This window comes from Parus major, chromosome 7 (genome assembly GCF_001522545.3).
Source record: "Parus major isolate Abel chromosome 7, Parus_major1.1, whole genome shotgun sequence".
NCBI classification, from domain to species: Eukaryota; Metazoa; Chordata; class Aves; order Passeriformes; family Paridae; genus Parus; species Parus major.
In genome coordinates this window covers 17,456,207-17,689,344 of record NC_031776.1, presented here as the reverse complement: position 1 = coordinate 17,689,344, position 233,138 = coordinate 17,456,207, and the positions used below count along the sequence as shown (strand labels likewise).

The following is a 233,138-nucleotide window of genomic DNA, read 5'->3' as shown; positions in this document are numbered from 1 at the left end:
ATAATGGAAGCAATGTACTGTTTTTATATAGAACTGACATAGTGCCCCTTGTAACGTAAGTGCAATTAACTAAGACTCTCATCTGAATCTGTCAGGCAGAGATTTGCCTTTTACACAGAGTCCTTCAGCAGAGAGAAAAGAGTGACTGTAGAACTGTGCATCATTACAATCATTTTAGCAATTCATTTTCTGTATAGTCCTTTGCACATTCTTTAGTTTTTAATTACATTCTTTGGACATTTAAACAGGTCAAGATTTTGGCTTACAAGGCAGACTTGCGCAACTTGAAATCATTTACAGCCAGTTGGCAGACCGTTGTCTTCTGTTAATGTACCATGAAAAATGACCAATGAAAAGTGCCCGTGAAAAATGCAATTATTTGAGATACTGGAAAAAGTTTGCATCAAAATGCAGGAAACTTCCCAAGCAAGGCAAGACTCCATAGTAAGCACACAATAAATACTGAGAGCAGAAGGCTGTTAGAGGGATCTTGGCACTGAAAGGGTATAGGTTTTCAAATGTAATTATTAACAGGTAATTTAATTTATTTCAGTAATTTTTCTAATAAAATAATATACACCTAATAAATCAATTTAGATACTATAACTGAATGAAAAATAAGTACTATCTACTTGGCCTAAAAGTTTAAATTCAATAACTGGAAGACAGTATCATATTACTGAGGTAAATATTCTGGAGTTCCTGAACTAGATGTATTTAATAGAAAAATGGGTAAGAATTAACTTTGTTCCCTTTTCCTTCAGTTAGTTACTTAAATAAAAGGTTATTCTGACATTTAAATCAGATTATCTAACTACAACTAGTGACTTCATGGTTTTGTAATTTTTTTATTACAGATTTATGTTTATCTTGTGAAATTCAATTATTAAGAATAACTGATCCTATAAATTAAGTCATGCCTTTTGCAGTGCAGTCTTGTTGCTAGAAAGTAGCATATTTGAGATATTCAGTTATCATCTGCAAATCCTCAAATGACATTTCTTGAAATAAAGTGTCATCTTAGGGCCACTGATAATAATTGCTCAGTATTTTTGTATTTGCTAAAGATTGCCTCTAATATCAGTTTCTTGAACAGAAATTCCAGTAAAGCCTCAAATTTGGTGTATATGGACAAGCTTTCTGGAGTTCACAAGTTTATCTGAACACCCAAGGTCTCACTGAACCCAACCATCTATTGAGACTCCTCTGAATACAGAATTAATTTGAAGATAAACCTAATAACCTGATTCATAACTACAATACTACCACGAGGACTATGTTATACTCATTATCATTTATCTACCTTCGAAAAGAATTTAGTTTCTTTGCAAATCATGGGAAATCGAGACTTAGTTTGGGGTTTTATATTTTGCTCCCCTGCTTTTAATGTGAAGTGTTGGCACAGAGTTACCTTGTTTCAAAGCCTCCAATATTTTTTACTATCTCCCACTATGTCACATTTGACTTTAATTTCTCTTACATAAGGAGGGAACAAGAAGTGTCTTATTTCTCCCCTCACTATTTCCCAATGGTTGGCTAATGAGATTTGTAACAATGAAATTCAGATCAAGAAGTCTTACCAGGAAGATCAGAGAGTGTGAAGTGCAACCTCTGTAAACTATTGTGGTTTGCTTCAAATCAAAAGTCATAGGTCTTAGTCAATAACTCCCATATCAGTTCAGAAATTGTGCATAAGCATACAGAAAAAAAATATAATTAAAGGATTTAGATAGAATAAATAGAATATTCCTCTTACCCTAGATATATTGTTCCAAACTATAATTAATAAAATTTATGAAGTACATAATTAATATATTAATCTACCTTTGATTTTTGATCATTGGGTTTTACACTTTTATCTAGTAACTAAATGATCCTCTACTACTAGCTGTTTTCCTTCAATATATTCATAATTATGACTTACCTTTTTTATGAAGCTAAATGTGGAGTCTGCATATCAAGCAAATAGACTGCTCATTCTTCTGCCCAAAATGAAAAAACCTACCTCACAAAACTGACTACACAGAGCATCACTGTACACCCTTCCATGGGGCTATAACCAACTTTAATAGCTTAGCCTTGCTAGCTCAAACTGTTACCATGTTCATTGTGTTCCAACTGAATCCAGCAGGCTCAATGCAGAGACACAGCAAGTTCACTTTTATTCCTACAGAATACAATATAAAACTATCCTATACATGATAAAGGTGGCTTTAGGACTTCTTTTGAATAGATGTGCTTACATAAATTTTCACAATTTCATCTGAAAAAATAAGGTATTTTTAGTTTTGTAAAGATTTGGAATAAAACTGACTTTCCCAACAGAATATCAGGTTATTGGTTACCTTATTTCCAGTAGCTCTTTTAGCCATTTCATTCATTTATACAGTTAAGTGCAGGAGTGGGGCAAAACTACCAGCAGCTAACAGCACTTCTTTGCCTCAATTCTTTTCCATAAGTCTTGCACCACAAGTCAGGGAGGTGACATTATAAACATGATTCATCAGATTGGTTAGAAAGACAAGACATCATATCCTATTCTGACCCAACACAGAAATCTGTCCAATGAGATTTTTTTAAAGCAACCAACTGGCCATGATTAACCAGAATATAACCAGAAGAGACCTTCTGAGAGGAAAGGAGAAAGTGCAGATGAAAAGGAAACAGTGTATGCAACTATACATACACAGTATCAGTGGAATCCAGCTAGAAACATAGTACTTTCCTACAAAATCTGAAAAAAATATATGTGATAACTTGATTTCATGCAGAAAAACAGGTGTTTTTTATCAATGGAGCCCCCTAAGTAGCTGTCTAAGCTGTTGGGATCCAGTTTCACCAGCCCTTCAGAGCTCTTCCCTTAAAACTGTCTTGTTCTATGATGCTTATCAAAACCTGACAGTGCTTCACTGATACACTGAATTCGCTATCATATGAGCCAATACTGTCTCGTATTGTTTAAATATTAAGCCTGAGACTAAGCTGTCTACCTCTGTCCAACCTATTTTATACTTGGATTATAGGATGTGCCAGTGAAGAACAATTTTTTTCTTTTTTATTTGCATAGCTCATTGTACTGCAAATTCCTCGTTCCTTACTAGAGTCCCTATTTATGTCAGTAATACAAACATAATGAGAAGAGAGGACAGCAGAAAACATCTCAAGTATTGACTTTAACTGAATTTTAGCACTGAAGGTCTAAGGGGATCAAGCCTACATTTCTGTAGTAGAAGTGACTGTAAATCCACCCAAAGATAAAATTATGGATATTTCTTCGTTGCTTGAAAGAACAAAAAATCTTATCTAGAAAGTGTGCTTAATGTTCCACAAGTCAATGCTGTTTATACAGTGTTATCTTATACATGCAGCCATTTATTATAGAATAAAAAAAATGAAAAATCTTTTATGTTTCACTAGATCAAGAAGCACTGGCAGAGATGTGCTTCAATTCATTACAATGTCACTTGAAATCTAGCTTTCAGAAACATGAAGCTTCCTTTCTGGATATATAACCAAATCAATTGAATTTGATGTCACAGAGCTCATCTAATTAGTTTTCATTGACTTAAACATATATTTATGTTTCTTAGCTGTTATCATTTTTACAACAGCATTTTTTTTTAAGATTGGCAAAAAGTATTTAACCATATCTTAACTGGGCTTGGCTGCACAGCTCTTGTTGCTGGCAGATTCTGCTAAAATCTCTTGATTCTCCAGAATAGTTTTGTGTATGATAAACCCTAATCCACTGTCTTCATGCAGCTGTACACAGGATGAAATCAAAATCAAGTTAAGAAAGCTTACAGAATGAATCAGTGAACAGTGTTTAAGAGAGAACTGAGTCACTGTCTTTCTAAAATAAATTTTTAAATGTGTCACAGGTTTCCTGTTGATATAAGTCTAACACTGTAGTAAGCCTTCCATCTGAATGTGTGGCAGGAAAAATACAAAACACAAGGTTAAAAAATCCATTAAAATTGTGAAGTCTTCTGTAGCATTGATTCTACAGAACACATTACCTCTCAAGTTCATCGACAGAATCTCATAATGCAATCCTTTTCCAAACAAAAGAGGCATCCTAGTTATGCGTGGTCTAGCACAATGTTCTAGAAGTTCCACATTTATGAAGTTGTTTGAGATATATGCAATATACGTAGGATGTTTCTGCATCAATGTGTTCTAGCATCATGGTCCTGGCACAACCTTCAGTACAAAATCAGTTCTATTTTATACCTAGCATCTTTATTTAGCAATCTCCGAAGCTTCATCCTGCCTTCCCCAGTCTCCTGTCACCTAGCTTTGCACACCTGGCTGTCTTTCTGTTATTCCCTTGGCACAGTCTCTTTTCACTTCAAGCTAAATATGGAATAAAATATTTATTTTTAAACTCTTATCCTCTCTCTTTTTCTGTGGTTAGCCTGCACACTTGGTAGCACTCTATTTACCTTTCAACCTATTTCAGAATATAACAACATTTTTGCTCTAATTTTAGAACCTTAATCAGAAGTTCTTTCTTGCATTCACATGCAAAACAACAGCAAAGAGAACCTCACTGTACCTTTGAAAATTCAGAACACCAAGGTTTGATTGGTATTCTGAAAGAAGTCCTTTAAAAATGGAAATCTGAGGAACATTTACTCTTGAGCACTACAGTACAGAGCAGAGATCTTTGGAATACTGATGACAGAATCTGCAGAGTCCCTTTTACCTCTCTAGGGAGTCCTAAGAATTTCAGATGCAGTAGCCCATGGTTCAATTTCTTGCTGGAATGGATTCTCCACAAGTAGGGATAATCCTTCATTTAATGCTTACTCACTTGGATACATTTCTGTATTCCATGCTGGCCATTCCAGGCTTTGCAATGCTTATTTTTTCTTCCCAGAATGTGTTTCTGCATTAGTTGATATTATCACACCTATTTGGTTGAAATGGCACTTTTCTTTTATGAACTTCTCATTAGCTTAAAATAACTTCTCAAATTATCTCTAGCCCAGTACTTATCAAATTTGTTCTTGGGCTAACAGTAACATTTTTTTTCCATTTTTAGTTTGAAGATAACCACTCAGTAGTTTGTGAGGATTAGACTTTCAAGTATATACAGATACAGCTGGTTTCATTAAATACTTATCAAATGCCGTAGTTCCTTATTTTAACTATTTTTAAAATATTTTCCCTCCTAATTATAAGAAAAATATAATAGCACCCCAAATACCACTTTTAATTTTTTTTTTGTTTTGAAATTCCTCCTGAAGTTTATCTTCTCTCTGGTTTTGTAACAGCTCTAAGGTATTTGACTTGACTCAGTATCTGAATTTATTAAATAAAATTAATAACCTCAATATCCTTACTATTAGAACTATGCATAAGGTAACATGCATATTATATGCACATATTGCTGTTACCTGCATTATATAATTTATATAATTATATAATTCTTAATTTGATTTTTATAATATAATTGCAATAGTAAATATGCTGTTTTATATCTAGGTAAAATACAGCTTAATTATAAATTACAAAACACAAAATGGATATTGATGTTGCAATTTTAAATCTATAAAAGCAGTATAACCACCTAAGATTTCAAAATATGTTCTGGGTAAATAGAGCACAGTGAAGCATACAACATGTTATAACCTCATGGTGAAAGGATATGTATACACTTAACAATAATGCAGTTTGAGGAAAGAGGTTATGGCATCTGAATGACAGGAAATGAAGATGGGAGAAGAAGAAGAATTAACTTTATGCAAACCTTATGCTGTACCACCTGCCAGTGTATGTCCTGTACTCTTCAGCTATCACTGAATCTCCTGTGAACAATGAAAGATTCAAAATAAATACAAATCAGAACAAGCCACAATCTTTTTACCCTAAATACTGTTTAATCTTCCTTAATAATTATATTTTTGGTATCCACTATTAACGAACTTCAGTTGGTTAAGAAAATTCTAAAAGCTTTTCCAACATTTTCTTTGCAGACACTGAATTAGAATTTCCAATTGCTACAGTATTACATAAAAAGTCTATTTAAAATTAATTTTAGTTCGTGTCCTGACAGAGAGATTTTCCATTGTTCAACTTTCTAGTACCAGCACTGTTCTTCACAGTGCAGAAATAATTCAAAACACACAGAGTCACATCAGCATTCTGTTGAGTCCTACATGTTCTAGCAAATAAAACAAGGTGGTTTGACAATCACAGATATTGCTTAATCTTTCTGGATAAATAAAAGCCAGTAAATTTAAGTATTATATTTCATTTTGTACAATATTGTGGGATTTATTTTAATAAAATGAACTCTAAGGTCTAATTGATTGGTTCCCATCTGTAATTTAGAGATTTTCAAAGGCATGAAAGCCTATTAAGAACACATTTAATTGATTTTCTGAAAGAGCTGAGGTCTTGATGCAGCATTTACTGCAGTCAGCAGTGAAATTTCCATTGATTTAAATGAGAACAGGTTCATACCTGCAGAGACCTAGCTGCTATTTATGCATGTCACAGTAGTCCTTCCATAGCTAGAGATTTCTTCCCTTTGTTTTTGTACAAATAATCTACACACTTTCGTACATACACTCAGTATAATTTACTTTATATTAAAAATACAAAAAAGTCACATTTCCAAAGGTAATGAAAGTTTTAACACGGAGGAGTGAACACAGTGCAACTGCCAGTTTTATGATGCCTTTCTTCACAGAAGTCAATGGCATTATTTATGAGTAAAACAAACAAAATGTTGAATACGTAGCTTAATTACTAGATACTAAGATTAGTCAAACAAGTTTGAGCAATTATAGGTAGAACTATTGTGTTACTGCTGCAAAAGAAAGGAAAATGTTATGAAAGATTCAATGCTATCAATAAATGAAACACTGATTTTGTTCTGGTTTATTTAGCAAAGAAATGCAACTGAGTATTTTTAAAGTATTTCTGTCTATGGAATAAGGCTTTTCAGAGAATTGTCTCACTGATACGTGCAAAGATCAAAAAGGGTTGGTAGTGTTAGCATTCTAAATTCATCTAGATGAAACAATAAGATAATTAGGTGTAAAAAATGCACAGTCTTGTGTTCAATGCAGTAAAGGATCAATTTCATCTAAAGGCAAGTGGAGTGTACACTATATCATCTGATCCAAAGGAGTGACCTTCTTGATTCAAATGCAAAATGCCTGTGCCTATTGGAGATGGAATTTACCAGGACAAAATGTTCAATAGAAAGATTACATTTCCACTGGGGCAGAAAGGTATTTGTCAGTGTCTCATTACAGCTTTGATACAAATGTCTTGGATTTCAATTAGCTTTGAGATAGAACAATAATCCAGCATTGAAACTACCGACAAACCTTTGTTTCTTACACCATTGTAAGAAATGTGTATTTTTGTTTAATTTGCAGTAAGATATAGTAACATTTCCAAAAGAAATAAATACAAGTAAATAACATTCCAGCCATTTTAATGTCAGCAGTATCACTTAGTGATTGTCTGTCTGATAACTTTGCACTAGGAGGCAAGGGTGACATAATTTACATTTTTTCCAGCATAAATGAAAAGTGCTGAATTCTTTGAACCGTAAGTGTCCCATCAGTTCTTCTACCCTCACTGTCCCACCTCCTATTATTAACATACCATATCACTGTGATGCTTTTGATCCTTTTCTATGAAAAGCAGTTTGCCTTCCCAATGGAAATAAATACAAAATTTACTTCAGTGCATATCAAGTGTTCAAACAATGGCACAAACAAATTTCCACCCTATGGAGGTCATGCTTTAACTTCACAAATTTAGAGCTTGCCTTCATTTAAAATGTTTACCTCTAAATACTGTTTGATATTTAAGAAAACTTGTATGTGCTTCTGAATTGATCACAGGACTAGGAGATGGAAGGGCAAACTTTAACCATCAATTGAATATCTGTGGCCGATTTTGAGTTAACTCCTGTAAAACTCTGTATAATATTTGTCACCTTTACTTCACACTTATGTCACAAGGGTAACTCTGTCAGCTTTTGAAATGTGTCAGGAAGAAAAGCTCAGAAACCACATTGCTATGATTCAGTTGTTGATTTCCTTGTTAGGAAGAAAGTTATGAACTATTCTGTGGAGGAAGGCCAGTCCTCCAAAAGGCTTCCTCCTTGGAGATATGCGCCCTAGGATAAGACAAAAGGACTTGGTCATGGTGACTAAGCTGTGGACCCCTTCCTGCTTTGGGACTTCATGTTATCTCCCTGTAAACTATTGGTCATTTTACCCCGGTCTTAAACCATTGGTCCTTTTCCCAATTCTCCCCTCCCCTATAAAAACCCCAGCTTTTGCCCAGTTCAGTGGAAGTTTGTCACTGGTCCCCTTTGCTGAAGCCTGCCAATAAAGGACTCTGCAGAATGCTACATGCCTCCCGTCGCTCGTCTACACATTGGCTGAGGTAACCCATGAATGGAGCTGGGCTGAGCTGAGCTGATCACAGAGCTGAAATTACATCTAAAAGAGCTGATCACTTGAAGCCTCCGACTGTGCTCATAAGGGTTACCCTTGGCTGGAAACTGCCAGAGACACCTGGACAGCCACTCCTTGATGGATTTTAGTGTTCATCTTTCCATTGAGTCAAATCTTGCCATCTCCTTTCTGCTCAAGTGTTTTGTAAATATGGAGCTTGGCTTCTGCTAGTGACAAATGCATTTTCAACAATCTACTGCCTTGCAACATATGTTAAAAGTAAGGATTTAAGCTAAGAAATAGAAGATGTACTGAGAAAAATTTATTATGAAAAATTGATGAATATATGTTTGCTTTATAGTTTAACTGCAATCTGAATGCATGTAATTTTTCAGGCCTTCTTCCAACACATTAGCAAGTTTCTTATGAAAGAACCAGAAACGGAACAAATTTCTATTTTCAGTAAAATGACTCCATGGCCCCAGTCTTTATGGAACAGATCTGACTGCTGCTGTGAGTCAGTGACTCAACTAAGCTCAAAAACAATGTGAAAGTACTAAATTTTAAACAGTTACAGAAGGGAAAAAAGTGCACACTTTCTGCCTCCTTATTTATGCTCTTATCTTTCTGGCTAGTAATGCTAACATAATCTATACAAAAGGAATCTGTTATCATCTTAACAAATATTCAAACATATTCTCCTCTTTTGATGAGTACACAAACTTCCATAAAGGCCAGTGGGAAATAGGCTGCACAAACTGAGGGCAGAATACAGACTAGCATACAACACATCTGAAAGTAGCTCCTTTGGGCTGATCTCTAGGCAGTTCTCCTACTCTCTCAAAAAACCACTTGAACTAGTGCAGGTTTTCGTGAATTAAAGTATCCCTTAAGAAGCTCTCATTATCTCCTGTCTTAACCACATAATAGAAAAAAATTGAGAGTACTATATGGAGACCACACTGAGAAAGGAGAACTTGGAATTTTTCAGCTGGTAAACCTATTTTCTGTAGTGCTTGGCAGGGAATCACTCTCAAGTGCTGGACCATTTACTAGTGTATGTTTTCTGCCAAAGGTTAGCAGACTGCAAAAGGGTTCTCATCTCAGAAAGGACCCATCATTTATCATCACCTTATTTTGACTTGACAGAAAAAAATTGTCCATCTATCAGGGACAGGAAAGAGGGGAGAAACCTACAAAATGTATGAAAGTTATTAAACGATCAGAAGACATCTAAACAACAGAGAGTTTTTCTAAATTTTTTAAGGTACAGTAGGAACTCTTACTCACATGGAACACTGCAGTAAATAATCAACACTGATTCCTGCAGCAATTGAAGTTTTCCTCACAGCTATCCCAGCAAAGTACCAACCAACCTAAACATAAACCTGTTCAGTTTATTATACCTAACAGGACTGCAACAAAGCTGGACTGCAAATGAAGCCTTTTCCCAGGGCTTGTCGGGACAAGTTTCAAAAATACACTCACTGGGCATAACCATTTGTAGATCCAGTCACTGCAAATAAATGATTCCAATTCTGTAGTAGCAGAAAATTTAACCTGCTCTGGAGTCGATAGTTACTGCCTCCAAAAGCTTCATTTCATAGGGTGTAGTGAACACATTCTCCACTTGAACTACAACAATCTTCCCTATAATTCTGCTTTGCTAAGCACAGTTCTGGCAGATCAGCAGGTCGGGGGACCTAGCACTTCACTGAGATAGAAGTCAGTAGCACTAGCTCAGCAGTTGCCGAAATCAGGTAGAGGATTTTGATATAGGTTTCCACAGGGTACAAATGACAATATAGTTATTTATTTAGGACGAGTGGAAAAGAACAAAGTCACTCGCTACCACTTTGGTGCTGTATCAAAGGGAGCTGTGTAACTTCACTCCTGCATGGCGCTCATGATGGGAGCTGCCGTGTCGCCAGGGCAGCCCAAGGCCACCAGCTGACAAGCACAGAGCACCACCTGCGGTGGCCATTTTGCCACTGTCCTGCCGCTCACACCGCATCAGGCTTTTATACTCGTTATCCCCAGGTCACTGGAGGGATTATGGCTGCCGGCCGCACGTGGGCCCTGGGGTTAAAACCAAATAGTTCCATCAGCGTCAGCATCGACACGAGTGGTTTTTACGCTCGGCTGCGGGAGGGGGCTAACGTGGATCGTCCCTCATTGCCCGGAAGCTAAAGCAGAGGCGAAGGTGGTGTCTCCCACACGGATCCTGCCACGGCCCGCTCCGCCCTGCCCAAGGACGCTGCCGAGGCCCCCGTGAGGGGAGCTCGGCGCGCTCCCCCGCCATCAGCGAATCTGGGCACGGCACTCATGCGCGCGCGCACTCCACGGCAGGCGGTGGCGCTCGCTCCCCGCGCGCCCTCTGATGTTTCCTCATTCTGGAGGACTATGACTCCCATCATGCAACACGCGCAGCCGCCGCCGTGCCCACGCCCGGGGAACGCCGGAGACGAGGCCCATCCAACGGTGCGCGCTGCATGCTGGGTATCGTTGTTCTCCAAGCGGCGTCGCCCGTCACCTCCCCGCGGGAAAGGGTGTGGCGCCGGCCCTCGGGAACCGCCTTGTCCCCGAGTCGCTTCGCTCCCGTTCCCCGTGTTAATTCCTTTCTGATTGCCGGCCGTGACGGTGCGGACGAGGGGGGCACTGGGTGTTTTACTACATAGATCTCCGAGTCCTTCCGCAGTGCCCATAGATTTCTGCTCATCCCGCAACGCCTTCGGAGCTGGTTTGACCCTCGGCGTCTGCCGTCGGCAGCCGCCTGCCAGCTGTCGGCGCCTTTGTGAGGCGGCGGAAGGGACGCGGGGCCGAGGGCGGCGGGCGCAGGGCCGGAGCCGCGGACAGGAGCCGCGGACAGGTGCGCGGGGGGCCGAGCCGCGCCCAGCGCTGCTGCCGCCCGGTGGGAACGCGCCTTCCTTCGGCCTCGCTCTGTGCAGCGAGGGCTGCGGCAGCAGGGTGGGGTCGGGGGCGGCTCGGGATTCAGTGAGTGGGGAGAGGCTGGGAGTGCTGCCTGCTCCCGGGCCGCGGGGCGGGGTGCGACCCGGTCCGGGCTGCCGGGCGCTCTCCCCGGGACGGCCGCTGTGGGATTTGGGTGGGGACTTTGGTTCTGGCGGCACCAGGTTCGTACCGCGGTCATCTCCTGGCGGGTGCGGTGAGCTCCCCTCCCCTCGGGTTCCCTCGGTTTGTGCTGCTTCGCCTCCCCGGGCAGGCACTAGACGGGCGGGAACCCACGGTGTGACAACGCGCTTTTCTAGTGCTTTTTAAAGGGACACGAGAATGCCATTTGAAAATGCTGACTAGATTATTTATTTGTTAGTACTTTAGTGCTAACAGACGACATGAAGGAATACATATATTTATTCCAGTATACGTATTGGTAAAATGTGGGGTTAGACGTATGAGGCTTGCAACATTTTGCATCCATTTCTGTGCTTACCTGTGCTATGCAAACACTTGCAAGTATTCTTTATTTTGAAATAGCACATGGTCATATTCCTAGTGCTTAATCTTGTATCCTTATTGTTAATCTTACTGTAAAAGCATTTATAGTTGACTCATTTGTTGTGCATTTTCTTTCCTGACTTGACTTTGCTTAAAACCAGTAAAATTAAGTTCTTCTTCACCTAACCCTTTCACACACTTTTTCTTACCTTGTTCTAAATCTCTGTGAAGTACTAAACTTACAGGGTTTCCACCTTTTGTTATTGACCTTCTTGTTTGTATTTGAGTTAGTTACATAGCAAAACTTCTTGTAGCATTTTTTGTCTTTAAATGATCAATCAATTTATTAGCAGTGTAATAGTTTTGAGAAAAAAAGTTATAACACATGTGTTTTATAGTTTTCTTTGACCATCACACTTGTACTTACATTGCCTTATAATTTATGGTAATCCTACTAAATGCTTTAATAAATCTTTACTTTGAACTATATAATTGTCTGTAGAAGGTTATATAGCTTACATACTGCTAAGGTATAGAATGCCAGTATTTAGATGTTGAAGTGAAAAGTGAAAGAGAAATATTTTCTTGCTGCTTTTCTTGCTGTTTTCAGTCATGAATGGCTAAGGTTTCTTCCAAAGTATTTCCTTCAAAGAGCATCAGACCTACCTTAGAAATGGATGCTGTCATCATGTCATGGTTCTATCTGTTTTAAATCAATCACTTTAGTATTGAGAATGTGTTAAGTGAAAGAAAAACAGAAACAGGAATGTGGGGGTTTTTTTGTTTATCATTGACTTTTCAGGTTTCTGATAAGCTGGTTTTGGTAAGTTAGTGTAATTTCTTTGCAGATAGCTTCTGGAAAGAAAAGCTGCAATCTTAAAAACCAAACCAAAAACAAAAAAAAAAACCCAGAAAAAATCCAAATAGATCAAAACAAAACAAAGGCCAAACAGTGACATGATTTCTGTTGATCAGTGTTTCAGCCATGTCTGACAAAAGTGAGCTGAAGGCGGAGTTGGAGCGCAAGAAGCAACGATTGGCTCAAATCAGAGAGGAGAAGAAGAGAAAGGAGGAAGAAAGAAAGAAGAAAGAAGTAAGAAATAGTTTTCACTTTGAAAATTGACTTGGATATGTAACTTGACATATTCACTTGCATATGTAACTTGCCCAGAATTTAAGAGTAGGTTCACATAATCATTTTCTATGTCCTGCTCAGGGAGTGTCTATTTAATGGTTTATGCTAATATAAATGCAGCACTTTCATTTTCTGATAATGTGAACACCTACTGTTTTCAACTGTCCATATGATAAGCTGAATTAAAAAAAAAAAATTAAAAATTGGTATCTCAGACTAGCATAAAGTTCAGATTTCTAGAACTATCTGTGTGCATGTGACATAATTAATCAAATCACTCTGATCCATTGCATGAAAGCTCTGCTTAATGAATTGTGATTTGTGTTATTTAAAAAACTCATTTCTGAAGTACAATTCTGAGGATGTCTGTAGGAATTATCTGACTGTCAGTATTATCATTGTACAAATAATGTGCTGTGTTCTTCTGCTCTTTGGCCTATGTATAGGCTGAATTTTAAAATTCAGCCTATACACTCAGGATATATGTGGTACTTGTGTGTTACGTTTAGTTTGTTAACAGTCTTCTGGATTTCTCACTGCTGAAGTGTATGACAATCAGAGATAGATTACTGTTTCTCCTGAATGCAAATTGTATCTCCTAAAAGCAACTTTTGGTCCTATGTTTTGGGATATTTTCTTATTGCTTCTCTGTGTTTTGGTTATCATCTAGCTGGTGTTCTGAATCAGCATATGACGGGAGACTGGGCAGCTGCCAACGACATGATTCAGATAAAAAGGAGAAAGAAATTGCTCAAATTATGTACTAATGATCTTGTAGCAGTGCATTGCCAGAATTGCTTTTTAAAAAGCAGCTAAGAGTAGAAAGATACAGAGTATGCAGCATCTTTTTTAATAGAGCTTGCACTATTTCTAAATGAAAGAGGGTGGAGGTGTACTTTTTTTTGTATCTAGCAGACAACTAAAAGAAAGTTACTTTTCCTTGATACAGTTATTGTAATTTTAAAATAGGAACCATATGACTGTCTCTAAAAAAAGATAATCTTGTGAAGTGCTAGTCATTTTGGCAAATACACAGACACTTTTTGCATGTTTATATATGTACTTTAATGGCAGTACCAAAGCTTTGGAACATTGTTATTCCTGTCTATTTACTTCATCTACAAAAAAGAACCATCAGAATTATTGAAATTGAAAATCAAACCTACTTGATAATAGGTTTCAGTATTACAAAAAACCCCTGTGGGGTCTCAAAAGAAATGAAAGATTAAATGCTATAACTTAAATAATTTTTAGACTGACCAGAAGAAAGAAGCTCTTCCAGTACAAGAAGAATCTGATCTTGAAAAGAAGAGAAGAGAAGCTGAAGCATTACTTCAGAGCATGGGGTTGACACCTGAGTCTCCTGTTGGTAGGAATGTTGCTATTTGAAATAAATGTTTGGGAGTTTTTTATTTAATCTTTTTTTGGGGGGGGGGTTTGGGTTTTTTTTTGGGGTGGTTTGGTTTTGTTAGGATTGAGTTATTTATGTCATTAACATAATAATTCTCTGGCCACTTTTTCAGGGGTTAAACATGTTTAGGTTTTATACTCTTTTGTCCTTCATGGTCTGTTACAAATGTCAAATTATGTGCTTCAGTACACTTTACATAACATAATATTTATATTATAAAATAACACCATTTACACTTAGTGGATTATTTGAAGTATATTAGTTAAAATATGTAAGTATCATGTATGCATTTTCTTTCCCCCCGCCCCCCCATTTTTCGTGGTTTTTATTATCCTGTATTTTTTTTCTTACTCTTTTCCACAGTGCTATATTTTAATGCTGCTAATTTTGTAAGGAGTTGGCTTGTTTCTTTTCTGCATCTTTTACACCCTAATTTTTCTTATCTCAAATACCTGAGTTTGATGGAGCAATAGCAACACTAAGTATAAAAATTAGCTTCCAAGGAAGATGATTGGTATCTGTGCAGCTCTTGGCTGTGTTAGCATCTTGGCTCTTACTTTTTGCCTTTACTTAGGCACATCTCTATGGAAGATGAAAGCAAGAAACATGATAATGCAACTGTGTCTTTTGTCTCCAGCTCTGAAATCAAAGAGGTTTAAAGCTTATCAGTTTGGCTTCTTGGTGGGGCTCTATTTAACTGGTTTTTAAATAAGAAATAATAATAATTTCTTACAGATATATCTATGATTGTGTTTTCATAATTGCTTTTGTGTAACCCTCAAGTGTTCGGAAGTGAACACCATTATAGCTGCTTACATTCCAACAGCCCCAGCAGTCAATTTTGGTAATTCAAACTGTTTTAATAGTTGAGAGACTCCATTTTCCTGTGTTAGCACCAGTGTGTAGCTGTTTAAGTGACCTGCTGTGGATTTTCTTGGCTAGACTAGTTGAACTAGTTGAACACCTCCCTTGCATGATATTGTGCTAAGCAGCTGATGAACTTTTTGTAGGAATGTGTGTGGTTGTTACTTTTTTTCATATCTAGCAGAGAATGTAAAAGCCACAGAATAGCCAGTCCTAAAAGCAAGTTAATGTGTATACTTAGAGTAGGTGTTCATGAAAAGCTCAGTGAAAAAAGCTCAGTGGAAAGTTAGTGCTTTTGGTATCTACCATACTTACTATATAAGAAGCCTTAAGTAAGTGAACCAGAATTATTTTCAAAAAGTCATTATTGTTTAATCCTCTGGGGTAGGTGAAATTCCATCTGGTCTTTTTGTAAGACTGTCAGTCTTTCAGTGGGATTCACCTCTTTTTGGGAAGGGTTTCCTGAGAATGGCTTTCCCCGCAAGAGAGCGCTGCAGCACCGGCACTGGGCCCTGCGGGTGGCGCCGGGGCCATGACATTACTGTGTCCTGAAAACACACACAGATGGCAAAGCAAAGGCCTGCGGGCAGCTCATTTGCTGTAGGGTAACCAGTACATGGCAAGGATGAGTTGAAGATTTTTTGTATTCTTATGTGCCCCCAGTTATCTGAAGTCTAAATGTGTGTATGTATGAAATACAACTCAAGACATATAAAAAAGGTCTCTCCCGTAGGAGGAATGAAATTTTCATACATTGAAGAATTCAGTGTTACTTTGGTAAAATTAAGGGAATATTTTTGTCAATCAGAGCCATGTCTCTGTTTTGAGATGGGGTAGAAAAATTCTCTAGAATTCATAATATACTTGTGATTTCAAGAAATTCTGTAGAAATTCCTTAGAGTTCAGCGTTCACCCATGCTTAACTGTTGAAAGAGTACACAACAGTTTATATAAACTGTTTATATTTTGTTCAGTTGATTAAAGGCTTTTTTTAAGGATTGCTAAGCAGTGAATGCTTTACATATTACTGAAAAATGAAGCATATAAAAACCTTCAAAGTACCCCTTGATTCTTGTGCTTAAGCCCTAAGTTTCATTAAAAAATAACCATTTCTAAAAAGAAAGGTTGAAAGACGTACCAAAGTAGCATTGTATTTTTCTTAGATTGCATGATATCATTCACTATGTATCACTTCCAGACAGCATGTTACTTTTCAAATGGTAAATGCAGTCTTCATTTACAAGCAGAAAGTGAACTGACACTTAGGAAGTTTAAATATAGTGGTCCTAGACTGTTTATTGTCAAGCAAAAAAAAAAAAGTCATTCTCAAGACCTAATACTAGAAACTTTTTAATACACAAGATTTATGTTGATTTGATTCAAGCTGGTACAAAAATAACAGGATGCTGTATGACACAGCCACTTTTTTGGCCCACAGTTTGGTGATTATATATTTTGAAATAACATTTCCAGTTAAACACATTCATTGTTAAGTCTTTAAGAAAGACTAATACCAGAGCTGTAATAACAACTATCTTTTCTATGTTTAAGCAACATGAATCAGTGGAAATTACCCTTTGAAAACCAGTATCATCATTTGTCAAAAGTTCAGTTTAAAAATATTTTTTTTCAATTCATTTTCTCTTAAATGTCTTCCCCTCCATGTCTTTTGTATGCTCCAGATGCATAAATGCCGAACAACTGCATGAAAGTCCAGCATGAATTGTTAACATTGTCTTTTCCCCTCTCTTTCTACTGTTCATTTTCATCCATGTATTTTTTGTTTGCCATCACTTTTTTTTTAAATACTTCATTTTTAATTAATTTGAAAACATCCTAAGCTGTGCAACCTCTGCGAGTAGTAACAGCGGATACCTGTCTGTTTCACTATTTAGTCCCTCCTCCTACCTCTCCGTCTTCCAAATCTGTGAGTACGCCAAGCGAGGCTGGGAGCCAGGACTCCGGGGATGGTGCTGTTGGATCCAGGTATGTCACTTTCCTGGTCCTGTTCCTTTGCTCATTACTTGTATTCTGAATAATTAAGCTTGAGAAGAAGTCAAGGTTAACTACTTGATAATAATAATTTGAGGTTACACTATTGAATATGTCAAAAGTGACTGTTTTATGGAAATATTTTACTTTAAAATTTGAAATGTGACTATACTTACTCATTTGAAGTTGCCAGCATTGATGTGGAGTTGTTTAAACTTGCAAGTTTGAAGTAAAATGATTGTCTTGGGACAACAACAAACTCAAAGGGTCTAACTTCTACGCTCTTCCCCACTTTTTCTAGAGGAGGATGGGTATGGATTGCTGTTTGCTTTTTCCCATACCTAATTGATCTAATAAAAGATACAGTCTACAAACTTCGCATTACTTCTGATTTTTTTTTCCCCTTACTCAGAACCATATTTCTCATTATTTTAATTCATCTCTGTAGTACAACTACAGCATTTGCAATCTCTTATTTTGTCAAAGCTTAACTCTATCTTAGTACAGTCACAGTTTTTCTGGTCTTTCTTCAGTTCCAGTGCTTGTCACAGGTGTTTAACCATTTCTTTGAGCATGATGATTTGAGACATGCTGCTCTAAAGAAGAGTCAGATAAATATTTCTGTTAAATTTCAAGTGGTGATATATGGGTGATAAGGCAGGAAAACACTACTTCCAAACGGTATTTCTACTGTTTTCCATGCAGCCTGCAAATAAGAGCAGTAGCTGCCTATTAATATTGGTAAGATATTCTCATCAAGAGAAGTTTGTGTACTTTAAATTTAGTAAGTATACACTGTGGATGAAGATTGGTTAAAGCACAGTAACTGCAGCAGTTATCAGTTACTCTTGTTGTATGAGTAGTTGTTTTGGAAAAGGAGTCAAAGATTAGACCGCTCTGAAACATCTTTAAAGAGACTGCAGTAACATCTTGTGTGCATGTGGATTATGCATGCATAACTATATGCATCTTAATCTGAAAATATTCAAGATACTAATGACCTGAACAAAGGTTACGTGGTGCCTATTTCTAAGTAGAAATCATTAAGTTAAAACAGAGAATACATCAGACAGCAGATGTGAACCCAGACTTTGTTTTTAACAGTGCTCAGTTATGATTTTGTTTGCCTGTTGTGTTATTAACCAATATAATTGTTCCTTAATTGAGTAGAAGCAAATTTTAGTTGTTTTAAATTGTTGTTTACTTCTTATTAAATTGCCTTTTTATATATTTATATATGTATTTATGTTCGCTAGAACAAAAAAAAAAAGTATTTGATGATGACTTTTGAAAAGAAAATATTTTCTTTCCATTCACACCTGATTTAAATTCACTATGAAACAGTATGTATAGGCCACATACCTGTAATGGAATACCATGTTGTGTACTAAATTTATTTCCACCTCATCAGTGCACTGCACGCTGACTGTGTATTCTCAAACTTAGTAATGCAATGTTGTATGCATGCATTTTCTTATGAAGCCTTGAAAAAGCCCATATCCTGAGTCTCAAAAGCTTAATGCATTTTCGAACCTTAAAACTATGTGTGTCTCAGGATTGTGATCTTTAAGGCATGAAGGTATGAATATACAGCTAAATTGAAGGCATTATGGAGACCCTGCTGGAGTCCCCCCACTCCCACCAGTGGATTCTTCCCTTGCCCTGGGAAATGGGTGTCTTTATCCTGGCTTATTAGTACAAGTTCATACATTTTGAGCAAGAAAGTTGGACTATATGATATCCTTTGGTGTTACATGTGGCATTTCACTCCTACCAATATGAGATGTTTTATAAAGCATCCTCTGTGATGCTGAATCTTGTCAGGAACTCTTCTAGCAAGTAGTAGAGCAGTGTTCAGACTGTGCTCCTGCTGTTACTTCCATCTGTCTTTATTTTCATTAGTAAAGAGTTTTGTTTCTTTCTCTTTTTTTCCTCAGTCAAGAGTGCAAGTCCTACACTAGAAAAGAAAACAGCTAGTTTACATTTAGGCCAGTGGATGTTTCATAGAATTAGTTTAAAAACAGAAAATATTCTAAGAGATATAAGAAGTGTTAGGAAAGTACCTGAATACAGAGAAATCTAGACATATGTGGAAGAGTGGGAAATTTGTTCACTGAATCTTGTAGATAAATTCATTTAACTGAAGGCAAAACAAACTGGAAAACAGAAGAAACAGTATTTTGCATAATTTTGGTACATATATAATAGGTGAATTTTATCTTAGAATGTTACCTTTATTTTAATAGAGTATCTCTGAAAAATATTTAACTGTATCTCCTTTACTACTTGTTAGCTTGAACTGTTTGAAAAGATAGACTGTCCCTGGTCCAACTGAAGCAACTTTTGAAAGTGAAAATAGTGCTTTGAAAGCAGGAAAGCTACCTCATTAAGGGCTAGATGTTAAACAGGTGCAGAATTGGAGCATTTTATGTTTATGGCCTTTTCCCCAAGTTCCTCTCAAACACAATTGAAAAAGTTGAGAAAATATTTGACAGGTATTGTGGTGATGCAGCATCTCTATCTGAAGCTAAGAAAGATATTCTTTCCAACATGTAGATTGCAGTGGTGGTTTGGTTTTGCTTATGATTGACCAACACATAAGCAATACCCAGCTTCAAGTCTCAGGGACCAAATTAAACTCTTAAATCTTTTTGGTCAAGAAAGGTAGCGGAGATCTAGTGAATAATTATGCTCAAAGAAATTAACTTTAGACTAAAATGATGTGTTCTCTGATGCACAAAAGATACTAATTTTTTTTTGAGATTTGAGTATTAAGCTATTGCTGTGGATGCAATTGATTGGCTATATATGAAGACGGTGGATTTGTAATTCCTAATTAAATTATGACTAATAGTCCTAATGCATACTTTCCACTAGAACAAGGTAGTGCATGGCACACCCATATTTATGAACTTTTATGGCATTTTGTATATATTTTTCAGATGAACTTTAGGAATTCTGCACCTGATTAATAGAAAAGTAACCATGTATGGGATGAAAATGTAAAACTGTCTTTTATTGAGTTATCATAGTAAAATACTGCATAGTCTTTATTTTTTTATTCAGAAACATTATTTTAAAAAATGCAGATAACATATGAGAATGTCAAGAAAAAACATGCAGGGTAATCCGCTAATTTCTTACAAGTGTGTTCCTAAAATTCTGCCTAAGCCTGATAGCCAGTAGACTGCATGAAAATCTCTGAAGAAGAGATGAAGGCTAAAAATGAAGGTAGAGGGAATATTGATTTCCCCCTTCCTATTTCTTCTAGTACAATTTGAAATGGATCCATTCTGTTTGTTATTCTACATGACTTTGAAACATGTTATTAATATAAAGCCCACAATTTATAAGAGATTTTAAGTGTCTTAGATGGAGTTGGCTCTAACTCAGATGACACTTACAAGCCCAAGGCAGTGCTTAACCCATAATTACTGCAATGTCACATCTTGGAAACTCTAGCAGTTCTCTATCCCAGTGGAAATGGTTTTTTGCCCCACTACCAAAAGGCTTATGTGTTGACTCACTTCCTTTACCAATATGACAGTTTCCTCCACATATTTACTGCTCTGGGCAAGTTTATGTTATGTTAACAAATCTGTCTTCATATAACTTGAACAAATCTGAACATATTTTAAATGGAATTTCAAGTTTTTACTGGTTCTTATAAGTAGTTAAAATACTTTTGTTTGCCTTTTATTAAGGCAATGTTTGTTTGCAGACCTTTAATTTTCAACCTTTAAAATAATTCTTTGCTAATAGCTCTGAATTCTATTTGCTTCTTAACTTTTGTATTTACTGCATGTATTATTGCACTGAATGTTTGCAGAATTTCCCTTAACTGATGTTGCATTGCCTTGTTTCTTGTGAACAATGAAATAACTATAAGCTTGCTGTAACTCTAGAATTTCATAGTGTATATTTGCTTCACTAATCTCTGGCCTTTTTTGCTAATGCTGCATGATTGTTCAACCTGGGGTACCAGGACGCTGCATTGGGATACTGATCCATCAGTTCTTCAGCTCCACTCTGATTCCGATCTGGGGTATTGCATAGATTTCTTATATTCCCTCTTTCATGTGCTTATGGATAATAAGTATGAGCGTTTTTTCCTTTAAGACTTGTAGTTGTTGTTAAGAAACTGTTTTGTAAGTAGTAGAAATTTGCTGTCCCTAGCATGGTTTGCTTGCAATGAGAAATTTTTATATCATTTAATATACATTAGATGCTTATTTCTAATAAACACAAATAAGCTTGTTTTCTTTGAGTCTTTCTTTGACAAAATATAAACTTTAAGGAGTTACTTATTTAAAATAAAAAGGTTATAACATGACTGTAAATACAGAGCAACTCCCATATTTTCTTAGAAATATGTTTATAAAAACTGTAGCTCATCATAAACACTAACTAAAGCCTGTATTGCGTGCTAAAAATTATGATTCTGCCCACCAAAATCTGTCAAAAGGAGTTACTCTTCTGCTTTTATCTTGGGAGAGGAGTGGATAGTAAGAAACTAAATCTGAGCTAGGTAAATTGTTGGATCATTGCAGTATTATTACAGTACATACTGCAATTAGGTTTTACAGAAAGCTACAGTGGCTGAATTAATGTTGTGGAGGTGTTGTATGATGTTAGCTATAGCTACCTTTAATAAAGTCAGAAAGCTCAGAGGTTTTCAGTATTGTGCTCTAAAACAATGTATTATGGATAAATGATTTGTCAGTGTGAGTTCCAGGACAGCCTGACAGCTCTGCATTCCAGAGAGTACCTTAGAGGTGGACTAAAAAGAGCAGCAAAGTAAAAGACCAGTAAATGCTTTTTCCATTAGCGTAACTAAATTGGTTTTCAACCTTTATAATCCTGGAACTGTTGCTGTACAAGCATGACTTGTGAGTAGATCTGTATCTTTAATAATACAGATGTATCATATAGGTGGCAGTATTCTGGTCAAGCACAAAGAGCAAAAATCCAAAATTATATCATAATGTCCAGATATTTATATGTGTACATCATCCTTTTTATCACAGATCTATAAATGGTTGCTGATTTTAAATAAAAATTATAAAATAGTAGTTGTAATCATGTGACTTGAAAGTTTCCACTGGATTTAAGTTTGACTAGGCAGTGCTGTGACATAATGACTTGGGTATTCTAGGCAAAATGTGAAATAATAATTATTTTTTTTTATTTTTAAATTAATTTTATTTAGACGTGGACCTGTTAAACTTGGAATGGCCAAAATTACACAAGTTGACTTTCCTCCTCGAGAAATTGTTACCTACACAAAGGAGACACAGACACCTGTTATGACTCAGCCCAAGGAAGGTGAATGGTTAATTTATTACTATTAAGTTAATTTAGGTTTCTTTTAGTATAATAATGATGACCACCAGCAATTAACTCCCCTACTTCATAAGAATTTAAATTTTTATACCTGAAGCTTTTACTGTGAGTTTTAAAAGAAGGAACTAATTTACTTATAACTTATGCAGTTTCTGTTTTCAGCAATTGAACACAGGCTTTCTTTCAGTCATAAATTGTTTGCTTTTCAAAAAATAACTTTTTACAACAAAAATATGGTTGACTAGCAGATTTCCTTTTCAATGATGAAACACCTGAATTTATCTGCAAATGAAAGTATTAGTCCTGAACTAGATTGTGTGTATTTCTACAACAAAGTCTCTGACTTTGAGTATGTGTCTATGTTAGCAATTTTAGGTCCTACTTCTACATTCATAATTTTGCATTTTCCTGCTCTTTGGTATACAAACTTTTGGGTATTTATGCAAGGATGTATCTTTCAAACTGAATTTCTCAGTGAGCCAGAGGATATGATTTTTCTCTAACTGTGTTTCTTTTTTATTCTTAATTTTATCTGTATACCTGCACAGGTAGGTGTTTGTGGTTTTCCTGCTTTCATTTTTCCCGTGCCCTCAACAGTTTCTTTCTCTAATCTCTCAGGTCTTTTTTCCTCCCCTCTGTCAGGTTCATGGAATCTGGAGACTTAGGTCACAGTTTATGTACTTGAAGAGTTCTACTTCTGCTGCCTGCTGACAGTGGAAATTGCTTGGGATTGTATGATCTGAGTTTCACAGTAGATAGGCTGTAGTTGAGGCTTGCTCTAGTAGAGTGGAACAGTGGTCATCTCTATTTCTGCATTTACCAGAAAGCAGTCTCAATGCATGTGTTGTCTCCTCATCCATTCCATCTTACAAATACCGATTTCTTGAGGACTGTCATAATTTTTTTCAATATATTTATTTCATGTGCTTCACAAAATTCACAGGTGTCTTTTCAGCATTTCAGTGAAGATCTTTTTAAGGGTTATCTCAAGACCACCTGAATACATTAATAACAAAGCTCTAAGTTCCCATTTTACAATGATATCTGAAATAGGATGTAGGTTTAAAAAAAAAAAAAAGAATAAATAATGCTGCATACAAAAACCGGAGTCACTAGGTAAGAGATTTTTCTTGGTAAAAGAATTTAAAACTCTTGAAAACAATTGACAAAAGCAATATGCTGAATTTACAGGATGCAATTAGATAAATCTAAATTCTGTAAAATGTATCTTATTGATTCTTATTTCTTCTCACAGTCTGAGTTGTGCTTATCTGTAAACAAAAATAACCTAGCAAAGTACACTTGAAAGGGGAGCTTACAACTGAACTTACACCTGCAGTAGCTCCCTTATCCAGCAGCAAGTTGCATCTGAGCTGGGTTGGCTCAGCATTCACAGCTTCCTATAAAGTGAAGTAACCTGGGCCCTTCATAATATATTTTGAGATTTTAAAATGCTGTTGGAGCTGTGCTCTTGAATAAGGAAAATAGCAGTTTTATTAGATTGTGTTAACACTTGGTTTGGTGGGGAGGGACAGCACATGAAGTAAAATTAACAAACCCACAGGAAATCACTAAATAGTTCTTTTTGTTCCAGTTCGGTGTGCTACAGTGGCTATGTAGTTCCATTATAAGCTGAATTAAGAAACATTCGAAGCAGTCTGCCTGGTGGACAGATAGGAAGTAGAAGTAAACTAGTTTTAGATAAAAACCATTTCTAGTTGTTATGGAAATATTTGTGGCAACACATAATACCAAGTGAGTTAAATAGGAGAGACTTCATGTCCTCAGATAAGACTTGGCATTTTGAAATGCCTGTTTTGGAGTCCTGTAACAGTTAAATTAATTTTGAAATGTGGCAGCTTCCTTAGGAGATGGAGGCATTTAGTGTTCTAACAGTTTTCACAACTTCCATTATTTCATTGCAGCGCTAATATGTTGATTTATTATGACTTCAAAGTATTTGAGAAACTGCCTTAGGAAGATTGATTCTTAAATATTATAAAACAATAAAATCAGAATGTCTCCTAGGAATCAGTTAATCCAAAGAAAGATGTGTGTATAGGGGAATATGATTTTGCTCAGCTGTCACAATTAAGGCTTTCCAGGACTAACTGCGTACTTGCTACTTAGTGCTGCTGTACAATACTGTGCATGTGCAGTTGCAGCTCACTGCAGACAGTGTTATTGCATTTATTTCACTCTTTGAGGAATAATTGTCTGCTAACATCTCCAGGACACAGAATTAAGATATTAAGCAGAGTAATAAAAATAGGATGCATAGGATTTGCTTCTTGGATGCTGGTACAGTGAATGCAGGATTTATACATCTTAATATTTTTTAAGAAATAACAAGGATCATGTATGATCTTTGTGGGTCCCTTCCAACTCAGAACATTCTGTGATTGTACATGCCTTAAATGTACAGAAATACAGATAGGGAACTTGATGTGAAGACATTTGGCTTAACAAAAGCCACCCATTTCACAGATGATTTAACTTTGATTAACCTTCTCTGCAGCAACAGATTGCTCAGACAACTGGAACTACACTCTACAGTGTTATTGCTAGGTGCAGCCTAATTTACAGCACTGTTTTTCCTTCTGTCTTGCCAAAATATATCACAATTTTTATGTTAAAGTAAAAATTCAGTAGTTCATTAAATCTGTTTTTAGCATTCATTGGCAAGACATTTGTTGCTATTAAAGTTTGCATAGAAATAGCAGCTACTTTACTGCTCAGTTTGTAACCTTAGATCCCCTGATTGCCTGTCAGAAACAACATGGAGTTAATCCCTTAGCATATTATGATGAATATTCATTGATATGTTGATGTGACATACGGTTCCATTTCCTGTCTTCATGGCCCTGGGACTTTTCCAAGTCTTTGCAGCTTTTTTTTTTTAATCTGAAATCATATTTGGTACACTGACAATTGAAGTAGCTTAAAATGCCAGTAGGTACAGTCAATAATGAGTAAGGAGGGATGCAGTTAGGGAGTGCCCTTAAGGTTTCAAATTTAGGTAGCTGACTTGAGATAAATGCAGTGCATGACGGTATTGTGGGTTCTTGACTTACTAGCCTGGGACTTTTTCAGAAATAGTATGTCCAGTGCTCCCGTGTTTGCTGGGTGCTCTGTTATTGTTATGCTAATTCTTTGCAAATTCTGGCATCTGGTCTGCTATTAAATAAATTCAAGATGAAGGTGAGACAGGAAAAGTAATTAAAACAAACATTACTTACTTCGTTTTTCAGTCCAGCCACTTAATGGTGCCTTTTTTGTGAACTGTGAGAAAGATTCCTGGGTTTGGAATAGAAAGCATTCTAGTTTTAGATAATTAGGTAAAAAACTTGTATATTTGGGGATATTTTTTTATTTTGGCTTTTTTTTTCCCTCCAGATCCATTAATAAGAAAGTTTGCATGTGACTCTTCTTTAGAGAGAAGGTTTTAGATTTATGCAGTTGCAGATAAATCAGTGAGATGACATGTTCAATTTCAAGTCTGATACTTTGAGAATATTAAAATAAGTGCTGTATCCTGCATTTAAATACAGTAATATCAGCTGGCTGTATGCAGTAAAACTACTATGAAGGAATTTAGAGCTCTGTATAATATATGCCATTTATGTTTCAAACATTAAAAGGCAAGAGCAATCAACTTACATGATCTTTTGAATAAAATATGTAGATTAGAAGGTCATATAGCACTAAGGGGTTGACCATCCATGTTTGACAAGAATTTGACTCCTGTCACTGAAAATGGTACTTAGAATCAGTGTAGTATGACTAATGGGGAGTTGGGCTGAAATTCCTAATTTGGGACGTTCAAAGCTAGACTAATGTATCCAGAGTGACCCAAAACCAAATTTCTAAATTTGAAGGCATCATTTAATTCTGCAAGATTGATTGGCAGGGCGAAAAAGAGGAGGGGGAGTTTTATCCAAGTGGCCGTAATTTGAATATATGATCCTTTATGTGTTGTTCTCAAAGTCATGTGTGTTAACTCATATTACATTTTTTAATTAATCATTGTTCACACCTGTAGCTATTTGACATTAAGAATTCCCTTCTTTAAAATGGCCACAAGTTATCCAGTTTTCAGGTTACCAGTCCGCTGTGCATGCGAATCCATCGAGAAAGGAGCAGTGTCTTTCTGTTTCTTTGCGTGATTATTTTGCCCAAAAAAGCTTTCATTTTTTTTAAGTAGCACAAAAGCTGTAATTGGCATGCTTTGTAAGGAAGTGTCAATGTGCAAGAGAGTGGAGATCACTAAGAATTCTTTTACGGGTTCTTTCCCCTTTGCACCACCGCCTCCTCAGCAGGGTCACTGAGATCACTAGCTTTTCTTGAAATGGCCATTTTCACTGGCAGGTGCATTATACCCTGTATTTTCAGATTGTTTTTCCATTCTGAATGTTTGGCAGGTTGATTGCTCTGGCTGCATTGACGGAGAAAGGGCTGACAAATGCAGTTGGGCTGGCTGAAAAGACAGTGATTACTGTTTTCCTTTGTGGCTGATTGAGGCCCTTGAAAGGAAAGATTTTAACCTTCACCATTTGGTTCAAAAGTATGAGCATATATTGAAATCATTCATGCCATTTATCCTAGTTCTGTAAACTTGTCAGAACATAAAAATCGCTCAATTTCAAGTAATGTAGGATTGGCATACGTCATTATCATTTTGATTAAGTTGGAGTTTGTATTATTGTGTGCATTATACAGTGTCATTTAAAGCTTTCTTTCCTGCAGGTACAGTTATATTTTTATTGCCTATACTATGGAGTTAGAAAGATTTTCAGACCTCTTTAAACCTATCACTATGTGTGTGGTTTGGCAGCTGGTATGGCCTACAAGCTGTATTTTGTTTGCAGGGTAAAGGCTTGTCTGTAGACCTCCTGGAGTGCTGGTAATTGCACAGGCTTGCCATTGGGGAAAGACATGATTGGAAGCAGTCAGGCAGAAAAATGTTGTGCCATCCCATTGCCACCTCATAGCAGAGAGACAATCCTTGCAGTACCATCTGGTTGTTGCTATCTAGTCAGCTGGCCTGGCTGCTGGGACCATGGCTTGGCAGCTGGTTCCCATCCCTTGACCACTCCTTTTTTTTTTTTTTTTTACTCTTTTTGTGTGCATGCATGTGGATTTTTTTTATTTTTTTTTTACTTTTTGTGTTAGATAACTTTGAACATGGGTCGGGGAGATGGCTGCAACAAATAAGCCTAGTCCCTGTTGAATACTGTGTCATTACTTGTGATGAGGCATGCAGCAGTCTCCTGCTGCCATTCCCTTATAAGCAGATGACGTAGCTGTTTAACCTATAAAAACAAGTCTTTTCAAAAGCTTATTCTAGAAAGTGGATGAAGAAAAGCCAGCATATCCCACAATTCTAAGTAATTTAAAGGTATTTTCTGGTTTACAGTATTCAAAGAATAAAATGTGGAAATGCAGAAAGTGCTGTAAGCCTTGTCAGTATTCCTGAACATTAACATTTGATGTTATTCATTGCAATTAGGGAAAACACATTTTCCTGTAAAGTTCTCATTGCCAAACATGATACAGATAATGAGACTTGCATCTAGAATGACAGAAAAAATGTAATCTCTCCGCTATTATCTTTAGCAAAATTTGCCTCTCAGAATAGCAACCTGAAAGCTAATGTAAGCCATCTTCATGCCATGTGCAGACCCATTAGACTGATGCTTTCAGATCATAAGTAAGCAGCTGCTCTGTAGACTATTTTAGACATCTGATTTTTCTTTATTCCACAGCATTAATGTGTCAGTGTGTTACACAGAACATGAATCCACTGCATGGTTCTGTGTGCAATCATAAATGCCTGTAAGACAGATTTCCACTTTGGATTCTTTACAATTTCTTGTGTGTCTTATTTCTGTTTATGCAGTTACATAACTCAGTGCAACTGATACCCAGGTGGAGACAGAGTTCCAATGATATTTTGGTTTGTAATAATGTTATCCTTGGCACTACATTTTACAAATGCAACCATTTTAAGCTACATGATACCATTTTACATCAGCTTATTTGAGATTCATATAGAATGTTACTGTCCCCCTTTAGAAACACTGACGGTCTCACCATGTTTCTCCTTAGATGAGGAAGAGGAAGATGATGTGGTTGCACCAAAACCATCAGTTGAACCTGAGGAAGAAAAAACATTGAAAAAAGAGGAGGAGGAAGAAGGTACTGTTCACCTCAAGACATTCTGAGTGTGCTGTAAAGAAAGCCATCAATACATTTTTAAACTTTTTGTTCTATTAATTTAAAATTAATTTCATTGTTAAATACTAATTAGCCAGAAAACCATAAAATGCAAAAACTATTAAAAATCATGATAAATACTGTTTTTCTTTCTTGATTGGTGAAAGCATGCAGTCCAGAACATGTCTGTATAAATTTATTTCAGCTGCCCCTCATGAGCTCACAGAGGAGGAAAAGCAACAAATTTTGCATTCGGAAGAATTTTTAAGTTTTTTTGACCACTCCACAAGGATTGTTGAAAGAGCCCTTTCTGAGCAAATCAACATTTTCTTTGACTACAGTGGAAGAGACTTAGAGGACAAAGAAGGGTAATGTGAATGTTAAATACTTTTCTGTGAATTTCCAATACTTTTAATTAAAAAAGTGATCTAAGATTAATGTCTCCTAATTGTCTTTATAGAGAAATTCAAGCGGGTGCAAAACTGTCCTTAAATAGGCAGTTTTTTGATGAACGTTGGTCAAAGCATCGTGTTGTCAGTTGTCTGGACTGGTCATCTCAGGTAAAAAATAATGTTTCAAGTAAAGAGTTGACTTTGTAAATTGTTGTAGTTCTGTGCATTTGATTCCCGTAAAAGCACAGTTGATACAGGCTGTATTTCTAAATGTGTTTCTTATGTGCTCTGTGGTTTGAAAAAAGTAAACAGAGCTCTTAATATTTTATGAAAGGTAGCAAAAGGTTTGTATTGTGAAGAAAGTTGGTTTTGGTTTATGAACTGCTTTGTGGAGATAACTCAGCTTCACTAAAAAGAAAGCTCACTTAAAAGTAATAGGTTTTAGAGTTAAAAGAAAGTTATGATGAGAGAGCAAGACTAAATGTGTATGTTAATGCTGGTTTAGGAGCTAAATTAGCAACAATTGCAGTTTTAACTAACTATTTTTCATGCCTTTATAATGGCAAGGTGTTTTTTTAACCCTATTTTGGCAAAAGAAAACAAAGATTCTAGGATTATCTGGACCATTAGCCAGTCATCTTGCTTATTTGAGTCTCTTTTGCTTACCATGCAGTATCCAGAATTGCTTGTAGCCTCTTACAACAACAATGAGGATGCGCCTCACGAGCCTGATGGGGTGGCCCTTGTATGGAATATGAAGTACAAGAAAACTACTCCAGAGTATGTCTTTCACTGCCAGGTATGATTCTCTCTTGCAAGGAATTTTATGTTGATGAATTTGTATGCACTTTCCTTATCTTTGTCAATATAATAATTTAATCGGGCTGGCATTTGCTTTAACCACATCAACAGATGTTGATAGCTAGAGACTTCAGCTGAGAAATACTATTCTGTTTCAGAATTTCTGACATCATTCAGGATTCAGTCTTGTTTGAGAGCTTCTTTTCCTTTTTTTTTAAAAAAACAGGAAAACTTTCTTGTGTACTGGTTGAACCACAAAGGTTTGTACGTAAGGGGCTTCAGTGAGATTGTATACTACAGCTTAGTTTACTAAGACAGCCTGAGGAAATGGAACAAGGATGAAAGCTAGAGACATATGCATAAAAAAAAAAGGCAGATAGAGGTTTTCCAGTAGTTTTCTGAAAGATAAAAACATGCAAATCTCTTCCATTATGCCAAGCCTATGATATCCACATTTTTCCCATCATTTTGGAAAATTACACAGTTGAATCAAAATTTAACCTCATGTTGTCACATTACTGTCAAAGACCAGCTTGCAAAAGTAACTCTGTTATATCAAAATGTATTTCTACATTCTCTAAGAAGTAATGACTACAGAATGTGGCAAAACATTATTAAAATTTTGTGTTTTATTGGGCTTTGCTTTGCTAATAAACTATGGTAGGAGGAATAGATGTATGAGTGTGAAAGAAAAGAGGAGCACAATTTCATTTTATAAATTGAAGCAAAAAGACTATGGAGGCGTTACAAAGGGTGGGTGAATCCTTAAGTAACTGGGCAGTGAAATAATGTGCTGAATAAATTTAGGCAAAGAAGTTTTTCTGATATTTGGCCTCATTTCCTTTAGTTTTAGACATAGTGTCACTGAATGATAGTTCAGTGTTTGGTGATGTTTTTCTTCCTTTCAGTCGGCAGTGATGTCAGCTACATTTGCAAAATTTCATCCCAATCTCGTGGTTGGTGGCACATACTCGGGCCAGATAGTGCTGTGGGATAATCGCAGCAATAAGAGAACCCCAGTGCAGAGAACACCACTTTCAGCTGCTGCTCACACGGTAGGAGGTGAAATATCTTCAAGGACTGTGCCCTGTTGAGATGTGTTTAATGTCTAGTAAATTCTGTCCAGTGCACTTGATATTGGCAGTGCTTAAATGTTTATGTCCGTATTTTGACACTTAAGAACCAGGCTATTCATAAAAACCAGAGTGTCAGAAAAAACAAGGATCAGTTTTGTAGGGGAATATAATTACTTTTGATTGGGATCAATCTTCTGTGCTTTGTTAAATGGTGAAGCTGTATATTTTACTGTAAATTAATTACATCAGAACTGGCTATTACGTCTAAATTATTTTCTGATAATACTTTGTTTTTTAGCACCCAGTGTACTGTGTAAATGTTGTTGGGACCCAGAATGCTCATAATTTGATTAGTATCTCAACTGATGGGAAAATATGCTCTTGGAGTCTGGATATGCTTTCCCAACCACAGGTAAGATAACTTTTGAGATATATACATATACATATATATATACACACACACATATATATATTCACATATATATATATATATATGTATATGTGTATATATATATATAATATCTATTCTAGATTAATATTCTATTAAAAGTTCAGTTGTTCTAATAAACATTAATCAACATTTTCCCAACACATAGAATTAAGGTAGCTTGATATTTGATAAAATATTTCCCCAGCTGTGGAATCAAATATTTTCTGTTGTTTCTTTTGTATAGTTTTGGTGTACTTGTGTTAGTGGTGAACACAAATGTAGTAAGAAAACTTCCTTATTACTGCCCAACCTAACCAAGTAAAATAAAAAGAAATCCCTTCTGTTGTAAAATCTGAAAGATTTTTGTAGATGTAAATAATTCTTTTTATAAAGTAAGTTGCTGATATTTTCACTACAGGATAGCATGGAGCTGGTTCACAAACAGTCCAAGGCTGTGGCTGTTACCTGCATGTCTTTCCCTATTGGAGATGTCAACAACTTTGTTGTTGGCAGTGAAGAAGGCTCAGTGTACACTGCATGCCGTCATGGCAGGTGAATACAAACTTTAATTCTTCAAAGGAAATAAAAATAGTGAAAGGATGAGTTCCTGAATGCTTTACACTCAAAATTTTTGAAGTTCATACTTTCTCCTTTGCACTGAAGAAGTTCAGAGTATCTCTGTCTGAATTTCAGTGCGTTTTTTCCTGAGTAAGAGCTTCATTAAAAACCAAAATGGTTGGAATTCTGAATTGGTATTATGAGTTGTTTGTGTCGAGGGCAGCATAGGTCACTGTGGTTTTATTCATTTGAATTGTAGCAGAACATTCCAAACTTCGTATCAGTTTTGTAGATAATTGTACAGTAACATCACGCACAAATCTTAAATTGGCTAGCTGTTCTCCTGCTGTTCAATCTATTTTGAAATTGTCTGACTGTATCTTATCAATTGCTTTCTTAAATATAATTGAGTGTCCAGGTTTCATCTCAAATACACATCACCTTGCTGCACAGCTTTTTTGGTTCCAAAGTACCCAAAATTGTATCACTTTTGTGTAACATCCTTCCCATCTGTTTCCCTTCTTTTTCATCACCCCTGATAGGAGGCTATTAGGGATATATTGTTACTGGTTTATGTCTGAACCTCATGCCATTGAAGTATATGCAACTTCTCTTAATTTAATGGGAGTTTTAGGCTTATTCCTGAGACTGAATTTTGTTGTTTGTATGAATTGAAGTTGTAGTTATTGCTTAGAGCACAATGTAGTTAAATGTGTACCTGAATGAGTCTCCTGTCCCTAGGATATTTTGGCACTTACAGTTAGTAGAAAATACATGTTGAACTTAAGGTCTGCTTTCAAGCCTGGTCTTCTGTGATCCTGCTGTGGTGAAGCCTTTTGCAGTGGGGTAATATCCATATAAGGCAGCAAAATCTTGTGGCTGTATTTAAATTGCATTTCAGTGCTATCTCTGTCTGCAGATGTTTGGTTGCCAAATCAATTAACCTTGGTTGTATATTCTGAAACAGCAAAGCTGGAATCAGTGAGATGTTTGAAGGACACCAGGGACCAATCACTGGTATCAACTGCCATGCAGCAGTTGGACCTGTAGACTTCTCACATCTTTTTGTCACCTCTTCTTTTGACTGGACAGTAAAGCTTTGGACAACGAAGGTAACTTAGATAGTTCAGTGGTTTTCTTCATAGCCCTTGACACAAGGTGGTGCTATAATGTAAGCTACTTAAGTAAGTTCACGAACCTGAAGTCAAATTGTGTGAAGTTGTGGGGTTCTTAGCTGCAGTCCTGCAAAGAGGAGACAGCTGATGAGCAGAACTAAAATTAACAGCATAAAACTTTGCTTTCAGCTTCTACATAATTTGTATATTTCTGATCCATTCTTTTCAACCTTTTGCCCTTTGTTATCAACAATGATTACAATGTAATCAAATGTAAATCATGTTATAAAGTCAATTGCCTCATATATTCATAAGGCAAATGTTTTGCTACAATTTTGTGGAGGACTAAGGGATGGCACCAAAACTAATGTCAATTAAACTTGAAGAGGCTCACAATTGATATATATGTCATTTCCATTGCCAGAATGACTTCTTTCACTCTTAGACGGATGCCCTGAGAAATGCAAAGCAGAGGAAGCAGATTTAAAATCTCTGAGTAATAGTCACTGAATTATTGGCTAGATTTACAAGATTATTAAAGCATTAAATTTACAATTTACAATTGGCTTGCTATTGATTGTTTTATAATAGCCTATAGAGTGCATGCTTTGGAAAGCATATCTTTAATAATAAAAAGCATTAGATTTTGACTGATTTTTGCAGTGGCATTTTTTTAAAGCAAGTCAAAATGCAAATCACTTTTTACTCATTGCTGGTAATACTGTTGAAGTTCTGTATTTTGCTTTACCTGTTCATTTTATAATTTTGAAATGTAGGGTTTGGTTATTACATTGTTGTCTTTGCTTCTTTTCAGAATAACAAACCCCTCTACTCCTTTGAAGATAATTCGGATTATGTTTATGATGTGATGTGGTCTCCAACTCACCCTGCCTTGTTTGCCTGTGTGGATGGGATGGGCAGGCTTGACCTGTGGAACCTCAACAATGATACTGAGGTGAGAAGTCAGGTTAATGGTCAAATGCAGCTGGAAAATTGTTTATACAAAACAGAAAAATTTGGGTATTTACCACAGTTTTGCATTTTTTTTTACCATACCTTGTTTTTGGTTTTTTTTTTTTAAATATGCTGTAGTTCCAGTAGTTTCTGTGTAGTAGATCGCATTCTTTGATTACAGGGTTACAAATGATTCCCATGAATGAATAACAGAAGTAATTAAATTGTTTTACCTATAACAAGAGAGACCAAAACATCTGTTGGTGTAACACTGATCCATGTTGTGAAAGTGATTATAGACCTCCCACCCTGAGGCCTTGTCAGCCTACAGCTTAACAGTGTGAACAAAGCTGTTACCACACACCACCGCTGTTCCTATTGCCACAGTAATAGTGCAGTGAAAGTGCCATTTGTTTCTAACTTAGTGAACTGAATGTTTGGTTTTCTGGTGTGAGTTATAAACTTCATTATAGCAGAAACCTTTTCCAAGATTTGCTGGAGGTAGATCAGAGGAGAAGCCTGACAGATACTTAGTACTTAAATTTCACCATCTGAAAAGTACATATAGAAGAAAGTTGTAGGACCATATGCCAGCCTGTGTCTTTAAATTGGAATTACCTATTCTAGCTTTTTGGACAGGGCTTGACCTGTCAAAACAGCTGATTTCATCCCTGCCCTCTGTCATAATCTTCCTCAGATCCCAGGGTGCCTCGTCACTGCCTGAAAGCATGTCTGTGCCTCCTGTCCCACAAGAAGAGTGCAGATGTGCCTTTCGATAGCAGATGTTTGGCCAAGGGACAGATGTGTTGTTTTGGTCATGTCACTGGGGAGCTTAAGGCCACTGAGGTCTTTGTATTGTGAACAGACTTTGATCTGCGTACCATGCAGTGGTTGAGGTATTGGGCACTTTTGATGCAGCACAGATGGCCTAGGTGTGTTCTGTCATCTCTAGTTTATGGAAACCTGATGCATTTTTATCAGTGTGTTTCAAATTGGTACAGGTGCCCACTGCAAGCATTACCGTGGAGGGCAACCCTGCTCTGAACCGTGTGAGATGGACACATTCTGGGAGAGAGATTGCTGTAGGTGATTCAGAGGGACAAATAGTTATATATGACGTGGGAGAGGTATGTATGTCCTATATTGTGCAATGTATATTGCAAAACACTAGGGTTTCTTTATTTCGCAGTTTGCCTTTCAGTTTTTTCTCTTGTCATTAGAGGAATAATAATTAGGTTTAATTTGTATTTTTTAATTAATATTTCCTAGTAGTGTTTTATTTATGGTGTTCTAGCATAAATTTTTAGCGTGCTGCCATCCAGTCAAAAAGCAAAGGCTTTACTGTAAGGCTGGTGAAATAAGAATCGATAGTTTTTTCATAGAAATTTTATCTTCTGTGTAACTGTGGCACATGGGAATTCTGATCCTAGCTTGAGAAGTACTGAACAATATATTCTGCCGTGGAGCAGCCTTGATTTTGTTCTTAGAGGGAAGCTGTTGCTATTGCAAGTATGTGTACTGCAATAGTACGTGACTAATTGATGGGATGAGGATATAGCATTAGTATTCCCTTTGAAGGCAGTCTCTCAAGTGGAGATACATAGCACAAGCCTGAAATAATATCATTTTGTACTTCAATGCAGGAGTCTCAAATTCTGCTTCTTTTATTAGTTAGAGCTTTTGATGCTTACAGTAAATAACTATAAGCTTATCTCCTGGAACCTCTTCTGAACATTAAGTGCTCTGCCATTGGAAGTGAGCTCAGCTCTGTTTATCAGGAGGTTTCAGTAACACTCTCTGTGTCACAGCAAATCGCTGTTCCTCGCGGGGACGAGTGGACCCGGTTTGGCCGGACGCTGGCAGAAATCAACGCCAACAGAGCTGATGCAGAGGAGGAGGCTGCAACCCGCATCCCGGCGTAAAGCCTTCCAAACAGGCTGCAGGGCTACACTTGGCAATGATTGGATGCAAATCCTAGTGTGTCAGTTCTAATCACAGCTTAGGGGAGGAATATATGGATTCAACAATGGACTTTGAAATGTATTAAGATTAATGAAAATCAGATCTTGCGTTGTTATGTTTTATATAAATTACAAGGACATTCTGGATTTGTGGAACTTTTAATACAGTTAACTTTGACTTTGCAAGGATCTCCTTTTGCTGAAACACTAACCTGGTATAAATTTGCTACTTGGTTTCTGTAAAGTCCAATCTGAAACAGTATCTTTCTGAAAAGTAAAAGTTCTGCTCCTAAAACTTTTTCTGTATTACAGACTAACCTTCATTAGGTAGAAAATCTCTGAAGCATTCTTTAATTTGAACTCTTCAAATTACCCATCATATGCATGCATATGTTCTGAGTTTCATTATTTATATATAGATAAGCCTCAGACTCTGGTAGTGGGTAATATACGTGAATAAAAATTTGTCTGTAGTTACAAACTTATGTGATAATCAGACCTGAATTAATGAATACATACTTAATACCGATTTCCTTTTGTTTGAACTGATGCATTAAAAGGTGAGACTGATTCATAAATAAATACTATACAAGCACTTGTCAGCTGCCCTGACCACTAATCTGCGTAGTTTAAAGTTTCTGGGAGCTGATCCTTTTGTTTTGCTGCACACATCACTGGCCTGTTCTCTACCCCCAACCACCCCTTACTGCCATGGCAATTAGCAGAAAGGCTCCCGTTATCAAATTTTTCTTTTCCAAAGGATAAGGAACTAGACTTTAAGTTAATTTCTATAGCATGATGATTCTTATTCTGTTAACTACAGACTTGCTACTAATTTTCTGTACTAAGATGTTTATTATTATTTTTTAACATTTTTATTGAAACAAAATTTCTTAATGGCTTGAAACAGAAGGGTCAGACTTTCTGTTAAAGGTTACTTTTTTCTTTCTTAGCATATTACAAAGTTTTCAATCAAGATGGGTTGCAGAGGGGCTGTTTCTTTAGGTTGGTTTTTTTTTTTTTTTAAATAAATACTGCGAGTTTTCCTAACTAGACACTACATCAGTTTTGTAGTATTTAACCTAGGACTGTATATTTGTTCTTAATCTTTTACAAGCTCATTGTTTTGCCAGAAGAGCTAGTTTTGTATGCTTAAAAATAGGAAATAGGTTTATATTCCTTAATTACTTTCATGTCCAGTAATGTCATTGTTTCTTTGTTGTTAAACTTTTCTGTTTAGTTTTGAGGTTTTTTTTCCTCTATCTCCTTGCCTTAGTTCTGTTGTTATGAGCAGCTTGTAGAGACACAGCAGTTCTGTCTCAGAAAGTTTTCTTTATTGGCAGGTCTGGAAGTGAAATGTGTTTAGGCTTCCATTGGTGGAAGTGTGTGTCCCTGCCTTTTGAATGCAGCCATGCTGCTCAGTTTGCAGGCATTTCTCCTGTGTGCTCTGCTCAACCCTACAACAGCAGCATGTGAACAGAGTAAGAACAGGCACATCATGAGATGGTTTGTACCTAGAAGCAAAAGAATTCTAAATAAGCACAAGGTCTCTTGGTTTGATGGTTTTGGAGGGAGGTGGTGCTTGGGTTTTTGGTTAGTTGTTCTTGTAGGTTTTTTTATTGACATTACTTTTCATTGAGTAATACATTTCCCTCACACTTTTATTTTCAGAAATCCAGTAGATAAGGCGTTCTTTCAGACACATGCAGGTCATAGGCATTAGTTTTGTGTAGTTTCAACCTTCTAATAATTTTCAGTTATTAAATTTAATGCTACTTAATTCCTGCTTGTGATCTTCTGGTCTTCCCTCACAGAATAGTTGACTACAAATTAAAAATGTTGTAAAAGCCATACCTGCAACTGTACCTATAACTAGCAGCAAAGGGCATTCCTGCAGAGGCTCTGTGCTGTCCTATCCTGTCCATTCATTAATTGGCTGCATATGATCTTCACATTTCCTCTGTGGAGGGCAAAACAATCCTACCGGACAACTTCCTTTAAATTCAAAGAAGCAAACGGATGCAAGCATTTTTAAACATTTTATTGTCACGATTGTTAACAAAACACTTTCAAAACATCTGTACATTTCAAACTATTCTGAACTGCAATACCCATTATATAAATGTACGTGTATAGATGCCCTGATGTCTCTGTACAAAGATGTACAATATGTACAGTAACACTAAATGCAAGCTGTGCGAGGCAATGTCTAGGCTATAGCTTCATGCCACTGGTTAAAACAAGGCAGAGAACCACAGCTTCAATCAGTTCCTTGTGTGTAAATAAATAAATGCAGGTATGTATGATTATTTGAAAGGAGCAATTAGATTTGCAAGCTCAGTTCAGCTAGAACACATGCAGCTGACTGGAAAAAAATACAGCAGTACTCTTGTGAACTCTTTCCACTTCATCACTTTGTTCATTTGAAACATCTTTTCAGGACTCAGCTGCTGCTGTGTGCTTGAGCTGAGGTGGTGGCAGGAGCTCGAAACTTTGGAAGATATAAACCAAATTTATTTTCTATACCAGCAAACGTAGCTGTAGCAAGTCTGTATCCTCCTATATGTGCAGGATTAACAGGAGGAAGATCTGAAATTCGTGTTTTTGGGGTAGATTCTGATCCAGTGGGTTTCCTGTTTGAACAAAGGGAAAAGGTCACTTTGTTACTAGATTTCATAAGAAAGGACTTTAAATAGACTTATTCAGGCTTAAATACTTAAGTCTTTTGTCTGAATATGGAAGACTGTTAAAGCTGGCCTTAATTAATTGACTCCTATGGTGAAGTGAATGAGATCAGACCACTACTTAATTTTAAATAAAACCCAAAACTGAAGTTACATTTTTACTAATAATTTTTTAAAATTCTTTTTGATTCCAGTGTCTTGAGGAAAATGGACAAAATTGTCTTGCTGCCATGGAAATACAAATTAGTGTACTGAAATAAATACGAAATGGCTCTTCATCTCCTCTTCTGTTTAGAAGTGGCATGCAAGTTTTCCCTCAATTATATAAGCATGGGGGATTTTTTTTGCATCCTACAATCTAAGTACAGGTGCTCAAAGTCAGTAAGTTTTAATGGCTCCTATGCATGAAAAAGTTTGGGGTTTTTCTTTAAATTTAGCAGTTGTTTTGTTCAAGCTAAATAGCAAATACTTGACTTACAGGCCTCCAAAATCAACATATAACCATCTCTGCAGAAGTTCGTAAGTGACCAAAGTAACACCAAACTGGGGTGAAGATCTGAACACACGAGCTGTTAAATATTAAAAATCACAGTGTTAAATAAAACAGTTCCTCAGGAGAGAAGCTAAACATTTTTAACAAGGTGCTAGGTTTTTCACCATCAGACCTTGTAATCTGATTTCAGTCCTTAACAAAGCAAGTCCTAATTTGCAGATTTGGGGTCAGCCTTAATTTTTTTTCTCACCTCCAGCTCCCTTCCACAAAGCTGAAGGGCCTTCTTCCTTTAGAATCTTTCTGAAGCAGTCAATAACTCCACTGTATGTTGTCTGACCAGCTCGAGCTGCCACTTGCAGTCTTGTCTTGATGACATCAGCAGGGGTTACCAAAGAAGCAGCAGGCACACCTTTTAGAAGAAAACCACATTTAATTTGCACAAAGGATCTTGTAAAAGATAAAACACTTACAACTGAAAAATACAAGTGCAAACTTTCATATTTTTTACAAGGGCTACACATTACAAAAAAATACAGGTTCTTACTCTTAATGCTCATAAAACTGTCGTGCATGAGATAATAATTTGTCTTCTAAATTTAAAGGCTGAAACTGGTAGTAAAGGAAATAAACTATCAAAATCCATTCTCAGCATCTTCTAGTGGTCTGGCTGTAGTAGTAGTTTGAATCAAGACAGAATTGGCTATACATGTAATATATAAAAATTAGTTGTGTAAATTTACTGTATATGTTAATACTCTACAACATATTTTGCAGATTACATAGATGATTGATTTGGCAATTTAATCCTATGCATCCATCTGTTAAAGGTGTTGATGAGAAAAACTACTGCTTAAAACCCCTATTTTACAGAAATGTGTCTAAACAGCTGTTTGGACTGTTCTATAGGAGAATAGATGCTGCTTACTTCAGTAGGCAAGCCATAAAAAGACTGAGGACAATGAAGGTGTTTTACAAGTCTGCTTAGTACCAACAGCGTGATATTAGCCAACAGTGATGGAAGAACAAATCTTCACTTCCAAGGCACCACTCTCGGCTTTCTAGTCAAAGGAAAGGAGAAAGTTTTCAGAAATGTACTCCACAGTATGTAACTGTGTTATCTGAGATATTTCTGAATACTTCTGAATTCCCCTAATACTTCTAATACTTCTTCATCCCCCTAAAAAGAGGAACCATCTTCTGATTTAAAATCATTAAATTAATTTTGACTTCTGGTAAACTTTTACAGTTGGTTAATATTGAATTAAAATGTTAACAAGTCACTGACTGCATAGGTGATGATAAACTCTGAAGAGTCACTGACCAATTCAAGAGGTTTTAAAGGAAAACAGAAGCACTGCAGTTAATCCTGCAAGCATACACTGACAGCAATCATATGCAGACTTTCCTTACAAGCAGATCCCTTCAAGACTGTCTTCTTGCCTGCTGCTCTATAACTGAGATTGAGTGAGCAAATGAGAATGTGAAATTTGCAATTCAGAGACAGATTCCTGTACATGCTATAAAAGTAGGCCTATGAGATTGACATACATTTTTAATAGGGTTCATCCCTTAGTATGAGCAACACAGAAACACTAATGAAACAACAAAGTTTGAAGTTTGTAGTCTCAAAAGTCTTATAGGAGATGCAAGTTAACAATATATATGGGTATTGTATGAGTATAAAAAGCTAAATAATTTTCCATTTCTGGAAGCTCTCCAATACTAAAGAATGAACAAATTCTTTTAGATGTTTCAAACAGATCTAACAAATCTGTTAGATGTTTCCTAGGTGGTCTCCCTTCCCTCTGGCATGAGGAACACACCAACTGGCACAGAGAAGGTGCAGCCAAGCTAGGTGTCAAGTCCAATGTGGGAAACTGATACTCACAGACACTCACAATTGATGTATATATATCTATATAGTGATTCCTTACAATTGTAACAAGTAGCAAAGGGTCTTTCTCAGCCCAGTGGTGTTTCGGAACTACAGATTCTGACACTGAATCATTCACAGTTGTGAGGCTCTGCGCAGATACCTGGTTTTCATCTGCTGAGCTCATCCCTGACAGTGCAGAATCTGGCCATCTCTATCTGCATGTTTAAATATTCACCACTACAGTTCCTACATCTAATATTTTTATACCCCTTGCCTTTAGTGAAAACAACTTTTTATGACAGCCACATATTGTCTTTATACTAAACTTGTATGAGATGCTGTAAAATATCTTAAAATTTCAGAGTATGGTACTTCAGCTTCTTCATAAACTAATGCCCTATTTTTCAGCAATTACATTTGAACAAAGTTTCTTTTCAATTATTCCAGAATCCAAACCTGGGTAAGTCATTTTCTTCTTAGCTCTTATGATATCTCATTTTATGTTCATCAAAGATTCAAATTAGCCTTCAACTCTGAGAGCTCAGTAACAACTAAAACCCCATTGAGACAGACAGATCAAATTTGACTACAAGTTGCTGAGCTGCATTACGCTGTTTATCCACATTATGCAAATGTAATTAGCTCTCATCAAAATTACATTGCCTCCCACTAAGGATAACAGTGATCAAATTTAGATTAAATCAGATACAATGGTACAGTACCCTTCCTTTATACGGGGCTACTGAATGAATATTAAATATTACACACTAAAAGAAAAAAAATTACTTTTAGGAAACATTCTGCAAAATTACCTGCAATGGCTCCAGCTGCAAGGAGATTAAGCCCTCCCACATGGCCACTTTCATCAGCAAACATCAGTTTACTATGAGCATAAACCGGAAAGTAGATTGCAGAAAAGGGAATGTCTCTGAGGAAACACGCTTTGGCACCCTGACACAGAGCAAAGAGACAGAATGCAAATAAATTCTGTAAAGAAGACTAAAATTGATATCCAGCAAGCAGCCTGAGCCCTGAAAGTACAAACTCACTCGATCTACCACATAAATAACACAGAAAATAAATGTCTTAGATGATACAGGGAACTTGAAAATAAGAATAAAGCATATCTAAACTAAGTGTCTGGAATGAGGAAGATTCGAGGTTCATGTATAATTTTGCTAAGTTATACATGACATCAATCCTGACATCAGTACTTAGGATAAATACTTTTTACACACTATGTGTCCAAAGGCAATGAAAGGAGTGACAAAGATCAGCCCTTATGTCTTTCTGACAACCAGGGGAGCAGCAAGATAAGTCCCTGCCAGCCTTTCTTCCACCAAACACAAAGGCACTACTAAAATACCAGTGAGCGCTGTAAGACCTCACACTGATCATCATCTGTTTGACAGATGATGCAAAAAAGAAAGAAGCTGCACTGGAAGATTAGCTAAAAGAGAAAAAATGCTGTAAATTGGGTGCAGTTTAATCAGGAAACACAACAGTCACGAATCTCTTCTACCAAATTCAAAACAAAAGCTTCAGCTCTAAAAGCAAATGTGCACATTTTTATAGTATTATTGCAGGTCTATGGGCAAATCACATAAAGCAATGTTTTGTAAGTGCACAGCTAATATAACAGCTAAATTTACGTATTACCCCTTGCACTGGCAGAAGATACAGGAAGAAACACTCTTCCTTGTTTAAGGAAACTAATAGCTTCTGCTCCATTACACCTGATCTGTAATGATGGCAGTAAGTATACCTGCAGGGAAGGAATCTGTTGACTGGCATTCTGCTGAAGTACCATACAGAACAGGCTTTTTTTCACTGGAATTTACTGACAAATCCCACCACTTAACTTCTTAAAAATCTGAATCCTTCTAAACTTCACTACTGTTTTGCTGCCATCAATTTATTAAGACAAAGAGAATATCCTGCTGCAAAGATAACAATAGATACACAGAGATTCAAAATAAATAAAAGAAAAACGCACAGGGAAAGCTAAAGAAACTTTTCACAAAACCCCACCAAATGAAATGAGCAGTGCCAGAAGCCAGCAGGTCTGCAATACAGGACTCCCTGTAGCTTGGCATAAAAGCCCAAAGGATAGAATGGGGGAGTATTTTTTTGTATCCCACTGCCATTAATATAGAAGTGAGTTTTCTTCAGTTTTCCACTGTGGGGCTGCCCTGCAGGAACAGATTGGTTTTAAATTCAAAAGATGTCTTTGTCTTTAACAGTTTTTGTTTCAACAATACAGAAGTTTAGCATAAAATGATGAAGGCACTCAATGCAGAAGTACGTACGTACCTTATAAAGACCAAGAAAGCCTAAATCTTTTATAACAGAAAGGGCACTGACTCTGGGTCCTGTAGTAATTTCTCCTGCTACCTGCAACCGAATCTTTACAATCTCCAGAGGATTAGTGAAGATGACCTGGGAACCTCCTGCCTGCAAACCCAAGGAAAAAGAAAGTAAATTGCGTTACTAAAACATGTGGTGACATATTGACTTTTGTAAAGTGATGAGTGCCTTCACTTCTCACTGCATTGGCTGATACTCTCATGTAAAAATACATTAGAGAGATTTAACAAAGCACCTGTCTGGAAGTCAAAAGCCCCGGATCAGAAATCATGAGTATGTAAAAATAGATTTTTACATTTATAATTTTATAGCCCCCTGAGGTGAATTAATTCAGTTTGTCTCTGCTTTTCTCCCTCGACATCACTTTCTAGAAGTCATGGCTGTGTTTAAAAGTCTATCAGATATTACAGGAAATACTAAACTAAAATAATCATTACACTTGGTGCTACTAGAGCATCAAACACACATAAAGAAGACCTTATGTTTATTCAATAATAATCCATCACCAATGTGTAGACATGCTATTTGCATTTAGAAGTGATGCTGTTTAAAAGGTAAATTTGCATTTAACAGTGTAATTTTAAATTATTAGAAAAGATGTTTGGAGTTTTGTTTAGCAGCCTGTAATAGTCCTAAGTGGAAACAAAATATAAAATTTAGATAGGAAGACTAACATTTCAAAATATGATACTAGATAGAAACAGGAGTCATATCTTTGAGCTGGGCATGACAGATTTTACTTGCAGGAAATACTTTGTTGGCAGTGTTGAAGGACTGTCTTGCAAACTTCCTAGCAGTAGTGTTGTAAAGCTGCTTCTGATTCTGCACTTTAGCCAAAAGCTTTCAAAGAACTGTGTCCCAGGTTTGAGAGAGATTCAACCTGACAGTTTGGTTTCAGTTTTTAAACCTGTATAAAATGACGTGTTTAGATTTCTCCCTGGTTTGCTGTAGGTACTACCATTCACTTCTGAAGAAGTTTGTGGTTCATCACAATCCAGCTATATTTTACTAAGCTTGTTATCCTCCCCTCTTCCTAACCCACCTTTTTTCATTTAAAAATTAAACCCACTTCCTTAAAAATTGTGGCATATAACCACTTGAATACAGCCAACTTTAAAAAGCATTTCTTGCACAATATAAAAGCGCCTCTTAATTCTGATTGATTCCTCCAACCCATCAAATTTTAGTGAAGTAAACAGATGCAGAACATCTGCAGTCAAAACTTTTTACCACTTCTAAATTGCCCAAGCAATAAGCTCCTTTTGTGATGCTGGGGAGTTAGGAGGGGGGTGTGCATACAGGGGTGTGGTGAAGTAAAACCAATAGTGATACAGCACCTCCTGGACAGCCTGCATGGTGGTCTCTGCTAACTGATCTGTCTAATGAACAGTAATCCTTCATGCATACAGCACAACCTTCCTTTCTCCAGCAGCAGGCAGAATAAATTTGAGATTAGCTAGCCCTGATGCACTCTTTAGAAGCTGGCAATCTGGATTATTCTAGCCTAGAGACAAAAGTGCACTGCAACCCTTGTCAGCTCTTACTGAGAATGACCCAGGACTTCAGCAGTGTCTATGGGCTGGGGGCGAGAAGCGTCAACACCTTCACTGACCAAGCATCCCATACTTATCTGAGCACCAACAGCCTTTTATTGCAAGCCCTGTTTATTACTTCACTCAATATTGACATTTAAAATCATCATTGCAGCAACTTTACTGAAGCACCTTGACCCAAACAGCAGGAGATCAACTGCTGCTTTTGATTAATTATCTCCATTGTAGTAATTACTATCTTTAACACTTCCCACTCAAATCACCAGTCTATACAGTTAATCTTCATTTTATTCCCTCACTTCTTCACTTCTCCAAAAGCAAATCAAAGTCTATGTTTTTGTGGGTGTTTGTTGCAACCATCAGGAAGATCACAAGAACTCCCAGACCAGCCAAAGTGATTCCCATCTTCTCTGTTCCTTGGACTTACTGCACTGTGTTTACTCAGCTGACACCACTCATATGTCCAAAGGCATTCTTTAGAACTCTCTTTACTTCTCACCTTTTCCAGTTCATACACACCTATGCAGGCAAGATGAAAAGGCTGTCTTGCTAGGCAAAGTTCTCAATCTAAGTTATTCAATCTAAATAAAACTTATGAAATTTGCATCTGGCAAATTCTGTTAACCTTTTTTTTTTTTTGTTTGTATTGCATTAAGCATAAAACCAATTTCAAATGTTTAGCATTTCCCTGTATAATTTTAAAAAATAATTTTGGTAGATAAAATGTTAAGCAGCATGTTCTGGCTACATAATACAATGGACCATACAAAAAAATGCAGGTAACTTTAAATTACAACACTTAACTAGAAAGTCACTCCTTCTAGACAATTACCAGCTACCTGCCTATTAAATATGTATTATTTGTTTACATGCATATGTGAAATTCCATTTGTTATTTTTAATGTTAAAAAATTAGCACACCCTGCAGAGCAGCCAAAATAACTTTTCCTATTTGCCTAACACCTACCATAGAAATACAAATAGGGCAATTTGTAAACATTTCTATTTTCTACCCTGAATTCAATCTTCCTGCAATTAACATTTTCCTCTCCTAGGTGCACAGTTGCCTACCTTTCTGTTGAAATCAGCCATATCCCTCTTCTGATATAGAAAGCAAAAGACTCTGAACACAACACATTTTAATAACTTAGTAGCGACACTAATTAGAAATACAGTGTTACAAATTCTGTATAGTTAATACAGAATTATGTATTCCAACAGTATTAGAAGATGATTTGGTAGTCATCAGGTTATTAAGCAAAATAAAATACAAGGAAAACCCTATGCTTGTATTATTAGTAGAAAACCCATTGAAAAGCTCTTTAATTACATCAACACTATGAACACTGAGTATTTACAGTGCTGACAGACTTCTCAACAGGCAGCTGTCTCAAAAAGAGTGTAACTATCTAGATACCCAGCTAAATACTCCCTAACAGCACTGCATCCTTCTATCCAGGTCTTGACTTACGCTGTTTAACTTGGAGCTTGGCAAACTTTTCTGCCCAGCAGTGATTTCATTCACACGAAGAGGAGCGCTGCATTCAGTGGAGGGGCACAAATGTGCTAGGTCACGAGTACAGGCAGGATAAGCATTGACTTTAATACAGAACATGTTACACAAGGAAACTCCCTTTTTCACTGTGTATTTTTTAAAGAATGAATACAAGAGTGGATTTTTAGTTTGTCTGTGTTTTCTATTTAAGTAAAAGGTGGCTATCTATCTGACAAAGAAGGTGTGACGCAGAAGAGAGCGCTGCCTTGGGTAGCAGAGGAGCACTCTGCAGAAAAGGATGCAGAGGAGAATGACAAAAAGCATCTCCAAATAAAAATGAACTGGAAGCATGTAGGTTTGCAGTACAAATCTCCATGCTCCTGTGCAAATCATTAGCAATCAGCATCATTCTTTTTCCAAGTCTCTTACTTCAGCTGTCAGCTATGTATGTTAAATCCACGTGCACGCGTATGTGCACACAGAGGTATACACTGCAGTCCCTGAATTGCTTTTGGAGACGGTGCAGTAAATCTAGATTTCTCTCTCACAAATCCTCGCTTCACACATAAATTGCAACAGACACTTTAAAAAAGGTTGACAAATTTGTTTCTGAATGGAGGTTATTCATACACATCAAAAATACCAGTAATAAAAGCTTCTACTTAACCTTAATGTCATGTAAAATAACTCTACAAGGAGCAAATAAAGGAACTAAATCTGACAGCAAAGGTTATGAGAGAAAAGATGTAGTTTGAGATCCCACAGCAAATGCCCCATGACATGCCAAAGGCTGAAGGAAATACACAAGTGACCCTGCAACATGAGACCTCTTGCCCTTTCCAATTCCACCCGAGAGGCATATGGTCTAAAGGGGAGAGGCCTGCTTCAAGCCCTTCCTTCCTTCCTTTTAGAAACCACCACATCCTGGACCACAACTATGTCCCACAGAAGCAACTAAAATAAGATGTTACTTAAAAGAGTCTTGCTAAAAAACATCAAAAGAACTTGCATTTCTTTCTCTAGGCAAAGCTGACATTGTTCATGAACCTAGAGTGGGCTTATTGTCTCTTTTGTTTGTATTTTAAAGGTCCACAATAGAAATCAAGGTAAAGTAGTGAAGTTTAATTCTGCTTCTAACTATTTTTTTTTAAAGTATAATAAAAGAAGTAACATATCTTCAGGGTTTTGAAGGAAAAGCAGTCTGACAGCTATAATTCTATATTTTTGTGCTTGATAAACAAAACCATTAGCATTTTACATTATTTTTTCCAAACTAAATATTCAACACATTCCTATTTGCCTGATAAACCTATATTCATTTTGTGTGCATGTATGTATACATGCATAAATATGTATGAAAATTATTTCTTACAAGTATAACAAAAATACTTTGACTGAACCTTAGATTTAATGAAGACTTCAAAATCAGTGGTAAATTTGAACCTCTCTGTGTAGGTATATGCAAACACAAACATACATACACACAGCCCAGACTCTAATTATCAACAGATGCATTGCCTACATCTTCAAAGGTTCTCAAGACCCTTTCTGCCTGGCATCCTACATCATCTTTCTTCCTACAGCATAAAGCAAAAACATCTTTCTGATGAAACACAATTCATCCATTCAAAATACTAAGCACCATACACAGGATGGCAAGAGTCCATTTCTACCTGTGTAACTCATAGGAATTAACAGACTAAAATCACAGTATCTTTGTCTACTGTAACAGTAACCGTCAATCATTTACAAAGCATCAGATGTCTACTTCAACATTGCTTCCCAACTGAGGATGAGCAGATCCCTAGAGCACCTTGCCCCTCACGATGTACTCACATGTGTCATGCGTGTAAGCTCCTCTGGGAAGCACTGTCCATATCAGGCATGCGCTCTCTGCTTCCCAGGCCTCTGTCGGGATAGAGGAAAGCATTGCCAAAGCCTCACTCAGTCTCCCTGCAACTCAAAGCTAATGGTAGCTGAAAACTTCAAAGGCAGGAATGCAGGTTAATCACTGAATTACAATGAAATGTAATTCAATTAATTACAGTAACAGTAGGGAGAGTAATTGTTTGTCCTGAACATGTGTAAATATGGATAGTACTGTTAATGATTAACAAGCCAGCATACTTCAGGCAGGTAGGAAGATGGGATATCGGTTTCATCTGTCAGGGACAAGAGCCCTTTCACTGACAGGTATGACCTGACTGCTGTAACTGAGCTGCTCTGCAGTTTTCAAATACAGCTACAGCTTGAGAGCAGCTGGGAATATTTGGGCTCTGACAGAGCAGACCCTGCAGTTCCCAGTGACATTTACATTGCCCAGCAGCCAGCAGGTAGGTTTAAAGGAGCACAGGGCACAGGCTGCCTGCGGGAGGTCCCTGCCCTGCAGTAAGGAAGGAAAGACAACAGACAGGCAGCTGACCATATAAACAGGCTCTGCCTGGGCGGAAGCCTTTGTTAACTGCTGTGAGAATGAAGATGTTTCTTCTTACTGGGAACACGACTTTACTCCATAAGCTTACAGAAGCTGAGAATGATTGGAGCCTGAGAAGTAAGATTTTGGCCAAAGCGATTTAGTCTCTCAGTGTTAGCACTTCTGGAGGAGGGACATGCCTGTGAGTGGCCCCTTTGCTGGACAATACATAACTGCTTCCAGATACTCCAGAGCTGAGGATACTGACCAGCCCACACAGTGTCTCCAGAACCACCACTGTCTTAATGTCAGAGGTTTCACCTGATCTTATGCGTGGGTCTTAGAAGCCTGTAACACCATATATAAGCTTTGATACAACACCACCATCCAGAGAGAATTTGCCATGTCTGCTGGAACCTTTCCCAAGTTGCCTCCACTTCCTCAGAAATTCTTTTGATTGCTGTTTGAGGACTGTGGCATGCACAATGTGCTTTTGTACATCTTGCAAGAGGGAAGGCTTTTAAAAGTATGAAAGCTTTCTGCTGTAATTTCTGAAAATATGCCCTGCTCATCTTGTTCATCCACCAGCAGTTCCATACCAGAAATAACCAAAAACTGCATTACTCCTGTTAATGAGGAGATAGGTCAACACTAAACACAGGTAAGTGAGGGTCAGAAACAGTAGTAAGTCCATCTCTGAGAACTACATGTGGGCATAATGCTATTTCTTCTGATATTACAACAAGGTAAAAAAGTACATTTTTATTTTGGTCTAGATTTATAGTACACTATTAGCAAAGTATGTAAGTGTTGAACAGTAACAAAAAGCCACAGAAACCTGAGTTACCCAAATCCAAATGCTGAAAATAATTTTGGCAAATATAAAACCCAAACATTCCACATTAACCCACCATTTTGTACTAACAGATAGAGAAGGAAGAGAATAAAGGAAAAATGAAAGGTAACATCACTCAAACACAAAGCCTTTTGTGCTCTTGCAAGGAAATGGACTAAGCTTACTTGTGGCCCTTCCTTGGATATAATTGTTGGTTGTGCCCCATAATATTTTGTAGAAAACCAGAACACAATAACAACAGAAGTGTGAAGACCAACACTATTTCCAAGCAAGTCAACACAGAAAAGAGCTGTCAAAATGAGAACGAAAAGGTCTGAGGACGAAAAAAAGGAAGACTAACATCTAATTGCCTCTGCTTTAGCCAACTGACACTTTCAGACTCTTAACTTTATAGGCTTGCTAACAAAGATTCTGCTATTTAGGAAGAAGTGGAATTGCTAAAATTGAACTAAACAGCAGTAGAGTCAGAAAAAATCTTCAACTGGGACGATATCAGATGATCCAGAGGAAGCTACAAAGAAACATCCCTCAGGTTGCTGAACTGTCACCAGCACTTTTATAATTTTGTTTAAAATTCTCCCAGATTGAGTGAGATTAATATTATCTTGAAGAAGGAGATGAAAATATCAGCTCAGTCAGCTAGAAGGTGTTGTGTTTGGACAGACTACAAATCTGCTCATCTTTAAAAAAACTGAAGGCTTATCTGAAACTCAGTTTCTCCCCAGTTTTTGCATGTTCACTACAGTAAGACAGTGAATTTACTTTGAAAAAGGAGTACCTAGCAAGTGAAAAAGGCTCTGATGTAGATTGAATTTAGTATTAGATATTTTAGTACAAAATAATGTAAAATAATAAAATTCAAACTGAAAGTTTGATTTGAATTATGAATTTAAACACAACACAAACACAAATGAATTATATTCTCTGCCATTATAGATGACCTGTATTTGCTTTCTGTGTTACGGAGCTTTCTAGAAAAAGGTTAGTGTTTTGCAAGCTATACATTAGAGCTCCTTTCTCACATTTCTCAAAAAATAAACTTTATACACTGACAGGTGAAGACTCAAGCATGTACCAGGCTGCCAAATTCAATCAGGCAGAACTATAAGCAGTCTCCCTTCAGGGCTGTTTCTTTGAATTAAAAGTTTGCAGAGGTCAACAACCTTTCTGCCCCAGGTTTTGTTGTAAGCCAAGGAGGTTTTATACCAGTCTGTCAGCCTACTCAACTGGAAGTCATTAGTGTTCACTGCTACAAAAGAAACACAACTCAAGCCTTAAACATATTATAGGGTTAACAACTGTCGGGGAATCCCACAAATGAAATTAGCCAATGTGCAAAACCAAAAGAAATCTATCATCAATATCAATTCAAACCACTTATAGACTGCTAAAACGTGCACTGAATTACAGCCCTCAATTTCAACAAAAACATGGTTTGTTTTTTAACTGTATTTGGATGAGGGATGTAATTAGCGTCTGGAGCAGCATAGCTGCATTTTATACAAAGTCATTTAAACAGACAATTCACTCATACATGTTACCTGAAAGGTAAGGCTATATTGTTCATTTTATCCATATTTTCACAACAGTAAAAATTTCACATGCAGCAAGTTGAAGAGCTCTGTATTTCTTTTCCTTCTTAAAATCTTCAGCAAGAATTAGATTTTCTCAAACCATTCTAGACATCTCCATCCCTCCGCAGAAGGAAACTTAATCATGCCTGTAATCCATTCTCAAGGAGTACCTGTATCTTCCCAAACTAATGATGAATGGCAACCCAGTAGAACCTATGGAAAGGGAGAATAGGGCACCCTCTTCTTTGGACTTTGTGAAAAAAACCCACTGCTGAAACTGAAAGTTACAAACTGAGCCAAAACAAGTTGTTTAAGCACATCATTCCAAAAGTACTTAACTCAGAAGTATGCTAAGCTTTCCAAACAGAAAAAGTACTTTTTTAGTTCTTGTGACTGGGAGAAAAAAGAACACTCCTGTTCAAATTGACAAAGCACACCCATTAACTGTCATTCCAACTATTCTGGACATGACTGAGAATCAGTTTTTCCTAGGAATACAGGACAGGTACTTACACAGCCTCCAGCAAGGACCTCTGCAGGGAATGGAATGGAACCATCTCTCTTAGTAAATTTGTCTCTGACAAAGTCATTAACCTAATAAAGATACAATATATTACATACTATTTTAAGTTATTTTTCTTCCCTATTAATATATATCAAGTGTATTTGTAGCCATATATATTAGAATGCTTGTAAGTGGTCATCTTTCACACATTTTAAGAAATAAATCCTGTGCATGTTAAACAAAAGGATGCCAGGGAGGAAAAAAAAAAAAGATACGTACAGTTAGCTTAATAGCCTTTTCTGGAGCAACACCTATCAGCTGTGGTAACAAGCCTATAGAAACAAAGACATCATAAGGCAACATTACCTTCCTAATAGAGAAAATAGTATTTTATCAGTGCTGTACAGAAATGCCTTTCTGCACAGGGAATATCCTTTGAGGTGGATGGCATTTAAGTATGGGATGCTGCTAGAGCACTTGCATATTCATACCAGTATAATTTTATATTACAATTTCTGTTGAAAATTACAATGAAATGTGTGACCAGATCTACCTTTCTCAAGTCAAGCCTGATGCTGTTGCTGTACAGAAGGAAAAAAGTTTAAGGACCAAAAATATACCCTGGATATGTCTACTACATAGGAGTTTGTTTGACATTTTTAGCCCCTTAGCATCATTTTCCCATAAAGCTTGCAATCACTTTTTAAAATGAGATAGTAATTGTGACATATACATGACTGTGATAAATTATCAACTCACTTCTACTTGACTCACTAACCTGAATTTTCTAAAGACTCGATTCAACTAAGGGTATAAAGGATTTTCTCTTGTTCAGTTCAACATGGTAGCATGAACTTCTTTAAACCCTATTACTAATAAACATTTTTTATCTTACTAAAAGAAGGTATTAGTGGACAGAAACTGATTTTGGCAAGGCCCTTGCTCCTGGAAAATAGCTATCAAAATGAACTGTCACTTGAAAAATGCACATACACTTTTCTAGGAACTAATAGGTTTAAGAAAAAAATCAGCAGATGGCAGTCTTAACTTCCCAACATAACACATTATAACAGCATCTGTTATTTTTAAATCCATTTCCTCTACGGTCATTTTGACATAGGTATAGATCATGAAACTTAAAAGAAAGTTGTTTTTACTAGATATGGTCACTTCCTAATGTTATTCCATGGTTATGGAACATCATTTTGTCAAAAGTGTTTGCCAGTTAACTAACAGAAAAACCCCACAGCAAAAAAACTCTATCGATGCCACTTTCCAGTTTGTTAAGTACAGAGAATCATAGCAAAAATGTTAAATGTTCAAAATTCCCAGAAGTACTCATTCTGCAGACTTTTTATACTAGTTCCTTAAAAGGAAGCTCAGAACAAAGATGCCTTAATAGAAAATGCAGCAGCTAATATATTCAGTGTGGTGTTTTATTCCAGCATAGTACTTTCTGTGTGATTTACAGACTTACTACGCTGAGGAAAGGTAGTTATTAAACACAAAGAAAGGTTGACAGTAACAAAAAGAAACTGTGCCCTCCCAGCCTGAATTTCTAATCTACCGTGAAAAGACAATCCAATTCTGCAATGCCTATACTTAAAAAAACCAAAACCCCCAGACAAACACTGCAAGACAATGCCTCCACTCCCTTTTTTTATGTAGCTGAACTCACTGGGCACACACATTTGGTGTGCCAGAGAAGCTGGGACATTGCATGGTCTAGTGAGGGACCTGAGAAGAAACTATTAGTTCTGAAGTTGTATGCTAAGACTGAAAAGTGTCTTTCTTTTCTTGACCAAAAAATTTAAGTTTTTATTTAGAATTATAACATTCCTAGTTTGTGTTCAGTTCTATTTTTTAAACTGCAGGAAACAACTACATTGTACCATTATATTATGGGATAGATGTATTGTTATATTACAATACAATTAGGATAATCCAGCTCAGGAACATAAGAACCCAGTAACAGCTCTACAGTCAGCTCCATAAGTGTTTCTGCTGTTTAATTTAACACACTTCCAACAGACCATCTAAATCTCTGAGTACAAATCTCAGCAACATGCTGACCATTAACTGTAACAGATTCAAAACAACTACATGAATTTCTTATCCTTAATTATCTTAAAGATAATTATTAAACAGGCTATTAAAAATTTTAGCAAACTGACATTCTTTCAAACAAGAACATCTATTCCAAATGTAAAACACTGCTTTTAACTTGTCAGTGGAATCATCCTTGATTTCAAAGTGTATGAGTAAGGTTAGAAAACAAAAACAAAACAACAAGTTATTTTATATACTGCTGTGCAAAAATAGGGTAGGGGCAAGAGAAAGAAAACAGTACTGTAGAACAGCACTGAAGAATCAGTCTCATAGATGTAACTCAAGTATTTGCTTTTATGAATGACTGAGCATCAAAAAAACAACTTACCAGTAAGACATAATTTACACAGACTACAGCTATTTCATTAACTTTGCACCAACATGTTCCTTCCCTTACTTACTTGCATAGCAAAATTCTGAAAGACTACAAAACACTCTTTAGCCAAAACACACAGACTTTCACATGCAAAAACTTCTTAGATATTGTCCATAAGGGACACTGTCCAGTGTCTTCACTGCCAGAACACATCACAAAGCAGAACAAAATTCTGTAGCCATCATGTGAGTTTGCTGCAGCTAAAGAAAAAGGTGTGCTAATTAATAAATACCTTGCTGATCCTAATGAAAATTGTGGACTTCGTAAAGTTATGGCAAATTACAATTAAAAATAGAGAATCCAACTAAGTATCTATTTAGAGGACTGGCAAGCATGTACCCTGTCTTTAAGTCGCCTTACCTATGTGATTAGAACTCAGCCTAACTGATAAAAAGCTGAATTCTTAACCTGTATCTTAGAGTTTTATTCTTTTTCAAAACTACAGTTTTCTGAGTTTCATTGGTGATATTTTAAAGTAAAACAGAGCAAAATAGTTCAACAGCAGAATGCAACTTCTGTTCACCACATAATATTATAAAACAAGTCCCACTACCTGAAAAAGTATCAGGCATAAGATTTTGCATCCAGTTTACAGATACATTTCCAATTTAATGTCTTTTGTCTCTTAACAAAAAATATGTGCTGTAAAACCAATCTTTATTCCTCAGATGGTAATCTGCTCCACATGTCTGACCCCAGCTGAAAGTTGCAATCCTCGGTTTGTGAGATTACAATTATATCCTCAATGCTAATGCCCCAAAAACTAAGTCTTTAAATTACTTAAGCAGCAAGAAGCAAATCCCTAATAACAACAAAAAAGCCCAGTTTTTCCCAGCAATTGTTTATGATGAAGGGTGCACAAAGGAAGATAAATACTGAGCTCAGAAATGAAAGTAAAGTTAGACAAGATACCAAGTATTCTGATTTTCCCACAGGAAACTAGCTGTTGAGGTATTAAAATTTAAAAAAAAGGGTCACAGAAAATTACTGGCTTTATATATATATTTAAATTCACTTACCTCTGTAAAGACCAAAAAAGCCTTCAAAACGCAAAACCTTTTTAAAGCAGTCAAAGCTGTTTTTATACATCAACTCTCCTACGACTGAACCTGTGCTGCGCTGATTCTGCATACGAGTTTTCACCAGGTCGATGGGATATACTGCAGTAGCACCAACAGCTGTAAGAAAGCATCTGGGCTGTTATTTCTGCAGTGTCACTGTTGGTGTAATATATAATTATTGTGATTATTTTCTACAGCATTTATTTATACACTAAGAATATATAAGCTGGTAAGACTTCTGGTATGTTGGAGGTAAGGAAGAACAACAATGAAGGTCTAGGAAAAAAGTCTCAAGGAGAAAGGATTACAGTTACATAAAACAAGGTGTGTAGAATGAAGAACACCTATCTGAATTACCACTAAGGAAATTTTCCATAGTTTACAAAGACTGTGAAGGGATTCTGGAACCCAAGTGATAAGGAAAGAAAGGTAATAGCAAACCAAAATGGTTCCAACATTTGATTTTACACATATACAACCAAAACTTTCACCTTAGATTAGATCAAGTGGTCTGGCAAAAAAATGTTAAATGAACCAGAGCTTGGAAACAGAAAGCAGAAATATTACTCACCTCCAGCAATCGAGCCTAAAGTGAACCTGTAAGCTGACTCAGCTATCTGGAGCCAAATAGGTCTGCCTACTTCTCCAAAAGATTGCTGTGTGAGGGAAAAAGAAATTAAAAAATCTTGAAAATCTGCACAGGAAAACAAAGGCATCTGTGAACTGCTTTTACAATGGTACAGAAAGAATCTGATAAAAATTAGTAGTTTTATGTTCAGGAGGAAGAAGAAAAAATAATTACTAGATAATGTATATTGTGCCTAATGGATGAAGCACATTTTCCAAATACTCCTTTTAGAAAATACTCCTTACATATTCCTAGTTGTGCCAAACCAGTACACCAGTATAATCAAAACAATGATGCTCAAGAAAAAGAAGACAAAAACTGTAAACAACTTTGCTATTTCAATTCTGCTGCCTTTGAATTTATAAGGCATGGAACTCCCTTTTGACTCAAATAAAATTCATATTTCAAAAGGAATTCATAGAATATCTCACAGACAGGGTCTGTGAGCACAGGACATATTTTAAGATTACATATCCATTAGTGCATATCACAAGCATGAGATTTCATGTTTTCAAAACAAGCAAAATTCAATTATTTCTAAAGGCATTCTCTACAAGACTATTTCATGCTGTTGCTGGTTTACAGAGCAATGCTGACCTCAATCCTTTCAATTACATACACCATTATAAATGTGTTAAGTATTCTAAATAATACAGTTGGGACAGAAAATATCTGCAGAGACTCATAATCATGTTATGAAATGGCTATTAGAAACAAGGTGACCGATTAACAAGACATGTTCACAAACTTGCACTAAAAAGTATGTAAGATGGGCCAAATTTTTGCCCAAACATAAATAAGACAATTAGAGAAGAACTGATATTATGCAGTATAACTTTTCTGTGCTACCTAACAGGCCAAGATATTAACTGTTAAATTCCATAGTAAAGCAGGTACTAAAGTCCACTTTCCAAACACAAACCTGTTTTTCCTAGAAGTACCTTGTATTGTTAGCAGATGTGTTCCTGCCAGCACAGCTGGAATGTCCACAGACCCCAGCCTGATGCATATTAGGAAGTTTCACAAAGATTACCACGCACACACTTCTCAGCTCCCTCTCTAAGGCTACTGAGCCAAGGTATGCTCAGCTCACTGAAACGCCACAGAAGATCAGCACCTGCCTCAGCACAAACTACTCTCTTTGGGCTGGTGTTACACTGGATGTGCAAAAACCTGCCTGCATTGCATAAAGTGTTACAGGGTATATACACAACACAAGGACAAAAGCCTCTGGGGTCAAGGTAAGATCGTTACCTGTAAAAAACCATGGATTATATTTTATACTGTTTTCCCACAGAATAAAAAGGTACAGCTAAAACCACTTCCCTCCACAAGACATTCTCCTCCCCCACAATATAGCTTAACAGAGAAGAATACAGAAATTCTAGGTAGCACCAAATTACACACTGCACATGCAGAGTAGCATTAAAAAAAGCAAAAAAAAAAATATATACTGCCTTTACAAGCAATAGAAGCACTAAATCCAAAGAATATCCTCATTATTTTAAACCCGCTATGATTGCCTATTAAAAACAAATAAACAAAAAAACCACACACAAAACCACCCAAAGAATAAAACCAAAATAACCACAAAAATAAGTTATAAAATTCACATATATTTCTTTTGATTCATGTAAATAAAAGACAAATGCAATAATATACCCCAAAAAGCCTCAGAAGCAGAACTAGTTCTTCATTCCACTGACATTTTCTCCTAGTTTAGCACACCTGCTGCCTTTCAGCTGGTTTAAGATTATTCTTTTTTTTTTCAAAGCTTCACACGGTTCTCATCAAAATCCAATCATTGCATTTAGACATTAATCTTAGTGAATGCATCACTGAATGTTAAAAATCAAATTCTTTCTGAAGGAAATGTCACTTTTATATTATTAAATAAGTGTTCAGAAAGTTTTCAGTTTGCTTGTGTGTTCAGATGGATATGTAAATGAATGTAATTAATGCTATAGCTTTCAAATCATGAATATTTATAAAGAGAAAATTACTGTAGCTGTCATCCCCATAGGATATTCAGCTGCTAAGCTTTAAAAAAATCTTACACAATGAAAAAAATTGACAATAAAGTAAACATGGTTGAAAGCAGGCTAATTTTCATTTCTACCAAATCTATATAGAGTGATTTTATGTAAAAATTAAGATTTTTCTTTACAAAGGGATTTTTAAATCATATAAAACTGATTACAGAATTGGTTTCATTTCCCAGGGACAGCTGGACCGCACTGAGTTGATATGTGCTCTTCATGAACAGTTATCTTTCATTTTGTCAATGCACTTAATTCACTGTTCACTTAGGATAAGGTCTAATAAAAGACTATTCCTTATAAACTAAATAAAATGAAATTATTTTGCTTTCTGGTGTCTGGTTTTAACGCAGAATGTACAGTAAGATGAAAATATAATTCACTACTTCAAGAGTGTGAAAAGAGTATATTTTGTTTTAGTGATGAGGGAAACTTTTATCAGTAAGCTCATTTTAAAAGAATGCCAAGCTACAAAGGTAGCTCTGAAAAATGAAGTAAGCCAGTATTTTGTCCACTCAGAGAGGTGAGTATGAAAACACTGATTAAAACCAATGTGGAATGTCATTACAAAACTTCTTCCAAAATATTTACTAGCCTGGATAAACATTGTATTCACATTTCTGATGCATTATACTCCATCATTCTTGTCATCAGGAACCCACAGAAAGACTGTCACCACTATGTAGGTTTTCAACATGTATTGGATCAGATATGTCTAATTGCCTAAGGACAACCAAGGACGTGGGAGCAGTAACTTTAAGAACAGAGCAGACTAATTTGTTTGAAAGAGAACCAAATTATTAAATTCAGCTCTAATAACAGTAACTAAAACAATGTAAGTGAAACACTTGTACAATTTTTGGTCCTAAATCTTCAGCTCTTACAGTTGTAAACTCAGCCACTGAAGTAAGAAACAATGTATATATATTCAACATCCTACTACATAGCCTGGAACTCCTATGCGATACTATTCATGTGTAATGTTTATTAAAGAAACTATGATAAAAGCAAAGCTCCCAAACATAAATGTAAAGCCCTGTTGAAATAAAGAGTTGACATTCTACTACAATATTTTTCATCTTCTAATTATTTTCATCGATCCCAGTATATTTGAAATTCCCTTCTACTGTCTAGATCAGGTAGCCAGCAAGTACAGTAAAACTGAATTATCATTTTAGGTAAGCCAGTAATTTTATCACGTTTTTCAAAAAACACCACATTTATAAACTTCACATTTAATAATAATATTTTTTACTACCTGTATTGAGTTTGTGTGGCAAAGCTGGGGGTGGGGGGATACATGGGTGGCTTTATTAGAAGCTGCCAGAAGCTTCCTGCATGTCTGACTGAGCCAACACACACCGCTGGCCAAGGCCAGGTCCATCAGTGTTAGTGGCAGCACCTCTGGGATAATGTATTTAAGAAGGGGAACAAACCCTGTGCAATGGCAGCTGTTAAGAGGAGTGAGAACATATGAGAGAAACAATTCTGCTGGTACAAAGGTCAGTGAAGGAGCAGGAGCTGCAGGCACTGGAGTAGAGATTCCCCTGCAGACCCTGTAGCACCCCACACAGATGTACAGCCAAAGAGGCTGTACCTGCATGGAGGACCCATGTGAATCTACTGAAAGACTGCACCATGTGGAAGGGACACACTGGAGGAGTTTGTAAAGAACTGGGTTTCACACGAAGGGTTCACACTGGAGAATTTCATGGAAGGCTGTGTCCTGTGAAAAGCCTTTTTAGGAGTGAACAAATGTATTCATGGTAAGGAATCCAAGTATCCATATATGTTCATATCTAAACAGGCCATTCTGACATCTCGTACCTTGTCCAGACACATACAGTATCTAACAGTCTGCCCCATTTCCATCCTTACAGCAATACACATAGGATGTTCCACGTATCAGGAATCTGTTTAAAGTGCATTATTCTTATTTTTCATTTGCAAGTGCATGTTAACATTCACTCAATTTCAATTTTTTTTCCTTCTACCCACCTGCCTCTGGAGCTCTGCCAGGTTGTAAGGTAAAGCACCTTCAGCCAGTGGTGCTATTCTCTCAATATCTGCCAAAGTTAAGCGCCTTTACACAAGGCAGAGAAAAGCAAATTATGGTTAAATAAAGCATCAAACATTCAGTACAGTATTCCTGGCCACACCCCACAAAGTACATATGAGTTTAAAAAAGACATTTGTCATATCTGAATGTGGACCTAAGAAGTCTGCTACACTGCATTAAAGAATGCTTGGAAATTAAGGGAACAGGTTATTGAGAAACAAGTTCTTCATTACTAGTAATAAGGAATATAATACACAAATTAAACCATTTCTAGCTATTTCTACATAAGATATTGCATGCATTAAAGATCCATGCAAAACATTAACCGGTGCATTGTAGCCTTCTGGGAACATTGTATTTTGCTACTTCATATGTATACCTATAATACAACAATTAATAATTGTGCTTGACATACACAATTCACTTATAAAACCCATGCACACAACAAAATCAGTTTACATTGAATAAATTACTGTAACAAAATATAATGGAACACAAAACATTTTAGAAATAGGATAAAAATAAGAGATCACACAGGAAACACCAAAATCACGATTGCAAAGTGATAAAATTCATGATTATGTTACCCAGTAACACTGTATAAGTCTGTAAGTTGGTAGAGAATATCTATTTCCAGTGGTGTAATTTGTCCAAAGTGGATTGCAGAGTGTGTAAATTCCTCTGGATTTAAAAGGGAAAGAGAAATACAACATTTGTGTTATTTGTCAAATTTCCTCTTTGAATCCTTTCAAATAACTTCAATAATATAAAAATGAAGTGTATCACCAAGAAGCAAAATCCATAATGCAAAGAGAAAAGGTGAGATATTCTCTTTAGGAGAACATCTATCCTGAAATAGGCCTTCCCAACACAGACCAAATCTGACTCCACAGCTCTGACTCATGGTAAGTATTCACCAAAGACAACAAAAATCCTCAAATTAGCAAGCTTAATAAAACAACACCCACAATTTGTGATTCTTGCTTCTGAAGTTCTGCAAAACAGAACAGAACAATGGTCCATTATTCACAGCTTTACGGGCAACTGACTCATCTATTCCCATCATGTCCAGACTTCCTCCTCTCATAGCTCTGAATGACACCAATCCTCAGGTATTCATCTGGCCAAACTACACTACATGTTTATGGCATAATTGGCAAGTTGCAGTTAACAAGTCTGAGCAGTGAAAACACAGCAGCCTTTTTTCTCAATACAAATGCAAGCAAGATGTATTTATGCATCTGTACCAAAAAATATTGCTAGGCAATTTGTTAGGACAATCTGGAGGATGAGAACAGACATTTTATGCTTTCCTTTAGAGAAAAATATGCAGAGCATACAAATATAAGCTAAACAAAGAAGAAGAAAAACAACAGAAAGATCTTGGCATGCTTTTTACCACACAATAGTTTGGCTGGTCCCATCCATCCAGGTAGTAAAATTGGTGATAAAATCCGTCATAAAATGGCTACAAAAGCAATCTGCTTATGTCTGTGGCAGGACTAAAATATGGCAACCTTTCACATGCACAGGAATTTGTTACTAACTGGCATAATCTATATATAAAACCACTCAGATTTTCAAACTTAAGCCATTCCACCGCATTCCCTAGGAACTTCCTATCTCTAAGCAACAATATAACTCTTTCACGGAGCAGTAAAATCCTCAGTATTATGCTGACTTGCAGTTACTCATTCAAACAGTAAGGCAAACACAACCCTTGCTAGAATCTTCTCATAAATGAGCTAACTGAAAATACTTACTAACCTGTAAGGATGAAACCCACAGCTAAAAAAACACTTTCTCAGTGGCCATAAACTCAATTCTGACTCACCTTAACCCATGTGGCATCACAAATTACTAATGGACAGAATTAAAAGATCAATAAACTGTAGGAAAGAGATCTTACCTTTTGTGACTTCAATATCTCTTCTTGTACCTGCTATATTACTGTATATCTTCCTAACAAGATCCATGTTATTCAAAAGGGCATTAAATGCATTGAAAAAGGAGAAGCTGACCTGATGTGATACAGTTCCACCAGCTACCTTTAAAAATTAAATGAAAACAATTAAGTGCCTTAAGCACTTTTACATCTTATTACAATTACAGAAACAATCATTTGAGCAAATTATGAAAGAATTAAAGATATCTTTCTAGTCCTGTAGCTTTAAGGTATTTTAATAGAAACACAAGGGGAGAATTATTAGACAGGACACTGCTTTTGTGGTAGAGATTGAACACTAGGAAACTATTAGGAAATAATAATATAAGCAGATTATTATTCAAGTTATCTGATAGCCACATTACCGAGTAATCTTCTGAAAGAGTAATGCATGCAAATGCAAATGCCTTTAGATAAAGGCACTGATTTCTTGCATCATACATCAATGACCATTAACTTCAAAGTCTAAAGTTAGTAGATTCTCTAAATTTTATAGAAGACAGTATGCCTTATGAGTAAGGCAAGGCAAGATTTATAGGTAAGATAGTAAGATAAAAGTTATTACTTTATCTTTTATATAGATTTTATTTTTATGTAATTCTCATAGTACGTGCTTTCAGATTATAACTTGTATGTTATTACTTTACCTACAGATCTTGCCAAACTATCAGGGGTGTAACCATTCTACCTCTAGAATCTACATACTGATTTTCCAGATTCTGATCTGAAAAAGAAAAGAATGCAAGAGTATATAAAAGGAAAAAACTGTAAGTACTCTCCAGCTCTTGAGATGTCATATATTCAAATATAAAAACTGGATGCTTTTGTCCTAAATAACTTGCATTGGATTTGATGATTATAAGGGTCTTTTCCTACATGGTTCTATAATTCTGTGATACCTTCTGTACCAAGTAGTTTTCCCTGCACTAGTGGAAAGCATAGCAGACAAACTCAAACTGCTTCCAATGGCACTTTAAACATGTAAACCAGATTTCCAACCTTTTCACTACTGCAGCCAAGGAATGCTGCTATGTTTCACCCTGCCCACTCTATTATGAAGCTGATAATCTCTAGCACCAAGGCAGTGAGTGATAAACAGGTAGAAGAAAAGTGGGAGAGTAGCAGTGCCATATTCAAACATCACAGCTGTTGAACACTGAATTCAAGGCACTTTTTGTTAACACTTACTGAAACTAAATTTTCTTCCACAAATGGAGTTAGCATATGGGAGCGAATGGTAACCATAATCTCATTGAAGTCCAGCCCAGTTATCAGACCACTTTTATTTTTGTCCTTCAATGCAAAGGCTTGTCTTGCATGTTCTGACTGCAGCTCCTAGAATGAATATTCAGAGACAGAAGATTAGAAGCAAATTCTGTAACCCACCGTTCACACAACTTTCACTAATTTCATATTCCTATGCTCCGACAGGTCTGTGCATATAGACAATAGCATAACTACAGTTTAAACTTCAAGGCCAGTTCAACTAAAATAAGAAGTCTGCATACTGATTTTATCCACAGACTCATTCCTATGTCAAAGAAAAGCCTCAATTTAACTGTAAGGAAATATGCATTTTCACTAAATGATTTAAGAAATCATTAAGAACTTCACATACCCATGTCCTGCCTGCTATCTATTCCTTAATTAAATACTTACATGCTAGAAAAGCTTTTGATACTGATCTTGAAGACACAAAGTGAGCTGATCTCTTACATATCCAAGATGAAATATGACTGGGCTATTATATACTAACTCATTGGAATGTACTTGAAAACAAACAGGAGGGCTGAAAATTATATAATATGGATTTAGATTGCCCCAAAGAGCTATGTCCCATAATGTCACAAATGGTCACTCATTTCAGGCAATTTAAAACTCCTATATGAACTGTAAAAACCTTCATATAAAGATCCCTGTGGTTACCTAAACTCATGATAATACTGTTAGTTGTAAATTCTATGTCCAGAAAAAGTTGTTTCCTTCTATTCAAGCAAACAATAAAGCCCATTCAGCTGTCATTCAGACCTCTAGAAGCCACTAAAAAAATAACCATGTTCTGACAGACAGTAAGAAGAGGGCAAACCATCTAGCTTATATCACCTTTACAGTAATTTCTCAACTCTCATAACCTCATGAATGTTTTCTAAATCAGGGTACAGCAAACCCGTTCTGACTCAATTATCAAACCCCAAAAGATGGTGTTAGACCAAAAGAGAAAAACAGTCTTGTATAAAAGGAGGGATAAAAGTATTCAAATTGTGTACTGAAATTACTGCAACCCATAATAGCCTTCCCTACTAAGGGGTTTTATTATACAATGACAGTAAGAGGCTACTGTATCTTACATGGCAATATCTTGGAAAAACAAACAAAACCAGACATTTATCACTCTGCTCTGAGTTCCCAACAAACCATTTTGGAAGCAGGTGCAGAAGAGGGCCATAAAAATGATAGAGGACTGGAGCACCTCCACTATGAGAAAAGGCTCAGAGCTGGGGCTGTTAGGCCTGGAGAGGAAAAGTCTCCTGGGAGACCTTACTGCAGTCTTTCAATATTGATGGGGGGCTTATCAGAAAGATGGTGACAGACTTTTTAGTAGGGCCTGCTATGATAGGACAAGGGGTAATGATTTTAAACTAAATAAGGGTGGTAAAGTACTGGAACAGGTTGCCCAGAGAGCTGGCAGATGTTTTATCCCTAGAAACACTCAAGGTCAGGTTGAACAGAGCTCTGAGCAACCTGATCTAGTTGAAGACAACCCTGCAGATTGCAGGGGGATTGGACTAGATGACCTTTAAAGGTGCCTTACAACCCAAAATATTCTGTGATGCAATGAAGTATTTTTATCTTGGACAATATTTACAGATTATGTCAACGCACATCTCTCACTCCTTACTTTTAAGACAATACATACTAAACTTTTCTTGCATCAAAGACAGCTCTAGAAGTGCATAACCTATTTTTCTTCACATCTACTAGATGGGCAATTATATTACAAGGTGGTCATTGTATGTCAATTTATGGAATTCAGTGCAATACCAACAACTCCTTGAACTTCTTTTCCATTAATTACAATGTAAATTTCTCCTACTTTTCTCTTTCTTCATCCTTTATAGATGACATTTTCCTTTCCTTCCTTCTAGTATAATGTTCAATTAATAATGTTTTAACTATAATCTTTTGGCTTAGCACTAAGTGCAGTTCAACAAGTTAAACTCTTTAAGGCCTGATCCCTAAAGAGTAGTTCAGCAACATCACAGGAAATCAGATTTACCTCCTGCAAGCTGGCTGCATTTAAGACCAAATTCCCAGTATGTGTGTGGTAGCATGCATGCCAGTGAGAAAAAAAAAAAGTGATCTGTATTAGAATGTTTATAAAACTAAAGAAATGTTACAGAAACTAAAACCTCTGTAGGGAAGTTTTTATGGTCAATAATTGGCTATAATAAGGACATTAACTTTCTCTGGTAGAGTTTAGTTTTGCCACTGAATTCCTATGACAGAAAAAGCAGACCCTCAACACAATCAGTAAAATGGTTAACTTCATAAACAGCATGTTTTAGCACTTTCTTTTAAAGGATGGTATTCAAGTTACAGCACAATGAGGACACACTGCTCACAAAACTAGTATGGAGAAATAACAATTCATCATTAGCTGTCAGGATTAGTATCAGATAAGGATTATCACTACCAGAATAAGCTCAAAATTTCTAATGGTGTTAGTGTATTATTAAAAGTTAAATGAATTTCAGTTCCAACTTTGGAACAAGGTTAATAACTGACCTGAAGAAACTGAGTGAACTCTGAATAGTTAAGATGCTTCTTCCTGTTATGCCCAAAATGCAGTCGAATAAACTCACAGTCCCAGTTGAATGGTATTTGAAGATGAATAAGAGTTTGCTCAAATATTTCTTTGACATTTGCTTTAGGGAGGGAAAAACAACAGGTGAGCCTTGGGATACAGCAAATCTATAAACAATCCAGGAGGAATACAAAAAAATATTATTTCAGCAGCTGTTTAAGAAGCATTTTAGCTTGTTAAGAATAATTGCTAACCAAACCTTAACAGACCTGTAAAAGAACACATTTGAGACACAAATGATACTTTCTGTATTACTGCATAAAACCATGGAGTGAGTGTTTTATTTAGTTTTAATTAAGAAGCAATTTCCCTCATACATGACAAATAAAAGCTATTTTGCATTCTGATATAAAAATCAATAGTGGTTCTCTGTCTCTGCCAGGAGTCAAATTAAGCCCTTTATCAAGAGTACAAATACCTGCACTACAATCTCAGGCAATATTTGTCATACTAAGTATGGTTTGATTGAAACTTGATTATTACAATCACACTGTCTGAATATGGCTATTGAAGATAGGTATAAGAAATGACATCTAAAACATATCATTAACTCAGCAGAAAGCACGTTATTAGATGCTTTTGATAAGGCCTTAGCACAAAAATCAAATCCTATAAAACATAATTGGTAGTCTCAGTTATTAAAATGTTGTAAGATAAGTGAAGATAGAGATGTCCTCCTTCAAATGAAGTAAAGAAAAAACCTGCCATTTCAGATTATGAAATTCTCCACATGTATACTGTACAACTGAAATCTCAATGCTAAACATATTATCTGAATTCAGGCAAAAAGCTCATCTGAAAAACAGCATGCATTATTCATACACAACATCACCATGCTGCAAAAGAAGCCTGCTCTTTGTGCAGATTATCAAACACATGAACTGTGTAACAGGACATCTACCCATATCACATGAACACTTTTCAAAATTTATCAACCTAGAATCTGCGAACAACAAAATAAAATGTAGCAGTTAAAATTTAAAACACAAAATATTTTAGCTGATAACACATCTTTTACATGTTTAAACAGTTTTGTGAGACAAAATGCAATGAGAAGAACCTTAGTTATCATTTGATAACTCTATCAAGACCTATTAATTTGAAGAAAATGTATCGCTTTCTCTATGCTAAAGGACTACTTGATTCATTCATAGTTTCAATTCTGTCGTCTATTAGTTCTAGAGCAAATCTAGGAAATCCACTGTATGTTTTTACCTTTTCAGTGAGAAAAGGAAATGTCTAGAATATATGTCTCAAAACAGGGGTATACAAAGTCAGATTCCTTGGCTAGATCACATCCTTCACAGTTAGACTGAGACTACATATTCAAGGGGCAGAATATGGCTAGTTATTAACCCTTAACATAAAGGTCAAACACAAGAGTCAAAACCCTACAGTTTAAACCAGTTTCCACTGCAAGGTAGGCTAAAGGACTTGTTAGGGTCAACAAGATACCTAAAAAGCTATTCTGACTATTTGTAACTGTCTACTCATACCTACTCACCAGAATTAATGTGCAAGGTGAGGATTAAGAAAAAAAGAAAGCACTGAATATATAGTGCTAAACTATTTTATTTTTCCATACTTCCTCTGAAAGTTCTGACTGCAGTAGATTTATTGTTGCAGATCAAGGAATCAAGGTATGCACATTTAAATTCCCCACTTACACTAATTCACTGCAGCTTCTGGCCAAGCTAGTCTCCATGTACTACAAACACAATCAGGTCAGTGCAGCTCATTATGGAGCCTGCAAAATGGCAATGAACCGTGAACAGAGCAGAAGACAGGCCGGCTTCATTGACTCTATTGGCTTGGCTACTAATGCACAGACAGGGTGCCAACTGACTACTACCCACGTGTATGTAAAACTGACTTCTAATCACACTGAGCCCCCCGTGTAAAAACTTATAAAACAATGTGCTGAAGCAGCCAGGAAATTTAAATCTTATTTTCACCTGTTTCCAATAATTGCTTCTCTTAACCCTAGAGGAAGGTAAAAAAAAGTCTTACTTTTTTCTTCAAAAATTTTGTTTTCTTATTAATTCATCTTCCCTGAGACAGATTTTTCACTTGTTTTTAGTGAGACTTAAGCCCCTGGTGTTTTCATAACTCTTAAGCATTTAACTGTATCCTACTTAAGAAAACAAGAATCTATTTCCTACACTCTATTTTTTTCTTCATGAAAACATTTACAACAACTCATCAATGTATCTATCTCAAGACTCTTCAGCACATAAAAATAATAGTCAAATTAATTAATAAATTTATATTCAATAGGTGAGTGTATTGCTACTTGATGAATTCCAGAAATGGCGAACTAGCTTTAATAAGTGGTATCCAAACTAGCTTGTTGCCTCTCTGAAAACTGAGGTGCCTTACCTATTTCCCTTTTCCAGGCAATCTCTGACACTCAGTATGTTCTGAATGTATTACAATAGTTCCGGTTTGAAGATATGCTCTTGTATATAATGCTTAATTACTTCCATGTTGGCTTGGTTAAGAAAATGCTTGGGGTAGAGGCAAAACTGTGCACTTGTTCTGAAAAATCACTGAGCCACAGAATGGTTTGAGATGGAACCTTAAAGATCCCCTAGTTCCAGCCCCCCTGACACGGGCAGGGACACCTTCCACCAGACCAGGTTGCTCAGAGCTCTATCCAACCTGACCTTGAGCACTTCCAGGGATGGGGTATCCACAACTTCTCTGGGAAACCTATGCCAGTGCCTCACCAGCCAACTGACATAGCTAAACCCATGGAAACATTAAATACAATTTACCAAAGCCAACTGAGATCCTCAAACACCTTTTATTAGATGCTAAAACTTACTACATCTACCCCAAGAGCAGGGGTGCTTTCTTCACAATATATCAACAATATCTTTATAATCCAATTCTGTTGCTCTTCTATAACATTAACAGAAATAGCCATCATCACAACTAACAACTTGTGTGACGAGAAGCAGCAAACAGCCAATCACATTGCAGAAATTATATACTACGTGATCATCACCTACACTTTCACCCCTCTGAATTATCACCAAATGTTCAGTTTTTAACTTTTTTTTTTTTTTCACAGTAGAAGCAAAGTACTGACAGCAAAGAAAACAGGCCACATTAATGTACAGATGCTGGCTTTGCTATTTTTTTTTTTGTCTTCCTCAGTCAAAACCTAGTAATGCTTCTAAATTAAGATAAACTACAAGTGTTTCAAATTTCCAACAGAGCTATTCTGCAGGGGGCAAACAGCAAATTATTTTTCAAGCCTTTCATTTTAGTAGGACATTTTACAGAACGCATTCATTGTCCCTGTCAATACATGTTGCTCATTTACTAATGTCTTCTACTCTTTGCTAGCCTTTCTGTAGTGGAATTCTTTCCTACTGAGCTGATAACTTTCTTTCCAGGTTTATAGTAATGCATTTTCTTCTCAGATAGGCATACAAGTCAGCAGCCTGATGACATTCTCAACTTACCATCAGCCCCAGGAACAATAAATCTACTACTCTAGTGTACTAGTACATTACCTCCAAGGCGACACACATTCTCACAAGATTGCTTCAGAATTTCCCCACCCAATCATTTTAAACAAATTATAGATGCTTGGAGCAGCTATCTGCAGGCAGCACACACATGACTGGCTCAACTTCCATCAAACACTGCTACCTATCAAGCTCAGAAAAACGATACAAATCCCAAAGATTCTAGGCAATAATCAATTTCATATAAGGAGGAAGAATACTTTAAATTATAAACACTATGAGGTCTCGTTGGTGGCCCATTGTGGGGATGAGCTCAATACTTCAAGTAAACCTTATGGCAGTACCTATTATTTATTTTGACTTATCAGCTCCCCAAGAAGCAGAGTGGAAAGCTCATACAATTCTAGTGCCATCAACCTGTTAACATTCCCTCGCACCAGTGATAAAAAGCAATCACACTTCTTAGGGACACAAAAATATAGAAGTGGTAAGTTTTAAGCAGCAGCATAAGTATGGTAAAGATTTGTTGTTTAACAGGGTTGTTTTGGGTTTCCTTAAATCTGTCTACTCAGTAATCTACTGCCCAATTTGTGCATATTTCATGCCTAATGTACATAATGAATTTTAACACTTATATGTTGCTACTGTTCACTATTTCTGCTAACAGCATATTTTCACTTTGAAGGATAAAGAACCACAGTTAAGGGCAGAAAGCCATTTTTGTAGCACCTGATGCAGGAGAAGCATATTAAGAGTAATCCTAATGTAATACAATAACTACTTTTATGTGAGAAAGTTTAACTAGAAATAGTTACATTTTATTTCTACTCTTATTTTAAAAGGATTACTGATTCTATTGAAAAATGAATGACAGCCATAATAAAAAGTTGTCAATACATATAATTTTAACATTAAGTTCTCCTTTTCTGTTCCCTCTTGTTGAACTATGGTTTTGAAAAAATTTAGCAGTACTAGTAGAAAGAGAGGCTCCCATTCTGCATTGTTCACAAGCATCCAAAACCGTAGTTTAAGCCTGAAAAAAGCACACAACATGAAACAAAAGGAAAAAAAGAAAGTCCTAACAGAGATGTTTTCTATGTTATCTGCATATCTGCATGTGTTTAGCAAAAGGCACCTTGAAAACAGGCAACTAATATAGAACAAGAAGCCAAAATAAACAGCAGTTCTGGTTTATAGCACTTGATGAAAACACGGACTTTACCCTCATATCCTCACGTCTGTAGTCATGTGATTGTAAGCCTTTATGGCTGCCAGTAATATTTTTGAAAGCATCCAAATCTTATCATCTTCAAGCCAGCTTCCCTTTTAGACATGATGAAGGAGTGAGTACTAGAAGAGATCCCTGTTCCCTGAGAAATAATTCTCATAAGCGAAGCATGAACATGTATTCAACTCCTTTCTCTTGTTCTTGCTTATCTTCTTCCAGTGTTGACAAACTCTATGTCCTGATTAAGGGAAACTTGAACTTTTTCTCTCAGATTAAAACTTGTCTAAGAAAACAGACTGGACAAAACTTCAATATTCCTCTATACTCAGATTCTGAAACTATTAAATGGATGCCTATCATTTCAGTTCACCAATACTGTACAATTTTCACACAGCTCCATTATGAGGCATCTGATTGCCTCCCTCCCCCCAGTGCCTTTGAAGAAGATACTGTTATACTCTGCAAAATATTTGTAATTAGATTTTGAGTGCAGGGTGTTTATAAAAGCCTCAAATTCTGTTCCATAAATATTTTCCAATTATCTCCAAAATAATTCTGAATACAGAAGAATCACAAACATATTTCAGTTCTATCTTTCTATCCATACCACCATGTGTATTTAACTGAATAAGCATCTCTGAAACTCTTCATCTCATCAGAGAATGGTGTTCTTTGTGGTGGCTCTACAAGGAAGAACAGCCGGAAAGGGCCTTGAAATTCCTATTTTTATATATATATGTATTTTTATATATATTCCAATTAAAAGTGATGCAATCCAGATCATTGTATGGTGTGCCAGAGAGATAAATTACAAAGAATCCTTTTACTTCCAGTTAGACAACCTATTTTTCACAGAAGTTTTGCAGATAATCATAGACTTCACCTTTTAAACACAGTAAAGATTATCTGCTTCAGCATCAGAAAAAAACAAATAGCTTGAGCAGATTTAATATTCAGGTTTGCTTTAACCTGAATTCAGGTCAGAAAACTTGCACAGAATAGAAATAAAAATAATATTTCTTAGTACAATAGTATTAATTTTATGGAGTGTTTTCGAATATTTCACTCATGTTAAGTAGCGCAGTCAATACATCCCATAATCAAAGGAGCAAAGCGCTTGTCAGTCTTCTCTAGTTACAGACAACAACCTGAAAAAAAACCCCCACTTGTCCTTATCAGCTTTAGCTGTTAGCATTGAAATATTTTATGGATAATGCAGTATAGTAAGGGCTCAGCAGCAACACATTTTGCATAAAATATTCAACTAGGAAGCATTGATGAGGATGTAGGATTAACACTTGGTTAAGAATACATGCTTTTTCTCTATTTTTCCATTATTTAAAACTTGTTTAAACTACACTGTCACTTGTATCAATGGATTACTAAAACAGTCATTTTACTGCTTTTTATTCACCAAGCTGACAGCAAGTCCAAGTCCTCTCTACAGCTGAAACATGTAGAGAGTACTGAGCATGCTGTGCAGTTTGCATGGACAAAGCAGGTCCAGTTTCATGGTCTTGCAATGAACAAATTCACTATTTTACAAATGTTGCAGAATACCAACCACACGTTTATGGCAGTCATTCATACAGGATTTCTGGATGCCCAAAGCCCCTGGAAAAGTGTCCCAAAGCAGTAAGAAAATAGTAGATGACATTAAAGTGATAGAAGGCTTTATGTTTCAACATATGATATAGCAGACAAAGACAGTGATTAACTTCGCAAACAAGTATTTCTACAAAATAGTTTCTAAAGTCTTCTTCTAAGACAGTTCTTCTGTGACACAATTAATAGTTTCATCACTGGAGAGTTGGAAGCTAAGTATTTTAAGAGACAAGTAGCAGACTGAGGCTCAAGAGGACTGTAAAATGCTTAAGTGCTTGAGAATTGTTCAAAATCATGTCAGTAAATAAATCCTGAACACAAGTGAACCCAAGTAGAGCAGCTTGCTTTCAAAAACAGAGACAATTCTAACCCCAGATAACTGAAAATTTGAGTAGATGAGAGTAATTTTTGAGAACATGTTATCTCACACAAGGCCAGTGTTGGTTCTAGTTACTGGTCTAACAGGCCCAAGTTAATTCTGTCCATTGCTTTGGATGCACAGTGCAGAAAAACCTCAGTAAATCCATGTTGCTTCTGGCAAGACTTACTGGTTTGAGATAGTTTTGTCAGCAATTCAATTACATCCACTGAGCATTTCACCTGAACTAAAAAATCTTGACTTGTGTTTGCTCTCATAGCCAACATGGTTTACATGTGGTACATTACACGGTCTATACAAGACCTGACTTGTCTGATAGTGATTCTCACACCAGTTGACGAAACTTATTTCCAATAATTTACTAAAACTTCTGGCTTTAAAACTTGTGTTTCTATATTGTCCTGTTTTTATATTAAACTAAACTCTGTGCCTTTCTGTTTATGTGGTATGAAAAAGAAAGGGTGCAGGTCTTATTTATAAAACAGCCATAAGACTGACTTGGAAATTGACTGCAGGGTTACCATATTCTGAAGATGTCACAGATCATCATTCAGATTTTTCACAGTTGTATTAATATGTATGATATGCATATGAAGTAAAAGTAAGTAGCCCATGTTATAAACAAACAAAGACAAAAAAGAAGCAGTAAATGTGGGAACTGTAGCACAAAAAATATGAACCATGGTATGTTAATAACATAATGTTAAATGTTAAATATAGTAATAATTGCAATATAATTAATTTAGTAAAAAAAAAATCCAAGAAACCAATAGTGAATTTAAAATTTCCTCGAGAATTTCCTTTTCAATATTTATCAGCCTTACAAAATAATCAGCAAGGAAGATACAGAAAAAACCACCAATTTACCAATCTTCTGTTTTACAGTTTCTCTTGCTTGTGTCTTCTTTTAGACTTTATATAAATAAAAATAACAATCCTCAGTCTAACTGAGGAATTTGTATACAATCTGAAATGGCTTATTGTTCAGGTATGGAACCAGCTATTTCAAGTGTGTTCATGACAGCTATCAAGTTCAAGCCCCCATTTTGTAAGATTATTAAATAAACCATCGTTAACATAGTCACACAGATTGTAGTAGTTTGTCCAATTCCTAGTGATTGCATTTACTAACTTCATCTTTCTTTGAATTCTAGAAGATTTTCTTTTGTTGTGCATCCAAACTGCTTAGTATCTGACTCTTCAGTTAACGATGTAATTTATCAGGCATCATAAGTCAAACAATTTGTTTCCATAAAAAGACCTTTGCTTTTTTTCCCCAACAAGTTACAGAAATTTTCATAATAATGAAATAGTACAAACAGCAAGTGGTTACAAATCCAAGCATAGTTTGTATTTTCTTTATTGAGTACTTTATTCTTTTGGATAGAAGAAACATTTAATTATCATTCCATTTTATTAGAATTCTTATCATTGATTTATCTAATTTTCATAAACATTAAGTTTTAAAAATAAAGCCTAGTCCTCTTTAAACTGCAATGTTAGTAACAGTTATTTAGCAGTATCACAAAGCAGTATAGTTAATCTCAAGACTTTAGTCTAATTACTAACTTATGTGATTAGTAACAAAACCAAAGGCCAGATTTTCTTCCTGATTTTGCAAATATATGATCTAGTTGTAAGTTACACTCAACAACATTAATGCAAGATTTGCTCCTCAAGAAAAGGGACACTACCACAGGAAATCAAATTATTAGATGTCCTTAATATCTATATTGAGCTCTTATTGTATGAAATGACAATCATTCAAAGGTAAGTGAAGATCTGTAACATATCTTAAAACCCCCTCATGGCTGAAGGAGTTTGAAGTCCAGGATATAGAATTTTACTCAGGATGACACTGAACATCACTGTATTTACTGCTTCGGGAAAATGAAAAACCTTTATTCAAGAAGACAGAGAAAAATGTATTTTGTCTCTTTGTACTTCTTAAGCTTGAATTAAGAGAGGAAAAAAGTTCTACTCATGCAGAGTCTTAGGAAAACAGTACAGTACTGTACAAAATGCATTTCTATGGACTATTATTATGACAGGTACTATTATAATCACTTTCTTAAAACTGTTTTTCTTTAGGTATTCTTACCAAATGTTACTTCTCCATTGCCATTCCTGTCAAATAACTGAAAAGCAACTATGAATATTGCATCTGGAGTACACAAAACAGATTCAAATGCCAAAAATTCTTGGAAGGAAATTAACCTAGAAAGGAAAACAGAAAAGTTATAAAGATTTTTTTATAATTGTTCATAATGCAAATGATAATTCGTATTTGCTACTCTCTAAAACAGTGTGATCCAAATATTAAATAAAATTTTAACTTAAAATAATTAACACTCTAGAGAGTGTAAAGTATGTTACATTTAAGTAGTTAACATTCATGCAACTCAGTTTCTTCCTCTATGAAGCGACCAAATTCTCAATGAACACCTACAAGTTACTACTTTTTAAGTATAAATGTAATAAGCACCCGAAAATTAAGACATAAAAACACCACAAAAATTCTAACCATGTGAAATTTACAGGTCTGTCATTGTACTACTACGTATGCATTTTTACTAGGAAAAGATACTGTAATGCAAGTATAGGAATACACCATAAAACATACATTTTCTTAAAACAATACCTAACATTCATAAAAAACAAACAGGTTCAGAAAAAGTTGCACTTTTATATGCATATGGAAAGAATACTACACTCCAAAAATAACATGAACTGTCAAGTCATGTACTCAGGGCCAAACATAGAAACATCTGGACTCAAGGACAGACATGGCAAGACAGGGAAGGATCTGAGCAGGATACAAGATTCTGAGCTGTGTATGCAAGCCAGTTACAGTGCATAACTCAGGATGCACTTGTAAATCCAAGTCTTTGTGGTCACCAATAAACTCAGACTTGAATGTATGCAGATATCTTATTAGGATAATAATAAGTAACTTTTCTAGAGGAACTCTGCTTATTCTGGCTAACACCAAAAAGAACCTTCAGAAGGCATCCTAATGCTGTATGTATGAACAGCTGCAGAAAGGTAAACCTGAAGCTAAGCATAGACAAAGGATAATGTTGGCACAAGAAAATAATGGGATAAATTACAGGATATATATTTTAGAATTGAATAATCAGTGAGAATAAGAATTACATCTTTAATATTAAACAAAAAATTACTATATATCAGTAAATGCTGTTAAAGCAGAGAATATCACTGTTTCCTAGAAATTTTCCTAGAAAATGTACATAATTGATCTCAGCTTAGTACTCATCATATGAGACCATCAGCTCATAGTGATTACTTCAGACATTACTGCTTACTGTTAAAGAGCCAAGTAAAAAGTCTGCTCCCCACAGGAAAAAAAAGAGAAGAAAAATCACAATATTCACACTATTCATTACTATATCTAATCTTTCTCTAAGTACACATGAAGTAAAATTGAGATACTTTAAAATGGTTAAATAATTTAACATTCTTGTATATATGCATTGCACAGAAAGACAGGAAAAAAGACTTAGTAACTTTAACTTGAAAATACAAAATCATCATATTTACCATAATTAAGCCAGAAAAATCAGAGATATGAGAATGGCTCTTCACATGCAAAGTCAATTTCATCCAAAGGATGATCTTGATAAATAAAGGGTTAGTATCAAAGAAACAAATGTTGCTTGAAAATAATTGTAAATACTATCATTTCAAAATATATCTCATATACATTCATAATTAACAAACTAACTCCTAGCCAGTAAACTTTATAACTGACAAAACAAGGTGCTGATCTCTGTACAATGCGTTCATAGAAGCCTGAACCTGAAAGAAGATGTCTTCAGCAGTCTCATTGTAACAGTGCCTACAGCAAAAGGAGATAGACACATCCAATTTCCTTTCCCCATATTCAACTTGCAATGCCTAAGAGCAGGGATAGCCTCTATGATCCTCCATTAGCCACTAGGGCACAGATAACAGGAGCTGGATTAAACAGAATGATGGAGCTTCCCACCCAATCACTACTCGAGTATCATCCAGTGAACCCACTGCATTACAGAGTCCATAACAACATCAAATCACTCACCTTTTGTTTTATCTGTAACATTTAAAAAAAATTCCTTTCCTCTGATTTCTTCTGTACTGCTACCCTTCAAAAGCACACAAAGTAATCTATGTGTTTGCAATTCTTCTCTGACTTTCCTATTTTCATACTACAAGTATTTTCTGATTTTTCCCCACACAACATAGCTTTTTAGACATTATGTATAGCTCTGTTGTGACTCTCCATTAGGTGAAAAATCAACTCCTTCTTGGGGACCACATCTGCTGGCGGGACTTCACTTAAGAACAAATTTCCAGATTTAAGAATGATATGCTGATAAAAAAGAGTACCCAGAAACAAGCAGTTAAAATAAAGAATTTTTAATTACTACTGTGAAGTTCTGAAGGTTTGAAGCGGGAAGTAAATGTTTTAGCTGGTTTTGGCACATATATATGTGTAAGTATATTCTTCAGAGAGGGTATTTATCCCAATTTCAAAACCAGTGCCTGCAGTCTGAAGATACAGGAGTGCTTTCAGCATCAGTGAAATCCTACTGTACTAAATAGATAACAGGCAAGTTTACAACTAATTTTAATTTAGAGGTCATCACATAAATTTTTAAGAACATGCACTTGTAACAATGAGGAATAAACATTTTGGAAGTGAACAGTCATCTGTTTTAAGAGCTACCTTAATGAGTTCCACTAAAGCAAACCAGTCTTGTACAGCAGTAATGGGAGAAGGCAATAGTGCTCTGGAACAGTTAAGTAAGGATCAAGTTACCATTAGAAAAAAAGTAAAACCACTTTTTTTAAACACATGCCTACAGAGAGCCAGTTCCAAAATGTGCTGTTTCTGAAAAGTGCCAAACTTAAACCTAAAAGAAATAAAAAAATATTAACAATGGAAGAAACCATCAACACTCTGAGTATTTATATCAAGGGCAAGCAAGGCTAAGAGAATATGATAGCAGATACAGGAATGAAATTTTATAACAGAACCCAAAGCTTCTCCATGACTTGCTGCATGACATTGGGCTGTCATTTAATGTAAAAATATATACACAGGACAAGACTACTGTAACTTCCTTGGATTTCATAAAGTAAGTCCTGGGAAAGATGCAATGCATCCTGGAATTCAGGTTTAGATTACAATTGTTACGCATGCTATTAGAGTCTGGATTTTGATATATAACAGCTCACTACAAATGGAAAAATGTGAATGTAAAAAACCCCTTATGTTGATAATGGGGCTATAAAAAAATATTCATATGTAATACACATTAAATATAAATATAGATTAAAGCATTTAGAAAAAAAGTTTCAGACGAGTATTCAAACAGATAAACATTTTACACTTTAAACTATATGGCAGTGCAAAATAAAAATTCCACTCTCCCCATAAAGAAGGTGGCAAAGCACACTTAACCATACTTGATTATATGAATTTTCAAATATTACCCAGATTTATTTAAAAAAACAATAAACAAAACCAACAGAAATCTTGTCCACAGGGAAAGTAACAAAAAGCAATACTTAAGAGTTCTGTTGTATCATTAAAACAAACTTATTTCCTACTGTAAGAAAGACCCTTATATAAGACATTTCCAGAAGAAATGCACACCTTAAAAAAAAACCAACAGCTTTCAGAGGAGGAAAATGCTAAGCATGTTGGTTTACTTCATCAATTAAACTATTATTTTAAAAGATACATACAAAATTACCTTTTCAATCCATAATAAAGCAACAAACTGCAGCCATGTATTGGAAACAGATACAGGTTACTAAGATTTCTTAAATGTATGTATAATCAAATATATTATCAAAGTGCTGCAGCCTTATGAAAAGAAAAATTATATAGCATTACATCAAACAGGAAATCCTGTATTTGTCATTTAGAATAAGAAGTATACAGCATACATACAACATACAACTTCATTTCCATAGCACAGATACTGTACAAGTTGCTCAGCATACTAAGCAAGATAATAAAATGTTCTATAGCAGAATGCAAGAAAACAAAACCAAAATTTAAGTAAAGAAGAAAGTTAAGGACCTTTCAATTTAAACTAAGTTATATTTACGTATTTACAAATTTATTGTATACTATTTTAACAGCATTTTCTTCTCAACAAAATAACCACTCGCTTCTGCATTCTTGACCTCTTCTCTGACCCATCTTAACCTTCTCACTTTACTTTAGCAATGCCCAGACCTCCTACTACAATCCAAGGCCAAAACTAGAAGCCTACATATAGCAAAAGAAAAGGCTCCTTGGAAGACATATTAGTTAAAGGGCACTACCTCAGCAGAGTAGACATTATGTAAATTGGCTTCAAGGAACTGTTTAAAAGCAAGCAAGAGCATCTGTAAGCAGAGTTGGAAAAGCTTGATATGGTGTGACCTGATCTTCATTAGGCAAACAGCTTCTTCCTTAATGAAGCCACTAGTGCCTCTCTTCTCTAATACTCAGCACTTTTCAAAAGACCTCAGTGGTTGGATTTTAATTGCACACTACAGAAATAAGAAAAGCTCCTCCATATTTTTGTGTTTAACTACAGGTACAGAAGACTCTACGCAGTACCTGATGATGGATGTGAACATACAGAAAAGAACTTTTCTAAGGCAGCTATACTACACTTAACTTACCTGATGTTCAGCATCCTCAGCTTTTGTAAATTTAACAAAACATCATCAAAATAAATCTTGGCTTAAAAAAAAGTCTATTGTACTTTTGAAAAAAAACCTTCTCATTTAAATAAGCCTAAAGTGTAATAAAATCTACAATGTATTTTAGAAGATGAAGTTATCAAACTCATGCACTCACACATTTAACAATGCAGTGCAAGTTTCAAACAGAAAGCAAAATTCTCACCCATCCTTAGTTTGATCTGCCACTCCAGCCAACAGCTGCACTGTTTTGGGATTGTGATGTGGATCTGTATGAAGTCCTAGGTATTTCTGCACAAAGTCCTCTGGGGTCATGTAATGCTCACCATCTTTCTCAACACTTGCATACTAGAGTAAAAATAAAAAAACAAAGCCCCACAAACAAAAATTAATCCATTTAGATGCTAATTATCAGTGATGACCAAATTAGTATCTTTACTGAGTATCACTTAAAATGGTGCACAACTGTTTGCACGTAACTGCTCTGAAATTAAAGGGTTGGATTAAACTAACAGTGTTACTGTACTAGTTTTATACTACCAACAGTAAGATTTTCCTGGACAATACATGTGTTCACATAATGATCGGTATCTTCTAATTAAAAGACAGCAACATATTTCAGAAACCAGCAAGTAATTGCAAATATTTATAAGAATTACAACCATGCTATAGCATTCCATTTGCATGCGACACTGAAAATGCAGCACATAAATTTTCTTATAATTTCTAGTAGCAGATATCTTCTGAATAATTGTTCCTGATCTTTACTATAATTATTTTGGAAAATAAAAATTATTTCTTTTCTCTTTTTGTGAGTAATAAATGTTCAGATTAATTTTTATCCTGAAACTAATATTTTTAAGGAGAAATTCATACACACAGAGAGTGCTTGCTTCCGCATCTCGTCTATCTCTTCCACAATGTCAGCCCCTCACATCACCTCATCACCTCTTCCACCCTACACATGATGACAGCTATTTTCAAGACTGCACTGTAAACCAGATTACTGAATTTATGGAGAATTAAAACAGAGTATTTCCACCAAAACAGGAACACAAAGCAGTGGACAGGAATCCCTTAATTCAGCACTGCTGCCAATATGACAGCACAATGAAACTGTGGCTTCCTTGAATCAACTCTGAAAGGTTCTCTTCTCAGCCATACACACAAGTGACTGAAAAATGCCTTACAAAGCACAACTCTGATGCAAGACATGAAATCCAAAGAAAATGCTATGTGTGAAGGCCCATCAAACATGCAGAGTATGGAGCATATCTTCAAGAATCACTGAAGTCAACAGTATGACAGTAGAGAGCAGATTGAAGACAGTAAAAATCTAAACACCGTATTTTTTCCTCCAGACACCACTATCTGTAAGTTTATCATAACTAATAATTTATAATACTACCTTCCACAATAAAAACTGTTCGGAGGAATTTTTGTTTAAAAAAATTTGAGACAAAAATAATTAACTGACAGATACATTGAGCTCCATATGAGAAGGTCATGGCATTTTGGAAGAGTTTGGCAGCAAGTCAATAAATTAAGGCCTGAGAAAGTAGCTAAGCATGTAAATATACTAGTCTTATGTTTACACCATATAACTTAAGTCAAGAACCTTTTACCCCAATTTTAAATTATAACCTAATTTGAATATAAAACACAACAATTAAATCAGTGTTTTTCTCGGTCTTGAACTGTGTTACTTTATAACACAAAATTCTTACTAGACATTTGTAGATTGCCTCAGGTAAGCACTTGATGGATTTCCATGAGACTCTTCTTTAAAACATCCTCATATAAGACAAACATACAAACCCCCTACTCTAGTTTACGAGCTGATGCTTCAAAACTTTCACACTTTCTGAAAAAATGTTTTGGAAATCATTTTGTCTTTCCTTCTCACCTTGCTCGAACAGGTGAAGCTGAAGCTTACACTTGAATTCAATAGGAAGGGAATAATTCAACAATGTTTTCCAAAGGCTGGCTATGTCTTGTATAAGAAAAATAATGAAGGTTCTCTAAGAAATCTGGTAACTTTTTCCACCCAACTCTTTTACCCTTCTGTGATAATTTGTTACAAAATTTGTTCATTTATGGTTGTTACTGAAGTCTGTGGTTAGCAAACACCTAAGAGGTAACTTACTTGATGGAGCACAGACATGAAACTTCAATGCCTGCATTTCATAGTTACAAGACTAAATAGCACATCTTGTTAATGCAAAAAAAACTTTATATTTTTAACAATTGAAAACAGTTAGAAGAAGCAGATAGCACACTTCATAAATTCTGAAGAGAAAGCTATATATTGAATATCCTTTAAGATATATGTAAACTGCTCCGTGAGAGGGCACATATAACATTAGAAGACATGCATGAACAGAAGGAAATTTAAGTAGACTCTCAATGATTAAGGTGGATGGTGATGAGGCCTAGAGCTCACATCTTCCCTTCTAACCATTTCCAAGGGAAGCCAAATTTAGGAAGGAATGCACGACCTTTAGCTGAAGCTCACAGAAGAGGCCAGCACTCTCAGCGAAGAGTACAGCATATCTGAGACCCCTAAACACTTGCAATATTTCATAACAAGACTTTCTACAACTTAGTCTTAAAAAGAATGATTCTCTTCTATTTTAAAACCTGCAACTAAGTTTAATTTCTAAACATCAAAAAAACCCACAATTTCAAGCTCAAAACAATGCAGAAGAAATACAAACTCTTTTTCTATGCTTTTTTTTAACTGCAAAATCTCAAATACTCAAAGGGACAGAGGAGAGCTTTCATATTTTTCATTCCTCAGAGCACCAAGCAATCCACAAATTCCCTAGCACATTTCTTTGAAGAAAACAAGACAGACATGGGGAAGAGCAAAAAGCCATTTTTTAAAAACAGACTGTCTGCTTTTTAGGTCAATAAAACATGTACTGTCAGGAAGAAAATTTCAACATCCAGTGGTACAATGCTCTTCCTCTCCACTGTTCTCTGCATGACCACTATCAAGAACTTCAAATGCTTATTTCCAGAAGCAAGAACTTCTACTGACTGGATGTCAAGAACCATAAAGAGTTCACATTTACAACTGAACAGACTGTTTTGACACTTCATTTAACTTTTTCATTCCAATGTGCAAAAGTACCTTGCAAAAAGTTGAAAAAGATGTTCTAGAACCATATTTTTATGCTGTATCAATATATATTTCAAAAATTATACTTTGATGTATCTTCTAATTTTATTAACATACTTTACTTATTCTTTATCTACAAAAGCTGAATGTCATGTCAACCAAATATGAACCTGTTTTGGAGTATTTTGTACTAGAAACTAAATGTTGAGCCTTCACATTTTGATGTGAACATTCTTAGTTTTATCACTACAGCAATGTTACGCTATATATAATCCAGTATGCTAAAGGAAAGGCCACCAAAATTATGGTTGGGATACAACTTCTCTCTCTCAGGCAAAACGGTCTCTCTGACTACCTAGAATTTATGGAAATTGTTAGATGGTGTAGTAGAACCAGAAGATAGATAAAAACAGTTAAATAATAGGTTTTATTATTCACAGTATTAGCCCTAATTTTATACCCTTAATTTTTCACATAGAGAAAAGGTTCTTGAATATACTAATACTCAACATTAGGGGAAAAAAGATACTTCAATAATTTTAAAATATCAGTGGCCCTATTATGGACCTAAAACACAGTTCTTGTTCTTATTCCATATGCCTGATTCACATCATCAAAGTTTTAGGATTGACTGGATTTTCCTTTCTGATCAAGCGTTACTGAAACTAAGGGAGCGGAGAAACCTTCATACTACTATTTACATGTTAATTTCTAAAGCACTTCAAGGGACAATATTACAAAGTATATAAATCTCAACAAATCAATTTTAAGTTCTAAAATCATTACCAGTGGTCCAACCATTTGTAAGTAAACATATAGATCCCAAGGACAAAACATACAGCCATGGAAGAAGAATGTTTTTGAATTCTGCAAAGGGGAATTTTTTTTCAAAAAACCAGTATTTTGCTATAATTATTTGCTTTATAGAAAATTAGAAAATAGTTGAGGAATTCATTTAATATTATAATTTGGAAATGGTTATCACCATTTGTGACAGCAGCACTTTCTCCTCAATGCCTCACAGCCCCTTCAATACACTGTGCCTGCAAAATGAACTTTTGGGGTCCCACCAACACGACACACGTTTGATGCCAGGGCAAATTGCTGGAAAGGCAAAACACAGAAATCTGACACTCGAACAACATTAGTTCTTTTTACCTGTAAAAAAATGTTTCGTAGTTCATTAGGATCCGCTCTTTTGGTTGCATGCACCTGTAAACACAAGGAAATTAGTGCTTCGCTTAGCCGGACTACTGTCAGTGCAGATAAAACCCGCCGCGCCGGCCAAAGGCGGCAACACGGGGTGGTCCCTCGTCAGAACGACAGGCCCAGCCTCAGCCATGACCGCGCCGTGCTGCCGCGGGACGGCACAGGGCTCGGCGCGGGTGACAGCTGTCAGCCCCGGGCTGCCTGCGAGCGCCGCGGCGCCCCGGCCCCACGGGACGACCAGAGCCGCCACCGCCGCTGCGGGGACCCCGGCCCGCGCCCCCCGGGGAACTTCGGCGAGCGGGGGCAGCGCGTGCTGCGCTGCCGCTCCCTCGGGGCCGCCCCGCCATCACCGCCCCCGTCGGCGCCGCTCTCCGGCCCACTGCGGGAATCCCGCAGCGGCGGCGGCGGCCGCCTCCCCCCGCCGCCCGCCTGCCCCCGGCCCCCGCGTGAGATCCGCCCGGCTCCTCCTGCCACCAGCGACGGAGCGGGAGAGTCACCTTGACCGCCATGCTGCACCCGCCGAGGAGGAGGAGGAGCCGCCCGCCCGCCGCGCCGCCGCAGCAGCCGCTGCCTCAGCGCAGCGCTGTGGGGTGAGCGCCCTGCCCTGCCCCGCCCCGGCCCGGCCCCGGTAACGCCGTGTGCGGGCTCCGGCTGCCCCGCCGGGGCACCGGCAGCGCGGGTGTGGGGCCTTGGCTAGTGGCGGCACCTCCACAGGGCAAAACAGAGCCTTTTTAAATGCTGCTGAATCTCATTTCTGCCGCAACAGATGCAGCCGTGCCCCTAAGGGTCAGGAGAGGTGTACCTGTCGGTTTCAGGTGCCGAAACTGTTCGTAGACTGATGTTCTGGCAGCTAGGCTGCAAATCAGTTGTAGCTCCGTATTTCAAACATAGAACCAGAGGCCCCAAATCGGGCTGGAATTCAGTAACTTCTGACAGGGTCTTAAAATCTTTTATCAGCAGAGTATACCTATGCTTTATACTTCAAAATGAAAAGCACGCAAGTCACAGCCTTGAGAAAGGGCAAGTTTATACTTTGTTTCAACAGCTCAATCACAGTGCTTATAAAACCTGACTTAAATAATACTACATATTTTGTCTTGCTGTGATATTTCAAGGGCCCAACAAAGTGTATTTTATTTGATGCCCCTGGAAAACAAAAAGGGCAGATTCTGATACTCTTCAGATAACACAAGGAGATATTAAACTACAGTACAGCAACTAGTAGTTTATAATGGTGGTCACAAAACAATGACTCATTTAAGTTTAATACAACTTTTCTCTGGAAAACAACTTTTTTTAGTTACGTGTCAACAAAAACTTTCTGCATATAACTTAAGAGTTTACATACTACATATATCCCTATGTCCCAGCTGACAGCAGGAACAGTTTTGTTAGAACTCTACCTATTTGGAAAGCATCTGACCACCCAAGCATCACCTTATTCAGCAAATCCATATATATATATATATATATGCTAGCTGCAGCGGGTCATGGTTTAACCCTAGCCAGGAGCCAAACCTCACACAGTCACTCACTTGTTGCCCCACCATCAGGACTGGTGAGAGAATTGGAAGGATAACAAGTAGAAAACTCATGGGTTGAGATACAAACAGTTTAACAAGAAAAGCAAAAGCCACAAGCGTACAAGCAAAGCAAATTAAGGAATTAATTCACTGTTTCTCATGGGTAGGAAGGTGTTCAGCCATCTGCAGGAGGCCAGGCCTTCATCACCTGTAGCAATTGCTTGGGAAGGCAAACATCATCACCCCTAACATTCTCTCCCTTCTTCTCCCTGTGAAAAACAGAGTTTATTTTTTAGAACTTTTAAAAGTTTAATAAAGGATAAAAGAAGGACAAACAATTAATCTAGCACTGGGATGCTTTTTGGCCAGAGTACAGAGATAGCTTAAAATCATGTACTCTATATATGGTTACATGCATATTCATTAGCTTATACAGTATTCAAACATTCCTTTGAGTTTTTGATGTTCCAGGAACCTTTTTGTTTGATTTTAACCTCTGACTTGTCTGCAGAGCATTCTGTAAATTAGGTCTATGTATTTTATTTCTTCCTGTACTTTTATCCTGTTGGTTCACTCTCCCTGATAATGCCGACAAAACGGATAAATCCTTCCCGTAGGCTTATGCTCTGGTTTTTGTCACTCTTGTCACTTGGAGAGGCCAGTCCACAGATACAAGAAACAGAATAATTGCTGTACACCATTCTGTGAGTTAGTTACATATAAGTATTTTAGTCTCTATTTTAACATTTTGCTAAAGCCTATATTTATCAAACAACTATTCATATGAATTATACAGTGCATACATAAACTGACAGATTATACAAAGCAGTTAAAAGTATAAGTTGTATTATATCAAAACACTTGTGATGCAAAAAGCTAATCTATGAACATGAAAGCCAGTATTATTTTTTCATATATAACATCCTCACTTTATATACTGAGCATGATGCCATCTGATCAAAAATATCCTGTCACTTGTCAACATCTGTCCCAGCTGTCTCTTCTCAATCTTTCATTCAGCCCAAACATCCTTACCAGCATGGCAGTACAAAAAGCAGCAAATGCCTTTGCTCTGTTTAAGTCCTGTTCAGCAATAACAGAAATATCTCTGTATTATCCACCCTGTGTTCAACACAAATCACAGAATCACTGAATAAGCTGAGTTGGAAGGGACCCTCAAAGATCAAACCCCACACCCCCACACAATCCGGCGTGAGAAGTAATTCTATCCCAGCCCAAACGAGCACAAAGTACCAATGTGTATCAAAAGCAAGGCCTTTGAAAGAACATGTCAGAAATCCCCATGGTCCTTCCCGTAATGGATGTAGCAAGCGGTTCAGCACAGAGCGCTTTGTTTTTCACTAATGACAAAGCTCTGGCTGTTTGCTCGGCCAAAGTGTAACTGGAGCAATGAGCAGCGAGGTGTGTGCGAGAAGAAGGAGCGGAGGCGGTCCCTCGGAAGATGCTGAACCCGGGGAACGCTCGGGGCCGGACACGGCAGGCGGCACCGAGTTCGCAACGCGAGCAGCCGTCGCGGAGCCGCCACACGTGAGAGGCGCGAGCAGCACTGCGCACGCGCCGCGGCCGGCCTGCCTTCTGCGGCTGAGGGGCGGAGCCGGCCGCGCGAGCCAGCTCGAGGCGGCGCTGGGCATGCGCGCGGGTTGCGCGCCCCGCGCGGGGCAGCCATTGGCTCCCCGCCGGGTTTCGGCGGGCGGAAGCGGAAGCGCATGTGCGCGCGCCCTCATTTCCGGCAGGCGGGCGCGCGGGTTGATTCGCTGAGCGCGGGGACTCGGATATGGCGGGTGAGCCCCCGGCCGGCCGCTCGGGGAGCGGGAGCTGTCGGCGCGTCGCCGGGAGGGGCAGACGGAGCCCGGGAGTAGCGCCGTGGCTGGGGCCCCGGGCAGGGGAGTGTGAGCTCGGGGCTGGAAGATGCGGGTGAAGACGGAGCGAGGGGGGAAGGGGAATGGGGTGTGAGGGAAGGAAGGGCGGCTGCCTCTCTGCCCCGCCCGGCTCCCGCCGTACTGCTCCTGCGTGTCTTCGGGCTTACGGCCCCCATGGTCTGGTAGTGTTAAACCAGAGTGTATGGCCGCGAGTTGGCTGGCTGTGGGCAGGGAATTAAAAATCCGAAAGTGCTTTTACCTAAGGCTTGCTGCCTGAAATAAGACGTAGAATAAGTTTTTTCTGGTACTTCTGAAATTAAAGGGAGCTATGTTTGTAAAGCTTTTGGAACATACCTGAAGTGAAACATGTCTTCTGTCCCGGATTAGGCTTTGGAAATCAGACTAAATACAGTTTATTTACATTTTTCTTCTACATCCGTTCTGGAAGAGTAGTGCGTGCTGGTTAAATAATTGCTAGTGGTGTACGTACCACTGTAGTTCATTAACAGCTGTTTATAAAAATGACTGAATGCAAACACTTGAAATGTCCTGGCACATGTTACTTAAATAACATGTTATACTGAATTCTTATTTTCTTACTGACATTGTTAAATGTATATTTAGTTGGTAACTTAGAGTACTTAATACTTTTATAGTAATGACTTTAATTCTCAGAAATTAAAAAGAGATACTTGTATGTTTTCTAGTTCCAGAAAAGTGTGTGAGATAGACCTCTTTATACTGTGTATTGACATGTTGTGGCATACTGTAGCTTTTTGAATGTTTCTTGTTTGGTGCTTTTGTGTATTTTTTCTTCGTTTATGATTCATTTTCTAATACATTTTTTTGAATAACAGTGACAGAGAGATTGGACACTTCTTAACTCTTAAAAAAACCTTTTTTTCAGGACTTACTGCTATGGAGAAGAAGCTGGCTGAATACAAGTGTAATACAAATGAAGCAATTCAGCTGAAGCTAGGTAATACCACTTTTTAAATATTGTGCAAGTGATACTGAAGTATTCTAGTACCTTCCTATGAAATGTATGTATGTATACATCTGTGTCAATTTCTCAGTTGTAGTCTCATAACTGATTTGATAATCTCAGATCAAATAAGATGCATCTAAATTGTGTAGGATGCTTTGGTTTCATTTGTATGCCACCCTCACATAGTTTGCTAACAAAAGTTGTTTGACACTAGTGGAAACATGCATGAACAGGTAGCAGGGCATCTGTGGATAAACAAATGGAAGGTGGTGACTTGGTCATGCTCTATTCTTTCTTTTTTTCTTTTTTTTCTCAGTTCGTTTTCCTGAGGATTTGGAGGATGATAACACAACATTTAATCCAGAGTACAGCCATCAAGTGTTTGGAGATGAGTAAGTTAAAGGTTTCCAGATTCAAATTAATAGGTCCCAAAGGGCAAAGTTGCTTCCAAATCATTAAAAAACAAGAAATTTTGCTAATACTGAGCACAAGGGAAGAAGTGCTGCCTAGGTGCTACTGCTGCATTTGCTGATACGGGCCAGAATGCTACTGGCCTTCGTGGCCACCTGGGCACACCCTGAGTCAATCATGTTCAGTCAGTTTTCCAGCTCCAGTTTTTTGGCTCTTTTTCCACTCATTCTTCCCCACGTCTGTCACTCATTGTGACCCAAATCCAGCAGATCAACATTCCTGTCTAGCCTAGTGCTGACTGCTATTTGACTTAGGGGGAATTCAGATAAAGACATTAAATAGGACTGTCCCCACCACTGAGCCCTGGGGAACACCACAGGGGAACAGCTGTCTGGTGCATTTAATTCCATTCCCCACCAGTCTTTGGGCATGACCATCCAGACAGTAAAAAGTACACCTGTTCAGGCCATGAGCAGCCAGTTTTTCCAGGAAAATGCTGATATCATAGTCGTTTCTAAAGTGTAGCTAGAAAAGTATTGTTTCTTTGATTTTGAGTATGCTGAATTAATTGGTGCTGAAGTGTCATTTATTATTTTCTGTAGAGTGATATTCAACAATCTGGCCATAGATTAAAAAAAACACTACCATCAAAAAAAAAGGAAACAACAAAAAACCACACACCAAAAAAAGCACCAAAACCTCCCTCCCCAAAAAAACCCAACACCAAAAAAACCCATAAGGAAATTCAGCTGCATGTTTCTACGGATTTCTGTAGTTGTTGTGTTTCTTAATTTTGATTTTTTTTAAAAGTACTCTTAGTACTTCAATTAGGATGAACTACCTATATTAAATGTAGTAAATTAGTTGTACTGCCAGACATCTACTGCAGCTCTGTTTGACAGCAATTATAATTTTAGTAATCAGAGATCTATCCCATCTGTTAGTTGAGCTATCAAGCAAATTCTTTTTCTGGCAGCTACATTTAAAATTCCAAATTATGAATGTACTACCATAAAAGAAAAATCCCAGTTAAAAAAAAAAAGTTTTAGCTATGCTTTAACAAAAAAAAAAAAAAATTGGCATGTTTCTTTGTGAGCATTACTATTTTCTGGATGTATTTTTCAGAAAAGAAATTCTTTATTCTTCATAAGAGTTTGTGTTCAGGCAAGTAATTTTCAAAGTGTAAAAAGCTTTTGTATTCTTCACTTCTTTTGTGTGTACTAATTTCTGGTTAGATTGGATAAGTAAATTGAAACCATCAACTAAAATCTCCACAAATTGCTACACCTAGTTATGTGTGCTTTGTACATGATAGATTGAAGTAGTTTATTCCAAAATATTATACTACACTGAAAAGTAATTTTTAATAAATGTTAGCAATCAATTAATGTAAATAACTGTTAATGAGTTAAAGCTGTTGAAAAAGCATAAACACAATATTAGCTGTTTCAGGTATTCTCTCCTGTGCTGTCACAGTAAGGACACAGGCACTGCCTTACTGAGTTCAGAATATTTCCGCTAGAGGAGCAAATTAATAGCAGCAGTGTAAGGCATTATCTCTGTCTAGATAGTGCACATTCAGCTGGATTCCCTTTTCCTATTAGGAAGCTTACTTTACCTTACTGGGAAAGATTATGTGAATGTCATATGAAATGATGCCACTGTGATGTGAATGTTTTGTTACATATCGAGTTCCTGGTTATTTTTTCCTTTCTCAGTGAAGTTGCTTTTGGCTACAAGGGACTCAAGATCCTCCTGTATTACATTGCTGGAAACCTGTCAACGCTCTTCCGCATTGAATACGCATCAAAAGTAAATGAGAAGTTTGACTGTGTGGAGGTAAGTGCAGGTCTGCTTCTGTCTTTAATATAACATTGAGAAGGTTTGCTTCAGTATGAACAGGAGTTCTAGGTTTAGTAATTGCTCACCTAAACATGGTTTAAATTAGAAGGAAATAAACAAAGCTCTGTTTGCTAAGCTAATAAAAAGCTTTGAACTTCATCTGTAGATTTCCCATTCTCTGGCAACAATACGATCAAAATTGTGTCAAACTGAACAGTCAGATGTGGGCTGCTGATGCCAAAGCCAGTTCCACAAAATAAACCTCAGCTTGGCAACTCTGTATTTACTGTGACCAGGAGGAGGACTAGCATTGGTGGAGTTTATGATGGAGAGAATCAGTGAGAAGGAAAAGGAAAACTTTATGCTAATGTGCTAGTATGTTTGACTGTATCTCTCTAAACATGGGGAACAAGTAAGGCAGAAAAGAGATGATAAACTTCTGTATGGGTATCATGTATGCTTTACAACTTTCTTAAAGGAATGTGATAATGCAATACCCTGCAGGGTTTTTGTTTGATTGTTCCTTCTTTTTTCTGCAGAATTTCTGGGCTTGCAGAACACTTGTAGAATAGCTTTATTTTTTTTTTCTCTCCTGCTGTCTATATGTTCTCCAAATACGATTTCAGACTGCATTTAAGTTATAACTTTAAAATTTATTGGAGTTTATTTAAATAATTTCAAGGAAAGGCCTATTGTAAAAGGAGAAATACATTGGAACGGCTTCATTAAAATGATGATAAAGATTTTCCCTTCCTTCTTTTTAAGGTGTATTAGAATATACTCAGTTCAACAGGCTAAGTTCCTGGACATGTCTGAAATACTTTGGAGGGTAGAGCAGCATGTCTTAGGAGTGTAACGTCATGCTCTTCAATCTTAAGAAGGATTTTTTGGAAATAAGAAAAAAAAGGAAAGGCTGTTGGCCATATAGTAAACATATTAAAATCAAATTGTCCAACTTTTCATGGCTATAATTTCAAAACAGAACATGAAAATTTACTTCTCTGGAGATCTAAACAGGGTCTGTCTTGCCCCATGCACACTGCAACTTTTTTGATTGCTCAAAACGATTGCTTTTTTCAAGACTTGTTTCCTATACTGAATTATTCCTCCAATTCCTTTAGGACTGAGACGGAGACAAAAAAGATCTTTTTGAGCAGCACTTCTGTGTGCTTTCCAGAGCATGCCTTGAGTGAAGGGGAGGAATGTTGTTGCCTACCCTGTGTTTCCCTTAGTGTTACTAGCACTGTACATTCAAATAAGCAGCTTATATTGCTATATCTAAAAGTGTAGAAAAAAAGATAGGGCTGTAGTCAATCTTTTTCTGCATTTGTATTTGCCATCAGTTTAACTACCGTAAGACACTTTTGCAGAAGTTAAGAAGTAAGCTGTCATTACAGCAGGATATTGATTTGAATGCATATTAACATTTATTTTCCTAAGTTAGCTGTTTGTTGATCTCTCCTCCTTGATGGTAATTATACTAAGATGCAGACTATCTGCAACACATGACAGATAATCTGCTGTGAATAGATGGCATTTAGGAAAGGAGGGCCTGCAGTTTCTGCCCTTACCATAACTGGTTACGAGCAAGTTGGTATTAATGCTCCACAAAGTTATTCACAGCTGAGGATTTTGTAGCCAAATACCCATACAAGCTCATTCAACAGCAGGTGGTTTTACTCTGTAATATTAAGTTTGGTTTCATTATTGCTAAAGCAGCTGCTTCTATCCTTGCTAGGGACTGACAGAAATATTCATCCCAATACCACTATTTTTTTTTTCTGCAAGATCTTTTTGAACATGAGGAGGAAATACAATCCTGAAATGTCAAAAGGTAGAACTCCAATTATATTTATGCATCTTTACATGGTTTAGGTCCATCTTTAAGGAGATAATATTATTGGGGGACCCTTAGCAAAGTATGATCATATTTTGAATAGAAACTGGCACTTCATTTAGTGAAAGTAGACAGAATTTATCCCTTGAATGGAGTTAATTCTTTCAAGTAACTGAAGAGAAACTGCTTTCTTTAGTGTAAATATTAACAGCAATGACCTCTGAATTGCTTGCTGCTTGGAGATTTGCAGCTGTTCCAGTATCTTCCTTTTCATCTACATTTTATGATGGGATAGGGGTAAAGTATTTCACTAAACTCTTTATCTTGCTTTGCATCTAGTGTATGCATTTGCTTTATACAAAAGTGAATTAAAAAGTATTGTTTCAATATTTGGCACTTTTGTAATGTAATACTGCTGATCACTCCATTGCTCCCCTCTGAAATACATGCATACAATTTTCAGAGAAATTCAACTCTCATATGCTTCTATAGCTATTTTAAATTAAGTCACTTGGAAATAGCATCTACATGGTATGCAAATGTCATAGCTGTCTATTAGTACAATAATGATTTCTAAATTAAAATTACCCAGACTCAAATGTGATGTACAAAGAGATATTATTACCCACTGAAGCAGTCCTACTACAAATCAGGTATAGTTTCAAGCCTATACCAGATTCCCTGTCATCACTTCACATGATTCTGATTGTGAAGGTAATTCATTACATGCAGCACTTCCATGAATCATAAGCTTAGCAACTCTTGGCTGGATTAATTCAGGTTTTTGCATGCTTCATTTTAAGTGGCTTTGCCTGTGTTAAACATTGCTATAGTAGTCAACAGGATTGTTTTTCTGAAGAGAAACTTGTGTGCATCCATTCCAGTTAGTAAGATAGGAGTGTCTTGCTCTGATGAAAAGAATTAGCCTTTCACCAATATCAAAGAAATGCACAAGGGAAGGCAGTAAGCACATTTTGGTAACTCCTTGGATTATGGGCACCTCAAAGAGAAATGTTTGAAAAGGACCTACTAAGTAATGAATGTTACCTTTAAAAAGTACAGGTTTTAATGAAACAATTTTTTTTTTTAATGTGGTCGATATACTGAGATTCCAGTATTTCAGATCCTATTAACTGCAAATCACATGTCTTAAACTTCTGCCACTGCTTAAACTGAGGATTCTGGGATTTGCTCTGTAAGAAGGAGAGATCCTGTTAACCCTTAAAAGTAATTGAGGACTGTATTTTCTCGTCAGACCCCATTCTGAGGGGAGAGAATTTTTAGGAGGCAATAGGTGAAAATATGTTGCAGTCATATAGAATCAAAAGTATTATCTAGTGCTTTATTTGCTAAGCTTCTGTTGTATTTTAATTCATTCTGCTCTATTGAAAACAAGACTTTTCTCTGGTGGCAGCCAGTGATAGATGTGCCATCTTAAAGGCTTTGAGCAGGTCACAGTTTGGCTTCCTTCTCACCACTAATGAAGAAACTCAGAAATGTAAGGGGAAGCAAAATTACTTAAACATTATGTATATAGTAGTCTCTACTGTATATTCACACTTCTTAGATGTTGCACATGTAGTCTGAGTTACTGTACTGTTGCTTGGAAATAGTTTTAATTCTTGATTATTTTTGCATGCTTATTCAGCTATATCAAATGCAAGTTGCTACGGATTCTTAGTTGTGGTTTCTTACAGCCCTGCCAGTAGTGCAGACACAAGATCTGTGTAAACTACACATTTGCACAGTTTTTAAAAAAAGGCATCTCTAAATTAAGTTCCATGTAAATATGTGGGGTTTTTATGTAATTCATTGATTCTGAAGAAGTGGCTGGTTTTGTGTAATGCCCTTAAATCAGTAACTGTAAAGAAAATGTATTTTAGCTAATACTGGTTTATGAAGAACAGTGAAGGCACCAACAAATTATCTTTGTTTTTTGAGAATGAAATGAGTGTAAAGACTGAGTTCTTACACCAGGTATTGTAGAGCTGTATTTTAACTGCTTAATAGCTCTCTCTCCAAATATAAATATAAATGTTGGTAGTACCAAACCATTAAGAATAAAACTTGTTTGTGCTGAACTAAGTCTATCTTTCTCTACACTAAAAATGTAACTGAATGATAAAGTGCTATTCATTTGCAGGTGCATTGCTTCTGCTTAAGGGCCCATGGTTGAAAGGACAGGAATTAGTAGCATGTTGTATTAGCCTTTTGTAGTGTATTTTGTTCTAAGCATCTTAATTTCCCTGTTTTGAATGCTAAGTAGCAAGGGTCTTGGTTTTGAACTAATACCCATCATGCATGTAAACGGTGTGAAAGAGCTGCTTAGTAAGTTAACACAAAGTGTTCTTGTGTCCGCCCTTGTGGAAATAGATACAATACAAACATTACAGCTGAACTCACGGCAAACTCCATTAAGTAAAAACCTGGATTCATTGTCCAGAGGAAAGTTTGAATTGAATGTAAGCTCATTTTGTTGAATGTAATGTCAGGCTTTTAGGGGTTGTATTGAGGAGTATGGTTTTGTTAAGTTGAGACCAATTCATTAAGTTTTATTGCCTGGTGAGAAGCAGTAATACGTTATTGTGAAGCTTCATCAAATATTCATGGTTAAAAAGAAGTAGTAAATGTATTCAATCAAGTGGTCTTTTGGGGGTCTGAAAAGGATTATGAAGTCTGCTCAGCTGATAGTCTCTAACTTTGGCCATCTGAAAAGAGTAATCTCTGAATTAAATTTTAGTGTCAGAATATTTTGTCTTCCACAGTATGTTAGACTAGAGGTCAGATTTGCTGACAGTATTCATAAGTTGTACTATTTTATGTCAAACTTTGTTTTCAAAACTTTCTTTTATTAGAATGCGGGATGTGGTTGTCTGAGTTTGTACTGTGTTTTGCAGCTGATTCTATAGACAGGCATTTCAAGCAGGGGGCCATAAGAATGCCAGAGTGTGCTAGCTGTCACTTTCCTATTTGGGAGCTACTGTTTTTGATCTTTGTCCCTTTTTCTCCACTTAGTTCTGCATCACCTAATACCTCTTGTAAGCTGCTTGTTTGGGAACCTGAGTTCTACAAGGCTGTGTAGCATAGCTTAGTCTTTCTGAATTGCTGTCTGGAAAGTCTTGGCTTCTGAACATGCTGTGCTTACAGAATAGCTATCAATGCTCTTAGTCAAGCTTGAACAAATATAACAATCTCTAAACATAAAAATGTTCATGAACTTAGGCTGTAACCAAGAGCTTTTTGATGCTTACAAAGGCTGGACTGTGACATTTCTGATCTTATGAGTGCAGCTCCTTTACATGCTGGAAGATCGCTAGTGAACAACAAGAATTGCTTGCTTTTTTTTCTTTTTCTTTACTTTTTTTTTTAATTACTGGTAGATATAGTGTGCCTCATATATTCATTTCCAAAACACAACAGTGACATCAGTGCTGTCTTTTTCTAATCTTCCGCCAATCCTTCCCCTTTTTGCAATCTCCAGGCAGATGATGTTGAAAGTAAAATTAGAGAAATCATTCCGCCTGGTTTTTGCACAAATACAGATGACTTTGTGTCTCTGCTGGAGAAGGAGGTAAACTTCAAGCCCTTTGGAATGCTGTTACACACGTATTCTGTCCATGAGGAAGCTGGTGAAGATATAACATATCAGATATACAAGGTATGCAAAATTAAGTTAAACTTCTGCTTTTGAGCAACCAAATTCAATTTTATTTTACAGAGATGCACCTTCTGTAGTGATTCAGCTGTAGTGTATAAATACTATAATTTTATCCATTTATTATCCATTAGCATGCTTTTTTATATCAGAGAATTTAATTAGGTTTTGCATAGTTTTTCCTCCTCCATCTGTGATAGGTTTCACCTGACTTCTCCTGGCTTTTTCCCTAGGCTGACATGACATGTCCAGGCTTTCGAGAATATCATGAAAGGCTTCAGACGTTCTTGATGTGGTTTATTGAAACTGCTAGCTTTATTGATGTAGATGATGAAAGATGGAACTACTTTCTAGTGTAAGTACAGTTCTAAAGCAACAGTGGACCTTATTACCTCCACAAAGCCTGCATTTTAATTGTGGCTGGCCAATTATTGGAGCAGTATAATGATATTTTTCCCAGGAAAGAAAAAACATTGTTTATGAGGCTTGAGTTTTCCTCCATTATGCTTTGGGAAAGCTTGAGAATAGAGCTGAATTAAATGCTGTTGTCCGTTAGAGCCCTGAATGTAGGCTTAAACAGTAAAATGAGCTTTGCCTGTGTTTTCTTTTACTTGCCACCTATTCATCTTTATAATAGGCAAGTGCACTGAAGTGCTGTAAAGAGGTCTGATTTATCCAAGTTGCTGCACACCAATTAAGTGAATTGTACATTCAGAACATAGCAGGTGTACCCATTGGGCCCTCACAGAGTAGCTTGCTGACACTGAAAATTCAGTTGGAGAATGGAAAAGAAAATGGACACTGCATGGGAGCGCAACTGTAATTGACCTGCTTGGCTTTCTGTTTTATCTGCAGATTTGAGAAGTATAATAAGGATGGAGCTACGCTCTTTGCGACCGTAGGCTACATGACAGTCTATAATTACTATGTGTACCCAGACAAAACCCGGCCACGTGTAAGGTAATTGGCGGTGTAACTCGTGCCTTGCCTTTTATTTCAGAAGAGGGAACTGCTGAAGTTCCCAATACTTGTTTATAATAGTGTTGATTTGTTTAAAAAAATCCCCATTATTAGCTGTCTGTGCACTGATTTATTTCATTGTTCCCTTCTTGAAGCGGAGTGAATCTCAAACAAGTTTTGAATATTTAACAATTTTAAGATTCTGTTTAAAATTACATTTTAACATGAAGATTGAACATACCTTAATCCAAAATGAAATACCATTTTGTTTTTAAGACTTCACATTATGTTTCCAAATGCTTGTATTTGAACTGAAAATGCATTCCTTTGTCTGTAGCCAGATGCTGATCTTGCCACCATTCCAAGGAGAAGGCCATGGTGCTCAGCTGCTTGAAACAGTTCATAGATACTATATGTCTTCTCCTACTGTACTTGATATAACAGGTTTGTGTTAAATTTTTAATAAGGAACTTTTACAGGTTGTTAGCCCACAAGCTAACTTTTATGTCAATATGTCTGAATTTAAAGCCTTTTGAAGATTTAGCTTCTGCTCAGTTCAGGATTAATAGTACCCTGGTTTACAGAAGTGTATGTAGTGTAGCATCTTAAGTACATTACTCAGAGAACAGCACACCAGGAAAATTCAATCCCTAGCGTGAACAGATTACCAGCTAATTAACTATTTTATTGTGAGATACACAACTGAGTTTGCCAAGAGATCAAGCTTTGTCAAATCCTTGTTCAGCTTACCCCTATTAGCCAAAATTCAAACTTGAGGGGGGACACAACACACCTAACTAAAATAGCGTATTAACATTAGTGTGCAAGCTGAAATTTTACGGACAGTAGGAGTTTGTAGAGAACCTGTGCTCTAGGAGCACATATTGTTGCCTGAAGATATCTATGATATTAGATGTGTGTGCACAAATACCTAAAACCAAAAGATTGTGGAAATGGCAGATAAAGGGTCCATGTGCATAACAAAGCTAACATGAAAAAATTGCTACAGGTATGACATTAGTCCTGTGGTTTCAAGTCTAGTATAGGAAGAAATGCAGTTCAGACACATGTTGATCATTCGATTCTATGTGTAGTCTTATCTTGGTCACTAATAACTCTACATTCTAATTAAAACCCAGTAGACCACTTGCTTTCACAATGTGTTGTTGCCAGACCATCCCAACAAAATAATCCACCTCATAATTTCAGTCCAGTTTGTGGAGACCGAAGAAAGTATAACTTAGTTTCTGCAGCAGGAATTCATGTGCATCATGCATTCACTTTTTCCTTTTAATAGTACAAATCTTTACGTAGCTTTTATAATTGTGAATGAGCAGAGTCTTAACATGCCACTGCATAAATCCTATGCCATGTTCATGGCTCTGTGCCTTAAGTGCAGGGCTGTAGCAAACAGTAAATGTGTACTAAAACAGGGTTCATTTTCTTTTGTGGAATGAAGCAGGAGAAAGCTTGCAATATTCTACATTGCACCCAAGTTCTCAAAGTTAAGATTCTTAGAGAAGTATTTATTGTCCTTTTTGAGGGGGACATTGTGCTTGAACAATCTTAATATGGCCAGGATATTAGCTCATATCATCTAAAATTGTGAAATAATGCCTTTAACCTTTCTGTAAAGAGGAAATGAAGATCTAATTAATTTCTTTGAAAAAGCTAATGGTTTACTAATTAAAATTACTTCTATGTTTCATGTTTGCAACAAATATTTTGTTCTGCTTATACCTTGTCATCCTGACATGAGAAAAATGTATGCTGATAGTGCTTACTGGACAGAAGCTGCCTCATTCTTCTTGTAACTAATCTGAGTGCAAAAGAATGAATCAATTTACTTTAGTGCACTTCTCCAATCTCTTCTGCAGAATAAGTTCTATAAGGCTTGCCATACAAGATTAGGCCATTCATGAACAATGCATTTTAACACAACCCAGAAAAATAAATCATTAGTTGTGCGCTGCATGGCAAAAGCTTCTATTCCAGTCCTTCTTGGCAGCTTTGTTTTGCTTCTGATCATCCTAAAACTGCCAATTTTAACTGTAAACAGTGTACCTCAAAAGTAAAGGAAGACACAGCTGGGATGTAAGCTGGTTAGCAGTAAACTCTGCAGTGCTAGCTCCCAGAAAAATCAGTGTTGAAGGGGAAGTATGGCCCTGCTAATTGTAGCAAGCTTGTGTAAAGCAAGGAAGAAAGAAATACGTTCACAATGTTCTACATATTTCCCTTCTGCATGAAATAGTTGCATAAGGGCTCATGTTGATCTTAACTGAGGCTTGTTCTTAATTTCAATGTTTTTTTTTCTAAAGCAACAGTTTTGATAGCTATGTCTTTTTAAGTAAAATGGAAGTAACTTGAAATCATGATCAACTTTTGTTTAGGTCCTTTCTGCCTTTTAATTTTGGATAATCTTGTCCTTTGGGTTCTTGTGCCTTTTCCTGCCTTCCCTGCTAACAAAGACTAACTCCTGCTCAATGCATGTCTTCAACTAGTTTGTTTGTATACAGTAGGATATTTTCACTAATCTTTTTCCATATTTTCCCTTTTGTTTGTGTTTTAGTAGTTCTACCAGTGTCAAATTTAGAATAGATGAAAGATACAAGAAGAAGGTTTTTAGGTTAGTCTTCTTTTCCCAAGAAATTAAAGGGGTTTAAACAAGTCAGTTTAATAATACATATGTAGAATCTGTACAGCACTGCATACACAAAATATTTGCAGTTTCTCTTTTTGTGACCTGTTTGATGTCTATTGTCAAGCATCGAAACCTTTGGTAATAGTGCTTACAATTAAGCACAGTTGTTTGTATACTGATTAATGCTGCATCTGCTTTTGTTTTTCATAGTTCTTTGTAATTACATACCAGAGATGAGAAAACAAATAATGCTGATAAGATTTTTTTTATTCTTTCTAGCCGAAGATCCATCTGAGAACTATGTGAAGCTCAGAGACTTTGTTCTTGTAAAGCTCTGTCAAGATTTGCTTTGCTTTTCCCCAGTAAAGTTAATGCAAGGTTTCAGTCAAGAAATGGTGACAGAAGCTCAGCAAAAATTGAAAATAAATAAGGTATTCAATTAGTACAGTTGTAATTGGACATATTCTTACCAAACTAGTACAATATAATTTAACTTAGAAAGAGACATGGAATTTCCACACTGGTTTATTTTGACAGTTGTTAAGGGTGTATCAGGAGATATATGGCTTATGGTTTTAGATAAATGCCTTTTTTACCTACAAATTCTATTGTAATAGAATTTGACATGGTTTTGATTTCTTTCAAGAGTATTTGTACAATTACGTGTTGCTTCAGGAATGCAGAATGCTCAAGTGGCAAACAACTTACTAATGCAACTCTAAATACTTTGAGAACTAAAGAGTTAAATTGAACAATTAAATTTGCTGGTAATCTTAAGATATTAAACTCATTTTTGAGTACAGTAGTGAAATAGCAGAGTTGCTTAGTTTAAAATGCATTCGAATGTGGTTTACTGAAGACTTTAAACCTTGAGGGATGGGCAGTGTGAAGCCATATTCAGATGTGTTCATGAAAATGTCATAACTTATATAAGTAAACTACATCTGCAGCCTTATATATTTTAAATCCGAAAGGATAAATAGGTTTCATTTGGTTTTTTAACAGTATATAAACACGGGGTAGTGTAGCAAATAATTTTATTTTTGTTCTGTTGTTCAGGGGAAAAAAAAAATAATTGGTCTTAACTTGCATATGTATGAAAACAGAATTTAATACTAATGTAGTAGCAACATAATTTTCTCCCCAGATGTCATACTTTCTGATCCTGATACCAAAAGCACTTCAGTTTTTCCATTTACTAATAATTAAAACCAGGAAACTTTAAATATTGTTTCATTTTCATATTTAGAACTTTCAGGGGGCCTTGTGAAGGGCAGTAAGTGTATGTGGATTGTTAAAATTCATAAAGTTGATACTGCTTGGTATTGCTTGATGTCACCCTAGTTCCAGTCCTTGTTCTTAGAAGTGTTTTTGGACTGTGGCTTCTAGACTTTCTGCTGTCCACTTACAGCAAGTCCTTGAAGCGCCTCTGTGTCTGGTGCAATACTTGAGAGATCGGACACTGGGTGCATGGAAGACAATGGTTTTCAAGGGAAAAGAAAAAATACTTATTCATTGAACTTGCCAAATAGGGCAGATTTATCCATGCCCCTGTCTTCTGATAAGATAAAGAGTTACTCTAATATTTCAGTATTTCTTCATTTGGAGTTCTGTTGAGTGACCTCTTTATTCAGATGTGGTTTTTATTCTCCTTTCTGTTCATCAGCAACACACAAGACGAGTTTATGAAATTCTCCGATTGCGTGCAACAAACATGGGTGATGCAGAACAGTCCAGAAGCTATCGGTTGGATGTTAAAAGAAGACTGATTGGGCCCTATAAGGTGTATATGACTTAAGTATGATTTAATATTTATTTCAAGGCTAATTGCACTTGATTTTACTTTAATTTCCATAAACGTAGTTGATGCCAATTATGTTGCCAATCAACTACTATTAGTTATGCAGTGTTCAGCTGACATATATACAGATACAGAGGACATTCACAGAAGCACTGAAGATCCTGAGTTTGGCTCCTGGCTGTTTCCTGCCCAGTTTCAACAGGAGCTTACTATTAAGCTAACTAGCTACATTATGCATTATGCCCAGGTAGGTTTAAGGGGGGGGAAATGGTCAATTTCTTGAAGAGGTTAAAAACATACCTTAAATAGACAAGCCAGAAATTTGAAGGGAAGGAAAGGTTACACTGCAGACTGGTATAGTTTAGATTCCTGTTCTAGTTGTTTGCTAGGTCTTAAGAAAACAGCTTGCTAGAAGTAATCAGGTCACATCAATGTAGGACTAACTCCATGTGGATAGAATATAGAATAATACTAGCAGTAAAATTCAAGCAAGTATTAAACGTAATACCACGTAATTTTCTTAGTTCCTATTATTTATGCATCCTGGATTTTCAGCGTGGTTGGTCTGTGTTGCATAAACTGACCCTTTGAGATACAGATTTTAAAAATATCTTAGTTGCAAATGGCATCAGTTTCTATATCAAGAGTCAAAAAGGCTGCAAATAAATTGTGGTCTATTGCTGTAACTAGCATGTTAGCTACTGTTGTCAATTAAGTCCTTGCCAAGCAAACCAAAATCTTGCATATAAAGGTACACAAGAGCATGAGGAGTACCTTGATTAGCTTGAAAACCTTCCTAAAGCAGCATTTACCCTGTTACACCTAAACAGCAAAACTTCACTTGTCAGGTTAGGCTTACAGGGGCTGTTAGTAGAAATGAGAGGCCAATACAAACAATTATTGTATTAAATACCTATCTGATCTGGTCATAACTTCATGTCATGCTGAGTGCCAGGACCTTAATCAAAACCCTCTCTTTCACAAGTGTCTTGTCTCATTTGCTAAATTTCACTCAGTGACCACTACAAATAAGGTAATTCTTCAACTGTTTTTCATGACTGTTACGTGGTTTCAATTCTCTTGCTCATCGTTGAGGTCCTGTAGGCAAAATCCAAAATTTCATAAGCAGCTTAAATTGTAATGCTTCTTGCAGGTGTTTCCACTTCAGTCCTTGCACACAATAAGTGCATGGATAATGAATGGATTTTGTATTGCTAAATATGAAATATTGCTATTTTACAACATTGCATTTTTAGGTTTTTGTTATTTCAGTGTGGATTCAAAAGAATCCTTAAAATAGCCAACACCTTTTTTCTCTAATTTGAAAATTTATGTTCTGAAATAGTCATCTTGTTTATGGTAGTTCTACCTAGTAAATAGCTTACTCATACACTCATTTTAAACAACTTTCAATAAATTTTAGTCACAGTGACCTTTTCAAAAAGTTTTCAGAAATGTAATGAAACTAACTTTTAATAGAGAGGGTAGTTTTGAGGAGGGAACCAAACTTTATTAACATATAATCAGGAATATTACTGCATACTTAATACTGCTGTCATTTTATTACATAAGCTGCTTGAGATCTTCATTTGAACAGTGCTTTACAGATGCTGAATAATTCTAAATTGACTCTACCTTAGTTTAATAAAAATGGTATTCCATCTTAGAATTATTTCCTGGCTAACAGTAGCAGTGAAAAAAAACTCTGAGGCAGAAACCTCAGAGGAAAAACATGTAATAATCTATTCCCCCTGAAGCGGTTACATTATCATGGAAATACCTTTATGCATGTGGCATCACTAGATTGGGATGACTGATGCAGCAGGATGTGTTGCTCTCTGTATAGGTAGTACTAATACAGGAAATAAAAATTTGGTATATTAATTATCAGGGCATCACTCCAAGGTAGTTTAAAGGGTGAGCAGCTGGTGCAGTTTCACTGTGGCTTCTTCATTTTCCCCATTAACTCTGCATTTTATTAGTGGATTGCTGGTAGACATATCTCCTTGATCATGTCTTTGTTCTTCATGTCATCCCTCTTGGAAGTAAATACCACTGCTGCATTGCTTTTCATAATTGTAATACTTTTTTTGCTACTTGAATTTGTTTTTCTGCCCAGCCCAACAACTTGCTCCCTCTTGAAGCTGCCCAGGTAAAATGTTATTGATGGCAGTTTTCAAAATCTTGTGTACCTCAATATGCTTGTAGTATATTTGGGGGGGAAATGGTTACTGAAACAACTGGTTATCTGAAACATGCAAAGAGAGTTTGCTTTTTAGCAGGAATCTCAAACTTAAAGATGGCCTAATGGTAGTGTATCAGATGTAGTGAACATTTAAAAGCTGGCACCCTTTTTTCAAAGCTAATGTTTATAAACTAAACAGACACTCCTGTTAATTTGGCAGAATTTGAATTAATTCTAGAATAAGGTTTTAGTTGTTCTACTGACAGAAGCTTGGCCAGAAGGTGCTCATCTCTATTTTCATTTGGGCAGCTCATCATATGTTTTAAGTATGCTTCTCATTTTAACTACATAGAGCTAATGTGAATCTAAAATCCAGACATCTATGCTTCTTTTCACATCCTTTCAACAAGGAAAGGTTTTTTGATTATTGGCCAAAAAATGTGCCTGAATGCCTCATCAGGATTTAAGTACAGAACCTCCATTTCTGAACTGAACTTTGCCTATCTGTGGAATCTTTGGGAGATTATAAAAGTTTTTCTGGTCTTACTTATTTACAGTTTACTCTTGCCTCCTGAATATCAGCATCAATCACAGAAAGAAAAATACTCCTTTGAGAGATAAGCATAAAATTAGAGCACAAAAGGGCTTTGATTTTTGAGACTGTTAGAAATAGAATAATTTGGTGATATTTTGTTGTTTTAATACATCGATTCCATAGGTAGTTCAAAGATTTATTGGTAAGATACCAGGTGTACATAATATTTTTTAAAAATGAAGTGTTGCTGCTTTTACAAAGCTAGAGAAGACTGAAGAATGGAAAGTACCTGAAGAACTGGGTAGCTCAGAAATAGGTATCAGCTATATTAAAGTATTTCTGCGTAAAGAAAATACAGAAGTATTTTGAGTTGTTTTTAAGAAACAGGTAAAAATCACATGTGACAGAGCAAGGACAACTCATTTTCCTGTACAAATATGTTTATAAATAATCTTAACCTCTTTTCAGTGCTGTTACTGCTAGTCCCTGGTAATTTGAATAATTTGTAAGAGTTTGTGAAACTTTTTTCTGTTTACTGGAGGCTTAAAATTAATTTTTAATAGTCAATTATAGGGAAAGTTGGCTGAAGAGTCACATAATGGGAGACCAGTGTAACATTAATGTAGGACTAAATATCCTGGTCAGATTTCTACAGTCAAGTTCTTTGTGCCATACATCTTCAGTAGTAGGTGATACTGTTAGACATAGTCTGTTTGGTTAAGGAGCAAAATTTGAAACCTTTCCTCCCTAAACTAGCTTTTTGGCAATAGAGAAGCTATGAGCCTTTAACAGAACAAATGTACTAATCCAGCATGCTTACTGCTTCTCTTGGGATTAGGGACATCGTAAAGAATTAGATACTGAAATTCAATAAATTTTAATGAAACACCATAACGAAATACCATATTCTTGATAATTACTGGCTGTGTTCAAACTACTGTTTGTTTGATTGCTTAGAAAAAACAGAGGGAACTTGCCAAGATGAGAAGGTGTCTAAGACCAGAGGAGATGACTAATCAGTTGAACCAAATAGACCTAAACTTGCAACGTGAACAGTTAGAAGAGAGCTTCCAACAGCTTGTTTCAGATTACCGAAGAGTCCTAGAACGACTTGCACAAGCATGAGGATCCTACCTGTACAGGAAACTTGCAGATATCTATACAGTGTTGTAAAGCACATCCTCAATTGCCACTTAACTGCAAAAAAATCCCATGTGACATTTTAATCACATTAAAGGTGACTTGTGTTTCTGTGCATTTGAATATTTTCTATTTTTGTGTTGTAGATTTTAAAATGTACTTAGGTTTGGGGGCACTTCTTGGTGAAATAAACAATGTAGATTCTCAGATACAGTGTTACTTCAATTGTATGAATTTTTTTACCCTTTTGTTTTGATCAAGACTTAATAGATACTTGAATAGAAAGTTAATATATAAATCTAAGCAATCTCAAATTTATCCTAACATGATTCTCCTCGGGCTGTTCTCTGTGGATCCTATTGTATGGTGTAAGGCCTGTGCAGGTTTAATGTCCTGAGCAGGTTACAAGATTGGTTCTGTGGTCTCTCAGGTGTTTCCCCTGTGCTGACTCTTTACCCTATGCTAAATGTGCATCCTGCTGCTGGAAGTGAACAGACCCATTCTGTTTAAGCCTCTAAAGTGCCTATTCTTTTTCAAACATATTCTCAAGCATATTCTTTTTCAAACCCCCAAGTTTTCAGGTTCATGATTTTCAGGAAGATACCTCAGCTGGGGAACCAGCCAAGACTTTGTGAGGACTCCAAAAGCATTTCTAGTAGTGAAAGAAACATAAATCTGTAAGAAGCAAGTGCCTTTATAGTTCCTTGATTCTGTTCCGCTATGCGTTGCTTCTCAGACCTCAGGTTAGTTATTAAATATCCTGTCTGTCCACCCTCAAAGGAATAAATTGTTATCTTTTTCTGGTAGTTCAGACTTCAGAGGATTTAATCTGAATAAGGATTATTGAAATTGATTAATTAGGACCATGTTTGATGGTCCTAATGGGATTCAGGTCCAGCTTTCAAAACTGAAGCTTGTACATTGTGATGTGATGTGGAGGAAATGAAATAACTTCAAAATATTTTAAACATTAAATATTTTAAACGTTAATAATTTTTAAATGTGGGGTTTTTTGTATTTCCTATTAAATTATTTTTAGAAATTTTTATTCTGGATTAGAATATTTTGGCTCTATGTTACATCTTTCATCTACTGTAGTATCCAAATCTATTAATCAATAACAATTGTTAAAAGACCTTTCCTGATAGTAGTAAGGCTGAGGTTAAGTTGGGGAGTGTGGGGTTTGGTCTTTTTATTGAACTTGTTCAGATCTTGGTGATAAGTCAGAAGTGGGAGAGCTGAACTGAAGAATTGTGCATAAATTTGGTTCCTCCATAGAGGTCCAGGATGCTTTTTGGGGCAGCCTGCAGTAACACTCCCTGAACTTAAGCTTTTGAATAAACTATAGGACTGACAAGAAGCGCTGCCTAATGGGCTGTTTGCCCACTTAGAAATTACTGAGCCAAAAAGCACAAAATTGCTTTCCTTAATCACAATTTCCTTTTGCTATTCACAAATAGCAAATGAGTGAAACTCTTTTCACTTGAGAGAGTGAAACTTCTCTCATATAGTGACAAGGGCAGATTTATTTTTTTATAACAGATCAGATTTTTATGTTGACACAGTTGAAAGCATTTGAATTAGTGCTTCCAGTTCCTTTCCTGGTGTCTCATGCCAGTATTGTCTTGGGCACATTCTAAGATGTTGGGATGTGCGTGTGAACTGCAAAACTTCTTGGCATGAAAAATAGGAATAAATAGCCTCCTGTAGATCTAGAAACTTTTAATCTTTCCATCCTGCAGCAGTTTACAGCTTCTGCAGCTCTGCTGCCAGGAAAGACCTTGTGAGTACACCCTACTCCATTACAGTAAATTAAGCCAATTATCTGAAGCAATCTTCATTAGCAAATTAAAATAGCCCTGCTGACTTGCCTGAAGTGGTCTTAACTATCTGGACTATCCCTTGGCAAAGAGAAGGAGGCAATGTTCTTGTTGGACAGCTAGAACACTACAATAGCTCTTCTGACACTGCTGGGGGGCATATGCCAGTTTCCATCAGTAGGCTTCTGGGGTGCATCTGTTCAAACTAACATTTTAGAGACTATGCATTCATGGTAAAATTGACTAAATACCCACATTTCAGGATGCTGCTAGACAAAATCCTAGCTTGCCAGTCTGGATATTTTGTTATTTTCAACAGGATAACAAATTTCACCTATTAGTGAACTGCAGGATGCTTGTCTCAGAAGTACACACAGCAGCAACTCCAGCTGTTCAGTGAGTCATATTGTGAAATAAAAAAGTGTAATACTATTTATAAAAGTTTAGTAAGTTCTGTGTAATGTTTGTATTTCTGTATTAACATAACTAAGAGCAGGGACCTCCTACTATATTTAAACAAATACTTTGTGGTGTAGTACACAACTAGTGTTTGACTTGTGCGTGCTGAGAAGACGTGTGAACTGTTAACAGCTGTCTGTATGGAATGGCAAGTAGTTACTGGAGGGGTTCAATTGTGTGGATTTGTGAGCTGACAAATTAACACTGAGGCTTAGTAGCAACTCTTTCACTCAAGATGTTGGGGGCACGAGAATTGGATAGCTGAAGCAGAATGCTATTGGAGGCCTCTCCTATTTTGGGCACAATATGATGCTAAAGTAATCCTGGATTAAAAATATTTTTGTTCAAATACTTAATCTGTTATCCTAGGTTTCTTAAGCTGCTATTGTTCTTTACAGTTATTACTAGCTAACAGAAACTTAAAGCAAACACTAATAATAGTGTTATTAATAATAGGCTTAGTGACTTTTTCTGCATTTTGATAAAACTAGATTCTTCAGTCACTTATCTCAAATTTCAAGTGAAATTTTGCACAACATACTGATAGAGAATTTTAGATAATCTTTTGCATTTAAATATACAGAATGTATATAAGATCTCTGAGTATATTTATAAAGTTTTTCATTGTAGATGTTTCTGTCATCAGGATGCTGGTTTGTCCTATTGCTTCCAAATCCAGCCACAGCAGTGAATCTACTTTTTAAAAAAATCAGTAAAATAGTGAATTTAGCTCAATTGACAGACACAAATTTTCTTCCAAGGTAAAGATATTGTCAGTGTTGCGAATACAAGATTTTGTCCTAAGGGTAAATAAAGCTCTGAAAAGTGTTTTATGTTCAGAAATCTGGTTCAAACTGTTCCCTTTCAGGTATTTTGAAACATAAAAGTTACCTACTGCAGATAGTTGGAAACAACTTCTTGTTCAACAACTAATAATCTCAAGAAATACAACAGAATACCTATAGCTTCAGAACTGAGAAAGCAAACTACCAGTAGCTGCAGGATTTGAAGGACACTAACTGCTGTAGTTGGAGGAATAAAGGTCTGTGTGTTGCTGAAGGAGTGTCTTGGGCAGCAAATTGTCTTTGCCTCCTACGAACTAACACACAAAGCTGCTATGTGGCGGTTTAGGCAATTCAAGACTGACTTATTGTCTCTCTCTGCAATGTCAGCAGGAGGGTAAGCAGCCCATAATGTCTGTATGAAGGATTTGTGTGCTTATATGGATTTTTTTTCAGTTCCTTTTTTTGTCTCTCACTGAGACTTTGTTGTTCTTTATGTTTCTCCTTTATCATATTTTATGACTGTCAGACACTAGAAAGCTTGAAAATCTTATGTTGCATATTTTGCCATTTTACCTTTCCTTACAGTGTCAGTTCTGGCCTGCTTTCTTCAGTATCAAACTCTTAGAACTAGAAATACCTGTTACATTGGTGAGCCTTTCATATAAAACCTTGGAGTTTCAGCTTTCAAATTTAAAATTATTCAGTAATGCTACTGCTTTGTGAAACATTGCTTGCTAGGATAATTTGGACTTGAAAAAAAGACAGCATAGTAAAATATTAGCATCTGTATCTCATAAGCAAGTATGTGTTGCAGATATTTCCGTTTTCTGGAAAAAAAAAATCATCCTAAAGTAATCAGAAATATTTTTCCCCATGCTGTTGTTCATGATTTTCAGTAATTGCAGCCGGTTTACACTGCTAGCTCTTTTCTCCAGTGATCAGTGAGATTTCAATCTAACCCTGGGTTCTTTCTATTAAAACGTTCCATTTACAAAAGGCAGTTAACCACACCAGTGACAATATTTGGAATTGTTAGGCTAAAATTTAGTGCAGCCAGTAAAAATGGAAGGCTGTTTAACAAAGCAATACAAGTAGATGCAAACTCAGCTCAGACAGGGCATGCTATCTGCTATCATACTGGTTTATAACTGGTGGGAAAATTGTAGGAATGAGCTTGCCTCCCTATTACTCATCTTTTTTACAATGTAAAAAGAAAAATAATACAACTACCAGTTTCTACCCATAGCTACTCATTCAAATACATGCTTACCAAGTTCTTTGTTCCTTGCAATAAATCCCTCAGTAATACACATCAAGAAACAACATTACATACTGTGTATCTCAGCTTTCATTTAGATCTAGAATGGTACAAGCTAGACTACAAAGGATCATTAAGTTTTCAGATTTCCATATTCAAAATATTTTTACTTCCCCAGACCAGAGGCAGAGAGAAAAGGTTCGAAAAATGTCCTACTTTGGCTCTTCAAACCTCATTTCAGATATAAGGCCAAACTGGAGGAATCTCAGGTAATGACACAATGAAGACAAAGCCTTGGGAAGAGGATTCAGAATTCCCTCTTTGCCTTTACAAAAAATCTATACAACAGGAGCAGCACTATTTTTTTTTCTGAGAGTAGCACTAGCTTCTTTCTTTAGTAAATAAAGAACATGTAATGCTGTAAACATTCCTCACACAGGAGGTTTGTGCTCCATTTGTGGTTGTTGCACAGTTTGAGCTGAAGAGATAAAACGTAAAGAAAATCTAGATCAATGGGAAGAGCTTGACATCCCTTTTTTTGTTTCTAAATGGTAGGGCAATACCAGAGGTGTTCCATGTTCAATAGCTGCTATTTTTAGATGCTTCCCTTTCTTCTAGTTAGGCTTTTCTCTGGGCTATATGGGGTGTTCATGTTTTAAAACTTCATAGTTTCATAGAAAAGAGAAAATCTTTGCCTAGAATTAATTTAATTTTATGCTGACATGTAAATATGTTATTTCCCTTTCATTTGAGGTGTAATGTAAGTTTTATTTGGTGCAGCTTTACCTGGTTATGCATATTTTGTATCACTGATATAGGAGATTTCTGGGTTTTTACAAGTTCAGGGCTCTAAACTCGGTCACCTTGGACCAGATGAACATCAGTGCTGAAAAAAAGAACACTAATTTGTGATTAGAACAGGACCCAAACAGCACCAGTCTCATCAGCAAAAGCTGCTGAGGAACAAAATCATCTTTTAAGACAATCTTAAAAGGAAAGCAAAGTCTAAGCCTAACCTCAGAAGCTGGTCTGAGCATAACCTCAAAAGTTAAGATCTAAGCTTAATCTCAGCTGCTATAGTTCAACTAGAACTGTGTTTCTATATTGTTTATAAAAGATTTTGTGTGTGCATAAGATAAAACTTGTCTTACAGGCTGTTACAGACTGCTTTGAAACTTGTATGTAAAAACATAGCTTTATGTCGTCTTTAGCACACTTTTGCTTATTTTAATATCAGCCTGCTCAATTTTGGGAGGAAATAAAGTTGAGATTCTACATTTAGCGCTTGATTGCTTTGACAGCACAGAACCAATGTGAAATGGGATGTGAAGCATTCTTCAAGGAGAGTCTTTCACACAGACGTGCTGAATAAACCCTGGGCTGAAAAGTGGCATCTCCAAAACTGTCTCTGAAACTGATGACCAGGACATCTTGAGATATCACCTCTCCATCTTAAACATTTCAGGGGATTTGCCAGTTGTAACCAAAAGACAATTATACACATGGAGAAAAAAGTGATGTATTTGCTTTTGGTGACAACTTGAACACTGGAGTATGATTATTTTTCTGGTTTGCTGTGTTAGGTGTGTCTCTCTTTTCGGAGATATTCACCCCATATTTTACTGCTATAAAGGTCCTAAAGACTATATATGTTGTGTTTCTCAGCCAAAGGAGAAAGCCTGCATCTGAGCATAAATTAGAGACTACTGAATAATGACTATTAGGCTTAAGATGCAACCAGAGACTGCAAAAATTACAGTTTGCTTGAAATGTAATTGATCATAATTTGATAGATCCCCTCTTGTTTTCTGCATGCAAAAATAATTGGTCCTATCTAACCACTAGTCAGTACATACAACTGTGAAATATCCTGACACTTAAGGACAAAGTAATTACAAAGGTAGTAGCATAACTAGAATAGCCTCCATTTTGTTATGCCATCAACCAGTTTTCAGACTGTTACAATAAGGAATTTAGGACTTAGAAATGCAGACAAAAGCCAAGTATTCATTTCATTTTCTCTAACAGTTGCCTTATTCCACTGAGTAGGACATACTGTCTGACTCAAATAAGAAAGGTGAGACTAGGCTACTTTAGAGCTCTCTGTTTCTCTCCTTTACTGCTAGTTGAGGAAAACGTGGCGTATCATACATGGATATTTTCAAGTGAGGTGTTCTGTTCTCTTTAAGCACACACAAGCACACCCACTCAAGAGTATATATAGTTGCTTAGGCCAAGCAGCAGAACGTGTGTTTGCTTTACACTGCACTTTGATGTTGTAGAACTAATGGTTGAGTGTCTGGATTCCTAAAGCCTTGCCAAGATACAAAAGAGGACAAAATGATGCCTAATGCAATTCACACTCCTGAAAGACCATGCTGCGTTGTAGAATTAGGAACAAAGTGAAGACACGCACATTTTTGCCCTGCAAATGAAATGTGTCCATACTCTAAACCAGCGAGCAGTGGGTAATGGTCTCACGAGGTGTAAGTGGTCAGCTTAGGAATGGTTTCTCTATATTTATATCTTTTTCTTTGAAAATCTTATAATTTTCCCCTCACTGAATAATGATGATGAAACATGTAAGTTCATGCAGAATGTGGTTATAAGAAGGGGAATATTTTATTTTTTGAAGGCAGTGCAGGGTATTCTATTGATCTTTAAACTACTGTGTAGTCTGGATATAAGCTATATGATAGGCTGCCTATCATGTTGTGGCAGCTGATTAAGAGATGCACTTTTACTAGCAAAGTTTAAGAGGATCACAGTACATTTTTTTGGTCAGAGAATGCTTGGAATTTGCTCCTTAAAATCAGAAATGCTTGAAGTGTAACTTTTAAATTCATACTTTTTTGGGGCTTTTTCTGAAGCACATGTAAGTAAATGGCTCAGCATTCCCATCCACCTTGGGCTTTGAGTCTATTCTTATCTAAATCATAAAACTTGTACATGAGAAGTCAAAAACTGCTAATGGCTGTACCAGGAGGTAAATAAATGTGGAGATAAACAGCCTCAGTTCTCTTTTGACAATTTACTTACTTATCCCACAGGTTATCACTGTGTGTGTACACATGAATGTATGTAAGGACACAAAGATCATAACATATGTGTGAGAATATGAGAAAGCATTACTTGTATTACTTCTATATTTTTGAATGCATCCAGGTGGGTTTTGAATATCTCTGGAGAGGACGACTCCAGCCCTTCCCTGGGCAGCCTGCTCCAATGCTCTGCACCTCACCATAAAGCTCTTCCTTATGTTGAGATGAAACTTGTGTTTTAGTTATGGCCATTGCTCCTCATCCTGTCACTTGGCATCACTAAAAAAGGTCAGGCACCATCCGCTTAGCACCTGCCTTAGTATTCCTTTGCATTAATTATTTCTTATAGGGTAGTTCCTATTTTATTCATAAAAATACAAGGTGAGGTGAGGGTGGTGGTGCTTGCTTGCTTGCTTGCTTGGGTTTTGTTTATTCTTTAATGGCAAGAAATGATGAGGTAGCTCCAGCACCCATTGAATAGTACGGTTGCAACTCATGCGAGACGGAGTCCCGCTTTCTGTCTCACTGCCATGGTTCCCGCTGGCGGAAGGCGCAGTTACCAATCCTGCTATGGATATTGTGCAGCCGAGCAGGATGGGGCCGTACAGAAGGGCAGTTAGCAGCAGCTCCGGGCACCAGGGAGCCGCGGCAGGCCGGCCTGGCGGGCGCGCTGCGCTGTGGGCTGCCCGGGCAGGGCGGATCCCTCACGCCGGCCGAGGGCGGGAGGGGGGCGCTCCCGGCCCGCGGCCACACGCGGCCACGTGACCGCCTCACATGGGCAGCATGGCGGCGCCCAGAGCCGCCCGCGCGCTGCGGAGCGGAGGTGAGTGCGCGCCGCCGCCGCCGCTGGGGTGAGGCGCGGGCCCGGCCGCCGCTCTGCCCTTCCCGCCGGCCGCCGCCGCGCCGCTGCTCAGTCGGGGCTCGCTTTGAAATCGAGGAGCGAAAGGTCCCGCCGCGCCTGCCGAGGGCTGCGAGAGAGAGCTCCGCCGGCCGGGGCGCGCTGAGGCGTCCGGGCGGGGGGCGGCGTGTGGCGGCGGGGCCTCGCAGCAGCGGCAGCTGCTGTCAAGTCTGGGCTTCTACTAAGTCGTGTTCCCCCGGCGCTGTGCTCGGCCTGGGGCCGGCACACGGCAGCTCCCGCCGTCCCGGGGACCCTGCGGTGCGGAAAGGCTGTGGGAATGTTTTGCTCTAGTTTTGCTGTGGTGGTTTTTGCTGCTGAAGTAATCTGACATAAGTATACGGGTTTCTTCTGCCAGCCCGTTCAACTGCAGGACTTCTTACCTGCTGGCACGCCCGTCTGTATAATGGCTTTTCAGGGCCTGTTGTTCCCCGAGCCCTGGGGTTCTCTGAAGAGCACATTTTCTACCGCATAACCTTTCACAAGTTAAAGTTGTGTGCCCATGTCCTACATCCTTCTTCAGCCCCATGCGCACCTAAAAACCCAGTGTCTGTCGTCCAGTTAAAAGAACCTAGCAAATTAAATTTGTTAAGCCTTCCTGCCTTCCGCTGAGGCATCAAACCTTGATCCAGAGATCTTGGAAATTGGTATACTGATTAAATGATTTCACTACATATCAGAAGGACTTAGGCTCGCCTAAAAAAACCCTTTATTAAAAAAGATACTAGGAAATTAAAAACTACTTTCCAGTAATCATATAGGGAATTTATTTGAATGGTCTCTGCCCTGCTAATGTCAGAATTCAAACTTTCAACCCAAGGAAAAGGCACACAACTTTTTAGGGTATGAGTTTTCACAAACCTTTGTGAAATTCTCTATGCTCAAATGCTGCATTTCAGAGTGGACTAGCAGTGGGTTGAACTGCATTTTAACTGTCACCTTTTCTTGAAGAGTATTCAAAAAAATTTTTACAGGTAATGCATAGGAGTATGAGTTGAATTTATTATTTTGTAAAAGAAAACCAGGAAACACCCAGAACACAGACACATCATAGTCACTGTCGCAGTTTGCAGTTAGAAATAGTATGGATTGTGTGGTGATTCACTGGCTTATAAATGGTCTGATTAGATATCACAGTTTCAGATATTATCATAATTGAATCTGTGCTACTTTATTGGTAATAAAGTAGAAGACATGAAAGAACTGCATCTATATCTACAATTGTATCTTAGATGATTTAAAGCATAGTAATCTCTTACAGATATATTTATTTAATACAGGTAAATTTTTGTAGAGTAGAAGCCCCTAATTTCTTATAATGAAATTTCAGGTTTTAGAGCCACAGGCGAAAAATTACTGAGAAGACACTCATAAAATGAGTTACTTTTGTTTTCAATGCTGATATAACTGGTTCCAGATCTTGCTTCACTAACAATGAATATGAATTCTGTGACAGTCTGTGTGACTTACTGAGGGACAGGTTTTTAAAGTCAATTCAGAATAGACTGACAGGGTGTGATACATCATCCCTTGCATATGTAGTTTGTGTTCCTAGACTGGCTGTTTGCTTGGTAAGGGGCTGAGCTGCCTCTTCAGCCCCTTGTGGAACTGGGAATTTATCCATAGACTCCTCAGTGGGGAACCTGAAAACTGCACGTGACTATAGCTATCTCCAGCACGTGAGATGTGAGATGCTTCTTCTTCTGTGACTACAGAGCCTTTCAGAGATGTTTGTTTTCAAAATTTTTCTGAGAATGTTACTCTTTCCCCTCTGTTAGTAAAATGAGGAGGAGATACATAAATGTGGTTTTAAACCTTTTTTATTTTTTATAAAAACAGAGGGACATAGCTGGAGTTGATTCTGTTGCAGTACAGCTTCAAACCCTCACACTTTCAAGTTTGCCCAGAAGTGCCAAGTCTCTTTAGAAATGAGTTGGGGTTTGGTTTGGTTTTCTTTTTTTTTTGTTTTCTTTTTTGGGCCATAGGTCACAAGTTTGGTTCACAAGCCTTGACAGTAATGCATGGTTGAGTATCTTCTATACTTCTTGGTTAGGTTAGCCAAAACTGTGTATACTAAAGGAATAATAAACTCTTCTCCAGCAGGGTATTTATATGAAAATCATCAAACTATCCTGATGAGCTACACAAGTTAGAAACATTAGTTGGACTAATAAAGAATGTATAGCAAGTGACTGAGGCAATGTGATCTGGTTTACATACTCTAGGTCTAGTGCAGACATGTAATTTTATATAGTTTTTCTTTCTGGTAAGACATGTCATCTTTGACATTTAGGATGGTAAAAGGTAATCAACTTTTAAATTGCCATTTTATGTTGGACTCTGTTACTGTACAGAAGTGTGCTATGGGGTCTGCATCTGGGAAGTGATTAAATAAATAAAGTACCTGCTTTACTGAATCTTTTATTGAGCAGTGTTTCTGATACAGTTCATTTCTTGCATTTTTTAATCTGCAGACCTTGGTGATGCTCATGGTTTTATAAAATTCAAACTTTCTAGTATTTCTAAGAGGAAGTGAAAGGGCTCAGATTATTTTCTTTATTTTTTTCCTGAAATCAAAGTATTCATTTCAGATTTTTTTTTTGCTGCCATATGCTACTGAATCAGTCTGTCTCCATCTTTCTGATGGTGCATTTTGAAACAGGAGTTATATTTCTTATTAAGAAATGTTATAGCTTGCTCTTTGGTGAGCATATTTAACCACAAATTTCAGCATATTAGATACCATTCTCATGTTAAGAATGAATCATAAAAATCTTCTTAGCACTATTAATATTCAAGTGGTAGAAGTAGCTCTTTGTCTGTATTTTTCTTACTGTTAAAAAGAAATTCAGAAATGTACAACTCAAACAATTAATCTTTACCTATAGTAATTTCCAGTACTTTTTAAAAAAATTAACCATAGAATATACAGATAGCAATTTTGGAGAGACTTGACTGTTTCCTGGTATTCCAGACTTAAAATTAAATACATCCTGTAATTCTGATTTTTTTTATTTTTCATTTTTTTAATGAGAAGAAGAGATTTAAAACTTGTGCAAGAGAGTTTTCAAAATCAAATGTGCTTGGCTGCGCTGTGCAATATATGAGTTGGGCAATTAGCTGGAAAAAAATATTAATTCACATATTCCATTAATTTGTAGACAGACTCATGTCTCCAGAATTTAATATTAGCATTATGAGCTGCAAGTGAGGCATGGTAGAAGTTCAAACCGTTTGATTGTAGTATACTTTCAACGTTTTTTAAATGATCCTAAGATAGTTTCATCTCTGTCTCGAAAATAATCAGGCAGGCGAGGAATTATTCCCATTTCAACTGTGCAGCAACTCTAGGGAAGACATGCACTTTCATGGTTTGAGGCACGAGAGAAAAATATTCCCCTTTCAATAAAGTGTTTAATTGTTCTCTTCTTTCAGTTGAGAGGTAATGTATTGTTGGCAGCACACTGTGTCTTTTTTTCTTACAAGATCTATCACTTCAAGCTGTGGGTGGATGTGTAGGGTGTGGTTTCTCTGTGAACTTAGGTTTCTTAGCATTAGCTAAGATTTCCTTTTAATGAAGGAAAGTCATTAGCAGATGTCCTGGACAGCTGCTGAAAACCAACATTTTCTGCTGCATCTACAGCTTTAGTGACCCACACCTACTCTTGTAGCCATTCATTTCAGACTAAGTATTTTCTCCTTTGGAGGAAGGTGCCCATTGCCCTGGCACCAGAGCGTCACCATTGTGGTTACAGCTAAAACCCACATAGAGACAATGTTAATGACAAGTTCCTGAAAAGTACTTGGTTTCAGCTTTTTGTGAATGTTTGCTCTGCATGCCTAATATCTGGGGTGTCCAGATCCCAGTAGTGTCCTGTATCTTGCCAGTGTTTAGTGTGTGATTAAATGTATTAGACAGATATATTTTCATATACCAGAAGTTAAGGAAAGTAAGCCCAGCCATAATCCTTCAGGAAAAATTGACCTAGTTTGGAAATGTATTTTGCATGTATCACTTCTCATTTTGCAGAATTTTCCTTAAAGCTCACCTGGAGCTTTTTCTAAGAGGAAAAGTGCTGCTTCCTCTTTCCATTCCTATGCAGAGCTCTGAGACTTTTCCACCATCTGCAGAAGCTCGCTGTCCTGGGTGGTGATTCCATGAAGGGCCATTGTCAAGCTTTGTGCATAGGCTACTGACCCTGAAGGAAAATATCAGAAAGCTCTGGGAATGACTCAAGCAAGAAAGTGGGATGCTCCATCGTAGGGAGCTGTCTTGCTGCTGTGCTTCCAAAGCAGATTTTAGAGTGCTGTCTCTGTCTTCACAATTGGTCATGGGGATATCTGAGCAAGGACTGTTTGCATGCACAACTTTTACACTGCCTGCCAGATTCTGTTGTCTGGCATTTCCTTACCTGGCTGCAGATGTGGAAGCAAAGTACATTATATCAACATAATACCATGTAATAGGGTGGAAAGTCTGAAATGTAAAGTCATGTCTGTGATTTTAATTCAATATACTCAGTTCAGTGCTGCCTCTGGACAGCACAGAAGGCAAACTTTGTCTCTTCTTAACGGTGTTGCTTCAGTCTTCAACTCTTCAGGCTCACAAGTGCAGTGTTAACCAACACACACAAATCTTAGTGTTGCTCTGCCAAGAGCCAAATAACTGATTTAACCTCCTCTTTACTCATACAGCAAATCAGTGAAATAAAGAATACCACTTCACAATCTTTAGAGATTAAATTAAAGGGAACAAAAATACAGACTTGTAAAATCTGTACTGGAAGATGATTGATAGCTGAGGCTATGTGCAGGATCAAACCCTGAAGTGTCTGGCTACTTGGTCCTTGCATGTTCTGTAACTTGAAACATCAAGAATAGTGCTAGAATATATGACAGATCTCTGGTGGCCTTTAAATTTGCTTAGAGTAATATATAGTGTCTGAGGAGAAAAAATGTAGAATTGAATCAATCCTAAAGAAATTCTGGACCTTAAATAGTGAATTGTTTTGTGTTTTAGAGCAGATAGCTTCACTCCCTAAAATCAGAGGATCAAATGTCCTGTGAGCATATAATAAAACTTTTTTTTTGCCTCTGAGAGCTCACAGTGCAGATAGCTAAGGCAAACAAAAGGGGCTGAAATCATGAGCACTAGCTGATGGATGGAGAAACTCTAGCACTGAGGGAGTAATTTCTGGAGGGTTTTGTGGCAGCACAGCATCAGCAGGATGAAACAGGGCCTGAGCCTGCCCTAGTGCCCGCTTCTCCTAAGTTACCAGGCAAGCACACAGTTTAGCAGTACATAAGTACGTAAGAATTTAGCAGGACATAAGTAAAGTGGCTTTCTTGATTTAGATATAGAATTTCTTTTACTCAAGTTTTTGCACTGAATTACTCTACCTAGAACAGAAGCTGAATCTAGGGTGCACATAAAAACAACATACCACATATCTATAAAATTTTAGATAAAAAAATATAAAATTTTGTATTTGTGTGTCATGGGTATTCTCTAGCTGTGCAAGGGAAACCCTACTGAGCCAGTTTGGCGCACTTAATCTCATTTCTTGTGTGACTTTCATGTATAGCTAAGTTGGAGTGTAAGATTCAGGCTAGCAAAAAATATTTCTGTGGTGTTATGGTATTTTTTTTTTATTCTGAAAAGGTGTGAATTTTGGCTGAAGTCACCTTGGAAACAAGCTACTTCTGGTTTTCAACCTGTTTTGATGCTAAAACTGCAGTGGAGGTCTGTGTCATGAAATCTAAGCTGGTTTTCCTTTCCATGATATTTGGATATAGAAGACATGATGTTCTCATTGTGACAGTTGTGAATCAAGAGGAAATTTAAACAAAAACTTAGAAGCTTTTGAACATTCTTCAGTGACAGTCCTGCTGGTCTACTGCAGTCTGTGATTTCAAAGTAGTACTTGATGGTGTATGCAGTCTGAAAAGGCCTTTTCTGTGCTAAAACTGCCGGTAGGATGCCCAGTTACAATGATCTTATCAACTGGGGATTGACAATATTCCTTTTTTTGGTTCCTCCTTCCTTCTCCACCCCCAAACAAGCACATTCATATAGCACTTCAAAATGCACATCTGGTGAGAGTCTTGCTGCCTCTTCTTCTCTTTGACAGTTTGACATGATGATGTGCCACGATGGGTGGCTTGCAGTGCTTCTAGACACCACATCCCAGTGCTGTTGATCTAGCGATACTTATTAGTATGAAAATTTAATTTGAAAATATTTTGAAGTAATGTAGTGGGAGGGGGAGTGGGTTACAAAGCAATGACTTCTTTTTAATGGTTTGTCTGTTCAAGCCATGTGTATTTGTCACAGTGATTTCTTTCCTAGGCGTTTTTATTTAAAATCAATGTTTGTTAAAATATGCTTGTCTGCCCAATCCAGCTTTCATATTATCTATGTGAAAAGGCAAGAGAACATATATAAGGAGCAGTCTGTATGTTGTAAACTCTTTGCCTTACAGTTATTGCATCCTGCAGAAAGAGGCTGTTTGGCTACAGCCTTGTTTTAATTTCATTTTTTAGTTTTCAGTTACACATTTCTGGAGTCTCCCTGACCACTGCTGTTACCTGATGGCGTCTATATTTCATCAAGTTTAGACAAGCAGTCTACCTGGACTTAGGCCCAGAGGAGCTGCCGTAACTGATGAACATGATCCTCTCTGCCTGGGAATTCAAGACCTATAGAACCATGATTCCCAAGGGAATTGAAAGAAAACTGTGTTCAGACCTAGCCTCTTGCTTTTTTTTTTATTTTCTTTGTTGTTTTTATGGAGCATTGCCTGTACTGATGGGTAGCATACTTTACCACAAGTGAAATCTGGTACTGGTTTGCTGATGATTAGGAGAAAAGATTCTTTTTAACATACCCTGGAAACAGAAGCAGGAAAGAATAGAGCACACAGAGACAGACATGAGTTGCTGTGACATCTCTTCATTACTGCATACAAATAAAGTGATGAGTTATTAAACAAAATAGCAAAAAATGTTGCAACATTACTGTTATGATGTTGGGTGATTTTTTACTGCATCGTCATTTTTAGGCTTCAGGAGTTTAGTGGATACAATTGCATATTTTGATTTTGTTCTTGCATTCTGCTCTTTCATCTGTTTTGTTCTGTTGGAAAAACTGCATTATATACAAATTGCATATTATTTTAGCTGTAGAATATTATGGTGGAGTTTTTAATTTAGAAAATGTTTTTAGAATTTTTTTTTCTGATTGCAGAATGAATGTTAGTGTTCAATGTAATTAAATTTAATTGCATTTCCTGCATGTTTTATTTTTAGTTTGCTCCTATATGCCTTTATTTTCTTCAGGAGTTGTATATTTGACATATTTTTTTAAAAGCATGGTGTTGGCAGTTCAACACAAGGTCAGTTTAGATCAATGAAATAATAAGCTTAAAAGTCTTCTAAATGTGGGGAACTTGTAGTTTCTGCTTAATGATCAGGAGTTGTTTCTTCATGCTGTTTTGGACTATGTGGGTTTATTATTTGTTTTCTTTATAAGTTTAAAACATTAAGATGGGGAAGAGTAATTAAAGACTGCTGCTTTCTTATTCTGCCTTTTATACCCAGTTCAACTGGGCAGGCTGGCAGAGCTCTTCTAGCTACATACATTTTTGCCATTAATTTGTCTTTTGCTGCTTGTGTTTGCTTAACTAACATGTTATACCAGTACATGTAGAGAGACTTTTTTCTTCAATATCTTAAGAAAGAGTGGGGTTTGCTTTTCTGTTAACAGTTTGTCTGACTGATCTGTATTTTTAAACATGAGCTGTTTACCCAGGGAGGAGCTATAGTGGCTGGAGAACCTTGCTAAGCTCTGAGTTCACAAATGTGGAGACTGAACAGATAAGGATTCTTAGACTTACATATTTAAATCTAGTGACTAATAAACATCTGAAATAAAGATGTTACTAAAAGTCCATTATTCATTTTCTCTGTGTAAGGGAATGTAAAGTCTGCTGTAGCACAGTACAGGTATTGTATTGTTCACACCTTCCATGTTTCTCATCTGCTCCAGGTTTGACATTCCTGGTGTTTCTGAGGTTTAAGAAAAATCATATCAGATATTTTTAAACCTTGGAAAGTTAAAAGTACAATCATGCAGTATAATCCTGTTAAGACTTTTTTTTTCCAGTCACCAACAGGGAGAATTGCCATTCTTGAAGGCAAAATTTCGTTGAAAGTTTTTAATAGTTAGAGAACACCAGAGGAGTGAAGCTGTTTTCTTGAATTGTGGCAGTACTCAGAGGCCAGAAGCTTCAGGGTTCTGTTGTCTGACATGAAGGAATCTCCTTCTCTGGAGTCTATGCAGCAGTTAGAAATAAATAAGGAGAGAGGGAAAGGTTTCTACCAGCACAGAGGCTTTTTCACCATTGCTTGGTGGTGAATCAGTTTGAGAATCTGTGTTGAGTCTCACTTTGGCATCTCATGAACTTCCCACTTCCTGAGGTTGGTGACCCTGGTGGGAGCTAGCAGTCCTTGGGAACTTACCAGCTTTGGAAAAGGGAGGGTCTCCAGCTAGGCTAGCACTCTGCCACTGCCTCACAGTAAAGCAAGTTCTCCTAAGGCTGTGTTGCTGAAGAGAAGGCATGATCTCAACAAAGAGTGGGGCTCAGGTCCTTCATGGCACTAGGAGTCAGGAGCTAGGGATATTTGGGGCTGGCAGTGTGCGTGGCTTTGGATGAGTTACTGAACTTTCTGTGGTCTTTCTCCACCTACAATGCAGATTTTTATCTACCTTGCAGGTGCATTGGTTGAGATAAATGAGTTGTTTGTAAAGCACTTTGAAGATGAAAAGCTCTATAAAAATGCTAAGTATTATTACATATGAGCTCTTGAGTGCATAATGGCTGTTTGCCTGCCAGTATTTAAAGTAATTTATAACACATGAAGTATGAAGGCATTGTATGAAGTCAAGTTCTAGTTTCCATTTAAGAAAAGTCATATTTTGTGTTCAGGTCACACCACTGGTCTTTGGTGTTATCTAGGGTGAAAACAGACTCTAGATGATTTTTAAAAAGGAACTGTTTCAAAACATTGAAATTGTGTTATTTTATAATAAGGGTTTCTTCTCAGTTGGTCATTTCTTACCCACTTTATATGACTTATGTTTTGATTGTCAAATTTCCATGTTATCTACCTTTTTTTGTTTTGCCAGCTGCTTCTTCTGACACTTACACTTTTGTCTGAGCTATTGTAACTTTTCTCTCCGTGACCCTTACATCTGTCTCTGCAGTTGCTGTCAAAGCTTATGTTCCTCTGCTCAGTAACTCTTGGCACACAGGTTTCCTTAGCCCTTTGTCTACCCATCGCTCACTTTGGGGCTTCCACAGCATTCCAACCCTGAGAAGTCTCCTGCCCCAGGCACTCATTGCCAGCCAGCGCTGCATAGTATGGTGCTCTTCTTTAGGGTGCTTCTCCAGAAATGTCACAGTCAACTGCCTGTCAGGCAGGCAGAAACTGCCCAACAACAGAAGGGACAAAGCTGCCCTGTGCTTGAGAACAGACCTCCCTGGCTGTGACCTGTTTGTTCACCATTCTTCAAGCTTATTGAGCATTTTTGTAAGCATCCTCCAGTGGCAACGTGGACTCCCATGTAGAAAGCTGAAACAAACTTAAAATGGATTTGCTTTCTAAATTAAAGTCTTGCTATCAAATTCCCAGGTTTTGTCAAGTCACAAGTTGAAAAGAACTATGTATTGTTTGTTATGTATCAGAACTGTGTAGTCAGTCCAGCTTGGATAGTTAAATATTCAATTTAGCCCCAATCTTGGTTTGCTGCATTGGGTTAGAGATGTGATAGAAATGAATGCCCCATCTTTAGTAGATTCACAGTCATATGTAATTACTTAATTGCAGTTGCCTTCACTTCTAAGATGTGCCATGTAACCAGAATAGTGCATGTTTTAATTGTAGGAGTAAAATGCGAGAGAGTATGCATGAAAATTTGCATACCACAGGGTAAAGTCCTGTAGTTTATTTGATGCAATTCAGGGAGGAAAATATAGTATATGGCTATGTTTAGTATAATAAGAAGTGTTAGAATTCTCTATTTTGTCATAGTTATTATGTTATATTGTTATGTTTCTAAAATTATCTAGGAGAAGTGATTGGTAAATGTTACCATCAGGACGGGTCATTGACAAAGGGCTTTATCTGCATGCTAACTGGCTGTTCCATGGAGGACAAGTGAAATTTTCATTTTTATTTTTATTTTTATATTCCCTCAAGGTACTTCATATTGAAAACACTGTTTGAGTGAAAAACATTGGTAATGTTTTATGACATAGAAACAAGGTATAGAAAGTTTGTTTATTGTACTTTTAGAGACTACGTCCTTTCCAAATCAATTATATCTTTCCCTTTGTAATTTCTGAAGAAAAAGGAGAATGTTAAAAACTGAGCGTTCAACAAGCTGTCCTGCTGCATGGAAGCCTTAGAAGGGAGAATAAAGGGCTCTTCAGAGCTCCTTGGAGGTCTTTTGGCAGACATACTCTCTAGCATGCAGCCTGAGAAAACTTCCATGGGTGTTTTTGAAAGGCGCACTGTTCTTTTTTGAGTTTAGATTATAAATAGCCAGCTACTCTAACCAGCTCTATAAAGTCTCCAGCTTTCACATTTTAAAGATGTTTATGTTCAGGTATTCATTGTTAAAACCTTTTTAAAGCAATGTTTCATTTTAGATCAAGCTAATTTTGAACCATGAAAAACTGTTGCAGTAATGAACACGATCTGAATTTATACATTAATTCTTACAGCGTATCAGATGTTATCTGTAGAAATTTGTATACTTCTCAGATTATCTGTTTCATACTTTCTTGTACATAAATTTAAATTACATCCTGCCTTATGTATTTTTTAAAAAGAAAGTCAACAGATGTGGCATAACATTGAAAGAAAATGGCAAGTTTGTTCCTCATATAAATTGCAGCTGTTCAGTCTCAGATTTACTGATAGACACAGGTGAAAGTGGACTTGGGCAGGAGCCCAAGTGAACTCCTAGCTTCCCTCCATGTAAAATGAAGATGTTATATGTAAGAAATGGTGCAGACACTGCAGAGCTGTATTCTGCTTGACTTCTCAGCTCTTGAGTGTACTTACAAACTCATCTAGAGCTGTTGAGTTGAGGTCCTTTTCCACTGGACAAAGTGGGTAGGCATCTCACAAAGACATGCTGGGTTGACACTGAGAGGAGGTGTTGCCCGTAGACATTTGTGCAGATCTGAGCATGGAGTCACACTTGTGCCTCATGGATGAAATAGTATGTGAATGACAAGGCTTAATCTCATTGCCATGTTGTTTTTGAACTAACACCTGTGAAGTGGCTAGGCAGGTCTGAACTCTCTGAGCCATTTCTGGTTGTTCTGCACTGATTATTTAAAACATAATTCCTGAGTCATGGTAGAAATGGGTGTTCTTTAAAGAAGTAAATACTGTAGTGGGTCTTGTCTGGGTTTATGAAGGTTTATTCATGCTCAACACACCCTACTAAATCAGCAGAAGCTCATCTCATGAGAATAGTTCTCTTCTGGGAAATCAAAAAGATCAAAAAGATCAAGTTGTACCAGCAAGAATTATTTTGCTGGTATAACTGTCCCAGCAGCTTTCTGAGTAGTACCATGATGTTTTCTAAGAGTTTTGAGTTGTAGAATACTCTCCTTAACTAATACATATTTTCTGGCAAGAATGTAATTGCAGAGCAAGCCAAAGACTGCAGAAGTGCCTGTTTCTAAAATATCCTTGATAAAGACAGTCTTGTTTTTGTTCATTTGGAGGCTGTTTTGTCCAAATAACTCTTCTGTAAAAGCTGCTTGACAAAATCAGGTATAGAATGAGGTAGCTGATGGAAAGACTTTGGCAGAGCTTGCTGCAACAGTATCCCCAGCTGTGGAAACCAGATGGGTGTTGCAAAACGGATTGGTGGGGTGTTAGCAGCTGAAAGTTCAACCAGATGAAGATAACCTTGGATGTCTGGAGAAAAGCAGCAGTTCTCTCATTTCTCCTCCAGTATGACAAGCCGTGAAAGTGGACTACCAACCACTGAAGGATGAGCAAGCACGGCCCAGGCATGGGCATAGGGCTTCCAATGACTGTGCCATTGCCAGGGGAACAGCCATGTCAGAATCAACTTTATTGTAGCTCTTTGCCTACTGAATGCAGATCAGGAGCCTTGACATCTATGAAGTTGTGGCCAGGTCTGTAAGGCTCAAATTCACAGTCACGTCACCTTTCAATAGGCTATGCATGTAGATTGAGATAGACTTCACATTTTCTGTGTGAAAAAAATGTGCAGCAGGATTCTTAGCATGTAGTCAAATGAATCTAGAAGTTCTGAGTTGAGTTTACAAATTAGCAATTGATTAAATGGATGACCCTATAGAGAATTTCATAGGTTACTGCCCAGTTTTGCAGACAAAGTAGCTAAACATTCTCAGTAGAAGTGCCTGTCATGTTTTGCTGGCAAGTTAGATTATCTTCATCTTGTGGAAAGCAAAACATTTATTTCCTCTTACAGATTTACTATCTGTGCAGAAAAGACTGTGTAAACCCTTTTCAGTCTAGAAAAAGGAGTTTGAGACCTAAATTCTTGCAAAGACTCTCTTGCTTACTCTGTCGAGCTAAAGAATGAGACAGTAGAACAGTTCAATAAACCATACAGAGTGAATAACCTGGTGAAGGTAGTTCAGAAATTAGGTATTCTTTTTTTCTCTTTCTTTGCTTAATAATACATCTTTTGAATAAATGAGTCTGAATGTTTGGTACACAATCATTCTGTTACTTTCCGCCTGTTTTACACTTATTTTATTTCCCTTTAGCATTTATTAGAACAGGTTCCCTTTCTACAGAAGGGCTATGTTATTTATAAATTGCCATTTTATTTGCCTTATGCTATATATGAAGTGGGCCGTAGATGGTAGTTACGTGGCTTGAGAATAGAACCCTTAATTTTGATGTGTTTTATAAACAATTGGCAATAAATGGCCTCATCCTGCGTCCTTTGACTTTAGTGGGAGCTCTGACAAGTGTGTTTACGCCAGCAGAAGCCGGCTGCCAGCGCAGCGGAGCGGGCAGCGCGCCTTTGCTTTCAGCACAGTTGTGTGTCCCTGTGCCAAGAATGAATTTTGCCGATTCAGATTTGCTCAGTTTGTCAACACACAGCTCCCATTGAACTTCGCAGGACGAGAATGATTCTTGGCACGGGGCCGTGGACAGCCCAGGGAGCGGGGCCGGCAGCGGCGGGAGCTGTGCGCTGGCGAGGGGAGCAGCGCCCAGCCTTGGCTTCCCAGTTCCTGAGGCTCCCGTCTCCTGGAGCATGTGTTTGATGTTGTTGGGGTGGTGGGAAGAGTCAGTGATAAAAAGAGATTTCCTAGGTTAGTTTTCAAGGCTATTTTTTTTGTGTGTGTGTGTCTGTCTGGATGATTAATGTGAATAGGAAAATACTGTTGACCCATTTAAATCATGTTAGACAACTTCCATTGCTCATCTACATAATGAAATACACACTGAACATTACAGCCTAAGTATAAGAGCCAGCGAACTACAAAAATAATATTTTACTCATTTAGATTATGAAGTAAAATATAGGACATTAGTACTAATGATAGTATTAAATTTTAAGCCATGCAAATTGCAATTGTCAGTGAAAAAGATCTATAAGTTGAAAAGGCTATTAGCATTTCAGCTTTAACAGTTAATTTGAGTAATTTCTTTTCTCTGCTAGTCTGTAGCTTAAAGTCTACATGCAAAACATTTAATGGTAAGTGCAGAAGTGTTTGTTCATACTGTTATTTAATTTCAGTCATTAAAGAAATGTTAGAAATTAATTTGCGATATTAAAATATATTAACATTTTATATTACTAAGAATAAACTGCAATTTTTACTTGGGTAAAATCAAATATAAAAGGCAAATTATTAGTAACCAACAGGTGAAATAATTTGAAACATTTATTTAAGTACCAAAGCAAAAACCGAAGCCTTTAAAAATATGGATTTTGTCAAATAGAAACAGAATTGTCAGCGTTTTAAACTAAATACAAATTTTGAAGTGCTGAATTTAGGCTGACAGGTTTCTATGGTTACCTACCTTTCCAATAGTTTGGTGAGATGTGTAAATAGGCTTGTGAGTCACTAGCAATTATTTGGGTTTTGTTTGTTATAGTTGTAATTCTGTGTTCAGTTTGAATCTAATACAGTTCATACCACATGCTTTGGTTTATGTATATTTTAGTGTGTATGATTGACAGTGATTGAGCATTTCTTATGGAGTGCTTGGTTTTTTTGTCATAAGTGATGTATGTTGGTACTTCTGAAAATGTAAACAACTTCTTCCTGTATCACTGTTTGATAAACAGGGATTTTTATGCTAAAAGGAGGTCTTTGTAAATGTTAAGCAAGGAGATAAGTGAAAGGTGTTTAAAAAACATTTAAAACATCTCCCAAACATTATATTGTACTCTTCCAAATTTGACCCATAATCCTGTCATTATAATTCACTCAGTGACCCAAATGTCACATATTTATGAAGAAGCTTCCAAGTTACGCATTAATAGCACATAGTAATGACTGACAGGTTTAAAAATAAATGTTTTAATCAGGATGCTACAAGTTATCTGCAGCAAGCTCTTGATTAGAACATCTTCTTGTGCAGAGCACTTTCTTGAAATAAAAATAAAAGCTTATTTCTGCCACCACCACAGCAGTTTAGCAGAAAAAGCTGTAAGCTCTTAGACCTCTCTGCTCATATATATTGAAATCTAGATAGGCTGTAATTCCCCAGCCTTAGACTCGTCACTCTAGCAAAGGATGCATACGTGTTTTCTCAGTAAGGACTTACTGTCCTAACATAACTTGTGTTTTCATGTGAAAACAGGACAATATAAGTAATTACCAACTTTTAACACAAGGCAAAAAATACTCCTAGCTGTCAGTTTTACTGAATTCATAGTAATGTAATCTTATTTTATTAAGGTATTCATCCCAATGTTGCTGGCCATGTGCACTTTTTTCCTTAATTTTTAGATAAGACTGACCTATGATTCAGAAATCATCTTGTGTCCTTAGAGATTTGGCTGCAGGTGTATGGAAAATACTGCAGGAAAAAGACTGACTGCCTATTCTCTTCCCATGTGTCAAGCTATACAAAATATCCTGATACAATGTTCAGAGCATTCCTAAATTTCCTACGCAGAGATTACTCTTATTTCAGCAATGTTGCTTGCCTACTGAAAGGGTGGGAAATGGATTTTATGGTGATCCAGACATATTTTTTCCATTTCAGATGGAAATTTAAGAGGTTAAAGTAGGATTTCTTTTTAACATTTAATATTGTGCCAGGCATGTATATAGGACATAAACATGCCAGTTGAAAAACAGTTTTTTAACAGAGCACCTGAAAAGATTTTAACCCAGTAGGATTCAATGAATGTTAGAGCTGTGGGTGGGTGCATATAAACAACAAGATTTGGTATTGTGCTGTGTGTAAGGACTATTTGAATAGCTTATTATTTTAATCTGAAACAACTGCTATTTTTTAAACTAACTTGTTCCAATAGTTGTTAGTTGCTTACAAAATCAAAATCATTAATACAATAACCAATCTTTCAAGCGAAAATAAAGTCTCTGATCTTTAAAAAAAATCTAAAGATAGATAGAAAGTGCTTGGAAAATTTATTTAAATATGGAAGCCTGAACAGATATGTTTCTCATTCTAATTTATTCATTTTATGATAAATTAATTTACTCAATAAAGGAATGCAGTAACATAAGAGGAATGTTTCTCCTGCTAGTCAGAGAAGTTGAAACTTGCCAGATGCTGTGATCTGGAGCCTAAATTCCCTCGATAGTAACTGTGATTGAAACCCTTAATATTGCTTTGTCCAGCTTTTGTACTGGACTTACCTCATTTTGCAGTGATATTGCTTTAGACAACACTGTCTTTTTATTTTTTTCTTGTGTTTTTCTGTCAGAGAGAGAAAATGTAATAGAAATAACACTGGGCTGGAAGGCTCTGTTTGAAGACTGCAATGCCGTGTTCCCAATGTCTGCACAGTTTGATCCCGAGTTCTGTAATAGACAGTTAATTTCCTTTGATATTTTAATGAATATCACTCAGCTATAGTTAGATTGTACTCTTTATTTTTTAAATCCCATATAAAAAGGGGGGAAGTAGTGTTTAATGATACCAGAATTTTACTCAGTCAGTTAATTTATTTCTTACACTGTTTTAGTGTGACTCTGTATGTGTGTATATATATACAGAACTGCTCAACTGGTCAAAGGAGATTTTAAGGATATAGTGCTAATCTTTTCTTTTTGTTTGTTAAAGTTGCACTGTCAGTTGCTGCTGATAAAAGGTGGCATCGAGCCAGCTTCCTGAAGGAGCTATGGGGAGGGTCATGGCTTGTCATGACCTGGGCACCGGTACTTGAATGTTGTTATTATTGGGATGAAGTACCCTTAGGCTGTCATCCTTCCTGTAAATAGAAGGGGTTCTGATTCTCTGTGGTTTCCCAGTTTACCAACTTGCAGAACAGCTATTTTGTTGGCCCTAAGTTTGACTGAATAATGAATTAGAAGCACAGCACTATTCCAGGAGGCACTGATTCATCATTTTAATCTGTTAGCCTAGACTAAATCATAGTAAGTAAAGCCAAACAAGAATCTGTTTCCATATAGTTTATAAATTTACAAACTCATTTGTATTGGCATATAGCCAACAAATTGCCCAGCTCCACTCTGCATGAAGTAAGGGCAGAATTGTAATTAGCAAGGAGCATAACTGAGGGCCAAAAGTGACTTTTTTCAGTGACATAGAGGAGTCACAGTGATGCTGGCAGAGGGGATGATTCTTCTCCCTTGGATTCGGTCACCGTTCAACCATTGCTTTGCTTCATTGCCTCTTAGAAGAGTAACAAGAACAGTTCTGTTAATGCATCTATTAACTAAACAAATTCTGTTGTTAATTTCCAGAAAAATCAAATAAAACAATCCCAATTGGAATATAATGTTTGCAAGATACTGGCCTGTGTTTCAGTTTATCAGGATAGAGTCATAAGCTTGCTGTGGTTGAAGTTTTCACCAATGTGTTGCTGTTGTAACTGAAGTCTCATTTATCCTGATGAATATTTCATTTCCCCAATCATGCTATTAAAAACAGAGTGTTTTTACCCTTTCATTTCTCCTTTCTCTTTTCCAGTACCATCGTGACAGCTGTGGCTGCGTCCTGTTTACAAATTGCTGCTAGTCACATTTTCAGTAGTCCTTATGGGTTTTGCTTTCCCTTAATACATCCAATTAGGAGGAAATATTTCTCACAAACACGGACTTGCTCTTCTCCTTGTAATGACATAGTTCTGCAATCCAGGAAACAGTGCTGCATGGTGTCCATGTCCACGATTTCCTGATGTGGGAAAAACGTGTGGAAAGCATCTGGAGAGGAGGAGACCCCCTTTACCAGCTTGTTTCCTGTAAGCGAAATTGGAAGACCTTGTCTGTGCAAATAGATTTCAAAATAGAGTCTGCCCTTTGACTGTCTCCATAATTACACAGCGCTCTCTGTATTTTATTTGGCTGCCAGAGCAGTTAACCCCTGGAAGTAAGGGGCTGATGATGGCGTGACCAGCACGGGTATGCAGACATGACCATGTGAATACACTCTTGTTTGGAGAAGCCTGTCGTTAAGACCTTCTTACAATATACTTTTACCGAATTTGAGAATTATCATGTGTTGGATTATGTTGATTAAGATACATTATATCCGTAATGTACAGAAAATGTGGAGGTATTTGTTGCAAAAAAGGAAAAAAAAAGTGAAACAAAAAAAAGTTCTTTCTTGGCTTTGATGTAATCAACATCTGTCAACAGAATGAATTTGCTTTTGTTTAATTTCAAGGGCTCTTGTCCTTCTACTTTGCCCAATCAGTTTCAACTTCTGCCTCAGGCATTTCCCTATGTTGTTCTTGGACTTTTTTCCTTTTTTTTTTTTCTTCTTTTTTTTTAGCAAATGCGCAGGTTATTGCATCTGAAATGTGAGCTGCTCTTCTGCTACACAGGTTACACAGAGCTGGAAAGGACCTTTAATCTTTCCCATCCTATTTTAGAAGATTGGACATACCTTTGCAAAAGGAGGGGTTACAAAGTCAGTGTTTTATTAGACATAGTTAAAATTACAAGTAAAGGTCTTTCAAATCACAGCCATTATTTTGGACTGAAAAATGGGAACATTTGGTAATTAGCAGTAAGAACCTATGTATTCTTACCTAGTTGCATTGGCTGGATTCCATATATTGTTACCCTTAGTGATTTTTAATACCTCATTTTAACTTTAATCCTCAGAAGTTTCAGCAAAATGAGTATTTGTACAAGAACCTAAATTATGGTAGAGTATTAAAATTACCTGACAAGCCAAATGAAAGATCTCTAGTGTTTTACGTCCAAATGAGTATATATTAAGAAAATCTCTACAGTCATTCTTTTTTCAGTTTAAAAATAAAGATTAAATCACATATTTTGAAAAGAGTTGTCAGAACAATGCTTTTGATGTTATTAACTTTATCAAGAGCGAGTTGATTTTATTTCGTAAATAGCTTGGGGTGTTAATTCTTGTAATCCTAAATAATTTTGGTACTCTGCTTCTGTTGATACTATGACTAAATTATTTTAAAATTTGTTAATTTATTTCTTGTCTCTTTTAAGATGCACCCTTGTATTTATTGTAGCTCAGAACTGTCATGAAGTTTATCAATTGGTAATATTTTTGTTAATTGCTTGGAAAATTGAAATTTTCATGAATAAATACCAAAAAAATGGTTGCTAACAATCACATTTGATGAATCATGTAAATGAGCAGTTTTTTGCCCAGCTACCCCACACTTCATTCATTGGAAACATAGCTTGATAAATTGCTGTAACTGTTAAACAAGGAGCATTAGAAAAGGGCTTATGTGAGAGTTCATTTCCAACATCTCCAGTTAAAAATACTTCTTGACCAGAGGAAAATCACATTTAAATTACTAAAATCAACTTAATTAAGGGTCATTAATAGAGATACACATAAAAAACTCCCCACTCTAGGAGTGAAATGGGAGCATTTCATTATATAGTGTAACATGCATGAACAGATAACAATTAAAATAGCCCTAGAGTAAAAGGCTAATAAATATAGGGCACTCTGTGCTGCAAAATCAGTCACTTAAAAATGCTCCCACCCATCATAATTCTTGAATGCCATATTCAGCCCCTCTGACTGACTCATTTAAATGGAAAAGAAATGTAATTTCCACACAAGATAAATTCATCTGGTAATTCAGAAGGGCTCACAGTGCATATTTCTAGTATTAATCCAGATGAAGGTCTGGAAGGTGTGCTGAGGAATCCAGCAGCTCCGGCAGGACATGCGCGCACAAGGATTGCACAGTGGGATTCACTGGCAGCTCAGCGGAGCAGTTGTCAGTAATTTTCTGTGCTCGATGCATCCGAGCTGCTGATGTGATTCAGTAACACTGCTGATAATACTCCTTAGTGCAGCTGATAGTAAATATTCTGTTGCACATGACAGGTGAGGTAGCCTTGCTGTTGGGATACAGAATAAACATGTAAAGGGTCAGCTTTGTATCCCTGGCTGTGCTGGGCTGTTACCAGCCTAGCCAACTTCACACACCATGCTCTCTGGTGCCTCCAGTTTCTGCTGGAAGATGTATAAATGCCATGTTTGTGAATTATCTTATAGTAATTAGTATACACAGAAGGCTTAACAAAAGGATGTGCTTGAGCACCAGTGTTTCAGAAGTAAAGGCACTGAGAAAAGCTTTGATGGGTGTAAGGGGTGGGGAGGAGGGAACCTCTGAGCCAGACTTGGAGAATACAGACAGTTGTTCCTGTCTCAGGTGATTGATGATGTTGCTATATCGAATTAGCTGGGAATATGGGAGCTTGAAAAATAAAAGGAGCTGTGGAGGCATTAGAAGGCCTTCTTAAGGAAGGAAGTGTGTGGATGGAATCCAGATTTTCATTACAGACCAGTAACTTCATTGTATTTTAATGCCATTTTATTTAATTTTATTTTTACTTTGTAGGAGAATGTTTTCTCTTATAAGTTTTTATATTTCAAATAAAGGTTTAGTTGTCTTGTGTTTATAATTCTTGTGATATAATTTAGGAATTGTGTTTTACAATGGTGATACTTATTTGCTTGTCTCACTTCATCTGTTCAAGTAGTAGGTATTTTTGTATGCATCTGGTTTATAATGAGTAGTTAGTAGAATAACAACAGGCTACGGTACCTTATTATCCTGTTATTTTGTGACAACACTTGCAGTGTATCTTTGGGAGAATAGAGGTAAAAATTTTATTCTGAATAAAACATCCCTTCTGAATGTGAGCTAGTCAATAGACGTACACCCATGGATGTGGTTTAATGTATTTAAGAGTGTGTATTTGGGGGAGCACATTGAGTATAATTTACAAGCACACTTTTACCATTCTTCCCCAGTTAAATTGTGGCACAGTAGACAAGGTGCCCAGGGAGCATTCTGGGCATCAAGGAGAGCATTTAAAATGCATGTTCACATACTGATGTCCATGTGGACTTTAGCTAACCACAGCAGTGAGTGTGGGATTTTGATATATTTGTAGTACCTTTAGCTGTGCTAAGAGCAAGGTACTTCAACAGCACTTTGTAGAAGAGGCAACTTGGCTTACACTGTCAGAGTGGTTGCTACTTCTGATGGCCCAAAAGTTTCTGCCTCAGCAGATTCTGTGCTTCCAAATTCCAGAAATGAGTACAAACCAGACAGGGAGTTTGTAGGATGCTTTGGGTTCTTCAGATGTGCTTACAGTTGCAGTTTAGGTGACCCTCTCTTTTTTTTTGTATGTTTGGGTGATTTTTGTTAATTAGACAATGATTTTTTTTCTTGTGGAGGAGACTCTAGGAAAGTAGATTATGAGTCTGCTGTTTAAATTCTACTTAATAGGCTACCATATCAATCCAGCCTGCTCTTAACTGGGCAGCCCCACTTTCCTGGAGGCACTTGCTTCTGTTTTGAAGCAGGTAGCTTCCATTGGGTACTTGGGTTGTACTGAGAGCTGGACGTAAACCTCAGCTCCACTTTGTTATTTATCTACAAATAAAGCAAGCAAACAACAACAACCACCAAAACAAAAAAAATTAACCAAGCAAAAAACCCAAACAAAACAAATGAGAAAAAAACCCCAACAACGACAACAACAGCAACAAAAACCACCAGTAAAAATTTGCTTGACTAGAAGTTTCTACACCCAGATTTTAACTTTTCAGATACTAGAATGTAAATGTAATTCTGATCAGTGCAGAGACAGTTGGGAACATTTCTAACGCAAACCTGATGCAACTATTTCATTCAGTCTGGGCTTGGGGCTCCATAACAGTGCATAACTCAAATCTTCTGTATGTCATGGAATACTGTAAAAGGGCTGTCTTAGAAAGATTGCACATGTGGAAGGATAATTTCTGCATCTGAACATGATAGATGAATACAAAGGAAAGGAAGAAAGGTACAATAGAATAAAAGCATGCAAGATAAGAAAGAAATTATTCTGGAAATAAATACTTTTACTTAGTTACAAAATATGCAGTAGACTAATTTCTTAATTTCTGTGATACAAAAATGTTTAGTTACTTCTGTTTAAACAAAACCGTTTTACTGAAGAGTAATTATTTGTCAGGATTACTTGCCACAAGATTGCTCTTGTATTTGTATACATAATGACATTTTTCAGAAGCAGATCAAGTATTATGTTAAACTTATGTTTCACAAAAGAACCTATGTTTATATTGTAGAACATTTGAGTAGTGGAAATACACACTCTGTAATTGTAGTGTAATTGGGCATTGTCAAAAATCCTTTTGAATTTTCTGGTTTTGATGCTAGCATTGTCTTTTGTGGTGCATTATTTTGGTTTTGATGTTTCTGAGAGCCTTTGGGTCTCAACTGCCCTTTCTTTTCTGTTCTTTCCTTTTTTTTTTTTCCTTTTTTCCTTTTTTGTGGGGGCAGAAGTGTCATTGCCCTACTACTAAGTTTGAGCTACAAAACTTTTGCCCCAAATTTCCATGCTAATTAAATTGAAATCTGATTCAGATACTCCAAATAAATTGCAAATTTTAATCCCTTCAATTACTTCTGGCCAAGATTAAAAATAACTCCTGAAGTTTCTTCTGTTGCCCACTGAACAAAAGGAATTGCTCTTTGTGTCTTGAGCAACAAGACAAAGATCAACATTACCTTTGTTATGCTCAAATATGTGACCAATTCTGCAGAAATACAGCTGAAAATGTTGTATGAAATAACATTAAATCTTCTCTTTTTTTTGTCTTCTATTTTCTTGCTATTGTGCCTTATTAACTGCTTTGCCAAGCCTTCAACAGTGCAGCTGTGCAAATTGCTCCAAGCAGAGGCCAGTTAGGGTATCACTCCTGTCTGTAAATGGTGGGGAAATTTACCCACACTGCTTTTTAATGCGTCAAACCAAAACTGATTTGGTATTTTATAAAGCTTCAAAGTATTACTTGGGAAGGTTTTTTGTTCTCATTTCGTTCTTTCTGAGCTTAAACAGTACAAGATTTGAATTACCCTCAGCAACTACATGAGTTCTGTGGTTTGTTTTACACGATGCCCTTCTTTTTGCATATTCTCCATTTTGTAATGTGGGAGTAGAAAAAAAAATTTAATGACTTTTAATTTATCTCATAACTTTTAATTTATCTCTTAACAGGTTCTGTGACTGGCTGCCACATAATCTTTTCTTTGTGCAATCGTAACTACCTGCACAGGCATTCAAGCAATCATCAGCAAAGATGCTTCTTCTTTCAGGGACAAAGAAATGCTGCTTATAGTATAGTTTGGCCAGCCATGGTTTCTCCAGCTCACCAAGTTCCTAAGGTACTGCAATTTCTGCTACCTAATCTGTTCTTCAGCCAGTGTAGAGTTTGACTGCAGTCATGATCAAGTGTATTTGTTGTCCAGCAGCTGGGGGTTGGATCACTGTCCTATTGCTTGGTCTGGATTTGAAATAGGAGAGCTGATGTTCAGCTGTCTACCATGTTAAACTCATTTATGTATTTAGTTATGAGGGAGTTCAAACCTGGGGCTTGTTCAGTTATAGTAGAATAAATGTGAGTATTATAATTATCTGTCGAAAATTCTGGGTCCAGATTCTTGTTTGGAGCACTTGTAGACAGTCTTACCAAAAGTCAGTCAGAATCATTCATGATCATCTGAGTCCCCTTCTGTATAAATCTCCAGCAAGCTAATTATAAAAATGCTTATATTTTGCTGATTATTTGGTTATGTCAGAAAGAAAATGTACAATACCTGCTGGTAGCTGTCCCACAGCCCCACTGTATGTTTTAACCTTCTCTTTTTTGTGCCTGAGTGTTCCTTTTCCTTGCAACATATATTTTTGTTTTTATTTACTTTAGAGCCAAAAGGGACTTTTTGATGAAAATGCAAATTTAACATGTGCTCCACTTCTGGTTTCCTTTTTTTCCTTTTCTTCTTTTTTCCCTGTTTAATTACAGCATAGAGATTAACTGTTTAGTATCTTTTCTTTAGCCAAAAGAAACCAAAGTACCCTTTCTAAACAGTGCTTCACAGGATGTGCATTAGTACTTCTTACAATTTTGATTTTCATTTTTAATATAGATTTCTTATGCCAAATATAGGGCATTTCCGTGGGCCAAATATACTAAAAACTTGTTAGATAGGAAATCAGATAAGAATGGTGGAAGTAGGGCTCTTCCTACCCTAGAGGTTGTGGAAGCTCTCTGTGCAGGGAGAACATAGGGTTACATGCTCTATATATTTTCAAAAGCTTAAAAATCGTAGAATTAAAAAACTTTATTTTCTCTATTTAGATGCTTCTTTTAGATAAAGAGAAAGAAATATATTGTCATAATGAAAAGTTATCTTCCCACATCAGAGTTCTCAGACATCTAAAAATCACTCCATGTCTATGAACTCTGAAAACTTGAGGGCAAAATTATTGCTTTTATTCAGAATATGCCAGAAATCACACTGAAATAACAGTGTTTTTTAAGATGTTGGTGTGAAACTGTCCACATAGACATTTGTATGTACGCTGCTTTGGGCTTTTCCCTTCACAGTTCTTAGAGGTCAGTAGGATCATGTCTCAGTTAATAGGCAAGTGCCCTCCAAGAGGAAGGCAGGGGCGATACTGTGTATGGAGCTGCTAATCCAACAAATGGTGTTGTTTTGTTGTTGTTGTTTTTTTAACTAAGGCCCAAACTGCTGCAATGGGATATTGTTAAGGTTGATATGGCATTAATTTTAAAGAAATGGGAATCTGAAATCCTATTGGCAATAGTTTGCCAAATATACTTTCAGTTTTTATCAGATTAGACATAAAATACCTGTAACAGCAATGGTAGTCTTCCTAAAATCCCAGTAGAGTTCATCAATTGCCCCACTCTTTGTTACTCCAACACCCTGTTGTTGTATGGTTGTTTTGTGTACAGCCAAAATGCCTACTATGTTTTCTGGCAGCCAGCTTGACTCAGTATTTTGTGAAGTCAGTGCAAAACTCACCCTGTGGCCAGCATGGCAGAAAATCAGCTTGGCTGTCATGGGCAAAGGGATTCTTCTGCAGCCAGTGAAATAGTCCAGGACCTGCTGAGAGAAAGTGCATTTCCAACTCTGTGCAAGACATTACTATTCTTATTAGCTTTCATGTTTATAAACATCATTAAATTGTTGTGGATTTTAAAAAATCAGATATTAAATTTCACCTCAAACAAGGGCTGAGAAGTTCTTGTGTGGGAAAAATGAGGCTTATTACACTTCCCTTAACACAGCAAATTGGGATGTCTTTGTGTGATGTTGTAGGTGGACAAATTTGGACACAGTATATGAATTAGATTAATGTATAAAAACCTCTATATTAAAGTAAGTGAAATCCTAAGGTTCTTAGTCAAAAAGCAATCTCATGGATTTCTCAATAAGAGTTTTATTTGAATGAGAAACACGGGATTTGATTAGGTTTAATTTTGAGACTAATTCTGTATGTTTGTCCGATCACTTCCAGTGTTTAGATGCCTTTTGTAAAAAATGTCCCTCTTTGCAAAAGAAAATGAAGAGTTTTTAAGTCTTTCTCCCAGTTTCCTGACTTGAAACTGTCTGTGCTGGAAGTCAGCTGCAGTATCTGGTGTTTCAGCACTGGAAGGCTAACAGACTGTGTAAGTCAGTAGTAACAGGCAATGTTAAGTTCAAAAGGGCAGTGGAAGAAATACTGAGGCAGCCTTGAGGGTTTGCCCTGATGGCTTAGGAAGGTCGATACTACGACAGAAAGGGCAAGCTGCCATGAAGCAGGAGGCAGTATCTGAGAAAATGATCCCATTGTCATGCTCAGTTTTCTGATCTTCATTTTCAATCCTTTTTCTCCAAGCACATAAAGAAGCCAGACTATGTGACGACAGGCATTGTACCAGACTGGGGAGACGACATAGAAATTAAGAATGAAGATCAGATTCAAGGGCTTCGTCAAGCTTGTCAGTTGGCCCGTCATGTCCTGCTTCTGGCTGGAAAGGGCTTAAAGGTAACAATTACAGAAGTCCCATAACAGCTTGAGTGTCTCTTATGCTTTCACTTATTTGGGGTTTTTTCCTACTTTTTTGTTGTTTTAACTTTCCTGTAATGTGTATCCAACTTTAAGTTTGATCCTGAAAAAATAAGGATTTATTAACTTTTGATTCAGTTCTGCTTATTTATTTCTGTACTTTGGACCTACATAGTGCATAGTTACTGACTGGCTCAGGTGTAATATCTCAGTGTTTGTAATCTCCTTCACTTTGGATTGTGTCAAATCCTAAGGCACATGCTACATTTTTTCCTTTAATTTCATGACCCATTTACCTCATATGTTATTCTTCCCAGCTCTGCATGTATACAAGCCCACACTTGGTCTGCCTCCTCCATTCCTGTCAGTCCTTCAGCCCTCACTGGAGTCCTGTGGGATCCAGTATGTCTCACAGAGCTGCCGCTGGAAAAAAAAACTGCCAAATTCTACACAATTTTCCAGAGTGCATTGATAATAAAGCCTCATGATTTCCAGAAATGTTCCTACAGTATGCTTTTTAGGATACCTCCCATGAAAAAATGTAGAGGGAGGAGCCTACTACCAGGTTTTGCAGATGAAGAAATGCTTTTTTAGCCTTGCCTTGGTATTTCATGTAATAGCATATTGGATAAGGTGAAATGGGTTGAGTAGCTATGAGATGCAGAGATAGATGGGGACTGTAGGTCAGTGCCATTGACTTAAAAGGGGATTTTTCTTTCAGCTATCATCACTCTTTCACAAAGGTTTAGTTCTGGAGCTGGGATGGCAAATAACAAAATTGCCTGAAGCTTTAATCCTACATAGCTCTGTGCATGTTTAACTTTTTAATGTTCAATTATTTTTCAGTACAATAAAACTTATTCATTTAAAGGCATATTCATATTCCAAAGGTTCAGGGTGCAGTGTGGGTTTTGAATGAGAGCAGTATTTCACAAATACTCTTTGGTTGTTACCGTGTGTAAACACAAATGTATGCAGTATGGTGTAGTTTAAGATGCAGCTCGTATTATGTGCCAAATCATATATAATAGCAAAATACTACACATACATAATGAATGTTTTGAAGCAAAAAGTTATATAAGTTAATAATTACATAACCAGGACCTGTATACTGGGAGATAGGTGGCATTTGGAGTTGCAATGCTGAGAGTACAACCCAAGTCAGTCACAGACTGATGGTGAGCTGTTTTACACAAGTGTTTGTTCAAGACTCCCCTGAGTGTGAGGATGCTCCAAAACTCTCCCTCATTGACAGTGAGCGTCTTCTGCTTTCCAGCCTGTTGCTGCACGTGGTCAGTTTATACCCATCTGTTCTTATGCCAACACTGCTCTGTAATTCAAGCAGTTTCCTGCCTTTCCTTGGTGTCTTTCCCTTCATGCAGGAATAGAGCTGTGCACCAGACTAAACAAACCAAGCTCTTTTACCCTTTTCTCATAATCTGAACTTTACATTCCTATTTTACCTGAAGAGTCCCATCCCTCCACCTGTTCCTGTTATCTTGCTGAACCCACCTTGCACACAGTCCTCCAAACTGGCTCTTGCCTGTTGCTTTAGCTAGTGGCAGTAAGATCCCCCAATATAACAAAGGTGCATTATAATCCATGGATACAGAGAGATGTATTTTGAACATGGTTTTGATGTTGCCATTACTGCCTGTGGGATTTCAAATTATAATACAGTATTATATATGATAGCTTTCCTGGGTTTGAGTAACAGATTTGGGAATAAAACCACAGATTCTTTGACATGAAAATATTTTATTATATACCATTGAATTGCCCTGTTCCGAATAAGTGATTAGGGGCACAGCAGGTGCCACCCCAAACTTGCCCAGCTAGCAAAAGTATCTTTAAAAGTAAAGCACATACTGTTAAAAGCAGAACTTTTCACAGGGTGTAAGCCATGCAGAGACCAGAGGTCTGTCTGCTGAGTATCCAAAAACCACATCAAATTGCTTGAGCAGAGCAGCAGTAGGCAGCAGCCAGCTGGGTACATAGCAGTTCAGTTTGTCTGTGGGCTAGAGATGAAGATGTTTCAGCAAAGGCAGGAGTAAAAAAGCCTGTATTTATCCAGAACCAACATCTGCCATGTCCAGTCCAGACAGCCTGCCAAGGCTGTGCCTGCCATCCCAGCACTGAGGCTGCCATGGCTGCTGCAAAGCGGGAGCATGTGCAGTAATTCCAAATCCTGGTCTTGAACCCACGGTCATTGCTCCTCACCTGCCCAACAACGTTCCTGTGCTGAACAAAATTCAGATGAGTAAACAGACCTGGTTTTATCCTCAAGTGCACTCTCCTGTATTGACTGTGCATGGCCACGCAATATTTCTATATATAACTGTCTCCTGCACCACAGCCTACCTGTGTTTCACATGTTACTCCACAGTCACAGCCACTGTGATATTTCCTTCAGTGTGCTAAGAATGATACTCTATACAAAGTATGATTTTCAAAGGCTCGGAACTCTTTCAAAGCAAAATCAATTTACAGAGGAACCCTCAAAAGTACTCCTTAATTAGAGAGGTTTCCCTACCAAATTTCAGCTCTAACCATTCCAGCTACAGAGTTGATCCAGAAGAAAAGCAAAAATAATGTTGTTTTATGCATGTGCACTTTGCACTCCATGGACATCCAGAAAATGTCTGAATGATTTATGAAAGAGGTTTTCTTAATATGTAAAATCTTGAGGAAAAGATTAATCTAGAAAATATTAAACATAAAAATGAAGGTTTCTAAAAATGATTGGTCAGTACCTGTAGATTTATAATGATCATCCAGGCTATGGCAACTTTAAGTAAAATATCCTTAAAATTTGAATCTAAATACTTCAGTGTTTTTTAAAAAAATAAGAATACCTGGAAAACGATTTCTTAAAATGCTTAAATACATTGTGGTGAATGCACTGGGCAATTATAAGAATTAATATAATTTCTTTTACAAATAAAAGGGGAAAATAATGTTGTGTTTTAAGGGACTTGAAAGCATTGAAACAAGGTATTTCTGTAGCAGCTACTGAAACAATGCCATGGGAAATTGGTGTCTTTGAGAAAGTAGATATGGAAAAAAGAACAGAAAGGAAGTAAGCAGGATTTTAGGTTTTCTAGGAACCTTTGAGTGCTCATTTCTAATGCATGCTTTATTTAAAATCTTTCTTTTTTCAGAAAAAAAAGTCCATACATCAATAAAGTATATCAGACAGTATAGTGTTTTGTATCAAAACAGTATATTTGAAACGTCCAATATTTCATTGAAGCTTGGCTGCAATCATATTCAATAAATATAAGAAACTCTCTTTGCTTTTTTAACAGGATGTTATGTTTGATATTTTAGGTTGGCATGACAACTGAAGAAATAGATTCCATTGTTCATCATGAAATAATCAGACAGAATGCCTATCCATCACCTCTGGGCTATGGAGGTTTTCCAAAATCTGTTTGTACTTCCGTAAACAACGTGGTATGTCACGGTATTCCTGACAGGTATTTCCTCAATAATGTATATTTTGCAACTGGAAATTAAAGTGTTAAACTGAAATTAATAAATTGTATTTAATATTGAATATACTTCAGCTTAACTAAATGTCATTCTTAAACACATTGTAGATGCTGAACATGTTACTCTATGATGCTGACAGCTATTATAGAAATATATGTGAAATAGGAAAAAAAATATATTAACCTGTTTGTCCAGACACTTAAAGAAAAATAGCATATTGCATTTTGACTTTAGTGTGTGTGGGGAAAAAAACCCAGTATGGTCTGATTTTTTGTTCATCCAGCAAAATAAGTATAGGCTAAGGAATAAATATATTTGAATTTATGTGGGATTTTTTTTATATTCTCAATACATTCAGCTACTCACAAAGTAAAATATGAACCCTAGTGAGAGAAAAAGAATAAATATAATGGTGGATTTTTCAGGTGTTGATATGTTTTTCGGGTAGTTGTTTCTCATTATTTTATATTCAGCTACACTTGTTCTCTAAATAGTCAGAGCTGAACATTAAAAATGGTTATTCTGTTTGCTTCTGCCTTCCTCCATCACAAAATATCTACCCCTTGATTTTTTATGTATGTGTCATTAGGTGTTTATTCTTATATTCCCTTTGTTGGGAACTGTCTGTCACCATTATTTTTTTTTTCTGTTTATGTTTCAGTCGACCTCTTCAGGATGGAGATATTATCAACATTGATGTCACGGTGAGTAATTCATATAAAAAATAGTCTTTGATCAACTTTAGAATCACTAGTAGCAACAGGAAGAATAGTGGATTGGAGATGGGGGATGCACAGATGGATGTGCTGTTTACTTCTGAGCCAAGGCACAAGCAGCTGGTTTCCTTTTTTGTTTTTAACTGTGTGTTTATTCCAGCTAGACCCAGGCCTGACTTGAATTTAGGACTGGAATCAGATGCACTGAGATCAATGTTGGCCTAAGTGAAATGTCAACCCAATCCTGCTATGTGTCATGTTTTTGAGAAGGTGTAATTGTTATTGATCCACTGTGTAGTTAATGCAGAGCACCACAGTACTGGGCAGCAGCTGAAGATAGATATGTATGAGATGAGCTAACATGAAGAAAGCCAGCATTTTTCCTTCACTCTGCCAAGATTGATCTTCCTCTTCCTGCTGATTTTGAGTGGGGCCTGACATTATCTTACTCTGTCATTAGAGGCTGCATTGGCCTGGGTATGTCAGTCTATTTGGACAGCAACTCTTTTGCTAGCAGTGTTCCCTACATTTATTAAAATCCCCGAAGGTAGTGTTGTGTTCCATTTCTGGTATAGAAGCCCTGAACCTTTTGAGCAGAAACAGAAATAGTGTGATATAACCAGGACTTAATATTTCCAGGGAATCATCAATTATAGCTATTTAAATAAACACAGGCTGGGTTTTCCTAGGAGCAAGAAAGCACAGGAACTGGAAACCTAATTCTCATTTCATTTATGAAAAAAAACCCAAAAAAACGTTTTGCAGAGGTCTTTTTTCTTTTTTGCTCTGCATGTTTTTATTTTTCTAAAGTGCTGTTTATTTCTAATATGAACACAGATGGTTTTTGAATCCCACCATTATTTTGCAATAATATGTCACATACAAGGGAGTAGAATCTCATAAAAACAAGCTTTTAAAATCATTAAAGAACCTATTGGTAACTTGATACTACTATCATACTGGCAGAGTGAAGAAATCTTTAGCAGACCTACCTCTGAGCATGAGATTCAAGCTTTCTAAAATATTTTTTCTATTAAAATTAAGGTCAACAACCTTTTTCCCATTATATACTCACGTGTGATCCCAGAACTGGATTTGGTTTGCCTTGGGTTTTTGATCTTTTTAAATTCTTTCCCATCTCCATACTTTCTAATTGTAGAATTCTGACTATCAGGTTTACACAGTGCAATCTAGCATTTTTAAACTTCATTTTTTGCCTTCATTTTTACTGGTGTGAACTGGTGTTGCTTTCCTCAGTTTATTAAACTAAATCAGTTTGCAACAACTAAGGATTTAAATGATATTTCTTTTACCTCCTTAAGGTTCATTTTACTTTTTGTTCAGCCTGTCAGGATAATAATGATACTGTAGATTAAAAAAGTATTGACTCATATCACAGATTCTTTCCATGATAAACTAAATGAAACTTTTTTTCTATTAACACAGTGTCCATATCTTGTCCATTCTGCTTTTCAAATGTCTGACTAAATATTACTGGCCTTTTTGCAGACATATATTTATTTGCTTTTAATTTACTCTCATAAAACAAAATAAATCTTGACATTCCTGTGAATGTGAAGATTCCTGCAAGGATGGCAATTTCTGACTATCCTTGTAAGATTTTTTTTATCATTTGAAACTGAACTGTGCTGTGTGTGATAATTGCTTAGTCCAAAGCAACTGAGGAAAAAATACTACTTTCCAACATTATTAACTGATCTCTTATCTTATTTTTAATGAGCAAAACTGGGGCATTTCACAGCCTCACAGAATAAAAATCAAAGTAAATATTGCACAACAAATTGTTTATAATTGTGTACAGGTTCTATAAAGTAATTAAATAATACTCAAGTTGTTATGTGTAAACACTTAACACTATGTACAAATTATCTGGACAAAAAAAGTCCATTTTAGCACAATTAAGATGGTAGCATTTCATAGATGAAATACAAATTTTATAGGCTTGAAACATGTAGACTTGAAAATGGGTTTTAATATAGAGACAATAGTGTTATCCATTACTGGATCCTCAGCATAGTGCAATTTTCAGCCTATTGTTACCAGGTCAATGTTTCCTACAACTTGGTTCTTTCACTGAATTTTAAGGAAATAGTATGTTACAGTTGCTGTGGTTGTAGTTTATTAACATCAGAAATATGTAATTGCAGCTGATAGGCTGCAGTAATTATTATTTGGTTTGTTGTTGGGTTTTTTGTTGTTGTTTGTTGGTTTGTTCTGTTTTTTCTTTTACTCTTGGGTTACGTTTTAAATCTGTGTTTGCTGTTCCAGGATGATGATGTCTAATGTTGGGGGTTTGTGTGTTTTACTTGCTAGATCTGAAAACAAACTAGTTTGGTTTAAATATGAACTATCTACTTTAAAACCTGCCCAATGGGCATTAAATAAAAAAAATAAAATAAGATTTTGTGATAGTCTGATCTGGCAGAGGAAGGTGTAGAGCAGAGGATTGCAGTTGCTTTTTGCCAGAGCGGTGGCAACATAGTTGGGCCCTTGCTGGCACTCACCTTTCCTTAAAATACCCATTGCTCCTAGTGTCCTGCATTTTCTTCATATCTCAGCCTGAAGACAAACCTGGCCTTGGGATAAACTGTCTGTAGCATGGAGTTTTTTGGGATTGTGGATTTTTTTTTAGTTTGGAATCAACAAAAAAGAATGTGAGTCTGTCTTTCACAAATAGTTTGCCAGTGGCAAAAGTTCAGTGGTTCAAGCTCGGTGAGTAATTAGTTGTAGAAGGATAGTTTCCCACTGTTTGACGGAGAAAAAATGTTTTAGAAGATCAAAACTGTACACCATTTTAATTTGTATTTTTGTAGGGAAATATTGCTTAGTCTTACAATTATGGGCCTGCCTGCCATGTGCAGGGCTGCAAACCCCATTTTAATGGTGTGTTGCAGAGCTCCATAGCCAGGATCCTGCATAGCCAGGATCTCTTGTGCTCAACAGAGAATTTCAGGAGAGCTAACGTTTAAAACCTATGAAATGTCAAAAAGAAAAGAGAAAAAACAATATGTAATTAATTCAACAGCATGTTTCATTTTCAGAACATGAAATTTTTCAGCACCACAGCAATACATTTATTCTCTCAAAATTAATCTCTGGAAATCAGAAGTAAAATCCAATGATAATGCCACATTACAGCTTAAAAATGAGATTCAAGAAAACCTGCAACAGCTCACTGGATTTGGTCCTTGCTTTCTGTGGGGTTCACTCTGGCTGTTGGTAGCAGGGTATGGCTCTCACCTCAGAGCTCCAGCGGGGGCTGCTGACTGCGGACATCACCTCCCTGCCAGCCACCAGCAGGTTCCCCCGTGCCCACGGCCAGCTCTGGGGCTCAGTCCCTGCCCTCTAGGCTGCAAGCCTGGCTGCAGGGGTGGGGGCCAGGATGGGTGAGCACCCGACAGCCCCCAGGGCCTGCTTCAGCCCATCCACGGCCCCCACCCATCTCGCAAGCAGCCCAGTTATCCTCATGTCCTGTGGCTGAGCAGTGTCACTGCCTGGTGCACTGCTGGGCACTGATGCACAGCTTCTGCTTTTCTTGAATTTTTAATTGGCAACACTGGCAACCCTTAGGCACCTTGCAGTCTTTCAAGCTTTTTTTTTTTTTTTTCTTTTCCTCTGCAATGTTTTGCTTTTCCAGTCTTGCAAATATGACTTACCTGTCTATCTGTTGCAATATATCGCTTGTTCCTAGAAAGAATGGATTTAATTAAGATGATGATTTGTTTCTGGATGCAAAATGAAAAAATGTCTTTACATTTCTGCATATGTTTAGGTGTATTACAATGGCTACCATGGTGACACTTCTGAAACCTTTTTGGTGGGCAATGTGGATAAATCTGGTGAAAAGTTAGTGGAGGTTGCCAGGAAATGTAGAGATGAAGCAATTGCAGCTTGCAGACCAGGGGCTCCCTTCTCTGTAATTGGAAACACAATCAGGTAAGCCTTATATTGACAAGTAAAAGGAGGGCTGGCAAATGGGACAAAGGTTATTGGTGGTTTGGTATAAAGCTGATGACATGTTTTATGATTCAAAACCATCATTTCAGTCTGATATCAGTATGTGAACTGCCAAGCTATAATGTTGTTCCTTGGGTAAGAGGTATTTTTTTTAAAGTGAATTACACTAGGGTCAGCAAAGATAACTGTAGAAAAAGACAAAGATATTCATAAAGTAGATTTGAATTAACAGATGTAATTTGTAGTGGGCTTTTGTTTATTTTTTATTTGTGACAGTACACCACATCTGTCTAACAGTGTAAGACAGTTAGAAACCATTGTTTTCATTGAATGTTACAAAGGAATTAGTCAACATAAATAAGCTCTTTGTTTAAAAACTACGAAAATATTTAACTCGAGAGCTTCTGATCTTACAAAGAGCAGTGCCTGCTAACGTCACAGGGAAAAAAGAGCTGACATTCAGAGATTTTTTTCCTATTTTGCATCTCTTCTAGCCTTCACATAAATGCAGTCATGACTCTTTTGCTGATGGCTTTAAATAAAAATGTGCCTTAGTTTTTTGAAGGTACCTATGGATTATTTTAAAGTGTTTGCCAAAAGAAAGAAATAGACATATATCATATACATTTCATTAAGCAATACTTCTTCGGACTGCTAATGGTCCCAACAAGCTATTGAATTCATTCTGATTACTTAAAAGCTGCAAGGCTTAGTCACCTTGAAAGGATGCTGCCTTTTTTTTTTCTTTGTAAATCTTCAAATACTTTAAGAAAAAAAGAGAACGGCAAAATATCAGTTAGATATATTTATAGCTTTAAAAATATTGTAACAGAGTCTGAATCAAACTTTAGTAAAACCTCTTTGGGTTATATCTGAGAAGCTTTTATTGAAGACTTTGTATAAAATTGTGTTTTTGACAGTTTTAAATTATAGGCTAACTAGCCTGGAGAAAAAGGATAGTGTCTTTCTGTTCTTTCATAGGAAATGTTGAATCAGACCCCTACTGGGAAAAGAAATTTAATGCATATCTCACTATCTTACTGTCCATGAATATAATAGAAGTGAATTCAAAATGTAGTTTTATTTTTGCAAATGGGATGAGTCGATAGATGCACCTCATATTTTTGAACACCTAGGGTTCAACAAATTTACTGGTGGTGCTCTTGCATTTTAACAAAATTTATTCTTGAGTAGAAGGGGGCACAGAACACTGGATTCTTATTCAAGCATTCTATCGAGCTCTGCATTCATGGCTGTGTCTAAAGGGCATGTCAGCCTTTGATTCTCTCTGAGAGGTAATTATCCTTTTCCTGTCACGGAACAACAAATGATAGCTAACTACAGAGGCACATTTGCAGTAGTCACATTCATCAACTGCAGAAAAAAAATTCAATTTAATTGTGCAACACAGCTGCACATAGGCTTTTTGAGCATTTCTGTTGTTCTCCCTGTCTTGCTATTCCTCCCTCCAGATCTATTTTTTAAACTTTTTTTTTCTGGTTATTTTTTCCCCCTTTTTGTCTCTTCTTCCATTTTTACTCTCTGTACTTTCTTGTTAAAGTAATTTTCTTTTGTGGCTCTCATTCTTTTTTCCCCATTGAAGGCTATGAATGTAGAAAATTATCACAATTACTCATATAATTGAGCCTCTTTGTAGCAAGTGCAACTCCAGTAGCCTTTCTCCATCATGAAAATGGTTTCATTATAGGGTTTTTCATATTCTCTGACACCATCTACACAGAGGAACAGGCGTGCAGATGAGATGTACTAGGAACAGGGTAGATCAGTAAGGTCACAGTAGGAATAATTAGCTCTGCTATGGAAAGAGCATCTAGGCCTTTTACTGCTACATAAATGTACTGTCCATGGCTTTTAGTCACAAAAAAACTTACTAACAAATGGAGCTCCCGCCTACTACTTTGAAAAAAAGATTTGTATCAACACTACAATTTTCCATCATTAAGACTAATAACACAGAGCCTAGTATACATCAAGGGGAATAAAAAGAAAAATCTCACATTCAAGTGGCGGCTGGGTGCTGACCTTTGTTCCCTTTTTTTGTGTTCAACTTAACTCTTTACAAAAAAGAGCCACACGCCACACCAACATGCAGGTGAACTCCAGCTAGTGCTAGCAAAGCATGGCATTCAGTTGGAAAATCTGATAAATCTCCATGCAGGATAATGCATTTCATTACAGATTCACGACATTAATTCTAGCTGTTAAAAAAAAAAAAAAAAAAAAAAAGAAAGAAGAAGAAGAAAAAGAACAGAGTTGAATGTGACATTGGATTTTTGCTGTGTTGTTACAGAGGTCAGTTTACTTGCAAAATGTAAATATATAGTCAGTGTCCCCTTTGCAAAGCAGATTAATTGAAACTAGTAGCTGTTCAAAACTGCATATAAAATAGCAGAAATAGCAGGTCATTAACTTTATTTCTCAAGATTTTATCGTGTTGACAATTTAAATGTACTGATTTGTTTAGAACTACTTTAACACTCCCTCTGCTGAAAGCTCACCTTGGCTTGGTGAAGCTGTGTGTTTCAGGTTATATTCATCAAAATCTCAAGTTTCACAAGAATTAGATATTATAAATGCCTTAGAACAAGCACTGACAAGCTGAAAACATTTAGGTCCATCAGAATGGAAATGGGTCTAGGTTTCTTTCAACAGTTTTTATGTAAAGATGCTCCAGTCATATGCAGAATGTATTTTATGCACATATAATGAGAAGATTTCCTTTCTACACTAAGTTTCAGAATAATTATATCTCTGAGTAAGTTTGCAGTCAATATTCTAACATAGTCTTTGTTATGGAAGCTCAGTAGCTGACACTGAGTATTTAATTGATAGCAGTTCATTCTCCCATCGGCAACAAGGTGCAAATAAAAGATTGCATGGGCTCATGAGTTACTTTGCTTAGAAAAATTTGGGGTTTTGCTACCTCTTTCTACTGGAAGGCATATCAAAACTATTGGTCAGTTCCAGTGTAAATAGAATTGGTCCCTATGGTCCATTTTCTTCTACCATTTTTGATGTTTTCAGACAAAAATATATCTAGTTTGAAATCTGCTTTTTAGACAGTGAATCTAAGTGCATGAAAGTGTTATGAGTGTAGAGAGCTAAAGAACTTAAAAGTGATGTTGTTAAATAAACCAAATTTCAACTCCTACAAAAAAAATCATGATGAAAGTATTAATAAATGGTTTAAAATGTTTAACACATAAGTATATGTTTTGATATTAATTTAGAACAATATAAAGCAGATTTTAAAAAAAAATCTGTTTCTATCAGATTATGCACATTTAAACAATAAGTGGCTCAGGCAAAATAAGTCATTTTAATGTCATCTGTGATAGATTTTCCTTGACAGCTACTGTAAATTACAATTACACTGCTTCTCTCTGCACTTGAAAGTAAGCATTGCAATAAATTATCTTTTATTTCAATCCATCATGTCTGCTTTCAGAAACAGGGAACCTCAAATAAAAGTTCAGCACTATTGTAAGAAAAATACAGTAATTTGTGTTCCAGTTTGGAACTAAAATGTACCTTTCTTTCAAAAAACAATTGTTGATTTTCAAAAATATTACTAATTATACCTCAACATTTATTGTCATTACAGGGAATCCCTGAACTTGTGCATTCCCTCAGTCTAGGTTTACTATTTCAGAAAAAAAACACTTGAATATTTTCTCTGTATAATTTTGTAATTCTCAAATTAGATATTATGGCACTATTCAAAATAGGTATTTTTATCACAAATAAATATAGCTTAGGATGAGTCTGGTTTCGATACTTTAAAAAAAACAAAAACCAACTATGCCATTCAGTGGCCATTTTGCTAATAATATAGCTAAAACAAACATGATTACTTCTAATTAAAAAAAAAAAAAATCAGATCCGTATATAAGAACACAATTATAATGTTACCAGTTTGAGTGTTTCTCAAGTATATATTCACTGAGAAGAACTGTAAGACAAATTTGTTTAACAGCTTCGGCCATTCATGTCATGCTGCTCTGCAGGACTGTTTTGGATAAAGTTTCATCCCTGGTAAGAGAAGCTGGCACTGTGGGAGGACCATCCCTGGCTGAGATCAATTCACCAGGATGCTCATCCTTGGCAGCAAAGCAGTCTGTGCCATCTTGTCCAATCAGTCAAATTCTTCCTTCCCTTGTGCCACCACAGAGCCCAGAAAAGCAGTAGCTATTAATGCTGAAAATGGGATTATTTCACTTTTTTTTCTTTGGGAAGTGCTAAGAATACTAGACCAGATCTACCTTGAGGAAAAAGTGTCAAAATTTGGTAAAAATAAAAGAAGATGCTCCTGTAGGTGCTCCTAGAGGGTATCTGCACAGGACGGCCCCCTAAGGAAATTTTTTTAACCTGCTTTTCAGCTTAACAGGAGAGATTTATCACCCAAGAGCTCCTTTGAGGGGAAGCTTGAGTGTCGGGGAAAGCTTTCTAGAGAGTCAGTCCTGCCTGTTCCTCCTTTGTGGCAATTTCCCTGTTAGGCTGCTGTCAGGACAGCAGTGCATGTCTCCACACTTATCCCTCCTTTCAGAGAATTAGCTGTTGTCTGGCAACATGGGAAGAGGATGCTCAGATGGCAGCTGACACCCATTTCTCCTGTCTCCACTCTCTGAAGCATGACACCACTGTATGACAGACTCTGACAGTGGCTCCAGGAGGATATCTTGGCCCTCAGTGATGTTCCTTTACCAGCTGGGTCACTGCTGATCCGTCCCAATGCCAGACACTTGGCCTGGCTTTGCCATCAGCAAAAGAAAAGCAGCATTGCAGCTACTCTTGACTCTGCAGCCACTGGCTTGGAACAGATGGCAGCAAAACATAAAATCAAATACTGGGGTCACTAAATAATTATGCTTTTAATCCTGCCCAGTTCACCTCTGCCCAAATATGCAACAAAAATCAATGTGTGTGATAATAAATGTTGTCAATGGGTATTTTTAACAATTACTATTCTGAAGAAATTTTTTTTCTCTTGATGCTATCTTGTGAGGTGTACCTCTGCTGCCCCAGCATTTGCTCTGGAAATGATTTGCTGGGATGTGCCCCATCCATGGGGAACTGGCAGACTGGCACATCCTTTCCCATAGCAGATGCCAGGCAGCCCAGCTCAGCCACAGCAGCCTCTGCCTCCTGCCTTCACTGCTTTCCCACTTGCAATCAGGGTTCCTCCAATGTCTAAGCTTACACTGTCTGCAGGAAGCATTTGATGAAATTGGGGTAGCAATCTTGTAAGATTGTCTTATGGGAAAGCCACAAAGAAAGGCCACCACTGACAGGTTCTGGGCTGGGCAGTGAGACCAAAATGTTGAGCTGTTGTCAGCAACAAATGGTAAATGTGTGCAAAAATGCTCCACTCCCTGGCATCTTGATTTTTGAATCAGAGTCCACAGTTTGGGAATCCTGGAGACCAGAGAGTCTAAGCAAGACTAGTAGTTCATTTTGCTCTTCTCAGACCTGTTCCAAAGTTACAACCAACATGTTCATTTACAGGATTACCTTTGCAAATTGTAGCTAGGATTAGCAGATTTGGGGTTTTTTTGTTATGAAGACTGTTTACCGTAATTCCACAAGGATTTAAGAGCTCACTGGAATTTTAAAGCTAGTAGTTGTGGTGAGAAACTCCTCATAGGACCTTCTGAAGTACACACAAATACTGAAACCAGATTGAAAGTGGCTGAGTTTCAACCTACAATTTATTTTCTGTGTGTCACTTCAGGTCTGTTGACTATGTTACATTTTATGTAGAGAATACCAAGACTCTGTATGTAAACAAGAAGGAAGAAGGAGGGGCATGGTGTCTGTCAGAGTAGATGTCAAAAGCCCTGTGAGCTCCAGGATCCTTTCCAGGGTCCCCTCTGATCACAGGCAGTAACCACTGAAGTACTGATGCTAACAGAGTTGTTTTCAAGCTGTTTGACAAGAAAGTGGTAGAATTCACCATTGAGATGCATATGAATAATTTCTTTGACTGCAGGAGGACAGGATACGGTTGTAACACTGCCTTCTGTGTACCCTGGTGCCTGTGCACTTGGTGCCCAACATGCAGCTCGTGCTGCTACTGCCACCCTCCTTGGCAGCAGCTGAATGCTGAGGCTGGAGCTTCCCCTGCTCCCTGGAAAGTATATAGCTGTGGTGCTCAGAGCTGCACAGAGTGAAACTATTTCTGTCTTGCTACAGAACATGGATTTTTCTGGAAGAAAAATCATGTAGTAATACAAAAAATGACCATGGTCTGTCAGTGGTCAGGGATGCCATGTAAGGACATCAGCAAAACTGAACAGTTAGTGTGATTGTTTATGATTTTGCAAAAAGACTGGCAGAAGAAGATGAAAGAAAACCTTATCATATGTTGCAGGGATGGCTTCTCCCATCTCTCTTCAGAGAATCACTTCACTCATATGGAAATCATCATCTGCATTGCTCTGGGCTTGATCAGTGGAGATCTTGAATTTTGTGTATGTTTCTGAAGAATCTGTCTTTCTAACTCATTGCCATTCCCTGTATTTCTTTCTTGGCCTTCAGCACCATCATAGCCAGCAGGCCAAGTCTCTGACCCAGATACAGGGGACATGATAGAAAGGCAGGGGAGAAAGTATTTTCCATCTCTAGTAGAACTTCTCATTGCATAATCCTTCATTATTTTTTTCAATATAATTTATGTATAAAGTTTATGTAAACAAACTATTTATAAAGCCTGGACTTAGCGTGCAAACAAATGAAGCCCAAATTTCTAGCTTTATTGGTAATCCTCTTTGCCAATACTTTGGAGTTTGGGGGTAGCTAAACCTGAAATTTCCATTCTTCTCCAGAGTTAATGAAGAAATGTGGTCAGTCTTTATATCAGAGCAATGCGTAGGTAAAAAGTAATATACAAATCCTGTTGAATCATATTCTAAGGTCTGAACACTGCAGCATTAACCAACTCTACTCTCTCAGTGCCATTTTACTGTGGTGGAGCAGCATGTCCCTCAGTTGAGTAGCATTAAATTCTGGGGCACTGACCCATGGGCTCTGGAGCCAGCACTGCAGAGTCTGAGGAGCCTGGTGTGCAAAGGGGATTACTTTGTACAGCAAGCTGAGGCCACTTTGCACCTGAAGAAAAGCTACCCTGCGGGGATTAACAGGCTTTAATTTCTGCAACAGCTTTACCTTTAGTTGAGTTGCTTAACTTTTTCAGCTTTCCAACTGTAGTGAAACTGTGAGAGAGCATTTCCTAAGACACAAATACAGATAAACCTGAAGTTCTCCAGTGACTACCTTCATTCAAAGAAGCAAGTGAAGCTTTTAATGTTTCAGGCAAAATCTCTTCAGGCTAAGTGCCTCCCTGTCTAGCTCCTCTTTGATTTTAGAAATAGTATGGGGGTAATATATATGGACAAGGGTGACTTTCTTGTCACTTCTAATCGATCTCCAGATCTTCCTGAATCTCATCATTTTTCTGGTTTGGTTATGCGCAGGCCTCCTGGCTGAACAGCCTCAAATCACTCCGTCCACCACTGCCTCCACCACTGCTTGAGTACAGGGAGAGCCTGAAAGTGAAGCCTGCAAACATGGGTGGGCCAGCAGCCAGAGGATATCCCATGTATCCCCAGGTCCTCCAGTTTTGGGGAACTGGGATAGGATTTTGCTTTCCTACCATGGGTGCGGATCAGTGCCCAGCCATGGTCCTGCAGGCAGTTCTCAGAGATGCTTTTCCCTGAGGCAGGCCATGAAAGTCAGGACAGGTTTTGCAGGCAGAACTGAAGCACTGTAATTGTTATGATTTGGCTTTGCCTCTGTGGCAGTTGGTTCATTGGAAGTACATTTTTATTTAGCATAAATGTATTTGCTGGACTTTCAATTTGTTTCTATACTAAATGTTTGAAGTACTATGAAAGCAAAGTAGTAGGGCTCTTAACTCTCCCTGTTGGCAGCAGGAGCCTCTTCTGCAGGAAACCCAGTGCAGGCCCCTGAGTGTGCAGCCCAGCACAGACTCCGCACTTACAGGGAGCTCGGCAGACACTGTGGTTTGGTACTGTGCTGGGGCCTTGTCCGCCCAACTTGGCAACTTCAGCTGTACCATCTTAAAATGAGTTCCCAATGTGCTTGTGGAAAAGGTTACCCTCCATCAAGCAGGGAAACAACACACTGCCGTTTTACCTAGACAGCAGGGCTGGCACGGGAGCTATCCGCCTCTCTTGGCAGGCGTGTTAACTCTGAAACCTAACAATGGCTCAGCCGTGCTCACTTCAATCAATGACTGTCTTTCGGAACGGTCTCAAAGTGATGACCCAGTGCCGGTAGCAAGACGGTAGCAGGGGATGGGGGGGTCTAGGGGGGGTTGTGGTCGGGGCACGCACTCTGACAGGTCCTCTTTGCCCCCGCAGCTCCGTGGCATGGCAAGGTGGCTTCCAGGTCTGCCCCTTCTTCGTCGGCCACGGCATCGGATCGTACTTTCACGGGCACCCCGAGGTGTGGCACCACGGTGAGTGGCCCCCGCCCGCTGGGCCCGTGTCCCCCCACGCCGCTCTGCTCCGCCCGGGCGATGAGAGGGCTCCGGGGAGGGGAGAGGGAGGGCGGTAAAGCGAGCGGAGCCCCCCACACACATACACACCCCCACGCACGCTGCCGGCCCGGCGGGGCGGGGGATTGCCTTGGGCAGATTAAACCACTGGGAAGCTGGAGGGCACCCCGGCCTCGTTTTCTGAGGGTCGCGTGGGTATTTTTGAGGACAAGTCGCTCGGTAACGGAGCTGTCGGGGCAGTCGAGCGCTACCGATCGCCTCCCCCGGCCGCTCCGGGCGGCAGCCGCCGTGCCCCGCGCCTCCGCATCACGCCCGTGCCGGCAAAGTTTGTCACGGGGCAAAGAAAAATCTCTGGTAAAACATTAAAGCTCCCGGCCTGGACGGAGCCGCCGTCGGGGTGGTGTCGCTGCAGCCGGGGTGGGATCGCTTTCGGCGGGCGCTCCGGCTCATAGCGGGGCTCGGGTGCACAGTACCTGCGAGCTAAAAAGGGGTTTAAACAAAGGGCTTGGTTGCGTTCTCTTAAACAAAAACAAAACAAAAAAAAACCCAAAAAAAACCCAAAAACCCCCCCAAAAAACCCCAACAACAAACAAACCACCAAAAAACCCCAAAGATACATAAACGCGATTTTTTTTTTCTTTTGTAGCCAATGACAGTGATTTGTTAATGGAAGAGGGAATGGCATTCACAATAGGTTAGTAACTCTCTGGTATGCTTTTCTGTTAAGAAGCACACACGGAGCAGTGCAGATCTGTAACATTTTTTTATTGGGATATAGAAATAACCGTGCCGACAGGGGGACGTCAGTGAGATTGACATCTTAGGAACAGATTAAAATATCATTTTAGAAATGCATTTCAATCTGTTTGGATGAAATAATTTTCAAATTACAAGATTTAAAGAATGAAATGTTAATTATAAATTTTGCTAATATTTGACTCGTATTTTTGGCAAGGCAGAGACTCTGCCAGCACACTTGATTTGAGGAGGGTGAGAAGGATGCAGTCGTGTCCCCGAAGCCTAGCAGCCTGGTGGCACTTAGTCATTCGCTGCCTGCCAGAGCTGCTGTTGGGTTTGGGGACTGCAGCGGCAGTAACCAGCCGGAGCCTCGCCCTGCAGACTGATCGTGCTCACTTCCAGTCGTGGAGAACTGCTGGGGAAAAAGCCTTCTTTCTCCCTGTGTGGCTAAATGGTGCGGCAATTAGAGAGAAATAAGAAAATTGTTGTTTTGCTGATTTAATGAACATTTTAAGCATGTTAAAAAAATTCAAATATTTAAAACTATCTGTTGTTTATAAATGTGCTTGGTGCTTTGGTTATTATCCACACAGTCTTAATTAAAGCTTGATTAAAATTCCATGCTTTTACAAAAGAGGAATGGGCAACTTCCTACCTTGCTATTTTGTCTTCCTTTTTAGTTCACATTTTACTGTGTCAAGGGAATGCCAGCCCAGGGAGATAGGACCTGTGTGGAAGGGGAGCTACCTGCTGGGATACTCCACTTTCTTGCTTGTTTCACAGTCCACGCAGGAGTGCAACTAACTTTAGAATACATTTTGTTTTTCTTGCTGCAGAGCCAATAATAATGGAAGGATCCCCTAAATGTAAGATTCTGGAGGATAAATGGACTGCGATTTCTGTAGACAATAAAAGGTGCTTGATTTTATTTTTTGGTATTTCCTAAGACATGGAACTCATCACTGACAGCCCAAAAAACCCAAACAGATGAGTTTCCAGGCATGGTGAATGTGTTTTCCCCCTCCTAACTGCTAAATGTGAATTTCAGATCGGCACAATTTGAACATACCCTTGTGATTACCTCAGAGGGAGCAGAAATCCTCACTAAACTCGTGGAAGAAGCCTAAAAATGGAGCAAGGAGTGGAGAGACTTGCTGTACTTCTGGGATTCCAAGTTTCACTCGGGACAGAGGTTTCTGTAATTTCTGGGGGAAATGGGTGTTGTGTAAGTCACTCCAGGGGACAGAAAAAGCAATTTCAGGGGTTGGCTCTGGGCATAGTTCTTTCTGTGTATTACCTGGTTCTTATTTAATAAAAGTCCTTAGTTTTTTTTGCGACTCTAGGAGCAGCCAAGCACAGTCTGCAAGTGGCAAAGGGTTTGAGTTATCTGGGGTTAGAGGCAGAAAGTGGCTCCCCTCTCTTCCAAATCCTGTGTGGGACAAGTAGATATCAGATGATGCAGTTTTGAAGCAGCTGAGAGGACAGAGAAACATAGCATTTTCCCTTTATAGCTGAGGTATGGAGTCAATTTGTCTTCATTATGATTAACACAGTGCTGTTTCCCAGGCTGTAACTTCTACTAGGATGGAAAAAAGTTTCCCGAAAGTGTCAGGCAGAGGGAGCAGACTCTTCCCAGCATCATTCCCAGCAGCAATCCCCACTTCTTGCCTCTTTTTACACAGCACAAAAAGTGATTAAAAATGAGATGCAAAGCACACCTCTCCGGGGATCAATAATTGCCCTGCTTGAAGAATTAGCCAGTTTGGAGTAATCACTGCTCTGTGGTGCCCATGTTAGTTAAGGGAGAGGCACTGTGCAGTTTAAGCATTTTATGGAGGCAGAGGAGTTTGCAGTCCAGGAGATGAGCCCTGACTCCCTCACAGAGTTTGGAACCAATGGACCTCATGAACTGCATGTCTCGCTCGGTCCTATGCTTTCTGCAGTCCTGTCCTGAGCCTGCCAGGGGTGCAGGGGTTGATTTGCAATTTATCCAGTTGCTGACTGCCCTGTGGGGCCAAACAAGTCTGGCATTGGTATTTGGAGACTACCAGAGCAGGACCTGGGCCTGTGAAATGTGGGGTAGCCTTGGAGATAATTAAAGGATTTCCAGAAGTTCTCCAGGCCCACGGCAACAGTGGCATGGTTTGGTACAAATAACTTGCCCCTCATTGCAGGCAGATGGGGCTGAGCACTGAGGGCTGGTCAGTTCACATTCAGGCAACCAGAGTGGCTCAGCACTGGTTCCCTCAGTGGTCCTGGACAGAAGTAAGCTACTTTCTTACAGCTTTACTCTGCTGTTTGCTTTTATTAAAGTACAGTGAGCTCTCAGCTCTAATAGTTTCTAACAGCAGCTTTTCAAAAAGCAGGCACCCCCCTCCCTGAATACGGCTAGCACTGCGGGGCAGCCACTCAGCTTCATCCTCCCCTTGAGGAGCTTGCAAGGCCATAAAACCTGCAAAACAAACCATGAGGCCAAGTTTACAAATACGCAGAGATTAAACAATGCGAAGGACAGTCGGCATTGCCTGGAGTGGCATGTATTTAGTTCCCTTACATTCCATCGCCCAGCCGCGCTGCCCCTTCTGAGGGGCACTGGGGGCAGCTGGATGTCTGGTGAGTCCTAGAGGTGCACCACAGGCTCTTCCCGTGGATTTTGGCCACGCCGGGAGCCCCTGGATAGCACCGCAGGTGCCGAGCTTTTCACCACCGTCTGTCCCTCTGCCTCCTGTCCTGCTCTTACCGCGGCGTGGGATAAGGTGGGAACGGGGCAACCGGGAGCAGGGAACCCCCCGCAGTCCGTCGTGGGGGGACTGCGGGCAGTTCCTGGTAATCACTGCGCTCTGAGGCCCCGCCGGTAACTCTGGTGGGACTGCGAGTTCTACCGGCCGCTGCGGAGCGCTGGTGGCTGGGCGGAGGCATTGATAGCGCACCTTTGTAATCCTAATTACGAACGAGACTGAAGACATGTCTCGGCCGTTCGGGGACAGCCAGCACCTCGCACAAGCCCGTCATGCAGAGGGTCTCGCCGGTCCAGCGCGATGAGAGTCCCGACGTGGCAATCGCTCCCGCGGGGTCAGGACGTCCTGTGGCCGCGGCCCCTCCGCGCCCGCCGAAGCCGCCCTGACCGGGGCCAACAATGCACGGAGGGGCGGGGGCCTTGCTCCGCAGGACGGGTACGAGCAGAGCCTCACCGACCGGTCCGCGGAGCTTTGGCGGGGTTGGAGGGACTGTGGTTCGCCCCGGGACTGCCTGTGTCCGGCCGATCGGAGAAGAGGGTAGCCCCGGCGGACGCGGAGCGGCCTCCCCTCTCTGCAGCTGTCAGGCTGAGGCCGCCGAAGGTGCCGGAGCTGCCGGGCGCCCTGTTCCCTACCTGGTCAAACTCGCTGACCCGCCTCGGGTGGTCACTTCCATGGCCAGCAGGGCAGAGCTGGCTGCCGGGGGAGACCGCATGCGTGCGGAAACACCGCCACTGCCCCTTCCGCGCCAAGCCTCAGGGAGTTAGTGAGAATGAAGTTTGAGCGTTGCAAGCAAAGCAAAATAACTCCAAAACATTAAGAAGGAAAAAAAAAGGGGGGGGGGGGCGGAAGGTGGCAAAAAATCGTTAGGAAACGGTCAATTAAAGTCGACAGGGTCGCTAATGAAAGAAAAAAAAAAAAAAGGAAAAAAGGGAAAAAAAAAAAGCCCAGGAGTTGAGGGGCTCGTTTGTGCCAGCTTTGCACAGTCAGGGGCCGGCTGCTCCAAGGGCCGTCTCTGCCCGAAAGAGCCTGAACACTATGCGGGCTCTGCTGGGGGTACCCCAGCCCCGCTGCCGGCGCTAATACCTCTAACGACATCAACGCTGCGATTTGTTTTGAATGTTCACTTTTATTGGTGTTCTCCCTTTGCCAAAATGTGCTTGATTACATAGATGTAGTGCCGTGATAACTGCGCACCCTAGACAGCCTAGGTGTAACCGGGAAAGTTCAGCCCAGGCCAGATCAAATCCCAGGCTGTTTAATGCTGGAAGGCTGCATGTTGCTATTAGTGTTAAATATATGGCTAATTATGCGTATGAAAATTAAACATCAGTGTTATGCTAATGGGGCCGCCTTCAGCTGTGGATCAGAGCACTTGAGACTAGCATTTAATCAAATGAATCAGTAACTAATACATCTGCACGTGTGAACTTTCACAAGATCGTTTTCCTGTTACAGTCACACCGCAGAATTATGAAAGAAATAATTATCAACACTTTCTAATTATCTAGGAAAGTAATTTGGGATTCATCGTGGGCTTTCTGGGGAGGATCTCCTAAGTCCCACCTCATTTACCGCTCACGCACGCGGAAGTTTTCATTTTAAGCTCAAATGCGCCGTTGGACCCTTTCAGGGCGATTTTGTTTGGTTGGATTGCTTTTTTCCCTTTAAAACAAGAAGGGCAATAGCCGGGCGGTGCGATCTGGAGGTGCGGATGGCGCTGGGACCCGCGGGCCGGGGCCGAGAGCCCCTGCGCGTCCGCGGAGTTCGCGCGGCCTGGCGGGCGGGGGCCTCTCGCTTTGTCCGCGGGTCCCGCCGCCGTCTGCCGGAGCGGGGCGGGCAGCTGCAAGAACCCCTGCAGCCCGCCGAGGCCGGCGGAGCACGGCTGCCGTCCCCTCCGCGCCGCCTTCCCGGCGAGGGGCGGAGAAGGGCGGAGGGGGTTGCGGTGCCTTCCGCCGAGCTCCGGATGGGTCGGCGGCGGCGGAAGCGGGAGGCCCGCGATGGGAGCGGGTTCCCGGGCGGCTCCGTGCCGGGGCCGGCCGGGAGCGGGGCGGGCGTGCGGCCGCCGCCGGCGCTCGGGCAGGCGCGGCGCTGCCAGCCCGGCTCTCCGCGCTCACCGGGGTCCGGGCGAGCCCCGAGCGCCTCGGACCAATCCAAAGCGATTATGCAAGACGGCGGACCAATCAGCTCCGCCGTCTCATGAATATTCATAGACTTGGCTGAGTCAAAGCTTTTAGGCGAGTTTGTGTAGATCTACAGCATCATGCTTAGACTTTTCAAAGAGACAAACTCCATTTTCTTATGAATGGAAAGTGAAAAACCCTGTTTCGCTTAAATTGGGTTCTTTCCTGTCCTGAGAAACACAACAGACCCCAAAAAGGCAAGCTGAAGAGAGAACACACACACAGACCAAGCGACAAGAAATGACCATGACTACCATGCCAGAGAGTCTAAATAGCCCCGTCTCAGGGAAGGCTGTCTTTATGGAGTTTGGGCCGCCCAGCCAGCAAATGTCTCCTTCTCCCATGTCCCACGGACACTATTCCATGCACTGTTTACACTCCGCGGGCCACTCTCAGCCTGACAGCTCGTACAGCACAGCTTCGTCCTTCTCCCGACCGCTGGGCTACCCCTATGTGAACTCGGTCAGCAGCCACTCGACCAACCCCTACATCAGTTCAGTGCAGTCCTACCCCAACAGCTCCAGCCTGACTCAGACCCGGTTAGAGGAGACAGGTAGGTGCACTCGGCTTTGGGGAGGGGGGGAGGGGAGGAGGGAAGACAAGGCGGGAGGGAGGGTGTTGTATTAAAAAAAAAAAATCTATCTGGGGAAAAAATTAAATTAAATTACAAAATATTAGTCAAGAGAGCCTGAGGATCACAGGGGACCAATACACAGAGCACACAATGCTTGGCTGGAAAAGAAACCAACCCAGATGTGCACGTATTAGTCTTCGTAATTATTTATTGCGTAGCGCTATAAACAATGTATGCAATTAAGGGTAATTAAACCTAAACTGCAGCCTGTAAAAATAGCAAACTTTCTCTGGGAAGAAGCCTGGGCTGCCATAATCGCCCGGAGCCTTTGTTAGCGTTACTCGAGCTTCACTTTTCTTCCTTCTCATTATTGTTATTGTTGATGTTGCTGTTATTGTCGCTGCTGCTGCTATTACTGTTACCGCTATTATTATTATTTATTCTGCATCGTTTGTTGTTTGTAGGGGCCGAATCGGAGAAAAGCACTGTGGTAGAAGGAGGGGAAGTTCGGTTTAATGGGAAAGGGAAAAAAATCCGCAAACCCAGGACTATTTACTCCAGTTTGCAGCTACAGGCTTTGAACAGGAGGTTCCAGCAGACTCAGTACCTGGCTCTCCCCGAAAGAGCAGAGCTCGCAGCATCTCTGGGACTCACCCAGACCCAGGTACAGCTCCGACTGAGCCGGCCCCTCTCCCGTATCCCCTCCGTGTCCCCACCGTCGGCGTGGGAGACCACACGCGTAATGCACACACCGGGTCACAGCCGCGGGCAACGGGGCCCGAGGCGACACCCGTCCCGCCGCGGGGCGCTCCCGGTGCTGTGGAAGCCCCTGCAGAGCCCGCTGGAGTGGGCCCAGGGGGTTCCTGCTGGGTGGCTTGGCGTCACAAAATAACCCAGCAGCCGCGGGGGGAATGAGGGAGAGAAGCTGGGGGGCCGCCGGGTGCGGGGGTCCATTGCGTCCTGCGAGGGATGGGGGCATGCTGGACCGTACGGAGGGATGCTGAGCCCTGCCCCGATCCCCTTTGCAGGTGAAGATTTGGTTTCAGAACAAGCGCTCCAAATTCAAGAAGCTGATGAAGCAAGGAGGGGCCGCCCTGGAGAGCAGCGCCTTGACCAACGGCAGGGCTCTCTCGGGCAGCTCGCCACCCGTGCCTCCAGTGTGGAATACCACCTCCGCCTCCGGTAAGGCCTCGTCAGGGACCCCGGGCACCTACATCCCCAGCTACACGTCGTGGTATCCTTCGGCCCACCAAGAAGCTATGCAGCAGCCGCAACTGATGTGATTATATATACGTTTTCCCCTAACGCAAGCACTATCGGTCCCAAAAAGAATTACAATTATTACGGGGGAAAAAAAAAAGAAAAAAAAAAAAGAAAAAAAAGAAGAAGATAAACTAAGTCAAATAAAAGGAAACGGGGGAAGGAAAAAAAAAAAAAAAAAGAGAGGGGAAGAGAGAAAGAATAATTAAAAAAAAACAACAAAAATACCCCAACAAAAAATCCCACAAAAGAAATCCAGGCAAACAAACAAACAGGAGGTCTCTTGCCCATCCAGCCATTAGGACGCTGCACGGTAGCTCGGTGCCGGAGAGCACAGATGTGATGCGGGCCGGTTCCCACCGCTGACAGCTGACGGAGCGGCCCCGAGCACAGCACAACAGCCTGGGAGCAGAGCGAGCGCCGGCCGCGGCTTTGTGGGACAATCAGAAAAAGATGTCTGGGGGGCGGGGAAGCCCTCTCCTCTGTCCTGTCTGTCTGTCTGTGTCTGTTGAAATGTAGGTCATTTATTTGCTACCCCGATCTGACGGTCTCTTCAATTGCAAGGGGGAAGGAATCTGTACAATTTACCAGAGCTTCTTTCCCGCGACATTTTCTGTACCGTTCACTATCCATCTGTATATTTTTTGTTGTTGTTAAAAGGGGAAGACAGGGGGTTTATTTATTGATTTAAATTACCACTATGAGAGTGCTAGGAAGGAACTCAGCTTACTGAGTGTACTGCTTGGACGCACAGTTTAAACAAAACCACAGACGGTCCGTCGTCACGTTTCCCCCCCTTCTCCCCGAATAAATCACCACGAGGGAAGGGTGCGATTTTAACTTTTACAATAACTTTTATACTTCGCTGGTGTGGAGAGTTTTGGTCCGAATGATTTGCATTTCTCGCGTATTTAACAAAGGAAATAAATGCACATTGTTTGGTACTCTGAAGTGGAATTATAGCAGCTGCCGGCGCTTTGCTGAGGTGAAGCAAGGCGCAGAGGACGGAACGAGAGCCCGGAGGGCGGCGGGGGGAACCCACCGGGAGGGCGGGCGGGCGGGCACACCCGCACAGTCCCGGCGAGGCCTCCCCGCGCAAAGCCGGCCTGAAGTCGAAATGCACAAACCGACGTGCAGGAGCTACTCGCTGTACATATTTTATTCTTAATTATTATTATTATTATTAGGCCTCCCCGCGCAAAGCCGGCCTGAAGTCGAAATGCACAAACCGACGTGCAGGAGCTACTCGCTGTACATATTTTATTCTTAATTATTATTATTATTATTATTATTGTTCTGTAAACATGTTGCACAAATTTAGCTTTTTTTAATTATTATTATTATTATTATTTCCGTTCTGTTTCGTGTGGCTGTAAAACATGATGCTTTGTGTACTGAGATCTTGACATTTTACTTGTGAAATTCGGAAAACGTGATAAACTGAGCTCGGCTGTGTTTAGTGTTCTATATGTCAAAGTTTAGTTTTATATTGAGAATGTTAACTTATTGCTTTGTATCTGAGGGAGGAAATGGAAAAAATCCACACAAATCTTTGTACATAAGTTATAAAGTTTCTTTGAGACAGTAAAATTATGGTTTGGAAAAAGAGACACGCATGCTCCCTGCCTCGTAGCGCGGCCGCGAATGGGTCCGGGCCAGGCTCCGCGCTCCGCGGCGGGACGGCGGTGGCCGTAACCGGGAGGCGAGACGGAGGAGCGACGCGCCCCGGACAGGACAGCCTGTTCCCCGTGCGCCCGGCAGGGCCCAGTTAGGCGGCGGCAGCCGGTGCGATGGGACCCTCGGCGGAGGGGTCGCCCGGAGCCGCGGGTGAACCGGGTACAGCTGCGGGGACGGGAAGGGGACGTAGTCAGGCCGGCAGAGCCCCGGCCCCCGTCCCGACAGCCGAGTCGGCTGCCTACCCGCGCATCCCACTGGAGGCGAGGCTCTGCCGGTACCGCCGCGGTCTTCCCCAGCCCCGGACCGAGCCGTGCCCGCTCCCCGGGCTGGAGCAGCGCCGGGCCCAACCCGTGGCTATTGCTGGGGCGGATAAAGCTCTGCAGAGCGGCTGGGCTCTGCCGGCTGCCCGTGCGCATCTCTGCGGTAGGTTCCGCGAAGGGTCGGTTCTGCAGCCCCGCGGGGGCCGTGCTCACTCGCCCCGAGATACGCACCCACTCGCCAGTGCGCGGGGCCGGTGCGCAGCCGATGCGGCAGCGCAACATCCGCCCGAGCGCGCACTCGCGGCGCGGCGGCCCCCGAGGGTGCTGTATCCGGCATGGAAAACGCTCCGCAGCTCCGCGTTTCCCGCAGTGCCACGGCACGAGTCCGGCCCCGAGAGGCCCGAAGTCCCGAGCGGAGCCCTTCGGCTCCGCGGCCCCGTAGTGCCCCAGGACCCGCACAGCTCCCGCGGCCGCTCTGCCGGACACCAAACGCTTTTCACCGGGCCGAAGCGGGGTGGTCAAGCTGCTCGGAGGGCTTTAAAGATATATTAGCTTCTCCTAATTCAATAACGTCTTGCTAACAGCTCAAATAGAGAAATTATCAGTTTTCTCTCAGCGAGGCGGTCTTGAGTTAGAGGCTATTATAATTGTACATTTGAAAATGTTAATCTCAATACAGGCCTAATTAATTCTGCCTTGTTGCCGACAAGTAGTTCATCAAATATCTGATTCGAAGATTTTCATAATGAGGATATTAATTAAACTATGAATAATCCAAAGGTGCTTATATTGAAACAATACCTCATTACAATGATTAAGCCCTGATTTCGAATATTATACCTTTACCAATTGTCACCCGGCAAATACAACCTTATGGATGAGCCTGTAAATGGCAAAATGTAATTTTGGGATATATTTTTCCTTGTTGGGGGAAAAAAAAAAAAAGTGCCCCTCATTTTCAAACACTTCTGAAATAGGTTACACACAGCTTAATGATGATCAAAATGACTCTTTTCTGCAAAAAAAGACCCCAAAGTGCGCGTACAGCTGCAAACCCAAGAGGGTCAGCATCATTTCACTGTATTCTCTTCTTGATTACAAGCCGAGCCCATCAAACACAACATAATTACAGTAATTTCAGGTTTATTTATTCTAATGCAGTTTCCCCATCTCTCTGGTAATTATGAGCAATTTTTTCGCCCAGGGAATCTTTTTGCATTAACAAAAGAGATAACGCACTGAAAGCCAAATTTGCTGTGCATTGAGAAAAGCGAAGAAAAAAAAAATAAAATAGGTGCGAGCTGCCATCTCCGCAATTCTCCTATATTGGAGCTCTGCAAATTGCTTGCAGGTGTATGGAGCAGAGCTGTCAATAGGAAGGGGCTTCCAAATTAGCAAATGCACAATGTTGAAGTAATGAAGACAGACTTAGCAAAATTGCCAAACAACAGATACCTCTTTAATATCTTCCACCCAAAAAGAAAAAGGGAAAAAAAAATCCCCTTGGAGTGTCCCTGCGAACCCCCTTGAATAGCTGGGGATGTTGTACATGTGTCAATCTAATTGCAGAGCACAGAGCGGCCCCTGAAACTAGAAAAAAATCAAATATCAGAGCCCAAGCCCGTTTGCATTCGGAATCTGCTGCCTTCGTTTGACGGGGGGAGATGAGAAATCCCCGCCGCCGCCCGCTCCGTTCTCCCCGCCGCCGCCCTCCTACCCCTCTCCTGCCGCCACCGCCACTCTCATGCCAGTGAAAAAGTGCCATGTCCCCCCCGCGCCGGCTCCTTTCCCCCCCTCCTCCCGGCTCGGGACCGGGCAGTAACGCTCCCCTTCGCAAAGAACCGACAAACGCACACCACGAAACCACCACCGAAAGCGAGCGCTCGCCGGCGCCGGCAGCCCCCGGCAGCGCGGCAGTCCCGGGCGGCGAGTGCCCCCGCGCCGCTCTGCCCGCGCTCTGTGCCCGCGCCGGGCTCCGCGGCTCGGCACGGCTCGGCCCGCGGGATGCTCCGGCGCGGCGCAGCTCGGCTCGGCTGTGCGCGGCATCCCCATCACCCGGCCGGCCGTCCAACTCCCTTCCTCGCCCCGGTGCCGCCGGCGGGAAGTTTTGTGGGGAGGCTGGGTCGGCGGAGCCGCCGCCGGTATTTCCCCCCCGTCTCCCGGCCGCGCGGGGCATCCGTCCACGTTGCGCCCCGTACACTCACCTACCCCCGCGAGAAAGGAGCCTGTGTCGCCACCCTTACCTTCCGCCTCAGTCCCTGAGGCTCTGGGCACAAGTCTTTGCTTTACAACAAACCAAAGGACCGAACGCGGCTTTTTGCTACGAAAGTTAGAAGAACGAGAGAGTGTGAGAGAGAGGGAGAGGATCGGGGAGGGAGAAAGAAATGGAAAGAAAAAAAAAAAAAAAAAAAAAAGAAGCCGAGCACAATAATAATATCCTGAGAGTGCAAATGTGGATTGAGATCCCCCAGAGATGCACATGCCTCTGAGCGCAGCAGCCTTTTTGCAGCTCTGCTCTTGCAGAATATGACTGAAATTTTCTGCTATATAGCCTCTGTCTTTATAGCTGATGAAAAAAATTGCAGATTATTAGCATAAATGTTTACTCTTCATTACGCTGATGACATTGTGCACTCGAGATCTTGGTAATCTTTGGGAAAATTATGAGTAATTTTTAAAAATTTTAAAGCAGCAGCAGTTACCATGCAATTCAGGCTAATTCTGCGTAGGCTCCGAACGGATATAATTATCGAGGAGTCAAGATGTTATGCTAAAAACTATGCATTGATATTCCCATTTATTATGTACATACAACTTTGACAATGTTGATGCTTGAAATAGCAGGAAATTGTCTTGCGCAAAAATTACAGTCCATATTAGGACATGTGAAATTGCGAAGAATTATATAGTAATTGCAGGCTTTCAGATGGGAGAGCCAGAATGCTCAAACTAGTGCAAATGTGGATAAAATTACAGATCAGAGCAAAAATTAGGGAAAAAAGGGGTCTGGGATTTTTCAAGTTGGCTATAGGATTCCGGAAGTGTCTAATGCCACATGATTGCTGCAGCTTTAGGGGAGACATTCATGCCTCAAATAACTCCTTTTGCCAGAGCCGCTTTAATTGAATTTCTCGTGCTTTCTCTTTTCACCGGGCAAATGAGTAAATTGCCTCCCCACGGTACAAGCCCGGCCAGCCCCGCCCGTGCTCCGGGGGGGCAGAGGGTGCCCCCTCGGCCGGGCGGCTGCCGTGCCGCCCTCCCGGACCGGGCTGGTCGCGGAGCTGTCACTTACCCCGGTCGCCCCCCCGGGACCGCTCCCGCTCAGCCGCCCCGCCCGGTCCGGTGCCGGGACCAGGCCCGACGGGGGAGAACCTCGACCCTGGGACGTGGGGTGGAATCGTCCCAGCTCCCCCACCAGGCTCCCTCCCCCGCTCCGCAACCCTTCCCGGAGTGCTGCGGAGGCCAGGGCATGTCTCGCCCCCCGGTTATTCTGCGGTTATCCTGCTCCCCGCGACTTTGGTCGGCTCCGGGCGGCCGATCCCCGTGCTACTTGTGAGGGGGATCATGGCTCTCTGCGGTGCCTGCCCCGTCCCATCGGACAGGAAAGGAGCAGAAAAAAAAACAGGTTACGAACACACGCGTATCTATACGTCTGCATGTGCGGTGGGCGCCGGAGCTGCTGTAACCCGCCTCTGCATCCGCTTGATATCGCCGACCCCCGCACGGTGTGAGCCGCATCTGGGATGCGAGCAGCGGGTGAAATACGGAGCCTGGGAAGGCTCTGGGAGATACGGGGCACGAAAAACCCCATCGCATATACCAGGTGCTAACAGCCCAGAGAAGACTGCTACCAGCAGGCAGCAAATAAATAGTAATAATTAAATAAATAATGTAATACTAAATGACAGAATGAAGGCGCGAAAGCTCCCGTCCTGGGTGTGGTGTGCTCTGCTCCCCGACCGCCGACAGCGTTCTCACGTTGGGTAGGTCCCTGTCCCAGGGACCCCCCGCCGCTGTCGGCATCCTGCCCGACCCCACAGAGCCCGCTCCGCAATGCTGAGAACTGGAAACTCTGGGCAGGAGAGACCGGGGCGCAGATGTTTTGGGGGGAACTTTATTTAACTGACAGAAACGCCTGTGAAAACGATGGGGCGGGGAGACGAGGATGGAACGAGAATGGGAATCGTCTCCTTCCCGACCGTGGCCAGCGCCCACGGGTTCCTCGTGCATCCCGGACGACGGATTTGGCAAAACTTGTCACCTGCCAAAGGGGTGTATCCCCCTTCCCCCCCTCCCGGCCCCCCGTGGTAGCCCGCAGAAGCACCGCGCTGCCGGGAGCACAGCTCCTGCCGGACCACGGGGGCGTGGGGCTTCGCGCTGCTGCTGGCCACGCGTGCCGCCCCGCTCCGCGCTCGCCGCCCCAGCGTTTCGCCGTCCGCCTACGGGGAAGTTTCTTCTCCCCGGTCGAAGCGGGCGACTGAGGCCGCCAGGTCTCCCCACGGCCGGCTGGAGGGTGAAGGAGGGGAGAGATATGGGATGGATCGGTCCCTCTTTTTCTTGGGGAGGCTCTGGGCTGTCGTCCCCGTCCTCGACGCCGGGTCATCGCCGGCACTGGGCGGCAGCTGCCGCTTTCCCCTTTGTCTGTCCCGCTCCCTCCTCACGCTTTCTTTGCACCCGACTCTCGTCTTCCAACATCCCTCCGTCATTCTTGGTTTTTCTTCACTCCTCCTTCGACCCCCGCCTCCCCTCGCCCCAAGCTTTTCCCAATCTCTCAGATGCAATCTGCCCTCCCGCTTTCCCCCCTTCTTCCCCCCTCCCTCTTTTCCCCCTTCTTTTCCCCCTCCTCCCGATGTCTCTCCTTGTGGGGCCGCCCCCCTCCGCCTTCCCCAGCCCCGCCCGGGCTCCTCATGCCAAGGCCTCTAGGAAGAGTCTCGGCCAGGCTGCGCATTCCCGACCCCGGGCAAGCTGGCCTGGGCCTTCTTCATCATCTTGTCTGCCACGGGACCTTCCGCACGGCTCCCTTTCCGTGCCCTCTTCAAGAATGGCAGGGTCCTCTCGGTGACAAAGGCCAGAGATCCCTTCTTTCACCCCCTTTTGCTTCTTCCAGCAACAGTGCCTCCAGGGATGCAGTCAGCAGGGCTTTGTCCCTCAGGGTTACAGCTTGAGGGGCACAGCCGGGAGGTGGCATCCCGAGTGGGGTGGCCCGAAGGGTGCAACAAAGGTCATCAAAGAGAGGGCTCAGCTCAGAGGGGTCTAGAGAGTGTTCCAGAGGGTTACATCCTGGAGTGATCCAGCCTTCGAGGGATACACCCCATGAAGCTGCAGCTTGGAGGGGGTGCTGCCTTGAAAGGGGTTCAGCCTGGAGGGATGCTGCCCTTACGAGCTACATCCCAGAGGATTTCAGCTAGGTGGGATGAAGGTGAAGGGCTGCATCCCAGAGTGGAACAGCTTGAGGGGTTTGAGGGCTCCAGTCCTCGAGGGGCACATCTCAGAGAGAATCCAGTAGGTACCTCCAGCCCTCGAAGCACCACAGAGGGGCTTGGGGCAGCCACCAGCTCTGCTCCAAGCAAAGAGCCCATGCAGGTTGTCGGTCTGGGTGCCATTGCCGGTGGGACACGGCGAAATGCCTCTGGGTCAGGGCCGCACCCGAGGACCAGCTCCAGGACTACTTCGAATCCCGGGCACAACCCTGCCCCAAACCCCTCCGGACCGCCTTGGGAAGCCGTGAGACGGCAGGAGTCTGTCCCAGCTGAAATGTCGCTGGCGCCAGCAGGCGGGAGAGGGGGAAGCGGGGGGGCAGCTCTGGGCTGCTGCAGGCAGCGCTGAGTGATTCTTGGCCTCTCCGAGAAGACTGTCAGGGGCGAGATTTTATTGTAGACGGGAAAGACGGGAAGGAGGGGGGAAGTTGCAGGCTTGCGGCAACAGTTAAAATGGGGAGGGGGTGGAGGGGACGCAGCTCTCCCTCCCAGAGAACGCCCAGGTCCAAATCGACACCCTCAACCTCCCCCATCCCCCAAAAACTCAGCGTGGGTACCATGGAAACAATAATTTATTTAAATAATCTCTGCTTATTGTAAAAGAAACATTAATGACTGTATAAGTTTTCCATAATAAATAACCAAAAATACCGTTTTTTTTCCTTTTCACGACGCTAGACATCAAACAGATCAGGGACATGTCGGTGGCTAGGTTGCCGGCGGGGGAAGAGCAGAGTGGGGTGGAGAGGAGGGTTCGCTGCGGCTGGCGCCCGACCCGGGGAAGCCCCATCGGGGCACAAAATCGGCCCGAAGGCAGCGCACGGGCCGGAGCCGCGCCGGCACCGCCACCTGCGACCGGCCCATGCCCCCGCCGGACGGTTTCGTTCACGGCTCAAAGGGATACCTTAAACACGGGAGGCTTCTGTTTTAAATCTACATATAAAAATTATTTATCTTTTTTTTTATCGTTTTATTTTTTAATCCCCAACATTTAAGTGAGGTTATCCGCAAAGGCACCTATCAACTTTAAAAAAATAAAAAGTAAAGTTAACCAGAGTTCTGCACCGGTGGTTTGATGAAAATGCCGGGGAAGAGGTGGAAGATAGACGGAGAAGAGGGAGGGAGATGAGTACTTGTTCCGCAGCGTGGTTGTTTTCACGGCGGGAGGGAGGACCCCACGGGGTCGAATGCACACGGGCCCCACCGCCGGTGGCAACGGGGCGGGACGCGCAGCGGTTCCTCTCCGCCGGGGTGGCCGGAACCGGAGCCACGCTTCACCAGAACACCAGTGCTACACGTCGGTGTCCCGCGGCCGCCTGGTGCGGCCCGCGGGCTCAAGTCTCTACAGTGTCTAGAAGATGCTGCCGCTGCCGTGGTGATGCGGGGGCTGCGCCGGCTGCGGGAGGGGAGCGGCCGCCGGCAGATGCGCCGGGCCGCCGGGGGCCGGAGGGTACCACGAGTAACTACCGAGGAAAGCGGCGGCGGGGCTGGGGCTGGCAGTGCCGGCGCCGCCCGCGGTTCTTGGGTGCGGAGCGAAGTCCCAGGCGGGGGGCGAGGAGGGAGACGGCGGCGAAGAACTGCGGCGGGGAGGCGGTTCCGCTGGGATCTCTCCGCTTTTCCACATCTTCTTGAACTTGGAGCGGCGGTTCTGAAACCAGATCTTTACCTGCGGGGAAAGGAGCGTCAGGCGGCCGCTGCCTCTGCGGCGCCTTCCCGGCGCCCAGACCGCCCGCGGCGGGGCAGGGACGCGCAGCTTTAGCAGCCCCGAGTACTCCCGGCGCTGCCGCTTCGCCTGCACTCCCACCCAGGGCCGTCGAGGCGCCATGGGCCGGCCTTCCTCCCACACTCGCATCCGACACCCTGGACGGCAACAGGCCCCGGCGGGGCGGGACGTGCCCGGGGCCCCGCGGCGGGAGAGCCTTACCTGCGTCTGGGTGAGGCCGAGGGAGGCCGCCAGCTCCGCTCTCTCGGGCAAGGCGAGGTACTGGGTTTTCTGGAAGCGCCGCTGCAAAGCCGCCAGCTGGAAGCTGGAGTAGATGGTCCGGGGCTTCCGCACTTTCTTCGGCTTCCCGTTTACGATCCTGATCTCCGGCTCGCAGTCTTCCTTCTCTGCTGCGGCAGAAACGACAACCCCAGTGAGACGAGGCGCCCCCGCCACCCCGGGCCCTTCTCACAGCTCGGCATCACCGCCCGCCCCGTCGGGGCGACCCACAGGGGACGAGCGCTCTCCCGGCCCACCCCGTGCCCAGAGCCGCGATCGGCTCCTCGCCAGGCTCACCGAACCGTCCCCACAAGGGGCTCGGACGTACCAGAGTCGTTGTTGGCTGGAGAGGCTCTGCTGCCGTAGGGCCCGTAGGAGCCGTAGGCGCCCCCGTAACCCACGTCGTAGGCGGCCTTGGCAGAGTAGGGGGCGGTGCCGCCGCCCGCGTAGGGGTAGGAGCTCACGGGGCCGTAGGGCGGCCCGCCCGCTGCCCCGTGCTGCTGGTTGGTGTAGTAGCTGCTGTCGGTGGCTGTGGAGACGGGCAGCGTGGGGGACTCCTGCGGCTTGTGCAGGCCGCCGTGCTGGTGGTAGCTGCCGGCGGAGATCTGGCTGGTGTGCATGTCCGGCATCAGACTCTCCAGCACCCCCGTCATCCCGCGCCCCCGCCCGCCGGGGCACGGGTCGCCGCCCCGCGGCCGGCCCCACCGGGGACAGGCGGTCAGAGCCGCGCCACCATGCTCGCCGCGCTCCGCCGGGGCGGTGCAGCCGCGCTCCCGCCGCCGCCAGCGGGACGGACTCTGCGAGCCGCGCGCCGCCGGGACGGCATTTAACACCGGTCACGTGGCGCGGCGTACGTCACCTAGCAACAGCCAATGCGGAGCCCGCCCGCTCCGGCTCCCCGCGGGCTCGCGGAGTGCGGGACGGGAGCGGCGCCGAGCGTGGGGACGAGCGGCCGCGAGGGTCGCCGGGGACCGGGGCCTTCCCCGTTCTACGGCTCAGGCTGCTGCCCCTTTGATTGCACGGGGCGCTCCGATCCGCAGCAGCGAGGGCTCGGGACCGCGGCTCAGCACGGCCGCTTCTGCCGTGCTGTGTCTGATATGTGCCCCCGTATGTCCGGCAGCTCCAGGGGAAGGCCCGCGCATTGGTCCCCCCGTAAGCAGCATCCCCACGCGGGCGCGCCTGACGGCGGGCGGAGCTGGGCGGCCGCGTTTGGGGGTCTCTCAGCTCTTCTGACCCTGGGAGAGCGTGCATTTCGCGGGAGATCAGTAACTGTGTTACACAGCTCTCTGTGCCAGAGTGGCAGAGCTTTCCAGTGAAATCTCAACGTAGCACGCGGAGGGGCGACATTCCGCCTAGTACGCGTGTTTTCTGCAGCAGTTGCTGACGGTGCCCGCGGGACGTCCCTCCACACGGCAGCCACTGACTGCGCCTGTTGCAGCCCAGGCACAACGGCAGGGCCGGAGTGCCAGGCATCCGCCAGGAGCCTCCTGTCTCCCTGCCCCGTCCGCTCGCGGTCGCACCGAGGCCGTGCGGGCCGTTGTCGGTCGGGCACGGCGGCGCTGTCCTTGGCCGCCCTCTGCCGGGGCCAGCGCCGCGGGGCAGCAGCTGGAATGGTGTCCCAGGTGCGCTGAATAGCGCTTCGGAACTGATTTTTATTCTTCTATGTTATTTCCCCCGCCCGACTGTCCCGCCGCAGGAGCCGGGCCGCCTGCCAGGGAGCGCGTTCCTTTCTCAGGGGGCAGGACCCTGCACTGCCGGGGGCTGCGCGGTGCGGCCGCGACCCTGCGGGAGTCTCACATGTGTTCAGCACGGGCAGGGAGGGAGGCGGCTCTGGTGCGAGGGCAGCTGCAAATGTTACCACAAAAACTGGTAAAAAAAAATAAATAATAATAATAAAAAAATCTATATCTGTATCTATATCTATATCTATATCTATATATCTATATATATATATATATACGGTCGCCGTCAGGTTGTTTGCAAGGGCCGAGGGTACGTGGCGTACCTGGCGATCCCCGCGCGCCCCGAGAGCCCCCTGCCTCACGAGCCCGCGCGTGCCCCCACAGGACCCCTCCTCGCGCTCGTCCCGCCCCTCCCCGCCCGGCGGGGCTGCTCCCTCACGGCGCCGGTGCCGGGCATCCCTCCCCGGGCCGGCCTCGCCCCGGCCTCGGCTGCTTTGAAGAGGACGGCGGCTGGAGCCTGTCCGTCTGTGCCTGCGGGGTGGTGGCGCTGCGGCGAGCGCAGGTGAGCGGGGCTGGTCTGCCAGCGGCAGGTGGGCCCGGGAGTGGGGCTGCGGGAGATGAGGCGCTCGGCTGAGGGGGCGGTGAGCCCCGGGCGCGGCCTCCGCGGTAACCGACGTGCCCAGAAATCGGCATGATAACGGCGGAACCTGGCGCCCGGCCCTGCTGGCCAACGGGGCCCGGGGGGGCCGGAGCAGCGGCGGTCACGGAGAGAACTCGATGCCCGTAGCAGTGGCTCTCGTGTTGCTGATTCTCCTAAATATAGCTGGTGCTTAGTGCAAAAGGAAACCGGTTTCTGCAATCCGCAGCGTGAACGTTCTGCTATCCCAATAGAAGACATCTGAAAGTGACATCTTTGTAGGACTATTTCTGTCCGTCGATGGATGAGGGCCGGCAGTCTGAAAGAGCCGCTGGCTGGCACGGAAGAGGGTCAGATAGCGTTTGGTGGCTCCCGGCAAACAGCGGGACAACCAGCTACCCTTCATTACTCACGTTTTGAAGCGTGTGGGATAGTTTAAAAATACAAAGGAAAAAGAACATTTCATCTCATACTGAGGATTTAATAAAGCAAAAGACTTACTATGGAATTTGTCTTTCTATGCGGCAATTTTTATTTTTAAATTAAATAGTGCTATACAACATGTACATAATGATCTGTACAAAAATTAAAGGCCATGATTTTGTTTGCTTCAGCCTAGATGAATAGTCTTTCAAGAGACTATTGCAAGTTGTTCCTCATAAGTTGATGCAGAACTCACAAATTTAAATGAATTGTCAAATGATAGCTTCTCCAGAGTCTTATGGCTTTTTTCCTGCAGTTTCTTTTGCCTATGTGGAGGCTCAGACTTGCTGGAATCTCCACTGGGGAGTTAACTTTTAATTTATTCACATGGCTGATCTTGTAGATCCGATTTTGTTATTTCTAATTTACTTGAACTTTTTTTTTTTTTTTGGTGAGGTAGTTGTTTTAAACACCAAGTTGTATAAATAAAGGCATGATTAAGGGAGCAATGACATCAGGCAGCAGGAAGGAAGGAGAAAGGCTTGTTTTAGGTGAGAGACAACTTGACTACCATGAATGTTTTACGACACACTTCTCTGAATCAGTCAGAGAATATATAATAGTATTATTAGGAGTTTAAAAAATAATGGTATTAGGCTGATCCAGAGTTTATGTGTTTTCATGTTCTTGTGTCGAGCTATATAATTTTAATTATTTTTTTTTGTCCCTGCTTTGGGAATTATGAATGTTACCACGGCTGGGTACAAGACACAGAGAGACTGGGGAGTGAGGGAAAAATCAGAGGGGAGTAGGAGTGTTTTGTGTACCTGCTGTTAATTCTCAGCAATCCTGCTTGGTTTTGGTATAGTAGATCATGTGTTATTATTTATATCCTGTGAGAAGGAATGTTTGTGTGTTACAAAATATATTATCTTATACACACTGTTCATTCAGTTGCAGACGGAGAAGGATGCTTGCCTACTCGCTGCAGAGCAATTCAGTGGTCAAAAGTTTTGGTCATGATGTTTATATGAATATACAGCACTTATTGCCAGAAGCAACAAAACAATTGAGCTGGCTTTGTTGTTGTTGACTTGTTTGTTTTAGAAGCATCCTCATGCTGACTGTGGACATAGTTTGTTTATCAAGTATGGTAAACATAGTGTGTATAAAAACAAGAGAGGACCACCAGTCTTCAAAATCATCATCATCTCCAACTGACCAGCTTGTATTATTTTTTTTATTATTTTCAAAAAAGGCAGTTGTATATGATTCATAGAAATGGCTATGGTAACTCTGGGCTGGTATATTTTGTTTAATGTTTTTATTAACTATTATTCCTATGATTCTCTTCCTGAAATACACTTCATCTGAGAAAAATGTGAAAGTGGTACCCTGACTGTATGTATGTGGTATAGATGTAACCTAGGGATCAATGAAACAAGTTGTTACACAGTGTTTTATATCAAGTTTCACTTGAAGAGAACTGCATTTAACATTAAGAATTAGGTTAATTTTTAATCTGCTGTATTTTTAAATATTATTTTACTCATTAGGATCCACATTTGACTGAGCCATTTCACTTACTTCAGCAAGAATGTGGTGAATCTTAAGAGATGGGCCTGTTATTTCTGATACTATTGCACAAAAGCAGTTGGACAATAGTCTCTACTGCAGTAGTATGTTAACAAGTATGGATTTCTTTCCATGGCTAAGGGAAATGCTTTCCAGTGGATTTATAGTGATATAATGCATGGTATAGTCCTGAGCGTTTGCCTTAATAATTGAAGAGTAATATAAATCATGTGCCAGGTGAAGCCATGAGAAGGGTTTATGCTTGTATTATACTCATGAAATCTGGTATTACGCTTGAGAGTGATAGTAACAGTTCAATCTTCCTTTTCCAAGGGATTAAGTATATCAGCTTTTGGGAAATTGTATGAATCTTTTCAACACCCTTGTAAGCTTGCTACCTGCTGTGCTTAGTTTCAGAATCCAGTGTTATCGCTTTCCTCTCTAAAAACTGTTTATTGTCTCATTCATCTATACATCAGATTCTTCATTCCAAAAATCACATAACTCTTCTGAGAAGAATATGCCCCCTTGTGTGGCTCCCTGAGGATTCCTTTCTTAGCCCCTTGTTGTAAACAGCTTATACAAGCATGACATGAGACATGGGTTCTGTAAAATCCTTTCAGAGTTGTTTATTAAGCTGTCTTGGTCTCAGATTATCTTTCTCAGTGATGATTCAGTGGCAGCTCAGCACTTTTCTTCAGCAGAAACCTTTGCAGACTGGAGCACAAACTGTGACTTTTAACAGTGGATTAGTCTGGTGTTATTTAGCACAGGTGTCTCTCAGTTGTTTCTTTGTACAATGCTGAGGAAGTGCACAGCCTGATTCATTGGGGTGAATGTCTAATATCAGCGCATTCTTGGGTCTAATAATTGCTGCAGATGCTTGGTGTGGGAAGGAAGGTCTGTGTGCAGAACCTGAAGGCACTAGAGCAGCAGTCCTTGTGGGTTTTAGGTGTAAAGCAGAGCATGCCTAAACAGTCCCTCTTGCCTCCTTTAAAACTGAAATTCTACCTTGCTCAGCAGTAGGGCCCTTGAACACGTTCTGATCATCTCTGGGGTTTCCAGGTTTTGGTTTTTTTCTTTACCAGATGTATCAAAAGTAATACTACTGACAAAAACCAAAAACTGTGTGCTTTTTCGTGGTGGTTGTGTGGATTTTTTTTTTTCCTTAGTAGAATGAGATTGGTAGGATAGCTAGAAAGTAATCTTTGTGGGAATGTTAATTGGCATTAACAGAGGCTGGGCAGTCACGGTTGCTGGTACACATATACTCTGGGGCAAGTGCTTGTGAGCCCACCTTGTAGTAGATTTGAGCACACTCAGGTTGAGCAAATAGGAAAATCTTTGTTGGAAGTGTTTTGTGTGTGAATATTTAGATGAAAAAAAAATCTTTAGTAAGAACATGCATGAAAAATACTTTCAAGATGAATCATTAGGTAATTTCTAATATTGCTGTAGATAACAAGTTTGAGAGAAGATGAGAGGCGTATTTTGTGGGAGCAGATTTAAACTGAGATTTGTACCATTATGAACTCTTGTTTTGTACAGGTAGTAGAGAAGTTTTTTTTTCCTTTGCTGTTACATCTGTACAACCTGTATCTGTGCACTCTAAGCACAGTTTAACCAAACTTTAACACTGAGAATAACCAAGCCTGCTTTGGCGTTAGCTTAAATGTGATTATTTTAAGGGCTCAATTTAGTGGACAATGGTGTTTAGAGCTCAGAAATGCTATATCACCTCCGGGTACTGGATGAATTTTGATTTGTAGTGCCAGTGAACTGCCTGAGGTGTGGAGTGTGTTTTCTTCTGCAGGATCTTGTTTGAGCTGACACCTCCTATATCTGGGAAATAAAAAAGTCTGTTCCTGATGGAAAACATGAATGTCTTGCTTGGAAGGAAGGATGAGATGTGTATTTTCTTTAAAGATGTGTACAAGAACAGGTCTTGTGAATGGATTGTACAGCTGCAAAGTACTAGGGGCAAATCCTACATTGCTACATTCCCATCTGGAATGCTGCACTAAATTGACTCAAATTGTGGACCATGGAAACTGCAGAATCTCTTCATGGGAATACTCAGACACTTACACTTGTTCTGGGATTTGGCACTGGCTATTCCCAGCCTTTGTCGGCATCTTAAGTACGAATGATTAATTACTCAAAATTGTAAATTTAAAAGAAACCTGTAGTGAGAAAATATGCACATACAAACCTTAAAAGTTAATTTGCTTTGAAGTTTATTTCCCTTTTTTTTTTTTTTTTTTTTTTAAGTGGTGAAGTAATTGTGATCAGAAGTGAGTGTGTTGCTATGACCTTGACTGGTGAAGCCACAGCAGTCCCATGAACTGGCTGGGGGACCTTTTCTTGAGGCTGTGTAGATGAAGTCTGTTGTGTAAGTATGAAAACAGGGAATTGTCTGTGAGGAGTGTTCAGTCTCCTATCTGCACACATATCTATCTTGAAACTGCTCCTCCCTTGGAAGGAAAGGGGTGAAAGGAACACAAGAGTTCATGAGAGTTACTGGCCTTTTGTTTTCTTGTGGTTGCTTCCATTACAATATTGGCAGGTGATTTGCATTGATTGATGTATTTCATCTCAGTATTTTTCCTGTTGGCAGAATGCCTAGATCTGAGAATGCCTTTTATGAACACTGCTTTATATCTAAAGAAATTAAATTAGAATGTTGCTTTTTACCTGTATGCATTACTGTCAGCTCAAGCTCCTTAATTTTTTAATTTTTTTTCAGCTTGGAAGCTAAGAAAATATCTAAGAAAAAAAAGATCTTAAAAACTGAGAGAGCAGAGCAACTGCAGAGATAAAGTGGTAGGTGGGAAATTAACTATGTAAATTCTATTGCCTTCAGGACCTCTCATGACTCAGTCCTTATGTGACTTCGCATGTAATTTGCAAAAGTTGTTGAAAAATGGATGAAGGATGTGAACATTAACGTGTAAAGAATCTATGTGGCCACAGGGTGTCCCCACTGTACCATGCTGATGCATCCTGATAAGCCATTTATCCTGTAGTACAACGCTGGATATACTTCTTAAATATGCTATTTTATATGTTGCAGGTTTTAGCATTTATTTTTATATTTCCAATTCTTATTTGTCAGGGCAACCACTTAACATCTAGTTTGATGGAGGGAGAAGCGTTAAAAAGAAATTGCTTTTCTTAATTTTCTTGCTTTAGGTCTGAGTTCTCTTTTAACTTCCAAAGATTGGGTATGGACAAGACTTGATTTTTCTTAAGTAACTGTTATTCATTCTATGTGAGTGCAATTTTGTTGTTGAAATTAGAATGAGAATTTATTCAGAAAGATAGATAATTTTCTGTGCACTTTTGAAAGCCTGCTACAGGAGGTATGCATGTTGACCAAGAAAGTAAGGTGGCATATTTATCTAAGGGCTTGTCTAAGCAATACTGGTGGCATCAAATTAAGGGGTGAAAGTAAAAGTAATGTTTTTGGGGTTTTAGGGTACCTTACTTTAGATATGGTTTAATATAAGCAGAAATGAGGCGTTCTGCACAATAAATGCATCCAAGTGGGAAGCTGGTGCAGAGAACAGCTACAGTAGTAAAACTTCCACCCTGGCTTCTGAATAGTATATGTGTCCCAAAACTTTGAATGTACTGTATGTGTTGGATCAGGCTGGGGCTGATACTGCACAAGGATATGTGCCCTACTCCTACAAGTGTTCAAGGTCAGGTTGGACAGGACTTAGCACAGTCTGGTCTAGTGGAAAGTGTCCCTGCCCACAGCAGGGGTGATGGGACTAGGTTGTCTTTAAGGCCCCTTCCAACCCAAACTATTCTATAATTCTTAAAAAGTATAAAGCATAAGGAGCTCTGTGTTAGGGCTAGGACGTAATGCTTTACTAAGACTGTGCTGTTACATTTAGGCTGTGGCAGTGATGCTTTCCTTAGGAATTTTTTATAGCTACATTAACTATATCCAGTTGCTTTAGATTTTCAGCACCTCTGAAAATCACGATGTGTGTTTTGAAGTCAGAACAGGCTGCTCCAGTCTGGGGGCAGGGCCCTTCTCTCCCTGGGTCTCCCAGGGGCTCACAGCCTCCTCTGGGTATCCACCTGCTCCAGTGTGGGGCTCCTCCTCTTGCTGCAGGTGGATCTCTTCATCCCTGTGGATCTCCATGGGCTGCAGGGGTACAGCTGCTTCACCATGGTCCTCACCACAGGCTGCAGAGGAATCTCAGCTCAGGTGCCTGGAGCACCTCCTGCCCCTCCTTCTTCGCTGACCTTGGTGTCTGTTCTTCTCACATGTTCTCACTCTGCTCTTCTCTAGTCACAATTAAAACTGTGCCACAACTTTTGATTCCTTCTTAAACATGTTATCGCAGAGGCATTACCACAATTTCTAATTGGCCAGCCTTGGCTAGTGGCTTGTCCACCTTTGGAGCCACCAGGGATTTGCTCTGTTGGACATGGTGAAAGTTTTTACTTTACTGTTATTAAAATTTTTTGTTATGTGTGAAGAAGACAATGAATACTTTTGAATTCTAAAAGTGTCCTCACTGTTCTAGGGAGAACTGGAGAAATAAGTAAAGAGTTTGTGAGAGTATCTTTCTTTTAAAAGAAAATCTGTTTTTGTTGATCCCTGGTTTACATGACCTAGTTAGCTAGTTAAGGTTCTTAGAGTTCTGCAGATATTTAATAACTTTGTGTTGTAACTAGCAGTTCTTCAAAGAAATACCCAACTGCAACAAATACATTACCATTGATGATTTAGTGAACTGACAACAAAGGTAAGTAAGGCTGCTGTGCCAGCTTCTGCCCTTTTTGCCTTGTTTGTTTCATATGCTGCCCAGCAGTTGTTTAAGTGTATTGTAGGTAGGTAAACAAATTGGACCTTTCTTTTTTCAGATGATGTGTCTGACAAATAGCTGTTTTCTTGTTGTCCCTCATGCTTTTTTTTATTTTTTACAGCACCTCACCTGATGGAGTCAATGTGATGTTTTGGACACAAATCTAATGCCTATTGTTAAACCAGGAAATCGGTAATAAATAATTTCTTGAATTTTAGTTAATCTTAAAATCTCGTTGCTGTTCCCATTCCTTCTTATACCATTTTTACTTAGTCTTTTTCCCTGGTGATGCTGAAGGTGAAAAATATGCCTATATACTTATGAATGCTGGCAGAAAAATCTCTTTTACAGTAACAATGGTTATCCTCTTGCATCCTTGCTCCCTTCCAGTATGGATTTTTGAAAACGGAAAGTTAAAACTGGAGTCAGTATAAACCACAACAGTGTTCATGAAGAATGCGAAAAATACTTTTAACAATTTTTTCAAGTAGCTTTAAGCTGTACTTAAGGGTAGTATCAGGAAATCTGTGGTAATCTTCTACAGAGCCTGCAGAGGGAATAGCAACCACCTTGTAGACTTAATGCAGTTCCTTCAGGAGGTTTTCTGAAGGTCGTGTTTGGACTTAATAAACACACTGTGTTCATGAAGAGAAGTATCCCCAGGCAATTCCCTACTTGCATCAGAAATTTCCACTCTTGCTTGAAGAAGAAAAACAATGCCTGAACTTTCTTTTGCATGAAATTGAGATTTCAAAACCATGCCATTACTGAATGTGTCTGGTGTGTTTCACTGGAGCATGGCAGTATCTCTTGAACAAACATCACTATTGTAACAAAATGGTTAATAGATTGGTGCTTTCTAAATGTGCCCAGTTGGCTGCACTGCAGATTTATAAATGTTGCTTTAAATACCTCCCTCTCGTGGCTTGTTTCCTGAATTAGTACTTCACCTGAGCTTGAAAAACTTATAATTTCTTGGGATGTTTCCAAAGTTCTGGTATCACGTCTGTGAGAACAAGACTTCAGAAAATCCTCCTCAAAGCATCAAGGTCTACAGCTTTTTCTTTTATACAATATGTTGAATACAGAGTTTGGGAAAAGTTTCTGTCTCTGTGTAATTTTCAGAGTGGTTTTGGTCCAAAAAGCATTTTTTTTTTGTGCTAAACCTGTTCTGGAGTTAGGGTAGGGAATTTGTGAGCTGGGTACAGCCATAGGTGCTGCTGTCCCATGCTACTAGGGCTCATCTCCTTGTCATGCTGCCTCTGACCCTGGGTGAATGCATAGAGGAGTCAGAAGCCAGGGAAGAGACTCCCACGCAGCCAAAACAGTTGCAGTGGACAGCTCTGCACTATGATCCCTCCTCCTCAGTGGGGCCCATTGCTCCAGTGTCCACCCTGGCAGGGTACTGGACCTGTGGGGAGAAATGTGGCAAAGCCAGTGGGACATGTGCACTGTGGGGACATTAAGGGGTGGGTGAAAGGAAGTGAAGAAAACTGGTCTAGTGGAAGGTGTCCCTACCTATGGCAGAGGGGCTGGAACTAGATTGTCTTTGAGATCCCTTCCAGCCCAAACCCTTCTAGGATTGGTGGCTGATGTCCAGTAGCCTAATGCTGTGACCTCTTCTGAGGTACAGTAAAATTAAAACAAGAGAAATGCACTGTCACAGATCTCTAGTATGATGTCTACCAATGTGTTGCCAAGCAAAGATCTGGACCCCACCTGATTTGAAAATTATTTTGATTTGATAGATTATAGCAGTTCTACTTCATATCTCTAGCATTGAATGTCATAAACTGGCAATTTCATTTCAGTAGAAATGACATATTACATATCAGGATAGAGCATACCTATTAAATAATGGATTATTTCATTAAAATATTCTCTATTATTATTAGATATTGCTCCATCAAACAACGTATTAGCATTAAAGATCACACACAGAGGTACAGTGTTTAGTAATACATAGCATTAGCAAACAGCATTACTTGGCAGTTTGACCAACCAGCTTATAACAAAGGCTTTGCCTTTCACATCAGTGAGATCTTTGTATTGCTGCCAGCATGCTCTCCACAGCACTGCTTCATGGTTGTGTGTGAAACTTGTGAGAGGAGACTTAGAGAAATAACAGGCTATGACTTTATGCATCAAGAATACATGCTGCTTATCGTAAATGATGTGCTAAGCACTGGCTGAATCATCAAAAAGATGGTGTGTGTGAGTGGATGGCTGTGTTCCTTGATGTGATATTGTTTTAATTGTTGAGCCTGAGTACTTTCACTAATACTTGCTCTATTTAGCTACTTCCAGTTTTGACTGAGCATGAGCCACAACCAGTAGAACTTTACTGAACTTGTTTCTACTTAGCTATCTGAGAACTAATAAAGTAGTTTTATCCTTCTTACTTCGTACATTCAGGCAGTTTCCAGATTACCTGCATTTATACCTCTGAAATGTACTTGATCAAGATTGGAGGGTGGCAATTTTAACAAATGTTTCAATTCAAACTAAGTCTCTTACTTAAAATTAAATGGCTTCTTCTCTATTATATAGATGTATAGCAGTTTTCCCCTTTTTCTTGTGCCTTTGAATGATAAGTTTACTTCAAATACACCTTAGTTATTGCAATGGAATCAAAGAGATTACAGCATGTGTCTGCATAGGCAAAACAGTGTTCTGACTTAATGCCAGCAAGAAAATAATTAATGACTTCAGGTATAAAAACTTAAAGCAGTAATTTCTCCAAATCACTTTATTTTGTCTGAAAAATCAAGAGTCTGTTTTACAAAGTAGTCTGGAGCATTAAGAAAACTTACAGTCATTCAAACACTCTAGTGCTACCCTGAGAAGAACTAGAGACCATGACAATTTTATTTTCAGGTAAGAACCCCATGGTTCTTATTATCAGTGAGCATTAACACCTTTTATATTAGGCAAGGAATGCTAATGTATTAGTATTACAGAGAAAGCTGTGCAGCAGAAAATAATAGCTTCCTATTTCCTGTACAACTTAAATAGTGGTAGTATGTATATTTGGTTACATGTTCTATGAGCACTTCAGTTTCACTGCACAGGAGACTTTTGAGGGAATTTGTTTCTTTGTTTAGATGCTAAGACTTCGTTGTTTTTTTTATTACTTCCAGCCAGTCAGTAACTGTTGAAGCTGATAAGCAGTACTCAACAATCAATACGCTTGCTTTCAAGGCTGACTGAAATGCTGGTAGTAGTGTCTGTCAACCACAGCTGTTGTCTGTAACACATGTTCCAGATTTTATTTTGGAAGCCTCAAATGAAGTCACTGCATGACCACAAAGGGCAACAAGTGAGAAGAAATAAAATTCTAGAATCCTAATTTTTACACTTTAAGAAAATAAGGGAATCTGTAATTTGATATAAAAATGCAGAATGAGAACTGAGAAGAAACAAAGAAGCTGCAGTAATCTGAAAACAACAGCAAATGAACTAAAAGCTGTACTCAAGGGTTAGGGGGTTTGCTGACTTTTAGACCTCTGCCTATTAGGTCATTAATGCCTGGCTTCAACCTCTGATCTTTCTGTAGTTCTGGAAGCTCTCTTCACTTTTTTTTTCCAACACAAGGCCAAAGTTGTGTGATTACAATGAGGCTGTTGTATTGAACATCCCACATGGATGCAGCAAAGAAGACTCTGAGAACTGGCTTATGTTGCAAGAATGCAACCATCTACTTTGTAAAATGTACATTAATCTCAAACAGCCTTTATTATGTGAGTAAGGTGTGATTGTTTTTGTTTAAATGGAACTTTTTTTTTTTCAGGAGGGAAGTTGCACCTCAGAACAAGATAAAGATTTGATAATCTAAGCTCCACTGTGACACATTAGGAGGAGAGGAAGGGGCTGTTTGTTAAACCAGCACTGTTGGAGAGCAAAGCTCTTGGAAGACAGTGAGGAGCAGCAGCACAAGACTACAAAAACTTGGGGTTAGCAATGCTGAAGTATGTTGTAAGTACAGTGGAACTCAGACACCCTTGCTGTTAACTCCCAATAATGTTAAGCCTTGAAAAACACCAGAGTTGATAAATTGTGCACAGCAGATTAATTAGAGACTTGGCTAACTTGAAATGACACATATCTCAGGGAGAAGTATGTACTCTGGGGCAGGGCAGGAAACACTGGATGCATTTATTTCTTAAGAAATGTTCCCATTTCATGTTTAGGAAACATTTTCCCTTGGTATTTGGGTGAGTTACATAGTAGTGTCTTCAGTGGATTCTTGGATTGCCATGTATGACAGCTTTCCCTGTTGATTTTTATTGATTTATGGGCCAGACTCTTGGCCATTTCAGGGTATTATTGACCATTCAAGAGTATGACTGTAGATTTGGCAGTGCAATATAGAGATTGTAAACACCGTGGCTTCCCTAGTGTCTTTGGTGTTGTTCTGATTTGTGGAGCAGGGTCAATGTGGGAACTCTAGCCCCTTCCCTGAGGCTGTGGAAGAAAAGAACTTGGAAATACCTGTATAGCCAGATTACCCAAGGCTACCCTTTTATATATTTGCTAACATGATGCCTTTTCCTACTTTTATGGAAATGCTTGATTTTTTCTTAGCGTTGCTTTTATTCTACTCTACCACCACTGACAATCTGAACCATAGGTCTAGTTATCTAATTGTTCCCAGAGCACAGTTTTTGAGCTACTTGCCAGCTCTGTCTGAAGCACGGACATCTCACTGGTGTTGTAGCACCTCTTCTTCTTCCTCCTCATCTGTATGTAGTTTGGATGTGCCATCCTTCTGTTCCTCCTACTGCCCTTGTGTTGCTTAGAGAGCCTATCGAGGAGTAGTGGGTAAAGCTTGGAGTCATGGAAAGAGGAGCTGTGTGTGCCACACTCACAGGGCCTTGGAGCATGCTGGGGCTGACTCCAAGACAGACTCATTCAAGCTCAATCTTGCCTTTCAGGCTTAATCACTGGCAGGCTCTGTCTTGTCCCACATACCAGCACCTGGACTCACATGGGGTTACAGAGGAGAATCCCAGGATGTCTGTGCTGTAAACAAAGATGTAACTGTGGAGCCAGATACTGAAATCTTTTGAAGGTCTTGTAGGCTGGAAGAGTTGTGTTATGAAATTTCAGCCAATTAAGTCCAGTGACTTCTAATATTTTTATTTTTATTTTTCATTTTTTAAGCTTAAAACCCAAGAGGGACCATTAGATTATCTTTCTTGGTCACTATTTGATGCTTAGTCTAGCTACAACCTACTTAGCAAACAAAAATGACAAGTGTGTAATGAACTCTGGTTAGAAGGAATCTTAGGATTAATGTAAGCATTTATAACAATAAGACAGTTAGGTAGTCACGTTGTAATTGGTGGATGGTATTAAAAATATTACCATTTAAAACAAAAAATAAACAAAAAATAGAAAAAGCTTTTTTTCTTTGTGATCACTCACTACTAAGTATTTTTCTATTTGGCAATTGTATGCTTTTCCAGTATCAAAAAAGGAGCATGACAGCATAGTGAGGCTTCCTGTTAAAATGCGATATCTCCCTACACAGTCAATAGGCAGTATGTTTACCAGGAAATGACTGAAAATCTTCCTGGAATATGACAGATGACCTGTCCAGAGCCAGCTGTCACTGAGATTCCTGGTAGATGTAGACATCTAATAGAATCCAGTAATTGGAGAGATATTTTAATTAGCTGCAACTCTCCTTTTGGGTTCAAAGAGCTGTATTAGTGATTTACTACTGTCAGTTGGAGAACTTAATTTACATATTGTATCTTGCTGTGTTCATTCTGAAGAGTGAAACTATTTGTTTCATGTTGTTATTTAAGCACTATCTCTTAAGCAGTGCATCAGTGCCTGACAACATGGCATTAAGAAATTAAGGCTTTTACACAAAGTTTGGAACCCACAGCCCTGTGAATTTGGCTCATCTTTCTGCATTGTTGCTGTGCAACTATGTATGCTTATCCTTGGCTACCCTAGGTTTGATCAGTGTGAGTTTGCAGAAATTAATAGCTAGCTAGCCCTGTGGGGTCAAACTTCTTGCAGAAACTGGCTGCTCTGTTGCAGGGACTGCCAGTTTTTTTCAGAGGAGGCAGATGGAGCTGAATATGGTAAAGAACTGATCTATTTACTGTTTGGGAATGGTTTTATATGTGCATATTTTTAAAAGTTTGTCGTGGTATAGGCAGCCCTCAGTAGGACTCAGTATGTAAAAACTGCCGTCAGCATGCCTTATTTGTGCCATTCAAAGAAAGGTGGGAAACCAAGAGCAGGTAGGATGTTCCCTTTACTGGAAGAAGCATGCCTGTTGCTCTTAAAACCCAGTAATGAGTTACTGAGCCCAGCTAGTCTGCTGTGTGGGTGGGGAGTTGGAGTCATGGAGACACTAGAGGTAGTGTTTCTCTTCCTCTTTAGTTTTCCACTGCTTAGTGGTACAAAGGCTCTCCCCCATATCCTGAAGCTTTCTGTGATCCCCCAGATGTCTTAGTGCTGTGTTTGTGCTGCAAAGGGCAAATCTGCCTAAGCAACTGGAAAGTCATCCCTATCCTTTGAATCAGTAATGAACTAGTTGTGAGCATTCCTGTGTAAGGTGGGGTGAGGCAGGGAAAGGTGAGTCCAGGATGTAGCCCGGGTGCTCAGCTTGGGCTGTATCTAGTGACCACTAACCCTCCCAGCATCACTGCTGCTTACTCTCACACTGCTGCTCACCCTCAGATAGCCTGTCTACCTCTCTAGCCTTGTATGGCTTATTTCCAGTTCATGTCATGCATCTTGTATATCTGAGTACAAGACCCAGGGGCACTTGAAGTCTTTCACAGGTTGGCTTTAGTCACGTTTTCTGTCTGCAGTTGCATTTTCACCTCTAAACTTTCCCCAGAAGCCATGGTTGGGCATATTGAGAAAGTTTGAATAGATCCCTAAAGTAAGTCAGATTCTATGAGATGAAATTCTTCCTTAAACACAAACACCTCATATTCATGGTCACATTGGTATGGCAGAGCAGAGGCTAGCACTTTGTCTGAGTGAGGTGGTCCTACTGTCCTGGTTGCTCTTCCCTCTGCTGTACTGACCCCTTCATGTACTTGTGGCAAACTGTGCATACAGCAGAGAGGTTTAATAGTGAAATGACAGTCTTGGCGCCCTTAAGTAGTGCATATCTGTGTGCGGTTAGCACACACAAAGTTATGTAAACATTAAGGTGTGTTCAGGAAGCAGAGTGAGATGGTTGTGCAGCTTGAGGCATAGGACTTAGGTTGGAGAAATATGTTGCAACATTTTTGAAGTGGAGGAAAAAGGGGAATCGGCCATTTTTTCCCCCCACTCCTGTCCCTGTTTCTTGGAAACAGGGATTTGATCTGCAAGAGTTAATTTGAAGATCTTGACACTAGGCTCTTAAATTCCACTCTTTATGCACTTTCTGTCTCTGGAGTGATAGAACTTAAGATGGATTTTTCTTTTAGCAGAGCGAGTGCAACCTCCTTCTAAACAGGGAAGATATTTTCATACTCAGAAACATTTTTTTGTAACTGAAATGCTGCATCTCTTGTGTCTCTGGCATTTTTAGCTTTTTCTGGGTTGTTTCCAGGGGTATGCAGGAGAAAAGTAGTTAACAGCAGAGGAGACTATCATGGGCTCAGGAAGGACTGGAAACACAATCAGCTATGTAAAAATGTGAATGATCTCTTTCTCTTAACTGTTTTTTGTTCCTTTTACAAGATCATGGCAGGCAGTGACTTGCTGGACTTCTGTTTCAGCTGTGTGTAATATATTCCAGCATTGCAGAAGACATAAAAGCCATTATACTGAAGGTGTAAATTAGCTTGCACTCAGGACTGTTGCCAGATCACAGAACAGTGTGTGAAGCATACCAAATGATAGAGCTGAGTATGCAGCAATGATACTCAGTTCAAGAGAGGCTGCCACCTTTTTGCTTCAGTGATACAAGAATTGGCAAGGAGAGAAGGTGCAGCATCTTAGCTATTCATGAAGAGGAGAGAAAAAGGCATTGAATTAGCATTTAGTGTCTCTAGCTGCCAAACTGTCTCATTTAGGCTGAATATCACTGCCAGGCTGTGTACTCTCAGCAGCATGTTTTGAAGTGCAAGGAGGCTGGGAAGGAGCTGGGAAGCACCCACCATGTGGCAGAATATGAAGGCAGGAGTTGACTGCCAAGTGGTAACTTCTGCTGGATAGTTTAAGCATCCAGCCCATCTGTGTAAAGCTACCTGGGATGTATATGGAGCTAAATTAAGTGACAGAATTCTAGTTGAAACTTCAGCTTTCAGCTCTGTACCGTAATTAAAGGAAAGACAAGATGTCCAAGAAAAGTCTGCTTCTTTTGGAGTAATTAAGTTTTCAAAAAACTGCATTATCCTGACACCCAGGAATCAGGGACTGTGGTTGCATTGTACAGGATAGACACAAGGAAGTTTAGGTCATCAGCTTATTGATGAATACAGTTACTTTAACAGATTTGCAAAGCTGAATTGCCTTTTAAAAATTGTTGTTTTTTGTTGTTTTTTTTTTTCATGATAGTGTATCAAAGGTTTCGTATTAGATAGCCAGGTATATTTATTCTGTTTGCAAAAGCTGCTAGGTGGATCTTTTTTTGGTGCAGGGTGGTCTTATATGGACTTTTATGTCAATGAATGTGTGTATCAAAGTACCCTTACGACAGTGGAGCGTATATTAGCAGATTATTACCCTTAGAGTTGTTATGTGGATTTTTAGGTATGCTTTAATCTCTTGCTGCCTCTTCCCTGGAAGACTGATTTTTTAAGTAGCAAAGCTGTTTAAAGCTTCTTAAGTTTTGGGTTTTGTTCTTTTTTAATATAAAAGAAAAGCACTACATGCACTTTTATCTCTCAACCAATGTTCACCACAGCTAAAGTAACTGTTTACTATCATAGTTTAAAATATAGCCTTTGTGACAGGATCTTGTTCTACAATGTTCAGCTGTGACTTTGGTGCTAATTTATTCAGTTAATCATTAAGAGAACAGTATTGCTGAACAGTAACAAAGCAGAGCTTGAGACTAAAATGAAGCTATTCTACAACCTAAGGTGGAAACTAATATAGGAATAATAGCAATAGACCACCAGCAGGTTGAGTTGGCTTTTATGTCTGTTTACTCTTGGAAGTAAAGGGAGAGAGTAGTTTGGAAAGAGGAAGGAAAGTACTTAACCCTCTGCATGATGTGAACTCAGTCCAACCCCTTTACTATTATATCTAACATTTAATGTTACATATTCATATATGACAGATAATGTCATATATAAATTCTTACATATATATGGGAGCTTAAAAATAGAAATTTCACTTGTCTTCAAATGAAAAATTCTGCCACCTGATGCAAATTAATAGTAGTAAGTGAAATAATTTATGAGAGACCAAACAGACATTTCCTATACAGCTTCTCCTCTACAGAATACCATCCTCTCCCTTGGTCATCTTTGGATGAAGAGAGACAAGTTTTACTTCTGGTACTATAGGGAGGGATTGCAGGGACTGAGGAAAGACAGCCCTCAGATCTGCATGCCATCAAAAAATAGCATTCTGTGCACAGCTATGATAAGTTGGATAACTGTTGGAGCATATCAAAAATTTTACTTCACTCCAGAAGATTCTCTCTACACAAGGTTCAAGGGACAGCTGACACAGGGAAGTCATAAACCAGCTACTTACTGGTGAGCATAAGCATTATGAGGGATAGCATGTCCCATGTGTAGGATATATCCTACATTCATGATGCTCAGGCATAAGAATGCCACCTATTACTACCTCTTTTTCACAGTGATAGAATGATGGGACAATAACATTACCCATTAAGGAGAAGAACACTAAAAGACCTGCAATCCTAACCCATACAGCCCCTTTGTCAGTAGACTCATGGAAAGAGAGTATTCCTTCAGGTATGCTCAAACTCTCATGGGAACTGGGATGTTTGCACATGTTTTGGTCTGTGTTTACAGAAATTTTTCACATACAGAGACATTTGCTTTTATTCCTGAAAAAGTGGAGTGCCTGACTTAGCTTTGATACTCTAAGCTCCTAACCATAGTTCCAGAAGAATATTATTAAATAAGAGACTTTTTTACTGGGAAGTTTATAAGGAAAATTCATACTAACTGCTTCAGTGTTTTCTCACTGTTCTAAGCTGTCTGAGGTACCTGTGGCCTAGTGCCCACTATCTGAAAGCTGGGATGCAGAACCCTTGACTTATTACAAGCTGCACCTTGTACTTTAACAATATAGGTAAGGAGGCCATTTGTAGGGATCTCAGCACCCGCTGGCTGCCCTTTCTGGAAAGGGAAAAGTCTTTTGGCCAACTGTGCAAAGGAGGGAGATAGCAGCAGTTATCTCCTGGCATGGTAAGCCCAAGTGAGAATGTCTTGAAGGAGGAGCAGGCACACTGTAAGGAAACATAATGCTCTTGGTGTAACATTATCTGTCATTAATAATTTAGTTTTAAAAATAATTCTACAAGAAGGAGAACGCTACTATCACAAAGTAGTTGCAGCTTTCCTGCCAAACCTAGCTTTTCAGCAGCAAAATATGTTTAAGAAATACTTTCTTTAAAACTTTTTTTTTTTTTCTCTTATTTACACTTCAGCCACACTCAAACTTCTCTGTGGTTTTTATTTCATTTATGAGTCATACTTCTTCTTTCTCTTCTTAAATAACAACCTTTCTAATTTAGGAATAGCAGTACTACTGTACCTGTCAGTTCCCCTCTTCTGCACGAACTCTTGTTGTCCTACATTATATAGTGCTGCTGCCCTGTAGTGAGGTGCCAGGTACCTCTGCAGCCTGGGAAGCAGTAGTCTGCTGTCACACCTGTCTAAACAGAACTGATTCCTGCCTGCTGTGGTAACACCTCCAAGTCCTGAGGCACCCTGAGGTAGCTGCTGAGGAGACTGGAATACCCTGCACTGAGCTGACTTCCGTGTTTTAGAAGGGAAGACAGTCTGGAGGGATGAAAATGTCATTTGCTGGTGTGTGTTGCTTCTCTGCAACACTGTGAGCAAGAGCTGTGGTTTTCCTTATGCTTCTACCTATAATATGTTCAGGAAGTCTACAAGCACAACCTCTGCACTTTGGCTTTTGCCTCTGTGTCAGGACTCATCCTATAGTTAGGCATGTAGGCTAGGAGAGCAGCTCAGGATGAGAATTTGCAATGTTGGGTGAATGCAATAAAAATTTAGGATAGCAGGAGTGTGTCCTGAAATGAAATGAGAGCTTATTTTTTTACTAATGTTTTGTTGCAATTTGTTTCTTCTGATCTTGGAGAATTGGAAGTATATCCTTCAGAACATTGGTCTTTCTGGCTGGTTAGCATAGCCAAAATATCTTAATGGGACAACCAAGTGACAGTATGGACCTTAAGACAGGATATAACATTAGAAAATGTTGAGTTCTTTTGATGGATGTGAGCATTATAAAATTTGGTAGTACTTTTGATATAAGGCTTTGAGTTTTGTACTTCAAAGATATTGGTATATTGATAGCCTATTAATACCTGTTTATTTTATTTTTATGTAGCCAGAAAGGGGTGTAGTCATATTCAAATGAATCCAGTAGAAACAGAAAGTGTTCCACTATGCCTTTTGGAAACTAATGAAAACTGTCCATGGCATTGCTTGGCAAAGACTGTAGTCTCATTTGAGTGAATGCTGGAGTCACTGAGCCACCACAGTTAGGTTCACTGGGTAACTATCCAGTTTACAGAGGACTATTTTTGTTTTTTAGTGAGAGATATTACATTATTAGTGGTTCTTTTGATGTAGGAGTCAGAATTGCTGAGCTTGTTTGAAATTTTCTCCCGGTTCTCTTTTTCTTTCCTATTTTTAGCTTTTTCAAAAACCAGAAATGTAGTGACTGCATGCTGAAAGTACTTCCTTTGCTTATGGTATAAGAACGTTTTTCCTGTGCTGTGTGTGCACTTTGAGTATGACCTAGAGCCAGGAGTGATTCATGGTGCCTTTTTAATGGGAACCTGACTCACATATGTCATGATGAATCAACTTCCTAGGCATGGTGGATGCTGTTCTGGGAAAGAGGCGTTCTTTGGACATGGTACTCTGTGTAAGGTGTTAGCACACATTCCTAGTCTGTCTCTCTGTGCTCATCCCATCAATTACTCAGACTGTAGGCCTATATTTATACTGTATTACTATTTATGTAAATCAACATTTCAGAAAAACAGTATTTTGCCATTGGTTTGACTTCTTGTATGAATAGAAATTCTTGGGCTGCTTTTACAGAGCCTTGGGGTGTTCTTTTCTTTCCGTTGTGACACTGTTACTTCTGGCTGCCTCAGTGGTAGCTTTGTCCTCACATCACAATGACTCTGCAAAGAACAGATTTGTAAGTGGGAAAGTGTTGCAGTATCCATAGCAGTTTTTAAAGCTTCACATTTGGCTTGAATATAGTAGGATGAAGTGGCCACCAAACAGGAAAGTTCTGCTTAGGAAAAACTACCCATATTTTGGAGGGCCTCTTTAAGATTAAACTGACTTGACTCTTAAAATATAAGTGATATCTTAGGTATCACTTTATTAACCTCAGTGTGCTCAGAGGATTAAGAATGATTTATCCTTTCTACCCATTGGCCTAAGGAGAATTTGTGTTTTCCTTCAGCTTTATTTTAGACATTGCCATAATGTCATTATTATAAGAATGAAATACGTGACAAAAGCAATTTGGGAAAAATGCAGATGACCTTTTATGAAATGTGGACTAGGCACAGTTTTCTGTTTTCAAATATGCTTCTTGAAACAAATTATAATAGGATGTGATTTCTTAACAACGAAGTATCTTAAATTAAAATTACATTATTTTAAAGATTAAAATTACACTATTTTTTTGAAAGCCAAGTCAAGCATACCTACATTTCTGATCAAGAACAATCAAACATTTTAGCTCTCAAAATAATTCTGTAGGTGCTTTTTTCTTTACAACAGGTATTATGCAAGATATATAAACTAGTGTTCATTATATCATGTGCTTGGATTCTGTGTGTCTGTTTTTGGTCATGAAGCACAAGAACTGCAGTACTAGTCTTCAGAGTGTGCAAAATATAGGAGTATTCTATGTACTGTGTGTAGTTAATAGATATTATGATATTCCTTTAAATTAAGATTGTCTGGCATTTCTGTGTAAATGATCACTTTTCAGATACTTCAACTTGGCCAAATTTGAATCTTTTGGGCTAGTGTTTGATTTGTGTCTGTGAGTCAAAATTTATGTCCATTAATGTTAGAGGAATTGTTTTTCTGAATCTGTCTTGCATTGGTTCATATAACATAATTTTTCTTTTAAGAGTTAGGAATTTGCATCTGAAGATGTTAAAAGAACATATGTTAAGTGCAAATTGAAGCATGTTTACAAAATACCAGATTAAATTCTCTTTTGTAACTTGGAGTCAGTGGTTTACATGGAATGAGTTAACAGAGGCATCACCCATATACTTAGTGTAGAGGACAAAAATAAATCCTGAGTGCTCAAATACTAAGTAAGGGAGTGTTATGGAGAAGTGCTCCAATAATGTAATTAGCCTAATACGTATGCAAAGAGAGTCACTTGAGATTGCAACCCCCCTTGCCATGGGAAGGAACACCTTTCACTAGACCAGGTTACTGAAAGCACCATCCAACATAGCCTTAAACACTTTCTAGGGTGGGGCAGCCACAATTTCTCTGAGCAACTTGTTTCAGTGCCTCACTTGCAATGAAGAATTTATTTCTAATGTCTAATACATACCTACCTTCAAGTTTAAAGCCACTGCTCTTTGTCCTGTTACTACATGCTTCTGTCCAAAGTCCCTCTTCAGCTTTGTTGTAGGTCTCTTTGTACCTCTGTTGTAGGTACTGGAAAGCTGCTAGAATGTCTCATTGCAGTCTTCTCTTCTCCAGTCTGAGCAACCCCAACTCTCTCAACCTGTCTTTATAGAAGGGTTGCTCCAGCCTTCTCATCATCTTTGTGGCCTTGTCTGGATTTGCTCCAGCAGAATCACAGAAGGTCTGCATCTTCCTTGGTGCTGCAACCCCAGACTTGGATGCAGATTTAAAGTTTGCATTCTGTGAGCGGGTTAAGATGGGAAGTCAGATCCACATTTTTCAATAGCTAAAATGTCTCTATAGTATGTTGCTTCTATTGATGCAAGAATGTAACTGAGGAGAATATTGGAGTGGGCTGGAATAATTATTTTAAGCTACTTTTATGGTTTTCCTCCAGTAACTCCTGACACAATGAAATATAGGAGGGGGATCCATGTGAGGTGATTCACCTTGCTTATAGGGAACTTACTGCCCTACTTGAAACAGAAGGGATAGGAGTGATGGATACATACTGTTAATACCATCCACAGGGCATAAAATTCTCTCTTCAAATCTTGCAGCTTGTTCAGGAACATTTCCTATATTAACAGACAGTGGAGACATCACAGCACTTGTAAACAGCCTCAGGACATCTGTGCCACCCCTGTATCTGGACAGATGGCTCACAGGTTTGTGACAGTATGGGCTGTTGCTTGTTACAGTGTTGCTGAACTGTTATTAGTCCTCTTCAGATCACTGCAAACGTATGTGATTGAACCCCTTGAAACAGCCTCATGAAAATGTCTTCTTCTACTTGGAAGTTTTGGGCACAGTACTGGTGTCCATTTGCACCACGGTGGCACAAGCACACTGTGCTTCTGTATCCTTTTCCAGCTGTTCTGAACACAAACTGTATCTGTGTCCTTAGACTAGCATTTGAGGCTTATCAACCTTACATGGTAATACCTTGAGGAGAAACAAGGAAAAGTACTGACTTAATAAAAAGTATCCGTATTTGGTTCCAGTAGCTGGGGAGGGTAGGATTGATTTCCCTAACATAGACTGTTGCCAGAGGTGGACTTTTTAGACTGGGACCATTTCTTCCTATGATTGCAAGACCAAATGGACAAATTGTTCTACAGCATCCTGTGCGTGTGCTTAGGAGGTAGTATAGTATTGGCAGGGGGAAATGCAGGTGCTTTTCATAGAAATGCTTTAGGAAGTAGAAATGCTTTTTGTGGGTTTAGGATTATGACAAGAAGCTTTTCTTTTTCTGTCAGCTAATGTGAACTTGCACTTTGCCTGCAGTGGAGTCTGAAATCCAACTTTCTACTGTATTGTATTTCTCTATGGACAAACAGTTTTATCAGTCTTGATAAGAGTCAAATAACCTCCTGTATTCAAAAGGCAATGTTCACAACTGACTTCTAATTTCAAAGCCAAGATCTTATTTCCTTTGTAGACTATCATGTTTCATCAGCCAAAATTGTTATTGGAAGACACAGCAGTAATCTGCTTCCACTGAATATTAAGTGCTCCAGCATGAAATATATTTTATGTTCCAAAGATGTCAGTTGCATAGCTGGCATTGTAACTTGTTGGAGGAGTTCTGAGTTTAACTGCTGATGCATTTTTGAAAGCCATATGCATCCCTTAAGGCTGATACAATTCTAATGATTTACTGAAATAATAGGCAGTTTTTTGGTTTTTTTTTTGGCCTGGATGTTATGCAGACATCACAGCTGCTGTGATAGTCATCACAGTGAGTAATGAGGACAGTGTAGCAGTGCAGCCTTGCCCAGATGGTGGCACAGAAAACTGCAACTCCTCCCATACAAGCGCTGACCACACCTGCCACACTCTGCATTTCTCAAAAGGTTCTCTATAGGTTATTAAGGCTTAAGCCATTTCAGTTTATGAGTTTAGGACACAGGCTTTTTGGTGTGTGTTTTCTCTGTGTCTTCCTGCTGTGTCTGGTAACATTTTTGCCTCCTGAGAACAAGGGTTGTATATCAAATATGTATAGAATGGGTAATGGCATATAGGTTATATCACTGGCTTTAGCATAGTGACAAGCTGAGTATGGCTTTATGATATTGCCTAAAAGAAACCTTCATGCAATTTTGTAATAGAAAAACGATCTGCAGCTGGAAGGATGAAGCAGCTGCACTGTATTTCTGCAACAGGTCATAGAGTTCATACAAAACTTCTTGTGTAAACCAGTAAAATAATTTTGATGAATTTGAGTTGTATTGCAAAGAATTGTTGCTTGTCAACAACAGGGCTGAACCTGTGTTAGAAAGGATCAGTAGATAGTTTATTGCTGTGCTGCAAGCTGGTTTTGGAGTATGAACCTAGGAGAACTCAAGCTGTCTGGGACAGCAGTATCTGTAACCCATATGCAGACAGTTGAATGAAAAAGCACTGTCTTTTCCCCATACCTTACTTCTCAGTAGCTTTCCCTCTTCCAACTGTTCTCAATCCAGGATGATTTTCTGAGCTTAATGTTCTTTTTCTATCTAGCAGCATGAGCCAGGCTCCCTTCCAAATGCATGGTTTTTTTTTTTCTCCACAGCACCTCAACTCTATTTAAATGTCTCTAGAGCATGGCTTGTTCAGATTGGCACAGTTTGACCAGCTGTGTGAGGAAGTGCTGTGTGGTTGGTTCTGATGGCTTAATTTTCTGGGCCCTATCTCTAGTATCAGAAAAGATCATGAAGAGCATTTTCTATCCTCTCCTTATTCTTTTCCCTTTCTTTGCCACCTGCTCCTGAGGCCATCCCTTTCCAGGCTGATGAATCATAACCTGCTCAGCTGACCTGTATCTCTCTTCCTCCTTGTCTTCTCTGAACCTTTCACTTGATGAAATAACGGGACTAGTCTGAACTGTACAGAAAGTCTGGACAATCATGTTTTTATTCAGCAGCATAATATTGTTTTCTTTTGTTCACTGTTCTGTTCTTAATAACTGTACGTGGTTGTGCTGGTAGCCAAGCACTGAGCTGATGTTTTTGTGGAACTGTCATAACCCCAGTCCAGGCTTTACAAAAGTAACGGCTAGGGATGCTCTCTTCCTTCTCTAACATGAGAGAATTGGGTTATCTTTTCAGTGGAGGTATGGAAGTTCTGTACCTGTTTTGAAGACAGTTTGGACCTAGTAATTTAAAAATGATCATCTAGACGTTCTGCAGTATTTTTAAAGTGGCTTGGTCATAGTATTCCTATAGACAATACCATGTGAATCTGCCGTTGCTACATCTCATATATACATGGATTTTTTAATAAAATTGCACTTTTAGTTTTATTGCTGTTGTTGAGGTTGTTAGAAACAGTCTAGAATTCATGCATTCAGTTACACTATACATTTGAATAAGTAAATAACTTTTTCTACATCAGTCCTCATTCTGCTTATTAATAGCTCTAGAGAATAACCCTTATTTGTACAATCCTGGAAATGTGTGCTTGGCTGTGTTTGCTGAAAATATTAAAAACATTTTATATTATGGAAACATCTGCTGTGTAGTAGGCATGAATGTGAGATTGTGTTTTTTTCAGGCTTTTTCTGATGACCTTAAATTCTAGGGTGTTTACTTCTTATTAAAAATATACATAAACTGCACCTTGATGGATGGAGGCTAGAAAGAAGCTTCCATTATTGGCAAACTTATCGAGGTTGTCCTGTGTCACACTGAACTTGAAATCTTGAAAACTTTTACCCCAAAACATGTAGTAACTGGGCACATGGTTGTTCCTGTGCTAGTGCTATTCAGTGCAAGTAATACTGCAGTACTAAAAAGTTGTAGCCATATGAGCAGTTCAGAATGTGACAGGGTAACAAACACAGAAATAGGTACAGAATTTGTCATTAAATATTGGCACAATTAATGGATGCTTCTCTATACATTGTTTGGAAATATGTATTAATCTTGTATGTGTAAATCCCCCTATTTAGTACATTTAAATGTGAAGTATATTACCATGCTTCAGTTAACTGTATGTTTTTAACATGTTTCTGCTGTCTGGTTACTATTTACTTGTCAAGCCTGGTTGGGCTGGAAACAGAAATACCTTCTATGCAATGGAAGAAGGATTTTAAGACAGGGAAAAGCAGTAGTGCAACATTTTGTAAGGATAAGGTAGCACTTATGGGAAAATAATGAAAGCAAAACATATACAAACGGAAAAAAAGTTAAAATTAGCTAGAGGTATGTGGGGAGCCTTGTTGGTATGTTTGCTTCCAGGTTGCAGTGGCGAAAAACATGTATGTTTGCACTGCATTGGCTATCAGACACTATGTGTTTCTCTTTCTTGATTTAGTTCACCATAGCTCTTGAAATTATTGGCTGAAAATTTTAACAAGGAAATGAGATGTCTCAAATATATTTAGATTCCTAAAAATTTCACAAAAATCAGTAGCTGGGTAAAGGAGAACAGCCTGATTAGTGCTCCCTGCTGAGCAAAGGCAGCTACATCCTGGCTGCCAGTTGCCTCTGCTGGGCATCAGCCAGCTGGTCAATGAGCACACACATCCTGCACCAGCCAAACAACCAGCACACATGGAGCTGTGGAAACATCATGACCCATATGTCAATTGTCTGGCTGATCAGAGTGCTTGGGGATAAGTGAGTTAAAAAATGTAGGATAATCTGTAGGAAACTAGGCATCACCTTTCCAATAGCTCATGGAACAACATGTTATTTTAGAAGTAACCAAGATGTTGATGTTTTGTCCCTTGTCAACTAATGTGCACTTAGAAATCTTGATAACCTTATGGTCAGGTGGTCCCACATGATGGGAGAGCCTCTAAAGTACCTCTGGAGCTTCTGCTCTGGTTTTAACAAAGAGGAGTTGCAATGTTGTAGTTGCAGTGATCTCAGCCAATTGATGCATGTTTGTTTCATTTTTCGTAAAAGAAAATATTTATCTAGGCATGAAGTGATATGAAATATTTCCAAATTGTCTCCCAACTCTTTATAGAGATACTGCCAAAGGAAAGATGGAGAAAAAAACACAGTAAATATTCCCATTAGCACTTGGTTTTATTTGATTTTTTATTGATAGTGTATTTTCTTCAAATGTTTTTAGTGCATTCTTCTATTTTTTTATTTCTTGATGTATGCTATAATTTTATTTGAACGAAGGAGTAAAAATTTTGACCAGCATATTTTTGAGGAAATATACTTTCCATTTTAATTATAGTGTTGTAACCTCTCCTTTTAGCTGCTCTTTGTGGCACCAAAGCACTTTATTATTCTTTATTCATTTTAACCAGGTAAACTTATTTTATAAAGAAAGTATATTGCTGATCATAAGATAATTTTAAGGAAGGGAATGAAAGGGTAGTCTCCTAACAAAAGTATAAACTCTGAAGGACTGGGAGGGAACCAAAATCTGTGAGGACTTCCAAAGTGGTCGCCACTCTGTTACAGCTGCGGTTCAGGGGCTCACTGTTCGCTCCACCACAAGTATCTTCACTCTGTGATGTTCCTATGTTTGTGCTAAAGTACTGGTTTCTAAGTCAGCACAGTGCATGTTGCAGTTCCTGTTGAATGTCTTGAGTCAGAGAATCTGTCCTGTGCTTGACAGAGTTGTGCTGAAGAGGAGAGAAAGTGGTGGTCAGTGCAGAGGCTATGGGACTCCTGTCCCCATCCCAGCCCCTGCTCTGGGGACAATGTTTATTAGTCTGCTCCTAACTGGGACTTCATAATGATAACATGGCTTATGGTGATCCTTGTTGCTGTGGTCATACAAGTAGTGGTAGTATTGCTATCTGGGAAATTATGTTATTGATGTCAGGTTTTCTCAGCAGTGTTAGGATATTAGTATTGAGACCTTGGGAATATCTGTGTAAATACATAGAAAATCATTCCCTCAAATACCTTTAAAACTAAGGTGGTTATAAACAAGAGATTCTTCTGGCTTGCATATTTATTCATGGTAGTTCTACTGAAATATACATAAGATTATGTAAAATATAAACACAGTTGATTTAACAATAATTTTTCTTATGTTGGCAGTTGAGAGGCGTGATTAATCACATATATATGTGTAATCAGGACTAAACACACTGGTGATTGACATAACCTGGGTGAGAAGCGCTTTGTTGTCATGAATGTGCCATGCAGTGATGTATCTCAGACTACAAAGGATTGTAAACTTTAATGGCATCAAATTCTGCAGAACATTGACACCAGTAGGTTATAGTGGTTAATGATGCGACTCAAATAGTTTTACAGTGGAAAGGCTGTATCTTTGATACTTACAGCACTTCTATAAATATGACTGTATCTTTCACGGTCAAGCTTGACAAGTGTTTGGAAATCACCATATGATGGAAAACAAAAATCTTGTCTTTAAAAGTGTTATAGTTGCCTATTTTCCCCCTTAATTTCCTGGTCAAAACAGCATGTGGCAAAGCAAAGAATTTGTTAGTAGAATCTTCTAGCAAAGACATGAAAGCTGTAGAAATTGATGGATTGTAATAGGGTTAAAGTGTTATTTGGTGATGAACTGCTCTACACATCTTCCATGAGTCAGTGTCTGGTCTTCCCTTCAAATAAATGAACAAAAGACAAGCAGTATATGTAGTGTGCATATACTTCCTTCTGCACATTAGGAAGTTTTGGAGATTTACTTGATAGTACTGTGTCCTGTGTTAGTGATAAATAAAGATGCTGCAGCATTGAAGATGGTTTTGGGGGAGGATGAGGATTAAGAAAAAACTATAAAAACCTCATTTAGAACAATTAGGTCATTTTTTTCAACAATTGAAAAGATGTCTTCATGCTCATAATGTTCACATTTGGCTGACAGCATTGTATGGTTAGTACCTGTACCTGTTAGTCTCATTCGGTTAGATTGTCAGTATTTACTTCTAAAATATTTTTGATATATTACAGTGGTTTTGATTGTTATAAATTTAATTAAATTACGTGATACTGTGCTACATAATAGGCTTTAAAATTCTTTAAACAAAAAATGATACTATAGAGTGGAGGTAAAAAATATGAATAAAGGTATTCTGGATGGAAGCTGCTCTAGGCTGACCAAAGCCAGCAGCGCAATTACACTAATTTGAAACAGTAACAAAAGAACAACTAAGCAAAGGGTGTTACTAGACAGGGATGAGGAAAGGTTTGGGTTTTTTTTATTCAGCCAGCAGAAAAAAGTTTAACTGAAAGCAATAGAAAATCCTTATGAGACTGGCAAATATGTTTAATATTTGTGATGAGATACTGAAAAATGGTCTGTGCACTGCAATGTTGCTCACTTTGCTGTGACTCCTGTTTTGATTTACAAGTTTGTCTTTTTGTAAAAGACTATATCTGTTTATGCATAGTGGTCAATAGAGTAGAAATGTAATGGTTTTAAAATCTCTCTAACAGTTGAGCAGGGCCTAACAAAATTAACCATAAACTATTTAAAATCTACTTTATCTTTAAAGAATGATGTTTATTAAACAGTAAAGAACAAATACTTTAAATGAGAAATTTGAAACTGGTATTCAAATTAGTGTAAGTTGAAGCTGTTAAAAAAAAACAACCTGTGGTCTTCTCTTTGATTTACTATTAGAAACAGTAGGGAAAAATGTTATTAGAAATGGCTGGAAGAAATGTTAGCAACCTCCACTACTTCCCTGATGTAAAGCTAATAGGGAAGAGCAAAGCAGATGCAAACATTCTAGGCTTTCCTACATGCAGAGGCAGAGGTCAGTAAATTGGGCCTTTTGAGGTGATATCTTGGGTCACTCTTTAGAAAAGTCTTTGCATAAACAAGTTCTTCAGTTTGTCTCCGGCACAAATATGCAAATACGTTTTTTCTAAAATGTTGTTAATATATTTAATGACACTGATGACAAGATAGACATTAAATGGCCTGAGACACTGTTTATTTGACCTGTGTATTTGAAAGATCAGTTCTTTTCTGAACCTCAGAGAGATTTAGTTTAACACAAGCAACAGGGGAAGTGAGAAATACAGAAGAAAATATAAATAGCAGGAAGCTAAAAATAAACAAACTAAATCCATCAAGCCCCCACAACAACAGACAACCCCCCAACTTTAATCCAAATAATTGCTCTATGAAAGGAAGGAAAAATCCCCAAATCACCCTATGTCATAAACCTTCATTTCCCTTATTTTAAAGGTATTTTACAAATTAAGTTTTAGACTGTTTTTCTTCTTTTAACCTTTTTTTGACCTGGAAGAAATAAATCTTTGTTGGTATTGCAGTTTGAAGAGACGTATTATAAATTGCATCGACAGTGTTTTATCTTTAAAGATAATGTAGTTTTAGGTGAACCTAAGGAATGATGGTCGACCATTTAATTGGCATTGTGTGCAAGGCAGAATATACACACTAAAGGTTACCATGAGGTCTGCAGCTATAATTGCCATTGAACAAAACAGACTTTTCATTTAATCAGCCCTCTGAGAAATAATGTTGCAAGGTTAAAGGTTACCATTTTTCAAGAAAGATGTCAATAAGGAATGAAGACTGCTTACAGTTTACAGGCTGTCTTGTCTCTGCTGTGCTTGAAAAAAGAGTTAGACCCTGTAAGATGAAAAAGAACTGTACTCAATATTCATTCCTACAAAAAGCCCGCCACTACCACTCTCAACCCCCCAAAACCACATTTTAATGATTTTATTTTTTTTTTTTTTAATGTAAACTTCTAAAGAACTGATGGGGAAAAAATGCTGGAAGTGCCGTAGTATCCCTTGGTATGGTGGTAGCTAGGATTATTGGAGATTCTAAATTCATAGCTGCATAAATTTGTGAAGAGAGAGGTTGTGTCTGCTTTTATGTCTTTAATGATGGCTTTATTGCTCAAAAATATGCTTCCTCCCATGGTGGGTTCACATTTGGTTACAATGAGAAAATTCTGAGGTGCTATTTACTGTGTACTTTCTAGAGTTGGTAATAAACTTCTAGAGGTAAATGTGTGATTGATTACTTGAGGCTAGGACACATAAGCATGAGAAAATACATACTCTGACCAATGTCCTGTGCAGCCTGAGCATAGAAATACAGTTAAAATCATGTACAGAGGGAGTTACTTCCAGCTTTGAATACAGGGCATTAGGAAGGAGAAATGCTGGAGATCCTTCCACCTTTATGTAAAACTGTATCCCCAGGTCTGTTGCAAATAGGATTTCTGAAACTTTTGTTAATGACCTGAAAAACTTTTAAGTGGCTCCTAGACAATTTTGTGGCATGGCTTTACTCACATAAAATGGACAAGTCTAAATAGTGCCTAAAATGAGACTGCATCTGTTTTCTCTCTGGGTTATATGTATTTTAATACCTTGAGATGAGTGTGATACTTCTGTAAAACTGGAAAACACAGCAAAGAGAGGAGGCACTTTAACATTGTATGCTGAAAACCCTTCCTGCTCCTTCCAAAGAAGGTGCATGTTTAGGATGCTGGAGCAGCTGAGTAGTTTCTAGGCTCTGGTGTCCCCCTTGCCGTGTTCACATGCCTGTCCTCCAGCAGACAGGGGTCCCATCCCACCATGTGAAAAACATAGGGCCACTGCTGCAACACTGGGCCTCTTTTGCCACTGATCAGAAATCTACATCTGCTCTTTTGTTGTTGCTGTCACCCTTCCTTTCATGTCACCTCCTTCCATCTGTGTGTGGTTTCGTCCACTTTCTGTAGCAGGATAATCTAACGCTTAGATAGTGTGGGACAGGAGTTAACTCTGCTGTGACTGGTTCATGCAGCAATTAGCACAGAGGCTTCTGATTAGTGTAACAGCTGCTATCTTGGTGAAGAGCAGATGCTTCACTGTGGATCTCCAGAATTAAAAGCACAGCCTCTGTGCAGATCTCAAGTTAAGTGCAGTAGCTGTCAGGCTCAAACTCATGTCACATCACACCTGAGTGAAGGGCTGCATTCCTGCAGCAAGTACAACAGTACTGGCACCAAATGAAGTGCTACAAGGGGCCTGTGAAGGAAAGCACAAGTACTGCAGATACATTAATCTGCAATGTGGATGAAGTGTGGATCCTTGCACTTAAATATGTGAAAATGTATATATAAGCTATAGCAAACTTCTCTGTAACTAATTTGATTACCATTTCAGTGATTGTTAAATTACTTTCCTTTATCCCCATCTGATTTTCAGATCAACTGCAGGATTCAGGATGTGATAGGGAAGATCTTAAATGCTCACAATGAGCTCAGCTTCTCAGCTTTCTGCAAGCTAGAATCACATATGTAAGACAAAACATGGAAGTCCTACAAATTATCAGTGAATGCCTCTGTTCTCTTTTACAGGAAGTACACTTTGGCCAACACATCCCTCTCGGTACAAAGTTCCTCAGCAGTCTTTCTGGACAGTTTGAAAGTGATTACCTTGGTAACACCACTTCCTGAAGCCAAGAAAGCTTCAGGCAGCTTGTCTTAGTATTGCCTTTGTGCTCAGCGCTCTTAACAATTATAGTATAAGTCCCTAATTATTCTGCTTTATAACTTTCCCCCTTCCCTGCTGGAACACTTAAAAGACTGCAACAAAGTAGAATAAAGCAGGGATTTACATCTCTGAAATGTGTTCAAAATAAGGTCTTGATGACAAACTAAAATGCATTATGGAAGAAAAAGGTTTTGATTATCAGTTTCCTGCAGCTACATCTTCCTGTTTTACACTATTGCACGCAGACACACACACAGACACACATACAGTTTCTCTTTTCCTTTAAATCTCAGATGGGAATTTGAATATGATGCCAATTTGAAGTATAATGTTAGAACTACTAGACCCAAAAAGGGTGTGGCTAACTGGAAGCAAGAGAGTCATCACCTGCTTTTGTTTTCTGACTTCCTCTTGTGGTCTGGTTTTTCAGGTATAGAGCATCCAAAACTGTATGAAAAGAAACAGTACCTACCTGATGTTTCTGAAAATTGGCTATTAGTTATTCTGCTGCATTCTGTTCCGAATACCACTGTCTTGCCTGTCTTATGACAATGGATGTCTTGCAGTGAGTCTTACAAATATTTGTGTATTCCAGGCTTGTAAAGTTATAGTTTCAAAAGGAGAGCTGTGAAGGTGAGGAGATTGCCAAGTTTGTGATCTTTACCTCAGGTGTAGCAGCAGGATGCTCAGTGCTGTCTTGCCCTGCTTCAAGAATCAGACAGTTTTTAGGTTAAATTTGTGACTATTATAGTTGCTTTGCAGTTGAATTTAAGGATATGTTGTATTAATAAAAACAAACCCCACACTGAAGTAGCTCTTGCAACTGAGGAAAATGCTTCTGTGCATTCTATGCCGCATTTAAATGGTTATAATAGAAAAAAACCTTTGTGTTTTTGAATCTATTGGAGATATTCCTTGTGGAGAGGAATATTTTGTTACCATGGGATTGTACAATTTACATAGGTAGTGCCTAGTACAATGACAAAAAGTATATTAGTTTTTGTTAGAAAAACATCTTGCTTGTATTTTGTCTTTATATTATTAGGAAGGCATATGTCTCTGTTAAGGAAACAAAATTACTCTTAAATGTTTCTTTTGTTGTTGATTGAAATTTCACCTTCAGTAGTGATGTGTCAAGTATGAATGTAAGAGATCTGCTATTCTGCAATACCTATCCACAATATATGCCAGTGACAGTGAGGCCAAATTAATCTGCTGCATGCTGGTCAATATTGCAATTGTTTAGAGAGTTTCAGTGATGGACATTTATATAAATAGTGGTTCATTGTCCCTGAAGTGGATGTTGCCGCCTGAGAGACATAATCTCCCAGGGGAAAAAACAATCATGGCAAACCTATCATCAGTCCACAGACTGAAGGACATTAATTTTCTTTTTGTTTCACTGTGAATACCTATTTTATGTTTCTGACACTGATTTTTTTTTTTCCACTTTCCTTAATGTACGATTGCCATTGTCTAGTTTGTGCTGTGTTTTAGCATGGTGTGGGGTAGTCACATTTCACACACCAAGTCCTTCATACAAAGCAGAGACAGACACATGTATATACTTTTTTCTTGTGTGTGCACAGTTGCTATTGGAAATTAATAATTCTCTTTTTTTCCCTGTGAAATACAAAGTCCAATTTTAAAATCAGGACTACACAGTTTAAATGGTAGGACGCTAAACATTTCTATGAAATTCAAGAACTGGTATGGACTTGTAAACTGCAGTCCAGTTCATCCTACAGCCTACATCATCATACAGTAGGCTGCCAGTATGTTCAGTTCATCCTTAGTAGCTTCTCTGTCTTCTCAGGTCTTCTGCCAAACTCTTCTATAGTGCTGACAAGAGCTGTGTGTGCTTTCTCTTCTCTAACCCAGGCATCTGTAAATCGCCAGTGTTCAGTGATGTTCAGTGTTGAAACCTGCTTACATAGCACAGCAATAGGTGATACATTTTTGTATGTGAGCATTTATTTAAAAAGAACAATATTTGGTTAACAGTGTCTTTGCTTTGCTAGATTTCTGATAGGTTTGACCCTATGCTGGTCAACTAATGTGCTTCATGTAAAATAAGTAGTAGCTTCACATTTCCTAAATATTTCTTTGAAAACATACCCAAATAAATATCTTTGCTCCTCAATACTTTCGTGAGACCAAAACAAGTTTTGCTTCTGGCTCTCCTAGTCTTTCATTTTTAAAATTAGTTGTGCTGAAACTTCTCAAAAGAACTTCCATCTACACAAGTGGATTTTATTTATAGAAGAGTGGAGTTGGTTCTCCTGCAGGAAGGACAATTTTCTTCTGTCAGAAACAAACATAAGCAAACTAAAACAAGGAAAAGGTCTATTTTGGTTGTTCTTACTAATTAAAGAATGAAAAGGCAAAAGATGGGCAGGGGAAGGGAGATCGGAATTTGATATTCTGTTTGGCTTCAATTTCTGTTTTTCTGGCTCAATGTTAGGAAATCCTTTTCTTTTGCCCCTAGTGTCATGAAAGAGGAAGGGGACAAATCTTGAGTCACAGATAACTATGGAAATGGTATTAACTTCAACCAGCAATGAACAAGTGAATTACAATGCTCCAGAGAGAGACTGACCTGTTAGCCTAAAAAAGCAGAGAGAGGGAAGAACTTTTATGGCTGTTTGAAAAAATTGTCCTGTAACCATCCTTTTTCTTTTGTGTTGTGAATGGTTCAAGCTTTAGGAGAATGAGTTGCCTCCTGACAGGCTTGCCTGCCAATTTGTAATGCCAGTAACATCCAGACCTAAGGCAGCTCATCTTCAGCCTTGTGTACTTGCCATGCTGGGCTGCAGGCCCCCCTTGCCAGCTTGGGGGCTCAATATGTGGGCGAAGCTCTCATGAAGCAGTCCCGTGGTTATTATTTGTGTCTGCTTGACTTGCCATGTAACAAGTTATGTTAACTTGTGATATGTGTTTGTTTTATTAACAAGTGATATGTGAGTCACTTCTTGCACTCTAGCTTGCTGTTTTCCTTCAACTTCCAGAATTTCAGGATGCCTGAGGATTTCACAAATGCATTGCATGAGGAAAAAATACTCTTCTGTGAATAGAAGGTTTATGTTAAAGGTGGGTATTCTCTGTGCCAGAGAAACAAAGTTTCTGTACCTAGTCATGCTTGGGCTTCTCTTGAAATTTTACTTGGGTTTAGTAACTAAATTTTTTTTAGGACTGAAGAGTCCAAAAAAAAAAAAAAAAAAAAAAGTAGTTAGTGATTGTTTATTTTTGTATAGATGTCTCTGTGTAATTTGTTTTGTTTAAAGCTACTCAGGAAATTATTATTAAACAAAATTTAAACCAAAGTAAAACATGTTTATGACTTGATTATATACAGAAGCCTCTGGAGCACAGCAAAAAGTGGCAGAATAAATAGACAAGAATGAGACTTGATTGATAAATAGCAGTATTTGAAAGAATGGTAGTTTACAATTTTATTTGGTTTGTGTGGCCAGGTTTTGATAGCTGGGGAATACAGGGGTGGCTTATGTGAGAAGCTGCTAGAAGTTTTCCCCATGTCTGACAGAGCCAACACCAGCTGGTTCCAGGATGGACCTGCTGCTGGCCATGGCTGCTGCAGTCAGGAATGATAGTAACGCCTCTGTGATAGCATTTTTAAGAAGGAAAAAAGTGTTGTTGCACAGATGTAAATTGAAGCCAGAGAAGGGCAGGGTGATAGTATGTGAGAGAAACAGCTCTGCAGACGCCAGGATCAGTGGAGGAGGAGGGGCAGGAGATACTCCAGGTACCAGAGATGAGATTTCTCTGCAGCCTGTGGTGCATGCTATGGTGTCTCCATGTGCTCATGGAGATCCACAGAGATCCACCTGCAGCCCATGGAAGAGTCCCATGCCAGAACAGGTGGATGCCCAAGAAAGGCCAGTGAACCTGTGGGGAAAACCCATGCTGGAGCAGGGTCTTCACAGGGACCTATAGATCCATGGAGAGAGGAGCCCACACTGGAGCTGGTTTCTTGATAGGACTTGTGACCTTGTGGGCAACCAATGCTGGAACAGGCTGTTCTTGAAGGCCTGCACCCCATGGAATAGGGACGCACATTGAAGCAGTTTTTGGAGAACTGTTGCCTGTGGGATGGACTCACACGGGAGAAGTCCATAGAGAACTGTCTCCCGTGGAAGGGACCCCATGCTGGAGCAGGGGAAAGACTCCTCTCCCTGAGCAGTGGCAGAAAAAATGTGTGATAATCTGACCTTAACACACATTCCCTGTCTCCCTGTGCCTCTGGAAGGGAGGAGGTAGAGCTTAGGATGGAAACAGGGATGAGGGAATTGTGATTTTAAGACTTATTTTACTATTTGCTATCCTGCTCTTATTTTGTTAGTAAAAAATTCCCCAATTTGAGTCTGTTTTTTCCGTGATGGCATTTGGTGAATGAGCTCTCTCCAGGCCTCATCTCAACCCATGAGCTCTTCATTATATTTTCTCTTTCCTATCCAGTTGCAGAGGGGAGTGATAGAATGGCATTGGTGGGCACCTGGCGTCCAGTTGGGGTCAACCTACTACAACACTTAAGAAATGTGTTGTGCACACAGGACTAGGCTTTTCTATGGTGTTCCCATAATATTTATGCTTGGCCATGTGGGGCTGTCAGTGTCTTGGTATTGGGAACACTAGTGTCTCTCAGCAACCTTAAAGTGGATGATGCACTATCCTCATGACTGCTGAGGGCCAGGAGAATGTAGTTTATTCGAGGTTATGCCAGAAGTCCAGCTGTTCAATTCCTGTGACAAAAGCACTGGAGTTAATGTTCTATTGCAGTGCTGGTGGATTCCTCTAACTGCGAACTCTGGGACAACTGATATATAGCAAAATTGCTCTGTAGGTTTCCAGATTTTTGGAGGGTGAAATTTAGAAGGACTCCTGTGGAGGGTGTCTGTTTGAGTTCATAGTAGCAGGTAGGTCTGGAGGAGGAATCAGTGCAATACACAGCCATAGGACTCTCTGGAGTCAAGTTACTAACTTTAGTCCCTGAATGTCTGCTTCCTGAATCCACTCTCAACCCATCTGCAAGAACTCTTGTTACCACTGCAGCACAAGGGATCGTCCTGTTTGGTGCTGTAGTTATCATTGTCACTTTGCATCTATATACAAAAGGTCTGTGAGTCTTGTTTCAGAAATCCCTCTAGTACAACAGGTAAAATGTAACCATTTTTAGAACAGTTACAGTTGAAAAAAAAATATTAAAATGTTTTTGAAACTAGATTAATAACCTACCTTTTCTCTTGATGTTTTTTTGAACTCCCTATTAACACCAAGAAATTCACATTGCAACATGCTGATGCATGACTCATCCTAGGATATATCCTCTGTTGGGTTGTCACCCTGGGTGAGGCAGAGAGAAGGTGTCTCATAAAGTTAATTTATCAGTAAATTAAATTAACTCAAAGGCAATATTCCTATGCTTCACCAGGGGGTTGGTTTTTTTGTTTGTGTTGTTGCTGTTGGTTTTGTTGTTGCTTATTCCATTTGCCCTCCATCTTTCATACTAAAGGGATGCCAATAGCAAATAGTTTTGGGCAATATTCTGTTTCTGGTACTGCTTGAAAGTTGATAATATTTCTCTGCAGTGCAGCCTCAGTGATTATCATATTCCCCACGCAGTGGCTTGCAAGGAATGCATTGGATAATGACAAGCTGCAGTGCACTGTGCTTGGAGAGCTAATGAGGTGCTTTGTTCTTGGGCATCAGTACATATTTCATCTACATCTTTCAGGTACTGGAGTTTTAACTGACATTGTATGCATTTAAAAGGAAGTGAATTTCTGACGCAAGTACTACACTAACCATAATGATTTCTTTATGTTCTCCAAACTCAGCATCAGGCTGTCTTCAGGGAAAATGGACATTTTGAATGTAGTGTACAGAATTACCAAAGGAAATTGAGGATGCCCTTCTGAAAGGGGGTCATAAAGATGCTGTGACTTGTTAGAAGGAACAAGGGTATGATACATGTTCAGACATGTCTTTATAATTCTTTCCTTGACACTAAGTACCTCTACTGAATGCTAAAGCTACATTTCTACATCACAAATGTTATGATATAGTAAATGTAAAGGAAATAGAATTTCAGTCTAGTACTTTTCTGCTTTTGCTACATATTTTAAAAAATGTAATAGCAATAGGGATACATAACTTTCATTTTTAAAGATGGGATAAAAAAGGAAGACAATGGGAACTACAGGATAGATAGCCTTTTCTCAGTGCCCAGTAAGATCATGGAGCAGATTCTCATGAAAACTGTGCTAAGGCACATGGAAAATAAGGGGGTTTTGGTGGCAGGTGACATGGTTTCACTAAGGGCAACTCATGCCTGCCAAATTTGGTGGCCTTCTACAGGGGGGTAACAGCATCATTGGATAAGAGAGATGAGACTGATGTCATTAATTTGTGCAAAACATTTGACACTCTTCTGCATGGAGACTCGGGGGCCTTCAGCAGTCTGGTAAATCTCTGCACTGAAACTGAGTTACAGAATTTGTTAGTTGCTTGAAAAATGTCTCCTGTGTCTGTTGCTGCTTGCTTTTATTATCAAGGTCTGCTTTTGGAAATCAATCCTACTGTTGTATTTCAAGGTGATCTAGAATCCAGAGGTAGACTGATTTTGCTTCAGCTATGTTGCAGACACATTAGTGCAGATTAAATAGAAGAAGATAAAAGGCAAGTTGATGCAATCATATTTTCAGGACAATAGAAGTGAGAGTGATCAAAGGCAAGAACATGGCTGTGTCACTCTGCTAGAGTACTCCTCTCACTCTCTTCACTTGAGCTGCTCTTAGCAGTTTTCCAGGCTCTTTGGAGCAGGAATTGGAAGCATTCCCAAGGAAGGTATTGTGCAATTATACATTAATTTTTATTTACTACTCGACAGCTAAGAACCAAAGAGCAGACCTTGTAGTTTAATATGTGGCTGACTTACCACACACCTGTATAAGTCCTCTCATCAGCAGGAGTTAGACTTCAGGTAGTCCTGAGGTCTGAGAAATTAAATGCCTCTTTGGTATGTGACAGATCTTTTGAAGCCTTTGAAGCTACTAAAGCCAAAAGCACCATCAAACTTCCAAATTGCAGGGTGTGTATAATGACCCATTAGAGAAAATAAGAAAGTTAGGGAGTAACAAGGAAATGGCTGAGATCTACAACTGCTCCTTCTTGAACAAATGCTGTTACACTGCAAAATCTCAGTTTTCTTCCCTTCCACGGATGGGGTTATTACCTTCATCTAAAAAATGCTTTAAAGCTGACAGCTATGGACTGTGTAAACATTTGGATTAATTATTATTTATCATGGTGTTGCTATTATGTCTACCACTGCTATAATCTGATGTAGGTTCAATTATATAATTAATTCTCATGTCATTAGATATTTGAATTACAGCTTAAATCTTGGGACAATGTAGAAACCTTGTTGGGATTTGCTGTAGCACAAACCCGTTGCTGCCCTGGATTTTAGTGAGACTTGCTTAGTGAAGTGATGCACTCTAAATTTGAATAGCTGATCTATTGGGGGTTTTTGAGAAGCACTGAAAGCTTGGATGTACACATATTTCAGTATTTTTTTAAATACAGCTAAAATGAGTCTACGTAATGGTGTATACCTACAGTCAAGACCATAGACCATTCAGCAAGTATGGAAGAGACATTGGTAAATTACTTGAGGAATAAGGTGTCAAATATTACAGCTCGATAGAGAGGCTCGAGACAAACCTTGGGGCTAAGAAGGAGCTTGTTGTTTACTCAGACATTTCCTTACAGAAACTGTGGAAGCTAGTAGTTTTTTCAAGAAGGAAAGGATTGATGGTCAAAGGTGAAATGACACTGGGGAAAGGTGAACTTCTGCTTGTTTTAAGTTAGCCACTCAGAGCACACTGAGCACCAAGGGCTGCTGAGGTATCATGCCTCTGGCATTAGCCATGGGAAAGGGTGGCTAGCCTGTTTTTGAGCCAGACATCTAGTTTTTTCTTAAAGATGGCCCACAATGCTGTCATTTCACTCTGTCCAGGGAGACAGTTTGCTTCAGGATTGTTTTGAATAAAGACTCTAATGCTGAGAGAGAAAAATCACTCCTCATCTGACATGCAGATTGGTTTTGTGACAGTTTGAAAATTTAAAAGTTTTTTTTTGTAATGTTTGTTTTCATTATTACTCTGCCTAGATTTTTTGTATGGTGTTTGGAAATGTTAATGAATCATAGCAGCATTATAATTTCAGATGGGTTTGGAGAGGCATCCAGCATGTTAGTGCCTGTGAGCTGCCTGCTTGTGCTCGAGCCAGCCACAGGATCACACCAGGCTTGCACAGAAATAAATATCTCTACCTTCCCCTGTCTTACATATTTGCTGAGTAGGTCAGTCTGACTTCTTTCTTTCTTCAGCTTTCTTCAGCTTCCTTCCTTCCAGCTTTCCCTCTGCTGTGCCTTTAAAATACACCAGAGAGGGTATAATACCAGTTTTATAGAACAAAAGTAGAGGTGAAATGATTTGACCATCTTCAGGAAACAAGTAAAGCAAGAGACAGAAAACAAATTTGTTAATTCCCACATAGAGCCAGCATAATCCTCACCCTGATACCTCTTCTCTCAGAGTTTTACCGTTTCTTTCCCAGAAACATTTGAACAAAGTTTCAGGACTTTGTGCTTCCTTCTGCACTGCTTGACATCAGTGTTTTCCTGTGGTAAATAGACTGCTTTGAGCCTAGATCTTTTGAGCTTTAGCTGCCTTTTTTCTTTGTTTAGCTACAATTTAAATACCAGCCAAACTGTGTCAGAATTGTTTATCATGACTACTTCCTACTACCTTCAGCTGCTTTCTTGCAGGCTAAAAGAGGTGCTTGAGAGCAAAGTCTAGTAATGCAGTTTCCTTTTCTGGGTAGATTTCATTCCTGCTCTTAACCTGTTCACCCCCTCAATAGCTGTATTCGTGAAGCCATGCTTCCAGTTCAAGATTAAAGACTTCAGAGGTTACTTCTGTTACATCAGATGATAATGAAAAGCTTTCATTGCGTGGGTTACCAAAAGTGTATTTAGCAAATGTGCAAATGTCCCTTTGCAAAAGGAGCTCAAAATGGACAGAAGTGATAGGGGGAAAAGGAGTCTTCCATCTGTCCATCTGTAGATGGCTTCCAGACCAGGGATTGGTCAATATTTTTCTGGAAGGATTACTTGAAGGTGGCAAATAGTACTTTTTGTTTTTTTGGTTTTTTCCCCCTCAGCAATGTCTAGAAAATAAACTGTATAAATTCCCTGAAAGTAGGAGTGGATTAGATTCATCAAATTCAGAACTTTGGTCTTTATGCACACTTGTTCTACAGTTGCCTATATTTTGAATGTAAGGCAGTGAGTGACATCCCTAACTCAAATGAAATGCTACAGCTAACAATCAGAGCATGCAGCAGTAAAGAAACCAACAGGCTGAAGTGCAGCTATCATAACCTCAAAACCCGTCACTTTGAGCAGAAAATAGGCACCTAAGGCTAGAAATTGCCTGATCAACCTAGCATCTGTGCTGATGCACACGTGTGTCTCTAAATGTTGTGGTGTAGCATTTTGTAGTCACCTTTTGGGCAATTTCTAATAATCTGAACTTGTGAAAGAATTTTTATATTTGGATGTTGGCTACATAGTGGAGTGATACAGTTTGGGTTTGGATTTTTTAAAAATAATTTTTGGCTCACTTAAATGCTGTCTTCTACTTCAATCTACTTGTATGAATTAGTGTACCTTTTTAATGCGTAAAAATGGCTTCATTAAGTTAAATGTTTTTCTTTCCATGTAAATCTAGTACTCTAATTATCTCTTTTAGTGGTTGTTGTTCAGAGGACAGAAGAAAAAGGGAATAATGAAGTCTCCATTTTGTGTTTTGCTAGTTATCCAAAATACTTTATCTAAAAGTTCCATGCTTTTCACTAGCAAGATCCCTCAATCATAATGGAATCTTTAGACATGATTTCCAAGAATTGATTTATAGGTGACTCTCGAATGTCATTTAAGAGATTCCTCCATCAATCTCAACTGATATTCATAACCTGAAAAAGAAAAATTGACGAGCTCTTGTGCACTTCTACAGTATAAATGTGACTAAACTCATTCTTTCAGTGTTTATGGTGCGTGTTTGGTTTTGGTCTATTTAATCCTTGGCTCAAGTTAGGCTGAAGCAGTATAAAGGTTTCTAGGTAATGCAGTGAAGTTCAGTGTTTTACTGCAGTGATTAAGATAGTGTTCTATCATGTCTGACTGTATCGTGCAGTGATTTCCTTTCATTCCCAGATGTGAATTCTTACCATACCTTTTGCCTCTTCCATCCACTCCAATTATCTCAGCTAAAGTAAAGTTTCTAGAATCAACCATATTGTTTCATGATTGTTCTAAAGAAAAATCAGAGTCTCCCTTCTTACATGTTTGGGGCACCCCAAATAAATAGCAGGTCAAATTACTAATCTATTAGCTCTTTGTCTGCCATGGTATGCACAGTTAGTCATGAAATATTCATGCAATTCAGGAGAAAGCTTGGGGGAGTGGGGGAGGAAGGCAGCTCCTGAAATAAAACCACAATATCGTAAGGTCAATCAGCTTGCTGCTTTCAGATTCAAGCACAGGTCAAACCTTTCATCCTAGAAACTTTGCTGAAGAATTATTTACTTTCACTGTTGAGCTTGTTAAATGATTACCTAAGTCTATAGTGTGCTTTTTTCTTCACAGGAAGGATTTATAAATGACTTTTTTTCCCTAAAGGATTACATTTTTACAGTACATGGTTCTCTATATATAAGCTTTTCACAGAAGTCCTAATCCGACTTCAAATTAAATCCATTGGTAACTCCTGTGACTTCAGTCAGAACAGCAGAGTGCCTGTCTGTCTTCATGTATTTATAGAAAGTCCATTCAGCAGTAGAAAGCCCATTCAGTGACACATAGTTATAAGATTACTGGGTTTAAAAGACTGTGAAGTTGCATGTGCACATAAATCCAGAACAAGATGTACAGTAGTTGGGCTCCCTGCCCCAACTTCTCACTTAGCCTTGGAGAGTGAGCAAATGCATAATAAAAGAGGAGGTAATGTACATTTTGAATAAAAAAGAAAAATAAAAACCTGTGTTGTATCTATGCAAAACCTATGCTAATATGTTCATTATTATAATATCACAGTACCTTCTTCTGTAAGAGTGTACTAGTGACACTCTTTCTGTTCTTGTGCTTTCTCATCAGTGTGAAAAATTTGGAAGGGAAAGCTTCAGTTTGAGGGTGATTTTTCCTCTTTAAATAAATGAACGAGTTAGGGAAGCTGAGAAGAATCTAGTGTAATCTGAAGCAAAAGGTGACAAGGTTGACTCCAAAGTTGGTTGAAGGAAATTAATTCCACAGCTTCAGGCTGATGCTTGTAGAAGCTCATGTCTTTTTCCATTATGCCAGATGAACAAAGCATTGCTTGTCATTTTTATTTCAGCACCTCATTTATTTTGATTAATCTGGTTAAAAAGTTTTGGAAACCTTGCAAATTGCCACCTGAGGCTCTGATTTTATATTTATTTGTTTCTATATTTAAATATATTTATTGATTTTATATTTATATTATGTTGTGATGCACAATGCAATGACTTGTAGCTACTTGCAGGTGTTTAAACATGTCTGGATTTTTGACACAGTTCAAGACAGAAATTAGTTCTTATTCAGGTTGGAGACTCAGACTAATCAGAAACACTGATTGAGGATACATAAAATTGTGGGGTCATAGGGTATTGGCTAGAAAGAACATTTAGTCCAATATCCCTCTCAAGGCAGAATAATCACTGGGCCTGCTGTAGCTTTCTCTAAGTGTATTCTGAAAACCTCCAAGGATGACAATTTAACCTATTCCAGGTTCTCCAGGGTGGCTTCTTGCTGGAGATATTTTCCCCGAGATATCCAGCCTGAATCTCCCAAGCCTCAATTTCCAGTTGCAGTTTGTTTTCCCACGTTACACTATTTGTTACTAAATTCAGAGATTAACTCCAAAACTGCCCTTGAAATAGCTGTAGGCTGCTAGAAGCTTCTACTGCCTCTAGATAAGCTTAGACTAAACACACTAGAAAGAACAAAATATTCTGTAGGCAAATTTTAGATTAGTAGAAAGTATATTCTGTGGCACATACCACATATACCCATCACCAGTGGCTGCTGAAGCTGATGAATCATAGTAGAATAGAAGCGTGATCCATAGCACATGAAATTTCCACTGGCTGCCAGCCAGGGTTTTTCTTGAACAATTTAATGCTCCACCCTGTAGCAGGATACCCTGCCCAGCAGCAGGATCAGGAAGTGAGACATGGTCTTGTTTTTTGAAAAAGAGCCTTCACTGGCATGAAAAGAAAACTTGCCTAAATTCAATTAACTTTGTGCATCCTCCAGCGGAACTGACACATTCCCATAACCTGTTCATTTTTTGTTAATGGTATGTGCAGCCCTTCAGCCTCACTCTCAGTTGGAGATGGAAGAGTCATGGGGAAACGGAGTCTGCTGTTGGATCTACCTACCTAGTTTGTTATTTCTAAAGAATTGTATTAAACACCTTCACATTTCCCATTTGCGCCACTTACACTGTTGTTGCTGTAATGTTTGTGACAAAGTAGAAAGCAGTTCAGTAGTCACCAAAACTCTGGTTTAAAAAAATTGCCACATAACATGTCATGTCACCAGACCAGTGTAATTTTTTGTTCTACTGTAAATCCCAAAGAGATAATTTCTGAAGTGTTAAATTTATCTCAAAATACTGCACTGTATTAAAATGCTGAAATGAAAAAATGTTCATGTTCATAAAAAAAAGTATGTCTTGCTCTTAGAAAACTGATGCTGGTGAAAGAAATGTTTTCTGGGTTATTTAGATACTGCTTTTTTCTGCAACAGAGTTGTTCCTTTCTTGTACCATTTCATTGACTGTGCTTTGCAGTAAAGCTTGTATGATATTGTATTATACAATTTTTAGGATTTTTAATGGTAGATATAGTTTTTGTTGTGAGGATATGGAAAAAACCATGGTACACTTTAAAAATATTATTTTGTATGTGGTTATACAAATTATTTCCTTCAAGAAGAAGCGGGCTTAGGAGATTGTAAAAAAGTCTATTTTATATCGCAGTTGACTCATAAACTGAGGTGCCATTTACTTTGAAAGTGCTGTGCATGCTGTTTCTTTGCAGTCTTCTGCTGTGATAATGAAACAAAGATGAGGTACTGTGCAGCCCACTGAGGCCAAATGCCCAATGCTGTTCTCAGTTGCACATGATACTGGATAATGGCTGCATCAATCCCTGCCATTGGGGAGGCTGTGGGGAGACCTGCACAGCAGTCCCTGTGGGAGCCTGCAAAGCTTCACTCACTGCAGAGTGCGACACTCCTTCCTTCCCTCGATGCTGCTGCTGGCACACTGAGCCCCAGGCCCTTGCGTGGACTGTCTCACAGAGCTGGATAGATCCTGCTAGTAAAAGATTGCAGATCGAAACACAAATTATGTGGTTATGTACACAGTGAGCTCTAAAACAAGGATTGTTTTGGGTATTGTCTGACAAGCATATCCTGCAAAGCCAAGATGATGTGCTGCCCTCTTTTCTGTGCTAGCTTTTTTTCCACCGGTATAGAAGGCCATCTCCACTTGGAGTAAGTTCTGTTTAAATCATATGGAGATATGTTGCTATGGACTGTAGACTCCTGACTCCTGTCAGAGGCTCTGGGAAAATTACTGGTGCATGTTCATAAAAAATTTCTGCTTTATTACCGTAAATAAATAAAAACCCACCATGTATTGTCAGGGATTTGTGTGTTACCCATCACATTTCTCAGATGAATCTGGTCCATGGTGACATATCTATAAAGATGAAGATAGCAGCACAGCTGATTAATGATTGTAATGATTCTTTTAATTTGTGGTTGGGATCTGGAAAGGGCCCATTGGTAGAAAATTTATTTTATACTTAAATTACTAAATTTACTTAATACTCTTATACTTCCCTTCCTTATCTTAGATGATTTTTCTCTGTTAAGAGGTGAGAATAGTAGAATATTAAATTTGGGGATATGGGTGTACATTCAATGCTTGATGTTACAGAATATTTAGAAATAGGTCTTTGTTCTTTATTGTGTCAATGGTCAAGTCTAAAATCAAAGCTCTGCACTAGACATGAGAGATATGACTAACTTTCCCAGCTTTTCTACTAATTTGCAGATTTCTGATACCATTGAGGTCTTTGCAGTTTTGCCATCTGTAAGGTAAGAATAATGATAGTGGTTACCTTGGTAAGGTATTTCCATAATAATGAACATGAAGAGTTATTGAGAGCTGGGTTTTTATTTTCAGATAAATATTACATTAACATTATTTTTGTCACTGAATTAATACATTATATTTTTAAATTTTGCAACTTTTCTTTCTCTTCTGATGGAATAATTTGCATTTACAGTTTTCAAAAGGTATTTAATTTTAGTAACTAGAATACTCTTTTGGTTTTGTTTTCTTTTTTAAATTTGCCTCTGGTGGATTCTAGTCAGTACATGTTTTCCTGTACTTATGCTTTTCTTTAAGGAGTAACAATGGAGACAGCAGGTGTGGTGATTGATTCTGGTGATTGATTGACTAGTTAAGTGCTGATGTCTCTAGGAGGAGTTAAGGCCATTTTTATAAAATTGAAAATGAAAGAAAATTATAAGGGGTGGATTTTTTCTAGTGATTGAGACAGCTTTTTCTTTGTATTGTTAGAAAATGAATTTCCTGCACAGTAGCAATTAGATTTCTTGAATTATATTATCATTCTATTCAGTTTAATATTATAGTTGTCACTTACATAATGAGTCTTCTGTATGGAGCTTTGATACACCAAGTCTTGCTGTTTCACACAGGGAGCATGAAAGAAATAAGTATTTACCTCTAGATTTCCCTGCATGCCCAGTAGTCTGCACAGTAAGTTTTCAGATCCAAATAATGGAACCAACATGACTTCTAAACAGTAAATGATGTCCTTACTGCTGACTACCAGGGAGCAATACCAGCTCTCTGGTGGCGTGTTCTTATTTTTGCTGCTTTATCTCTACTTAGAATTTCCCACATCCACACTGACTCATACTGGGAAATACCAGTAGTTTTATGCTTTTATTTGCTCAGATATGTTTGTGCTTTAGTGTTTAATTTTTAAACTTAGACTGTAGACAAAATATTAATATATTTCTCTAGCATGAAGATATATGGTCACAATATGAAAAAAGGGCCGTGAGACAGGCTATTATAAGGTAAATGAGAGAGGAGGTATAACAAGTATCTAGTTAGGGCGCTGCAACCTCTGCCTTTCATTACCTTTCCTTTAGGGGAAGCCTCAGATTTGTTGCAGTTGGGAGTTTTTTTTAGCCTCTCAGCCATGTCACGCCATTGAAGGGAAATAAGTCGGTTCCAAATTGCTGTGGGCAGATAGCCCAATTTCATCTCAAAGCCGGATGGAGCTCTGTGCTGTGATACACATGAATTTCCAGGATAGCTGGGATCAGGGAACTGAAACTTCATTAGCAGGATTAGAAACCTTTTGGAAAGTGCATTTCTGGAGCAGAGCATGTTTGGTGCAGATGTATAATGCCAGTGCCACTTGGAAAATTATGAAGAACAAATCTGTAGATAGAGCCAACCCAAGTCCAGTACTATTCATAAATTGTCAAGGAGTATACCAACTGGCAGTAAAATGTTCCCTTGTTCCATCCTCCAGACGTTAAAAAAAAAAGGTAAAAAAAAAAAGTTCCTACAAATGTCAAAGCAAATTTAATAGTAAATTTGCTATGTAGTAGCTTGACAGAAAACTTCTTTGGTAAAAGAAATGAAAATTATGTACCTTGCGTGAATTATGCTACAATGCTCTCAGCAAGGTATGTGTATCCCCAGTCAGGTGCACTAATAGAGATGTGCATTTGTATGTTTATACTTATTTCTAACCATCCTTTAACTTGAAATATTACTAGTTCTGTCCACTTTAGTGGAACAGTGGCATATTTTAGGATATGCATGCTTAAGATTTTGTTTGTTTCTGATCTGCTTCCCACAAAATAAACAAACCGGTCTCCTTGGTTTGGGGTTTTTTGGCCATCATGCCATGCTTGCTCAAGGTAATCAGTGTCTGAAATGGGTTCCTGACAATAGCTCACTTCCCAGCCAGCTCCAGTTTAGGCAAGACTTTGGTGTGTTTCCTGTTATGACAGTGCCTGGTTATTTCCTTTTTGTGCTTATAAGGTCTTGCACGCTTAATGAAATTATGCTCTTTAGATAGACTACAAAATGCATATCAGTGTCTATCTGGTACTGTTTTGGATGATCCACAGAGTTTCTCTTTGATTTGTTTCCAAATGAAATGGTGCCAATGTTGCATGTCTGCAGTTGTGCAGACCCAGCTGCTCCATGGAGCACTCAAAAAACTGGTGTGTCTCTCCTCTGCCACAGGGGCTCTGTGGGAAAATGGCAACATGGAGAGCTGATGGATGAGGGCACTTCGTTGGCTGGCAAATGTCTGAGGGTCTGTGGGTCTCTCTTCCCTGTTTGTGTGGTGGGAAGTTGGAGAAATGCTCCCTTAAGCAGCTGTGCATGGCCACTGGCACGGGCCCTTGAAGGCACACGGTCTTTCACCAAAGGACACCTTTTCTCCAGTGAGGGGTCCAGTGGTGGTTTGCAGACTTCAGGCACCCACTTGCCCTCCATGAGCTTACTTTGGTTGATTTCTTCCTCATGCACCAGCCAGATGGCTGGTGCTTGGAGGTTAAGAATAGGTTCAACTGTAGCATGAGGGATTTCAGGAAAATCAGGCACTTAGTTTGAGGTTTTGCTTAGGCATTAAAAATAATGGTGTTTGTGCTTGAGGAAATAGGCTTGTTGGCTTCAAAGGCATCTACTAAGTCACATTATCTGCAAAATTATTTCTGCTCTTGTATGAAGAGCACATGACTTCTTGGAAAGTTGCATTATTTTTAATAGAGTGGGACAGTGTATAAATAAAAGGAGTTATTGAAAAGCCCATGGCTTACCTGCCAAATCAAATCAGAATTTTTTTCAGCCGTTATCTAAGAATTAGTGGTAGATGTGGTAATGCCTGATGGGGGGACACTGTCCTCATGGATGTGAGTAGTAGCAACCACAAATGGAAACAAGAGTAAAATGTCCTTCTTAAGTGTGGTGCAGAAATTATTTTCAAATAAAAAGGCCATTTTGTTAAATCAGCTAGTCTGGATGTAATGTTTCTCAGTAACTTCTTGTTTAGCAGTAGATTCTTTTTATGCTAAAATCATTGCTTCATTCATGACTCTTAGCCTTATATGAACAAACCCTTTCCATTTCTCCTACTTGCCTTGCAGCAAAATCACTTCATTTTAGGTTTTTAAATAAATGTCAGCTAAAATGAATGATTAATTAAATAATAAGGACCTCTGTTGCTCAGCTGGTAAAGATCAAGCTCCATTTGGCTGCAAAAACTTTTCAGACATTGCTTAGCAAAACATACTTTATTTTTATAAAGGCATCTGGTATTTCTGGACACAACAGACTCTGCTAAATCTAACTGCCAGGTTTTTTTTACTGGTGTTTGTATTATCTTTTAAGACTTGCTAAGCTACTGCCTAACCTTGATTTATGTCAGTAATGAAAACCAGTGGTTTGGAGCAATGTATAATCAGTCACTTTTGCATACATCCCATTACTAGCCATTATCTATCTTAACTTGCTCCCATCATAGGTTTCTGAAGCAGTAAATCTCCTGAATGGTCTCTTTTTGAGCAGGTGTCGTCTTTGCAATTTTTTCCCTGTTAACAATTAGTAGTTTTTTTACAGTTCTTTCTATAGGTAACAAAAGGGTGCATTCAGAGTTTGTATATGTCCAAGGAAGGAAAAAGAACATGCTTCAATTTTTAAATGTGTTTTATGTTCTGCTTTAGCTCACTGCAAACAAGGAACGATCCTGTAAATTCTGTACCCTGCATGCAAGGAACAATGAAAACAAAGAGATAAAAATCAGTTATTCTGTAGGATGATGCTGAATTATATATATTTTCAGGCAGAAACATAGCTCTTGGTAAAGACTGCAGTCTCTTTTTTCCTTTGATCTTCATAAAATAATTAAGAATTCAGTGATGAATCAGTGTTGCATAAATAAAATTATATGGTGGTAAGTAACATTAACCAAATTGTATTTAGTTGGGGTTTTTTTACATGCTTATGAAAATTGGACTGTAGCTCAGGCCCTTTGTAATTATTTTAGAAGATAATACCATTCAGATCTGGTAAATATAGAAGTCCTGAGAGATTTGTGTGTCTCTTTAGTTGCCTTGATTTGTGTGTCTCTTTAAGTTGCCTTATACACAAAAAACTGAATTTCTGACATTTGGAGTGGGTGACTCAGGATTTCAAATCACAAGGTTAGCATAAACACCTGCACATTTAAGAGGCATTTTTTTTTAATCACAGCCCTCCTGAGAGATGTGTGCCAGACCAGTGTATTGCTGGGTCTGTTATAGTCCTAGACTTCCCAAGACTGCTCTTGCTTTTTTCCTTATGTTTGCTGAGCGACCTTTCTAAAGAGGTTTTTGAATCCTGCGTTGTTTCATCACTGCTTGAAGGAGTGGATCTTCATGGTCTGGCTGCATGTTTCATGACTGCTGAAAACCCTTGCCCTAGGTTACTGCCTCCTTGTGCCCTTCACCTCTCAGAAGCTGTGTTTACCCTGCAGCCTTCTGTGGACACATAGCATGGAGCCAGAAACATTTGCAAAGTTATTACAAGAAAACATGATATATAGGAGTATTCTCATGTAATTCTCTATTTCAGTATCCTCAGCACTCTTGAGCTTTCTCAGGGCTAAGGTCAGTCTGCTGTTATGACTTGTTTCTTGGCTTTTTTTCTGTGGTTGCAATCTGAGTCATGAAGCAAGCCTGTGGACCTTACCTATTTTCTGATCTGAACTTCCTTAAAATTAGCCTATGAGAATACTAGACTAAACTTCATGTGATAGCCACATGCCCAACATGCTTGTTGAATACTTCATCAGATACTTCATCAGGACACTGCTTAACTATCACTTACCTGAAATTCACACCTGGAAACTTGACTGGTCCTGGATGTTAGTGGATTTACTAACTGGTGATCTATTTCAAGTGACTGACAAGTCTTGGAGGACACTTGTATAAACAGCTTCAATCGGGCTCAAGCCTGTATCATGCCTTTTGTCCTGTACCTCTGTACACACCCACTACTCCTGCATACTCTGAGTTAGACAAGTCAGGAAAGGAGTCAGACAAGGCAGGTAAAAAAGTCATGAATTGAAACTGCTGCTTAAGGTATTGTATTCTGAGTTCAGTTTTCTGACTTCTCACTGGAAGTGCACAGAATCATTTGCTCACTACAATGCCAGTGGGAAAAGTAGTTTGAGAAGATGATGGGCTGCCAGCTGAGCCCAGGGAGGAGGGACTGTGCACATTTAGTGTACACCATTAAGCATATTAGCAGGCTCACTGGGCATAGCTGGGGAGAGCAAAATCACCCAACAGTAAAGCTACATTCCTAATACTATCTGAAACCAACTGGAGAAAGCTCTATTAGTATCACCATATATTATATTAGCTTAAAAGCACACTTTAAAGTGAGCTTAAAAATAAACCCATGGGAAATAAAAGGCAATAAGAACAATTTTAATGACCTTCCTAAAGAATTTGCTTTCTATTGTGTAGTTCACCTTTCTTTCTTAGAACTTGGTTAAGTCCCTGGTTTTGTTCTTGGGTTTTTTGTGGGTTTGGTGGGGTTTTTTGGTTTTTTTTTTTTTAAATTAGCTGAAAAGTGCCTTCAAAATCTATTATTGTTTGCTGAAGTATTTTATCTTGAGAGTACTTTAAAAGTCATGATCAGCAGATTGCCAGGGACGATCAATCAAGGACAATCAAGGACAAAAACGCCAACCAGGCAGCCTTTTCTGATAAAGAACTTTATCTATAGTTCAGCTTTCTCTTTGCCAGCTCAGATAACTCACTGCTCAGCTGAGTCATCCTCCAGCACAGCTCATTACCAAGCTGCAACTCGCATATACCTGTAAATCACTTCACTAGCTGCTTTATAGTTTAGCAGGGCTGGGATTTGCTGTGAATACAAATTTTCAATTTCTTTCCCTGAAGTTGCATTTTGCGTGTGTTTCATTGTTTGAAATCTCATTCATGTTACAGGTCTATGTTAATGTTTACATGAACATCAGAAAGCTGGTGGTTTTTCATTGCTGAAGCTGGAAACCAAGCCAAGTAGGAAGTTAGTAATATTTTTTCTCACCATTCCCATATACTCTCCCATTCAAATGCAGGAATGAAGGCATGGGTGGGGAGAAGCAAACAAAACCCAGAAATGATCATCCTCGATCTGATCCTCTAGGGAGTGGATGTGCTTTGTCAATTTTAATGAAAATGCAGCATCATTAATAGTTATTGTAGGGGAAAGTTCAGATTTCAGAAACTGGTGGACTAGGACAATACAGTGCTTCTGTTAAGGCTTCTTCGCTCTGCTTCTCTAATGCTGTTAGTAAACTCTCAGTACCACACCAGGAAATAATACTCAACTAAACATGGGCCAAATAATTTGTTTGATGGTGACGCTCAGCATAACCTTGAGATAAACAGCAGGATGTGCAGCACTTGCTTACAGCACAGTCTGTTTCACAAACTGCGGAACAAGTTACATCTTTTCAGTAGAGATAGGTGGCTAAGTGGACTTATTTTAGAATATTTGAGGATTTTAACCCAAAGGACAGCTGAGAAAGTGATAAACAGTGATCCAAATCTTTGAACTGAAATTTAAATTAAAGTTCTTTTAAAACGCTTTCTTACACAGCCGCAGCCTCTTTTTTTTTTTTTTTTTTTTTTTTTAAGCACACCCATGAAAAAGGTTTTGTTAAGTCAGTCAGACTTTGGAGGACTGTTTTTGCTGTTCTTGCTGTTGTTATCAGAGAATGCAGAAAATTGCAAATTGCCACAAAGCTCAGATGTGGATAGTTTTTGACTAATAAGATAGTAGACTGCGGTGTCGTATGTCACTCTTCTTCAAGCCATCTTGCAAAGTGTTTCTATAGCTGACCATAGTGCTCTAGAGAAGCAGATGTACCAAAAATGCAATTAGATTTGAAACAAACTCAACAAATATGTTTTAAACAAAACCAGAACAATATTGTCAGCAGTGCTGCCAAGGTATTTATTTGTGTAGTATGACCAGGTTTGGCTTCATCTGCTTGGTGTGTATTTACCATCTATGGATTTCATTTGTGTTCTGCAAGGAGCTCCTTCATTTCAATAGACGGATGGTCCAAGGCTGTCAGTTAGCCTTGGGCTAACACACTGATAGCTGAAAGAAAGGAAAATATATAGCTAGCTCAAAAGGAAAAGCATGTTAACATAAGAACAAATGAAAGTTGACTCTGAAACCATATCTGAAATCTTTTAATGCAGGAGAGTAGTAGATATTATTTTCATCAAAATTAATACCTCTGATACATTCTCTTGAGTCTGGCTCTTGCTTGGCACTGTTGCAGAATTGTAACAATGAAAAAGAGTACGCTGCTAGAGTGGTATAAACCAGCTTTTTATATAATAGGGATTGGTTATATAGATTTTTTTTTAATTTTTTTTTTTTATTTTTATTTATTTTTTTTTACTGGAGAGAGAAGATACTATTAGCTCTAGGAAACCAAGGTCCTATTTCCTTGAAATCAAAGGTAAAAGTTTCACTTGACTTTCAGGGGGATTAATATGTTACCTACCAGAAAGACCAGTGCTTGACTATGTCTTTCTCTTGATTACCTCTAATATTATGATCTGCCATGAGTGTCATAGATCTGCACTCAGAACAGAACATCTTTTGTTTCTCACAGCAGTGTATCTTCCTTGTAACAAAGGTCTGGTCTTGGTTTGATGTCACTGTGAATTCTTGCTGATGGTAAATGCCAACATACACAACAGGATAGAAAACCAATATTGTAACATGACAGCATGGATTTTCCATGGGTTCAATATGACAGAGTCCTGTAGTCTAAGACAGCTTAGAAAAATGTATGATGCCTAGTTTGAAACAGTTCAATCACACCTTTACATGTGGCCTCATCTGTGTGAAATGCATGGGTCAGTGAACACTTCTCAGATGTCTTTTGCTGGTATCTCTGACAACCTCATGTTCGAAAACCCTATTGTCAGTTAACAGTTCTTCTGAGCCTGGGACACTACATGATTTTATGCTCTCAACTTGGTACTGAATCAGGTTGTGCACAAAATATTCAACTAGACATTGATGCACAGTGAGTAAATCCTCACAGTGGCTTTGGGGTTTGACAGGGCTCCTAGCACCTGAGCCTCTCTAATTTGGATGCTTCTGAACACTTACTGTTGTTGTTTGAGGATCTGCCCTTGAAGTGCCACAACAAAAGCCTCTTGGAGAGAATGGGCAATACTTCAATACAATCACACTAAGCCACAAAGACCAAGTGCACAAATAGGTGTTATTAATGAAATAGATTCTAATGTCTCGAAAGTACCAAACCCTCTTTGGGCAAACACTTGTTTTTTTTTTTAGTGCATGGATTTTTGATGTGATAAATCCTGACAGCTCCTGCAGAGTGATTATAGCCTAGTAGAAAACCAAATGCTTTTAAGCCAGGGTTCCATAGACTCATGGCACCAATAGACTTGGGATGACTTTCTCTTAAATATGGTAGTGGCACATGTATTTTAAAAATATGACATTTCCTTTGAAACACCTCTAGCACATATACCAAAGGCAGTGTTCTAAAAGTGATTATGCAGTCAGGATATTTTTTCCCTTAGCAGTGCAGTCTATATTCTATGAAAATAATTGGTATTAGAGCAAATCTTTTTCGAAGTCACTTTCAATTTCAAGACTTAAAATATTCCAGTATGTTTTAGCATGCATTTACCTGTTACATGCTGTTCTTCAGTTGAGAAGGCTGAAATACAAGCTGAATGGTGTGTCTGGATCACAGAATATTGCAGTGGTACATTTAGGAGAAGAGTAACTGTGTTAAAACCTGTTGTTTTCTAGCTGTCTTAATGCATGCTTTCCTGTGGTGTTGTATCTAGAGGGTGAAGTGCAGAAAATGCTTATTTGATTCAGAGATGGAGGACTACAAAAGCAGAATTTTAAACTAATAAGTATTTTTACTATTCTGATTTGAATTTGCACTGATGCCAAGCCAAATTGCTTGGTTTTTTCCTTCTCCCTCCCAGCCTGCCCCCCTCTGCCCCAATCCCTCCATTCCCCCCATCCCGAATAAAAAGGTGGCTAGAGCATTGAGTAAAATGCTGTTGAGGTCACTCTAAAGAGAGATGACTGAGGCTGTTTGGAAAGAGGAAAACAGTAAAGTTGAAACAACTAATCCTTTTGTGTAGCACTGCGAATAGAGCCCTCATGAGCTGAGGAAGGATTGGGCGATTGGGGGAAGGGAAGCAGCATTGCAGTCAGCAGCTAGGACAGAAGTGTTTCAGCAGATGGTTTTGGGGAGTAGCTGTTTGATGAAGTGCTCTTTTGCTTGCACTTTCAAACAAAACACCTATAAGAATAAACCTCCTACAATAATCAAACCTGTCCCCCTGCCCTTTTTTTTTTTTGTGAATCTTTAATTACTCTTAAATGTAGGTCACTGAATTTGGCAAACTTGGACAAGGGTTTTGTAACTTAAAAATTCTGCACAGCTTGCTCTCCAGGCTGCACTGAGTTCACTTGAGTGCAAGGAGGAGCTGGATAGGCCAGCGGATCTGCGGAGGGGCAGGAGGGAGTCTCCTGGTGTGGCAAACCCAAGGGAGCTGTGGATGGTGTTCCAGCTGGCCTGCTGCTACTGAAGGCAACTTACAGCAGCTGAAATGCTGTTTTCTGCTTTTCTACTTGTGTCAAGAAATTGAGATGTTTCTGTTGCGTTTTCTATACCTGACAGTTTGTGAGATCATCACAGAGTGCTGCTGTACTAGTGCTATGTTCAAATATACAGGATTGCAGCAACAAATCTCCCTCTTGCACATATAGTTATTGATGCTGATTTTATGCTTGAGATAAGCACTATGTATGAGACTGGGAACTGTTACTCTGAATTTTCTGATCTTTGTGTAATTAAATTATTTCCTGTGATATTGTATTAGCTGTGGCAGGCAGACCTTGAACGCATAAGGTTCTCTTGTCAGGTCACTGCATACTGTAGAGTGTGGGCCTTCAGGATACTTACTCCATCAGGATGTAGATTTTTTTTGAAGCACAGTAAAAAAATGGGATTAATAGGTTTGGATCATGCCACTAAGCTGGTGCTAAAAAGGCCACTTGTTTTTCCTCCATCCCAAATGGGTTAAGCTTTTCTAATTTAAATATTTTCTAATTTAAAATTAATTGCTTGTCTGGATTTATATCAGAGTTTATATCATCTTTTATATAAGAGTTTAGCAATTGAATATAATGGGGGATTTTTTCTGTTAGGAGGATGGTTTCACGCTCACACCTCAAGAATGGGATACAAGTAGGGACGGGCAGGCATGCGCTGTCTGTACATGTTGCACTGTCCAGCTTTGCAGGAGCCCCGCTATCCTGCTGTGGAGGGTGGGTGTTTGGCAGTAGCTGTGTCAGCTGCTTGGAGCTGCTGGGCATGCTTGTGAGCCCACGGCTATTTCAGCAGAGTTGACATAATTATTATGAAGCTTCAGTAGTCAATGTTTTAGGAATAAGAGCTTGCAAATAGCTTTTTACTGAAAATCATGACTACTAACTGGTAGCTTTGTGATAAAACTTCAGAAAATACCTCCGTGCAAAAGACTTCTTGGAAGCTCATGCAAAGATTGAAGAAGAGTTTTATTACCCATTCCACGATTATCAAACATGTTTGGCTCCAGGAGATAATTTCTGTTCCTCAATTCCACTTTAAGTTGTAATATTCTTTCAGGGTCTGACATGAAAGGTGGATTTCTGCTTTATTGAGCACATGTAAAGCATGAGGGCACAGCCATAGTAGGGATAGCCCTTGGCTATTAATACCCAAGTATACTTAGTGTGTTTGTTTGGCTTTGCCAAAGCTATATACAATAGCTTTCTCAGAGTGTGTAACCTGAAGGGGCTTTCTACATCATGCTGGCTACTGTTTTGATTTGGAAGGAATAGAAACATCAACATGCCTTCTAATTTCCTCTGCTCTGGTTTTCTTTAACATAATTAGCTGACTAAGCAGTGGAAGACAGGGTCATTAGCAGCAACTTCATTCTTTGTCTTGACATGTTAGCTGTCCACTTTTCCTTCAAAATTATCCTTAAAAATGCAGTTCATTTTTAACTATCTTGTAAGGGAACAATTCAAATTTGTGTTTTAATTCCTTGTTTCTGCATTGGTGCTCCATTTGAGTCCAGGTGGTGACTCAGGTGGTGACTGCTTTTGTGCAAGATACTGTCCTCTCAGAGACCTGTGATATTGTTTACATACAAAGGTATGTAAAGAGGGAAATATGGGGTAGACTCTTGAAAAAGCTTAGGGGATAAGGAATGATTGGCTCCAACTCCTAGAGCCTCATGAAAGGAGGTGAATGAATAATTAGGTAATGGCAATATATGAGAAACACCTGGAAATGAACACCTGTGTGATTTGACCCTCTATTGTGTCAAACAGGAGAGAGAGATTAGTTGGTAATTTGTATGAAAGTAAGCACCACCGGGCCCGGTCTGTGTGGGGGTTTGATCATCAGAGTAACCAGGGTTTTTCCACCTAATTTTCCTTATTGATCCCTGCAACTGCACCCAGCATTTTGGGGAATTGATACTATTTCAAATCAGATTTTTCTTTCTGCATATGCTTTTTGTTGCTTTTTCTTTCACAACCAAAAAGCACCTGAAAGATTAAAGAAAAAATACCAGTTAGGACTTGTCAAATACCTTTTCCATTCTGTCAGATGTTTTATGAACTGAACTGTCTACATAACTGAATTAATTTTCATTATAAATACAGCAGTTGTATTTATCTGGGAAATACTGTGTTTAAAAATGACCCATGTATACCTTACAGAACTATTCCACAGTAAATATTTATTTTGTGTAGAAGATAAATCCCAAAGGAAGAGTTCCCACTTCAGTCTCCAACTAGAATTTCAGACAGATTATCTGTTTCAAAATCAGAAACCTTTTGAGTCCTCTGTGTTTTTAGAATGCTTCTTTTTTGATAACAGCCACCTTATAATGGAGTTTCCAGACTCTTTGGCATCATCTTTTGTGTGTAATGTAGAAATTACCATCTCCAAGTAATTTTATTTATTTTTTCTAACCAAATAATAATAGAAACATTTACATCTTCTATATTGCAAACATCTGCTGAAAATGCCATGTTTATGTAATTAAACAGATAAATTCCTTGGCATTGTATATTAGGAGACAAAAGGATGTATTATATGCCTTCTTATTTTGAAGGTACTCTCTATAGTGCTGTCTATGTTCTATAAATCAAAGAATGCTTCCTTGTTTCTGTTCTGTTATAGAACTTAACTGCAAGTACAGGATGCATTTTCTCAGGAAAAAATTATAAAGAAAATGTCAGTCTAAATTGGAAGCTTGAAGTGGGGAGTTTTTTTTAAATTGATGTAAATTAATGCATAATAGTAGCAGAGTTATCAGAAGTAAGGTCTGAACCTGGCTATGTTGCTTCATTACTCACCTCTGATAGAGAAGTCCAGAATGCCTATAGCTACATATTTATGGATGTCTTTTTTTTAAAATGACTAAAGCTTTTATTCTACATGATGAAAGCTTATATTGTCTTGCATTGAAAACTGTGGTGACTGTTGTTAATTTCCTGCTATTATCTACGCAAAACGTTGATCTTGCAAGCAGTGATCCTTTTGCAGTGTAGGAAAAATGACCAGACTCTTGGTAATTATCTCCTTACTTTTTTTTCCCCAGTGACAAATATAGTGCAAATTTACAGTGCTGTTTTACTAACTGATGAAAGCAAATGTTTTCCTAGGAATTGCATTTTTTCCTATCCTGGCAGCTACTGCCCTTGTTCTTTAATCTCTTCTTACAAATTAAGGT

General features: G+C 39.1%; 6 protein-coding genes and 2 long non-coding RNA genes across 23 annotated transcripts; 5 read left to right on the top strand and 3 right to left on the bottom strand.

Moving 5' to 3' along the window:
- The first annotated feature begins 10,958 nt into the window (after positions 1-10,958).
- DYNC1I2 (dynein cytoplasmic 1 intermediate chain 2) lies at positions 10,959-37,913 on the top strand. 6 transcript variants are annotated; one of them, XM_033516118.1, is made up of 17 exons: positions 10,959-11,072; positions 12,861-12,978; positions 14,275-14,389; positions 17,137-17,281; positions 21,273-21,332; positions 22,497-22,612; positions 28,739-28,828; positions 29,052-29,214; positions 29,307-29,406; positions 29,912-30,037; positions 30,948-31,094; positions 31,414-31,527; positions 31,964-32,097; positions 33,071-33,215; positions 34,033-34,173; positions 35,174-35,299; positions 35,981-37,913. In XM_033516118.1, the coding sequence occupies exons 2-17, from the start codon at positions 12,871-12,873 to the stop codon at positions 36,092-36,094; spliced, it is 1,944 nt and encodes a 647-aa protein (XP_033372009.1). In that variant the 5' UTR covers positions 10,959-11,072; positions 12,861-12,870; the 3' UTR covers positions 36,095-37,913. The 6 variants fall into 6 exon arrangements, with proteins under 6 accessions (XP_033372009.1, XP_015489929.1, XP_033372008.1 ...); XM_033516117.1 differs by lacking the exon at positions 10,959-11,072 and adding an exon at positions 11,088-11,301; XM_015634440.3 differs by lacking the exon at positions 10,959-11,072 and adding an exon at positions 11,089-11,301 and having other exon boundaries at positions 17,191-17,281.
- A 555-nt stretch (positions 37,914-38,468) lies between these two features.
- On the bottom strand, positions 38,469-84,335 carry SLC25A12 (solute carrier family 25 member 12). Of its 2 annotated transcripts, XM_015634439.3 has the most exons (18): positions 84,261-84,333; positions 83,713-83,766; positions 79,636-79,778; positions 74,824-74,939; positions 65,953-66,092; positions 63,355-63,501; positions 62,131-62,269; positions 60,809-60,902; positions 60,161-60,245; positions 56,067-56,151; positions 55,454-55,612; positions 52,229-52,281; positions 51,958-52,038; positions 43,500-43,640; positions 41,999-42,137; positions 39,561-39,719; positions 39,296-39,386; positions 38,469-38,766 (listed from the first exon to the last, which is right to left on the bottom strand). In XM_015634439.3, the coding sequence occupies exons 1-18, from the start codon at positions 84,270-84,272 to the stop codon at positions 38,577-38,579; spliced, it is 2,028 nt and encodes a 675-aa protein (XP_015489925.1). In that variant the 5' UTR covers positions 84,273-84,333; the 3' UTR covers positions 38,469-38,576. The 2 variants fall into 2 exon arrangements, 1 of the variants encoding a protein (XP_015489925.1); XR_001522744.3 differs by lacking the exons at positions 38,469-38,766; positions 39,296-39,386 and adding an exon at positions 40,236-40,368 and having other exon boundaries at positions 39,630-39,719; positions 84,261-84,335.
- A 438-nt stretch (positions 84,336-84,773) lies between these two features.
- On the bottom strand, positions 84,774-86,840 carry LOC117244715. The gene is made up of 2 exons (XR_004498288.1): positions 86,216-86,840; positions 84,774-85,555 (listed from the first exon to the last, which is right to left on the bottom strand). It is a non-coding gene; the product is annotated as an uncharacterized LOC117244715 (long non-coding RNA).
- A 160-nt stretch (positions 86,841-87,000) lies between these two features.
- Positions 87,001-112,494, top strand: HAT1 (histone acetyltransferase 1). 5 transcript variants are annotated; one of them, XM_015635173.2, is made up of 12 exons: positions 87,001-87,088; positions 88,074-88,145; positions 88,471-88,546; positions 90,284-90,404; positions 95,726-95,902; positions 96,133-96,254; positions 96,755-96,859; positions 97,197-97,303; positions 99,780-99,931; positions 101,167-101,283; positions 109,662-109,752; positions 110,785-112,494. In XM_015635173.2, exons 1-11 carry the CDS (start codon positions 87,082-87,084, stop codon positions 109,728-109,730), a joined length of 1,125 nt encoding a protein of 374 aa, XP_015490659.1. In that variant the 5' UTR covers positions 87,001-87,081; the 3' UTR covers positions 109,731-109,752; positions 110,785-112,494. The 5 variants fall into 5 exon arrangements, with proteins under 5 accessions (XP_015490659.1, XP_015490658.1, XP_015490657.1 ...); XM_015635172.2 differs by lacking the exon at positions 110,785-112,494 and having other exon boundaries at positions 109,662-110,760; XM_015635171.2 differs by lacking the exons at positions 109,662-109,752; positions 110,785-112,494 and adding an exon at positions 104,979-105,374.
- Positions 112,495-113,282: 788 nt separating this feature from the next.
- On the top strand, positions 113,283-157,859 carry METAP1D (methionyl aminopeptidase type 1D, mitochondrial). Of its 5 annotated transcripts, XM_015635231.2 has the most exons (11): positions 113,283-113,347; positions 130,646-130,916; positions 136,198-136,364; positions 138,886-139,035; positions 142,387-142,535; positions 143,213-143,255; positions 147,061-147,224; positions 155,648-155,745; positions 156,431-156,478; positions 157,359-157,437; positions 157,571-157,859. In XM_015635231.2, the coding sequence occupies exons 2-11, from the start codon at positions 130,853-130,855 to the stop codon at positions 157,647-157,649; spliced, it is 1,041 nt and encodes a 346-aa protein (XP_015490717.1). In that variant the 5' UTR covers positions 113,283-113,347; positions 130,646-130,852; the 3' UTR covers positions 157,650-157,859. The 5 variants fall into 5 exon arrangements, with proteins under 5 accessions (XP_015490717.1, XP_015490715.1, XP_015490718.1 ...); XM_015635229.2 differs by lacking the exons at positions 157,359-157,437; positions 157,571-157,859 and adding an exon at positions 156,740-157,162; XM_015635232.1 differs by lacking the exons at positions 157,359-157,437; positions 157,571-157,859 and adding an exon at positions 156,744-156,870.
- Positions 157,860-161,375: 3,516 nt separating this feature from the next.
- On the top strand, positions 161,376-163,454 carry DLX1 (distal-less homeobox 1). Its single transcript, XM_015633945.3, has 3 exons — positions 161,376-161,993; positions 162,479-162,678; positions 163,043-163,454. Exons 1-3 carry the CDS (start codon positions 161,681-161,683, stop codon positions 163,295-163,297), a joined length of 768 nt encoding a protein of 255 aa, XP_015489431.1. The 5' UTR covers positions 161,376-161,680; the 3' UTR covers positions 163,298-163,454.
- Positions 163,455-171,242: 7,788 nt separating this feature from the next.
- DLX2 (distal-less homeobox 2) lies at positions 171,243-173,412 on the bottom strand. Of its 2 annotated transcripts, none has more exons than XM_015634123.3 (3): positions 172,998-173,412; positions 172,613-172,800; positions 171,243-172,354 (listed from the first exon to the last, which is right to left on the bottom strand). In XM_015634123.3, the coding sequence occupies exons 1-3, from the start codon at positions 173,320-173,322 to the stop codon at positions 172,040-172,042; spliced, it is 828 nt and encodes a 275-aa protein (XP_015489609.1). In that variant the 5' UTR covers positions 173,323-173,412; the 3' UTR covers positions 171,243-172,039. The 2 variants fall into 2 exon arrangements, with proteins under 2 accessions (XP_015489609.1, XP_015489610.1); XM_015634124.3 differs by having other exon boundaries at positions 172,613-172,797.
- Positions 173,413-179,732: 6,320 nt separating this feature from the next.
- Positions 179,733-186,126, top strand: LOC109022737. The gene is made up of 3 exons (XR_004498260.1): positions 179,733-179,809; positions 181,934-182,004; positions 185,603-186,126. It is a non-coding gene; the product is annotated as an uncharacterized LOC109022737 (long non-coding RNA).
- The last annotated feature ends 47,012 nt before the right edge of the window (positions 186,127-233,138 follow it).

Excerpts from the sequence above, each read along its gene's own strand:
- SLC25A12 (XM_015634439.3), bottom strand. Across the intron at positions 62,270-63,354 it reads TGGAAGAAAATTTAGTTTCA|GTAGCTGGTGGAACTGTATC; the intron begins GTAAGTGTTAAC and ends TAATTTTTAAAG. Across the intron at positions 55,613-56,066 it reads TTTAGGCTCGATTGCTGGAG|CTGTTGGTGCTACTGCAGTA; the intron begins GTGAGTAATATT and ends GCTTTCTTACAG.
- HAT1 (XM_015635171.2), top strand. Across the intron at positions 96,860-97,196 it reads AAAACCCGGCCACGTGTAAG|CCAGATGCTGATCTTGCCAC; the intron begins GTAATTGGCGGT and ends CTTTGTCTGTAG. Across the intron at positions 99,932-101,166 it reads AAAAATTGAAAATAAATAAG|CAACACACAAGACGAGTTTA; the intron begins GTATTCAATTAG and ends TCTGTTCATCAG.
- DYNC1I2 (XM_033516118.1), top strand. The coding sequence starts at position 12,871 with ATGTCTGACAAAAGTGAGCTGAAGGCGGAGTTGGAGCGCAAGAAGCAA. Across the intron at positions 28,829-29,051 it reads AAAAGAGGAGGAGGAAGAAG|CTGCCCCTCATGAGCTCACA; the intron begins GTACTGTTCACC and ends AATTTATTTCAG. Across the intron at positions 31,528-31,963 it reads ATATGCTTTCCCAACCACAG|GATAGCATGGAGCTGGTTCA; the intron begins GTAAGATAACTT and ends TTTTCACTACAG.
- METAP1D (XM_015635229.2), top strand. The coding sequence starts at position 130,853 with ATGTGGGAAAAACGTGTGGAAAGCATCTGGAGAGGAGGAGACCCCCTT. Across the intron at positions 130,917-136,197 it reads CCTTTACCAGCTTGTTTCCT|GTTCTGTGACTGGCTGCCAC; the intron begins GTAAGCGAAATT and ends ATCTCTTAACAG. Across the intron at positions 147,225-155,647 it reads GTAATTGGAAACACAATCAG|CTCCGTGGCATGGCAAGGTG; the intron begins GTAAGCCTTATA and ends TTGCCCCCGCAG.
- DLX1 (XM_015633945.3), top strand. The coding sequence starts at position 161,681 with ATGACCATGACTACCATGCCAGAGAGTCTAAATAGCCCCGTCTCAGGG. Across the intron at positions 161,994-162,478 it reads GACCCGGTTAGAGGAGACAG|GGGCCGAATCGGAGAAAAGC; the intron begins GTAGGTGCACTC and ends TGTTGTTTGTAG. Across the intron at positions 162,679-163,042 it reads TGGGACTCACCCAGACCCAG|GTGAAGATTTGGTTTCAGAA; the intron begins GTACAGCTCCGA and ends TCCCCTTTGCAG.
- DLX2 (XM_015634123.3), bottom strand. The coding sequence starts at position 173,322 with ATGACGGGGGTGCTGGAGAGTCTGATGCCGGACATGCACACCAGCCAG. Across the intron at positions 172,801-172,997 it reads TCCAGCCAACAACGACTCTG|CAGAGAAGGAAGACTGCGAG; the intron begins GTACGTCCGAGC and ends TTTCTGCCGCAG. Across the intron at positions 172,355-172,612 it reads TCGGCCTCACCCAGACGCAG|GTAAAGATCTGGTTTCAGAA; the intron begins GTAAGGCTCTCC and ends CTTTCCCCGCAG.